Below are 257562 nucleotides of genomic sequence, written 5' to 3' on the forward strand. Positions count from 1 at the left end.
GCTTTGTCAAGCCTGACCTTAAAAACTTCTAGGGAAGGAGATTCCACCACCTCCCTAGGTAACGCATTCCAGTGTTTCATCACCCTCATAGTGAAAAAGTTTTTCCTAATATCCAACCTAAATCTCCCCCACTGCAACTTGAGACCATTATTCCTTGTTCTGTTGTTGGATCATATTAAAGAAGTTCTGTATTACAATCACAAATGAGTTTGATTCCCCATAGTTTAAATTCCAGGGTATTACTAATTAAGAGGTCTCTTGGTTTTTGGTGCTGTTTCTCTCCCTCTATGTGTGAAACTTGCAAGCTGCTAATTGTGTTAGTACATTCTAAGACAGAGTCTATTCTCAAAGCAATTCACAAGAGAGAGACTCAAAGCAATACTCTAACAACAGAAACAGCACCCAGAGACTCCCCACCCTTTTGTTGTATTAACCATTGTGATTAAAATAGAGATAGAGGATGTATGTGGATGGATGCTTGGTGTGGATAAATAACTGAATGATCAGGGAGGTGCCAGCCTAAGAATCCAGTGTCCATCGGCTGAAGAAGGCGTCAAGTGGAAATAACCAGAGGACCCCCCGGAGAGCAGACTGGAATCCACCCAACAGCCTCAAGAATGGGAGAACCAAAGAACAAGATAACATCTTGGAGCCGTCAGGAATGTGCTATCTGCTGATTGATTCAGCAACAGCATGATAAAGCAATTCCCATAGACTGGCATAGGAAGAAATTCCTATAAAAATAGACTCTAAAAAGTGAGAACTTTGGGGTCTGATTCTGCAAACCAACTTCCAGGAGCATCAGATGAGCATCTGACAAGGCCCTGCTCCCTCCTCATGTCCAGGCCACCTGGCCAGTGGCTTGGCATGAGCAACTCTAAGGCTGGTAACTATGATAACAACCTTGCAGAACCTGTGTGTGTGTGTGTGTCTGTATGAATGAATGTGTGAATAAATATGAGATTGAATGGAATGTTATAACTACAACTAACTGCTTACTATGATTCTTTCTGTATTCACAATAAATGTGGTATTTTGCCTTTTTCCCTTTAATAAGATCCTGCTGGTTTTTATTTTATTGGTACAACACTGTCATCTGCTACCACTGAGAACAGTCTAGAGCCATCCTCTTTGGAACCCCCTTTCAGGTAGTTGAAAGCAGCTATCAAATCCCCCCTCATTCTTCTCTTCTGAAGACTAAACATCCCCAGTTCCCTCAGCCTCTCCTCATAAGTCATGTGTTCCAGTCCCCTAATCATTTTTGTTGCCCTCTGCTGGACTCTTTCCAATTTTTCCACATCCTTCTTGTAGCGTGGGGCCCAAAACTGGACACAGTACTCCAGATGAGGCCTCACCAATGTCAAATAGAGGGGAACGATCACGTCCCTTGATCTGCTGGCAATGCCCCTACTTATACATCCCAAAATGCCATTGGCCTTCTTGGCAACAAGGGCACACTGTTGACTCATATCCAACTTCTTGTCCACTGTAACCCCTAGGTCCTTTTCTGCAGAACTGCTGCTTAGCCATTCGGTCCCTAGTCTGTAGCGGTGCATAGGATTCTTCCGTCCTAAGTGCAGGACTCTGCACTTGTCCTTGTTGAACCTCATCAGATTTCTTTTGGCCCAATCCTCCAATTTGTCTAGGGCCCTCTGTATCCTATCCCTACCCTCCAGCGTATCTACCACTCCTCCCAGTTTAGCATCATCTGCAAACTTGCTGTGGGTGCAATCCACACCATCCTCCAGATCATTTATGAAGATATTGAACAAAACTGGCCCCAAGACCGACCCTTGGGGCACTCCACTTGATACCGGCTGCCAACTAGACATGGAGCCGTTGATCACTACCCGTTGAGCCCAACAATCTAGCCAGCTTTCTATCCACCTATTAGCAGCTTCAAGGGCGCTACTCGATCTCCATGTTCAGTTCCTGTGACATCACAACACATCAGTAACTCCTGCTGCAAGAAAGACACACCAGTATGGAGAGTGCTGTGCCATTACACCAGCTGCCAAACCTCATGGTAGCTACTTACAGAGATCAGCCCTATATGTTGGCTTCAGCCTAATTTTTTCTGCATTGGCGTCCAGAAGTGTAACGGGGTGCTTTAGGCATGATCCAACAGAGCTTTTGCCTCTCTAATGTCTATTACCCAGCCCAGATTTCCCTTCTGACGAAAGTTAGTTTAATTCCCTTGGACAAAGACCAAGATTGTCCAGCTGCACTGACATTCTAGGCAGCCTGGGCATAGAGGGACAAGCAGAGGGCATGACAGTACCACTAAGATCCAGCAATGTGAGACCACTATATTGGACTGTTTTAACGGTGATGTTTAGTCTTCCGAAAAGAAGACTGAGGGTGGACCTAAGAGGGCTGATACAAAGGGGATGGTGAGCAACTGTTCTTGTTGTACCTTCTGTGAACATGGAGAAGTAATAGGCCTAATCTGCAGCAAGGGAGATTTAGGTTAGATATTAGGAAAAACTTTCTAATTGTAAGGGTAGTTAAGCTCTGGAATAACCTTTCAAGGCAGGTTGTGGCATCCCCGTCATCTGAGGTTTTTAAGAACAGGTTGGACAAATACCTGCCAGGGATGGTCTATGTTTACTTGGTCCTGTCTCAGCTCAAGGTACTGGACTAGATGGCCTCCCTTCCAGACCTCCATTTCTATAATTCTGTGGTTTTTGGTGGCAAAGTGCTGAGCAAATAGAGCCCACTGAGACTGTCCTCGGGAAGCTAGTCTGTCCGTTTCTTGGACTGAGCACTCACGATAAATGGTGATGATGGTAACAAAGTCTCTTTGGGTAGTTCACTCACCTCAGATATTTAAATGGAATAATTTAGATATGGTAAGTACCCTTGTATTGCATGACTCATGGGTCCCCAGAGGCAGCTCCTATGGCACTTCTGTCTCAGTATGTTAACTATATCACTCACCTCACCAGGGAGCAGTTTGGAATCAAACAGAAAAGATTTATAATATTGATAACATGTAAAAAGCCTCCCATGAAGTCATAATGCTGTAATGCTGAAGTCATAGACAGGCCACTGGCTGCCTGTAGTTAAGTGCTGAAAGTGGAATAGTAGAAACTAACAGGATCCAAGATAGAGACAGAGGAAGAGCCACCTAAGCTGCAGTGAATCAGGACAGTGATGAACTCATGAGCCCTTGATGAAGTTGCCATTGTTTCTATTGCAAGTAAAAGAAATGTTTTAATCAGCATCTTCTTAACACAGGATTTAGCCTTCACATGTTCCCCTTTCCTCTTCTGTATACATTCTGTGTATGAACAACCTTTCTAAAACAACTGTTCTGCCTTCTCTCCTATCTCCATATGTACTGGAATGCTTTCTGGTTATCTAAACCCGGAGTCTGTGTTCTAGAACAATGATGAGATGGCAAAATTACTTGCATTGTCTTAGCTGAATACAGAGTCTTGAACACTTCATTAACAGCCAACTTTACAGTTATCAACAGTTGTAACACCTTAAAAAGCCTTAAACACAAACTTATTAAAATTTGGACCTTTATTACATACACTAGAGAAGGAAAGCACTCTGTGTTTGCTGTCTGATCCTGCACTATTCACAGATCAGTGTATGGACAGTTGTAGTTCTCCTTATTTTCAGCTACAGCGGAGTGGTAGTTATAAGCCTGAAGGACATGTTTGTGCCTTGAGTGCCAGGGCCAGTGCTAATCAAGTTGTCCATCGAGTCCAAAAGTTACTGGTAGGAGGTTTCTGGATATTTTGCTCCATAAATTTTGTGCAAAAATTGTTTTTGTTGCTTACACAGAGTCATTACAGTCTAGTGTGCCTGCTAGTAATAATAATGACTATTTCTGGTATAGTGCTATTCACCTGTAGATCTCAAAATGTTTCACAATCTTTAAGGTAGGGCATTATTTTACAGATGGGGAACTGAGGCACTGAAGCTAAGTGACTTGCCCAAGTTCATACAGGAAGTTCATAGCAGAATCATAGAATATCAGGGTTGGAAGGGACCTCAGGAGGTCATCTAGTCCAACCCCCTGCTCAAAGCAGGACCAATCCCCAATTAAATCACCCCAGCCAGGACTTTGTCAAGCCTGACCTCAAAAACTTCTAAGGAAGGAGATTCTACCACCTCCCTAGGTAACGCATTCCAGTGTTTCACCACCCTCCTAGTGAAAAAGTTTTTCCTAATATCCAACCTAAATCTCCCCCACTGCAACTTGAGACCATTACTCCTTGTCCTGTCCTCTTCTACCACTGAGAATAGTCTAGAACAATCCTCTCTGGAACCACCTCTCAGGTAGTTGAAAGCAGCTATCAAATCCCCCCTCATTCTTCTCTTCTGCAGACTAAACAATCCCAGTTCCCTCAGCCTCTCCTCATAAGTCATGTGTTCCAGACCCCTAATCATTTTTGTTGCCCTTCGCTGGACTCTCTCCAATTTATCCACATCCTTCTTGTAGTGTGGGGCCCAAAACTGGACACAGTACTCCAGATGAGGCCTCACCAATGTCGAATAGAGGGGAACGATCACGTCCCTCGATCTGCTCGCTATGCCCCTACATCCCAAAATGCCACTGACCTTCTTGGCAACAAGGGCACACTGCTGACTCATATCCAGCTTCTCGTCCACTGTCACCCCTAGGTCCTTTTCTGCAGAACTGCTGCCTAGCCATTCAGTCCCTAGTCTGTAGCGGTGCATTGGGTTCTTCCGTCCTAAGTGCAGGACCCTGCACTTATCCTTATTGAATCTCATCAGATTTCTTTTGGCCCAATCCTCCAATTTGTCTAGGGCCCTCTGTATCCTATCCCTACCCTCCAGCGTATCAACCACTCCTCCTAATTTAGTATCATCCGCAAATTTGCTGAGGGTGCAATCCACACCATCCTCCAGATCATTTATGAAGATATTGAACAAAACCGGCCCCAGGACCGACCCCTGGGGCACTCCACTTGACACCGGCTGCCAACTAGACATGGAGCCATTGATCACTACCCGTTGAGCCCGACAATCTAGCCAACTTTCTACCCACCTTATAGTGCATTCATCCAGCCCATACTTCTTTAACTTGCTGACAAGAATACTGTGGGAGACCGTGTCAAAAGCTTTGCTAAAGTCAAGAAACAATACATCCACTGCTTTCCCTTCATCCACAGAACCAGTAATCTCATCATAGAAGGCGATTAGATTAGTCAGGCATGACCTTCCCTTGGTGAATCCATGCTGACTGTTCCTGATCACTTTCCTCTCATGTAAGTGCTTCAGGATTGATTCTTTGAGGACCTGCTCCATGATTTTTCCAGGGACTGAGGTGAGGCTGACTGGCCTGTAGTTCCCATGGTCCTCCTTCTTCCCTTTTTTAAAGATGGGCACTACATTAGCCTTTTTCCAGTCATCTGAGACTTCCCCCGTTCGCCATGAGTTTTCAAAGATAATGGCCAATGGCTCTGCAATAACAGCCGCCAATTCCTTTAGCACTCTCGGATGCAACTTGTCCGGCCCCATGAACTTGTGCACGTCCAGCTTTTCTAAATAGTCCCTAACCACCTCTTTCTCCACAGAGGGCTGGCCATCTATTCCCCATGTTTTGATGCCCAGCGCAGCAGTCTGGGAGCTGACCTTGTTAGTGAAGACAGAGGCAAAAAAAGCATTGAGTACATAAGCTTTTTCCACATCCTCTGTCACTAGGTTGCCTCCCTCATTCATTAAGGGGCCCACACTTTCCTTGGCTTTCTTCTTGTTGCCAACATACCTGAAGAAACCCTTCTTGTTACTCTTGACATCTCTCGCGAGCTGCAGCTGCGATTTGGCCCTCCTGATTTCATTCCTACATGCCCGAGCAATATTTTTATACTCTTCCCTGGTCATATGTCCAACCTTCCACTTTTTGTAAGCTTCTTTTTTATGTTTAAGATCCGCTAGGATTTCACCGTTAAGCCAAGCTGGTCGCCTGCCATATTTACTATTCTTTCGACACATCGGGATGGTTTGTCCCTGTAACGTCAACAGGGATTCCTTGAAATACAGCCAGCTCTCCTGGACTCCTTTCCCCCTCATGTTATTCCCCCAGGGGATCCTACCCATCAGTTCCCTGAGGGAGTCGAAGTCTGCTTTCCTGAAGTCCAGGGTCCGTATCCTGCTGCTTACCTTTCTTCCCTGTGTCAGGATCCTGAACTCAACCAACTCACGGTCACTGCCTCCCAGATTCCCATCCACTTTTGCTTCCCCCACTAATTCTTCCCGGTTTATGAGCAGCAGGTCAAGAAAAGCTCCCCCCCAGTTGGCTGCTGTAGCACTTGCACCAGGAAATTGTCCCCTACGCTTTCCAAAAACTTCCTGGATTGTCTATGCACCGCTGTATTGCTCTCCCAGCAGATATCAGGAAAATTAAAGTCACCCATGAGAACCAGGGCGTGCGATCTAGTAGCTTCTGCGAGCTGCCGGAAGAAAGCCTCATCCACCTCATCCCCCTGGTCCGGTGGTCTATAGCAGACTCCCACCACTACATCACTCTTGTTGCTCACACTTCTAAACTTAATCCAGAGACACTCAGGTATTTCTGCAGTTTCGTACCGGAGCTCTGACAGTCATACTGCTCCCTTACATACAGTGCTACTCCCCCACCTTTTCTGCCCTGCCTGTCCTTCCTGAACAGTTTATAACCATCCATGACAGTACTCCAGTCATGTGAGTTATCCCACCAAGTCTCTGTTATTCCAATCACGTCATAATTCCTTGACATCACCAGGACCTCCAGTTCTCCCTGCTTGTTTCCTAGGCTTTGTGCATTCGTATATAAGCACTTGAGATAACCTGCTGATCGCCCCTCATTCTCAGTATGAGGCAGGAGCCCTCCCCTCACAGACATTTCTGCCTGTGCTTCATCCCGGTATCCCGCTTTCCCACTTACCTCAGAGAATGGAATTGAATCTAGGCCTCCCCACAGCCTAGGACAGCACCCTAATAACTGGACTATCCTTCCTCCTCTGTTATTCATGCATCAGAGCTGGAAGGACCTGGGGATTACAGTGGATGAAAAGCTGGATATGAGTCGGCAGTGTACCCTTGTTGCCAAGAAGGCCAACGGCATATTGGGCTGTATTAGTAGGAGCATTGCCAGCAGATTGAGGGAAGTGATTATTACCCTCGATTCTGCACTGGTGAGGCCACACCTGGAGTATTGTGTCCAGTTTTGGTCTCCCCCACTACAGAAGGGATGCAGACAAATTGGAGAGAGTCCAGCAGAGGGCAATGAAAATTATTTGGGGGCGGAGGCACATGACTTACGAGGGAAGGCTGAGGGAACTGGGGTTGTTTAGTCTGCAGAAGAGAAGAGTAAGGGGGGATTTGATAGCAGCCTTCAACTACCTGAAGGGGGGTTCCAAAGAGGATGGAGCTAGGCTGTCCTCAGTGGTGGCAGATGACAGAACAAGAAGCAATGGTCTCAAGTTGCAGTGGGGAAGGTCTAGGTTGGATATTAGGAAACATTATTTCACTAGGAGGGTGGTGAAGCACTGGAATGGATTTCTAGGGAGGTGGTGGAATTTCCATCCTTAGAGGTTTTTAAGGCCCGGCTTGACAAAGCCCTGGCTGGGATGATTTAGTTGGTGTTGGCCCTGCTTTGAGTAGGGGATTGGACTAGATGACCTCCTGAGGCCTCTTCCAACCCTAATATTCTATGATCTTAGTCTCTCTGCCTTTCTTCTGTCTCTCTGCTTTTCTTCAAGCATGCAGTCCTTCCATTCCCTGCTCTCTCAATCAGCAGGGGACTGAGCCCAGGACCTGGCCAGACCAGGTGAGGGTACCAAGTTGGGCCTGCTGGTCTGGTTGAAGACTGAGCCAAAGGAGGCCTGCTGAAACACCACCAGCTGTAGGTACTGTGATGGGCCCCAGATGGGTGGTTGAAGGCAGTGCCTCTGGGAGAAGCCTTAGGCTCTGGTCCCATACCAGGGCGTAGATAAGAACTTGGACTGTGTACCCCAGAATGGGGGATAGTGTATGCGGCTTGGCCGGAGGGCTGAGTCACTGAAGACCTGCAGAGAAAACCATCAGCTGGTGGGGGTGCTTGCGAGAGAGGGGTGACAACCTGATATAAGAACTAAAACCAAAAGCGGGCTCATACCAACCAAAGGGGACTGCCCATGAGAGGTGGGTGCTGCCCCAAAAAGACTGACAGCAGATATATTGGCCAGAGAGAAATGGAGGCCTTATTCATTTTTCTCCACACCATCCACAATTTTATAGATCTATCATATCCCCCCCCTTAGTCATCTCTTTTCTAAGCAGAACAGTCCCAGTCTCTTTAATCTCTCCTCATATGGAAGCTGTTCCATACCCCTAATCCTTTTTGTTGCCCTTCTCTGTACCTTTTGCAATTCAAATACATATTTTTTTAAACAGGGTGACCAGACTGCACACAGTATTCAAAGTGTGAGTGAACCATGGATTTAGATAGTATCATTAGGATATTTTCTATCTTATCTATCCCTTCCTAATGGTTCCTAGCATTGTCAGCTTTTTAGGCTGCTGCTGCATATTGAGCAGACATTTTCAGAGAACTACCCACCAGGACGCCAAGATTTCTTTCTTGAGTGGTAACAGCTAAATTGCACCCCATAATTTTGTACATATAGTTGGGATTATTTTTCCAATGTGCATTACTTTTCACTTATCAATGCTGAATTTCATCTGCCAGTTTGTTGCCCAGTCACCAAGTTTTGTCAGAACACCCTTTGTAACTCTTCAAAGTCAGCTTTGGATTTAACAATCTCATAATTTTGTATCATCTGCAAACTTTGCCACCTCACTGTTAAACTCTTACTCATAAATTATCTGAAAATGTTAAACAGATCTGTACTAAGAACAGATACTTGGGGACCCGCTATTTACCTCTTTCTGTTGTGAAAACTATTGCTTCCTATCTTTTGTTTTCTATCTTTTAACCAGTTACTGATCCATGAGGGCCTTCCCTCTGATCCTATGACTGCTTATTTTGCTTAAGAGTTTATGTTGTGGGATCTTGCCAAAGGCCTTCTGAAAGTCTAAGTACACTATATCCACTGGATCACCCTTGTGCACATGCTTGTTGACACCCTCAAATAATTCTATAGGTTGGTGAGTCATGATTTGGCTTTTGTAAAGGGAAATCATGTTAACTCTTCCCCAACATAGGGTTCATCCATGCATCTGATAATTCTGTTCTTTGCTATACTTTCTACTAATTTGCCTGTGCTCACTGCCCTATAATTGCCTGGTTCGCCTCTGGATCTTAAAAAAACAAAACAAAGTGTTACATTAGCTATCCTCCAGGCATCTGGTACAAAGGCAATAGGTTACATCTCACAATTAGTAGTTCTGCAATTTCACATTTGAGTTTCTTCAGAACTCTTGGATGAATACCATTTAGTCCTGGTGACTTATTACTGTTTAATGTATCAATTTGTTCCAAAATCTTTTCTGACCCCTTAATCCATAAAGAAATGTATAAAAATATGCAGAGAGTCTGTACCTTTGGGACAGCTTGATTCAGAAGCACTCTACAGGTGCTGGCATTGTAAGTAACATGGCGATTCTATTATAAACCTGTGGTCATAAGGGGAGGAGTACCTACTGCATATCCCAGAGTATGAATGTAGGAACAGTGCAGTAAATATTGCTAAAATTGTTACAGGCAGTGCTAGTTATGGGTGATATATTGTTCCTGAGGGTGACAAAGGCCCAGAGAAGGCATCTGCTCTACAAAGCATGAGGCCATCCTGGCCTTTATGCTGCCAGGCCATTTGCAATGATCGCGCTAATGGAGACCATTACAGAGAGTCTCCTCTCAGGATGGGAGGGAGACACAAGGCTGCAGTCCTTAAACCTGACCCTTTCCTGAACTTGGTTATCTCCTGTAAAATGTTGAGATTGTTCCAGAGGACACAAGGGGCATTTGTCCACAAATCTACACATTCTTCCACCAGGGAAGAAGGATTATCCCCACTGCCTAAAACCACATGGCAAGGAAATTAAATCACCTGAGCCAGGAATAACTCCTACTTCCATCCAATCACCGTATAAGAGTGATTTATTTTGGATTGCGGAAATTGGACTTTAAAATGAAGCACTGTTTTGCAATGTTTACATTACATGTTTAATTTTAAAGTAAACTCTTAAAAATAAGAGCCTAGACAGCCACTAAAGTGATTAATTTTTATAGCCATGTTTCAGAGTAACAGCCGTGTTAGTCTGTATTCGCAAAAAGAAAAGGAGTACTTGTGGCACCTTAGAGACTAACCAATTTATTTGAGCATGAGCTTTCGTGAGCTACAGCTCACTTCATCCACGGCATGCATCCGATGAAGTGAGCTGTAGCTCACGAAAGCTCATGCTCAAATAAATTGGTTAGTCTCTAAGGTGCCACAAGTACTCCTTTTCTTTTTATAGCCATGTATCAGTGTACCTTTCTGTTCGCTTGTAATGAACTGATTTTCTAATTTGCTAGGATTGTATGCTAGCTGAAATTCTATCTGCATGCCAGAACATGTTGGCCACTAAATGACTGTAATATTCTTATTTTATTGCCAGTACATGATTTAAAAATCAGCTAGCTGGTTCAAAAGTAAATTCCTTAGTTCTTTGACTGTGCAAATAGGTGCCATTTTGAAGGAGGGGAGAAGAGAGATGGAGGCAGGGGCAGGCAACACGAGGGGGAAAAACACTTTCTAAAGATTCATGAATCAATATGCCTAAGCCCCCTTCCTCACTGGGCTCATTCTCTTGGCTCATCTGGGTCAGATCCAGCTGTTTCAAAGAGGTCCTGGCTCTTTGCTTCGTTTGCTCCCTGCTCCACATCCCATTCCCTCTGTCAGCTTGTCCTTGCTGACAGGGCCGTCCCTAGACATTATGGTGCCCTCCGCAGCGTGCCCCCCCCGGGGAGGGGGGAGCTGGGCCCAGGCCTCTGTTGGGCTGGGGGGGATGTGCGGCACCCAAGGTCTGTGGGAGGCAGGAGCAGGCTTGGACAGTAACGGGGAACCACTCCCCCAGCACAAGCTGGCAGAGTGGAGTGAGTTGGGGTCGGGTCACTCCACTTCCTGCTTCCTGGTGATTGCAGGGCAGGCCTGACCCTGCACTCAAGGCGCAGCGGGAAGTGAAGTGATCCAGCTCGCTCTGCTCCCCTGGCTCCCATCCTTGGGACTTGGGGGGTAGGAGTAACCACCCCGCAGCACTCACTGGTGGCGCGGCTGGGAGCTGATGGAGCGGAGCAGGCTGGGGCTGGGTTGCTCCACTTCCCGCTGCCCCATTAGTGCAGGGAGCACCTGACCCCTGCTGCAGTCCCAGGACGTAGCTTGGGGAAGGGGTGGGAAGAGGTGGGGCAGGGGCAGCTTTCCTGGCTGGCAGCTGCATAGGGCACCAGGAAATTTGGGGCAAGTTGGTGCCCCAAGCTTCCTGGTGCCCTACACAGCTGTGTAGTTTGCATATGGGTAAGGACCACTCTGCTCACTGACCACTGCTGAAATTCTCACCATCACATTGAGGGTGGCAGTCAAGTCCCCACCAAGTAAGACATGGAGCTCATTGTAGAAGCAGCAGCTCTGGGGGCAAAGGGTGGCCCCAGCTTGTTTGTTGTCCACGCTAACATTCATAGAATATTAGGGTTGGAAGGGACCTCAGGAGATCATCTAGTCCAACCCCCTGCTCAAAGCAAGACCAATCCCCAACTAAATCATCCCAGCCAGGGCTTTGTCAAGCTTGACCTTAAACTTCTAAGGAAGGAGATTCCACTACCTCCCTAGGTAACGCATTCCAGTGTTTCACCACCACCCTCCTCATGAAAGTTTTTCCTAATATCCAACGTAAACCTCCCCCACTGTAACTTGAGACCATTGCTCCTTGTTCTGTCATCTGCTACCACTGAGAACAGTCAAGATCCATCCTCTTTGGAACCCCCTTTCAGTAGTTGAAAGCAGCTATCAAATCCCCCCTCATTCTTCTCTTCTGCAGACTAAACAATCCCAGTTCCCTCAGCCTCTCCTCATAAGTCATGTGTTCCAGTTCCCTAATAATTTTTGTTGCCCTCTGCTGGACATTTTCCAATTTTTCCAAAACCTTCTTGTAGTATGGGGCCCAAAACTGGACACAATACTCCAGATGAGGCCTCACCAATGTCGAATAGAGGGGAACGATCACGTCCCTCGATCTGCTGGCAATGCCCCTACTTATACATCCCAAAATGCCATTGGCCTTCTTGGCAACAAGGGCACACTGTTGACTCATATCTAGCTTCTCATCCACTGTAACCCCTAGGTCCTTTTCTGCAGAACTGCTGCCTAGTCTAGTCTGTAGCAGTGCATGGGATTCTTCCATCCTAAGTGCAGGAGTCTGCACTTGTCCTTGTTGAACCTCATCAGATTTCTTTTGGCCCAATCCTCTAATTTGTCTAGGGCCCTCTGTATCCTATCCCTACCCTCCAACATATCTACCTCTCCTCCCAGGTTAGTGTCATCTGCAAACTTGCTGAGGGTGCAATCCACACCATCCTCCAGATCACTAATGAAAATATTGAACAAAACCGACCCGAGGACCGACCCTTGGGGCACTCCACTTGATACTGGCTGCCAACTAGATATGGAGCCATTGATCACTACCCGTTGAGCCCAACAATCTAGCAAGCTTTCTATCCGCCTTATCAGCCATTCATCCAGCCCATACTACTTTAACTTACTGGCAAGAATACTGTGGGAGACCGTGTCAAAAAGCTTTGCTAAAGGAACAACACGTCCACTGCTTTCCCCTCATCCACAGAGCCAGTTATCTCGTCATAGAAGGCAATTAGATTAGTCAGGCATGACTTGCCCTTGGTGAATCCATGCTGACTGTTCCTGATCACTTTCCTCTCCTCTAAGTGCTTCAGAATGGATTCCTTGAGGACCTGATCCATGATTTTTCCAGGGACTGAGGTGAGGCTTACTGGCCTGTAGTTCCCAGGATCCTCCTTCTTCCCTTTTTTTAAAGATGGGCACTACATTAGCCTTTTTCCATCGTCCGGGACCTCCCCCGATCGCTGTGAGTTTTCAAACATAATGGCGGATGTGATTGCAGAGCCATTGGCCAAATCCTTTAGCACTCTCAGATGCAGTGCATCCAGCCCCATGTATGCCTACTGCAGATCCTTTGCCTTGCATTGCTTTTTGTCCCTTTCATAGCCCTGGACTTGCATCCCCATTGCAATGTTCACACAGACCTCCTTAGTCCTGTGGTTGCCCTGCAGCTGGGCTTGCACAGCCTCTTCTCCTGTCAGGCTGAGAAGATCCAGGACTTCTTTCCTGGTCCAGGCAGTGGCATGAAGTTTAGCTGGAGCTCTTTCTTCATGCTGAGCCATACCTGTGTGCTCACACAAAGGTGGGCTAATAAGAAAAGAGGCATTTCTAAAACATGCTGGGTGTTGTAAGGAGGGCTGGGCTTCTGGTAACTGACCCCTGGGCAGGAAAGGTCAGAACTGTGGTGAGAGCAGGAAGAGGCACGCTGTGGGCTATTGCTGGACTATTTTCACTGATACCGGTAATGCAGTGGCCTCCACACTGGCATACCTCAGCCAACAATTCTCCACTGGTGGACTTGTAGTGTTCAGAGAGATAGTGGTTTTTGGTGACAGGCTGGAATTAAATTTGTATGGAAGTGTGCAAACCTGTGGCAACAAAAGGCAATTTCTGTCAACAAAACTTTGTAATGTATCCTAGGCCTGACTTTTCTGCGCTCACACTAAAACATGGCAGACACAGTGGGGGTGGGAAAGCTTGCTTTTCTGCTACCCGTGCTTCAGTTCAGCAGATGGAGGACTTGGTCTCCAGGGCTGCCAGCCTAGCACCTTTTACCTTGTATAAGAAAAAAAATGACTAGAATAAACTGTTGCAATTAATGGTTTGCTCCTGCCGTTTCTGTAATAAGGAACAGTCTGTTTTCAATCAGGGCTGTTCTATGCTTTCCCTTAAGTGTATTCTATCATTGATTGTCCCTTAAGGGCTAGAGACTAGATAGCATTGCATCCAATGATTGGAAAAATCAAACTCTGTGCTCTATTACTCATGTTAACAGGCTCTCTAGATACTAGATATTTTAGATGGAGAGCCACTGCTGACTGTGCCCTTCAGTCACATGGGACATCCAGGCAACAGCAATAGCAAGTGAAAGAACCTCTTGTTATGCAGAGCCCATGATTTACAAGGCAAGTGTATATGTGTGTGGTGGGGGTGCAGGCAAAGGGCAGATGGAGAAGGGAGAATGAATCAAAAATTGGAGATGGAAATGCCATACTAAATCAGCTGCTCCATTCAGCCTGAGGTGAATGTGGGATTGTTCCCTACAGTCTCTTCTCCAGTCTAGTTTAAAGTGTCCCATATGGCAGGGTTTCCACTAATCCCATAGAGGCTACACAAACCAATGCACCTCACCAGTAGGACTTGTTTTCTAAGTCTCCTTAATTGTAAACTTTTTTGTTCAATTTCATGCTACTACTCACCCTAAATTCCTATCCCTGTCTGGTTTACATTCTTCACCGTTATGTCCCCACCCCTTTCAATCACAAAAACTCTCTCAGAGCCTTAATTACATTTGAGCAGAAGGATTCTCATTGTTCACCTCACTTTGGCAGCTCCACATTGTTAGGACCAGACAGTCAGATTCTCAACTTTCACTGCTCAGTGAGGACTGGGCTATAAGCAGTAGGGACGGAAGACAAATTACAGGCGAGAAAAGTGTGCAGATATCATGATGTAAAGGACTTTCTGGAACACAAGAATTTCCATAGTGGTCAGTGATCCATCTAGTCCTGTATCTTGCCTCTGAGAACAGCCAGGACCAGCTGCTACAAGAAAGGTGAAAGATCCTGCAATAGGCAGTTATAGGATGACCTGCCCAGAGCAAACATTTCTTTTTAACCCTAAACTGTCAGAGCTTGGTTTGTGCTCTGAAACATTTACATCCCACCCAAAATTATTTTCTTAATCTTTCTATAACTCTGCATGTCCCTGTTATCCATATAAATGCCCAGTTCTTTTGGAATCCTGCTAAGCTCTTGGCCTCAAGTATGTCTTGAGGAAATGAGCACCACTGGCTAATTATGCCTTGTGGGAAAAGGTATTTCTGTTTGTTGGCTTTAAATTTTCTCTCCTTCAATTTACTTGCTTGTTCTTGTATCATAAGGGTGATTAGCAGTGCCTTATGCCACTCAATTTTGTATACACTTTAATCATTCACCTTCTTGTCTCCTAAGGCAAATAATCCTAATTTAATTTTAATATGTGAAATATCCCCCATTCACCTGTTAATGTCAAAGCCTTGTTGAGATTTATTCATAGACTTGAGCCCAGAAGGGACCATTAGATCTAGTCTAACCTCCTGTATATCAGTCCATTAAATTTCACCCAAGTACCCCATACTGAGACTAATTTGTGTTTGCTTGACTAAGCACTATGTATGTTTTGGCTAAAGCATATATTTCAGAAAGGTATCCAGTCTTTGTGAAGAAATCAGAGACGGAGAATCCATCACTTTCCTTGGTAGCTTGTTCCAGTGATTGATCATCCTCATTGTTAAATTTGTCCTATTTCTAATCTGAATTCGTCTAGTTTCAGCTTCCAGCTCCTAGTTATACATTAACTTTCACAGCTAGTATATTTGCCCTATGAAGGTACTTAGACACTAATCAAGTTGCATCTTAGTTTTTTTGATAAGCTAAACAGCTTGAGCTTTAAGTGACTCACTGAAAGGCATTTTCCAGCCCTCCAATAATAGTGTAAAACTGCAAAATATCCAATGTTTCCATATTTTTTTAAATATGGACACCAGAACCAGATGCAATATTCCAGTATCAGTCTCACCAAAGCCATATACAGAAGTAAAGTTACTTTGTTACTCGTAATCATTATTCCCCTGTTGATACATCCCAGGATCACTAACCTTTTTTCCCCCACAACATTGCACTGGGAGCTCATGTACAGTTGTTAGTAGATTATGACCCCTAAAACCTTTTCAGAAGCATTGCTTTCCAGGGTACAGTCCCCCATTGTGCACTTGTTCCTAGAGGTATAACTTTGCATTTGGATGTAATAAAACATTTTATTTGACTGGGTCTAGCTTACCAAGTGATCCAGATCCTTGTTACATCCCTATCCTCATTATTCACCACTGACTCAATGTGTCATCCAAAATTTTACCATTAGCAATTTTATATTTACTTCCAGATCATTGAAACAGTGGAATATTGTCAGGCTTAATCCCAATCCCTGCAGGACCCCCTTAGAAACACTCCCATTCAGTGATGATTCCTCAATGACAACAAGAGCCCTCATTCTCAATCCTGGGTGGCCGACAGCAGAAAATCACGGAAAAGTAATAATGGACTTTATTACCATCAATAATGTCCATTATTACTTTTCCACAATCTTCCATGTCTTATCTGTAATTCAGCTGCAATTTTTTGACAATCATCCTGCAATTCTTGTAGGGCCTTAGTAATTAAGAATCAACATAGATTTGTCAAGAACAAATCATGTCAAACCAAATATCCTCCTTTGACAGGGTAGCAAGCCTTCGGGGGTGGGGGGGCAGCAGTAGATGTGGTATCTTGACTTTATTTAGGCTTTTGATACTGTATCACATGACCTTAAACTAGAGAAATAGTCTAGAGGGACAAACCTACAAAAAGGTGGGTGCACAACTGGCTGGAAAACCATACTCAAGTTATCCATGGTTCACAATCAAGCTGGAAAGGCATATTGGTGGGGTCCTGCCAGGATCTGTCCTATATCTGGTTCTATTGAATATCTTCATATCTTATTAGGATAAGGGCACAGAGTACACTTATAAAGTTTGCAGATGATACCAAGCTGGGAGGGGTTGCAAGCACTTTGGAGGCTACCACTACAAATCAAAATGATCTTGACAAACTGAAGAAATGGTCTGAATTAAACAGGATGAAATTCAATAAGAGCAAATGCAAAGTGCTATATACTTCAGAAGGAATAATCAATTGCACAGATACAAAATGGGAAATGACTGCCTAAGAAGCAGTATTGAGGAAAAGGATCTGGGGGGTTATAGTGTATCACACACTAAATGAGTCAATGTAATAATGCAAAAAACATTAACATTATTCTGGGATGTATTAGCAGAAGTGCTGTAAGCAAGACACGAAGTAGAATGGAAGAATTACTCAGCACTGACAAGGCTTCAATTGGAGTATTGTCCAGTTCTAGGCACCACATTTCAGGAAAGATGTGGACAAACTGGAGAAAGTCCAGAAGAAAGCAACAAAAGTGATTAAAAGTCTAGAAAACATGACTTAAGAGGAAAGATTGAAAAAGCAAAATCTGGGTTTGTTTAGTCTGGAGAAGAGAAGTGTAAGGGGGGACATAAGTCTTCAAGTACATAAATGGTTCTTATAAAAAGGTGTGATAACTTGGCCTTAACCACTGAGGACAGAACAAGTAGTAATGTGCTTAAATTACAGAAAGGAAGATTTAGGTTAGACATTAGGAAAAAATTCTTAACTGTAAGGGTAGTTAAATATTGGAACAAATTACTTAGGACAGTTGTGGAATCTTTTTTATTGGAGGTTTTTAAGAACAGGTTAGACAAAGACAGGTCAGGGATAGTGTTGTGGGGTAGGTACACTCCATCATGTGATAAGAGAAACTGTATAGCAGCCAATTAGGTCCTATGTTCATGACCACGACTATAAAATGTGGCAGTGTGGCCAGAGTCCATAAAGGGGCCCTTCTACTCAGGGTAGTGTGGCCTAATGACTGGAGTCAGTAAAGATTGTGTGGCAGATTGGGGAAGTGGGGCATCACTCAGATGTGTGGCGCCCAGGGTAGGGGGACTCAGGCCCTTCCTGCTCCTCCAAATCCCAGCCCAGGGCCTTGGCGGTGGTGCTCACCACCAAGTCAGCAGGGATCATCTCAAAACACACTGATTGGCTCATTCACCAAAGAAAAGTCTAAGTCCTCAGGGTAGCAAGCAGCCCATTCTCCCTTGGCAAGGCTCCACAGTTTTTCCCCGGGTCTCTGGAGTCCTCAAATGGTATGACTTCTGCCGACGCAGTCCCTTCTCTGGGCTCGTTAGGCAGCCTGGAGTCCATCTGGAACTCTGTGTGCTGTGGCTCTATAGTTAGAGCCTGCAGCAGCTTCCTGGAGAGAGTCTGCATCCTCCCGTTTCAGCAGCCTGCCCAGACTGAGTTGGGCTGCTCCCTTTTATACTCTGCCTCCTGGTTGAGCATGCCCAGCAGAGTTGGAGGGGCGGGGCTTACTCAGCCTGCAAAAGCACAGTTAACCCTTTCAGGGCTGGTGCAGGGTAGGTGCATCCTGTCACAGATGGTCTAGATCAGGGGTTCTCAAATGTCCTTGCACTGCAACCCCCTTCTGACAACAAAAATGACTACAAGACCCCAGGATAAGGGACCAAAGCCTGAGCCTGTCTGAGCCCCACCACCCCATTTGGGGGGGTCAAAGTCCGAGCCCCACTGCTCCAGGCAGGAGCAGCGCCCCAAGCCTGAGGCCTGTAACCTGAGACCCACCACCCAGGGCTGAGGCCCTCATGCTTTGGCCTAGAGTGGTGGGGCTCAGACTTCAGCACTGGGCCCACCAAGTCTAATGCCAGCCTTGGTGACCCCATTAGAACAGGATGGCAACCCACAGTTTGAGAACCGCTTGTCTAGATGATAATTAGTCCTGCCTCTGTGCTGGAGATTGGACTAGATGACCTAACAAGGTCCCTTCCAGTTCTACATTTCTATGATTCTATGTCAATTTGCTAAAGGCACAGAAGGATTGAGAATGGCTCCTGGTAAAACGGTTTTTTCCCAGGAACTTAGGCCACAGGCCACCATATCCCCTACCTCCAACCAAGTGGCAGGGGGAGAGGACTTGCGGAAAGAACAAGAATGACTGATCTGAAAACTTGCACAGTCCCTTTCTGTGTCTTTTCAGCAGTGCCAGGACAGACGCACTTGATGTTTCACTATGTAGAGACTGAGCTGTGAAAAAAGGTGACAGAATTTTCAGCCACTGCTGAAAAATGTGGGAGACAGTGTGAAAACAGCTGCATGCCGTGTTGGACCACAGGGTAGAAGAGGAATATCACAGTGAATGGCAGAGCTCCACTGTGCTTAAGCCTGACAAGCTATGACATGCTCTGGCCTTGAACAATGGATAATGTAAAAAACACGATGCCATGAGGGAGACATGGGCGTGAACACAATATTTTATATTAGTTAAAACATTTTGTAGCTCTAAAGAGTAACTTTTAGATTGATGAAATTACAAACCAGGATATTTCACACATCCCAAAGGAAGATTCCAGGATGTCATATGGAGAAAAAAATCTGGACTACCCTGGTAAAACCAGCACATATGGATTCTCACTAATATCTCCTAACCTGGGGAAGGGCTAGTACAAATGTACTATGTATATACAGCTACATGCCCCACACCCTCCTCTTGGAGGTCGGGGGGGAAGCAGAACTACCACATAGGGGCAGATTAGAGTGGTGGCAGTGGGAAAGGAAAGACCTGTCCCCATGGATTCAAAAACCTGAAAAATCTCACCCCTTTAAAAACAAACAACCCTCCATAAAATAGCAATTTTCAAAGTGCTGACACGGATTCCCAAATGACCTGTGTCAGCTCTGTCTCACAAGAGACAGTAGATTGTAGCTACCATCCTTGATCTATGAGGGTTTGCTCCTCAGTCAGGGTGTAAATCAAATACAAACGGTTTCCCTTACATTTTAGGGTCATGTGGTTTCCAAGATCTAATCTGAATCATATCCTGGCAGACATTGTATTATAGGTACAGATAACAGTCACATGACTGTACCAAACAGGGAATGCAAACGCTATCAGACAAAAAATTATGTGTAATTTCACACTGAGAAATCTGGTACAATTGAGCAAAAAATTGCATTCACTATATTTTTTTCTGTACAGGTTAGAAAATCCTTTACAATGTAAACCACCTAACTAACAAAACAAGCCTAAAGTAGATAGATGTGAATTATTAGCTGCAGTAAAAGGACACATTTTCCAATTCTCTCAGAAGGCTGAGAGAAGGAATCATGTTTATAACTGTATGATGCTCTCCATGTCTGCAAAATGCTCTTTACCACTTATAAAGGTCACTCAGTTACATTTCTTTTAGCTAACGCTGTGGGTTTGAAAACTTTAACCTTAAAAGTTAACCCTTGTAACATGGCAATTACTGTGTTCTTAGCAATATATTTGTCTAATAGTCACGTTAGCCTTCATTTTTCCATTGACCTCTAGTAGATTTTTTTTGTTATCAGATTTTCTAATGGAGACTAGAGATTATTAGTCTAAATCATGCAATTGTGCAATGATGTGATGAACAAAACTTCTGCTTTTCCAACAGTCCCTCAGTTACTGTCAGCTAAATTAATCTGCAGCTCTCTGAGATGTTATCATTTTCATGCAGAGTATTTAATTAGCCTCCTGCTTTAAGAGTCAGCCCAGGGTGTCACTTAAAAGATGCATCTATTACACAATGGAGTGACAGAATGAATTACGATTTCTCATTATGAAGCCTGTCTTGAGAAATCGAATTACTGAACTTTTAGCAATCAGTACCCTTTCACCCTCTTACTACAGCTGCAACTAAAAGACCAGAGCACCACCTTCTGCTCAATCACTGGAACCAAACCTAATGATGTAGGCAGTGGACTCTGACGGAGGAGAATTGCTGACATAAATGATCTATCTGGTTGTCAACTGAAAAAAAGTTTTCTATTAAACTCATCTATACGTGCCATACCAGTCAAAATTCATGCTCCTTCAATCAGCCATTTGTAGACCATCTAGAACAGGGGAGGGCAAACGTTTTGCCCTGAGGGCCACATCGGGGCAAAGAGGAGGCTGAGTAGGGAAGGCTTTGCCTCCCCATACAGCCTGGTCCCCATCCACCCCCTCCCACTTCCCACCCCTTGACTGCCCCCCTCAGAACTGCTGACCCATTCAACCCCCTGCTCCTTGTCCCCTCCTGGGACCTGCCGCCCTAACCGCCCCCCCCCCACGGACTCCATCCCCTATCCAACCCCTCCCACTCCCTGTCCCCTGACTCCTATCCACATCCCCGTCCCCTGACAGGCCCCCTGGGACTCCCACGCCTATCCAACTGCTCCCTGTCCCCTGACTGCCCCCTAGGACCCCCTGCCCCTTATCCAACCCCCCTGCTCCCCGCCCCCTTACCATGCTGCTCAGAGCACCAGGACTTCGCCCAGCCGGAGCCAGCCACACTGCTGCGCAGTCTAGAGTACTGGGGCAGGCCAGTGGCTCTCGCAGTCACATTGCTCCGCAGGACCTCGCAGCCCATAGTGCTGGCGGCATGGCGAGCTGAAGCTGCGGGGGACAGGGGACAGCAGGGGAGGTGCCAGGGGCTAGCCTCCCGGGCCGGGAGCTCAAGGACCGGGCAGGAGGGTCCCGTGGGCTGTAGTTTGCCCACTTCTGATCTAGAACAATGAAATTACCAAACTTGAGAGTTAAACTTCTGAGCATAGGAGCTACCCTAGCACATGGTCCATGACTTTGGAATGCACTGTAAAGAGACAGCAGAAAGCAGAATGACAACATTAAATATCTACAGAGCAAAATATAACACCAACTTCTTAAACCTCACATTCCCAAATAAATATATTATTAAAAAACCTCTGTGGGGGGAGTGAGACAGATCCTTTGGTACTCTCAGTACCAGAGTTATATGTGTCAGTCCACAAGCATTTAAGATTCCATTTACATTTCCAATGTACAGGCTGAAAGAGTCTGGAATGCAATACAAATATTTAAGTTGCAAGTTCTGTTAAATCTTTAGCAATTAGACATGGGAACTAATCTGAAATAGAAACAAAAATGTCGTAGTATTAAACCAGACCCCCATCATCCGCCATACTGATGTGTTTGGTCTATTTGAAAGAGCAAGAGAGACTAAAAATACCTCACAATTTTCCATTTTAAAGACAAATTAACTATCCATTTCTGTCAATCTGCAAACGACAAGACAACCCTCATTTCAGCAGACAGCTCCAGAAGACATGGCCTGAATCACTGTACAATTACAACTGCGCTATCTCTGTACAGTTCTCATCAACAGACAATTGAATAACCGGTGGTGGCAGGCATAGAAGTTAATTTGGATTCACAGCAACAAGAAACAGATGACATTCAGCAATAGCAGCTTTACAAAGGATCACAGAAAAATTCCCCCATTATGATAATTATGAATAAAGTATGGTGACATCATGCTAATCAATTATTCTCCTTTTATCACCAATTCATGTTCTGTGACCTCTGACTGAAGTCACTTTTGTTATGTTAGAAAGGACACGTGAGCAGAGTCGAGGAACCGATGCTTCCCCTGATACAGATAACATGGAGCCTTCATGGTCATGAAAAGAGATGGCAGCAACCACATTAGGACACGACACTGCAGCCAAATAGGAAAAAGTATTTCCACAATACTCTTTTATCACCTCTCTTTAGAGAATAAGCAAAGCTGCTGTTCTATGCAGCTAGGCCAGCCTGTGCACATTAACATACTGACTACCTTTCTTAGAGAAAGTGCTAACAAGATGTTGGTGCAGTGGAAGACTTGTGTAGAATGGCATGGAAACCTCTGCTTTACACAGCTCATTTTTCGGTAATGGTATAACCAACGTAAAAAACATGCTAGGCCAAATTATTCTCTAGTGTAACACCAATGAGTCTATGGAGTGTGTCTAGGCTAAGACCAAACATGGAAACTTCAGCCCAAAATAAATTTGTCTGAGAATGCTATGAATGGCCAAGGGGAGTATAATGGAGGCTGCATTTCACCCTAAACAATAGCATTGCTGTTAATGCAGCACCCTGGTGCTCCGTTCTCTAGACTGGCTCCATAATGAATATAGAGTCAGGTTCAAGATGCCTGCCTCCTGGTATTCAAAGCCCCCTGTGGAATTGGCCCTAGCAACCTGAAATCTCTCTTCTCCTTCCATGAGCATGATCTCCCCTGCCAGCTATGTTCCACTGGAACAATTAAACTGTTGATTATAGAGGGAGGCTTGTGAGTTTTGGAGACAGAACTTTTTTGAAAACTGGATCTAAACTATGGAATTCATTCCTGTAAGGAATAAGAATGACCATAGAGCTCACTATGTTCAGAAATAAATACAAAACTAATTTTGAACCCTAAATTCATACACATAGACATGAGAGAGGTTGTCTCTTTTTTAAGGTACTTGGTAGGCACTTCAATACTATGGTGATTGGGAAAGGCTGGTGCATATAAATACAGAAAAGCAGATCAAACAGACTTTCCTGTTAAAATCAGTTTGTATAAAAGGAGGACCGAATTCTTTTTGTACGTTCTTGATTATGATGTAATACCCAGCACTTATGTAGTACCTGACAAACATTAATAAATTAATTCTTGCCCTCCTGTGAGATAGGTAAATATCTTCCTTTTAGATGAGGAAACCAAGGCAGAGAGGTTAAAACTTAACTGAGGGCACAGAACAAATCACTGGGAGAGTTAGGATTAGAACTCAGGAGCTCTTGTCGCCCTGTTGTGAATACAAACCATGAAAACATGCTGACTCTCAACTCTGTTGTAGGAGGACCAGTAGCAACTGCTACCATTTAGGGTGAAATGAAGCCTCCATTATACTCCCCTTGGCCATTGATAGCATTCTCAGACAAACTTATTTTGGGCTGAAGTTTCCACATTTGGTCTTAGCCTAGACACACTCTATAGGCTCTCAGAAACTACTGTAGTTTGTATCATTTGGAGCTTTTTCAGACTGTGGCTGTACTATTGTTATAACAAACTGCAATAATTAAACCTAAAGGTGGCAAAAGGTGGTTTGTTGTTGACAGGTTTGTGTCTAACAGATTTAGGTACAATAGGAAAGCCAGTCACAATGGAAGTGGATGCTTTTTTATCATGGTTATTTAGGCATCCAGAAGTACTGAGGAATCCAAATGTTTCCCTACGCTGTGAACCTACTTACTCTGAGAGTAAATGCCTTTGATAGTGGGAAATGTTATAGAGGCATGTTCTTCAAAGCAGTTGCTCTCTCCTTAGCAACATCACCTCTGTTGTGCCCAGATTCATCTTTAGCCAATTGCTAATATTAACTAGGCACTGAGAACACTGGGATATAATGCTATTTGTGTTTTGTGTATAGGAAATGTAGAGTTGGGCATTGTTTGCATACTCATAATGCTGGCACTGCAGCCCATGTCTCACCAGCTCTCCCAATGGCTTTATACATATGTTGAATAATATGGGGAGAGTAAGATTATACACAAGATGTCTAAACAAGAAAATTGCATCAGTTAAATTTAAGGAGCAATTTCAAATTATTATAGTTAAACTGGTGCAAATCACCATGTGGACACTTATCTCAGTTTAAATGTGCCTTATTTTGGTTTCACTTAATTTTATTTGGAATAGATTTAAGATAAATTGAAATAAGTCACCCTTAAAGCAAAAGAAAAGTGTTCATGCAGGTGGTTTCTACAGTTTAACTAAACTGCTTTAAAAACTGATATAAGTTGAATGGGTGCAATTTTCTTGAGTAGACAAAGCCAGGGTTGCAGGTGTTGGTCCTGACTGCTATTAGTGCTTCCATAACTACTACTAGTTTCCAAGGATACCCACAGGCTGAGCAAATGAGGAAAGCAGGAATTACCATACCAAAACAAAACAATGGTCCATTCAGTCTAGTATCCTGTCTCCTGGGGAAATCAGTGACTGAGGGGAGCAGAATGGCGAAGGGGTGCATAGAGTGACCAAGCAGACCTGGCAGAAGGAGAGAGAAGTGATTTGGCAGGTAGGGTGAGAGAAAGGGGGAGAAATAGAGGTGATGGGGGAAGGGGAGATAGAGAAGACAAAAGTCCAAGAAACTCTGCAGCAGATAATTTTGGAATACCCTACCCAGAGGGAAAGTGTCTTCCTGACTGTGGCCAGTTAATGATTGTTTATGCCCTGAAAAAATGAGGATTTACATCTCTTACATTCACTAGTCTAATGTAACTGTGGATGTTCTCATTATCTATAAAATGTCATTTTGAGGACTACTAAGATCCTTGTCCCAGTGATAGTCCCAGCACTTATGTGTTGTGTAAAATATATATATATATCAGTTTTAGGTATTTTTGTGTTCTTTTGCACATCTGTTCCCTACCATTACAACATAGAGACAAGTTAAATACGAAAAATGAGCACTAAAGCTTACCCTGAAAAGATCATCTCGGTGCTAAGCCTCGTGGTGAGATGATGATTGTAGCGTGAGATGACACAAGCAAACGTCAACAGGGGAACTCAGTGACTGAGGGGCACAGGATGGCAAAGGGGTGCATGGAATGACTGAATGGGCCAGGAAGATGGAGGGGTAAATGATTTGGCAGGTAGCATGAGAGGACAGGGGAGAAATGGAGGTAATCAGGGAAGGGAGGTTGGCAAAGAGAGACAGATATGAACACACAGGACAGATGGAGCGGTCAGAGACAGCAGGAGAAAAATGCTTGGAGAAGGGCCCTGTGTTGGGTTCCTCAAGCCCCCAAACAGCTCCTTGGGTGGGCTGTTCCATAGGAGTTATGTGGATGCAGAAATCACCTTGTGAGGGAGGCACCTGGGGGTTCACAATCACCCTGTCAGGGAAAGAACTGATGGGTGCAGGGTCACCCTGTGAAAGGGACACTGAGGGATGCAGAGGGTTCCAGGATCACCCTGTGGGGGAGCAATGAGAGGTGCAGGGTTACCCTGCAGGAAGGGCATGGGGTCACACTGTGAGCAGACACTCAGGGGTGCAAGGTCACCCTGTGGGGGGTGTACAAGGTCACGCTGTGGGGAGTCCCTGAGGGGTGGAGGGTCAACCTGTGGGGGAGCAATGAGAGGTACAGGGTCACCCAGTGGGAGGGGGCTCCAAGAGGTGCAGGGTCACGCTGTGGGAAGGAGGGGGGGCAATGACTCGCCAGACAAGCCCTAGCCCAGCCTAACCCCGACTCCCCACCGAGGGAGGGAGGCGCCCAAGAGGGGCGCAATTTACACCCTTCAGATCTCTCGCCCAAACCATTCCATTTCTCAGCCAATCAGCAGTCAGGAATCTGCGTCTCCCACTTTGACTGGATGAGAGGCGCGGGCTGCTGCCCAATAGAAATAATAGTTGTTAGTGCCGCTAAGCGCGTTGAGGATGTCGGGCTGTGATTGGTCGGAGAAAGTATGGGCAAGATGGCGGCTACTGCCGTTGTTCCCGGTTTGGGAAGCTGCGATTTCTCTGATTTGCGGGAGATCAAGAAGCAGCTTCTGAGCGTGGCGGAGCGGAGCCGCGAGCGTGGCCTGCAGCACAGCGGGAAATGGTGACGGGGGCGCGCGGCACAGCGGGAACCGGGGAGCCATGGGGAGGGTGTTGGTGTGCGTCTGCCCCGCTGCCAGTACCTCCTCCCCGGTGCTCGGGCATGCCAGGTGCCTGGGGTCCCTGCTGAGCCCTGCCCAGCTGCTGAGCCCAGCTGCTTCTGGGGTGGGGGGCCGTGGGGCCTGGCGCCGTGCCTGCGTGAGGGCTGGGGATGTGTGCGCGCTGCGCTCTGCGGGGGGCTAATGTGTTCGAGGTCTCTTGGTTTCAGGGCCTCTGAGCTGGCGTTTGCCCTGGATCCTCTGCCTCTGAGCGAGCTGCCTGCGGCTCCTGCGCTCACAGAGGTAGGGATGCAAAGACGATGATAACAGCCAGCAATGAGCAGAAGGGGCTGTTTCTCTTTGATTTGGAATAGATTTAAGATCAATTGAGTAGAAGGGGCAGAAGGGGCTGTCTCTCTGTTCCCTTACACCCAAAATGTTTTGCCTTTAATATGGGGGGAGGGATAGCTCAGTGGTTTGAGCATTGGCCTGCTAAACCCAGGGTTGTGAGTTCAATCCTTGAGGGGGCCATTTAGGGATCTGGGGCAAAAATTGGGGATCAGTCCTGCTTTGAGCAGGGGGTTGGACTTGATGACCTCCTGAGGTCCCTTCTAACTACGATTCTACGTGAATGGTCCTGTGCGAGGAGATCTCAAGGGCTAGTAGCGCTTCTTGCTATGCTCCATTTGACAGTGGCAACTCCATTTTTATTACCGGTGCATTAGGACTGCTGTGTTGTTGCCCTTGCTGTATTACGACCAAGGGGGGAGACCATCTTATCACACTCTTGTTCCTTGACTTAGTCACAATGCTATCCAAGTTTGTAACATAGATAGTACGTTAGCTATGTTTCTGAACTACCATAAAACTCCGGACACAAGTTTAAAATTGTTGGTCTCGGGAATACGATTGAGGTCTTACCTGTGCTGCGGAATAGAATCATGTTATAACTAATTGAGGGCCGCTCCCTGTAGTGTAGAGGGCTTTGCATTGAGAGCCCTTTCTCAGATGGGTGTTAAACTTTCCAAAACAATTACTCTTTGAGCTCATATTTGGGAAAGCTTGTTCTCTGCCCAAAGGTGAATTTCTATTGGAAAATTAGCTTTCTCTTCAGCTCTTCTTTACGTATCTGTAAATATATATGAGAGATGATGGTGTCTTTCACTTCAAGAACATTTCAGGTGTTTTTATTTGTATTCGGCTAGCCAAAAACTCTTCAACATCACGTTCAACCCGAGCCTTTTCCTAGTCTTTACTGAGGAATATATTTTGCCAAGGCTGTAAAATAAAATATGAATGGTTGGAACTAGGACAGTTAGTTGATATCCTTGATGATCTAAAGTCACACTAAGGACAGTATCCAGATACATGTGGGAGATTTATTCTAATATGCAATCATTTGTACTTTATTCTTAGTTATTTTTAAACAAGAAAACTGTAAAAATGTGTATTAAAACAACCTTATAGAAGTGCATTCCACAAAATCAGAAATTTCAAATTTGAGTCCCATAACAACCATAACTTGGTCTCCATTTATGTGTACTTAATTTCAATGTATACTGTTACCTTAAGAGAATGCTTTAGTACAGCGGTTCTCAAACTGTGGGTTGGGAACCCACAGTTTTAATGGGGTTGCCAGGGCTGGTGTTAGACTTGCTGGGGCCCGGGGCCGAAGCTGAAGCCCAAGATCAGTTCTGGATGGCTGGGTTCTGGTTACAGGCCCCCTTGGGCTTCAGCTTTGGCCGGCTTGCCCACCCGGGGCAGTGGGGCTCCGGCTTTGGCCCCCCACTTGGGAGGGCTCAGGCTTCGGTACCCCCTCCTGGGGTCATGTAGTAATGTTTGTTGTCAGAAGGGGGTCACAGTGCAATAAAGTTTGAGGACTGCTGCTTTTGTGTGTGTGTGTGTGTGTGTGTGTGTGTGTGTGTGTACACACACAGAGTGGCTGAAAGTTGTTCTGGGAACCATAGCGTAAATTCCCAGAATTTTATGTCTTTCTTTTGTAACAATATATTAAGCCATACATCTAACAGTAGATTCATAGACTTCAAGGCCAGAAGGGACCATCATGATCATCTAGTCTGACCTCCTGCATGTTGCAGGCCATAGAGCCTTGCCCACCCACTTTTATAATAGACCAATAACCTCTGGTTGAGTTAAACACTTCAAGTTACAGAGAATCCACCATTTACTAGAGCTCAGACCTCTGATTGACCCATGCCCCATGCTGCAGAGGAAGGTGAAAAAAACCCTAGGGTCTCTGCCAATCTGGCCTGAGCGAAAATTCCTTCCCATCCCCAAATATGACAGTCGATTGGACCCTGGGCATTCTGGCAAGACCCAACAGCTGGGAAAGAATTCTCTGTAGTAACAGCGAGTCCTCCCCATCTAGTGTCCCAGGCAAGACCCAACAGCTGGGAAAGAATTCTCTGTAGTAACAGAGAGTCCTCCCCATCTAGTGTCCCATTACTGTCCGTTGAAAATATTTGCAGCTATTAGTTGCAGAGCGGCTACGTGCCGTTGTAGGCAGTTCAGTATAGCATCCCCTCCACAAACTTATCAAGCTCAGTCTTGAAGCCAGTTAGGTTTTTTGCCCCACTGCTCTCATTGGAAGACTGTTTCAGAACTTCACTCCTCTGATGGTAAACTTCATCTAATTTCAAGCCTAAACTTCTTGATAGCCAGTTTATTTCCATTTGTTCTTGTGTCAACATTGATCCTTAATGTAACTTGTCTCCCTCCCTAGTATTTATCCCTCTGAGGTATTTATAGAGAGCAATCCTATCTCCCCATAGCCTTCTTTTGGTTAGGCTAATCAAGCCAAGCTCTACATAGATATTAAGATCAGAAAGGACCATTATGATCATCTAGTCTGATCTCCTGCACAATGCAGACCACAGAATCTCACCCATCCACTCCTGCGATAAATCTCTCACCTATGTCTGAGCTTATTGAAGTCCTCAAATCATGGTTTAAAGACTTCAAGGAGCAGAGAATCCTCCAGCAAGTGACCCATGCCCCATGCTACAGAGGAAGGTGAAAAACCTCCAGGGCCTCTTCCAATCTGCCCTGGAGGAAAATACCTTCCTGACCCCAAATACGGCGATCATCTGAACCCTGAGCGTATGGGCAAGATTCACCAGCCGGATACCCAGGAAAGAATTCTCTGTAGTAACTCAGATCCCACCCCATCTAACATCCCATCACAGGCCATTGGGCCTATTTACCGTGAATATTTAAAGATCAATTAATTGCCAAAATCATGTTATCCCATCATACCATCTCCTCTATAAACTTATTGAGTTTAATCTTAAAGCCAGATAGGTCATTTGCCCCCATTGCTTCCCTTGGAAGGCTATTCCAAAACTTCACTCCTCTGATGGTTAGAAACCTTTGTCTAATTTCAAGTGTAAACTTCCCAATGGCTAGTTTATATCCATTTGTGCTTGTGTCCACATTGGTACTAAGCTTAAATAATTCCTCTCCCTCTCTGGTATTTATCCCTCTGATATATTTATAGAGAGCAATCATATCTCTCCTCAACCTTCTTTAGCTTAGGCTAAACAAGCCAAGCTCCTTGAGTCTCCTTTCATAAGACAGGTTTTCCATTCCTCGGATCATCCTAGTAGCCCTTCTCTGTACCTGTTCCAGTTTGAATTCATCCTTCTTAAACATGGGAGACCAGAACTGTACACAGTATTCCAGGTGAGGTCTCACCAGTGCCTTGTATAATGGTATTAAAACCTCCTTATCTCTACTGGAAATACCTCGCCTGATGCATCCCAAGACAGCATTAGCTTTTTTCATAGCCATATCACATTGGCAGCTCATAGCTTTCCTGTGATCAACCAATACTCCAAGGTCCTTCTCCTCCTCCGTTGCTTCTAACTGATGTGCCCCCAGCTTATAACTAAAATTCTTGTTATTAATCCCTAAATGCATGACCTTACACTTCTCACTATTAAATTTCATCCTTTTACTATTACTCCAGTTTACAAAGTCATCCAGATCTTCCTGTATGATATCCCGGTCTCTATCTAAATTGGCAGTACCTCCCAGCTTTGTATCATCTGCAAACTTTATTAGCACACTCCCACTTTTTGTGCCGAGGTCAGTAATAAAAAGATTAAATAAGATTGGTCCCAAAACTGATCCCTGAGGAACTCCACTAGTAACCTCCTTTCAGTATGACCTGCTGTAGTCTCCCTGTTAACCAGTTTCTTATCCACCTTTCAATTTTCATATTGATCCCCATCTTTTCCAATTTAACTAATAATTCCCCATGTGGCAACGTATCAAACGCCTTACTGAAATGGAGGTAAATTAGATCCACTGCGTTTCCTTTGTCTAAAAAATCTGTTACTTTCTCGAAGAAGGAGATCAGGTTGGTTTGGCACGATCTACCTTTCGTAAAACCATGTTGTATTTTGTCCCATTTACCTCAATGTCCTTAACTACTTTCTCCTTCAAAATTTTTTCCAAGACTTTGCATACTACAGATGTCAAACTAACAGGCCTGTAGTTACCCGGATCACTTTTTTTTTTTTTTTTTTTTTCCTTTCTTAAAAATAGGAACTATATTAGCAATTCTCCAGTCATACGGTACAACCCCTGAGTTTACAGATGCATTAAAAATTCTTGTTAATGGGCTTGCAATTTCATTTGTCAAATCCTTTAATATTCTTGGATGAAGATTATCTGGGCCCCCCGATTTAGTCCCATTAAGCTGTTCGAGTTTCGCTTCTACCTCTCTGAGTCTCCTCGCATAAAGTAGATTTTCTATTCCTCTGCTCATCCTAGTAGCCCTTCGTTGTACCAGTTCCAGTTTGAATTCCTCTCTCTTAAATGTGGGAGACCAGAATTGCACGTGGTATTACAGATGAGATCTCACCAATGCCCTGTATAATGGCACGAACAGTTCCCTGTCTCTCCTGGAAATACCTCACTGGATGCATTCTAAGATTGCATTAGCCTTTTTCATGGCTGCATCATGTTGACTCATAGTAATCCTGTGATCCACCAATACACCCAAGTCTCTCTACTCCTCTGTTGCTTCCAACTGGTAAGTCCCCAGTTTACAGCAAAAATTCTTGTTTTTAGTCTCTAAGTGCATGACTTTGCACTATTAAATTTCATCTTATATCTATTACTCCATTTTTCAAGGTCGTCCAAATGCGAACAAAACCTGTTAACGCAGCATTAAGGCAGCAAAGTTAAAATCATAAAAACAAGAATGTAGTTATTGCTGTAACCTATCAGTGATGCATCTAGTACATTGTCCTGTTTTCTACAGGGATCAAAGGAAGCTATAATCTCTGTAAAGCTGTGGAATACCTGATTACAGGGGAAATTTCTTCCTAATCCTACCTATCCCTGTCATATCTTTTCTCTGAACGGTTCTAATCTTAATTTCTGACATGGAAGTCTTCTGGTCTCTGTTAACTTTCCTAGCCTGTCTCTAGACCGCTTCTGTTTCTTTTGTATCTTTTTTTTAGTATGGAGTGATCAGAACTGAACAGTTTTCCAAGTGAGGGCATACCACTGATTTATAAAATGACATAGTAAATCACATTATGCAGACTGAACGTGGAAATCATGGTTATTAATATTATTCACAACTTTTCCCACTCTTTTAAAAACCAAAATCAGTATAAGCCAAGAAGAAAAAATTCCTAATGTGAAACTTGTAGACTATTGTTAACCAGCATTTTCAGTGGCTCAAGACCATTCTGCAAGAAACAAATTGTGTACAGGCCTCCACCATTTTGTAGGGAGAGTGGGGCAATAATTGGGCAATGATTAAAGATGTGCTTCTGCAAAAGATAATCTGGTTTCTGACTACACCAATTTAGTTTATAATTGATGCGTTATAAGGCTCTATGGAGGCAGTATAATGAAGGAGATTTTTAGAGTTCTCTGGCTTTAAATTTAAATTTGCAGTCTGAAATCCTCAGTTAAATTACTTGCTTTCCCCTGTCTCTCCCTTCCCCCCCACCTAAAGTTATACTCTGTATTCATTCGTGCTCGGCATTCAGCTAACTCATCTATTCTTGTGGTTGATCACTTAATATTTTATTTTCTGGATTTCACTGTTTGATACATTGTTTCAAACTAAGATTTAAATGATTACATTAAAGAACTAGGTGGTTGGGATGAAATGAGGGGTTGGGGAGAATGTCTGAAAGTATTCAATTTTTATTTGGTGTGGCAGAGAGAATTAAATCTGAGCTTCCAGACCAGTGTATTCCTTTTTTCCTTCCTAACCATTCGTCACCATGAGATGACTTCCAATGAACTCTCTCCTCTTTAGGAGGATGCTCGTGATTTGGATGCTTACACATTAGCTAAGTCTTATTTCGATCTGAAGGAGTATGACAGGGCCGCATACTTTCTGCGGGGATGCAAGAGCCAGAAGGCCTACTTCTTGTACATGTACTCCAGATACCTGGTAAGATAATGAGGAAAGCTATCCTTTAATATTGAATTTGCCCCTTCTGTCTTCCCACAGAGCCTTGCGGGTTATAGTCTTCCACTTATTCTCTTTCCAGCAACAATCTAGAAAGCCAGGTTAATCCCTTGTTTCTTTGCTAAACCTAATGTAATTTTTTGTTGGTGCTGTTGGGAGCTAGACTCAGATGCTGTTCGCAGAATTATACTGCAATCTGTGGAATAATGTATTGTAAAACTAGGTTTTTTCTTCTCTTTTTACAGTCAGGAGAAAAGAAGAAAGATGATGAAACAGTGGATAGTCTGGGTAAGGATCTGCTTTTTCACCTGGAACAGAGAACCCAAGCTAATGAAAACAGAACTGCCAACATCTCTTATGTAAACCATATTTGCTTTCTGTCCTGAGAGACACTGGTTGGGCAGTGTAGCTCTGTCTGCTGGGCCTATACATGGTCTCGTATTCCTAAAGGCGTTTGCCACAGATTCTCAATGGCTGACCCATTCCTAAAGAAAGTAGGTCACCCTTAAAGAAGGGGGGGGGTTGGATGTCTTTCTAAGAGATATGGTCTAGGAATTATTTTGGGGAAGTTCTACAGCCTGTGTGGTAGAGGAGATCTGGCCTTAGAAGCGACCAGGCCTACACACCTGTGACTGAAAAGGGTTAGAGGTCACAATGGACAAGCAACTGCGATACTGTAGCAAAAAGAGCTAATGTGTTCCTTGGATGTATATACGGGAGGGGATGTATAAACAGGGGGAGGTGACTTTTACCTCCTGTGTACAGTACTGGTCAGATCAGTACTGCAATACTATGTTCAATCCTGGTGTCAACATTTTAAAATCAGTTTAGTTTACCAAAAACATTGAGGTGACTTGATTAGTATATAAGTACCATTATTTTTAACAGTGAAGGTGATTAACCATAGGAACAAACTACCAAAGGATGTGGTGGATTCTCTATTACTTGGATGTCTTTAAATCAAGACTGCATGTCTTTCTAAAAGATGCTTTGATTCCACCAGAAGTTATGGACTTGATACAGCAATTACTAGGTGAAATTCTGTGGCCTGTTGTGCATGAGATTAGATTAGGTGATTGCAATGGTACTTTTCTGGTCTTCAAAAGTCTGATTCTCTAAACTAGTGAAGCCACAAGCCAGTGAAGGATCCTGAAAGTCAGTTGTGTACTTCTTTTTGCAGGCCCCTTGGAGAAAGGACAGGTGAAGAATGAAGCACTAAGAGAGCTAAGGGTGGAGCTTAGCAAAAAACACAAAGCACAGGAGCTGGATGGTTTTGGCCTTTATCTGTAAGTGTCTGTCTGGGAGTTTTCATATGAACCCTTCCCTGAGGAGGTGGGATGGGGATGCAGTAACCTCTGGAGCACTCTGTTCTTCCTCTTCCCTTTTCCTCAGGGAGAAGTAGTATCTTTTTGGAGAATTAGCAAACATCTTGTTTAGTGGCTGGTAAGATTGCAGCAGGACATGCCTTATCCACATTAAAAGGAAAGACTAATGTATTCCTATCCATCATTGCCTAAGATTTTGTATTAGAGTGCAAGTTTGAAGTTGTGGTTCATAATGCTTTTTGATATCTGGAGATGGAAGTGAGTGTCTTACTCTGTGTGTGGATGTGTTCTTGACAGCATTGTATACTCCTTTCCATCTTCATACTGAGAAGTCTTTTCCCTTAACTTATTTCCACTCTCTTAAAGTTTGGGGCCAATAGTATGTCCTGATGCAAAAGTAAATGCCACTAAATTTAGGGGGCTTTTTGTCTGTTAATTTCTTAGCTGTGTGTATGTGGTGTTTTGTGTGTGTTTGTTTTTTTGTTTTTTTTTAATATATATATATATATATATATATATATATATATATATATATATATCTCACACATACACACAGCTTTGCTGTACCTCAGTTCATGGCTCTCTAGATTCAGAGAGAAGGGAAACTGCCCCTGCTGGGGAATATGGGGGAAACTGCACTACTTTGTACATTTTATCCCTGTTTAAAAATTGCTATAACAGGGTGGACTGATTTAAATTACAATTGAAATCACAATTGAAATCACCAAATGGAAAGCCTTGATTTAAATTGATGATATAAATTAATGCTTCCATTTGTACATCTTATTTTCTAAATAAGATGCGTTCTCATTGGTTGATATAACCATTAAAACATGTAGGTTTACAACTAAATAGAGACTTTACACTAACTTTGGTATATCTCTTTGCTACCAGGGAAGGTATACTAAAACTATATACACTTAAGCAATTATATAGCTTAATATTTTCAGGTTCTTATTAATTAACTTTGTTTTTAATATGATAAAAAATGGTGAATGACACATTGCTTATTTACTAGATAATTAACTTTTTGCTCATGATTTGTGCCAAGCTGCATGAGGATAGTAATTGGACTTTAATTAAACACACAAAATATAATGTAAAATATATTTTTATTAAACAAAGCAAGACCATAATACTGTGCATGACCTATTGTACCATATTTATAAAGCTTGACCTCAAAAGTTAGATGGTTTTCCCCAAATTCTTCCTTTATTTAGAAAAACAGCCTTTAACTCAAAGATTTTTGGGGTTCATGGATTCAGCATATTTATTTTATTTAAATCTTTTAAGAGATTATAATAAATTAAGGCCTTAACATATTTTGTATTAAATTCAGATTTCATTTTTAAAACCTTGATTTTAAAAAGAATTTACTATAAATAAAATGAAAAAATATGATTTGAATAAAATTCCATTTTAATTTTTTTAAACAAGTCGATTTTTAACCATACAGTACTGTAAGTACAGCAAGAGTAACCCTCTGTGTTAGTAATGAAGACATAACTTGTTGGCCGAAGGGAGTCTCTGAAGGAGTGTGTGGAAACACTCTGTACCCTCTCATGAACTCCTGGAAGCAGGTGGGCCAGGAGCAGTTGTTAGTCTTGTTAGAGACCCCGGTTGTGGGCCTGCAATGACCTTGCATAAGCTCTCTGCTAAGTTATTTTTAAAAATGTGGTGTGTTCAGAAACTCTTCCCTGGGTTTTAGGTTGGGGTTTATGGCCTTATTCAATGATAAGGTTAGCTAATTGCATGAGAATTCAACCAGTTAGGAGGCATGGGATTTGAACTCCTGGCCTCCTATTTCACAGCTCTCTGCTAAAATTTTATGAAAGTTTCTATAGACAAACATTACCTATGTATAACTGGTATTAAAGGAATCAACATGGGAGAAGTAACCATGTGGCCAAAAGACAGGTTCCGGCATAAAATAGGTATTTTGCAAAATGGGGGACAAAGAAAAGTGAGATTGATCAAAAATTGCCAGAAGGGTGACTTTTTAATGCTTGTCTCTGTACCATTTTGAAACCACTATGAAAAATTCAAATAGGGCTCAAAGTTTATATTCTGTGGCTTGGTTTTTTGCTATTTCAATTTGATTTTTACAGAATAAAGAAGTAAGAGGCTCCTGTTAAACTGAACTCTAGTGCTTTTGCTCACCATAAGGGGGAATTTGTCACTGGGGAATTTGATTTTTCCTTTCTTGTAGCCCTGTCACTTGTTTGAGGTTATGACTAGATGGGTACAGCTAGTAGAGGTGGGTGATGCAAAGAGTTATACTGGTATCTTTCTCTGCTCAGGTATGGCGTTGTGCTGCGGAAGCTGGACCTGGTGAAAGAGGCCATTGATGTGTTTGTTGAAGCTGCCCATGTTTTGCCTTTGCACTGGGGAGCCTGGTTGGAGCTCTGTAATCTGATCACAGACAAAGAGATGGTAAAATTTAGCTTTATTCCATCAACCATTGTCTTGTACCACAAAACTAATATCCTGGAATTGGCATTGCACTTGGTTTTGTTCTTAGTTCAGAAGCTCATCAGATAGGCAAGGGACCCTTTACATTGTTTATCTTCTTGAAACTGCTGCTATGCTGCACCTATTTACTGCCATGTAGTCTGGAATGCTTTACTGCAGGCAGGATCTGGTACAGATTTTTCTTATCTTTGACTTTTCCATCTGAGTCCAACCCCCTATGTAAGTGAAGGCAACACTTAGAAACAAAAGATAACAAGAAATGGAAAAGTAGACAGCAGTCAATATAAATTAGAAGTTATTCATAGAATCATAGAATCATAGAATATCAGGGTTGGAAGGGACCCCAGAAGGTCATCTAGTCCAACCCCCTGCTCAAAGCAGGACCAATTCCCAGTTAAATCATCCCAGCCAGGGCTTTGTCAAGCCTGACCTTAAAAACCTCTAAGGAAGGAGATTCTACCACCTCCCTAGGTAACTCATTCCAGTGTTTCACCACCCTCTTAGTGAAAAAGTTTTTCCTAATATCCAATCTAAACCTCCCCCACTGCAACTTGAGACCATTACTCCTCGTTCTGTCATCTGCTACCATTGAGAACAGTCTAGAGCCATCCTCTTTGGAACCCCCTTTCAGGTAGTTGAAAGCAGCTATCAAATCCCCCCTCATTCTTCTCTTCTGCAGGCTAAACAATCCCAGCTCCCTCAGCCTCTCCTCATAAGTCATGTGTTCCAGTCCCCTAATCATTTTCGTTGCCCTTCGCTGGACTCTCTCCAATTTATCCACATCCTTCTTGAAGTGTGGGGCCCAAAACTGGACACAGTACTCCAGATGAGGCCTCACCAATGTCGAATAGAGGGGAATGATCACGTCCCTCGATCTGCTCGCTATGCCCCTACTTATACATCCCAAAATGCCATTGGCCTTCTTGGCAACAAGGGCACACTGCTGACTCATATCCAGCTTCTCGTCCACTGTCACCCCTAGGTCCTTTTCCGCAGAACTGCTGCCTAGCCATTCGGTCCCTAGTCTGTAGCTGTGCATTGGGTTCTTCCGCATGCATTGGGTTCTACACTTATTGAAGTGTAGAAAGTTGATAAGGGAAGCTAATAACTTCAGGGCAAAATCTCTGGCTATCATGGCCAAGGACATCAAGAAGTTTTTTAAGTACATCAGGAATGAAAGAAATCCTAACTCTGTCTAGGCCCATTACTAGATGCCAATGGTAAAATTGTTAGTGAAAAGGCAGAAGTGCTCAATACGTTTTCTGTTCTGTTGCTGGAAAAAAGCAGAATTATTTCATATTGCATGAGGATGAACTACTTTCCAGTCCATTAATGACTAAGGATGATGCTAAACAGCATCTGCCAGGGGTGAATATTTTTAAATCAGCAGGCCTGGATAACTTGGACTCAGGAGTCCTACAAAAATGTCTGAGGTGTTCTCTGGCCTGTTAATGTTAATTTTTGATAAATCTTGGCATAGGGGGAAGTTTCTGAAGACTGGAAGAATGCTAATGTGCCAATATTCAAAAAGTACCTGTCTGTCTGACTTGGATAGTAATAGGCCAGTAGATCTGACAAAATAATGGAAAATCTGATTCAGTATGTTGATTGGGTTTTATTATTATGGAAAATCTCTTGTCAAACAAACCTGATTTCATTTTCTGAAGTGATGATAAATTTGGCTGATGAAGGTAACTGCATAGATGTAACTTATTGTTAGCTCTTTGTATTGCTGCAGTGCCTTGGAGCCAGTGCTTAATTTGTAATGAAACAGGTTCCTGGGCTCAAGCAGTGATTTACTTCATAACTGATGTGGCAAGCCCAGAGATACCAGGGCTATGAACTGTCAAGCTGAGGGGTGCTGGGGCTCAGCCCTGGCACAAATGAAGCACTGCTCAGAGCCCTAGTCATGGACCAGAGCCCCATTGTGCTACATGCTCTACAAACGGAACAAAGAGGTGGTATCATACTTACAGTTCTATAAGGTGTCTGACATTAGATCACATTCTGATATTAAAAAAAGAGCACCGTACAATTTCAGTAAAGCCCATCTCAACTGGATTAAGAACTGGTGAACTGGGGAGTCTTCATCAAAGGGGAGTCTTCATCAAATAGAGATGTTTCTGATGTGGTTTCACAGGGAATCGTATGAGGCCTGATACTATTCAACATTTTCATCAGTAATTTGGAAATCTGCGGATGACACACAGATTGATGGAATGGTAAATAAGGAAAGGGCAGTCTTGTTTGTAGAGCAATCTGGATCTCTTGGTAAAATGGACCCATTCAAACAAAATGCATTTTAATAAAGTCAAATATAAGGTCCTATATCTAGCAATAATGAATGCAGGTTATTCCTGTAGAATGGGGGACTGTATCCTGGACACCTCTGACTCTGAAAAGATTTTAAGCGTCATAGTGGACTGTGATGGGGGCCATGTTGTTGGGCCGGGGATGAGTGGAGTAACAACAGGATGTGATTGCTGGGTTCGAAGGCCCAGAGACAGGTTCCCTAGTTGTATCTTTGCTGCTGGGTCTGTTGCTCTTTCATTAAATTCCCATGAACAAATCCTCCGAGCCTCCTAAGGCGCTCCCGCAGTTGCAATAAATATGGAACTGACCCCATAAGCCAAGGCTCTTGTTCCTCCCAGGTCTCTTTGAGGAGGTCCAAGATCCCCCTGGGTTGCCTCCCATACAACAGTTCAAACAGGAAGAGCCCTGTGGATGCTTGGGGTACCTCCAGCACTGTGAACAGCAAGGCGGGTAACAGTTCATCCCAATGTCTTGGGTCATCCTCAGCGAATTTGCAGAGCATTGAACCTGTTGAACCTCTCAACAAGGCCATCCATTTGGGAGTGGTAGACAGAAGTATTCAGGGCCTGGATGTTTAGTAGCTTGCACAGTTCCTCCATTTGTCGGGACAAAAAGTTGGCTCCCAGGTCAGTCGATATCTCTTTTGGTATCCCGACCTGGCCGAACATTTCCAAGAGTTCTTTTGCTCAGAAGAGGTCCCCATCAACCATCAGCCATTCATGCTCTGCCTCCTCCAGCTTCTCTCCTCCCATGGGACGCTGTCAGGACCTTGTAAAGGATCAGGGAGTTCCTCCTCTCGTCCTTCCTCTTCCCTTTGGTTCTGGAGCTCCCTCGCTCGTGATCTTGGGTTCGTTTCCACTGGCAGCCACTGCCCCCACTTTTGTATAACCTCCCTGAACCACCACCATTCATGACCTAGGACCACGAGATAAGCTAGCTTTTTGGCCAGGCCAACCTGGCAGGTCTCCTCGTGACAGCCCACCTCGGCTTTACCTTAGTGGTGGGGGTACGGCTGTACATACCTGTGGATGCTCTGGAGGTATATAGGGGCCTCTGTCTGATCCATTGACTTCATTAGATCGGCCCACACGAGTGTCTGGCTGCACCCTGAGTTGACAAGACCTGTTACGTGGGTGCCATTGACCCGCACAGGGACTATCAATTTGGGTGAGTCTTTCTTCCAGGCCCGAGTGCCTGCTATCCAGACCTGGCTATAGTTGCAGCCATAAAAGGGCAGTCATATCTGAAGGATTCACCAAGGAAAGGTCATGCCTGACTAATCTAATCACCTTCTATGATGAGATTACTGGTTCTGTGGATGAAGGGAAAGCAGTGGATGTATTGTTTCTTGACTTTAGCAAAGCTTTTGACATGGTCTCCCACAGTATTCTTGTCAGCAAGTTAAAGTAGTATGGGCTGGATGAATGCACTATAAGGTGGGTAGAAAGTTGGCTAGATTGTCGGGCTCAACGGGTAGTGATCAATGGCTCCATGTCTAGTTGGCAGCCGGTGTCAAGTGGAGTGCCCCAGGGGTCGGTCCTGGGGCCGGTTTTGTTCAATATCTTCATAAATGATCTGGAGGATGGTGTGGTTTGCACTCTCAGCAAATTTGCGGATGATACTAAACTGGGAGGAGTGGTAGATACGCTGGAGGGCAGGGATAGGATACAGAGGGCCCTAGACAAATTGGAGGATTGGGCCAAAAGAAATCTGATGAGATTCAATAAGGATAAGTGCAGGGTCCTGCACTTAGGACGGAAGAACCCAATGCACCGGTACAGACTAGGGACCGAATGGCTAGGCAGCAGTTCTGCAGAAAAGGACCTAGGGGTGACAGTGGACGAGAAGCTGGATATGAGTCAGCAGTGTGCCCTTGTTGCCAAGAAGGCCAATGGCATTTTGGGATGTATAAGTAGGGGCATAGCAAGCAGATTGAGGGATGTGATCGTCCCCCTCTATTCGACATTGGTGAGGCCTCATCTGGAGTACTGTGTCCAGTTTTGGGCCCCACACTACAAGAAGGATGTGGATAAATTGGAGAGAGTCCAGCAAAGGGCAACAAAAATGATTAGGGGACTGGAACACATGACTTATGAGGAGAGGCTGAGGGAACTGGGATTGTTTAGTCTGCAGAAGAGAAGAATGAGGGGGGATTTGATAACTGCTTTCAACTACCTGAGAGGTGGTTCCAGAGAGGATGGTTCTAGACTATCCTCAGTGGTAGAAGAGGACAGGACAAGGAGTAATGGTTTCAAGTTGCAGTGGGGGAGGTTTAGATTGGATATTAGGAAAAACTTTTTCACTAGGAGGGTGGTGAAACACTGGAATGCGTTACCTAGGGAGGTGGTAGAATCTCCTTCCTTAGAAGTTTTTAAGGTCAGGCTTGACAAAGCCCTGGCTGGGGTGATTTAATTGGGGATTGGTCCTTCTTTGAGCAGGGAGTTGGACTAGATGACCTCCTGAGGTCCCTTCCAACCCTGATATTCCATGATTCTGTGATTCTAAGTGCCCCTCCTGGCCACATTCATAACATCGATCCTTCAGTATCTCCATCGTGGAGTTCTGTGGTGCTCATCTGGGCCCACCAGATGGGGCCTCTTCCCCTTGGGGTCTCATGCTGGGTTTTGCTTAATTCCCAGGTGGGAGGTTACCCTTCATGGCCCAGGCCTACTCCGGGGTCCCATTTCTTTGAATTTGAGCTGTCTCTCATCTGTGTCCTCCTGTGGCCTCCAGGGCTCCCTGGTTTAGGAGATGGAAGTAGGGGGCCTTCTGCTGCTAAGTAATCCTCCATCAAGGACACTGCCTCTGCGAGAGTCGTCAGCTGATGTCGGTGTACTCACTCCTTCTCCCCAGGGGGGAAGATCTGAGTAAACTGCTCAAGGACTATGGCCTCTGCTGCTTGAGGCCCAGTCAACTTCTCAGGTTCTGAAGACCTCCAGCAATAATCCCAGAGCCTCTGAGCCATTGCCTGGGGTCGTGCTCCAAAGGGATATCTCTCCTGTTGAAACCCCTGACGGAACATTTCGGGGTTCACCCCTGTGTGGTCTAAGATGGCGGCCTTTACTTTGGCATAATTGAGAGCTTCTGTAGGGGTCTAGACTCCAATAGGCAGTCTGTGCAGGTCCAGTTAACGGTGGGGCACTGGGGTAGCCCAGTGCTCTGAGGCCAATGGGCCACAGTGGCAACCTGCTCAGATGTGACCAAGAAGGCCTCCGGGTCGTATCCGAGCCCCATCTTGGCCAGCCTCACTGGTAACCCAGTCAGAGTGCTCCCCGAACCCTGGCTCACCCCGGCAGGTCTGGGTGGTCCCCCTCGGTTACAGGAGTGCCTCCATTTGCTGAACTACACGCTCTTGCTGAGATTGGTGCTGTGCTGCTGGCTCCTTAGTCAACTGTTGCTGTTGCTCTTAGTGCTGGGCCATTTGTTCTTGTTGTTGGGCGGCCATTTGCTGTCGCAGCTGGGCTGCTTGTTGTTGTTGGGTAGCCTGCTGCTGCTGGCTTTCCAGTATCCATTTTAATATCTTGTCAGTATCCATAGTGGCTGTGGGGTTTTCTCACTCAGCTCTCCTCATATTAGTCTTCTTAGCAGGACCCAACCGCTGCCCGCATTCTCCAGCATGTGTGATGGGGGGGCCCTGTTGTTGAGCTGGGCCACCCCTGTTGGCCCAGAGCGGGGTTTGTACATCCTGCCACCTAGTTGTCAGGATTCCCTGTTAGATCAGGTAACTGCAGTACAGTGGGCTCCGAACGCCTGGTGGGGCTGAGCAAACAGTCAGTAGCCCCCGAGTCTTTGGGCTGGAGTCGACAAGAACAGTTGGAGTTCTGGCCATCTGGGTAGGATGGAACAATGGTCAGCCTGCAGCCCCCAGGCAGGGCTGGGCAAACAATTAATCTGTAGCCCTTAAGCTTCCTGTCTGGGGCAGACAGTAGCAATTAGGGAATCAGCCTCTGGGGCAGGGCAGAACAGCAATCCGTCTATAGCCCCTGGTGGGTCAGAACAGACATTCTATGGTCCCTGAGTCCCGGGCTGGGACTGAGAGCAAACAGCAGCCACACCTAGTGATCTGTGTGGTGTGGTAGGGGAACCCGGCCTCTCCCTCTCCACCAGGTTCCGACCCAGGGCCCTATAAAGCCAGGGACTTCCCCTGCTGAGGGTTTAGGTATCTGCTTCCTTTGCATCCCCTGGATCACTTCCTACCACAATTTGCATCCCAGGCATCTCCTCAGCTGGTGGCAGCTTGGCATCCTTGTCAGTCTCTGCAGTCGGCGAGTTGCCCATAGCGTAGTCCGGGTCCACAGGCTCTGCTGCTTGGAGAGTCACGGGCCCTTTGGAGAAGCCTGCAGTACACATCTTTCCTCCTCTGCAGCCAGCCCCGACTGAGCAGGGCTGCCTCCTTTTATCTGGCTCTTCCACCTGGAGCATGTGCAGCAGGGCGCGGCCTCCTGGGCCCACAGTGATTGGTCCATCCCTGTTGGCCCAGTGCGGGGTTGGTACACCCCCTCACATGGACCAGCAACTGAACATCAGCTCCCAGGACAATGGTATGGCAAAAAGGACTTTAATGTGATACTTGGCTGTGTAAACAAGGGAGTAGTGAGATGATTTTACCTCTGGATATGGCATTGCTGAGACTGATATGGGAATACTGTGTATGATTGTTTATTTATTTTATTTTTTAGTGGCCATATTTTAAAGAGTATTGAAAAAATTGAGCGGTCCAGAGAGGAGCCACAAAAATCTGGTAGATCAAGAGATGACTTGATTATCGTGTACAAATATCTTACTGGGGAGAGAATGCCAGGTGCTAAAAGGCCTTTTAATCTAGTGGAGATGGTCATAACAAGAAACAATCCTTGGAAGTTAGTCAGACAAATTCAAATTAGAAATAAGGCATACATTTTTAGCAGTGAGGATGATTTAAAAATAGGAACAAATTGCCAAGGAAGCTGTGGATTCTCCATCTCTTGAAATCTTCAGATCAATGGTGGATGTCTTTCTGGAAGATATGTTTTAGCCAAGTAAGTTATTGGGCTCAGCGCAGGAATAACTGGATGACATTTTATGGCTTGTGTTTTATATAGGACGTTGGGCTAGGGTCCCTTCTGGCTTTAAAAAAAAAAAAAGTCTATTAATCTGTGGTCAGGATTGAATTCCTTTTATAAAATGTCTGATATTAAGTTGATAGAATCCTTTAGTTCACGCTTTTGTTTCTTGGTCTTTGCACCGCTGGGTGGAGTTACTGTCTAAGGAGAAGGCTTTGTTGCAGGAGGAGGGAAGTGTTGCCCTTTGTTCTCTAAAGATCCACCCACTGGGTGAAGAGAGAGCTGATGGTTTTCCCTTTTCTGCAGGAGGCATTGAGGTGATGTGGATTGTCCTCTGAATGTGTATTTTTGTTTGCCAGCTGAAGTGCCTGTCCTTGCCAGACACCTGGATGAAGGAGTTCTTCCTGGCGCACATTTACACAGAGCTGCAGCTGATAGAAGAGGCTCTGCAGAAGTACCAGAGTCTCATTGATGCAGGATTCTCCAAGAGCACCTACATCATTTCCCAGATCGCAGTTGCCTACCACAATATCAGAGGTCAGTGAACTCAGCTAAGGGGAGTGCTTCCTGCTACAAACTTCATTAATCAGCAGCACTCACTGATGTTTGCCTTCCTCTGTCTGCAGATATAGACAAAGCTCTCTCTATCTTCAATGAACTAAGAAAACAAGACCCATACAGGATAGAAAACATGGACACCTTCTCCAACCTGCTGTATGTCCGGGTGAGCACCCCTTCCTTTCACCCACAATCCTCTGCAGTAAATTACACCAGCTCACACAGCAAGCATTTTATGGCTTTTTAGCAGAATACCTGAGTTAAGTCTGTCCAATCATATGAATGCTAACAAGTCTCTCTGGACATAAACTTGCATCTGTCTTCTTTCCCCTTCTTCCCCATGGACTGGTATGCTAGGTATGCATTTCTAATCTCCCTACCACCTCTTCCCTCTGAAGTAGTGTCACACTTGTCCCCACAGCAATCTCCTTCTTTTCTACCAGAGCATGAAGCCTGAGCTGAGCTACCTGGCTCACAATCTGTGTGAGATTGACAAGTATCGTGTGGAGACCTGCTGTGTGATAGGTGAGAGGCAGCTCTTCTACTAGTTTGCCACCCAGGCTTCAGGGAGTGGGAAGGCGGCTTATTAATCCCTCTCCACAGGAATTGTTAGCAGGTCTGTTGAGGCTAGGCTGGCTGAAGCAGATCTCAGTCATGGTAAAACAGCAGATGAAATGATATAGCAGCAAAAGAAGTCAATGCAGCGTTGGCAGTGCACAGAGTTGATGATGCCGGCCTTTGGTAAGGGCGTGGTGGGTTCTCTATGCAGCTCTGAGATACTGGAATACTGTTGTTTGGTTCTGGGGACTTAGTACCCAAATAGATAAGTGGAATTTATTAGTTTGTAGGATAGTTTTCCAGGGTCAGGGGTGGGAGCTTCATTGGTTTGCACAAATGAAATGGATTGGACAAGAGCATTGGAGACCAAACTGAGGTCAGACTGGGGCTTGGAGTTATGCAATGAACTGGATCTGACGTAATAGGTTTGTCCCTTCTCTAATTTATATGAAAAAATAATAGATGCCGCAGCTTGTATGTTTCCTAATCCCCTGCTGCTTTTTCCTGTTTACCTTATTCCTCTGACCTTCCTCTAGGAAATTACTATAGTCTACGCTCTCAGCATGAAAAAGCAGCACTCTATTTCCAGAGAGCCTTGAAACTGAATCCTCGGTATCTTGGAGCCTGGACCCTCATGGGACATGAGTACATGGAAATGAAGAACACATCTGCAGCTATCCAGGCTTATAGGTGTGTGTGTGTGCGCAGGAACTATGCAAGGCAGAGAATGGCCTTTGGGTGTGCACGAAGTAGTGACAGATTTGGGTGGAAGGGGAGGAGTATCTTTTGTGGCCTTTTAGGAGCTCTCTTTTGTTGGTCCATATTCCTAACCCTGTGAACTCTGACTTGCTTTGGATCCCGCCTGTTTCGGAACACTTACACCACTTTCTCTTTTCTTTGGCAGACATGCAATAGAGGTGAACAAGAGGGACTACAGAGCCTGGTATGGACTGGGGCAAACCTATGAGATCCTCAAGATGCCATTTTACTGTCTGTATTACTACCGACGGGCCCACCAGCTGAGGTAAAGCTGGGAACGCAGCCATAACTGTTGGCAGTTCAGAATGAACGCTATAAGCTGAGGTGCAGGAGATATCAATTACTTAGTGTATACAGTCTCATTGAAGTGATTACATTCTGTAGAGATTCTATTCAGTCTCTTTAGAGGCATCAATAAAGGTTTAGTACTCCATGTATCATCAGGGTATAGAAGAGTGTGGTTAGATAGTGTGTTTAGGGCTGGATTTCAGTGGTAGGGTCCATCATTCAGTTAGCTTGAGACAATACCATGTTCTGAGGTAGCTTGACTGTCTGTTATTTCTCACAGGCCCAATGATTCCCGTATGCTGGTTGCTCTGGGAGAGTGTTATGAGAAACTCAATCAGCTGGTGGAAGCCAAAAAGGTAACTGAGGGCTCAGATGTGCTGTGGGGCAGGCTGGGCATCCAGGTGGCTGCCAGGGAAGCAGACAGAGTCACAAGTCTTGTTAGTTCTTCAGATCTTCCTGAGCTGTCTTCCTCTGAACACCTAAGAAGTAATGGATGTGGGATAGTGCTCAGAATGGCTATTCAGTCCTCTTCAGTCCTGACCTTGATCCCAGGGTGGGAGTGGGGAGCTGTGTGCAGTCTGGGCCTAATCTTAGCAGGTTCCTGTTATAATTGTGACTTCAGGGGAAGTTCTTCACTAACCAGCTGCCGTGAGCAGTTGGTGAATTTGTCTGCTGCGGCCTTCCAGAAAACCAGCCCTCTTCATGCATCTCTGCTTGAGGGCATTGCAGTGACTGGGTCTGTATGTGATCAGCTTGAACCCACTGCAGGCTAGAGAAGACATTTTGCTGAGGTGCTTATGTGACCTTTTCCCTCCTTGGCAGTGTTATTGGAGAGCTTATGCTGTGGGAGATGTGGAGAAAATGGCATTGGTGAAACTAGCCAAGTGAGTATGGCTCAGCATTTATTCTCGGTGTTCTTTGAAAAGCGCTTTGAGATCTGTAAGGTTAGGTATTATTTAGATGTGCTATTAGTGGTATCCCTAGGTCTATGGAAAGTGCAATTCCTATCCTAATGTCCTGCCCTAGCTCTGAAAAAGAGCCTCTGTTTGCATGTGTTGTCAGCTGAAGAACCTAGAAATCCATAGTAACATTGGCAGGCAATATTAGCAACTAGTTGCTATCCTGGTGGGTGGTCTGTTACCCTGTCCCTCAGGCATAGGGTGTTGTCTGTCTGCTTCTAGGGGACTGGGCCTGGCTGCAGCTAGTAAAGCACGGTCCAGAACTTGCTCTTATTTGGGAGAGGCCCTTTCTAAAGGCCTGTCCAGGACAGACAGAAATTCTTGCTGTTGGGTCTCTTCCATGCTATGTTTTTGACCCCTTTTCTCTCCTTTCCCAGGCTGCATGAACAGCTGAATGAATCAGAACAGGCTGCTCAGTGCTACATCAAATACATCCAGGATATCTATTCCTGTGGGGTGAGTCAATGGTAGGGGGACAGGAAGGAGAAGTGAGGGAGAATGATGTAGAACTACCTTCCAAACCAGCTCTTGCTGTTTCTTTACTGTGCTGTAGGAGATAGTGGAGCACCTGGAGGTGAGCACTGCCTTCCGCTACCTAGCCCAATATTACTTCAAGTGTAAACTCTGGGATGAAGCCTCTGCCTGTGCTCAGAAATGCTGTGCATTCAATGATGTGAGTAGCCACTGTCCCTTTCTTACGGGGATTCTTACCTTGATCTCTTCTGGGAGTCAGAGCAGTCCTTCTGTTGAAGGAGCATGGGCTGCATCCACTTGGAGTGGACGATCTTCAGCTATGTGAGAAGACCCCCCCCAGTGCTGCTGCTTACCTATTTCCTGCTGTTGCTTCTTAGTAACTAGTTGAAGATCTGGGGCTAAGGGTTGCACTGGCTTGGCATTCAGTAGTACAAAAATAACTTAAAACTTGTAGTGGTCTGCAGATCTCTAGCAGGAAACCCTGCTATCTTTCTGCAGGAACTAATGGACTTACTGTACAGTGTGCTCCTGGAATCCCCTGTGTTTCTTCCACATTGACAGTGCAAAGAATACAGAAGTACTTGGTATCCTGGCATGTGTGGAATCTGAGATTCTCTCAGGCCCTAGTTGGGTGCTCTGCATTTCCATGTCAACACAGGAGGGGATGTTGTGGCCATCACCAGCATAAAACTTGCCCCTTCTCCCAAGCAAAGCTGTCTAGAACTTGAGAAGACCAGAGCCCGAGTCCCTTAAAGTCTTTGCTATTGCCAGTCTATTTTGTGGAAGGTGCCTAGATGTTATGGTGAGGTGGCAGTATAGACACGCAAGATAATCAGGTGTGCAAAGCAAGTAACCTACATATCAAAGGATTGGGAAGAGGATATTCGGGGGGGGAGGGGTTGTTTTATCTTAAACCTTGCTGTTAATAGCTGTAAAACCAACATCTTTACTATGTGATATTGTATCTTGCAATCCCAGTGAGAGCCAAACTAGTAGTGTTGCATGATTGTTCACTTTTTTGCTGAATTTGACTTAGAAGCTTCTTTGCCCCAACCTACATTTAAGTGTGGAATTGACCTACTAATGCAGTATTCTGACTCCCTTCAGACAAGAGAAGAAGGGAAGGCCCTGCTGAGACAGATTTTACAACTACGCAACCAAGGGGAAACCTCCTCTACAGAGCTCTCTGCTCCCTTCTTCCTCCCTGCATCGCTGTCATCCAACAACACTCCCACACGGAGAGTATCCCCACTCAACCTGTCTTCAGTTACACCATGAATTGTGCTGATACCCCTCTGGGCCACCGTAGGGCAAGTGGGGACTTGAACCCATCCTCCAGAAACAACCACCTCACTCCTGTGAAGCTTCGGTCTGGTACTGCCTTCTGTTGGAGGCAGAAATCCTGAGAACCCATAGCTGAAGCTAGCTGTTGTGTCAGTGCAGGCAAAGATCATTGTGGAACCAATGTGAAGTGCCTATGCTGAGATGTCAGAAACCACTATGCTTCTCACTGTCACGCTCCAAGTGTGTGAGAAGCAGCTGCTCCCTAGATGAGGGGGTTTTGTCTGCCTGAGGTGAAACATGTTTAAACTTGTTGTCTCTGCTCTGTTACCCCTGAACTTCACTGAACTTCTTTCAAGGGCCTCACAGTGGGACTGCTACTGCCTACTGCAAGAATTGTCCCCTGCTGGCTTCTCTGTGGACTTTTTTCTGCAGCTGCACCCAAGCAAGCACAGTAAGAGGGACATTTCAGCTTCACTGCTGCCGTGAAAGGGAAACAGCATTTGGGGATTGAGAGGTGTCCATCTTAAGTGGCCTCCCCAGAAACTGGTTGCTGTTAGGTCTGTGGCTCAGATAAATGTCTTGGCTTTGCTGGTGAGTGACAAAGCAGCTAGTGGGAATAACCTCATTAAATGTCAGTGGGCATGTTACTGTCCCTGGGCATTGTCATGGCACGAATTTCCTTCCCATTATAACAAACGCAATTGAACTAAATGCAGAAAAGATCCAATGTTCCATAAGTTCATTAAGGGGAAGGGAGGGGGAAAGGTGGCTAGTAGCTACCTCGCTCCGATTTGAGTAGCCCTGTTCAGTGTCCTGTGTGGCAGTCAGAGTCCTTCAAACTAATGCAGCATCTTGGTTGGACTTGAACTGCCTGGGACAGAAGTGGTGGTTAGACGGGCCTGGAACAGAGTCAGTTTGACCACTGACCTGCAGTCTGACTTCAGCCAAGTCACTCAGTTGCTGTTCAGTTTCATTCTCTAAACTGAGTATATGGAGCTATTTCTACAGGTGCTTGGTTTGCTGAATGGTTGGAGTTTCTATGCACATCCCAGAAGATAGAGGTTCGAGAAAGGCAGAGTATCTTCACTTGCATCCTATCTTGGCATTCTGTTGGACAGAGCCTGGGGAAGATTGTTAGAAGAGAAACAAACCTGTTTTTATGTGAGCCTCTTGCTCATGGTCTGGAGCTGTAAAGAACAGTTGCCCTACAGTAACTTTGGTTCTTCTGCACATTGTCCATGCAGATCCCACTCTTGGTGCACATGTGCCCCATGCTCATGAGAACAGTTCTTTTGGCTAGCGGTATCCATTGGGGTTGTTCTCTGCATGAGCTTGTGCCCCCCCAATCTAAGGGCATTAAGGGCGGAACTGCTCCAACTGCCTCAGTTCCTTGATCATTATGGAATCTCAGAGGAGTAGGACTTTGAAATTGTGGGGAAGGAGGGCAGGCTCTAGAAGCCAAGTGGACAACACATCATGAACCACAGTTACTGTAGGGTAAGGAATTGTTCTTCTTTGGGTGATTGTCCACACAGATTCTACACTTGGTGACCACTTAGGGGTGAGTCTGAGGACTCAGAGTCCTACTTGAATAGAGATTGCAGGATAGCCCTTCCAAAATGAGCATCCAATCTGTAGGAAGGAACAGTCAATGGTAAATATATAGCTCATCTCCACATTGCTGCTCTGTATATGTCAGTTATGGAAGTATTCACCAAGCAGGCAGCAAGGCTGCCTGAGCCCTAAAGCAGGGGTGGGCAAACTATGGCCCGTAGGCCAGATGCAGCCCGCGAGCTGTTTTAAGCTGGCCTGTGAGTTGCACCACGTGGCTTGGCCCTGCTCCAGCCGGGGCGCTGGGTCGGGGGCTGCAGCAGCTCAGCCCCACTCTGGCCAGGGCGCAGGGTTGGGGGCTGCAAAATGCAGCTCCCGGAAGCCATGGCATGGCCCCCTCCGGCTCCTACAGGCTCCAATGGGAGCTGCAAGGGCGCTGCCTGTGGATGGGGCAGCGTGCAGAGGTGCCTGGCTGCGCCTCCACGTAGGAGCCGGAGAAGGGATATGCCACTGCTTCCGGGAGCCACTTGAGGTAAGTGCTGCTCAGAGCCTCTCCCCATGCCCCAACTCCCTGCCCTAGCCCTGATCCCTCTCCTGCCCTGCAAACCCCTCAGTCCTAGCACAGAGCACCCTCCTACACCCCAAACTCATCTCCAGCCCCACCCCAGACCCTGCACTCCCTCTCGCACCCCAACCCCAATTCTATGAACATTCATGGCCTGCCATGCAATTTCTATTCCCCGATGTGGCCCTCCGGCCAAAAGGTTTGCCCACTCCTGCCCTAGAGGAATGTGTTCTAAAATGGCCTAGGGCACCTTTCATAGCTAAATCATAACGTGTTCTTATGCAACCAGACACTCTTTTGGATACCTGTGACAACATAGAATGATATAGGTTGCCCTGGGCATGTTATGAATGATCTTCTGTCTAGACAGAATGCTTTCACTGTATTGAATGTGTGAAACTACTTTTCACCTGGGATAGAGTGAGGTTTAGGAAAGCAAACAGGAGGTGAATGGGCTGGTTTATCTGGAACTCTGAAATAACCTTCAACAGGAACTTTGGGTGAGGTCTAAGAGTAACTCTGTCCTTTTGAAACGCCATATCAGGGGGATCTGGCATAAGGGCCTGAATCTCCCCTACCCTCCTAACTGATGTACTTGTAGTACACCACTGTGGAACCTAAAACTGGGGCTTAGGCACCTAACTTCTTTTGTGCATCCAGGCCTAAGAGCTTGCACTGACACATAGTAAAGGGAGTAAGCTCAGAAGCGGGGACCCATCAACTCTCTTGGTACTGAGTTCCCAGAAAGGATCATGGGGCCTCAAACTGGGGGGAAAACATGCGAGAGTCAGTCAGGAATTTTCCCACTGTAGGGAGGGGAAAATGTAGTGTGGCCCTGGGTAGGAGGGTGACTTGCCTAATACTGCTGCTAGGTGGATTCTTATTAAAGCTAATGGAAATTCCCCATTGCTTCAGGATTACCAACTAGTGGAGTAGTGATGCATGTGTTGCTGTCAGGGGAGAAAGCTGGTGCTGAAATGCCAGATAGCAAACATTTCATGTAGTTCTGCCAGTCCTTCTGGCTGAAGGTTTCCTGCTCTGGAGCAGAATGTTCTGAACGTTAGCCCAATAGCATCATTTGGTGAACACCATCTCACTGCCACATATAAAGATTCTTCAAATGCTTCCTCATGTCGATTCCATTCTAGGTATATACACACCCACGTGCACAGTTGTAGGAGACTTTGGCCTTAGCGGTATCTGCAGGGTTGGCTATGGTGCCACGCTCATGCGTTGATATATTAGGCACTGTCAATCCTACACCCTTTCTTACTCCCCGTGACAGTTAGTTGGTTGGAATGCCTTGTCTTGCAGATCACAAGAACATAAGCAGTTCTTTACAGCCTTTATCTTCTTTGTATATAGTTTGTAGGTACTCAACCATTAAGTGTTAGGTTAGTTAGTACAGTAAAAGCTTTGTTATCTGGCATGTTGGGGAGATGCGGGTTAGTCAAAAATTCCAGCTAACTAAGAGTTATAATTACCAATGGATTTCCAATTTTCAAAGAATTAGAATAAAATAAAGTGAATAAACATTCCTGTTCTCACAGTTTTCAAGATGTGTATAAACATCTATTTTCTGTTTTAATGACATAACTCTTATGCTTTTTGCTGGTATTTTTGATGCCATAAGGGTAGGATGGCATTGATATTTTATGATAAACATAGGACAATACACCGCATAATAAACCAACTGATCACAAGGGCAGATACAAACAGAAAGAACAGCATTCAGCTCTTCTCTACTAACTCGAGTGTTGTCTGACTGCTCTCAGAAATACTTGGGTCCTGAATAGTTTCAGCGTCGATTCCGGTTAGCTTTGGCATCAGTCCCTGTAATTAGTTTGAAGTTTTATATTGGGAGATATCAGAAATGCCGGTTTCTACAGCTTTCTGGTTGGTAAAGTGCCAGATAACACAGCTTTTACTGGTTTCAGAGTAGCAGCCATGTTAGTCTGTATTTGCAAAAAGAAAAGGAGTACTTGTGGCGCCTTAGAAACTAACATTTATTTGAGCATAAGCTTTCGTGAGCTACAGCTCACTTCATCAGATGAAGTGAGCTGTAGCTCACGAAAGCTTATGCTCAAATAAATTTGTTAGTCTCTAAGGTGCCCCAAGTACTCCTTTTCTTCTTACAGCTTTTACTGTAGTTACTCCTGACTGGGCCTTTGTCCCAAAATAGGGCATGCCCCGCTCTCCTAGCTTCAAACCATGGTAGACAAGCAGCAAGCCTATCAGTGACACCTTGCTTGAAGTGTTTGGGGGAATCCCATAGAAAAGACAGTTGTCACATCTGTAAAACCTTTTGACCTAGAACCCAAAAGGAGCAGGATATTAACTTGAGGGCCCTCCTCATGGAGGCTGCGCTTTGTCCTGTGTCGGAGCCCTCCCATTCAGACCCCACACCGAGCAATTTGGATTCCATGTGGAGCGCACCGCCAGCACCGAGCTCTGCCTACCATCATTCCCCCTCACCGGTGCCTAAAAAGTGGCAGAAGAGAAGGAGCCCCCCCAGCATGGAAGGAAATGGGGCTTTGGGCAAAGGTCAAACGTCACGACATGTGCCTACCTGGGGGCTTCACGGGTACCACGGCGGTCGGACACCCCAGCCCAACCAGGGATCTGACTGTGGGGAGCGGCAGTGGATCCCAGTATCTCCCAGGGCACTCATTGCTTGAGGCAGCCCTGGCAGCTAAAGAACAAGTAGGCCGACTGGCACCGCCAGGCGCCACACCAGGCTGCAGGCTCAGCTAAGACCCCAACATCTAAGGGCAAGCTAATCATGGGACCACTTCATAGGGCAGTGGACCACCCTCAGTCACTGGACTGCAGGCACAGATCTCCACGACCTTCAACCCGGGCACTGTATCCTAGGTCTCTGACTAGAAAGCCCAGGTCTTTGATGTGCTCTCCACCTACAAGACGTGGAACAGCAGAGTTGAGGTGCCAGTCCCCATACTACCAGTACTGGTGAGCTTCCTGTCAGAGACCGCCATGGCCAGGTCACGTTCACCCAGACAGTCTCCCAGATGTTGGTCCCTGCCCAGGCGGGGCCGCTCTTGTCATGGCACCAATCCCTTTACACTGGTGCCGTTTGTCAGGCAGGCACCATTCCTCGCCCTCACCTTGCCAGTCACTGACCAGAGTCAGCAGACTCAGGCCTTGACAGCTTCACCCTGGTTGCTGGAAGGGCAGTGGTCTGAGTCAGACCAGGAGTTCAGACTGTCGCCAAGACGAGGTGATTCGCAGCCGACTCATGAGACCAGCGCAGCACCTACAGTGGCATCGTGGCAGCAGGGACAGTGGCTTGCTCAGAGGTCACATTAGAACCTGTGGTCAGTAAGGGCGGTCCCATGTTCCCCTAAGCCCTCCCTAGCTGCCTTGGACAAACTGGTCCCAGCACTGGAGTCGGAATGCGAGGGCAGCACTCCGAACCCCAGCACCTAAGGAGCCATCCCCGGAGGGAGAGGGGGAATCTGCTTCTCCACAGGTGGTACAGTCATCATCCTCTGACAAAGCAGTAGCAGGTCCCTTGGAAACAGGCTCTCCCCCCGATGACTTCAAGGAGCACCAGGCCCTCCTTAAAAGGGTGGCTGCTAACTTGAACCTACAGACTGAGGATATCGCAGAGGAGTCAGCCTCTTTAATGTTATATCCTTTGCCACCCTGGCCCGGGTTGTGCTGCCTGTCCACCCAGAGGTCCTCCAAATTGCCAAATCGCTGTGACAAACCCCCTCTTCCATTCCGCCAACTTCTAAGAGGGCAGAAAAGAATTATTACGTCCCTACAAAAGGGTTCACATACCTCTACATGCACCCTCCGGTGCCATCACTGGTCATCTTCACTGTGAATGAAAGGGATAGGCAGGGCCACATTAGTGGCACACTAAAGAACAAAGATGCCAAGAGACTTGATTTATTTGGCAGAAAGATTTATTTGGCGGCCAGCCTACAATTCAGGGTGTCTAACCACCAGGCACTGATAGGCATGTACAGGTTTAACCTGTGGGATTCCTTTAATGAGTTCAGAGAGGCCCTCCACAGGATCGAGCCCAGGAGTTCACTGCTTTGGAGGACGAGGGCACAGCGGTGGCAAAGGGATGCTATAGCCTGGGATGCTACGGACTCAGTGGCTGTGGTGGTCACCTCTGCGGTGTCCATAAAGTGCAGCTCCTGGTTACAGCCCTCCGGCTTGTCCCAAGAGAGGAAGGCCACTATACAGGACCTTCCGTTTGAGGGGGCGGGGCTCTTCTCCAAGCTCATGGACTCAAGGCTCCGCAGCCTTAGACTCCCAGGCCACTCTCTGCTCCTTGGGCCTTCAAACTCCTTAGGAGGCCAGGAAGCTGTTCCATGCTCCGCCGCCTCCACCCCTGTAGTCTAGATCCCGGGGAACTCCCCGATTTGGTTCCTACAGGAGAAAGGACCAAGATAAGGGGTCTAAGCAGCAACACTCGTCATCTTCCCACCCATCTGCTCAGCCTGACCCTCCCAGAAACCAGGGAGGCCGGAAGCAGGCATTTTGAGGGTGCACTCGAGGATGACACCCCAGTCACTTCACTGGATCCACTCTCCCTCTTTTTTTCTCAGCCGCCTCCACCCTTTCCGATCAGCCTGGTCTCTGCTAACCTCAGACCGTTGGATGTGTGACACAATTTCTTCAGGCTACACCCTGCAGTTTGTCACAATCGCTTCCTACATATCAACGTCAGGGAGCTCAGAGTGGTTTGCCTGGCCTGCCGAGCCTTCCTACCTCACATAGAAAGCAAGCTGGTTCAGGTCTTAACGGACAACACAGCAACTATGTTCTATATCGACAAGCAAGGTGGAGCCAGATTGTCTGTCCTTTGCCAGGAAGCCCTCAGGCTGTGGGACTTCTGTCTGCAGCACGACATCCATCTTGTAGCTGCTCAACTCCCCGGGGCCAAGAACGCTTTGGTAGATCACTTCAGTAGGACCTTCTCGTCTCACGAAGAGTGGTCCCTCCATCCAGAAGTGGTCAGCTTCATCTTCCACAAGTGGGGAACTCCCCAGGTGGACTTATTTGCCTCCAGACAGAACAGGAAATGCCACGTTTTCTGTTGATTTAGGGGATTGACGGAGGCTTCTTGTCAGATGCTTCTCTGCTCCCATGATCGGGAGCTCTGTTTTAAGCCTTTCCCCTAGTACTGTTAATTCACAGAGTCCTCAAGAACAAGCAGGACAGGGCAAAGGTGATCCTCATAGCGTTGGCTTGGCCGTGCTAACATTGGTTCATTCATTGGGACATTAAGCCCAAGCGAGCGTTGCTGCAGTTAATCCTGGACTACATTCTGCATCTCAAGCTGCAAGGCCCATCCCTTTCATCTATCCAAGTCAACTTGGCAGCTATCACAGCCTTCCATCTGCCACTTGAGGTTAGGTCATTTTTTTTGCCCAAGACATGATGGCCAGGTTCTTCAAGGGCCTTGAGCACCTTTACCTGCACATCAAGGACCACGTTCCTCCATGGGACATGAATCTGGCCCTGTCGTGGCTTATGGAACCCACCTTTGCGCCTCTGGCTTCCTGCTTCCTCCTCCTGTCCTAGAAGGTTGTGGTCCTAGTTGCGATAACATCTGCCCGCTGAGTCTCTGAGATTAGGGTGCTCACCTTGGAACCAACCGTCCTATACAGTATTTTACAAAGACAAGGTCCAGCTGTGGCCGCACTCTGCTTTCCTGCCCAACATGATCGCTCTGTTTCATACGAGCTAGGACATTTTCTTACCTGTCTTTTTTTCCAAAGCCGCATAAGGTGGAGGAGTATTGGCTGCATTCCCTGGACGTCAGGAGTGCTCTGGCCTTCTGCATTGAAAGGACCAAGCCATTCCGCAAGTCAACGCAATTGTTCGCTGCAGTGCTGAACTCTAGGGTACAGATGTGGGGACCCGCATGAGAGACCCCCTAAGCTTATTTCTACTAGCTTAGGTTAAAACTTCCCCAAGGCACAAATTCTTCCTTGTCCTTGGAACAGTATTGCCGCCGCCACCAAGTGAGTTAAACAAAGATTTAGGAAAAGGACCACTTGGAGTTCCTGTTTCCCCAAAATATCCCCCCAAGTCCCTTCACCCCCTTTCCTGGGGAGGCTTGAGAGTAAACAAGGTAAGCACAGACCAGACCCTGGGGTTTTTAGGACACTAAAAACCCCAATCAGATTCTTAAAAACAGATCTTTTATTATAAAGGGGAAAAAAGTAAAAGGACCACCACTGTAAAATCAGGATGGAAGATCTTATTACCCCATAAAATTATTTAAAACAGAGGATTCCCCTCTAGGCAAAATGTTAAAGTTACGCAAAAAACAGGAATAAACCTTCCTCTTAGCATAGGGAAAATTCACAAGCTAAAACAAAAGATACTAACGCATTTCCTTGCTATTACTTACTATTTCTGTAATTTTAGATGTATCAGTAGGAGCTGGATTACTTGCTTGGTATCTCTTTGTCTCCAGAGTGAACAACAAAAGCACAAAACAAAAACCTTCCACCACAGATTTGAAAGTATCTTCTCTCTTATTGGTCCTTTTGGTCAGGTGCCAACCAGGTTATCTGAGCTTCTTAACCCTTTACAGGTAAAGGAGGGATTTTATGCTATTCTTAGCTATATGTTTGACAGGCTGATAGGACAAAAGTTCGCCCAGTGTCCGCTCAAAGAATTTTTCTTAGATCGCTGCCTGAATTTGCTGCTGCTATGATCAGGCAAAGATGCCACCCCCAGCAATTTGTAACCACCCACTCAACCAGGGCACAGGCCTCTTCTGCAGCTTTTCTGGCCCAAGTGCCTATCCAGGACATTTGAAGGGAGGCTACCTGGTTGTCCGTCCATATATTCACGTACCACTATGCACCTATCCAGTAGGCCTGAGACGATGCTGGCTTCAGTAGGGCAATGCTACAAGCCGCTAAACTATTAACTCCGAGCCCACCTCCGAGGATTCGGCTTGTGAGTCACTTAGAATTGAATTGACATGAGTGAGCACTCGAAGAAAAAACGGTTACCTACCCTTTAACTGTTGTTCTTGCAGCTGTGTTGCTCACGCCCATTCCATTACCCGCCCTCCTACCTGTGTTGCCAGCTGGAAGGAACGGAGAAGGCGTAGGGTCGACAGCACCCAGTACACCGACATGTAAGCGCAGCACTCAAGGTGGCACAGATACGGCTAAGGCAAAAGTCTCCGACAACTGCGCACCTGTGCGTGCACACGCCTAGAGTGGAATGGGCATGAGCAACACATCTCAGAGAATAGTTACAAAAGGTAGGTAACTCTTTTCTGAGCCCAAATGCAGTTTCTGAGAACTGACTTGGGAGACTGTTGCATAGAACGGATAACCCGATCTGTGGCTGTTTAGATCTGGTAAATCTATCAAATCAAACTTCCTGGCCCATGCTGGAGCTGTCAAGACAACGTAACCTGCTTTTTGCCTCAGGTTTCTCAGGACCCTCACTTTCACAGGGATTGGTGGATATGGGTATATAAACCCTAACGCCCAAGGAATGAGGAAGCCCTCTTTCAGGGAGCCTGGGTTTTTGCCTGAAGCTGTGTACAACTGGGTCTGAGACTACTTGTGGCTTCACAAAAGTCCCTGCTGAACTAGTCTGCCAGGATGTTCTGAAATCCAGGAAGGTGCCAAGCTACTGGTGTGATCTGTGCAGAATGCTGCACCGCTCCCACAGCTGGGGCTTCTTGACAGCCTGGAGAAGTCAGAAAAATCTTGCATGCCAGGCAGCTGGCCCTAAAGTGTTTATGTGCAAACAATCTTCCTGAGGGGACCATAGTCCCTGAATTTGAAGCCAGATGAGGCCTCTCTGATAACATAGCTCCACTCAGAGATAGTCTTTGTAATTAATGGTATGGAAAAAGAAACACCAGTGAACACCTGCAACGGTTCTGTCCTCCACTGTGGGACTGACTATATCCATGTGGGGCCTGGTGGGTAGACATACCACTCTCAACACCACCTTTGATCCATGCATGGAAGTCTGGCATGCTGTGTGACAAAAGTGCATGAGATCATGTGTCCTAGAAGTCAGAGCGTGATCTCACTGGTATTCTTGGATGGGTTTGAAGTCTGTTGATGATGATCTCTGTCTGAAATCCCTGCTGTGGAAGGTAGAGTCTGACAGTGCAGCTATGAACTCTATGGTGTAAGCTGACGGCTGTGAATTTATTGACTTTGAAACATAACAAGGGAAAATTTTAGGATGCTGTGCTTTGTTGGTCAGCTGTTGCATTAATCTTTGAATTAGCAGGTCGTCAAGGTATCTCATTTCTATCTTTTTCTCCTTAGAAGAGCTGCTTCTTGCTGATAGACACTGGGTGAAAACTGTTGGAGATAAAGAGAAGGCAAAACTCTACTGGGAGTGGGAAACTAGTATTTCCTGTGACTGCTTTCTGTTAAGAGTTGAGACAGAATTGCCCTAGAATCCTGGGAGGAGTTGGGAGCACAGAACTGTCCTGGAAGCAGTCAGCACCACATCCCTGCAGCTTATGGGCAGGGGGGAAGAAAAGGGCTCTATGCACAGCCCTTGCCTACAGGCACTGCCCCCCAGCAGCTCCCATGGGCTGGGAACAGCAAACCCTGGCCAATGGGAGCTTCAGGGGTGGTACCCACAGGCAAGGGCAGCACATGGCAGAGTGGCTTGCCCTGCCCCACCCCACCCCCAGGAGCCACTGCTGGGCATGCTGGCCACTTTCAGGAGTGGCATGGGGCTATGGCAGGCAGGAAGCCTGCCTTAGCCCTGCTGCACACTACTGCCACCCCACACCTGCTCAAGGTAAGCAGGGCCAGAGCCCAAACGCCTCCTGCCCCCCAACCCCCTGCCCTGAGCCCCTTCCTGCACACTGCACTCCCTCCCACACCAGCCCTATATTCATGGCCCTGCATACAATTTCCCCACCCAGATGTGGCCCTTGAGCAAAAACAAAAAATCATCAAATCTACTTTAGGCACATTATGCTGACATGGCTGTAGAAAGGCTAAAACAGGTGATGTTTCTGGAGGATCGCAGGGTTGGTACTATCATCTAGGACACTTGTTGCAGGCACATTTTTGCACAGGTAAAACACTAAGTAAGTTTGTATATTTATTGTCATGCATAGACCATGTAACAGAATATACAAGTTGAGAGGCAAGGTAATGTTACACTTTGGAACTAAGGCCCTGTTCCATAGAGACTGGAGTAGCAGCTGGCCTGAAACAGAGTAGGTTACCTGAAGCCATCTTTGGGAGTCACATGCAGTGTTTGCACAAGCCCGTGAAGAATTACTAACTATGGTAGTTTATACACACAGACAGGGAAAGTAACTCCTTGCTGGTGGGTCAACTCACCCACAGGCCCCACTTAATATTTTTTACTAGAGGGCAGGGCCTTGAGTACTGGTGATCGCCGGGCACGCAGGATACGGCTATAGGGGCTGCTCTCTGCCATACGAGGATGTGCGGGTGAGCGGGACAGAAAGCCGTGCAGGAAGGGTTTCTTGCCAGGAGGCTGACTTGGCTGCAGGTTTTCCCTATTAGCACAGAAGCGTTTCTTTAAAGTAGATGTTGAAGGGGCCTGGAGCTTCTGCACAGTATGGTACTGTTCAGCAATACAGGTTGCCTTCTTCCGCAGATCTAGCTTCACCAACATCATGTTGTTTTGCAACTCCGCCAGTGTTTGGTCCTGAGAGGGGGAAGCCAGCACTATGGTTACTCTTACACATATGGTCCCATGGAATAATAAGGGACAGTACTAACTGGTGGCTTTCTTTATCCTGATCTGCCCTCCAGCAACTGAGAAAGGAAGGGGAAACGGACATGGGATTCCTTTCTATTCTCCATCTTGCCCCCAATAAACGTATATTTCCATACATTTAAGCAGCCAAGTTTTTGGTGGCATTCAAGTGCCTAGGCTGAATCCCATGCAACCCCACAAAGAGCAATTGTCACATAACCTGTCTAGCCAGGATGTCATCACAGGTGCAGAGGGCTTCTCGAAGTTTTCCTGCACTTGTAGTGTGACAACATGCTCTCTCAGCAGCCTGGAGGGACGCCCCAAGTCTTTGCAGCTCTGACCGCAGCAGCTTCACATTCTGAAGGAGGGTGGGAAATTCAGTGCAAGCAAGAGACTCAGCAAGGCAGGACACAAACACCCAGTCCTCAAGGCAAAGCCATACCACAGCAGCCCTGACCTACATCTCACTCCTCAAAGATCCCACTGGAGCAGGGATCAGTACAGCAGCTCCCTGAACAACTGGGGAGGCAATACATCCCACACTCCAGAGGAGAATGTTACCAGCAGAACACCGGCTTCCATAAGGGTGTGGCTGAGGCTAAGCAGGTGATCATGAAATACACAGTGCTGATTGTGAATTGGTAAGAGCCCTCCAAAGGGGTTCCCATATCCTCATAGGGGTGCAGTTACCTTTTGTCCATCCTCCAGCTTCCTGTCCACATCCAGAGTGAGGGGTTTGGCAGAAGGAGGTGGCTCCAGCTGCTTCTGGTACCTGTGCAACTCTGAAAACAACCAGGAGCAGAGTGGGGAAAAAGAACATCTTATGCACATACCTCAGCACAGAGATCTAGGTTCTGTATAATCCAGGGCCCTGTGAAACACCTGGAAGCAGCAACAGGTGCACTGAACCAAAACTTTAGAATTGCACAGGTCAGGCAGTTCAGATCTAGAACTGCTCCATTTGAAACTCCTCATACTCAGGGCTTCTCTTTTTATTTGGGTGAGGGAAATTTCTTCTCTTAACTCTGCCCCCCAACTCTTATTTACAGTGCCTAGAGGCCCCAGTAGGCTAGGCACTATTCGTACATATAGGGAGAGCCTCTGCCCCAAAAACCAGCTTTATCTAAATCAACAAAGGGTGGGTGGAGAAGTAGCAGCACAGAGAAGTGAAGTGGCTGGTCACATGGTAGAGCTGGGACTAGAACTCTGGTCTCAAGATTCCCAGTCCCACTGCCTTGAGCACCTTTCTAATCAGAGCTCTTTGAGGAGAGCCCAGGCCCCATTCAGGCCACCAAGGCACGAATGCCACACCTGCAGTAGTGGTGTTCAGCTCTGATTGACACTGCTCCAGCTTGGCTTTAACTTCCAGCAACTCCTGCTGCAGAGTGGATGCAGCTGCTACTGCTCGTTTTGATCTGCGCAGGGGCTGCTCCTGCTCTTTCCTCTCCAGGGCCTCTGACTGTAGCTTTGCCTCCTGCAGAGCAGCCTCCAGCTCTTCAATCTTTTCATCACGCTCCTGGGGAGGAAGGGCAGATTTGCTCAGAGCCAAGCCCTGTTACTGGGAAGAGGTGCCAAACTTTCCCATGAGGAAACACCTAAGTGGCATGTGGGCTGCAGTTCACTAAATTGTAATAAACACACACAGCTTCCAGCTACTCCTAGCTGGGCATTTTAAAGGTCTGAACCTTCAAGAGGGGTCTGCAGCATATCCCCAGGCACCCGCCTGCTCAATTGAATGAAACCAAACAGTTCTGTAGCTACCCACCATCACCAATAAGAATAGGTGGGAAGAGAAATCTACCAATCCTTAACATTAATCTGTCAATTTTACTATTTTCTCCAGAATGTACACTAAGACTGGAGGGTGTGTTTGCAACATGTTCAGAACACAGGAAGCAAAGATGCTGTTTTTCAGCAGACTGGCTGCCTGTTAGCCCTTGCCAAACAGTGGCCGTGTTAGAGCCCTGCAACCAAATGGGACCTGATGACAAGTGTTGAGGCTGGTTCAGGTGGGTAAAACCTGGACCCTCTCAAGTGTGGGTCAGTAACAGCTGTGTGCTCTGCTCCTGCCCACTGCCACCACCTGGCTGCGCTGCACGTGCTATGGAGTGAGTGTGCCAAGGAGACCCAGCATGCTGGCCCCAGGGCAGGAGATGGTGACTGCAGCTCTGGCTCAGGGTCAGGTGGAGTGGTAACTCAACCTGCTTACGTTTTGGTCCAGTTTGGGCCCAAAAATTAGGCCCAAGCAGACCGTGATGCTGTGCTACATAAAACAGCAGCCAAGAAGTTGGAACTGGGACTAGCCAGAGCCCAAGGCCTGTAGGGAGAAGCAGAAGATACAATTGGAGCGGTCACATAAAAGGGGAGGTTGGAAAGCCTTGCTATTGTGAGAGTCACAGAAGATTCCTGGGCTCAGACAAGCTCTTCTCACATCTCTGGCTCTGCTCCCAAGCCTGGTTTCCTCATGCCCCCTCCCTACAGTGGGTCCATTTCCCCCACAGATACCTGAATACTCTCCTGGTAATAATCAGTCAGTGACTCCTTCAGATTGCTCAGTTTATCCTCATACAGTTCCACCAGTAACTCCTTCTGCGTGTCCAAGTGCTGGCTACAGGGGGAGGGAGGGTACAGTGTGACATTGATGCTGTGTGTGCCGGACAAGAGATGTATAGGGGAGGCTCAGAGTTGAGGGGTGATTAGCAGAGATGAGTTCCCATTTCCCTTGCAGTATGACAGTACCTGCACCACTGCTCCTTCTGTTGCAGCTGCTCTAGCATCTCATTGCAGAGCTCCTCACGGAGGCGCATTTCCAGCTGCATCCTGTCCTGCCGCTCCTGCACCAGAAGATCCCACAGGACCTCCACCGCTCGCGGAAGGTCCTGCCAGGAGGGCACAAAATGATGTGAGCCTTCTACCTATGTTTATGCATCAAAGAATCCAAGCATAGAAAAGGTTTCCCTGGCCCAGTAGAGATTTCACTGGGCTGGCCCTTGATCTTGGTTCTGCCACTGAATTACTGTTCACTCCCCGCTCTTTGTGAAGGGTTGAGTATCATTCTTACTGTGCATTATTTGTCCTCACTAGGATTTGCAATTCCTCCCAACTTCACGTCACTGAGTCAGTGGATCTGCTGCTTAGTACCCTTTTCCCAATGGGCAGATTGTTAAATGAGGCTAACTCCACACTTTCCAGTAGCCCTTTGCTGTCAGCTGTTGCCCTTTCCTGGTCAGCAGATGCTCCACTCATGGGACAGTGTCATGTCCAAGCTGATTTGAGACATGGATGCAAGTGTCCGTTGTGCATTGAGGGAACCTGTGAGGCTTAGTACTAATGGTTCTCTGACCCTCCCAGCGTTCACTGATTCAATAGTTGTGCTGGCAGCCATCTGGAGCTGTTCCCATTCCCAATAATTTACAGTGCCTGAGCTCCAGTCCCACCTTCCTGCTCCCAAAGGCTGGGGCTGAGACCAACTCACCCCTCCATCCCTGCAGGTCAGGGTGGCTTCACAGGGTACAAGATAAACGATCACCCACCTCCTTATCATACATGGACACTTCCACATCATCGTCACTCTCTTCATCGGTCTCCACTTCTTGCTTTGAGCCTGCCCCTGAACTCCTACTGTCTCGCCTGGTGTGTTCCTTGATTAATGATTGGATAGACGGTAGTGCCAGCTTTGTGGGAGGTGCTTGAACAAGCTGAAGAGACAAAAGAAGTCCACGGTTATGACCCCACAAGGTCTGTGGACCAGACTACAGGCTCTTGGAAGATCCAGAGCAACTTCTGCATTACTGGGCACCCTGGCCCCTAGGCACTGGCCCACTGACCTGGCTGGCTATGGCTGAGAACTTGGCCACATGCAGGGTCTCATCATACGTAGATGCGCACTGGTTAATGTTGACAATCATGCAGGAACGCCCACGTCCCGTGAAGAAGCCTTGAAACACACGGGTCAGCTTGCTGTCCCGGAAGGGAACAACACTCTGCTTCAGCCTGAAGGGAGAAAGGAGAACCTGCTCAGCCCAACAGCTAAGCACCTGGGGAATCCTCTTCCTCCCCCTCATCTCCTGTACACACTCACTTGGACTGCTGATTCTGGCGCAGGGCAGCGATGCAGCGGCCGAGCGTGTGCAGGGAGGTGTTGATGTTATTTGCCTCCTTCATGCGGTCCCCGCTTTTCTGGTTCTTGCAGCGCTCCGAGCCAGCGAGGTCACAGAGGGACAACCTGAGGAAATCCCAGGGAGATATCTGTGATCTGGTCCCACTGGCTCTGCCCCACCCCCACACTCCAAATATCCCATGATCCCAGCTCTAAGCTCACCCTCCCTTTAAAAGCCCATCTTCCAGTTTCTTTGAGAAGGTGCACAAGCTGCTTGGGCCCCAGGACAGCTGATGGGGTAGCGGTCATTACAAACCTAGAGGCCAGTCAACACTGCCACCAAAATCAGGGTTGGGGACCAAGACAGCCAGAAATCCCTGATTCCCTGGTGGCAGCTGCTTTCCAAGCACAGAGCCAACTCGCATTTGTAGTTTATTACGTTGCTGGTAGGCAAATCCATTAACAGCAGCTCAGCCACAGGGAACCCCACAACCCCGAGATGGGAGCAAGACACCCTATTCACAACAATTCAGTGGGGACCTGGTGACTCAGATGGTGCTTTCCAACACCTTTCATAGCAGTTCCCCTTTCTCCCCCCACCCAATTGCCAACCCCAACAGCAAACCCCCCCATCCTTAATGGCAGCAAAAATGGGAGAACTGAGCACACAGGAGCTGCCAACTTCCCTGCCCCATACAAAGAAGTGCAGGACTCACTCGCTGATTTTGGGGAGCATCTCACTGCTGCTTCCCTTCAAGTGCAGAATCCGAATTGAGAAGACGCTGTGACTGCAGGGAGCAAAGACAAAAGAAGCTTGAAAGGAACATGCATCAAATGCTCCTGGAAAACACCCCAGTTCCACAGCTCCCAGCCTCAGAATAAGACCACCACCACACCACACCAATCCTCTTCCCTGTCTCAGACCTGCGGCTGGAGTTCTCATTCAAGTGGGTGCAGGCAAAGCTCTGGTTTTTCCGCCCCAGTTTCAGGAGCTTCCAGGCCTCATCAGCATCTTGGACATTGATCCAGTTCAGATCTGAAAGAGCAGACACAGATCAGGCCAGGCAAGTGGGAGAGTGACAGAGACCAGGGTTGCCTTCCCAGGCACCAGCTACCTACCTTAGCCCAGGCTCCATTACCAGGGGCCAGGCAAGTGGGAGAGTGACAGAGACCAGGGTTGCCTTCCCAGGCACCGGCTACCTACCTTAGCCCAGGCTCCATTACCAGGAGCCAGTCTGAGCTCCCCCAACATTATCCATTGCCGGGACCAAACATTAACACAACAGCACAACTGAGAGCAGCTGCTGACTGGGTAGAAGATACCACAGAGCACGCTCCCTTCCCCATTAGTGCCCCTCTTCACACACATCACATCCTCCACCCACAAATTACTGCTCTGTCACCCGCTCCGTCTATAGCTCCCTTCAGTCTAAACCTGAGCTGGCAAGGCCCTTCCCCAGATGTCCCCAGAGCGTAAGACTGGGTAGCTTTACCTTTCACATAGGGGCTGCCAGTCTGGTCTTCGCACAGCCGCAGCATCTGCCTTTTGCGGTATTGGCCAGGCAACGGCGTGTCCAGCAAGTCATAGATCTGCTCATTGTAAATCTCAAAGAAGGAGACCCAGATGGAGACCTGCACATCCCCCGTGAGGAGCGAGATGCGGTCTGGATCAGCCCAGCGAGGACCCAGCTCTGGGAGGGAGAGGTAAAAAGGATGGTAGTGATTGCAGCAGTGCCCAGCATGTCCCAGCTGAATAGAGGGCGACACCCCCTCGCCCAACAGAAACTCTCTACCCCAGCCCAAAATGCACTCCATATGCCCTGCCTGGGAGTCCCCACCCCCAACACAGACTTCCAGCCAGGATATGCTAGGTATCCCCTTAGCTCTCACATCTTTCCCTTGTCAAGAACTTCCTACATGCCCTGTCTGATCTGGAGAACTGGGGGAGCACACAACCTTCTATACTGGATCCCTCTATGGCTTTGGTCCTGGCTACCCAAGACTCCCTACTCTCCTTGGGTTCAAGTCTATCGGATGAGATCAGCTGACTGTCCCTAGGTTTCCCAGTCTAGGGGACAAATGCTTTCAGGGGGCCCCTCAGCTCCAGAGCCTGCTTCCTTAGTAGTCTGACAGAGCCCAAGCCATCGGCCAGCTGGGTGAGGTGGAACACTCAGCTACTCAGGTAGGTCCCCCTTGTGGGAGGGGCATGTCTATTTCTCTCATGTTGATTGTTGCCCCAGGATGACACAGTGGGTAACGTACAGAAGAGAGGTATTCACAGCCCAAAATTTCCCAAAAACAGAGCTTCCCCCAAAAGAAACAGGGAGCCCCAGAGAATGCAGAATCCTTACTGCCCCTCCCACATCACAACTATCCAATAACAAGGGTGAAAAATCCACTCCTCCCCAATCGAGGAATGGGTGGCAAAGGACAGCAGGGCGCTGGATGTACCTTCTAGCTGGCTGATGCTTGACTGGTTGGCAAACTGACTGGTAGAAGAGAGGCCACCAACCCCACTGTCAAAACTGGCACTAGTGGCAGCCTGGAGCTGGGACTCTGCACTGTGGCTCTTCTTCAGTGGAGTCAGCACTTCCTCCTGGAAAACCATGGACAGTGAGAGTCCGACACAACCAACATGCTCTCCTACCTGCCCTGAAACCCAGAAGGGACACTCACCTCCCGCAGCCCCCCGCACAGCAGGACCAGCTTCTTGGTCTCCTCCTGATGCACCTGTTTGCTGTCCAGCCAGGCAACCTCACTGGAAAGCGAGGGCTTCAGATCCATAGCCTTGTAGAGCCGATCCTCCACACTATTAAAGATGACAGCTAGGGAGCGAGGCAAGATCCCACCATCTTTGCTGCTCCCTGGAGGAGAGAGCAGCAGCAAGCTGAGCACTCATACAGGGAGAAATCATCAACCTATCACTGGATAGCAAGGGCTCCTCTTACCCTGGATGGTGTGTGTCTTCCCAGAGTTGGTGATGCCATAGGTGTAAACCAGCCAGTTCTGCCCATGGAGTACATCCTTTAGCACTTCGCCCATCGTTTCATCAAAGAATGCCTTCTGCCCCACCTCTGCCCCAAAGATCTGCAACCACAAACACCACTGGGGAGCAAGGATGACACCACATGGTGGCTTCCCTCCCTTGGCTGAAGCACCCACTGCTATTCCAGTGCTGCCCTTCCCCCCGCTCCCCCTTTGCCAATACCCCTCAAGCCTGAGACACAGCCCTATCAGCTATTCCAGTCCCAGCCTTTCCTGAGCACACGCTGCCAGTTATGCTTGATCCAGTACATTTATGGTTACATGTTTCTTTAGAGAGAGAAACAAATCCCGCTAAGGTGGGTTGCATGATCTGGGCCTGAGCACCTACCTGGGTGAAGGTGAATTTATGCACAGCCTGGCCTACCCCCCGTGCAGTGCTCCGCATGGTGAAAGAGTCCTGGGGCGCTCTCAGAAGGAGGGTCTCTGAATTCTCAATGCAGACACAGCCCTGAGGGGTACAAACAAAACTCCATCATCGCAGTGGCTCAGAAGAGAAATCTCCCCCCCACCCGCGACTCCACCACCCAGACACAGCATGAGGTTATGGAATCTCCACTTGCAGCACAACCACCCTGTTCCCGGTGGGTTGGGGAAATGGATTCTTGTATTTTCCACATGCAGCTCCTGCTTGGCCCCAGGCTCTCACCTGATCCTCCTGTTTCTCCAGCTCAGATGGCTTCAGGGGCCGGACTCTCAGATACACCTTCACTTTCCCATTATTGTCCTCAGATGCAGCCTGCAAAACCCCACACAGGTTAGATACATCAGCCACAGGGGAAGTACCAGAAAGTTCTGTAAAATTCAGTGCACCAATGGGAACCATAGCATGCGGCACAGGTAGCTCATAGGACTCATGCCTCAGAAGCTTCTGGGCACTTTACTGGTACCTGCTCCAGCTTCAGCCTCAAGTGCTCCAGAAGTTCAAAAAATAAGCTTGCTCAGGCACATCCACTGCGTTCCCAGGCAGCCACTAGGCAGCTCATCCAGCAGTACTGGAAGTGAGGATCTAGCACAATTCTCACCCCATCAGAGGCACCACCCACACAGATCCCGACTGGGGACAATGATGGCGCCCCGAGCCAGACCATACCATTTAAGCCAGAAGGAGGCACAGGAAGTTGACTGAGCAACTGAATGACTTCCTGACTCATGGGCGTACCAGACCTGACTCTTGTCTGATCCCTGGACTTATTCTGGCTCTGGCCTGTAGAATGGTTTAGATGAAGAAATAAGCAAAAGTTAGGTTTTGGGCCTAAGCATAGAGGAGTATGAGAAAATGAAGTTACTACACTGAGAAAGCTAGAGGTAAGTTGGAGACAAAATGTTATGGGAAAATAAAAGTTAGCAAGTGCATGACCCAGGGTTATGTTTTGGTTATAAGGTTTCTGAGAATTATGAATTTATTAAAATGCTATCTATATTGATAGTATGGGAAGGACATTGGTGCAGATGTTAATTTAAATAATGTCTAATAAAAAAAGCCAATAAGAAGGTGATAGAAATAGAATTATGGTAAAGAGCAGTTTATTGTTAATTAGTATTAGAGTATAAAATGAGTAGCCTTGCCAAATTGCAGGGAGCCCCAGTTGTCAAAATGGTACTGTTTGGTTCCAGGATTATAAGGCTGTACTTTCCTGTTAGTGGACTGATACTCATTGATTCACCATTCTATCTTTAAGTGAGAGTATAACAGTATCATTAGTGAAAGTGGTAATTGCATGCGTGTTTGTTAAAAAGAAAATAATTAAGCAAACTTTGGCTGCATAATTCAAAGTGTCACTTAGTGGTCCTCTATTAAATAAGTTTTTGGTAACCAGCTGAGAGGCTTGAACCTGAAAACGGAGTTTGGTTTGATTACACCCTTATCTTAGTCACTTAATATTAATGGGGAACATTTTCATCATAAAGGTTACAAACCCCTGGCTTGGTTCCTGGACTACAACTCCAGCTCTGACCCCTGGTTTGGTTCCCGCTCTGTTGGGCTGATATCTTAACCCGTTGGTGCAGCAAACAAGCCAAAGTTCAATGTGCAGCCCCCTCCGCAAATGAGTCACCCCTAGGTCAGATCTCTGACCCATGAACTAGAGAAAGAGAGCCTAGAGCACTAGACCTGGTGCTGAGGCATGAACCAAAGGCTGTAAACCAAAGTCAGACCATTCAAGCAGTATTAAAGCAAATGATTACAGGTTTACTGCCCAATACATAAACTTGGCAAAGCTGCTGCTAGTGTTGCTAAAACATACATTTGTAAGTACTAGGCACTAAATATTTATGTAAATACATTTCAAAAAGCTAGTACATGTTCATCCCAATCTAGTACTAAAAAGATAGTTTTAAAAAAACCTTTATTTTGTCAAACTATCAGCAACAAAGGGAGATGATAATCATCATGAAGCATGCAAGGTGATACATAAGTTGCTTGTCTCAGTCTATAAATGTCGGGGTACCTCGCCTTAATTCTTTGTGTGGCCAAGGCAGAAGCAAAAATTCCCACTGCTGATTAAGCCACGCTGTGCCATGGGGCACTCATGTTAAAGTACTTGTGCAAGTCATTAGAACTGTACCATAAGGGCAATAAACCTGGCAAAGTGCCTTTATCATGGAACTGCGCCTGTGGTCTTTCTCTACAAGAACCAGGGAGATCTGCTAAATTAGCAGGCTATGCTAGCTGCTAGCAGTGAGAACATCAGAGCTCCAAAAACAAAAGCATTAAGCAGCCTTAACACACTCACCTGCTGGGATTCCCCCAGGCTTGGGGAAATAGCAGAGAAATCTGAGAGCAAATCTTTGCGCAGGCCGGACCCAAACTCCGCAGCTGTGGATTCGAGCAGGGGCGAGGCTGTGACCTCCTCGTCAGAGAGCAGCCCCTGCGGGGAGAGGAGTCCCTGGGCCATGGTCCTCACAGGTAGCTCCGACCAGGAAGGGGAACAGACAAGGTGAGCTCGACTGCATTCCCTGCCCCCCCACGCTCCCGCCAGCCCCTACCCACCCCCCCTCCGCCCCAGCCCCCGCCACGCTCCCGCCAGCCCCTGCCCACCCCCCCTCCTCTCCAGCCCCCCCACGCTCCCGCCAGGCCCCGCCCCCCCTCCTCCCCAGCCCCCCCATGCTCCCGCCAGCCCCCACCCCCCCTCCTCCCCAGCCCCCCCACGCTCCCGCCAGCCCCCCCCACCTCCCCTCCGCCCCAGCCCCCCCCACGCTCCCGCCAGCCCCAGCCCCCCCCACGCTCCCGCCAGCCCCTGCCCACCCCTCCGCCCCCGCCACGCTCCCGCCAGCCCCAGCCCAACACGTCCCCTCGAGGCCCCCCCAAGACCCCCCGGCCCCCCCGCCGCTCACTTTAGATTTGGGGGCGACTCCGTCCTGCTGCTTGTTCAAACCTCGCGGTCTGCCCGCTTAACCAATCAGAACGCGAGCAGCCCTACCGCCAATCACAGGCTGGGACGGGGCTGAGGGAGTCAGAGCGAGGCTGGGGGCGGGGCAAGGTGACGGCGTTTATTTCCCAGCCGCCCATGGGCGCCCGCAGGCCGGTGAGTGAGTGTTTCCCGGCGAGCTTTGCGCTTGGCTCCACCCCCTTCCCGTGGCGGGGCTGTCGGGGAAGATGGCGGCCGGGACGGGGAGTGAGTGAGGGGCGCGCGGCGGGGAGGTGCCGCCTGCGGGGCTGGGGCGGGGGCTCGGGACGGGGGGAGACTCGGGGGGCGGGGGCTCTGGAGGGAGGGAGGGGGGCACCCCGCCGCAGCACCCTGAGCTTTCCCTTCTGCCTGGCAGAGCACAAGCTGCTGGGCGCCGGCCCCACGGAGCCATGGTCCGTCCGGGAGAAGCTCTGCCTCGCCTCCTCGGTCATGCGGAGTGGGGACCAGAACTGGTAAGCGGCGAGAGCCTCTCCACGGCTAAAATCCGCCTCCCGGGCGCCGGCCCCACGCGCCGCCGCCTCGCTCGCTCGCTCGCTCCAGAACCCGACCCGCGGTGGGGCTGGGAGCGCTCACGCTGACCAGAGCCCCGCTTCACAACCCTCCCGCTCCAGCCGCAGCGCCTGCAGGGAGAGCGTCTCCTGGAGCCCTTCGCTCCAGGGAGAAGGCGCCGTCGTGACTGAGCCGCGGGCCCATGTCCGGGAAGGACTGAAAGCAGCGTAGAGAGGGGTTGAGAATCGAACGACTGTCTGTCACGGCAATTGCCTGGATCCATTAACTGTGTCTTTAAAGACTTGTAACTAGGGCTGTCGAGCGGTTAAGAAAATTAATTGCATGATTAATCGCACTGTTAAGCAATAATAGAATACCGTTTATTTAAATACTTCTGGATGTTTTTTCATTTTCAAATATATTTATTTCAATTACAACAAAATAGGAAGTGTACAGTGCTCACTTTATATTTATTTTTGATGTCAAGAATTTGCACTGTAAAAAAACAAAAGCAATCGTATTTTTCAGTTCACCTAATATAAGTCCTGTAGGGCAACCTCTTTATCATGGAAGTTGAACGTACAAATGTAGAATTATGTACAAAAAAAGCTGCATTCAAAAATAAAACAAGGCAAAATTGTAAAGCCTGCAAGTCCACTCAGTCCTACTTGTTCAGCCAATAGCTCAGACAAACACGTTTGTTTACATTTTTTAGACATAATGCGTCTGCTTCTTGTTTACAATGCCACCTTAAAGTGAGAACAGGCGTTCTCATGGCACTGTTGCAACTGGCATTGCAAGATATTTACATGCTAAATGCACTAAATATTCATGTGTCCCTTCATGCTTGAACCACCATTCCAGGGGACATGTGTAGATAAGAAGAGGACAGCATTATCTCCTGTAAATGTAAACAAACTTGTTTGTGTTCGTGATTGGCTGAACAAGAAGTAGGACTGAGTGGACTTGCAGGATTTAAAATTTTGCATTGTTTTATTTTTAAAAGCAGCTTTTTTTATACATAATTCTACATTTGTAAGTTCAACTTCCAGAACAGAGATTGCACTACAGTACTTGTATGAGGTGAATTGAAAAACACTACGAATATTTGCACTGTCAAAATGATAAAAGAAATAATCAAAAATAATATATACTTTGATTTCAGTTACAACACAACACAATATATATGAAAATGTAGCGAAACATCCAAAATATTTAACACATTTCAATTGGTATTCTATTATTTAATAGTGTGGTTAAAAATGAGATTAATCATTAATTTTTTTGAGTTAACTGCAATTAATTGATAGCCCTACTTATTACCATAGTTTTTTCCTCGATTGTGCATGTTTTTGCAGAGTGAGTGTAATGTTGTCCTTAGGGTATTATCAGGAGTCTGAAACTCACTTTCTTCCAAAGGAAGCTTTAGTTTGTTTGGAAATGGACAGATCCCTTCAACAGTCCTAGGGCTAAAACTGGACAATTCCCAAGAATGCACTAGCTAACTTATTATTTGTATTACAAAAGTCTCTAGGACCCAAGTCAGGGACCAGCACCCTATTGTGCTAGGTCTTGTACAAAGACAGTACCTTTCCCAAAGAGCTTATACTCTTAAGTACCTAGGAAAGTTCTGTACATTACACATGCTATGGCTAAGGGAGCAGTGAGACAGGCTAGCACCCTTCTGCCATGTGTTTGGTGAGGACAGGAAGGCAAGTTTCCAGTCCTTTACCTGCTCTTTCTTGCAGGGTATCAGTCAGCAGAGCTATCAAACCCTTTGCAGAGCCAGGCCGCCCACCTGACTGGTTCTCTCAGAAGGTAAGATGCTGGCTTTTGAATTTTGGAAAGGGGCTACAACTTGCCAAGACTGGCTTCTGGGGGTATGGCTGCTTGAAGGTCAGTAACTTGAGATAGCAGGGAAGGAGGTGTTTATCTGGAGGAGATGGGGAATCACTTTTTTAATATTGTCATTTTTCTAGTCCCAATTATGTCTTATGAAGAACTGGTCTTGGTCCAGTTCTAGCCAACCAAATGTCTTTGAGATATTCTTGGCCTGTACCAACTCTGAGAACATCCTGCAGCTGCTCCTCATAACTGTAGTATTTCCCTTCTTAGACGCATACATTATTAGGCTGGGGAATCTGCTTTTCTTTCCTCTGGCAGATCGGTATGGACAGGAGCAGGGAGTGGGAGGAAATCCTGGTACATTGAACCCACTTGCAGTCATAAATGTGACTCCAATGTGTGCAGCTGTGTCCCTATCCATACCTCTGAGAACACACTCAGTGGGTGATAGATCTTTGAAGAGGGGAGCCCAGTGCCCACATGAGCTTTGCTGATGGAATTGTCTGTGATGACTGTTCTCTGTGTGCTCTAACTCCCTTTGTTTTTTCCCTAGCACTGTGCATCTCAGTATTCAGAGCTTTTGGAGACCACAGAGACCCCCAAGTGAGTGCAAAGGATGAGGCATGTGGTTTCTGCAACAGCTCTTGTAGGGCTCAACAGTTTATCTGGCAGTGCATTTGCCCGAACTGTTAAAGGAAGAGCAGGCAGGGACAGGGAAATCTAGATGTGATATCTGGGCAGGGAGGGTGACTGCTGCCAAGGGAGGAACAGCTGGGAAGGAAGCATAGAAATATTCACCTAGAATGCTCTTTCTGTTCATCCAGTTTCCTACTTTAGAGGACTAGACCCTTTCAGATCTAAAAGTTTCTGTAACTGGTTACTGTAACATTTATTCCTGAAATGGTACTGTTCATTCATATATATCACTTTCTGCAACCTTTATAATATAGCGCATTGTGGAGCTCCTGAATTATCTTGGCCAGAATTCTCAGCAAAGCTCCCCAAAGTAGCATTTTATGGTAGTTGCAGTCCACAGTTAGAAAGATAATGTAACATAATGCATCCCAGTAAGGCAGTAATATTAAACAAGGGTGTATTTCATAAAATATATGGCACTGGTGTTGCACCCAAATAGTTTTGTTTTTTATACAAAAAAGTCTTGATCACATGCATTGCCATATAAACCAAAAGCTGTATGCATAAAACTACAGTTCAGAATAAGAGAGGAATCTGGGATTATAAAAGACCAAGCTTTTTCCACTTCTCACTATATGCTGCTCTTTATATACCCATAGCATTTTGGGATTGTGCAGGGAGGAGCAACTGAACCTCCTGTTCTTTCCATCTATACTAACACTACAACAGTTTAGACTGAAATGTTTCAGTCTGTGCTTGGCATAGGCTAAGTTCTGAGCTAGGGTGCTTATGCTGGCCCTTAACACCCAATGAAATTAGAGGGAAAACATTTCCTAGTAGTAGCTTTTTTTTTATGCTACACATAATTAGCATATGGAACTCACTGCACAGGTTACTGAAACAAAGAGTAGAATTCAAGAGCGAGATTGAGCATTTATGGATAGTAAGAATCTTATCTGAAGTTATACTAGCTAGGGTAAAAATTTGACAGGAAGGCAAACCCTTCTGCTTCATGGTATGAATCATCCACTTTTCCTTTGAAGATAGGAAGAAACTAGCCCCGTGATGGGGTTTTCTGCACCTTCTGAAGCATTTGGTGCTGGCCACTGTCAGACAGGCGACCTGGCTTGGTCAGCAGGAGGGTGTTTGAGCAGTGAGTTCCAGTATTTTCTCTGGGAAAAGAAGGGGAAGAGGTAAACTGGGGACCAGGTTAGTTGGTAAGGAAGAAGCTAATAGGGCATGGCTGGAGTGGTGGGGTTGTGTGGGCAGCAGATGGTGTTTATAGGAGGACTGGGGGTTCCTGTGGTTGGTGCTTGTATCATTTTCCTGTCCTTGTTCTGTAGGAGAAAACGTGGTGAGAAAGGGGAGGTTGTGGAAACCGTGGAAGATGTCATCGTGCGGAAACTGACAGCAGAACGAGTTGAGGAGTTGAAAAAAGTTATCAAGGAGACACAGGAGAAGTATAGGTACATATTAGAGGGGTCAGGCTCTGGTCTGACTGAAGGGAGTGAGTATAGCAGAGGGAACTGAAGAGTGTACATTGCAGGCTTGGTGTGGAGCTGAGGTGACGCTGTGTCTGTTTGCAGGCAGCTGAAGAAGGATGCAGAGCTGATCCAGGCTGGACACATGGATAGCAGACTGGAGGAGCTGTGCAATGACATTGTGGTGTGGGTTATCTTATTATTTCCCTGTTCCAATTCCCCCTGAGATTGTATTTCTCAGAGCCCTTGGGCTTGGGGATATTCCCCCTTCTCTCTGTCTCTCTTTCAGTCATTGCACTCCCAGGCTTGGGAGGAATAGCTAAGCTGGACAGATGCTCTGGCTTTTAAGGGTTATATTTGGAATGGGAGCGCAAGCCAATATGGAGTGTCTCTTGGAGCTCTCCAGCACTGGCATAAGGAGCCTGGTGCAGGCTTGCAGTGTCCTGTTGGCATCATCTTGGGTGTAGAGCTGAGTGAGACTCCCTGGAATGTCTCTCATTCCCTGACTGAAGCCTGACTACTCCTTTGCTCAGGGCAATCGGGCCTTAGCTAGGAGGGACGTCTCATTGACATATGAAGACTATGGAACAGGTGTCTGACCTGCTGGCCCTGGGGGAGGCACCAGGTGGCTTTTGGGTCCCGGGGGCATTGTGCCACCAAGTACTTTGTTTGCTTTGTTCAGGAAGAAAAAAATGGAAGAAGAGGAGGCAGAGGTGAAAAGGAAGGCTACAGATGCTGCTTATCAGGGTGAGATGGGACTATGTTTGCTTCCCCCCACCCCTACACTCACACACAGGAGCGCTTTATTTAAAAAAAAAAAAAAATCTGGGGTGAATTTAAGGCTGGTTAGGATCCAGCCCTGAGAAAGGGAGGAACCTGCAGAGGCCCAGGTAAGAAGAACCTGGATACTCTGCTCTCCTTGGCTCAGGGTTAGGAGGAAGAGGGATGCACGCAATTTTCAACACCATATTGTAAAAGTGCAAAATGAGGAGAGTTGAAAGAGGAACCCATAAAGTAAAAATGCCCCATTAGGCAAGGGGGAGAGCTGGATGCAGTCCTTTGCAGAAAAGGCACCTGAAGGGAAGCAGGAGAATGGCCTGATAAGGAATATTAGAAATGGACCGGGAGTAAGACTCTCACTAGTCATGGAAGATAAAACTTACATTCATGCCTGAAGGTGCAGCAGCAGAAAGATGGGTTAAATATTCAGAACAACTTAGTAGCTTTCGGGACAGTTCAGCCATGGAACCAGTGGTAGGGGAGCTTGTGCAGACCCTGCCACTGGGCAGGTTCAAAGCAGGGATCCATCAGCCATTCATTAGGGATGGCATATGATGGTCAGCCTTGCTGTGGTGCAGGAGTTGAATTAGGTGACTTTGTGGCAATCACTGTAACTGAAGTGGTTGATTTGGTGGTGTCTGCTAGGCCAGAAGCAGAACTGATTCCAAGGAAGTTTCCCAGCTGGAGCCTTGGGGTCTCACTTCCTTTCCATTCTCTTCCAGCTCGTCAGGCAGTTAAGAACCCCCCACGAAGGTTGACCGGTGTGATGGTCCGCTCTCCTGCAGGTTCATCCTCCCCTGGAAGAGACTATGCTCTGGGGGACTTGTCTCAGCAAGCTGTGGAGGAGACCAGCCCAGGGGTAAGGATGCTTCCCCTGGTAAGAGAGAAAGCAGCAGGGACTGGGGAGCTCTGTGCAGCTTGGGAGTGCCCCTTGCCTTGCCCTATCTTAGTGCTGTAGTATGGCCAGTGTGCAGTATCATCCAGGATACAAATTCCCTTCAGTGTCTGTGATGAGGTAGTGGAGCAGGTATCTGGGGCAAAGGCAGGGAGTGAAAAGGTGAAAGCACATGCCTGGAGCGGTGCAGTGAATGAATGGAGCAGGCCCCTGGGGTGTGCTGGGTCAGTGGCCTTGGGGGAAGGGATAAGTGGGTCTAGTCAGTATGGTGAAGGTGTGGCTTTGAACAGTGTGGTTTTTCTCTTTCTCAGGTAACTCCAGGGACATTGCCCAGCACCCCAGTTGCCTCCTTCATTGGGATCCCTGACACCCCTCCAGGCTCAGCTCCCCTGGATGCCCCCATAACCCCAGTCACTGATGATTCACCCCAGAAAAAGATACTAGGACAGAAAGCAACTCCGCCTCCTTCCCCTCTGCTCTCGGAGCTACTGAAGAAGGGCAGCCTCCTCCCCACAAGCCCCAGGCTGGTATGGAGCACTCTGCTCACATATACAAACATACTGATGAATTTATGCTTCAGACTCTCGCACTGAATAGGAGAGCTGTAAAGGGCTTGCAAGATCTGGATAGTTTTTGAAGATTCCAGCACAGGGAAAATCCTAAAGCTGTCATTAAACCCTGTGAGCCACAAAGGTGGAACTTTTTCCTTGTGGTACCATGAATTCAGGACTGAAGAGGTTGGGTAACTCAGGGCTTGTCTTTGCTATCAGCTGCTGCAATTGATGCAATGGTTGTCGATTTAGCAGGTCTAGTGAAGACCCACTAAATCGATGGCAGAGCGCTCTCTGGTCAACCCTGATATTCCACCTTTTGGTAAGCTGACTGGAGAGCTTCTCCTGTTGATGCAGCGTAGTGTGGACACCGCAATAAGTCAACCTAAGCTACGTCAACTTCAGCTACATTATTCACATAGCTGGAGTAGCATAACTTAGACCAACTTACCCTGGTAGTGAAGACAAGCCCTCTGAAAGCAAACTGTCCCCTTTGGGACCTGAAGAGTTGGAATAGCAGACTGCCATTGAGTGACACTGCACTCTGAAGGGAGATCAGAGCAGAACCCCTAGTTAGTCTACTTGGAGGCCTTGTATCTGTATCTGCTTGTCCGCATCTCAGCCCAAAGTTGAATTTTAATTTTCAACAAAAATCAGGTTAACTTATAAGTAGGGAGGTCAAACAAATGCCCTTTATGCAAATAAAAACTGAGACCAGGATTGACAGGTTTGTCCTGTCCTGGACTAGTCCCTCAATGGCTCATGTCCATAGCCTAGACAGTTGTTAAAATAACCACTGTTGCTAACACCAGTTCAACCCTACTGGTGTTAATGATGTTGGGATCCCTAGTATTAGAGGGACAACCAGTTGCTGACACTCTTCAGTAACTTGTTTCTTAGATCTGTTCTGAAAATGGAGTCAGCAGCCATCAGCCTGTCTCCGCTTTGGTTCCTAATGTTAACCTTGGTGGAGCGAAATAGGTGTTAATATGGAAAACTTCTAAAAAACTGTCCCTCATGTAGATGGGTGGCTAGTGAGGCTGAGGACTTCTCACAGGTGCGGAGAAGTTTGGCTCACAAAGAAGTGAGAGGCTTAGAGAAAGGGATAGGACCACCTCAATCAGAGAGGCAGGTGTTGCTGCTGCCTCACTTCCAGTCCCCTCCACTTGCAGAAATGCAGTTGGCTGGGGTAACTCTTCCGTGCTGTTCTCTGGAGTTCTCATCCAGCAGAATGCCAACTTAAGGTATGGGGAAAACCGGGTAAGGCGTGTGGCAGTTTAAGTATTACAGGGGGTTTCTTGCATTAACAATGCCATTTGGCATCCATTTTCAACTCTGTCATTTGCTCGAGGTTACACAGTGAGCCAGTTACTGCCCCTCTCACTTCCTCAGTTTTCCCATCTGCAGAGTGAGGCTATTTCCCTGCCACTTAAGGGGTTGTGAGATTAAATACTGATATTTGTAAAGCAGTTTGGGATCCTTGGGTAGAGGGTCTAGAGCACAGCAAATAATGCACTCACTCTGACTTCCAAGGCAACAGCCACATGGCATCTGTTTCAAATGATTGTAATCAAATATTTCAACCAGCCATGTTTGTGTGTCAAAGCAAAATGCACCTCAGTCAGAGGCTGGACTGGGTTGAAATGTGCAGAAGAGGCTCTGATTCACAGATTGGTGGATATATTAACGGGGTGCATATCTAGGGGAGAATCAGTGATGTGAACATGTCTCCAGCCCAGGAGCTTCATCTGTGTCCTCCTTTGGCAGGTTGGTGAAAACGAGATGGCAGTGACTTCTGGTCACATGAATAGCTCAGGAGTCCTCCTGGAGGTAGGAGGGGTCCTTCCAGTGCTGCATGGTGGGGAAATGCAGTTGGCATCTGGTGCTGTCCCTGCATCCCCTGCTGCTTCAGGTAACCCACACAGACTCTCTTCATAGTTCTCTCTTCTGGGGCACCTGAGGCTTTGGTCTGCGAAATATAGTTTCATAGACGGTTCTATAATAAACCCTTTTCAGGGTGGGTCCAAAGACAGCCAGGTTGTCTGCTCGTCACAGTCCATTAAGAAATCCATTGACACTTCTTTGGTTTCTTTAAAATGACTCTAATCCTGGCAGAGAACGAAGCTGCAAAAACACTGGATGATAGGAATTGCCAGGCTGGATCAGATCATGGTCTTATAGTCTGGTCTCTTGTCTCTAACAATGGCCAACACCAGAAGCTTCAGGATAGGGAGGATGGTCTAGTAGATAGGAAACCTGGTTCAACTACGGATTTCTTGTAAACTTTGGCAAGTCATTTAATCTGCCCTTTGCCTCAGTTCCGAGGTATTGTGATGGGAAAAAACCCACTAATTATTGTGAGGCATTTGGATATCATGGTGCTGAGGGCCAGGTGAACAGGTAGACACACAGGTGCAAGAATATCTGCAGTGAACAGTTACAGAACAGCCTGTCCATGGGAAGCTTTCTTCCTGCCCTTGGCCAGTTACTGGTTTTCTCCTGCTTTCTGAAGCAGGAGAGGTTATGCCTTTTATACATGTTTTATCCTATCCAATGTGAATGTTCTTTCTGCTTTCTGAATGTCTGATCTTTTGAATCCTGCTATCGGAGCTGAAGTGGTTCAGTAAATTCGTGCTGGAAGTAGGATTTAAGATGCATAGCAGCCCTTGAACCAGGAGGCAGCTGTCAGGACTAATTTGCAAAGAGAATCTCTCTTTTATTCTTCCCTCACTCTGATCACTAGGAACTGCATTCTTCCTAGTTCACACCATGTGGCTCTATTTGCAGCAAGTTTTTTAAAGAGGGCCCTTAACATCTTTTGCATGTGTGGTGTAGCCTCTGCAGTCTCTTTACACTAAACTCATGGTGTTCCCATAGTCTCTGCATGGTTCTGGCTCAGACTGCATACCTTAGAGTCATGCATTTCTGACACAGTCTACCAGCATGGCTCTCTCTGCCCATAGGTCATTTACAGTACCTTGGGCTCAGGAGGGAGCAGTCAGTCCATGAAGTCTGGTGATTGCATCGGAGAGCTCAATGGCTGTTGCTTCTTGCTCATGTGCTTTTTCCCTGTTGTACTCTGTCAGGTGCTCCTACTCTTTCTCGGCTTCTAGAAGCTGGTCCTGCACAGTTCACCACACCTCTTGCTTCCTTCTCTGCTGTTGCCAGCGAACCTCCAGCTAAACTCCTGCCACCCCCTGTAGAGTCTGTGTCCCAGGCAACCATTGCCATGATGCCCACGCTGTCAGCACCATCCATTGTGCCACCAGCTGCAACTCCAGAAAGCGTAGCGACAGGTGCGTTCCTGAACTACGCACTCATGGGTGGCTTAGTACTTGAAAGCAGCGCTTCCCAAAGGCTCAAACAGAGATGTGAGCTGGGGCTTCTACCTCACCTCAGATGCTGGTCCCCAGAAGGGGACGAGGGAGCATGGGCATGTAAAGCTGATTCCTAGATGGGTGGCCGAGCTGGGGTTCCTGAGGAGAGGTGCTGGATGGGGTTTACAAGGGAATATGCTGGGTGGGCTGGCTGCTGGCATGGTGTGCTGGATCATGATACAAGAACTAGGTTCCTGATTTGCATCCATTATTGGGTAGCAAGCAAATTGCCCTGTGTGTGTCTTTATCCTTTTTGGCCATACTGCTGTGGGTGGGCTTGGGCTATGTGAGAGAGGCTGCTGCTCTTTTCCACCTTAATGGTCACTGATGCTGACAGGCTTTCACCTGACTGGTCTCTGAGTTGTCACTCTCTTATCCTTATCCAGTGAGCCAGTCAGACACTTGTGTTTCCATGGAGGCAGTGTCTGATCCCCACACAGTGACGGTGTCTATGGACAGCAGTGAAATCTCCATGATCATTGATTCCATCAAGAAGGAGTGTCTGGGTACTGATGCTGGCAGTGCTGCTGGGCCTTCCAAAGATCACGGCATGGATGGGAAAGAAGACCTGGATCTCGCTGAGAAGATGGACATTGCAGTCTCCTATACTGGGGAAGAGCTGGACTTTGAAACTGTTGGAGATATTATAGCCATCATTGAGGACAAGGTAAATGTCAAAGCAGGCTGGGAAGCCAACTGCATTTCTTTCCAGGGTCTGGATGTATTTATCTCAGTTGTTACACAGAAGCAGGATTAGGAAGTATTTCTTGCTCATTCAACGATCTTCACCTGCCTATTTCCTCCCTGTCTGTCCAAGTTATTAAGTTCCAGTCCCCTGGCAACCCCCTAGTATGCTGGCAACAGCTGTGTAGTGTGGTGTTGCACTCAGAGGAAACCCTTGGGTTTCAGCTGGCACCAACATTGAATGGGGAACAGATCCCAGACAGACAAACAGATAAGTGCTACTAGCACTATGTAGTCCCAGAAGCCCCATGTTTCTGAGCGTGAAGGCCCCAAGCTCTGCCAAGGAGTCTCCTGGGCCACAAGTACAGGCAGGTGAATCTTATTTCTCCATATCATTCAGTACTTGACAAGACCAAGGAACCTGGTACTGAGTGGCTAGTAGGGAACCTTAAATCATTGCTAGCAATCTGTGATGTACTTGGCCCAAAGTGGGAGTTACCCATCTGAAGACACAATATATGTGGCCTGTCCATGGGTGTCAGGACCTGTTAATGTCTTCTCAGTAATGGCTCTTCCCAGCTCCTTAATACCCCTGTTTTAACAGCCAGCTCATAAGGTTTTGAGAAGCCATGTTAGCATGGGCTGCTGGTGACCCAGCCATTGGGGGGGGGGGGGGCTAGACCCTCCCCTTCTGCCTTCCCCTTCAGGAGCCAGAGCACTCCCACATAGCCCCCAGCGCTGGGCAGCCAGGGGCAAGGCCCCAGAGCACCAGACCAGGCACAGCCCCAGCCACCCTGAATCCCTGCAGAAGGCAGGCCAGCCAGAGCAGAGTGTTGGGAACCGCAGGAAGAAGGTGCCTGGACCATGGGTGGGGCCATGTTAGGCTGTTTGGGGAGGCACAGTCTACCCCTACCTATGATACCCGCTGCCCATGCATGCTGGTTTATTGTTTAGGAATTAAACTGATGCAGCCATTGCAGCTTCCTCAGCGCTGGGTCACTGTGGCCCTGGCCTGTTAGATAGAGATGTATTTGGGGTGGGAAGGGCTCTCTGGCTGAACCAGTGCAGGGGTTCTGCTCTCCTTGCTGACCTTTGCTTGTGCTGCTGTCTTTGTTTTGGTAAAGGTAGATGACCATCCTGAAGTCCTGGATGTAGCAGCAGTTGAAGCTGCTTTGTCTTTTTGTGAAGAGACTGATGACCCTCAGGCCTTGACTGGCCCATGGGAGCATCCGATTCAGCAGGACCACGAGAAACGGGCACAGATCCCCCATGTGGCAGTGACTGTGAAGCAGGAGAGGCGAGACTGTGACGAACCAGAGGCAAAGGAAATCCAAGACCTAATAAGCATTGGGGAGCTGGGGTCAGAAATAAAGATGGAATCTGCAGAGCTGGAGCAGAACGAATTGAACTCTGCAGGAGCCATGCAAATAGCAGAAACACCTGAGCTCAGGAGTCGAGAGACAGAGGAGCAGCAGAAAGCAGCTGCTGTTGTGGGAGAGAACTCTGAAACGGAGACAGAATCAGCCAAGGGAGAAGCAGCAACACACAGTACGGTGAAGATAGAGGTACATAGGTGGGGAGGATGTGTTGGACTGGTGTGGTTGAAAGCAGGTAACCGTTGGCAGTCAAGGAAAAGCAGCTCAAACATAGGGGTCCATTCCTTCTCTGGAGATGTCTCTTCAGTGAGTACGCTTGGAGCAGAGTAGTGACTTTCTTTGTGGGTTATGACTATTGCTGTGCGAGAGAGACTGAGGACAAGTATTAATATTTGGTGGCATGGGCCCCTTGGTGAGGGCCTTACATGCTAATTTTTTGGGGGGGAGGGATAGCTCAGTGGTTTGAGCATTGGCCTGCTAAACCCAGGGTTGTGAGTTCAATCCTTGAGGGGGCTGTTTAGGGATCTGGGGCAAAAATTGGGGATTGGTCCTGCTTTGAGCAGGGGGTTGGACTAGATGACCTCCTGAGGTCCCTTCCAACCCTGATATTCTATTCTATGATCTTTGAAGCCCTGAATGTATAATAAGTAGATCTTTGCGCTGTCTGCTGCCAGTCCATGTGCAGAATTGCTGTTGTCCTGGCATTCTGTGAAAACCCACTGTCTGTCTGGGACTGGGTTTGGGGTAGTGAAATACTTAAATTTGTGCATTTCTGTTCCCTCCAGATACCACCTGATGATGATTCATCCCCTCCACATGTCCTAAATGCAAGTGACGACTCCTCACAGGCTGATGTTCAGCACAAATTTGAGCTGTCAGGTAATTTAACTGGGCTAGGATATCTTTTACCTGCAACTTTAAAGTCCATTCAGCTAGTGTGGTCTGGTTCAGCATGGGGTGAAGATAATCTATGCAGAAATAGGGAATAATTAATTTGGAAGGGGAGGGTACTGGTGCAGGAGGGGACGTTCTAAAAACTGCTCCTGGAAATCAAAATTTTGCTCTCTTTTCCTCCCAGAGTCGATGAAGGAAGAGACCCGAGCTGTTTTTGGGAAGGTAAATGGCCTTGAACTACTTGAGTCCAGTGGTTTAAAATGAGTTTGATACCGTTATGTTGCTGCTGCCTCTCAGCTCCCACACAGTGGATAGGAAAACCAGCCGAGTTCTCCGCCCGCGCGCGTGCCCCCCCCCCCCCCCCGAGTAGGAGAGGGCGCCAGTATGTATCTGCATCTGATATCTGTAGCTTAGAGGGACTCACTCCAGGCCCTTGTAATACTTTGTGGCAAGGATTTCAGTGTTTGTGCAAATGCCCCTAGAACTGGCTAGCAGCTGTGATACAGGGCTCCACTCTGCTTACTGAACCAGTCATCTTTTGGAGGCGGTGACCCAGGCATTGTTACTGATAGCTGCATTTTGATTAGGTTAAATTGATGGAATTTGATCTTATATCTCAGGATGCTCAGGGTGAAGATGAGGATGAGGATGGTGCCAGTGAGGCTGCCAGTCTGGAGGAACCCAAGGAGGAAGACCAGGGTGAGGGGTACCTATCGGAAATGGATAATGAGCCCCCTGTGAGTGAGAGTGATGATGGCTTCAGTATCCATAATGCACCTTTGCAGTCACACACGCTAGCTGATTCCATCCCCAGCAGCCCTGCCTCCTCGCAGTTGTGAGTATCAGTGAAACCTTCAGCCACCCACAATGCAAATCTCAGTCCATGCTGGGGAAAGCGTATGGGATTATCTTATTTCTGTGTGTTGCTGGCTGATTGGGCCTGTGGTGGAGATTGGCTGCTGATCTGTCTGGCTCCTGTGGTCTCCTTACTCCCAGGAGCACTGTGCAGACAACTCCATCGAGCCAGCTCACAGGAGACAGGTGTGGCTTCCTTTCCTTTGGCTTGCATGGAGCAATGTGGGTAGATCCAGGGTGACTGAAATTAGGCTGCTGCCGCAGTGCAACATTGGAGCTTGTTGAAGGAAGTCTTGCACCTGGCAATGACCCTGTGCATTTGGCTAGGGGCTCCAGTGCATCCCACTCTGACAGTCCTTTTCTCCTTAGCTCTGTTTGCAGTGAGGACCAGGAAGCGATTCAAGCCCAGAAGATCTGGAAAAAAGCTATTATGCTAGTTTGGAGAGCAGCAGCCAATCACAGGTAAGTGAACTTGATCCTGTGTGGACTGGTAGGAAGTCGGGACCTGTGCCTAGCAAGCTGAAGAGGAGAATTATTTGCTCTCCTGTTCCCCAGATTGGTCTCCACTAGTGCTTGGGTGGGGGACTCTCCACTCACCACATCTGTCTGGTGGTGGTTGACCAGAAGGGCATCCGTGTATGAAACAAGTGCTTAGTGGTTCTGTCTGGCAGAGCATGCTCCACCCTCAGACCAGGTGTTCTCTCTGTTACCAGCGAGGGGACTGACTGCTCACAGTTGCCTTCTTCTCCCTGCAGATATGCCAATGTCTTCCTACAGCCTGTGACCGATGATATAGCACCAGGCTACCACAGTATTGTGCAGAGGTAAGTGGCCCAGCTGTCGTTGCCGTCCGATTCTGTCTGACATGTCTGTATTGGAGTCTCTGGCAGGGGATTACTAAGCCTCAGCACACAGTCAGATTGCAAGGTGGGAAAAGAAGCTCATTACCATTGTCAGTCAGTGGGGAAAAAAGGCTTCCCCAGGACAGGTACATGTTCATTTACAGAAGAGTCTGTGTTCTCCGATTGGATGGGGTGCACAGAAGTTGTGTTCAGAACAGTGTGTCGGTGGTACAGTAAATGGCTGTTGCCCTCCTGTCCCAACTTAGTCCCTGCTGGCCTTAGTCTGTATGTTTATTTTCATCGTCTAGTCTCGCCTGCACATCGGAGGTCACAGAACCTCATTTACCCACTTCTGTAATGGGCCCATAAATTCTGGCTAAGCTATTTGAGTCCTCAAGTCTTGATTTAAAGACTCCAAGTTACAGAGAATTCACCATTTACTCTAATTCAAACCTGCAAGTGACCCATGCCTCACCCTGCAGAGGGGGGTGAAACCACTCAGGGTCTCTGCCAATCTGGGGAAAAATTCCTTCCTACCCCAAATAGGGCAATCACTTAGACCCTGAGCATGTGGCAAGACCTACCAGCCAGACATCTGTTAAAGAATGCTTTGTAGTAATTCAGAGCCCTTCCTCCCCCCTCCCACCCCGCCAGTATGCTGTCTCCAGCCACTGGAGATACTTGCAGTTAGCAATTGCGGATGAGCCATATGCCATTATAGGCAGCCTCCTCATACCATCCCCATGATGGGTTAGCGACACTCCCCCCTACCCCCCCCCCCCACACGCACCCCTCAGCTCCTTTAAAGAGCTGATCTACTGTCATCTACATCCTGCCAGGCAACTCTCTTCAAATATATTACTAGAACCACCTGCCAGCTCAAGCAGTGCCTCATGCACCATCTGTGGGCTCTGCACTAGCTCCCCTCCCATTAATGCCAGGAGCAAACACCTCTGTTGGGCACCCCACAGTACAGCCCCAGAGTTGCTAAGGATTAACGCTCTCTTTGAACCCATTCAGAAGATGGCATCTCATCTCACTTCCTGTCCTGAGTCTAGAACCATTGATGTCAGGGAAGGCCTGTTTGACCATGATGGTGCTAGACAGACTAGCTGGAGTTATTGGACTCCTGACATAGAATCATAGAACCGGGAGGAAGCTCGAGAGGTCACAGAGTCCAGTCCCCTGCACTTGTGGCAGGACTAATTATCTAGACCAAGCTTTTTGGGAAGAGAAGAGTTGTGGAGGATAGAAAAACTAACATGGTCTTACTGCTGCTTCTAACTGCATTTCATTCACAGGCCAATGGATTTATCTACCATTAAGAAAAATATTGAGAATGGGCTGATCCGAACCACAGCTGAGTTCCAGCGTGACATTATGCTGATGTTCCAGAATGCAGTCATGTACAACAGCTCTGACCATGATGTATACCACATGGCTGTGGAGATGCAGCGAGATGTCTTGGAGCAGATCCAGGTAAAGGCTTGAGCTGAGGGCAGTGTTGGACAGAACTTATGCACTGGTTGATATGGGAGGTACTGAGCAGGTCTGTAGGAAGAGGCTACTCGGCTCTGAGTGCCTGCTGCTTTTTTGTGCCCTCTAGAATTTCCCACTGGGTTGGCAAGTCCCAGCTGATAGTTAAAGTTAACTTGATGAGTTTGTGTGGCTTTTTTACTCTTCCCTCAGAATGACTTGTAGCTCTTTAGGGCTGGGGGGAGCTTACGATGAGAAGCAAACTAGAAATTGAAGTTCCCTCCAAAGTGGTCATGCTCGACCTTATGGTTTGTGGGAGTAATGCCACTAACTGAGCTTGTTTCACTTGATACCATAACTGAATATGTGGTTTCATGCAGCAATTTCTGGCCACGCAGCTGATCATGCAGACATCAGAGTCCGGGATCAGTGCAAAGAGCCTGCGTGGGCGAGATTCCACTCGGAAACAAGATGCTTCAGAGAAGGTGAGGGGGAAAAGGAGGCTGGTGATTTATGCTTTTGTGTGAGAGAGGGATTCCTTCAGGAGGATCCTACTGAGCTGCAGAAGAGGGTCACCTAATCAGACCCTGGGGTGCATGAATGCAGTTGGGGTTAAACTAGCTCAGAGATCCTTATGTGAACAAACCTCTCTGGAAATGTGACCTTCAGTTAGAGTTTAGAGGTGGCAGCTGTAGGTTACCACACAGACAACTTTTGTGAATCACCCCAGCAATTGTGATAGTTCTGTCCTTTTGTCTGTATTAAAGTAGTAATCGGAACCTTAAAGAAGCAGGGGGTGGTTTGGAGGAGTCCCTGCCTGGCAGGGAGATTGGGGTGGAGAATCAAGAACTGGAGAAATGCTCCAGTGTCCCTCCCTTGGATGGTCTGGTTTGCCGATTTTTAGATCCAGAAGAGACTGTTGTGATCATCTAGTCTGATCTCGTGTAACGCAGGCCAGAGAACCTCACCCAATAATTCTTGCATCAAGCTTAACTTGTTGCTGAAGTAATGTGTATCTTAGCTAGGCATCCAGTCTTGATTAAATCATTTTATATGGTAGCAACTGATGTATCCTGTCATCTGGGAGCTACATAGCTGCTGTGGGAAATAGAGGCTGAGTGCACAGAGCTCCAAAATGGTGTTGGGACACAGCAGACCTTGATTGGAAACGACGTGGTGGAGTGAAGGGAAATTCCTGTCCTAGTGTTCTTGCTGTCACAGAATCCTCACTTGGTGGTCCTTCCTTTTCCCCTAATTATTTATTTGTTTCTGTGTGATATCTTGCGGGAGGGAAACTTTCGGGTGCCTGCTTCTCTGCCTTTATGAGCATGCAGGTTGTGTGGCTTCTGTAGGGTGTTTGCATGTTCATATCTGTGCAATCTGATCAGTAAATCTCTTTGGCCTTTTGACAGGACAGCGTCCCCATGGGCTCTCCTGCCTTCCTTCTCTCTCTCTTTGTAAGTATTGAGTGACTGCGGCAGGTAACTGTGAGCTGGAAGGTACTGCTGGCTCCTTGTCTGGGGGATTGTGGCACACTCACAGAATCTGTGGCGTTGTAGCGATGCATTAAACTAGTGGATGTACATCTAGGGTCATCAAATAAGAAACTTCTCAATTCCATTGCCCTCAGGGTAGGGAACGGCTTTTGCCTTTCCTTCTGGTTTGCGGGGTTGCGGCACAGTCATCTACTTCCCTTTTCTCCCGTGATTTTTGTCTTAGTTTCTCCCCACGTAAATGGGAAGACAGATCTGTTGTGCTGTTTTTTGTGGCATATGTGGGCCCAGAGAGTCAAAGGTGTTAAAGCAGGGATCAGCAACCTTTCAGAGGTGGTGTGCCAAGTCTTCATTTATTCACTCTAATTTAAGGTTTTGTGTGCCAGTAATACATTTTAACATTTTTAGAAGGTCTCTTTCTAGAAGTCTATAATATATAACTAAACTATTGTATGTAAAGTAAACAAGGTTTTTAAAATATTTAAGAAGCTTCATTTAAAATTAAATTTAAAATGCAGAGCCCCCTGGATCGGTGGCCAGGACTCAGGTAGTGAGTGCCACTGACAATCAGCTTGCGTGCCGCAGGTTGCCTACCCCTGTGTTAAAGGGACCCTGTCATAGTACAACATTAAACAGTTACACAAGGCTTGGGGTGTAACAGAGACCTTGGCCACCTTAGTTCATTAAAAATCTTTTTAACATTTTACTAAAGATGCAATAAAGAAGGAAAAACATGTGAAATATTAGGTAGGGCTGTCAGTTTAACAGTATCCCCTATTCCCTTTCCCTTTAGCACTAGAGCGTTTAAGGAAAACTGCCAGTCTTTTATATGGTATTAAAGAATGGTGGTAATTGTCTTTTAAAGTCCGATCCTGTTTGCTTTGGAACAAGACACATGCGGGGAGAGAGAGAAAAGAACAGCAAAGTCAAAAGAGGGTCAAATACTCAGATGCTGCGGTGCATGGAGACACTGGTTAGAATAGCTCTGCGATAATTATGTGAACCAGCCTCTCTGGAAATGCAGCTTCTGGTGCTGACTCTGACTTGCTGCTTCTCTGCTAGAGAAACACAGGGCCTGCACGTGGCCTTATCACCCATTCCAAAACCTGGCAAACTTGTACCTCTGTTGGACTGTTTAGGACATTGCTCTTGGCTCCCTTTGATTGCAGTGTTACAAAACATGCAGTCTTCGCTGGTGAAGCCAGTCTGTTAAACAAAAGGAGATGGATAGGAAAGAGAAAAAATAAGGTGGGGAAGGATAAGGATACCTGAGGAGAGGAGTGACAAAAGGAACCAAGACCTCCCGTAGCAGGTGGGATTTAGGATTTAGCTGGAGCTGGTGGAGGTCTGTGTAATCTGGATCCCTCTCTCTAGCCAGGTCTGATCAGGACACCCCTCAGGATCAAGATGACACAGGCGTAACAGTGGGTTCTAGGAAACGGTGGTGGTGGCAGCAGCCATGATGGTGAAGCGCCAACCAGTCCACTGGTACTTCAGCCAGCTTGATTCTCCCCATTGTCTGTCCTTTTTGAAGGACCCAAGAGGGAGTGATGAGCAGAATAGCTGGTACCCTGGTGGTCTTGTACACCACTTAGGCCTAATTTCCCACACATCGATTTTGATCTATTGATTTCCAGTCCCAAACTCTTGTTTACCAAACATGATGATAATACAGTAGGCCTTTTTGTTTAGACTAATTCAGTCTTTGTCTCAGTTTCATACCTTTTCCTATACTTTTTTTTTTATGGGAGACTGGAACATTTAATAAACTTTATGCACTCTTCCCCAGTTGAGCTCCCCATTGGGATTGGCCTGCTAGACCCCAAATTATTACAATGGGTCAAATGCAGCACTGCAGATTCTTATACACTTCACACCTGTTCATGCATATATAGGAGCCGCCCTCCTCTCATCCAGGACAGTGTGCACTGAGAGCAGGCTACAGGACTGGGGGGATCTGCTCTGATCTTTGTTTCATGGATCCGGAAGCAACCACAGTCCTCTGTGGGCACCTCTGCTGTGCCTCTCGGCTCATTTGGGAGAGCCTGGAAAAGCACTTCCTTTCCTGGGAGCTCAGGCCCTTGAGCTGGGAACAGAAGTTTTGAGGGTTTGTTTTCTCACACATCTGTTAGATAGAGATGCTGCCTCTGCTAAAATGTTTGTCAGCCAGAGGGAGAGGGATCCGATGAGAAGAAGCCCTCCAGTTGCCCTGCACTCATGGAGAGTAGCTGTGCGGAGAAGCTAGGGAGCTAGAGCCAGGGTCACCAAGCTGGAGGAACACTTCCTATAGGGATGAGCAGCTGGTCAGGTATGTTAGCCCACAGTCCCCTCTTCCCACTTGAACAGCTCATCTGGAATGTTTCACATAATAAAAAGCAGCACTGTATTAGCCCCAAAAAGCCTGTCTCTCCAGGTGAGAAGCAGCTGAACTTCTGTCTCTTCTTGCTTTCAGTAGACCATAGAGGCATTGGGATTCTGAGTCCCCAGTGGGACTTCATATATTTAGACCCACATTGACTCTTGTAGGAAGGTCTTCAAGGAAGTCTCCCCTGCCTATCTTACAGCAGACTGCAGTGTACTTCCCTCCCCTAGCTTCCAGTAAGCAGAGAGCTTTGTCTTCCATCTGTGCAGTTTCCCAGTCCCTTGAGTAGGGAAGGAAGCTTTTTCCATCCTTGCTAATACTAGACCTTTTTCCTTTTGTTTGCATCTTGATTAGGATGGGGGAACCCGAGGCCGTCGCTGTGCCATTGAGGCTGACATGAAGATGAAGAAATAAGGCTGTAGGCAGGAGGCAAGGCACTACTTGGCATCTTGAGCCAAGGCGTGAGCACCATGCCTGCCCATCTCACAGAATAGGGGAAGAGCTGAATGCAGGCAGGATTCTTGCTGAGGCCTGTTCCACTGTCCTGGCTCATCTACATGGAAAACAGTGTCCTCTCTGATAAGTGTAAGCTGAAGAAACTTCTCTGGAAAGGAAGAGCAGCCCCCACTGCCTGTTCTAGGGCAGCAGTCTCAGGCCACGTCTGTGTCCCAGTGTTAGCTAGCTAGCTGGTGGCTAGGACATACTGTAATGTGAAGTGTACAGATTTTTATTAGTGAAGTGTAAATGTGTATAATAAAGTATGGGTGAGAATCCAGGGTTTGTGTGTGTGTATAATGTGTTTGTATTGACTCATGTCTGTGTGCATCACTGACCTCTGTTGAAGGAAATTAAACTGATTTAGAATCATGTACATAGCACTTCTCATATTCATGGATCCTGAAGTACTTTCCAGTTGTTTGCATATACCACCAGCGGCTGAAATGTGGCCACCTCTGGATTGGAGAACAGCATCTAATGCCCAGAATGTTGCACCATAGTGGGGTAGGAAGGAGAGGGAATTCGGACAAGTGCATCAGGATATGACCTTGCTCTTATGAAGAGGACCAGAGGCTCTTTAATCTGCAAGAAGTGTCAGAACCTCAGCATTTTAAAGTCTAATTTGAGACTTACGCACTGTAAATGTACATTCCTCATGTGATCCCATAGGCCGTAAATTCTGCAGGTTTTGTTTTGGACTGTATTTGCTGCTTCCTGAGTTTGCAGTAGGCAGGGGATGGGCTGCTTTACGCACTTACCCACCCTGTACCTTGCACTGTATTTAGTCCTCTCACCCAGGGATGCAGGAGCCAGAGGGCCTGTCTACGCTACCGGCTGGATCGATGGGCAGCGATCGATCCAGTGGGGGTCAATTTATCATGTCTAGTACAAAACGATAAATCAACCGCCAATCGTTCTAGCATCAACTCCAGTACTCCACCTCAACGAGAAGCGCAAGGGGACTTGACAGGAGAGCGTCTCCCATCAACACATCTCAGTGAAGACACTGTGGTAAGTAGCTGAAGTCGACGTACATAGATCAATTCCTCCCTTCACCACCACCACCCCTCCCCGCCCGAGAGTCAAGAATTTAAAGCCAGAAGACACCACTAGATCATCTAGTCTGGCCACCTGTATTTCACTGGTTACCCCTATATTGAATCAAATTTGTTTCACTAAAGTATAACTTCCAGAAAGGCATCCAATCTTAATTTGAAGACCTGAAGAGAGGGCAAATCTACAACTGTTGTTGGTAGTTCTAATCGTTAATCAACCTCACTGTTAAAATTTGTCTAATCTGAATTTGGCTGCAGTTTCCAGCTACTGGTCCTTTTTATGCCCATCTCTGTCAAATTAGAGAGTCTTTTAGAATCATGTATTTTCTCCCTTCGAAGGTACTTTTTAGACTAGAATTGTCACCTCTCAGTCTTTTTGGTAAACTAAACAAATTTACAGTGAGAGGCAAAGAGCTCAGGCATTTTTCCAGCCCTGAAATGATGTTCGTAGTTCTCTTGTGCATCCTCTACATTTTTTTTCAACATCCTTTTTGCAGAGATGGGCACCAGAATTGGCACAGTATTCCAGTATGGGTACCAAAGCCATACATGGAGGCAAGATCTCACAACTACTACTCCCCTGTTGATACATCAGGTATCACATTAGCCCTTCTTGCCACAGCAGTGCAGTGGAAGCTCATGTTTAGTTGCTTGTTACTATGACTGAGTCCTTTGCAGAGTGACTACCCTCCAGCATGGTCCCCCATTTTATAGGTATGGCCTGTATTCTTTGTTCACAGATGTATGACCTTGTACTTGACTGTATTAAAAATGCATTTTCTTTGAATAGGTCCAGCTTACTGAGGTATCTGGATGGGTCTGTTTCACTACCCTGTCATCATTGTTTACTGCTCTGCCAATCTTTGTGTCATCTATAAAATTGTGATTTTTATATTTGCTTCCAGATCACTGATGAAATGTTGAATAGCATCAGACTTAATACCAATCCCTGTGGAACCCCAATAGAAACTCCACCAGTCAACGATTTCCTATTGACAACTACTTGTTGAGATCTATTAGAACATAAGAACGGCCATACTGGGTCAGACCAAAGGTCCCTCTAGCCCAGTATCCTGTCTTCTGACAGAGGCAATGCGAGGTGCCCCAGAGGGAATGAACAGAACAGGTAATCAAGTGATCCATCCCCTGTTGCCCATTCCCAGCTTCTGGCAAACCGAGCTGAGCAACACCATCCCTGCCTGTCCTGGCTAATAGCCATTGATGGACCTATCCTTCATGAACTTATCTAGTTCTTTTTCGAACCCTGTTATAGTCTTGGCTTTCACAATCCCCTGGCAAGGAGTTCCACAGGTTGACTGTGCATTGTGTGAAGAATAGTTCTTTTGTTTGAAACCTGCTGCCTGTTTGTTTCATTTGGTGACCTCTCCTCCTTGTGTTATGAGAAGGAGTAAATAACACTTCCTTATTTACTTTCTCCACACCAGTCATGGTTTTATAGACCTGTATCATATCCCCCATTAGTCATCTTTTTCAAGATGAAAAGTCTGTCTTCTTAATCGCTCCTCATATGGCAGCCATTCCATACCCCTAATCATTTTTGTTGTCCTTGTCTAAAGCTTTCCAATTCCAATAACGTTTTTGAGATGGGGCGACCACATCTGCACAGAGTATTCAAGATGTGGGTGTACCATGCATTTATATAGAGGCAATATGGTATTTTCTGTCTTATCTATCCCTTTTTTAATGATTCCCAACATTCGGTTTGCTTTTTTGACTGCCGCTGCACATTGAGTGGATGTTTTCGGAGAACTATCCACAATGACTCCAAGCTCTGTCTTGCGTAGTAGCAGCCAATTTAGACTCCATTTTACAGGTATAGTTGAGATTGTTTTCCAATGTGCATTACTTTGCTTTTATCAACATTGAATTTCATCTGCCATTTTGTTGCCCAATCCCCCAGTTTTGAGATCCTTTTGTAGCTCTTCGCAGTCTGCCTGGGATGTAACTATCTTGAGTAGTTTTGTATCATCTGCAAATTTTGCCACCTCATGGTTTACCCCCTTTTCCAATTCATTTATGAATACGTTGAATAGGACTGGTCCCAGTACGGACCCATGGGGGACACCACTATTTACCCCTTTCCAGTCTGAAAACTGGACATTTATTCCTATCCTCTGTTAACTAGTTAAAAGATAGGAAACAATCCATGAGAGGACCTTCCCTCTTATCCCATGACCGCTTTCTTTGCTTAAGAGCCTTTGCTGAGAGACCTTGTCAAAGGCTTTCTGAAAATCTAAGTACACTATATCCACTGGATCACCCTTGTCCACATGCTTGTTGACCCCCTCAAAGAATTCTAGTAGATTGCCGAGGCATGATTTCCCTTTACAAAAACCATGTTGACTCTTCCTTCATCTGTCTGACAATTTTGATCACTATAGTTTCAACCAGTTTGCCCGATACTGAAGTCAGGCTTACTGTCCTGTAATTGCTGGGATCGACTCTGGAGCCCTTTTTAAAAATTGGCGTCACATTAGCTATCCTCCAGTCATTTGGTACAGAAGCTGATTTAAATGGTAGGTTACAAACTACAATTAGTTTGCAATTTCACATTTGAGTTCCTTCAGAACTCTGGGGTGAATACCAGCTGGTCCTGGTGACTTATTACTGTTTAGTTTATCAATTTAGTCCAAACCCCCCTCTAATGACACCTCAATCTGGGACAGTTCCTCAGATTTGTCACCTAAAAAGAATGGCTCAGTTTTGGGAATCTCCCTCACATCCTCAGCTGGGAAGACCGATGCAAATAATTCATTTCATTTCTCCACAATGGCCTTATTGTCCTTGAGTGCTCCTTTAGCATCTCGATCGTCCAGTAGCCCCACTGTTTGTTTAGCCGGCTTCCTGCTTTTGAGGTATTTCAAAAAGTAATAGCAATTTTTTTTTTTAGTCTTTGGTTAGCTGTTCTTCAAATTCTTTTTTGGCCTTCCTAATTATATTTTTACACTGCATTTGCCAGAGTTTATGCTCCTTTCTATTTTCCTCACTAGACTTTAACTTCCACTTTTTAAAGGATGCCTTTTTTTCCTCTGACTGCTTCTTTAACTTTTGTTTAGCCACGGTGGCTCTTCTTTGGTCCTCTTACTATGTTTTTTAATTTGGGGTATACATTTAAGTTGAGCTTCTATTATGGTGTCTTTAAAAAGTTTCCATGCAGCTTGCAGGGATTTCACTTTTAGCACTGTACCTTTTAATTTGTTTAACTAACTTCCTCATTTTTGTGTAGTTCCCCTTTCTGAAATTAAATTCTACTGTGTTGGGCTGCTGTGGTGTTTTCCCCACCACAGGGATATTAAATTTAATTATATTATGGTCACTGTTACCAAGCAGTCCAGCTTTAGTCACCTCTTGGACCAGATCCTGTTTGCCACTTAGGACTAAATCAAGAATTGCCTCTCCTCTTGTGGCTTCCAGGGCTAGCTGCTCCAAGAAGCAATCATTTAAGGTGTCAAACTTTATCTCTGCATCCTGTCCTGAGGTGACATGTACCTACTCAATATGGGGACAATTGAAATCCCCCGTTATTGAGGGTTTTTTAATTTTTATTAGCCAGTTCTTACTCCATTTACCATGGGTTTTATTGATATTCAATAGAGCTAATTTTTAATCATTTTTGTACAGTACTAAGGTTGTGCCTACATGGGAAAATTGACTGGCATGAGTGTAGTGAAATAATTATACTGTTATAACTCCTTCTGTGGATGCTGTATTGCAGAATAAGAGTGATTCCAGAAAAGAGTAATTACTCTGCCTAAGTCAAAGACCTAATTTAAAAGCTTTACAAAAGTTTAAGGTTATTACATTAACACAGTTACAAGTTTCACTGATAAAGGAAGTAATCTCATCAAAGAATGGAATTTGGTATTACAGGACCTTTTTTCTAGAGAACTAATGGTATTCAGATCTTTCTTCCTCTCCCCCCCCCCCTCCAAAAAAAAAAATTTTAGCTGGGATTGATGGGCAAACTGTCCTATAGGTACCCGCATCACCCTACTTGCTCTTTTTGAATAGTGGCACAACAGTAGCTGTCTTCTGGAATTTTCCCTCTATGCCAATATTTATTGGAAAATTAAGAATAGTGGGCCAAAAATCTCAGCCAACTCCTTGAGGGTGCAAGTTACCCAGATGTGTTTTAACAATGTTTTTCTTGTAGATAATTGTTTAACATCCTCCTTAATTACTCGTGGACTGGAACTTATTTCAATATCCTTGTCTAATATTAGTATAATCCTCCTGCTTCTTTCCAAATAAAGAACAGACATATTTATTGACACTTCTGCTTTTTCTACATGTAGCCTGCTCTGTGTATGAAATTGGAAAGGTATGCTATTTTACTACCCCACAATTTTCCCAAGCAGTTCTACGTAAGATGTAGGTAAATGCTTTACGTAACATCCAAATAAGTCCACTTGTTAATATAACCAAACAACATCAAGCTACAACTAAAAAGAGAGCTTGTAGGGTTATGAACATACTCCTAAGATTCACAGAAAACAACAATAGACAAAATCATTCAGTAGAGCACATCAGTGAGCAAGTCCTGATCCAGTTGATGCTGGTTGGCAGATAGAATGCACCCAAGGCTTTAAGCAAATATCTCAATCTCCTGTACCTCTAAATTATTAAGCCCATACAGATCTATGGCCAGATTTGACCATAATAAATGTGGGCCCTGCCTTTGTTCACATGTGGTGTTCCATGTGACTACACTTAACTTATGTCCGTAGTCAGAAAGCTGTTTGAGTCAGCTAAGTCCTTAATAAATCATTTGCATCAATACAATTATTTCCATAGTTATTAGTTGCAAAAACACCTAAACATCTATTTTAAATTTATTTAAGCAATTCTGTTGTGTGCTGTATTTCTGCAGTTAACTTGTTTGTGACCATAGTATGAGACTATACACTTATTTGACCTCTCGGTCAAACTCTCAGGCTTACTTCAGCTAACTGAAAATTAAGCCTGCTGCACTAGCCCTCACACTACATAAATGTTACCTTTATACTACAGCAAAGCCTTACACTTTTACTGTCTTCGGTCTCCCACTCCCTTTGTGGCATATGTCCACTCTAACAAGCATTATAAACCAATCCACATCTACCCCTTAGTTGCATTATAATATTTGTCAGCCAATATACTGTAACATAACTTAGATATGACTAGATCATAGGTCAACATGCATCATTATTAACAATGTCACCGTCTAATAAAGGGTCTGTACCATTGCTGAGGTTCCTTTACTTCCTTATAGACTTTTTTAAAAACCTCCTGTGATTGGCAGAACTAAGCACAACAATTTTTTTTTCCTGATGTCTTGAGCTTTCCTTAACAATTTTCTGCAGCTCCTAACTTCTAGTTGATGTTGCTTGCTCTGTATGTCCCCTTTTACCATTTATATATTGTTTTTGTATTGTAATTTCTGCCTTCATTTTACCACTGAACCAGCGTGGGCTTTTAGCCAACAATTCTTCTCTCTGGATCGTGCAAATGTGGCTTTTTTTGCCATTTAATAAAAACTTCCAATTTTCATTCACATTTTTCTGTCTGAGTTTTTTCTGCCCATCAATTTTGATTGTTTTTCTCAGCTTTGGGAAATGAGCTTTTGTAGCACCAAATATAGATAGATAGTTGGGACTGTCCTCTATTTGCTGACACTGGATGTAATCAGTTTATGATCACTGGTCTCGAGACAAGCACCAACTTCCTGTCCGGTAGTTAATTATCTTTATCAATTATAATGTCCAAAAGTTACTTTGCTGGGTGCAATACCTTTTGTGCTAGAAAATTGTCATGTACCATTTTTAGAAACTCTAATGATGTTTTATTACTGGCAGCATGAGACTTCTGGCATACATTTTCCAAATTGAAGGCCCCCATAATACCATATTTCTTTCCATACCCCACAAGATTCTGTGCCTGAGTAATCAATAATGCTAAACGTGTAATGTTGTCTTTAATGTAGCATATCTCACACACACACACACACACACACACACACCACCACCCCCCCCATCTTTTACCCTCTTTGTCCTTCCTAAGCAAGTTATAACCAGGGCTTTTAACATTCCTGACATGAATTGTCCCATCAGGTTCCAGTAATGCCAATTATATCAAATTTCTTCTTATCTATGAGAGTTTTCAGTTCCTCTTGCTTGTTACTCAGACATAAGCAACTGAAAGATTTCTCCATTCTTTGTCACATTTCAATTTGTTTGTGACACACTGAGTTTATATCACCTGTGATGACTTAGCACCTTCCCCTTATGTTGTTTTAATGGTACCTAGCTGCTCTAGCTAGTCTTCTGCCAGCCAAGTTTATGGAAAAATAGATCCTGTCATACTAACTGGATTTTTTTTGGATGAAATTACCAGTTCGGTTGATTAAAAGTAATAATGTTGACGTAATATGCTTAGACTTCCGAATAGCATTTGACTTGGTACCACACAATATTTTGATTAAAAAAACTAGAACAATGTAAAATTAATATTTCACACACTGCATGGATTAAAAACTTGGCTAACTGCTAGCTCTCAAAATGTAATTGTAAATGGAGAATTGTCATCAAGCAGCTGTGTTTCCAGTGGGGTCCTGTAGGGATTGGTTCTAGGCCGTATGCTATTTAACATTTTTTATCAATGACCTGGTGTCATGGATCCACAGGATCGGTGCTTTGAAACTGTCTTTAGGAGGACCCCCTTCAGTGTGCCAGACCCCCTAGCCATCTCACTCTTCTTCCAGGGTAAGCCACATGGCTTCACTGCCTCCTTAGACTGGACCTTTGAGCCTTCAGCCCCCCTGCTTTACAATGTGAGCTCCATTCAGCAAGTCCAGCTGAGACAGACCGTACTGGAGACTTGTACGCTCCTCAGGGATTAATGTGCCTCACCAAGCATTTGCAGCGACACTCACACAGCATTGTCAAAACAGTAGGGTTTATTCATTAACTGGAACACAGCACAGGAAGTCCTTAGGGTAGCACAGAGGAATTAAGGTTAAAGAATAGTCCATTCTGGTCAGCCCAGCCAAACTGTATTGAACCCCTTGGTTTAAGCTCTGTCTTTGAATCTAACCTCCTTCGTCAGCCTCCAGGGAGAGCCCTATCTCCTTCCAGCCCCCAACTCTGATCCCCCACCTCACACCTTCCCAGTCTTTTGTTCTTCAGATGGGGAGTGTTGCTCAGCCTCCCTGCTGAGAAGTGGGGAGATCCAAATCCCTTTGGGTCCTTGCTTGCTGGGTGTCAGTGTTTGGTCAATTAGCTTTGCCATTGTCTTTTCAATGCTCCATTGATATGGGGATCTATCCCCAGACAGGTGACACCTGCACCCAGGTCTCTTATCCTGCTCTGAGCACAAACAGTCCTTTTCCACCTACTGTATAACAGCATATGGGGAAACTGAGGCACAAGCTGGCCTCATAAAAATATTATGAAATATTCCCACATTATTAGTCATGATTTTATGTTTTTTCCAGGTGTGACAAAGTTTGCAGATGATACAAAAATTGAGGGAATGATAAATGAAGAGGACAGGTCATTGATTCAGAGCAATCTGGATCACTTGGTAAAGTGGGTGCAAGCAAACAATGTGTGTTTTGGTATAACTAAATGTATACAACGAGGAACAAAGAACGCAGGCCACACTTACAGGATGAGAGAGTCTATCCCGGGAACAGCAACTCTGACAAAGATTTGGGGGTCCTGATGGATAGTCAGCTGAACATGAGCTCCCGGTGTGACACCGTGGCCAAAACAGCTAATGCAATCCTGGGGTGCATAGAAAGGGGAATCTTGAGTATAAGCAGAGAGGTTATTTTACCTCTGGATTTGGCACTGGTATGACCACTGCTGGAATCCTGTGTCCCGTTCTGGTGCCCATAATTCAAGAAGGATGTTGACAAACTGGAGAGGGGTTCAGAGAATAGTGATGAATAATTTAAAGATTAGAAAACCTGCCTTATAGTGACAGATTCAAAGAGAGCTCAATCTCTTTAGCTTAACAAAGAGAAGGTTAAGGGGTGACTTGATTACAGTCTAAGATTATATGGGGAACAAATCTTTAATAATGGGCTCTTCAGTCTAGCAGAGAGAACTCTAACACAATCCAGTGGCTAGAAGTTGAAGCTAGACAAATTCAGATTGGAAATAATTGACAGTGAGGGTATATAACCCTAGGAACAATTTTCCAAGTGGCATGATGGACTCTCCATCACTGACAATTTTTAAAGCGAGACTGGATGTTTTTCGAAAAGATCTGCTATAGGACTTATTTTGGGGTAGTTCTCTGGCCTGTGCTATGCAGAAGGTCAGACTAGGTGATCACAATGGTACCTTCTGGCCTGGGAATCTATTAATCTAAATTAGCCATCCTAACTGTTCATACAGCCTCTTCTCCCACTGTAATGTGGCCCAGTGTTCCACAAAACCAAAACCTTCAGCTTCATGCCAGCCAGGCAGCTAATGGTTCATCTCCAGTATTTTCCACCTTCATTTGTTGGACCAAAAGGATTCTGGAGAATATAACTTGACTTTCCACTTAAGATCCCTGAAGTCTTAGAAAATCTGTAGTTCCCCATAATGGTTCTACTGTGTCATCAGTGAAGACTTGCCAGACAACCTAATAGCCCTGTCCATCTGGCAGTTGCATCTCATATTTTCGCTCCAGGGGGACAGCGCATCAGCTTATTATCTGTGTGCCTCTTCCTGAGATCTCTCTGCACTCTTTTTAATAAGGAGTGGCTGATTACTATTGCTTGCTTTCTAAGGAGGTTTGAAGAACCTCTCTAAGTAGCTGCTTGCTTCATATCACAAGGATGCCCATGAGGTTTGTCCCCTATAGTTTTCTCTTCTTTTCCTCAAGACAGGTTCCTCAGTTGTTGACTCGCTGGGTTATCTGAGAACTCTTTGATACCTATAGCCAGGTTGAATGCTTCCTGGTTCTCTTTCCCATCCTGGTCACAAATTGACAGTCCACTTCTTCAGTTTCTACTCTCTCCATTATTACCAATCACCTTTCATCCTGTCCATACTCCGTTCCTCTTCCTTCCCTCTAAGTTTGCCAAAGGAAGCTGAAAGTGGAAGTGGGAGATTTTGGCTCTGACCTGTCTTGGAGCTATTACCCCAACATTGGAGAATGGGATGAAGAAACTGTCGTGAAATGAAATGCTGCTCCCTGCATCTAATGATGAAAGAGTCAACTAGCAGAATGATTTAAATATGTCTCAAATGATAGAATATCAGGGTTGGAAGGGACCTCAGGAGGTCATCTAGTCCAACCCCCTGCTCAAAGCAGGACCAATCCCCAACTAAATCATCCCAGCCAGGGCTTTGTCAAGCCTGACCTTAAAAATATCTAAGGAAGGAGATTTCACCACCTCCCTAGGTAACGCATTCCAGTGTTTCACCACCCTCCTAGTGAAAAAGTTTTTCCTAATATCCAACCTAAACCTCCCCCACTGTGACTTGAGACCATTACTCCTTGTTCTGTCATCAGTTACCACTGAGAACAGTCTAGATCCATCCTCTTTGGAACCCCCTTTCAGGTAGTTGAAAGCAGCTATCAAATCCCCCCTCACTCTTCTCTTCCTCAGACTAAACAATCCCAGTTCCCTCAGCCTCTCCTCATAAGTCATGTGTTCCAGTCCCCTATCATTTTTGTTGTCCTCCGCTGGATTCTTTCCAATTTTTCCACATCCCTCTTTTAGTGTGGAGCCCAAAACTGGGCACAGTACTCCAGATGAGGCCTCACCAATGTTGAATAGAGGGTAACGATCACGTCCCTCGATCTGCTGGCAATGCGCCTACCTATACATCCCAAAATGCCATTGGCCTTCTTGGCAACAAGGGCACACTGTTGACTCATATCCAGCTTCTCGTCCACTGTAACCCCCAGGTTGATGCAGATACATTAAGTGTTGCTGCAGATACATTAAGGCACAGGAAACAATGCACTGCAGTTTGTCTAGTTTAACCAAACCGAGGAAAAATAGAACTTATCTGCCACCAGCTGTGCCTCCTTCTGATGGGAGTTGTACATTGTGTGACCTGGATGTTAAGCAGATTGCGAGACAAGAACAGTATGAGAATGTTAGGTCCCCCAAAGAAGCAACAGCACCAGTCACTAAATGAAGATACTAAAAGTGACCAAAAATCTTTCAAAACTGGCTGAAAATATATCCAAGCAGTAAGTCTCTCACCCTCCAGGGGGCGTTTGCCTGCAAGTCTGAGGTGGCATCTCTGCTCCGAACACACATCACACTATCTTCTTGGAAAACTTACTTTTGGGGCTTACATTTCTCAGCTTTTTCTAGAGAGCTTAAATAAAACCCTTTCGGCTGTTGGAATGGGCAAGGAGACTCCACTGTAAATAAAGAATTCAGGGCTATTTGTGCTCAACCCCAAAACAGCTGATTTTTTTTAAATGATATAATTTGGCAAATATTTGTTTCCCTGTATTTGGAGGGGAAGGGAGAGACAAAAGTGAAATTGTAAATGGAAGTAAATGGGACATGTACTATGCACTGTATGTAACTGATAGATTCAGCCCTCGAATCCTACCATCCAAACTGCTGAATTTCTCCACAATACACAGTTCTTAATGAAGGAAGCAGAAGGGACATATTATGTCTAACAGGTCTTTTTCCTGGGCATGTATATGTACATAAACTTTAATATTAAATTAGTTCAGAAGCAGATTTGTGCAGTCCTATATTATTTTTAAATCCACAAGTCACACAATGCTAAAGTGAAGGTTCTTGCAGTAGCAGTAACCTAGCCACATTTCAGAAATGTAGACCTAGCTCAGCCTTCCGGTACATTTCAGAGTCCAGACTGCTCACAGGAGATAAATAAGGTTTTTGTGTTGTGCCTTTCCACTCACTTAGCACCAGTTTGAGTCATCATGTTGTCTCATTGTCATTTCAAGAATCAAATTCCATCTGTTTCCTCCAACAGTAAAATTGAAGGAGGGTCTCAATAGCAAACTCCTCCTGCTGCCATCTCCAGAAAGTAAACAAACAGCTTTCCTGGTGCCAAGGCCACATGGAAAGTTGGGTGCCATGGATCTGATCTGCAGAATGCTGAGCACCGCCAGTGCCAAGTGCAGTCAGTGGGATCTGTGGCTGCTCAGCACCTCTGCAACTCAGGCCCCACCTGACTAATATGAAACTCCAACACCACTGCTCAGAGCTGCCTCGCAAGAGCTTTGCACTGGTCTATGGTCCATCCAGAAGAGCTTAGAAGCGAGTTTTTCTGATGGACTGTCAGGTCAGAATTGCATTGTAAGGATTCAGGATTTTGAGGATAGGCCAGTCCTGTTTGTTACTCTAATGTGAATCTGGAGCAACTCCATGGACTTCTTTGGCATGATACAGGATTTACACCATTTCAGTGAGCAGGGTTTGTGCTGTTGAGGAGAATCTGAAGAAATGGTTTTTCACTTTTTCAAAATATTTTCATCTTCTTAAAGTGCCCATAGGATTCTCCCCCAGTGGAGTACAAATGGGTGGTTATGTTTCTTCTGTTCTAACTCCCTTAGGGCTGGCACACACAACCGACCCCACCTTCTCCATCTAATCACAGCTTTCACTTAAAACAAGTGTTTCTAGAGCTCTTGTTCTGAGGAGACTCCAAAGTGCTCCCTTGGGAGCTGAGGTTGTCATGGTGAGCATTCCTTGAAATCAGGGATTATTCACAGTACCTAAATAGCATTCCAGTTCCCTAGGCACCACTCCTCCGGGGAACTCTTGCTTCTGTCAGCTGCATTCTCACATTCCTGCACCCCTTCTGTACAAGACAGACAAAGGTGCAAGCTTCATTCCTGCCCAGTCCCCTCTGAGTGCAGTAGGATGAGTGCCCTCAGGGGTTGGGTGCTGAGATGCCAGAGAGGAGTGTAGTATAAAAACTTAGGTCCAATCACTCAGAAATTACAGTTTCTGTGGTGCAGCGGGAGCCTTTGATTGCAGCAGAAAATGGGCTGTGACCTCTGGGGTCAGGAGTAGGTTCTGCTCCGAATGTGGGTTTTCCAATGTTTGGCTTTCTGAGCATGCAAGGGAATGAGCTGGAGTCTGTGCAGTTTGGGATTAATTTGTAAACAAATGGCTTTACCTGTCCCCTTGTGTCTTTTTGCAGATGGGTCGTGCGTGGCTGTGGTTGGAGTCCAACAGAGAATCTCCCAGTGACTCTGTGAAGAGTAGTGGCTGCCTGTCTCTCAGCAGCTCCTGGGACTCCAGCCTGGAGCTGGAGGTGGGGAGCTGGAGGATGACTGAAGAGGCCGCTGTGGAGGAACAAGAGGAAAGCAGTCAAGAAGAAGAGGATCGCAGGCTGGAGTCCAGGGAACCTCTGGTATGGGAGGATGGCAGAGAAGAGTTCCAGGAAGAGGCAGGGCAGTGTGAACAAGACAGTCTTCTGCAGTTCCTCTTGGAGGTAGGGCTGCTGCAGTGGGTAGCTGGATAAGAGTCTGCATGACCCATCTTCTAGAATAGTGCTACTCAAAGTGGTGGTCCGCAGACTGGTGCCAGTCCGCAAGCCATCAGCTGCCGGTCTGCATGCACATTGGAAAAAAAATTGCCGGTCCCCCACATCAGATCGCTTGAGAAGCACTGCTCTAGAACAATGCCTTGGAAACACTGATGCTCTGAGCATCTCTGCCATGTATCACTGTTAGTGTGGAAAGAAAAGGAGTACTTGTGGCACCTTAGAGACTAACCAGTTTATTTGAGCATGAGCTTTCGTGATGCATCCGATGAAGTGAGCTGTAGCTCACGAAAGCTCATGCTCAAATGAATTGGTTAGTCTCTAAGGTGCCACAAGTACTCCTTTTCTTTTTGCGAATACAGACTAACACGGCTGCTACTCTGAAACCTGTTAGTGTGGAGCAACAGAGACCCCTAGAGCCCATTTAGATGAATGACTGTATTCTCAAAGGAAAGTCCAAGTCTGCCATATTTAAAGAGGGCACAGTGGCTGGCTGGTTGTCTTGCCTGTGGGTCTCCTGATCCTGATGCAGAGCCAACCATTTAAAAGGTGATGGGCTGATGCTCTTTTAATAATGCTCTTGATTTGGACACTGTGCTTTATTAAAGTCCCTGGAGGTGAAAAGGCAGCTGTAATGGAGGAGCCCTATGTGGTTCATGCTGCTGATCCCTCCCTCCTCCTAATCACTCATGCTCTCGTAGTTTGAAGTTGGTAATAAATTGCTCTGTGTTACAGGTGACCCACCTCATGGAACCCCTCTGCATTAGTGGCACAGACTCAGAACAGAATCACTGGACTTTCTGTGGCTCTGGGCAGCAAGAGGAAAGGGAAGTCCTGAGCTTCAAGGAAGAAATGGCAGGACCACTAGTCCCAAGAGAGGAGGAAAGGCAGCTGCAGCTCCTGATAGAAGAGGCTGGGGAACCGCACATCCCAGGAAGAGAGGTGCGGGAGGAGTGGGTACCACAGGTATCAGGAGAGCTGCAGGTCCTGGGCTGGGAGGCTGGAGAAGCTGAGGAAGAACAGATTCTAGGAGAGGAGACAGGAGAGCCCCAAGTTCCAGGAGGGGAGGAAGGGGATTCAGGAGAGCAGAGAGAGCTGCAGTTTCCAGTGGAGAATGGAAGAGAAATGGAGGAGGAAGAGAAGAACAGGAAGCTGCTTCTGGATGAGACTTCCTCGGACATGAGTGCGTTGGAGGAGGTGCTCCCAGGCAGCGTGGAGGTAAATGCATGAAAACACCTAGTCTTGTTATCAAGGCAGTGGACTCGGAGTCTAGAGACCTGGGTTCCTTTCAGACTGCCTGTGTGATCTCGAGAAGTCCTTGTGGCACCTTAGAGACGAACAAATTTATTTGGGCATAAGCGTTGGTGGGCTAGAACCCACTTCATCAGATGCATGGAGTGAAAATACAGGAGCAGGTATAAATACATGAAAGGATGAGGGTTGCTTTACCAAGTGTGAGGTCAGTCTAACAGAATAAATCAATTAATAAATCTCAGGCAAGTCACAATCTCTCTGGGTCTCAGTTCACCATCTGTAAAATGGGGATAATGATCCTTACTTTGTCTTCTGTATTAGACTCTTTGTCTCCTGTGTGTCCATGCAGGGCTCAGACTAGGCCATCTCAGTTTCACACCTCTAGGTGTTACTGTAATAAAAGCAATGATAATGCTGGGTAGGACAGTACCCTTGCTATCTGTGGCCAAGCCCTTTGCGTTGCCATGTCACAGAGTCCGATACAAGAGATGAAAAGTGCCTTTGAGGGTCCACCTGCTTCTCCTGTACAGCCAGGCCAAGGGTGTCCTGGAGATGTATCTATAGGGCTCGCTCCAATTTCCAAAGTCCCATATGATGGAGTAGTCCTCCATCTCGCTGGGGAGCCTGTTCCACAGCCTCAAATCTCACCCTCTGGCACTTTCCAAGGTGCCCTGTTCTGAGTCAATCCACTACTCCTAGTTACGCCCCCTCTAGCACCCTAAGTAACTCTTCTCTCTGATCTAGATGGTCAGTGGACTAGATGGATCTTGGGTTTGATCCAATATGGCAATTCCTGTGTTCCTAGGTGAGCTTGTAGTTGGCCTTTGGTTAGCTTCTCTGTGAGCTTGCTCAGGAACCGAAGGTTTCGTATGGATACGGATCCTGGTAGTTGGCTCGAACTGATGTAGCCAGGATGAGATTCTTCTGTGTTGGTTGGACTATTGCATGTTTGAAAGAGGAAGGGAAGATTCCTTCCCTGAATTTGGGATTGGCTCTTTTGGTCAGGAGTGGCCCATGACTCTCTTACAACAGCCAGGAAAGTTTTGGCTCATATTCACACATTTCGAGTCGAGATTCTTTTATGGTGTCCAGAACTTCCTAAGGTGTGACCGTGCTGACTCTGGGAGTGCAAGCAGTTCTGTAGAGGAGAGGGCCCATCCGTTTTGAGAAGCCTTCCTGACTGTGCACGATCAGTTCAGCAAAGTTCAGGGTTCCATTGTGGGCTGCAGGCCAGTGACCTCACTGTTCTCTGACCAGTCAGGATCACATCTCAGTTTCCTGGTGGGCTCTTTTAGTAGCTTCTTGATCACTAGTTATGCTACAACCTCCTTGGCCTGCTGTCCCTCCTTGCCAAGGTACCAGTACCTGTTTCCTGATTGATCACGTGCCTTAGTTATCACATCCTCCCGTCTACCTTTTCCTCAGCTAGTCCATCATCATCTCCCCCTGCCATGTGTCTGCTTCCTCCCTTTCAGTACCCGTGTGGCCTCTCTTGGTGTCTGAACCTGCTATCTAAGCCCCCAATCTTTCCCTCCAGAGCTGGAACCAGCTCAAACCTGTGTCAATAGACCACACAAACTCCCTATGGCACAGTTTTCCCTTCACAGCCATTTCCTTTTTGCTACTGGTCAGGCCCCTTCCCTTGCTAAACTCTGTTAGCCACTGGTCATTCTGCTTCTTTTCTGTCCCTGGACCTCCCCGTATGCCACGCCTAGTTTCTGGACTGACCGGCGGAAGGTAACATCCATCTGGGCTGTTCTTTGGGGACTGCCTTATTGATGGACAGAGTGTGGCCACTCTGGTAGCACGAGAAAGGTGTGGTGAGGGGATATTGGCCACCAGTCTCCACTGGACTGAAAGGCTGAAAATGAATGTCAGATGCTCAGAGGGACACTCACAGCTCCTACAGGCTGAAGGTGAGTGTCAGATGCACAGAGGGGACTCACAGCTCCTTTCTGCCCACCTAAGAGAACAGCTTCCAGGAGACCATAAAGACCTTGTCTTGAAGCTTGGCTGTAATACGGGCACATGCAGCAAGTCTGTCCCCTGGCTGGGGGATTCCAGTTGATCTGCTGCTTTGCCAGGCATCCCTGTCACTGAGGTACCCAGCCCTGCAGGCATTATTCCTCCTTTCTGTTTGTTTCCAGGGTGATGTTCTGGAGCAGCCTGCAGAACGTGCTCAGGGCGAGAGCCACTTGTTGGAGGAGGACAACGATCTCTCCGCACATGATAACAGTGATAGCTACAGTCCTTCTAGAGCATCCCTGGTGGACTCCAGTCTCATGAGCGCAGCCTCCTCACAGCTGTGAGTAGCACAGCCCTGGGTCTGGTAGGTGCTGCTGATGCTGTGGCCCCTTCGCTCCACCTGCATGCCGTAGCGTGGACCTGTCTCCATGGGCCCAAGACAGAGAGCATGTACATGGAGGGGGTCATCTCACGGAAGGTGAGCGAACACCAGGGAACAGGGGGAAGGAGAGGGCCCTGGATGCCTGGGTGATAATAGAGCATCCAACCTTTGGATGCTAGTCCTAATGCAGGTAAAGTGAAATGTGGGGTGGGAACCAAATGTACAGGAAACCCCAGTGTTTCTTTCGGGGTTACCTGGCATGCTCTGCCAGGCACAAGAGTCCAGGCTCGCTCCCAGGTGGAGATGTGCTGAGGTAGCCGAGCCAACCCTGCCCTGGGGAGGGTGTGTGACAGACAGGCTCTGTTACACACTGGAGAAGCTGGTTTGGCTTTCCAAAGAAAAGGATGCAGCAGAACATAAAATAAAATCTATTCTTCCAGGACAGGAACGAGAACAAAAGTCACCAGAATAAAGGCCTTTGCCCCAGTGTGGTTTGCGGCTTCTTGCCCAGTTCTGGACCCAGCTTCCTGGCCTCTCCTCAGAGCTGCCCTGATTCAGCTCATCTCACCTTCTATGATTGCTACCTATAACCCTGCGTCTTCTTGTGCCTCAAGTCCTGGCTGATTACCAGTTTGCTACACTGTGATTTAGTAGTGGTCTAACTGTAGTAACACTGCACACCAGACACCCACCAGTCAGAGCTATCACTGCCTCCTCCTATGGAGATATTCACACCAATTATAGCGTCTTGTTCTGTGGAGAGAAAGACAAAAGACTGGACTCCTTGTCCGGCTTCATTCATTTCACAGCCATTCCCACACTTGTAGCACAAGGAGCCAGACATCCTTAAAGTGACAGGCCACCATCGCATAGACTCCCACGTGAGTTCTGTGCACTTGTGTGGCAGGAGGCTAGGTATGATGTAGGGCCATGGGATGGAACATGGGAACTGGAGGGCTGCAGCAGGGACAAGACCCTGATCCACAAAGGGACTTAGACATTGCAACAACTAATGTCAGGTGTCTAGAATATCCTTGGCATCCACAAAGCCTGGGTTAGGTGCCAAGGGTCCCTGTACAATGAGGATCCACAGAACATGAGCACACTATGCAGGCACCACCTAAACTGGCCAATGGGATAGGCTGAGGAGAGGGAAGTATCCTAAGCCCCACCCCCTCACAGCATTCAGTTCCTAAATCCAGGGTGCCTGGAGGTACTTGTCTCTGCTTGCGATCCACAGCCAGGAGCCCTCTCCTGGAGTCAGGTGGCTGAGGCCTTCCTTACAGGGTCATAGATTCCAAGGCCAGAAGGCCCCACTGTGATCATCTAGTCTGACCTGCTACTTAGCGCCGTGACACATTAACGAGATAACTTCCCAAAATATTTCCTAGAGCAGAGCTAATCTCAGAGTACTCCCTGGGATGTGAGAAACCCCTGTTCAGTCCCCTCTCTGAAGCATGAAGAGGGATTCCCTAATCAGATAGGAGCCCTAACCCCTGGACTATAGAGTTATACTCACTTGTGCTCTGACCTCATTCATATTTAATTCATTAATACAAAGTGGAATGGCCTCAACAAGAGAGACTGAAAGACCCCTACCTTGGACTCTCCAACAGGCCAATGATGAGGGGCCTTACCTGAAAGCAAAGCCCTTTGCTTCACCAAGTAGAAAGGGGCACTGAACCTGGGTCTTCCACCTCCGAGGTGCATACCTTAGCCACTAAGCTAAAGGCCATAAGAGAGGTTATTGCCCTCTCCCCCCTGGCCATGCTGTGCAGGGCAGCCATGCTCAGCAAGTCTGGGCCAGTGTGGGCCCTACAGGCAAGCTAAACAGAGGAGTGCCTGTTTCCATCCATTTGGGGATCTCATTAAGGCTTATACCTGAGGTGGGCCTCCAGACACCTGCCTGAGGCAGCAGAGCTCATCCCCAGAGGCAGAAACTTCGGTGCTGAGGGAACTTTTACAGCCTGGTGAGTTTAGGCACCTACAGGGTTAGGTGGCAGCTGAGCAGGAGTTGTGTGGATCACAGCAGCACTGAAAGTCCGTTTGTGGATCTGAGCAAAAGAGACTCTCCACCACCAGACTGAGAGAGCTCAGTGATCCCGCGGGAGCTCAGTGACTTCTCCCCAGGTTTTGCTGCCTTTAGTAAACTCTGCACATGGTATCACATGGTGCCTTGGTGGCTCAACCATTGCTAAAGACCTGTTCTAGCCTGTGAGTTGTGGGTCCAATGGCAACTGTTGCGACGGAGCTGAACCCTAAAGAGAGTCTCTGGAGGGACCCAAACAAAGGAAGTGCCTTGGGAAATACTTCCCCATAGATCCCTGATGGGGGAGCCACTCCATACATCCCTGATGGGGAGACTTGCCCTGTAGCTACCTGGAAGGTGTTTTGTTTAGACTACAAGCTAAAGAGCAGTGACCTTCCCTCCTCCCGAGTGTCCTGGAGGCCAGCAGTGGCAGTACATCCCCCTGCTCCTTATCTAACATGATGAGTTGATAACCTCTCCTCTGTGCAGGGTGCCGCTCAGCTGCGCTAACTCACTGCGACATTTGCTTTTCAAAAAGACGCTGCTGTCCATCTGGAAGATGATAGCCAGCCACAGGTGTGTATCTCTGGGGGACAGCTCGTACCGGAAATTATCTGGGGGAAGTTCTCTGGCCTGTGTTATACAGGGGGTCAGACTAGAAGGTCACAATGGTCCCTTCTGGCCTTGGACTTTTTGAATCAGTGAACTGAGGGGAATCATCAGAGCTGAGGTGTGGGCAGCAGGACTGAAGTGTCAGGGGACTGTGGGCTGAGGGCAGTGGCAGAGCTGGGGGGAGTGGGAGACAAGTCCAGGGCTAGAATAGCAGAGGGGCTGCAGATTGGGACTGAGGGGCAGCAGCAGAGCTGGGAATGAAACTTCCTGGCCCCTGTCCACACTGTCCCTAACTCTAACCCATGAGGGCAAGAGTAAAATGGATAATTTCTCGCTGGGTTCACCCACATCCGTCTCTGTAGCAGGAATGCCTCCTGCTGCAGGGATGGGACTAACGCGAGGCACTGGCCCTGTATATTCCATCTGATTAACTTGGCAGCCACTGGTTCGAGCAGGAAACGGAGTTCAGATTCCTGCCTTAGCGACCACCAACAGTGAACTCCGAGGTTTCTTGCCATCCTTCCTGTGTTTCCCCTAGGGATTGCTAGTCACTGGCCCCACATCAACCTTCATGGGCACCAGGGAAGAGGAACAGTGGACCTGCTGCCCCCTCTTCGAGAGTCACGTGAACAGTGGGGGACAAACCTGATTCTCTCCTGCCTCTTTGGGCTTGTCCCTCTAGGTACTGTGGCCCATTCCTGAAGCCGGTGTCAGACAAGCAGGCTCCTGGGTACAAGGATGTGGTGAGAAGGTAGGAAGACTGCTCTAGAGCATTTTCATCTGCTTCCTCTACCTTCCCAGAGCCCCAGCATGTAGAGAGGAAAAAGCTATGGGGCAACTTTGTGTCATCTGCCCATGTTTGTCACCATGGTATCTGCTCCCATCAGGGAACAGGGTGGGAAGGTTCCCTACAGTGTCTTCTCCAAGGCTTAGTCCAAAGCAGTGGGGCTCCCATCCTGCCCCAGCTCTCCTGAGGAGACTCTCCTGTCCCTGAATAGACCTCACTCTTTAGAAACTTTTTCTTATATACAGCCTCCATTTTGCTTTTCAGCATCCATGTTCCTTTTTGAAATGTCACACCTTTGGCGCACCTAAAATACTCCCACTTCCTCCCGTGGGTTTAGACCCTTCAAATACTTTGAAGTTGTTCTTAGCCCCATCCCCTGCTGCGACGCCTCCAGAAACCAGCCAGGCACGGTGGTAGGTGGGGAGAGCTGATTTAATTTATTTTCATAGAAACCCCTTCCAGGTGATTTGGGACCATTGATTTGTGAAGTGACCCTGCAACAGCACCATGTATTATGCCCACCCTCCCCCTTGTTTGTCATTAATGCCAGTTTGTTTGTGAGCTGCTATGGGCAGGACGATGTGTTTGTACAGCACACAGTGCACCAGGACCCTGTCCTGACGGGGCCTTTACATGCTACAACCAGAATGAGCCAAGCTATGCAAAATTAACGTAGTCCTGCCTCACAAAGCGGGCTCTTCCAGCCCCTGAGCATGGCTGTATTATCACCCAGAGGGGGCTTTCCAAACAAACGGGGCAGGGGCATTCTCAGCTTAGAGTCTGAGCAGTGAACAGCTAGGGTGGGGCAAGACACAGAAAAGGAGCTGTGTGAGAACAGCTTCAGCTACAGCTTTATGGGCTTTTGGATGGCGCAAAGCCTGACTCCCAGGCCCCTAGTGGCATTCGCAGCCCTGAGTTAGATGCCCATGTTAGCCATGCATTGGCTGGGGAGAGCTAGGCACCTCAGAAAGGGAGTCATGGAGCCAGCAAGCTGAGAAGGGTACTGCTGGGGTGAAATTCAGAGGACGGGGATGAGGCTTAGGGCATCGTCTTTACTCAGGCTGCTGAGTTGTGAGCCCTCTCCTGGAGCTAGGTGTTTGAGCCAGATCAGATCTTTCTCATGGTGGGGGAAGATAAAGGGAAACGCACACACCCCTTGTAGCCAAGGGGATAGGAATGATAGCTCTCACCTGCGCTATAGGGTCCAGGATTCAAGTCACAGCTCCAAATCAGGCAAGCATGGGGATTCAAGCCTGGATCTCCCACATCCCAGGGGAGCACCCTAACTGCTAGGCTACTCACTGTTTGGGGCTGTGTCTCCCACTCTCTCCCGCTGGCAATGTTCTAATTTGTAAGGCTAATTTCTTGGCACATGGACTTGAACCTACCTTTCCCACATTCCAGGTGAGGGCCCTAACCTCTGAGCTATTGGGATACCTGTATCAGCCAATCTGCCCAAAAAACTCTTACCCCACCAGTCTTTTATGTAGGGTAGGCATATTCAAAGTACACCTACCACATTGAGGTAGGCAGGGGAGTGCCTTGCTGGAGCATGCTTTTGGGGCTTAGGTGTGAGCTAGAGGGCCAACGAGCTTGGTAGTGTCAGGACATACATCCCCATCAGCAGAAACTCAGGTGCCTACCGGGTTAGCAGCAGCAGAGCAGTGGTTCTTTGAGTAGTGTCCTAATGGGTGTTCCACTTCAGGTGCGCATGCGCCTCTCGAGCCCTTGACTGGAGATTTCCATTTGGCCTGCACATGTGCCTCATGCTGCACACCAAGGGTGTATAGGGCTGTGCAGGTGAGCTGCTGTCTCTGTCACCTCGGCCTGGCACAGAGCTCTGGCATGTCCACCTTCTGCCTGCCTCAGCGTGTTCTGCAGTTGTTCTGTGAGCGGTAGTTGTTAATGCATCATTCATTAGCTAGTTGTGAGAGGACTGATGTTTTTCTTCTCCCTTTTTTCCCTGCTTTTTTTTTTTCCCGGGGAGCCTATTTGGCTTGACTGTGCATGCCAGGCTCACCAGGTTTCAGATGCCGCCTCGCCTGTCAGGAGGCTGTTCTGGTCAGCAACGACCACCCTAGATGTATTTATTGCTTGGGAGAGGCAGGACTCTCTCAAAAGTGTAACTTTTGCCTGGCTCTCATAGCTAGAGCACATAAGAATGGGGAGACCAAATTGAGGCTTCTGATGATGATGCATGCCCTGCAGCCCACTTCTGAGTCAGGAGACAACCACACACACACTACACACCCCTCTGACCTTGGCCCAGATGTCCCCTAAGAGGGAGAAGACTTCAGAAGACTCAGCGAAAGCACCAAAGAAGCAGAGCTTGGTCTTCCACTACAAGGAGCTGGCTCCCAAAAGACCCCAATCTCCCATTAAGTCTACAGTGTCGGAGGCCTTGACCTCTTGGTTCAGTATTGTGGAGGCAAAAGACTCTTTCTCCTGTACCGGTGGGTCCAGGAGACGCGGCGCACTTTGGAGAAGCATGGGTCCAGCAGGCCCCTGGTACTGTCTCTGAAGGATGGGAGGCCCACGACATATACTTCTCTAGAATGGCACCATCTACATCAGACATAACATCAGTGCCCTCTCACTCGGCACCTTTGGTATCAGGAAAATTGAAATGCCAGACACCTTCAGTCCCGGTGCCGATGCATTCCAGATCAATGGTACCATCCACCTAAATGCCGTGGCACTGACCCACTCAATATTGCAGGAATTCCACTACTCTAGGGACTGGTCCATTTTCAACAAGCCAGTGCCCCCACTGCTTAGCGGTACCAGACGGCTCTTGGTACCGAGACCCAGTCTCTGAATTACCATTGTTTCCTGATACTACAAGTGTCTCTGCCTTTTTCTGCTGCCTTCCCCGACCCACACCATTGGAAGACATGGAGGAGGATGAAGGAGACAGTCAGTCAGTTTTGTCTTTAGCAGTGCAGGGTTCCCCTCCTCATCCATACAGGAATCCATACTTCAGTAAGGATCCGCATCCACAACAGGGATGGTGGGATCAGCCCTGGGTGCCACCCCCTCTCCCTTATGCCCCCTCAGTGGCCTGGGATCCTTGGGTGGCATATCGTCAGCAATTTTCTAGACCTCAGGCTCGAATGCACCGAGAGACTAGGGTTACACAGTCTCTTCTACCAAACTCCCAACACGAGGAGACCTTTGAAGAGCAGGAGACTAGAGTGGATAAGGAGGCTGCCCTCAAACCCCTATGTCATCCTCATCTGTGGATGAGATACTCATGCCTCCACCACCATCAATGGCTGACCATTTTTGCTTTTCCAGGACCTTGTGAAGAGGGTCGCTGACGCCCTTCAGATACCTCTTGAGTCGATTAAACAAGCTCCTGGACATTCTGCAGTCAGCAACATCCACCTGGGTTGCACTACCCATTAATGAACTGCTCCTAGATCCAGTGAAGACTGGGCGGCAAACTACTGCTGTCATCCTGCCAATTTGCAAATAGGCAGTTAAGAAACATTGTGTTTCTCCCAGGAACTCAGAATTTTTGTTCTCACACTCTCTGCCTAATTCCCTGATAACAGATGCTGTAAATGAGAGTGGTAAACAGCATTGCTCTAGGTCAGGGGTCGGCAACCTTTGAGAAGTGGTGTGCCAAGTCTTCATTTGTTCACTGTAATTTAAGGTTTCACATGCCAGGGCCGATGGCTGGAACCCCAGACTAGCAGCGGGCTGAGCGGGGCCGGCAGCCGGGACCCTGGCTGGCAGGGGCCAGCGGATGGAACCCCAGACCGGCAGTGGACTCAGCCGCTCAGCCTGCTGCCAGTCTGGGGTTCCAGCCGTCGGCCCCACTCAGCCCGCTGCCGGCCTGGGATTCCGTTCAGCCAGTCAAGCAGGGGGCTGAATGGGGCCGGCAGCCAGGACCCCGGCTGGCAGCAGAGTGCCACTAAAAATCAGCTCGTGTGCCGCCTTTGGCACGCATGCCGCAGGTTGCCGACCCCTGCTCTAGGTCTACCCTTTATGATAAAGACCAGAAGAGGTTAGATCTTTCTGGCCTAAAGACTTACTCATCCATGACCCTCCAGATTCGTATCGCAAACTATCAGATGATCATGGCCAAGTACGACATCATGAATTACAACTAATTTGCAGCCTTTATTGAACATCTTCCACAGGAACATAGAGAACTCGTTCAGGCCATCATCAGGAAATGTCAGTGATTAGCCAGAACCTCTCCAAGTGTCCTTAGATGCTTCGGACACGACCGCCAGATCCATCTCCACAGCAGTTATGCACAGGGTTTCATGGCTGCATCTATCAGGGTTTTCGAGAGCGGTTCAGAATACTGGTGAGGACTTTCCATTTGATGGTCAGAAGCTCTTCTCGAAAACTACAGGGCCACACTGGGGTCTCTGGACATATATACCCCTATGAACAAGAGATTTAGCAGGTCTCAGAATGCCCAGAGATTGTGCCCTGCCCAGTTCTCTGGATTTCACAGAACTGCTGAACCCACTAGAAAGATTCCAGAGGAGGAGAGTTCCTCACTCTCCTTCATCGAGTACCCAGTCATCATCAAAACAATCATTTTGACAGGTCAATAGAGGGTTCAATTCTGCCCTCACCTCTAGTTTGCAAGCTACAACCTTTTGGCCTCCGCCCCACTTTTGGAGACCATCTTTCCCATTTGTAACAGACTTGGCAGCATATTACAAGAGACAAGGGGTCATGGAAGTTATAACATCAGATTACACCATCCACTTTACATCCCTTCTTCCCTCCCATCCCCCTTCCTTATCCCTCTTCAGGGACCCCTCTTACGAGACCACATTGAGTCAAGAAGTGCACTGTCTCCTTTGTTTAGGAGTGATAGAGCAGCTCCCATCTCCTCGCAGGGGGCAAGTTTTTCACTCAAAGTATTTTCTCATACAGAGGGTGGAGACTGATCTTAGATCTAAGTTGACTGAACAAATGTGTGACATCTCAGAAGTTCAGGATGGTGACTTTGGCAACTATAAGTCCTTCTCTGGAGATAGGTGTTTTGCAGGTCAAGGGCCAAAAAGCAATCTCCTATTTCCATACAGTGATTCACGCTGCTCACAGGAAATACCTACATTTTACCATGGGTGAGGAGTATTTTCAATACCATGTACTTCCCTTCGGCCCCAAGGGTGTTCTCAAAGTTTCTAGTAATAGTAACTGCTTACCTTCAGTGACAGGCAATTTTAGACTTCCTGTGTCTCGATAACGGGCTACTCAAGGGCCGATCTTACACAGCAGTGTGGACCTCCACCCAGACAGCTCTTGCTCTTTTCCAGGACTTGGGTCTCCAGCTAAATGTAAAAAAAAATTTATGTTAGTTCCAGTACAGAAAATACAATTCATAAGGGCATACTTGGATTCATTAGCAGCCAGAACCTTCCTTCCTGTGAATGGATTCATAACCTAGGCAAATCTGTGATAATTCAAGGAAGACTCCAAACTACTATAAGGAACTATTTACAACTTCGAAATCATATGGCAGCTTGCATCTTTTAACTAAACATGGAAGATTACACCACCACTGCTTTCAGGGCTGGTTCAGAAGGTTCTATTCCTCAACCAGAGATAGCTTTGGACAAACAGGTCACAGTTCCCCTCCAGGTAAAGGACTCCCTACACTGGTGGAAAAAATCAACTCAGTGCCTGAGTGGCCATCCCTTTCATCCTCTCCGCTCCATTGATAACTGTGACGATGGACACGTCACTGTGAGGGTGGGAAGCAGACATCAGTACCCTTACAACTCAGGGCAGATGGTGATCTAAGTAAACAGGTCTTCATATCAACCTGTTGGAACTCAGGGCAGTCAGGAATGCCTGCTTTCAGTTCTGATGCTTCATTGGGGCAAATCAATCAGGATCATGACAGAAAGTGTGGGTTGCATATTCTGTATCAACAAATGGGGAGGTGCAAGATCCCTTTCCCTGTGTGTCAAAGCTATAAAGTTGTGGAACTGGTGTATAGCCCATCAGATTCTTCTTCAAGAAGTGTCCCTGTGGGTGCTGCACTGTAGATGTGTCTGCATCCCTGCTCTGCTGTCTGGGAGAGAACCACATAAGTGTGGCTTATGTCAACAACTGAAGCTGAGGTGCAGAAAGGCTAGAGAACTGAGACTTAAGCTTCTCCTAATGGAGGTGCCCCTTCAACCACAAAGCCTGGTTCCTTCATGATTCCAGCACATAGAATCACACTGCTCTGAAGAGGTACAGGAAGTGTTATTACACAGCAGGAAAATGACTACCCAGCAACCTTACCTACAAAAGTGGACCAGATTTTGAATTTGGTGCCAGCCCATAGGAGTCACTCTGGATACGGCCACTCTACCTGTAATCTTAGATTACTTGCTGAATCTCAAGATATTGGGACTCATTAGCTCGCTATAAGTACACTTAACAGCAGTAGCAACCTTCCACCAGCAAATAGAAGGGACTCAATTTTCTCCCGCCTGACAACAAAGAGGTTTCTCAAAGGCCTAGCGAACCTCTTTCCCCAACCCAGGCTTCCTACCCCACAATGGGATCTCAGTCTACTTTTAAAAGGACTATACCGCCCTTTGAACCCAAGGACACTTGTTCTCTGACTCACCTTTTCATGAAGACGGTGTTCCTGATCGCCATCACCTCAGCAAGAAGGATTGGGGAGATAGTGGCTCTGATGGCGCATCCACCCTTCACAGTGTTCTTCCATGGCAAAGTCACCCTCGGACCACATCTGAAGTTCACCCCCAAAACGACTTGAGCATTTCACATAGACCAGCTCATTCACCTTCTGACCTTTTATCCCAAATCTCATCAGGATAATAGGGAAGCCATCCTCCATACACTTAACATAAAGAGACCCTTGGACTTCTATTTGGACAGGACAAAAACTTTATAAAATCTCCGAGACTCTTCCTCTCTATCATGGACAGGTCTAAAGGCACAGCAATTTCAGCTCAAAGACTCTCCAAATGGGTCTCAAACTGGATCAAACTCTTATCAGATTCGTAATTTAGCACCTCCATCCACAGTCCACACACACGCTACGACATCGGTTTCCTCGTCTGTCGCCTTCTCCAAGGGTATCCCTATATCCAAAATATGCAGAGCAGCTACCTGGGCATCTGCACATTCCTTTGCAGAACACTATGCCATCCTGAGGGACTCTGCTGCAGTCAGATGCCAGATTTGGTGCCATGATGCTATTAGCTATAGTAGACTCAACTCTGAAGCCCCAGCCTCCAGTGCGGGATACTGCTCAGGAATCACCTCAGTGGAGCATCCACAGGGACACTACTTGACGAAGAAGAGGAAGTTACTCACATAGGGACACACATCTCAAAGAACCATCGCTGCTGCACAAGGTGAGTAACTTCTTCATATCTCAGTCATTTACCTTCCTGGAATCCAGAATGTCACAGACAATATGATCAGCAGGCATTTCTCCCAGGACTACAAATGGGAGCTGGACTCTCAAATTCTTCACAGGATATTCAAATCTGGGTCCCTTTATGGTTGCACCCTAAATTCTTACCTAAAGTATTGGTGGATTTTCATCTTAACCAAGGTATTCGTCTACCAGTGTTTTCCCCAAACGATATAAATCTCAGCATGAAACATCTATTCATACTTTAGATGTTAGATGGGCACTGGCCTTTTATCTAGATAGGACCAAGCTATTTTGGAAATCACCTAGACTGACTCCAGCACAGAAAGACCAAGTGGTTCACAATCTTTACGCAGAGATTTTGAGATGGCGCTTTGGGTGTGTGGTCGCTTGCTACAATGCAGATGGTGGTCTGCCTCCTACCCCAAAGGATAAAAGCACCCTCTGGCCAATCACAGGCAACTTCCACCACTTGGCTCAAAAACACTCTGAGATATGCCCAGCTGCTACTGGGCTTCAGTGTATACTTGGTCTAAACACTTGGTCCACAGCATCAGAGCTGATGTGGCACTTGGTCCTCCTGTACTGCTTCAGCCTTGGACTCCGTTCTGAAGCGCCATCTTCCCTGTGGGGTGCTGCTCAGGAAGCACCTGAAGTGGGGCACCCGTGGGGACACTACTCAGAGAAGGGGAGTATGCCTGTGCAGTAATGGTAGTTCTGTGAGATGTGTCCCCCTGTGGGTGCCCCACTACCCACCCTCCTTCCCCTCTTTCTTGGGCAGTCAGATAGAGAAGGAACTGGGGCAGTTTGCCCGTGCAGCCGTATAGTCCCTCAGTGTACAGCACAAGGTTGTACAGAGTGCATGTGTGGGCCGACCATACACTGCTAATGGAAAAGCTCTGGTCAAGGGTTTGCAAGACTCCTGCATAGCTGAAGAGGCACACACATAGGGGGACATATCTCAAAGAACAACAATCACTGCACAGAGTGAGTGACCTTTTTTGCTGTGACATTCAGTGGTGCCTAGGTGTTGGACTTAGGCACCCAAAGTCCCTTTGTGAATCTAGCCTTTTGTCCAAGACTTGTTTTACTCTCTCTCACCCCCTCACTGCGTCAGCATATGGTTGCGCTTCTCTGTGCTCCCTCCAGTTTGTCTGGAGTTCTAGTAATGTGTGCCGAGCTCTTGACAGCACTACTCCAAGGGCAGGCTCCAGGGCTGCATGGGGAGGGCCAGGTACAGGCTGCCCTGGAATTGCACTGATGTTGTTGTATCATCATATTGTGTTGTAAACTTGTCTCATTTGCAGTTCTCCTCTCCTTAGTCTCCCAATCACTCCCGTTTTGCAAGGTTCCCCTTGCAAAGTGAAAAAGGAAAAGGAGGACTTGTGGCATCTTAGAGACTAACCAATTTATCTGAGCATAAGCTTTCATGAGCTGTAGCTCACGAAAGCTTATGCTCAAATAAATTGGTTAGTCTCTGAGGTGCCACAAGTACTCCTTTTCTTTTTGCGAATACAGACTAACACAGCTGTTACTCTGAAACCTTGCAAAGTGAGGAGCTGAGTTTCAGATCCTTTTCCCCCCAGATGGATTAAGTACATTTTTTAAAGACGATGCTCATTCTATTTCTGGCCCGTGTTTCTAATCACGGTCATCCTCTTCCACCTCCTGCTTCACCCATCAATTCTGTAATGATTTCAAAAGAAAGTAAATAAGATTTAGTCCTTATAACACACCCCCTCACCACCACTGCTTTTTCCCTTGGGACCATTAGATTCTCGTTCTTTATAGATATTTTTCTTAACATGTGCCATTTTCAATCACAAGAGAATTGGGGTTGATTTGACAGGTGCTAATTACCAGGATCACGCCTCTTTCCTTTTCTGCTCAGTGTCACATTTGGCTTTTCAGAAATAATTGCTAGTGGCTTGGCAAGTTAATTAGCTGTGTGATATAGATCACCCAAATCCGCAGTTTCTTTCCAGCTTTCTTAAGCTCTTGCCATTTTCCTCTTGAGAACTGGGCCTAAGCATTCCAGTGTTTGGGGCTGCAGGGAAACAAAAATGAGACCTCTGTCTCAGGGAGAGGGTGCCCACCCCCATCCAGGCAAGGTTAGGGGAGTCCTTAGGTATGTACAGTTGAGTTTCATGCCTCCTTCCAGACCCATGGATTTAACCAACATAAAAAGGCGCCTGTCCAAGGGCCAGATCTGGACCACAGCCCAATTCCAGCGGGACCTCATGCTGATGTTCCAGAATGCAGTGATGTATAACAGCTCTGACCATCACGTGCACCGCATGGCTGTGGAGATGCAGCGAGATGTCCTGGAGCAGCTTCAGCTGCTGGGTGAGGCCCTCCTGTGCTCAGAGGAGAGGCTGGGCTTTGGGAGGATGTAGGAAGACGGTCAGATGAGGGGCCAGTTTTGGGGGGTAGTACCCTCCCCCAGCACTCTTCCAGACCCTGTTCCCCTGCCCTGCACTAGCAACCATTTCTCACAGCCCAGGAAGATGGATTAAAAAAACTAAATGCAATTTCTAGATTCCTGGGGCCTCCTCTGCCCTGGAAAGGACATCCCCTTCCTTGGCTTGGGGTGGGGCCGAGCACACACTCCCTGAGCTGGATGCCTCCTTCCCTGGCTGGGGTGGTGGTGATGTTCCCAAGGGTTGGGGACCTTTCCCAGGCCAGTAAAGAAAGATGGTGTCCCCAAAGAAATGAGCTGTATAGCCCTTGGTCCCTTTAAGAGTTCCTGTGATGGGCGTCTGTACCTCTGTCCCTGATTCATTGTTTAGCACAGTGGAGAATGAGGAAGGAAGGGTGTATTGGAAGACTCTGTCAGTCTGCATAGTTGAAAGGACAATACCAAAATTGGCAGAGGCAGAGCTATGCAGACTGTTCGTGAAATGCAGGCTCTGAGTAAGGTCATTTAAGCCTTTGAAAGGTGGCTGTTATGGCTCTTTGTTTCTACAATGTAATCCCTGTAATGAGGACATGAGGGGAAAAAACTACAAGGCCTTTAAAAATCTCTTTAACCTGAGGTCACACACACTGAAGTGCCTTAATCATAATCATATGGCTACTGCATGATGTCACCACAGGGCAGAGTTAAGGTTGTTTAATGGTGCTTTTCCATCCCTTAACACATTTGGATTTAAGTGTAATCTAAACTTGAATTTCCTGGGTTTGTAATGTTTGGTTTGGGGATCATTACAACAGCTCTGTAAATGTTTTTACCCTTCCAGCACCGATATGTGTGCTTGCTTTTAACTGCATTTTTGGCTTGGAATCTAAGTCCGCTTGTAAACAGGGTAAAGCCTCTGCTTTTATTTCCATTTTCTCTGCTTTTAATAAATCTTGTGTGTGTGAAGTTGTGGTAGTCTCACACAGTTGTCCCCAGAAAGAACTCCTTAACTGCTGCAGGGGGAAGTGTCTGGAACTCGCACGTGCCCCAGACTCAGCCCAGAGGTCCCATCCCAGCCAGCTACTGCCACGAGACCTCCCAGGGAGAGAGGCTTTGCAGTGCTTCAGGGCTTGTTCCCTGCCTTAGTCCGCCCTCCCTGCAGGTGCTGAGGAGCCAGAGACTGGGCTGGGGTGAGGAGCTGGAGTCCAGGCTTGACGCCTGAATTCCGTTCCGGTGAAAAGCCTGGCTGGTGTCCAGAGGTTAGGGAATCTGGTCCCGATCTGGATTCGCCCTGGGCCTGGGGCCGCTCCCTGCCACCCCCCACCCGGGCCTGGCGCCTCCCCCGCCGGGTGCGTGGCCCGGTTGCGGCGGGGCGCTGGTAGCCCGGGCTGCAGCTGCGGGCTTGCAGCCAGAACCCGGGCCGGGCCGGGCCGGGCCGGGCCGGGAGACCCGGGGCACGCGCACAGACGTGGCTCCAGCAGGCGCGTGTCTCTGAGGCGCGGGACGGTCACGCGCCTCCCTTCTTCCCGCAGGCGCGGCACGTGGGACCGCGCGGCCAGGCCGCCGCCGCGAGGGGCGGGGCACGCAAGGGCGGGCTGTTATTGGCTGGGGTGGAGGCGGGCGGAGTCTGTCACCAGGCGCTTCCCAGGGCGCCCCGCGCGCGTGCGGAAGTGGAGGCTGGGACGGGCCACGTGTCTGTCGATCATGGCCCGGGAGAAGTCGCCGGAGCCGGAGGCGGCGCCGGAGCGATCGTACCAGGAGCTGCTGGGGAACCTGAACCCGATCGCGCGGCCGCTGGCCTCCCGCAGGCTCACCCGCAGGCTCTACAAGTGCATCAAGAAAGGTGGGGCCGGGGCCGGGCCCTGGGGGGGCGGGGGGCGGGGGCCGGGCCCTGGGGGGGCGGGGGGCGGGGGCCGGGGCCTGCGGGGGGGGGCCGGGGGCCGGGGCCTGCGCCTGCGGGGGGGCCTGCGCCTGCGGGGGGGGCCGGGCCCGGGCCGGGGGAGAACCGCCGCGGGAACGAGACAGAGCCCCGTGCACGGGCCTGGGGAGCGGGGCCGGAGCGGGAGCCCCGCGGAGCCCGTGCTGAATCTGATGGCCGCTTATTTCTCTTCCAGCGGCGAAACACAAGCAGATCCGGCGGGGAGTAAAGGAAGTTCAGAAATTCATCAACAAGGGCGAGAAGGGGTAAGAGCCCAGCTGCAGCCACCCCCAAAGCTGGGCCCTGCGGTATCTGACGGCAAGACAGGCGCTGGCCGGGGCCGAAGGACCAGACCCGTGGGCTCTCCGCTCCGAGAGCACAGGCCTGTGGCATCGTCCCGGGTAGGCTGCGTCCCACGGCCGGATACGCTTTGCTGGGGCACCGGCAGTGCTGGCCCCGGCCCCGGCCCCCTTCGTGACCAGTCACCGCCTCCTCAGCGCTTCTCGACGGGCACGTTCCGGTTCCCATCTCCCTGTCCACCGCTACTGATAAGTCGTCTCTCTCTGCTGTTTCAGGATCATAGTCCTTGCTGGAGACACGCTGCCCATTGAAGTTTATTGCCACCTCCCCGTCATGTGTGAAGACAGGTCCCTCCCCTACGCTTACATCCCCTCCAAGTCGGTAAGGTCAGCGGGCTCTCAGGAGTTGGGGGAATCTCCCCTTCGTGGGCACCAAGAGGGCATGAAACATTCCAGCAGGATAACAAGCTGTGGCTTAGGTGGTGCCTGCTTCCTCCCTCCCCGCTTTCTCTTTTTGGTGCTAAGAAGCTCTTGCCCAGGGCATAAAACCCAGGTCTTTGCTGCTCCTCCCCCATTCCCAAAGTCAGACTGAACACACGGGTGTCACTTGGCCTCCTGCACAACTCCCTAAAATCGACCATTTGAGCTAAGGGATCCCTAGCGGTGACACACTATGGGCTGTTTGTCATCCTGCTTCAAGGGTGGGGCTGAAGGCGGGACACTGCCTCACACTGAAGCTGTTATTTTGCCAGAGGTAACACAGCCAGGCAAATGCTTTGAGCTGCCTGGGGTAATACTGTGAAGTGTGTTCTAGTCAAAGAGCTTTCATCTTTGTTCCTAAAGCATCCAGTTTTCCCCGCTGCGGCCAGGAGATATCTATGTTCTGTTCTCGTCTGGCAGGTCCTTTAAATTGTCCAAATAGCAAAATAAAAAAAACCCCAACGGGAGCCCTGCACAATCTTCTCTAAGGGGGTGTCTCCAACTGGCATCCTTAAGGCTTTAATATTCCTCCAACCTGGCAAGACATTGGCCCTGCTGACTTCATGCCATCCTTGCAGAGTACTGCTGGGCCCCATCAGGCCAGGTGCTGGATGTTTCTGGATCAGTAAGGACAGGCTGTGGGAGGAGTTGGGGAAGATAAGAAGTCCCTCTAACGCAGCCGTTCCCAAATGGGGTCGTGCCCTGAGCGGATGGGGCCTGGCAGTCCCTACTGTGCAACGGATGCTGTCTTGCTCTACACAGCGTGACCTCTCCTCTGGTGTGTGCAAGGTCACGGCAGATGGATAATGCCATTTTGTTCTGTGAAATGGCTTGCTAAGCACAGCATGACCTCACACGCCACACAGCTACGAGGTCACGCTGCGTGGAGGATGCCATTTTGTGCTTCAGAATTAGGTACTCTGTACCCTCTGAGGTCCCAGAAGGAAATAATTCAAATGGGGTTGTCCCACAAAAAGTTTGGGACCCCTTGCTCTAATCTGGGGGGGCGGGAGGGTAAGAGACTGCTCAGTTGTGGGAAGGTTGCTTTACAATTTGGTTCAGTCACTTGGGGGTGGGGGTGACTGTAGAGTCAGGGGAGCCATACTTTCCCCTGTGGGGTGGAGTGCAGGGGTCTGCTCTCCTCCACAGAGGAGTGGTAGGATTCCCATTCCCCCCAGTGGGTGGAGGTCACCAGCAGCTTTCCTGGGCATCTCTGATATCCTCTTCCTCTTGTTCAGGATCTGGGAGCAGCTGGCGGCTCAAAGCGCCCAACCTGTGTGATAATGATCAAGCCACATGAGGAGTACCAGGAGGCATATAAGGAGTGTTGGGAGGAGGTTGTGTCTCTTCCTGTCCCCCTGTGAAGGACATGGGGAGTGCCTGCTCTGGAGCTTCTGGAAGGCTGGGCCTGCACTGCCCCAGCAATATTCGGTGGCCTCCGAGGACTTTACAAAATGAAACGTGAGCTGGTCCTGCAGCTACTTGCTGGGTGCTCAATGTGCGGGAGAGGGGGCTGCATGGACCCTGGGCTTTTTACCTTTAACCAAAAAAAACCTGTTCTGAAATAATTGAGTAGCAGCTGCTGAGGTTGGGGGCAGATGGTGACTGACTTCCCCCTTGAAGGGAGGGGGACAGCAGGCTTACTGGACAGGCTAGCATTCCTGGGGGGGAAGAGTCCATGCCATGAGCAGCAAGTCAGACCTGTTCTGTGATGGATGAAATAAATGTATTTGTACAGCTGTTTGCTGTGGGTTTTAGTAAAGCAGCTAGGCCAGTGTCGGTGGCACCCTGGCTTTAAGGCTACATCAGAGCATGAGGCCACTGCTCCAGCATCAGCAGGGCTGGGCCTGAAGGCTAGATAATGGGGGAGGAACAGGGATGACTGTGTAGAAGTGACATTGACAGCACAGAAACCACTTTCTTTCTGGCCCACCAGCGTTTGCCCTGGAATAAATAGAGGCCATTCTGGGTGCAGACGGGGCTGGAGAGGGTTGGTGTCCCGTTCAGTTCAGTCCAGCCCAGCCCCAGCTAGGTGGGAACCATTGTGTTTGGGGCCTGTGTTAGGAGGCAAAGTGGAGCCTGGGCTCAGTGAACAAAAGGCTACGGTGAAATTGGCTAAATGAATGTAAGGCAGGACCTGTGCCTAGCTACTGCACCATGCACTCCCCAACCATGGCACATGGCTGCCTGGTGGCCTCTCTCTATATCAAAAATATCAGCCTCTTGCGAGATCACGGGGGGGAGAGGAATTTGGACTCATGTCCTTGGGGGTCACTGCTTATGACCGGTCCCCACAACCCTTGGCTATGCCCAGCCTGCTGAGGGGGGGTGGAGATGTATTGAAGTCTCGGACACATTTCTTCTCCCCCCTCACCACTGGTGGGGAGATGGCTCCAGCATGTGGGGTGTCTGCCAGGCAGTGGGGCTGGGGTCTCAGCACTGCAGTCAGCCACGCATGATGTGACTGTGCAGCATTGTGACACGTATTGATTCTATCCTAGTTGATGCAAAAAAAACCCTCCATCCTTTCCTGCCGTTGCCCCAGTGTGCGCCACTACAGTGCTGGCTGGTCTAGGGGCAAACTGGAATGATGACAATTTATGAACCACCCCAGCCTCTGATTCAGCTGGGTCCAAAGAGCAGCAGAACCCAGGGGTGAGGTACTGACCAACTACGGGGCACCTTGTACCAGGGAGCAGCACTCTCTGCACTCTGAGAAACTGATTGCTCTGCTGTTAGCAGCAGGTACTGGCGGCTATCCTGGATGTATAGGCTCGACCCCCACCACTACTGGACTCCATCCTTCACTGCCAGGTTTGGGTGATGGGAGACAGGGCTGCAGAGCTACTGCTGTCCTCATGCTCACACTGCAGAGTCAAGGCCAGGCTCCCAGCCTAGTCTCTTTGCTGGCCAGGCCAGCCTTGCCCCAAGAACAGCCCCAGCACCCTGAGCTCTAGACTAAATCGGCCAGGTGTAGCCATGCCCCACTTCTGTACACTCTGCAGCCTTTGAGACTGCCTCTGGGGCAGAACCAAAGGTGCCCAAGCCAGGGCACACTCAGGCTGCAGCTACACAAGGTAGTGAAACATTTCTCATTGCTGTACATAGTTCAGTGCAGCTGCAGTGCTCAGATGAACGAAACCCTCGGTCGAGATGCAGCTAGGACAACAGAAGAATTGTTCCATTAACCTAATTCCTGCTGCTCGGGGAGGTAAATTAGGCACAGAAAAACCCGCCATTGCTGTAGCAAGTGCTTATGTTATGGCACCCCAGCGGCACAGCCCTTGATACCATCTGCTCATCAACAGGGCAGTAGTAAGTACCAGCAGGGAAGTCACCGTGAGCTGGAAGGCCCAGTATTACAATGGCAGCTGCAGTGCCCGGGTGCCTGCAAGTAACGCCCCTGCAGCCCTAAGCATGCGCGGAAATGCTGTGTGCCTAGAAGCCGGAAAGCCACTGGAGGCTAAGGAAACGATTGCTCTGCACTCAGCAGTGGCAGGCCCAGAAGCCCCAGCTGTACACACTGCATCCCATGCAGATGGTGGGGCAGGCAGGAAAGGGGTGCATAAATAATGAAAATGTTTGAGGATCAGTGTGTCCCTAGAAAACATGTTACTTGGGAAAGAGCTATTCAGGCTAAGAACACAGCAAAGGGAAAACAGAGGGATTTGTCACAAGACTAATTTTAAGTTAGTCCTGTGAATAAACGCTCAAAGACTAGATCATCCCGCTTGTAACAAAAAGTGAGTCTGAACGATTACTAAGTATGGTGGCTCTGACATGCCAAGCAGCAGAATGTACACAAAAGATGCCGAAAGAAAGGCACAGAGCATGTGACTGAATACCATAGTGAAATCAGCAAGGCAAAAGGTCACAGAAATTAAAATTGGGCGAGGACAGAAAAATGGAAGCAGAAAATGACGTCAGTGATTTGGAAACCAGCATGAGTAAAAGAAATGGCCAGGATTCAGGCACTTGGTCAATGATTTAAAGCCCATTCAGACTTCATCTTCAGTGCTGTGATATTTTGCCCCATCTACAGAGATGCTTCAAAAGGAAGGCTGGGTGTGTCAGGGGACTGACTGGTTGCCAGTCTTTTATGCATCCAGGGGTATGACAGCCGCAGAGAGGCTGTATACACACAGAGAGCCACTAGGTCTGGCATATTTCACTACTTTCTCTAGTGTTGTAGCTTCAAAGTAAAAACTGACCACAAATCACTGATTGCAATACACATAAAGAGACTTGAAAAGCATCACCAAGGATACTGAACCCTGAGGGGGGATCCAATCACACTTCAAAGCTGTGAAAGGCTATTATAAACAGGACAGGGATCAGTTCTCCATGTCCACTGAAGGTAGGACCACAAGAAATGGCATAATCTGCAGCAAGGGAGATTTAGGTTAGATATTAGGAAAAACTTCCTAACTAGGCTTTGTGAGAAGGTTGTGGAATCCCCAGCACTGGGGGGTTTTAAAACCAGGTTGCACAAACACCTGCCAGGAATGGTCCAGATTTACTTGGGCCTCTCTCAATGCAGGGGGCTAGACTTGATGGCCTCAAAGTCCCTTCCAGCCCCACATTTCTCTGATCACATTTCTCAATTAGCAGCTATAGGACAGACAAAAGACGACTAAGGAGTCTGGGAAAGTGAGGCAAAGCCTACCCCACTTAAACACAAAGATTGGAGAGAGAGTGGCAAGATGGGCACTGGCCAGTCAAAGCAGCAGCGACCAAAGAAGAGTCACCTTAGATTCAGTGAGTACAGTCAAAGCAAAATCTTACCCCGGAATTGTAAGCATCTGCCATGATACCCAACAATGTGGCCACGACAAGTGAAGTGAGAGCAGACACAAGATGGAAACAAGCCACAAACTGACCATGAGGTGGACCAGCCTTACAGACCAGGGCTTGCCCAAAGAGAGGTTGCAGATGGGGAAGACTGCTGAAATGCCCTCAGGGACAGAGTGAGACGTATTAAGTGTTAAAGCAACCTGAAGGTGGTTAAATCAGTACTGTATTGGTTATAGTTTAAAGATAACAGTGTTTTAGTTCAGTAAAGAGATCTAAAAGAGGGACCACATGCTATAGAATAAGTTCTCCAGGACGGCTAGCCATGCCACACTCCTGTACACTTTATCCAGTCTTTGGTTTCCCCGTGATCCCTCCGGCTGGGGAAGAACCAAAGGAGCCTAGGACAGGGCAGTCACAGTAGAACGTTTGTTACCTGGTTCTGTTTAGAATAAAAGGTTTATCTCAACACTGGTCTGCTTGTCATAAAGCTGCTACCCCACCCCCAGACTTAGTGTCCTGGAGCCCCCATGTGCCCCCTCCCATTCTGTCTCCTTACACCCCCTCTACATGCCCCCCACCTCACCCCTCCATTTTTCAGATCTAACAGCAGCTCTTCCCCCTCACTTCTGTGCCCTATTTCATAGGCTGATGCAGGGGAGGCGGGAGAACAGTCCCAGAGGGACAGCTAGCCCCAGCCCCCACATCAGAAAGCGGGTCCCCTCTTACAGTGGGGTTCATGTCATCTTTGGGCCCAAGCTGTTAAGGACCCAGCCCTCCTTTCTCCCAAGGCGCTCAGAGAGCAAGGGGGAAAGACTAACAGGCTTTATTTTCTGGAATTTATAAAATGGCTCCAGGCAGCTCCCGCTTTAATATTTACAATGCAAAAAATATCAGTAAATGCACAAGGGACTGTACAGCATGGCCATTGCACTGGCAGAGGGCTAGGAATGCTCCCGTAGCCATGTTTGAGGCCAGGAGGGGCTCTGCCTATTACTGAGCAGAAAGACAGCTGCCCAGCAGGCCAGACCGACAGGACGGGAGCACAGAGTGAGCAGGGCAGCGTAAGCCAGATCACTAGGAGAGCACACACTGAGGCCTCCCGGAGCTCACCGCAGCAAGCAAGTCACACTGCTGCTCTGTCCATTTCAGCTCCCTTTCTCAGGCGGCGGTCAGGTTCAGGCCCACTGCTCTGGACTTTGCCCTAGCTCTGCAGGAGGAAGGGACCCCAATGGGGCTGCAGTGGACAGAGCTGCTCTCAGACCCACAGCCTAAGAGGCAGCCCACGCCCTGCTGTGGGCAGCACCACCGCCTCTCGCACTGCGAGGGTGGGACAGGCCACCTAAGGGGAAGAGCAGTGACCTGTTGCCACAGCCCTTCCAACCACACCAGCGTCAGAAGATGATGCGCTTCCCATCAGCTGGGTTCTGCTCCATGGGGCAGTAGGGACACTTCAGCCTGAGGAGAGGTCCAGAGACAAAGGCATCAGGTGGGAAGGCCGGGGAACACAGAGAAAATGGTAGCGCTTTGGGGCACTGCAGGGCCGACGACAGCAGAAGTCTGCCCCTCCCGTCAGAGCCCAGTCCGCAAGGCTCAGTCTAAGGAAGGCCTGGCATCCCCCAGGGGCACAGGGTTGGCCATGGGCAGGCAGCAGCACTGCGTGTGCACCCTACTTCCCAGCACCAGAGATAACAAGCCCTGCTCATCAGCATCCACGGCACCCAGCCCGTTCAGGCTCACTGCAACCTGCAGCACCGAGCTGCAGGAGAGCAGGGGGGCTGGGGAAGGTGACCTGGCCCAGACTAGCACAAGGCCAGCCAGGAACCCTGGCGGTACAGGGCACAGGCCAAGGGATCTTCAGAGCACTCACACTCCCATGGCACCAGGCTGCATCACACAAAGTGATGCCAGGCGAAGGCCCAGCCTGCGGGACAGGGGCTGCAGGGCAGAGGTGGGTCAGGGTCCACGGGTGAGCGTCAAGAAACCAAACTTACTTCCCCCCATTGATGAGCTTGTTGAGCGCGTCCCGGGAGATGACATGCCCGCAGATGAGTTTGATAGGCGGATTGGAGTCAGTTGTCTGCTGGCGAAGGATGGGGCAGGCAAACACTGAGTGGTACCAGCACTTCATGCCCAGCTCAATTTCAATCTGCCAAGAGAGCACAGGGAGGTCAGCCCCACTGCCCCACCCCACCCCGCCGCCCCACGAGATGACACTTACAGGCAGCTCATCCTTGTGGCTCCAGACACCTGTGCACTGTCTCTGCTCAATCACTGCCTTGATGTTCATCAGCACGGGCAGTGCCACACATCCGGACGCAAAGCTGCATGAGAGGGAGACGCCTTAGAACTTGGTGGTACTGCTAAGGGGCGCCCCACAGGCCCTGGCCTGGGGCTTACCTGACACTGAGAGGGGATTCCACCGAGAGTCCCAGCAAGGCACAGGCGTCGCGGGTGAAGGTCTCGCAGATCTCTGTCCAATGCCGGGCATCCAGCAGGTGGCAGTACGGGGAGTTCTCAATGCCCAGAGGCAGGTACACAAGGCTGCCCATCATGACCTGGATCTCTGAACAAAACAACACCCTGGTTGGCCTCAAGAAGCAACGTAGCCACAACCCCCCACCCTGTCCTATCAGTGCCCCCAGTACGGGGCTAGTGATGGGGCCCCCTGTAGCCTGGGAACAGGGCTACCCAGTGGACAGTTCCGTGCCCCACTCGGGAGGCCAGTGGCAGGGCCCCATCTGGCACAGTCTCACCTCGCTGGTGCAGGCGGGCAAAGGGCTGGAAGTGGCGAGCGTAGCTCAGGGCCTCCAGCTGCTTGTCAGGGCCGCCAGCCAGGAGCCGGATGAAGTGGAGACGATGCAGCTTGAATTCCAGGGAGCTGTTCAGCTCCAGCAGATGCTGCCTCTTTGAGATTGCCCAGCTGGATAGGAAAGAACAGGGGGCAGCTAAGTCCTGACTGTCTGGGGAAGGTGGGCCAGGACAGCCAGGAAGTTCTCGCTGATGCCCAACCTGACAAGACGAGGGTGGGGTTGTTCCCATTCCTGGAGACTGTTCTGTGTGAAATGCCCCTGGCCGGGCTGGCCTAGAGGGCTCCTTTCCCTCCAGTGTCTGTAATTCCAGGGACTACCCAGGTAGCACCAGAGTCAGCTGGGGTGAAAAAAGGAACATAAGTGGCTCATGGGCAAGAGGGTGTGTGTCAGGCCCTGCACATGGCGCTGCCCCAGGAGGGCTGGTTGGGGTGTTAAGGAGCATTGTGCTTGTAGGCCTCATTCTGACTGGGATGCAAGGTGCAAGGAGCATGCTCCAGCAGGCAGGGTGAGTGCGATCATCACATGTTAGCTGGGGTGCACCGTGCTCCCTCTTGACCAGCCAAAGCACCTCATACCCCAACCCAGACTCGGTGCATGAGTCAAGCAGAAGGGGAGGGGCCACTTTCAGTAAGGATGCGGAGGCTATGGGCAAGGAGGAGCACTGGGATGCTCAGCGCTCCCAGATGATTGGTTCTTACTCCAGAGCTGGACGCAGGTCCTGCTTGTGCAGCGCTTCCAGGATCCGGTTCAGCTCCAAGAACGGCTGCTTGAAGTCCAAGTCCACATTCAGGGTGGACTCCTGTGGAGAATGAGAGCCAGTGGTCACATCCCACCAGCCTCTTGGGGAGGGCGGCATACAGCAGGCAGCACCGGGGCAGAGGGGTGGTGCCAGGAGAGGCTCCCCAGCCAGAGATGGGCGAGGTTTCCTACCCTGCATGATGGAGAGAGGCCCTCCTCCTTGGAGCACAGAACACATGCAGGGGAGCAGCAGACTTGGCAGCCGCAATTCGGTCCCTGCAGAGCTGGGGAGGGCCTCATACCAACGGGCCTGGGTTGGCTAGAGGTGCTGGCCTGGAGTGAACCTTGCCAGGGGCAAATGCTGAGTAAGGCCCACTCATCAGAGAGCAGGCCCACAACACTGCTGGTGCCCCTGCCCCAGGGAGGCCACGCCCTCCCTCACACAATGCTGCTGTGTGGCAAGCTAGGACCAGTGTTGTTACCAGCAGCCCTGGTACCTGGGACAGCTCCTCTGCCACGCTCAGCATGCCCTGCTGGTACAGGTGCTCCACAATCGCCATCTGCAGAATCTGCTGCTGCTGCTGCTTCTCCCGCGACTCCCACACCGAATCTGAGACCACGCTGCAGAGCTCGGCATCGAAGTTCTGGGAAATGAATGAGAGGAGTCAGTGGTGCCCCTGAGAATGAGGGGATGCCCCCCCCATCTATCACCTTCCGGCCTGATCACATGCTCACAAACAAACTCCCTGCAACTTCCTGCAAAGCCACCCCACAACAGCACACTCCCACCCAAACCACTACAGCCCCTGCACTGAGCTGCTTTCAGTTGGCTGACTGGATCACAGCCTCAGAGCCACATCATCTCATTTCTGGGTGGCATAGTAGTAGAAGGTCGTGACACTCTGTACCTCAAAGCAGCACCCTGGACCCCCCATATACACCCCATCATATAAGTATGATCTATTTCATAAAAAGTATGTCATGTAAGGAGTCATATGAAAGGTCATGATCTGCAGAAACCCACTGTTCTGTCCAAATATGTATGCTGTTATTGTGTGTGAAGTTGTGAGATTTTGCTATATGGTTTTTACTGAAATATGTTGCTAGTTCTCTAGTGACAAAAAAGGAGGTGATCCCCACCCAGGAGGGTGTTAAGTGTCCTTTAAACAGCAGAGGAGTTGTAAACAAGGGATTTACAATGCAGTAAGAGGGCTGCACAAGCATCACACAAAGGGGGATTGCTCAACTCTGTGACTCAGCAAAGCCCACCTGGGCTAATGTTTTCCAGGCACATGGACTGAGGATATAAAATAGAGGACAGTGGACTCATGCTTTGGCCTTTCTCCTCCCCCACCTATGCTGGAAGCAACAAGAACACAGGGAAGACAAAGACTTGAACTGAGGAGACTGGTCCCAGGCTTAAAGAGGAAGCCTATGTATTAAGAAATATCACCTACTTGCAACATCCAGTGGGGTGAGACAAACTGCTTGATCCAAATACTGCCTAATGTAATAAGGTTTAAGATTTAGACTGCACACTTAACTTTTATTTCCTTTGGTAACTATCTCTGACCTTTTGTGGCTACCACTTCTAATCACTTAAAATCTCTCTGTAGTTAATAAATCTGTTTTATATTTTACCTAAAGCAGTGTGTTTCAATTGAAGTGCTTTGTAAATCTCAGCTCAGTTTACAAAGGCTAGTGACTGTCCTCTCCACATCGAGGGAGGGGCAGACTGGGTAGTAAACATACGCTGGTCAGGCTTCTAATCAGGGCAAGACGGAACAGCTTTGGGGTGCAAGGCTGGGGGCTTGGAAGATTTGCTGGTACCTTTCTCCATGTGATTCATGAGTAGTTCAGGGAGCATTCATGCAATTTAGCTAGGCGTGGTGTCCACATGCTGTTAGGGTACTGAGTGATAACAGCGCCCGAAGGGGTTTGCTGCTTTTCACTAGCAAAGCATTGTGAGAGACAGCCCAGTCTGGAGAGCTAAGGGGGCACAGCAGTACCCCAGTTCCAAGTTGTACCCTGGGGAGTCCTTCACAGAGGTGAAATGTGAGCTCCTTAGGGCCAAGAACACGTCAGAACAGGAGGGCCCCAATCCTGACTGCAGCACATAAAACAGGCATGAACCCACAGGAGCAGGAGGCATTCAGGACCACAGAAAGCCCAACACCATGAGAACTGGCTCCCACCATGATGCCACTGGGCACCAGCAGATGAGGGAGACCTTGGGGGATATCTTCTCCCCATACTCCAGCCTGCAGAGGGCCAAAGAACCAATGGGAGTGAAAGCCATCACTAAGGCAGGGATTCCCATCTGGGCCCCCAGGTCCAACCCCTGGATCCTAGACAAAAGGGGGTACTCACCCTATCAATGGCTTTGCCCACCCTGGAGACACTGCTGTGAATGTCTTTATGGTCCGAGGCCAGTTTCTGCACCGTGTCCTTGATCTTTCGACAGCACTGGGCCATCATCAGGGAGAGTGTGGCAGACAGCGGTGCCCCCTGCAGGGCTGCAGCAGAAAGGGTCTTCAGACCTAGCTGCGGGGACTAGCCAGGAGCCTATTCCAGGAAGTGCAAGTCCCTTACTGCGAAGGCTTTGCACCAGAAAAGCAGCAGCTTTGAGCTACATCTGCCAAACACTGCACCATGCACCAGAACTCCCCCTCCCCTGCCAGAACAATAAGCCACTAGGCTAGGCTTCAGTGTGACTTCTGTTTAACTAAGCACCACTCTAATCCACCATGAAGTTTGGGCAACTGCTCCCCGCTGCAGGACTGGGGTCAGGAGCAGCCTGAGCGTCCGAGGGCCAGATAACGCAGGACTGATTGGGAGCAGCTGGAAATGGCTGGTGCAGCCGAGGACTTTGACCAGTGCTGGTCCAGAGCAACAGCCTCAGATACTCAGTATCACCCTCTGCAGGCAGATGCCTCGCAAGCTCACACCCTGACAGAAAGCTCTGCCAGGATTTCACCCCCCAAGAGCTGGTGTGTCCCCGCACTGGCCTACAGCCACCCCAGCCAGAAGCGGGGCTGAGCCACAGCGCTGTCTGCTCAGCAGATGGAAGTGGAGGTCAGTCTCCATCCATAGATCTGTGGTCAGCGACCACCCCACCTGGACCCGGCGCTCTGCCCCTGAGCACCATGCTACGGTTTGGGAACAGGCCCGGCTGCAGGAGGAGCACAGTGCTGCGTCACTGCCTCACTCCAGCGGGCTGGCTGGTACCTGTGCTGCTGAGCTCCTGGCGCAGTTGGCTCACGTAACAGAGCAGCTCCTCCAGGCTCCGCTCACAGTGCTGCCCATAGCTCAGGAACTTGTGCAGCACTTTGTCCAGCTCTCGCTCCACACAGGCGCACAGCTCCATCATCCGACGGACCCTACAGGGAGAAGCACAACACACAGGCGCGAGGCTCCATCATCCGACGGACCCCACGGGGGGAAGCACACGGCGCAGGCGCGAGGCTCCATCATCCGACGGAGCCCACGGGAGGAAGCGCACGGCGCAGGCGCGAGGCTCCATCATCCGACGGAGCCCACGGGAGGAAGCGCACGGCGCAGGCGCGAGGCTCCATCATCCGACAGACCCCACGGGGGGGAGCACACGGCGCAGGCGCGAGGCTCCATCATCCGACGGAGCCCACGGGGGGAGCGCACGGCGCAGGCGCGAGGCTCCATCATCCGACGGAGCCCACGGGGGGAAGCGCACGGCGCAGGCGCGAGGCTCCATCATCCGACGGAGCCCACGGGGGGAAGCGCACGGCGCAGGCGCGAGGCTCCATCATCCGACGGAGCCCACGGGGGGAAGCGCACGGCGCAGGCGCGAGGCTCCATCATCCGACGGAGCCCACGGGGGGGAGCGCACGGCGCAGGCGCGAGGCTCCATCATCCGACGGAGCCCACGGGGGGAAGCGCACGGCGCAGGCGCGAGGCTCCATCATCCGACGGAGCCCACGGGGGGAAGCGCACGGCGCAGGCGCGAGGCTCCATCATCCGACGGAGCCCACGGGGGGAAGCGCACGGCGCAGGCGCGAGGCTCCATCATCCGACGGAGCCCACGGGGGGAAGCAAACCACCACCAAGCGCGCGCCCCCCGCCGCCGCCGGCCCCCACTGCCAGGCCCCCGTCAGCACGCGCTGCCCCGCCCAGACCCCGCCGAGCGGGGGGCTCCAGCGCCGAGGCCCGCCGGGCCCGGCCCGCTCCGCTCACCCGGCGCCTGGGCAGCTTCAGCGCTTCCGGCAGCTGCCGAGTGCGGGGGCCGGACTGTCCCACTGCGCGGCGGGATCCCCCTCCCCGGGAGGCGAGCAGTGGTAGGTTCCTACGGCAGCCGGCGTGGGAGGGGGCGAGACTGGCCCATTCCTACGGGAGGGGCTCACCTAGCGACCGGCCCTCTGTCTCCCGAGCTTGGTACCGCCCGTCCACAGTGCGGGCAAACCATCCTCGCCGGGCGGGGGGAAGGGGAGGGCGCTGGAACGTACCATTTCCCGGGTGTCTAACCCGAGAGTCCGGGCGCCCAAGCTGCAGCGAAGCGCACGGCTCCTGGCGGGGGCGGGCAAGGGGTGGAGGGAACCGTGCCGGGGGGGGTCAGTGCTGGGGGCAGGGAACGGTGCCGGGGGGGGTTTCAGTCCTGGGGGCAGGGAACCGTGCCGGGGGGGGTCAGTGCTGGGGGCAGGGAATGGTGCCGGGGGGGTCAGTGCTGGGGGCAGGGAATGGTGCCGGGGGGGTCAGTGTTGGGGGGAGGGAACCGTGCCGGGGGGGGGGTCAGTGCCGGGGGGGGTCAGTGCTGGGGGCAGGGAACCGTGCCGGGGGGGGTCAGTGCTGGGGGCAGGGAATGGTGCCGGGGGGGTCAGTGCTGGGGGGAGGGAACCGTGCCGGGGGGGGGTCAGTGCTGGGGGCAGGGAACCGTGCCGGGGGGGTCAGTGCTGGGGGCAGGGAACCGTGCCAGGGGGGTCAGTGCTGGGGGGAGGGAATGGTGCCGGGGGGGGGGTCAGTGCTGGGGGGGTTTCAGTCCTGGGGGCAGGGAATGGTGCCGGGGGGGGGTTTCAGTCCTGGGGGCAGGGAATGGTGCCGGGGGGGGTTTCAGTCCTGGGGGCAGGGAATGGTGCCGGTGGGGGGTGTTCAGTGTTGGGGGAGAGAACGGGGAAGGGGAGGGGTCAGTGCTGGGGGCAGGGAACCGTGCCGGGTGGGGTCAATGTTGGGGGGAGGGAATGGAGGGGTTCAGTGTTGGGGGAAGTGAACAGGGGAGGGGAGGGGAGGGGTCAGTGCTGGGGGGAGGGAACAGCGGAGGGGAGGGGAGGGATCAGTGCTGGGGGGAGGGTATCAGGGCCCAGACCAGCTCTGCTCCTGGGGAGGGAACAAAACCTGGTGGGTCAGCAACCTCGCAGGGAACCCATAATACCATTTGCGATCTCATGCCCTTCGTCCTGGCCCCACCAGCCCCAAAGGTGCCCACTCCCCCCGGTGCTCCCTGCCTCATGCCCACAGCACAGGTGCTGCAGCTGCACTCTGGGGCTCCTGCCTCGTGCCAGGCCCTGGGGAAGGGCGAGACAGTGACCAGCGTTCCCTGGGCCCAGGTGAACACAGGAGCTGGTAAGGGGCCCAGGATTCTGCAGTGGGCCTAGCCCTCAGCTCAGAGCTTTGGGCTGCCAGGCCAACCCAAGGAAACACTTCTGGCTTCTCTGGAGGCCTGCACAACTTGAGCAGTGCTGCGCATACCATGGTCTGAGCACCAGCCCAATGAGGGGCCCCGGGGCCAGCCCTGACCCTCCCGGCCAGGAGCAGACAGGGAGTGGCATATGCAGATCTGGATCTGTTTTCAGAGAGGAGACATGCAGCATCCAGGAGAGAGCAGGTTAGGACCTCACATTTCCACTGGCTATAACCCTACCTGAGGGGGAAAGGGAGTTGTACAGGAGCTAGATGGGGGTGTAACTAGGAGTGAGGGGCTGGAATCAGGCAATGGAGCTGGCAGGCTGAATACCAGGAAAAACTGCCCCTGCACTTGATCAAACTCCTGCAGCACCAGCCTGTTTCAGTTAACTTTGGACCGAGCCCTGGAGAAGGTACTGCTGCCCTGGCCACACCAGCTGGATGCTTGGGTCAAAGAGAGATGGTGGTAGCATGAGGGTGTCTGCACCGGCTAGAAGCATGTGGAGGAAGGGCTGGCGTAGCCTGAGGGTCCCAAGCAAGGGCAAGCTGCTCTGCAGTGCTGTTGGAGAAGGGCCTCTGCAGGAGGGCCACCATCTCTCACAGAGGGTGAATCAATGTTGTGGAATTCAGTAAACCGGTTTCACCACCAACCCAATAATCTAAACACTCGATTCTTCCTGAGACGCCACAACTCTGCCCTGTGGCATCTGCAGCAGGAGCTTGGTTTCTGGCTTCCCTGCCAAGTTTTGGTGCCGCCCTCTCCTACGTCCCACCTCACCTCCCCACGGCTCTAATTGCTGGGTGTAAACCTGCTGCAAGGATCAGAGCCCGGCACCCCAGAGCCCTGGCCTGATGTGGGCACCAGCAAACAAATGAGATTTCGACAGCCAGCTGGCCCAGAACAGCAAACCTTCAACAGATCCCGAGGTCCAGCTCCTGCTCCCTAAAGCCAAGCCCCACTGGGCTAGCCGCTGGGAGCCCTGCTCTGTGTGCACACAGCCTCAGTCACTGCAGGGCCAAGCCAGGTCTATGGCATAGACAGGGGCCAAGCACCACCATGACAAGAGGTGATTTAAAAGGAGACCCTGGCCAGTGGTTGAGGGTACTAGAGCTGTTGGCATCTTGTGTATTTCAGTTCCAAACAGAGTTGAGAGGGTGCTGCCAGGACGAGGCCAGAGAGATTGACCCTGCCAGCCCAGCAGCACCTGTGCCCAGCAGAACTGAGTAGATCAACTCACGGAAGCCAGTTTGGTTCCTCTCCACCCGTCAAATAACCTGCAGGTGGGAGAGGCAAGTGGTGCTGCACCAGGACTGCTCGTGGGGGCTTGTGTCTGACCTTAAAGAGCAGCATGTCACTGCCAGGCCATTAGAGACAAACCAGAGCCCCACACTGCAGCAGCAACATGGACAATGGAGCAGGCAGCTGCTGTAGGTGGGGCCCAGCATGGGCAGCTAGGGGCCAGGCCATGTGGAGCCCTGTCTGCATCATCCTCAGAAACTGGGCCTATGGTCCGTCCCCACGCTGGGAGCACTGCTCCCCTTCCCAGACTCTCCTGCCTTTTGCTCAACCTCCCTGGTCAGCAGCAATTGGAGCTTTGGCTGCAGCAACCTCCTGGAGTGCAGAGCAAATACCAGCTTCACTGCTGCCATATACTGTCAGCCAGGAGGCCTGTAACTCACCCATGTGAGCATCCAAGGACAGCTGCTGGGGTCACCCCCATGGAGGGAGAGAAAGAAGCAGCCACAGGAGCCAGAAGTACCAAATTCAGATTTATTCCAGGAGAGGCTGAGGAGAGCCTTGCCAGGCCTGGACCTTCATATCCAGAGCACCCAGCTTCCCGCCCCACCCCATGGTGCTAGCCAGCCCTTGCCCACCCCTCAGCACCAACCCACAGCCTACCTCCTGGTGAAAGAAGGCTCTGCGAGGCAAGCTTCATACCCAGACGTCGGCTGGGCAGGGGGTGAGGATAGGCCTGAGTGATGGTGCATGCTCTCTGGCAGGAGCTGCTTTCCTTCTCCACGGCAGGATACCTACCCAGCTCTTCTCCATCTCTGAAGCAGCACGAGAAGCCCCAGCACAGAGGCCACAGCCCTGGGTGGCATGCAAAGCCCCTGCACCTGTCCCCCATGGCATGAGCCCTATAATCACTCCTTTTCTCCTGCTGCAGATACTCCAGCAGAGCCAGGTGCCAGGGCAGCTCTAGCCCTGGCAGGAAGTGCTCCCAGCATCCGTGTTTCACATTTTCCAGGCCTCAAGCCCAAGGCCAGGCTACCTGCAAGGGCACCCAGCACAGGCACAGCAGGGCAGGTTCACTCTGCCTGCAGCTCTCAGGCTGGACTGCCCACTGGCCCCAGCACTGTGTGAAGGACATGGAGCAAGACTGGCAGGCATGCAGCTTGGACAGCGTAAGGAGACAAAGTTGGGCATTTCCCTAGCAGGGCCAGAGCCCTCACTGGGGTAGGAAGCAGCAGGGGATGGGGGAGGAGGAACAGGAAATCCCACTTGATGCTGGGCTTCTGTTTGCTGGACAGTAAGAATCATGGTGCAAACTCGCCCTGCTGTTGGAGCACATGCCCCTGCTGCAGAGGCAGAAGTAACACTTGCTCTTGAGACTCCCACAGGGATGGCCCTGCAGTGGTCACAGATTCATCAGTCTGAGATGGAGAAGCCCCCTTGGCTAACCCAGTCAGTCCATGGTGCAGCCTGGGTACCATCCCAAGAGTTCTTGCCCCTTCCCAGTCCAGGCTGCTGGCTTCCTATTCAGATTTTTGAAGACTCGACTCTCTCGATCCAGGGTGAGTCGGTGTCGGGGTCAGCATCTCTGGGCTCAGCCCGCAGGTACCGCAGCTCCCTTTCCAAAGCCTGGCTGCGCTGGTACATCTCCATGTAGCTTGCCTGGATCTCCCTCTGGTAGCGCAGCACTTTCTCCTTCTCCTCCTGCCAGGTTTTCCGCTCCAGCTCAAAGTTCACAGCCTGCAGCTGGGCCTGGCGCCGCTCACGCAGCAGCTCTGCCCACAGCCACTCCACCTGCCTCTCTGGGGGCTCCCCACTCTCACTGTGAAGACCCCAACACTTGGAGTCGTCAGTTTCACAGCCAGAGAAGTCCTGGCAGACTGGCATGGGAGCATCCCCCAAAGGGAGGGAGGAGCTGGGCTCTGGTGGGGCCTGGAAGGAGTCCCCTAGCTGGGCCAGCTGCGAGTCCTTGGCTTGCACCTCTGCCCGGGCCTCCCGCAGCTGGGTCTTCAAGCTGAAGATCTCACTGAGTTTCTGAGCCATCTCCTCCTGGGAGTCTCGAAGCTGCTGCTTGAGCAGTGAGATCTCAGCTGCCTTCTGACAAACCTGCAGGAGATGCAGAGAAAGGGTGGGGAGGGACAGAGCAAGAAATGAGATGCACAGGAAAAGTTGGGGTGGGGTTTAGAGTTGTTGGGTGCATCTGGATAGGAAACCCCCATTCAATCCCAACTCTGCCAGGCAGGGGCATAGAGCATTAAACCTGCCATGTGGCAGCCATTACCAGACAGCACTCCCAGGATTTCCACAGGCAGGAAATGGAGGCTTTGCAGGGGTGTGAAGAATGAGAAGGGATGGGGCGGGGCGTCGCTAGGCTTTTGGCTCTAGAGCCGGGTCCATAGCTGCATTAAGCCACGGATGACAGTGGCTCAACCTCTCTCTGCTTCATCCTGAGAGAAAGTTCCCCCACAAAAACCCCGGAGAACGGTACAGTTGGAGCCTGTGCCCAGGGCTGAGGCTGCGGGTTGGGACTGAGGGGCGCTGGGACAGCTGCTGGGGCAGAAGGGTGGAGGAGAGCTGCAGAGCTCTCCTTTACTCACCTCCCACCTGGTCTCTTCTAGTTTGGGGCTGACACGTTCACACTGCTGCTGCCACTGCCTCAGCTCCTCACACTGGCCCTGGTGCAGGCTCAGCTCCTCCTGCAGCCGCTTCTTCTCCTGCTGCGCTTTGTAGAGCTGCAGCTGCAATGCCCGCTGGCTGCGCTGGGCCTGCTGGGTCACCTGCTGCAGCTTGGCGACATACGTCTGCTTCAGCTCATCCAGCGCATCCACCCACAGATGCCGTTTGTCCTCAAAAACCTGCTGGCACAAAGAGAAGTCTGTGCCCAGCTCCTGGGACAAAGTGCCAGGCAGCCCAGCCCCCTCCAGCAGCTCAAGGTCTAGGGTGAAGGATCCCATCACTCCTTACAGCCCCAGGGCCGCAAAGGGAGCAGCCTGGCCCCATGACACTGGAATGGGAAGCAGCAGCTCTAAGAGTCACCCCGCAGCAACACACAATCCATCTCCAAGCAGGATTCAGCCAGGACGGCACTGGACCATTCTCACACTAGTACGTGCTTCTGAAATGTAGTCCGGGGACCAAATGTCTCCGTTTTCTCAGAGAGCAGATACAGGCTAGGCAGCTGCTCCTATTGGCCACCCCAGCCTCCTCCCACCACCACCTTGGTGCAAGGCGGAAAAGGTTCCTCGTGCATGGAGATTTCCCAGTCCAATCGCTCTGGAGCAAGCCGGATGCTCTGGCACTGGGAGCAGCAGAGCCCAGGCTCCCCATTGCCCAACAGGTCACTGGATTCTGGAGGTGAACGTGCCCTTCCCCAGCCCTGCTCGCACCGGACACAACACGCTGGCACACTACTGCCAGCACAGTGCTCCAGGGAATCAAGGACCACGCACAGACCCCAGCACAGTGAGCTCCACACAACGGCACAGGGGCAATGCATGAGACACTAGCCTCCCTGTTTGGGGGGGCAGAGGGGGCACAGGGATGGGGTGAGAAGCGGGCCCAGGGCCCTGCACCCTCAGGCCAGCCCCACTGCACTCACCTGTGTGAAGGGGTCTTCAGTCTCACTAAGGCTCCTCTTCAACTGCCACAGCTCCCCACTCTTCTCGTGCAGCCGGTCCTCTAGCTGCTTCACCACGTCCTCCAGGGAGTAGGTGAACTCGTAGGGGGGTGGGGGCTCCCCAGAGCTTTGCAGCCGGCTTAGCGTGGCCATGCTCTTGCAGGACAGAGGCGCTTTCTCCACTGCCAGGGGGTCTCTGGGGCCCCAGGAGGCCCTGTCAAGGGAGCCCCCAATGTGGTTGATGTGGCCCATGGAGGCGCTGAACTGGCCCTGGGCAGGTTTGAAGTGGGGAGGGTAGATGGGGAAGCTCTGGATGGAGTTGTGGTTGGAATTGGAGGCCTCGTCTAAGCTGATGGTGTGCAGCAGGTGGGTGTGCAGGGGGCCATGCTGGGAGGAGGGACCGGTGCTGGTGCTGCTCTGGGACAGGAGGGTGTGCAGGCTCCCGTTGCTCTTTGACAGCTTCTGCCCTTTGGATGAGGCCAGGCCCTGCATGGACACCAGGCCTTTCCCAGCCACTGCCTTGAAGGCCGATGGCCTGATCCGACACTGAAAGACAAGGGAGCCAAGGATCAACCTGGTCTCAGCAGAGCCGCTCAGCAGGGAGAAGAGCTGGGGAACCCCAGTCTGTGTCCCCAGCTGCAGGATGGCTCAGCGCTGCCCCACCCCTTTGCCCTGGACACAGATATGAGGCTTATGTACAAGGACCTCCCAGCTTCTATCTGTCACAGCAGATACATGGGCCCAGCACCACCTGGCCTGCCAAGAGCTAGGGGGCTGTCCGCAAGGGCCCCCTCCTCCCATGCTCTGCGCCAGCCAGCTCCCATTTGGTGGCTGCTCTCCACTCTGGAGGCAGCTGCATTTCAGGGGCGGTTGGTGCGATGCACTTGTGGAAAACATCCCTACAACTAGTCATGTGGATCCCTAGCCACATTGCCTGCCCCAGCCCAGCACCCAGGGGCCTCACCTTGTCAAAGCGGCCCCGCTCCGGCAGCGAGCTCTTGGAGAAGTCTGCCCCTCGGTGGTGCTCACGGGAGTAGCGGTCAGGGGACTGGTTCTCACGGTCGCTCTCGTAGTCCCGAGACGCTCCCGGCGCCTGGTGCTTCCTCTCGGCCCGGGGCTCCTTCCTGGCACCGTGCAGGTAGCTGAAGAGCTCCCGCTGGCTCGGGCCCTTCCGGAGCAGGCCGTCCGGCTGCCGGAACCCCCGCGAGCCCCCCAGCACCGCCCTCAGCTCCACAGGCGTCAAGTCCTGTTTCTCCACCAGGCTGCCCACGCTGCCCATGCCGCAGCCGCAGCTCCCAGGCGCAGAGGCTAGGGAAGAGTCAAGGAAGCAGTTGCCAGGGTCACAGGTCACATGAGGGACCTGTGCTGTTGCCATGGAGAATTAGACCAGCACGTGGGACCAGCACTGCCAAAGGAGGGAACAGACAATCAGCAAAGGGGTGTGAGTGGCTGGGGCCACCCTATGTCCACCAGCCCCACCCTGAGGGGGAGAGCCGTGCTCCCTCCCCCCCATCCCCATGGATGCCCAGCCAGCCAGAGGGGAGGCAGAGCGGCCACATCTCCCTGTGTCATGCAGCGCCCACTACTGCTCCCCCCGACAAGTCCCTGATCACCCCAGCATTTACAGCAGGGCCCCAAAGAATCATCCAGGGTCCCCATGCAGGGAGGGGAGTCAGTCTCCATGTGACCATAATCCTAGCCCCACCCCGCCCCCTGCTTACAAGAGGGCGGAAGTGGGTCTGTACCGAGCCAGCTGCTCCCTTCAGGCCTATAAACCGAGGACGCAGGTGCCTTCTTTCAACTTCTGGAGCTGGGAACCCCAACAGGAGCCAGCCGGACACCAGCATGTTCCCCAGAGATAAAGCCACTCTACCACTCACCTGCTCCCCGCAGGCAGCCAGAGCCGAGCCCCGGGGAGCAGCACACCGGGAGGATCCAGCTGGAAGTCGATCTGCCCTGCCACCCAGCCAAGGCTGAACTGCTCGCTCCTATCTGACGTGGTGGTTCCCACACCCAGCTCCTCCTCCCGCCTGGGGGGCTGGGGAGGGAAACCAAAACAAGCACATGCCACCCAGCCAGGCAGGCAAGCTCCAGAGCTCCTGTCACCTGCCTGGGCTCTGTCCCCAGGCTGATTCCTGGACAATTGGTCCACACGGGGCTGTGGCTGCCCTCTCCGAGCTCAGACGGGACCCTGGGCCAGCAGCATGACCTTTCATGCGCGCACGCACCCAGCAGCCAATGGTGCTTCCAGGAGCCTTTGCAGACCCAGGCCACAGCACTGAGTTGGGGTGGGGCTCCTCAGACCAGCTCAGGGGAGAGCAGTCAAGAGGGGTGCGGGGGATCCAGCCCAGCTGAGCAGACAACACCCCTCCATGGCTGTTCTGAGGCCTGGGACCAGCAAACTGGGGTCTCAGTAGCACAAAATCCAGCATCCAGCTTAGCTCCCTGTTGGCAGCTACAGCAGAGGGGCCAAGGGCTGGCTGGGCTACAGAGGCTGCTACCCCCTGGCTCCCAAGGAGCAGGGCAGTGTTCCTCTCTGAGCTGTGCCTGCTGTGGGCATGACTGGCTCCCCCAGGGTTGTCAGGCCAGCACCTCACCTCCCCATTAGTGCAGCAGCTTTCCCTTCAGCGGAAGGACCAGAACCCAGCTCAGGAGCTGGGGCTGGGGGAAAGAAGCCCAGCACCTTTCACCCTTGAAGTGTGAGTGCAAGGTACCAGGGGAATCCCCCGAAACATGGCCCTTTGCTGGAGGCTGGGCCACTGATCATGCTGAGTGCTTTCCTAACGACAGCACAATGCCAAAGCCCACAGGTGGCAGATGCAAGTGCCCCCAGGGCAGCAGGGCACTGCTGCGGCTAGGATGGAAAGTCTGGCAGGGGAGAAGCTCCGCACATGAGCCAGAAACTCTTTTTCCATTCAGTCCTGATCCTGCCCCCACTGCACTTAATGGACAAACTCTTGCCAAGTCCCATGGGCTCAGAACAGGGTTCCTATCCCACCTCGACCTTCTGGGCCTGACCAGCTGCACCAAGAGGAGCAAGGCAAATGGCAGCCCAGGCCTCCATGTACTCAAGGCCCCATGGCCTGCACTCCCTGCGATCGTCCCCATGCCCCCGCACTCCATCCTCTCGAGGATGGACACAGGGGCTAGGCATCCAGCTCCTCCGGACAGTCCTGCCCCAGCGCCAAGGAGGGGAAGGGCTAAGATACTCCATTTCAGGCAGCGAACAAAAGCAGATACTGTGGCATGGGGGCTGTGGGGCATAGGCCAGATGGCACGAGCAGGGGAGGCAGGAACAGGAAGGACGTGAGGCAGGAAGTGGCAGTTTCCTGAGCAGGTTCTGGGCTGCACACTCTGGGCCCTGCTGGGCCTGGGAGGAAGCCCAGGAGGAAACAGACAATGCTGCTAGCAACTAACAAGCCCCTCACCCTTCCCCTGAGGCGCAGCAGGCAGGAACAGCCCTTACCTCCCCAGTGCTACCCAGCCCAGGGCAGTGGTCAGGCCTCCCCCTCAGTGCATAGGGCTACCGACCCCAGCATCACCCCCAACTTGGTCCACTCCCCCAGGCTGGCTCCACCCCCGAGGGAGCAGCTGCCTGTTCCCCTCTCAGTGCCCTGCCCTTCAACCCTGGGCAGCAGCGGGTGCAGCGAGACCAGCCAGTTCTAGGGCTTGCTGCCGCACCAGAAGGGACCACAGGTAACCCAGCCCAACCTAAGAACCGGCATGATGCCCACAGGTGCCCAGCTGGGAGAGCTCCTCGCTCTGGGCAGCATTTCCACCTGCCCAGACTGCAGAACTCAGCCCACTGCCCCCGAAGGCCATTGCCCACTCACTGCAGGCTCATGCTTTGCCTTGGGCACCCAAATCAGCAGTGGCATCTCCACTGGCAAAGGCAGTCTCCAGGGGCTTGCCTCCAACACCCTCCCCTTGCCAAAGACTGCAGAGCCAGCGGGGGCACAGTTCACTAGAGGCCCCATTTTACAGACGGGGAAAGTGGGGCAAAGCAGTTAAATGACTTGCCCAGCAAAGACCAACCAGCCTTGGAATAACGTCATGACAGCCAAAAATGAACAGGCTAAGCTGGGAGCGAAGGCTCCCACGGGAACAGCACAGCTGCAGGCTGCCCATGTGGCAGAACTGCCTGGGCCGGGAAAGCACAGACTGTGCCATGAGTCTCACCCCCGGGTTCTCCAACACTCAGCCCTGGATACCCGAGCATCCGGGGGCGGGGATCTTCCCTTCAGAGCCCCAGTGAGAGCAGGACACCCAAGTGTGGGGGCGAGGAGATGAAGCTGTCCAAGGCCCACAGCTGGGAACCTGTTACAAGTCTCTGCACCACTGAAGCTTGGGAGACAAGAGGAGGGATCTCAGCCTGCTCCAAGCCCAGCACTGCCAGGGCCCGACAGATCCCTGCTGGGGGCCCTGGGTCAGGAGCTGCAGCTCAGGTGTAACGCCCCAGCTCTCTGCACCAGGCACTGTGTAAACAAACAACTCCCCTTTAATCACTGCCACGCACAAACCTGTCTGACAGCTCCTGCCCTGCAAGGTCATCTCCCTCCTAGGGAACCCAGGATCTGCTCCCACAAGCCGCCCCTTTCAACCTGGGGAGGAGAGACCCACGCTCCTCAGGGGAGCTGGGCCACCCTGGATGCCGCTGGGAGCTCAGAGGGGTCTGCAAGGGTTCTCGCTCCTCAGAGACTGGGCAGGGCTCCCTGCACCTCAAGCACCAGATTCTCCAGCAGCAGACCCCACATCCTGAGAAAGCTGCTGAGACCAGACCCCACAGCCAATTCCCCCTATGAACCACACAAGCACCCCAAGAAGAGGTAGACTGCCTCTGTGGGCGAGGAATGGTCTGCGGAGCAGCTCAGCTTGCAGGAGCTCCTGGGCCCGATCTCCTCCCTGTACCCGAGATGCCACTGAGACCTGTGCCCAGTGGGCATCTCCCTATGAGGGCACTGCTCTGGGAGACCAAGGCAAGTGGTACCCAGGTGCCAGCCCACTGCCTCCTCCCCTTCCCCTTCTTAGAAGGGGCTTTTTGGCTGCCTGAGGGGCACATGGCAGGGGCAGACACCATGCAGTTCCAGGCCTCTCAGCCCACTGGCCCCTTGCTCCCTCCTGCAGCAGCCTCTCTGGGTGAGCCATGTCAGTGGGGTGGCCCACCCCAGAACAACCCTGTACACACCTTTATGGAGGGGATGGGCCCTGAGCTGACCAGCCGGGACACAGCTGCCCTCCTTGGGCCCTAGGGTAACCCCACACACTTTCACACAGGAATAACACACTTCAGACTGAACACAGGGCACAAAGTTTTTACAGGGAGGGGAATTAGCCATTGATGCAACTTGCAGGGTTAATTCTCCAGTCATTGGAGGCTCTAAATCAAAACTGAGTGTCTTTTTGTAAAAGCCCAACTCTAGCTCAGCCAGCTCTGGGCTGGCCGGTACGGAGCTACCCTCCGGGGGACTCAGCTGAGCCCCGAACCCCAGAGGGGAGGCAGAGGTCAGGCTCTGTCCCTCACACACCCCACCTTGTGATGCCTTAGGACAGAAAGCTGTAACCACAGCACCTGGGGCTGTGAGGAGCCCCCGGCTCCATGGGGCAGCCGGCCCAGAGGCAGCCCCCTTTTGCCAGGGGACGGACCAGCACTGCATCCCGTTCCTTCATGGCTTCGCTCAATCCTGCAGCACAGAGAACCTCTGAGCCGGCTTTGTCCAGCCAGCTTCTTGTGATTTTGGCTACGGATTCAATGATCCCAAGTGGTCAGGTGCCATTTGACATCACCCCCAACGTCACTCTGGGGCAGTAGGGTCAGCACCTACTGCGAAGGGAGAACATCCCGTACGGTCCTGAAGCACCTGGCTGTTCCTGGCAGGTGAGCTGCACTGGTCCTGCTTAGCACTTCAGAGATCACAGGCTCAGGAGGCCTGGCTAACTCCCAGCCCCCGCTGCAGACACAGACGGGGAGCTGCCTGAAGGTATCCATGACACACGGACCTGAGGAACAGTCTCACCTGCTCCTGGGAACAGGGAATGCTCAGTGAGTGACTCCCCAGCCCCTTCCTTGGGTGGCAGCGGGTTAGCGAGGTTTATCCATTGCACAAAGCACTGCACAGCCATCAGAGCCCTGCCCTGGCAGCCACAAAGCAAGGATATCCACTCCCTCCAGGTGCCAACGGGATACACCCCAGCCCCTCTGGAGTCCACAGAGTCTTGCCAGGACCTGGGCCTGTATCCCGATTGGTCTGGAAGTTCCTTTCAAATCAGCGTCTGGGACCTGCCGGGCTCCAATCCCACTGGGCTGGAAGGGCCCTTCCGGACTGGGCAGGTCCGTGCAGCGGGTGCACACGCATTCCGCAAAGCAAGCCTGGGGAAGGGCTCGTGCACGTGCAATGCAGCAGAGCTTGCAGGCTTGATTCAATGGGAGCTTGGCCACAACTTCATCAGGAGCAGGCAGGGCCCTGGTACCCTGCCCTAGCTTTGGAGAGGCAGGCATCAGCAGAGCCTGTCTCTTCAGTAACAAAAGGGACAGGCACCGGGACTGCAGGAGAGACCCTGGGTGGAACTAAACCAGACACCTCCCCAGGGTCATGGCCACAGCACAACTCATGGAGGGGCATTGAAGCTGGGGCTGCATTCCAAGGGAAGGGGCACATCCACCCACCAGTGCTGTGCTTGAGGGGCAGGGACAAACAGGGACCAGCCATGTGATGACACAAGCTGCCCTGGAGCAGCATGGGAGTGGGGTGGGAACCATTGAGGCAGGGTGAGAGAGCAGCCCCATCCCACGGCCACACAGCTGGAACACTTCAGCCCAGTGGCATCTGCAGAGGGAACATTCGAGCTGGGAAGATGCTGCCGAGGCCAGTACAACATAGCCTGGGACTTCGAGCTGGCCAGCACAGAGCCCAGGCCAGGGCCCAATCAGTGGCTGTACCCACAGGGGTAGGCTCTGCAACCCACGCTTAAGATGAAGTTTTTAAAAGTAGATTCAGCTTTCAGGCCTTAGGGGACTAGACTGACACCCCGTCCCGCAGCTCTTCACGCAGGCCACCAAGCCTGCGGTCTGGGCTGCACTCATGCCAGCAACCTGGAAGGAAATGGCCCAATCCCCCGAGTCCTGCAGACCCCAGTGAGCTGGGCTTTGTTGGCTCCTGAAGACTGGCTTTGCCAGGCTTCCTCCCCATGCCCTGGAACCACAATGAACAGCAAGAATCCAGCAGCCCCAGGGAGTCTGTCCCAGGCATGGTGGCTGGGGGTTATTCTCCAAAACCTGACAGGAATCTTAGCACTGGCTGGAAACACTAGACCAGTGGTTCTCAAACTGCGAGTTGCAACCCAGTTTTAATGGGGTTGCCAGGGCTGGCTTAGACTTACTTGGGCCTGGGACAGAAGCCAAATCCCGAGCCCCACCACCCAGGGCCATAGCCCAAGAGCTTCAGCACTGGGTGGCAAGACTCAGATTACAGGCCCCCTGCCTTTGGCTTCCCAGCAGCAGCAGCGGGATTCAGGCAGGCTCAGGCTTCAGTCCCCCCTCCTGGGTCATGTAGTAATTTTTGTTGTCAAAAGGGGGTCTCAGTGCAATGAAGTTTGAGAACTCCCTGCTCTAGACAGTCGCTGCTCCATCCCCCTGCCCTGGGCAAGCTCCCTGGGAGCCACGAGCTATTTACCAGCCCCAGGTGCCGGGTGGCGACAGGATGCTCAGCACGGGGCCGCCCATTCCTTCTGACTCCAACTGGAAGGACTAGGAACCGGCAACATCATCAACCCCAAAGGAAGATGGGCACTTCCATGGGCAGCCACAAGATGCCTGTGGCAAGCAGAGGCAGTAGCTCCAGACCAGGAAAATGGCAGGCGTCTCCTGGTTTCTTCAGCCAGACCTTGTGGGTTGTGAAATCCCCAGGGCAGGTGAACAGCACCACTTGGGACCCCCACCTAAGCACCCCAGCTACTATCCCACACGGAGTCCCAGAGCACAGCACAGCCTAGGAACTGTTCAAGCACCGGACAAGGCATTCAGCCACCCATACCCATCCCACACGGCCCAGGGATGACTCCTGCCACTACCCTGCTTGCCAAAGCCTTGCTGTCAGACTCCATATGCAACAGAGACGCACTAGCAGGTTCTGTAACCTGAGTCCCACAGACACACCACTTCTCAACGGTGACGGGGAGACAACACCTGCGTTCCCCATCAGCCTGATCACCCTAGCTCTAAAATGACCAGCAGCGCTCAGAACGAGGGACATATCTGCGGGGACAGGTGGGGGATCTTCAAGCGTAAAATCCCAGTAAAACCCAACACATGCTGTATAAGCCAAGAGTCCAAGTCAGCAAACCCTCACTGCCCAACACCATAAACCCTGAGCATCCCGCGTAAGGCGCCTGGTGTGAAGACCCCATGCAAAGGGGCAGGAAGGGCTGGTGTTCTTCCCTGGTTCCCCCGCACCACAGAACAGCCGCAGGAGGCCTGGGGATTTCTGTGAAGCAATCCAGGCTGAAATATGGACACATCCTTGCTGAAGGGGGTCACCTTTAGCTCCAGACCCACACTCCTGTCTGAACACTGTTCATGTCCTATTGCCGCAAGTAACAGCTCAGAACACAAGGACTGGAGCAGGAGGAGACATTCCTGTTGTGTTGTCTCTGTGTGTTTGACAGCACCTGGTACAGTCTGTTCCCCTGTCTCCCCCGGGCAGTTGTTGTGTTTCCCCCATTTGCAGGGTCTTTCACATGGCCGCAGAGGAAAGAACCTGTTTTGAAAATCTAAGTCTTAAACTCGGCAATCACAGAGCTGCGGCCCCAGAGACCCTGAGCTGAAGAGGGCAGCACCGGGCCCGCGTGGGGGCCGCCGCAGCCCGGGGCTCTGGGCATGCGGAGGAACCCGGAGCCAGGCGGGGCCCGGGGGCCGCAGGTCCGGAATTCTGACTCACAGCTCAAGCCCGGAGCAGCCTTTTAACGGGGGTGGGTCCCTCCAGCCGGAGCAGACAGGCTGGGTAGGAGCAGGGCGGCTGCCGAGCAGGAGCGCCCTCCTGTCCGGTGTCCCGGCACCAGCCATAGTGACGGAGAAACGCCGTTTCTCGGCTCCCCGTCCTGGGGCAGCCCAGCTCCCCGGCTGCAGGCCGGAGCACAGCGCTTCCCCCGGGATTCCCGCAGGCTGCGGGGACCAGATTTCCCGCTCGGGAGCCCAGCAACGCGTGGCCGAACCAGATCGGCCCGGAGACCCCCAGCGCCGGGGTAAGCGAGGCAGAGACCCCTGCCTTCGAGCCGCCCCGCCCTGCCTGCCCCGGCCGGCCGGCCGGCCGGCCGGGCTCCCCCCGCCGCCCGGCAGCTGTTCCAGCCCCGCGCCGGCTCCTCTCCCGGGCCGACCCAACTGCTCAGCCTCCCACCCTGCTCGGCCTCGGCCCCGGCCCCGGCCTGGCCGGCCCGGAGCTGGCGGGGCAGGGGGGTTCAGCGCACCCCGAACAAAGCCAGTTTCCTGCCGGGCCGGGCGCCGCGGACCGGGCCCGAGGCTCGGCGGGACACGTGCCCGGCGGCCGCCCCGGGACTCACCATGCTCGCGGCGCGGGCTCGGCGCTGCGGCTGCAGCTCAGCCGGGGCAGAGGCAAAACCCGGCCTGGACGCGGCTCCCGCCCGCAGCCGCATCGCGGCCGCTCTGGGAACCCAACCCGGGGCGGCAAAGCCCGGCCTGGATCGCAGCCCGGGGGCGGGGCCCTGCGCTGCCCGCCCCACCCCGCCCCGCCCCGCGGGGCCGCTGCCCGTCGCGGTTTGCAAAGGGGCCGGCACGTGCGAGGGGGGCTGGGCCGGCAGCTGGACCCCTCCGCAGGGAAGTAGCCGCTGGCTCCTACAGCCGCGTAGCCCCGCGGGCAGGAGCAGATTAAGCAATTGCTTAGAGCCCCAGCAGCTCAGGGGGCCCCTATTCGCTTTTTATTGGGGGGGGGGAATCCTGTTGAGTGCCCCTCCCCGTTAGCACCGCCTCTGCCCGCAGGTACCTCCGGGCAGGCACATGGAGGCTCCGATCCGCAGAGCCCTGCGCAGCCCCTACTGCCCAACCTTGCAATGTATGCCAGTTAACTTTTAACTACCTCAGCCACTGGAAAGCCTCGCCTAACCCGTCCTTGCCAGGGTCTGCAGCGAGCTGCCTGCCCCAGAGCACCCACTCCCTCTTTCCAGCCGCTCCCGCACACCCAAGGCAGCTAGGAATACGCTAACGCTGGGCAGCACCGCTCTGCTACCTAGCCGATTGCTGCTGGGGGTCTCGACTGGGAGCAGAGGCAGCCCACCGGATACTGTCCGCATCCACATGTGCTCCACGCTATGAGCCCCTGCCCTGTCTGTCAGGGACTCAGGAGCAAAACAAGTATTCAGTCTTAGTGCCCCTTTGGCCTCTCTGCCAGCCCCGTGCTCACACCCTGCACCAGAACGCTGGGCTCTGCCATGGGGGGGCCTCTGGAAGGGTGGTGTGATTCCAGCTGGCTGACGGGGCCTGTTTTGATTATTGCCCTTTACAGCTGTCTAGGTCCCCATTTCACAAACAGCACCAGGACTCAAGACAACCTAAAGACTAGGGCTCCAGCTGGACCAGGCTAGGGAGTCCCGGAACAGGTCACCCAGAACCCCCCATTACAAACGTCTGATCCATCCCTCCATGCCACTACTATTCCCAGAAAGATGGTATGTACAGGGGGTTCTGTTCCCAACTCTGCTTCACCGTGGTGGTGCAAATGTCATCCCCTCCCTGTGCCTCAGTTTCCCCCTTTGCACAAAGGAGATAACAACCCTTCCCTCCAGGGGAGGGGGCGGTGATTACGAAGCTTTACAAATAGACATCCCCGATGTGCTTGGAGCCCTTGGCTGGCAGGAGGGAGAGATGGGTAGAGGGCAAGTACTATTACTAGAGGAATTAGACAGATCTGCTCCCTTGCCCTCCGGGCACTGGAATTTCGGCCATGATCAAGCCCTGTCCCCACAGAAGGTTGCAAGGGTACAGGCAGAGCTAGGCAGGGACACACGTACTGTAGGCTGCTTCAAGCCATGCCTCCAACTGTTTACAGGGGCAGCATCACCACATCCACTCGTGGGCAGTGTGTGTCCTTGCACATCTGTGTCCTTTATTACAGCCATAGCAGCAGGGCGCCTGTGTCCCTAAGGGTCAGTTTGTTCCAAGGTGAAATGATGCTTGGCCTCACAGCCCACTCCCTACAGGAGAAAATCTGCAGCTTAAAAGGGGAAGGGAGCTCACAAGCAGGAAACTATGATCTGTTTCAGTAATCAGCAGGTGCCCTGTCCCACAGTTAGGACACCCAAGGAGCATACAGCACTGTGGGGAGAGCCTGGCTCGCCTTGCTGCAACAGGAGCCACCTGCATGTGTGCTTGGCCCTGGTGGAGCATGGTGACGGGCCCTGGCTCTCCGCAGAAGGTGTACGTGAGGAGTTCAGTGCTGCCAAACTTGTTCGCTGCACAGCCCTGGGGCTTGGCACTGGACATGTATCATTGGGATTTGTATTGTGAAACCCATTGAAGTTGATGACAGGAAACAGAACTGGCCAGGGATGAAACATCTGATTGTATGAAGCATCCAGAATTTCCAGCCATGCACAGTTCAGAGCCTGGAAGCACACCTAGCATTCCTGTTCACGCATTACCGAGCTGCAGTGATATGGTCTCAGTGGTAATGGAACTGCAGGGGCTCCCTCCTTTGCCCCGTTTATAAAGACCATGTTGTCAGCACCAGACTAAGTGGCACCTCTCTCACTTCTCCATGGAAGTCTTGATTGCTGAGAACACGTGGGCGAGATCAATGACAGCCCTTTAATCAGCAGCAGTAATTTTAGAATGTGGCCTTGCCTGAGAGGAGGCTGCATGCAGAGCCCTGATCGTGCTGGACGGGGGTGGGGTAGGAGCAGAGCAGCATAAGGGTTTTTGCTAAACATTCCTCAGCATGCAGCCAGCATGGCTCTGGGCTCACTGGGTTTCACCCGCTCAAAGCGGAGGGCAGCTGAGGTGTTTCAAAGGGAATCCCAGGGAGCCTCTACTGCTTCCACTGTCAGTTACACAGAGCACAGCACAGAGATGAGCTCTCTCCTTGCGGCACCTGCCTGCTTTAGTCATGAGACATGATACAATCAATACCTCTGAATCAGACCTACTCCCTCCCAGCCCATGCTTGGTTTTGCTACTTTGTGTCCCCTCCCCAGCTGTCACCATTCAGGGAGTCAGGATTCTGGGGCATGATGATGGTTGCAGCAGAGACAAGGATGCAAGCACCAGCCGAGCTCATTCCGAAACAGGGACCCAAGCAAAGCACCAGCACCTTCACCTTCTAACTCAGTAATTACATGCACTACGCAACACATGCATGCCTCCAGGCAGAGACCATGGCTACTGGTTCTGAGAAGCTCACCATTTTGAAGCCAAGAGCCTGATTTACTGGGGCCTGACTTGGTTTTTAAATGGTTGGGGTTGCTAATGCTGAATTAGGCACCAGGGAGGGGCACATCAACATTGCCCTGCAGCAAGGGGCAAAATGAAGGCCTGAGCTTCCCTGAGGAATACTGCAGTCCCATAGGCTCTGAACTGCCCTGCCACCAAGGTCCACAGCATCCCCTCTTCCACAGTGCAGGAAGCATCTGGGGCTGCAAGAGCCAGAGGAGGGAGGGATGGATCTGGGGTGGAAGGAGGTCTGGCCAAAGTGTGCTTGCATCCTGCTGATTCTGCAGCCCTGAAATAGCCTGTAAGCCTCTTAACACACACTCACTTGCAACCGTGTGCATATACAATTTGCCTCAGCAACTCCCCATCTCTTTTAAAATCTCAGTAAAATGCGTCTTCACTCCTCCCCCCCCCCATCTTGGCTCTCTCTGTGACTACAGTTTTCTGGGGTGAATGCCATAACATGTTGAGAGACCCAGTTTGCACAAGACCCTTTACACAATTTAAACCTGCACTAGGTAGTGCTCACAGACACACGCACTCCCACACCCCCGTGCTGATTACACCTTGCGCAGACATCTGAGTAGCACAGCAGTTTGTCTGGAAAGCAGGGCAGTCTGTCCAATGCATCTTCTGGCACAAAGGCCACCTCTTCCCCTCCCTGCCTTCATCAGTGGGTTATCTATTTCAATTGTGATCCCTTGGGACATGGATCTGCCTCCTTATGTGACATGCAGCCCCAGTTTGGGGTGTTGTAGGATCAATAATAGTAAAGTCTCAGAGTAGGTTAAATTCCCCTGGCAGCACAGTCTAGAGCTCCGTGTGCGCACACAGAACGGGCATTAGTCATTCGCTCACTTGGTATCCCTCAGCTTCCCAGGCCAGGATGGATGGGTATGTACTGGAGAAAGTGGGAATGCCGTCAGCCCCACTGCCTCAGCCTGGGCAGGTTTTGGGGGCCCAGGCAGAAAGAGCTAGTCGTACTTGGGACCCTGCTGCTACAGGTCCTTTAGGTCTCCCCTCTTGGAGGTTACTGAAGACGGTCTGGCTGGGACAGCGTAAGAGTGGCTGAGGTGGAGCAGTGAGATGGCTTTCACTACGACCTTGTAGTCCATGCTGAGGAGCGAAACTGGGTGCCACTTCCTTAGCTCAGAGTTTCCCCTTCTTCGGCAGCAGGGTGAGCACAGCTTGCCTGCGCGACAGGGAGACACCCTGCTCCCTAAGGACTCAGCCCAGGTGGTGGCAGGGCCAGGCTGAGGGCGGACCAGAATATGCGGTAGAACTCTGCGGTCAGCCCATCTCCCAGCTGCCAGGACTTGACCTGGCTGGTCCCTGAAGCTCTTACAGCAGATTTCATTGGCACCTCAGCTCCCCCTGGGGGAAACCTGAGCTAGTGCAATAGCCAGTGATTTGCTAAGGAATGCTGCAAACTTGCCCCGGCCCTACTGCAGCCAAGTGGGAGTTTTCCCCAGGCAATGGGAAGCTGCATGGGCCTGTCTCCCTGCCCCTGGCTCAGTCCATCCCTTCCTTCTTCTGTCCAGGGCTGGGCTGAGGCATAAGAGCCCTTAATGCTAGGGTTCAATCAGCAGAGGATTCTGCCTGCACCCCATGGAACGAGCCTCCCAAATACCCTGGGAGAACCTGAGACTTGGAGTGGCTAAGTCATTATGCAAGGTAGCCTGTTTCCTCTTGTTTTTTCCTACCCCCCCCCCCAGATGTTCTGGTTTAACTTGGATTTTAACTTGAAGAGTGGTCAGTTTGGATGAGCTATTACCAGCAGGAGAGTGAGTTTGTGTGTGTATGGGGGTGGGGGGATGTGAGAAAACCTGGATTTGTGCAGGAAATGGCCCAACTTGATTGTCATGCACATTGTGTAAAGAGTTGTCACTTTGGATGGGCTATCACCAGCAGGAGAGTGAATTTGTGTGGGGGGGTGGAGGGTGAGAAAACCTGGATTTGTGCAGGAAATGGCCCACCTTGATTGTCATGCACATTGTAGGGAGAGTGGTCACTTTGGATGGGCTGTCACCAGCAGGAGAGTGAACTTGTGTGGGGGGGTGGAGGGTGAGAAAACCTGGATTTGTGCAGGAAATGGCCCACCTGATGATCACTTTAGATAAGCTATTACCAGCAGGAGAGTGGGGTGGGAGGAGGTATTGGTTCATATTCTCTGTGTATATATAAAGTCTGCTGCAGTTTCCACGATATGCATCTGATGAAGTGAGCTGTAGCTCACGAAAGCTCATGCTCAAATAAATTGGTTAGTCTCTAAGGTGCCACAAGTCCTCCTTTTCTTTTTGCGAATACAGACTAACACGGCTGCTACTCTGAAACCTGTTTCAATACAGAACACCTCTAACTGCACCCCCTAAGTTGTCACCTACCACCCCACATGGGGTATCAAATAACTACAACCCATCCTCAATGGGGACCCCATCCCAAAAGAAACCTTTCCCAAACCCCCTTTTCTGTCCTTCAAACAACTTCCCAAGCTCATCACCAGAAGCAAGCTGCCTACAGACCAGCACACCCCACAACAGCACCAAACCCCTCCAGGCAACAGATGCGAAACCTGCAGACAAGTCTCTAATGCTGCAATGAGCAGCCCCCCCACAACACAGCACTCAAGATCCATGGGTCCTACACATGCCTATCACATGCCTGCACCTCAGCCAGTGCCCTGCATGTCCCAGTAGCAAGTATGAGGGTGCGACTAGAGGGCCGCTGCGCTGCTGTGTCCCTCACACAGGGAAATGATAAATGACAAACGCCCTCCTGAGGCCGCAGCCGGGTGGGAGCAGGAGTCTGTGCCCGGGGGGGCGGGCGGCTGTTCCCACCACGCCCCGGTGCCAGGCCGGTCCCTGCGGCCCAGGTCTCGGACATCGCCCCCGGTCCCGGTCCCGCCCCCGCCGGCTCTGCCCCCCCGCCCCGGGCCCCGCCCCGCCGGCTCTGCCCCCCCCGCCCCGGGCCCCGCCCCGCCCCGCCCCGCCCCGCCGGCTCTGCCCCCCCCCCCGGCCCGGGCCCCGCCCCGCCCCGCCGGCTCTGCCCCCCCCCGTCCCGGGCCCCGCCCCGTCCCGCCGGCTCTGCCCCCCCGCCCCGGGCCCCGCCAGCTCTGCCCCCCCCGCCCCGGGCCCCGCCCCGTCCCGTCCCGTCCCGCCGGCTCTGCCCCCCCGCCCCGGGCCCCGCCCTGCCGGCTCTGCCCCCCCCGCCCCGGGCCCCGCCCCGCCCCGCCGGCTCTGCCCCCCCGCCCCGGGCCCCGCCCCGCCCTCGTCAGCGAGGGGGTGGGCCAAGCTGCCCCGGACGGGTGGCGGGGGGGGCTAGTCAGCGAGGCCCTCGGGCCCCCCCTCCCGGGCCCCGCCCCTCACCAGCTCTCTCCGCCATTCGCCGGCTCTGCCCCGCCCCCCTTGGCAGGCCTCGCGCAGGCTCAAGAGGTCCGTGGGCGGAGCCAATGGCCCGATTTGGCCCCGCCTCCTGGAAGACTCCGGCCCCAGGATCTTCCGGCCTGTGTAGGCCCCGCCTCCCGCGGCTCTGTGACGTTGGCAGGGGGCGTGTCGGTGCCACGTGGGCGGGCTGGGGAGCCCCCATGGAGGCGGAGCACGGAGCCCAGAGCCCCCGCCCGGGGTAAAGAGCCCCCGCCCCGCCCCTCCAGGGCAGCTTGGCCCGCCCCCTCGCTGACTAGCCCCCCCCTCCAGGGCAGCTTGGCCCGCCCCCTCGCTGACTAGCCCCCCCCCCCAGGGCAGCTTGGCCCCCCCCCTCGCTGACTAGCCCCCCCTCCAGGGCAGCTTGCCCCCCCCCTCGCTGACTAGCCCCCCCCTCCAGGGCAGCTTGGCCCGCCCCCTCGCTGACTAGCCCCCCCCCGCCCCTCCAGGGCAGCTTGCCCCCCCCTCGCTGACTAGCCCCCCCCCTCCAGGGCAGCTTGGCCCGCCCCCTCGCTGACTAGCCCCCCCCCCAGGACAGCTTGGCCCGACCCCTCGCTGACTAGCCCCCCCCCCCCCGCCACTCCTCCAGGGCAGCTTGGCCCGACCCCTCGCTGACTAGCCCCCCCCCCGCCACTCCTCCAGGGCAGCTTGGCCCCCCCCTCGCTGACTAGCCCCACTCTCCCTCCCATCCCTCACCAGGGTCTTGCCCTCCGCCATCTCCTGACACCAGTCTCCGGTTTGTCTGCATTCGGGGTATGGGCAGGGGCTGGGGGGCACTCCCCCCGTGACCCTGCTGGCTCATGCAGATTCTCCGCCCGTGGTGGGCGAGGGGTCACTGGGGACTGACATGGGCTCGTGTCCTGCAGCATGGCCGAGGCGGAGGAGTGGCATCCAACTCACCTCCGCCTGGCCGTCCTGAGCGCCCGGTCGCTGCGGGCCAAGAGGGGTGCTGGCTCCAGCAGCCCCTACGTGGTCATCCAGCTGCAAAAGCAGAAATACATGACGTCAGTGGTACCCCACAGCCTGACCCCTGAGTGGAGGGAGGAGTGCACACTCCAGCTGCCCAGCTGGCTGGATGACACGAAAGAGCACAGTCTCGTCCTCACTGCCATGCACCACTCTCTCCATCACCCCGACCAATTCCTGGGCTGGCTCTGCCTTCCCCTGGCACAGCTGTTCTGCGACAAGGCAAGGAGGAAGAATGAGTGAGTGTCGCAGGGCCCCCCGTCCATGGGGCTGAGACCTGGGGCCAGGGAATGGAGGTGTCCCGGGGAACCATGCACCTCCTGCCCTTCTGTGGTTGACCTATGAGCCAGACACATTACCAGGACTCAGTCACCTCTTCCTCCTGCACTTTCTCCTGGGGTCTGTGTGGGGTGCAGCAGGGCTTCTCATGACTCCTGGTGCCCCAGAGCACAGAGCTACTCTACGGGGAGCTTTACCGTGTGGGGTTGGGCTCTCTGGTGCCAACATACAGAGGAATGGGGGCTCTGGAATCTCCTCTCTGGCAGGGTCCAAGGACTGATCAAGAGGAAGCCGAAGCCTGCCATAAATGCGCCTGGCCAGGTGTGCGGTGGGTGTGGGCCTTTCCGACTAGCTGGTAAAAGCCCCCTAGAAAGCACTGTCTTAGCTCGGGTGCAGAAAGCCTGTGACTGGGGAAAGGAGAAGGGCTGGAGGGAAAGAAGAGGGCAGAAGAAAGTGGCTCAGGGAGCTAGAGACCAGAACCAGGGGTGGGTGAGAGCAGAGCTGCTGCACCACACACGATGGGCTTTCCCAGCCCTAGTTCTGAAACGGGAGGATCCCATGCTGGCCCAGAAGTAAATAGGCCTCCAGGCAGGGGACTTGGAAGGCACAAATTCCTCTGCACACGACTGGGGAGCCTGTGTGGCCAGGGCCAGGGGGCTTTTCCCCAGGGCAGTGAGGTGTAGCCACAAGATATAACTTTTAAGAGCAGGACTCAGCACAATATTTAGCTTCCTTTGCCCGCAGCCCCAGTCCTTAGTGGGCTGAGCTCTGTGAGTTCAGGACAAATAGAGCGGTGAAGGCTCAAGCAGTTTCCTCCATGGTTCATGGCGTTGTCTGGCGCAGATGGTTCAGGCTGCAATCCAGACGTGGCAGACCTGACAAGGTGCGAGGGCAGCTGCAGCTCGACCTGCAGTTCATGCAGATCCTGTCTCCTGGCAGCGAGCCAGTATTCAGCACCCAAGGACCACAGTCCCTCTTCACTAAGTTCTGCAGCAGCATGAAAGCATGAAGGGCAGAAGAAACAAGGTTTATCATGAGGCCCAATCACGTTCCTTGTCTTCGGTACGTGGCATCTCTCTGGCCAGCCAGGAGTTTCACTCCCCTCATCTTGGGCCTCTGAGCATGGCTGTTGTTAGCACCACGTTGCTTACCCGGAGGTAGCAGGTGGGCTCCTTGGGGAGTTAAACAGCTCACCTCAGTGTCGGGGGCAGAATCTCAGCCTGGGGGACAGGAGCAATAGGCATTTTATCCTGGAATGTGTCTCTGGAGACTTTGACCTATGGAGTCTGGCAAGTGGCTGTGGAGAAGAACAGAACTCTCTGCCTCCCTCTCAACTGCGGGCACATCTCCTTGCAATCCTGGAGGCTACCGAGCTTCCAAGGGTGACCCTGGCTGCCCCATGAGCTTCTCAGAGAAAGCAATTTAGCAGCACGATTTGAAGTGGGCACTGAAATTATGGAGCCAGGAGGTGAGAGGGGTCTGGGGGATAGTGCCCAGCCTGCCAGGATTGCACACAGCCATTGGACAAGGGCATGGTGGCCATAGAAGCTTAGGATCATGTGGCCCCAGGGACACAGCAGTGCTAAGAGTATTCCTCAAGGAACAGGCATAGGGAGACAAAGCTCACGGCATCTGACTCTGCTGTGCTGACCCGGTTTGTTCCCTCTGGGCAGACCAATGATGAGGACTCCTCTTCCTCCTCCAGCATACCCATTGAACCGGATCTATCAGCACTGATGGCCGGGGCAGCACTGTGGGCCTCACACATGCAACTGGAGGTGAGTAGCTCCGTGGCCGCAGGGAGCAGACAAGGGCTCAGTCTGTTCCCAGTGGATGTGGTCTCTCACCCTCACTGTCGGCTCAATAGGCCCTGAGAAAGGGATTTGGCTATGTCCAGAGCCAGACAACTATGTGAATGGAGAGACCCAATGGCTGTCTGATCTGACAATGGGGAGACCCCCAAAGAACCTCCCTTTCCCAGATGTGGCAGCTGTAGGAGCAGCCCTCAGGATGGGCCTTTAGCACCGCCAGGCAGGGCCTTCTCACTAGAACCAGCCTTGATCCCTCAGCTCCTTGGGGGATCCCAGGATGCGCCGCTGAAAGCCCTGCAGACCTCTGTCCTCCCAACACATGTAGCACAGCCAGCACCGGGAGCTTCCCCTCTGCCAAACAACTTGCCCCCCCACCAAGTCAGAGGGGTTCAGCCCCAGGAACAAGGGGGCCAGTGGACCCCTGCCCTCTGGGAACAGCCCCAAGACAATTAATTCTGCACAGACCCCAAAACCAACAGCAGAGGGTCAGAATTTGGGTCACTGCCCGATTTTTTCACAGGCAAGTGCCTCTCTGGCATGTCACCAGCCCCCTCGGAGCTCAGAGATTAAATTTGGCCTTGGGAACCGCATAGCTGATGGGACCCTCTAGGGCAGACTCCTGCCCCCATGCTGCCTGTGCTCCCCGCCTTCTGCCCTGAGTGCTTTGGGAGAGCCTGACACGGCTGGCCGAGTGAGCTGGCCGAGGGGATCAGGCAGCTCTGGACTTGGCTCCACAGATGACTTGCTCCTGGGATCCTCAGACCTCAGGGGAAAGTCATAGTAAGTCCCCTCTGTATTATGGTACTGCCTAGAGGCTCATGCTGAGCACCGTACACCCTGAGCACAGCTAGGGCAGGTTCGCACCTGTACAGGGATCTGTCCATGCGATGGGTTCCTACCCTTTCTGTCACACCTCCATGGCTGCATTCATGGACTACTGGGCTGCTTTTCCTTCACTCATTTCCAACCCTTTGTTCCTTGTCTCAGCTCCAGGCACCCACGTAACTAATCCCTCTTCTCCCAAGGGGTTCACCCCCTTGTGAGGTGTGTAGATTTATCCTGCATCCCTCCCCCATTGCTATGCCAAGATGGGCATCCAGCTCTGGGAATTGGTCTCTCCAGCACCCCCTTCTTGGCGCTGCCTCTAGTCATAGGTGTCTTTGGTAACGTGGTACCCAGATACCTCAATGATGGGCACAGTATAATGACACAGAGGGAAAGGAGCACAGCATTCCAGGTACAGTCCCAGCCCTATTACAGGCTTTCCCTCCCCCCCATCCAGTGCTTCTGCACGTGCAGCTCCAAAACACAGTGACCAGCTCGAGTCTCTTTCCCCTCTCTCCTCCCAGACACACGCCCAATGTAACTCCTGTGTTCTCTCCTCTCCAGCAGCTCCTGCTCTGATGGCTCCCTCCCCGTGCACTAAGCTGCAGTTAAGGACCTACCTCTCCAAAGAGAGGGCCTACCAGGCCCCCTCTGCTGCAGCTAAGCACCCAGCTTCCTCCCACAGCCAGCCTGACCAGTGGGTCGCCCTGCAGCAGCACCCTAAGAAATCCCAGCTGCTGGAGGAGGGGAACACAGAGCCATTGGGCAACTCCCCCGAGACACCTCAGGCCACTTGCCCACCCCTACATGGGACACAGGAGGATGGCAGCTCCCCACAGAGGTCACAAACCCTACACGCCTTCACGATGAGCCTTTCCCACCCTACACAGCTGCGCCCAGAGGTGCCAGCTACAGTTGCTCAGAGGCTGCCACGTCTGCTTGAGATGCTTTGGCTTGAGACTCAAGCCCTGACCCGAGTGCTGTGGCTTCCCTCCGTTCCCACTCCTGGGAGCTTTACAAATTCATACTATTTGGAGCAGGAAGTGCTGGCAAGACTGGTGATTCCATAGTGCATGAGATACCCCCACCCAAAGCTCTACCAATCAGTCACCCCAGCCCTCAGCACTGATGGCATGGACCCAGGCAGGAGACTTTCTGCCCAGCCAGAGCTAGAGGTGACCCTCTGAGCCCTTAACTCCCTCCTGAACCCAGAGCTTTCCCCTCTATCCAACCCAGACCGGCGTATCCCACCACCCCACCCCACCATCACCTGTCCCATGATGGTTATGCATTCCTCAGGGTGGAGCTAAGCACTTCGCCCCTTGAGCTCTCCTCCCCCACGTGCCCCAACCCAGGGAGGGAACCCCGCCCTCTCACAGCAACTACCCCCAGTGCCAGTTCAGATGCGCAGAAAAAACCTTTTGAGTTTGCCATGAAGCGACAGGTCCATCCTGTTCCCTGGGGCTGCTCCCTCATGCTCCTGCAGGGGATTGCAGGAGGGCAGCAGATCCCTGCTTTAGGGGGTATTACCAGGGGCCAGTCCAGCTTGTGGGGGCCTAGCCCATGGGCTGAGCCTTGTAGTCCCACCCCCACCCCCACCATGTGCAGCCCCCCACTCTGAGCAGAACATGGCCCTTCTCTAAGAGCTGATATCAGGCCCTGAGCTAAGTGGGCTTTTCCACCAAAGCAGAGCCTGGCAGGAGGGTGGGCAGGCCCCATAGCTGGTCCAAGACCTCCAGCTGCAAGGTTGCTGTTGCATTCAGCATTGTGTGATGCACCCAGCAGGACACTGTCATGCCTGGCCTGATTGCTGCATGGAAGGACGGAGTGAAACCCTCCTGCGGGCTGGAAGAGCTAGCTTTGCTTCCTCCCCCCATCTCATAACAATGAAAACAGGTTGGGGGTGAGAGGTTTAGACCCAGCAGAAGAAGCCACCTTCTGCGGCACTGAGCCTCCAGAGGCTGCAGGAGTGGAGCCCAGCAGTCCCGGCTCTACAAGCCATGGGCCTGGCAGTTATAGGGCTGCAGGTCCTTGGGCTAGCAGAACCCAGCCTATGGAGCAGCTGCTGTTGGCTGCAGCTGGAGGGGCTGGCCAACCTCTTGGTCCAAGAAGGAGGCTCAGTTCAGAGATTCCAAGGTCAGGAGGGACCTTAGTGATCGTCTAGTCCACCCTACTGTATAGCACGGGCCAGAGACCTATCCCCAAACCATTCCTGGAGCAGAGCTGTTAGAAAAACATCCAACTGGGATTTAAAAATGGTCAGTGGTGGAGAGTCCCCCAGGGCCCCGGAGAAGTTGTTCCTGTGGTTAATTACACACAAACACCCCCCTCTGGTCCTTCTCTAACCAGAAACATCCACTAACCTGTGCTGTTCCCTGGGGTAGGCATCTCAGAACCTTGCCCCCTGCAGTACAGGAAGCCCCGTCTCTAGATGCTGGGGAGGAGCCCTGGGCTGGATTCTTGCACAGACACCATCCATAGTTTCACTGGCTTTAATGCCACCACTGCTGTGCATTAGCAGCCGTTACATTCCAGGGGAACACACAGTACAGGATTTCCTAACCAGAGCTGGGAGAGGGCAGGGCCCAGGCTCGGTCCCTTCAGGGCCCGGGGGCACTAGAGGCCCAGGCACCAGATACTCACTCAAGTCCCATGGAGAAGGCTGGGGTATGGTCTGTACTGTGGGAAGTGGCAGTGGCATGGCTGTGCTCTGGGGGATGCAGCAGGTGAGCAGTGACATGCTCACTAGCTGGGGTTCAGCAGAAACATGACCTTACGCCACAGAAAGCAGGGGTGGGCAGCAGGCCCTAGAAGCCGCATGAAGGGGAATGGGAAGTTCTGGGCAGTATTGTAGCCAATACGTCCCGTTCTCTGCTGAAATCCCAGCCCGTGTTAATGGGGTTCTGGGCCCCAGGGCCCCACTGCATCAACCAAACCTTTCTTGTGAGCCTCCTGCGTGACTGCCTGACGGCTGCAGTTCCAGTGTGCCTGCCAGGGAGCTGGGGCACTGTCAGACACTCACAGCCCAGTTTCCATCTCTGCTTCCTCTTGGAATCACAGAGCAGTAGGGGAGCGAGGAGCAGGGATGGTGCCCGCCTGAGGCTGGCATATGGGCACTGGTATGGAAAGCAAGGCGTGGCTAGGTGCATCGACCTCACATGGTCCTGATGCGTCTTTATTGTCCCCTTGGAGTACGGAGACGGCTCTGCCATGGCCAGCGCAAGGAGGGAGCGGCCTTCCTGCCGTGATGCCAGCACCTGTGCTGGGGGCCGCAGTGTCTTGGTCTCAGTTCTCCCCTCCCAGCTGTACTGACCGAGGAGCTGGGCTGGCTCCTCAGCCCTCTTCCAGCCTGTCGCCTCCATGCCCCAGCCCTCGCGCTCAGCTGCTGCAGTGAACCTGCCCTGCACCGAATGGCCCCGCTGCGGTCCCTGAGTATCTCAGCACAGCAGGCATGACTGGAGCCTCAGGCAGGCTGCTCAGCTGAATGTGCACCAGGGGGTCTTGCTGGCATCACAGTCCAGCAGGATATTGAGGACAGTGCAGGGAGCTCCAGCCACACTCAGCGCCGTCCGGGACTCGATCTGATACCTCACATTGTTCAGCCCCCCATCCCGATCCACCTTGAACTGCTCCTGAGGAAGACAACACGGCATTCAGTTCACACACAGCAGAAAGGACAGTGCATAGAGCCAGCAGGGACAGGGCTAGAGCAACAAGCTGGGCTGGCTCAGACCCATGCAGCCGCATGCAGGTCACAAAGAGACACCATTTCCCTGGGTGCCCCTTCTCCCCTCCCCTCCAGTGCAGAGGTCAGAAGGGCCCCTGCCCCGCCCCAAGGGAGCAGCTCACACCTGCTTCTGGGTAGCAATGCGCTTCTGATCTCGCTTCCTCCAGGTTGGGTCATGCAGGTGCTGGAAGGTCTTGTATCCAGTCTTTATTCCCGAGGGGCGGAAAAGCTGGGGGGGAGAGCAGAGCATGCATTAGTCACTGGAGCCCCTGCCCTAAGCCAGGTGCCCAGGCCCAAAGCTTCCTGCACCCCATCACCTCCTCCCCTGGGCTCAGCAGGACCTGCGGGAGGCTAGGCAGAGGGGCCAGCAGGGAGCTAGGCTGTCCTCTCCCTGGCACTGGCAAAGATCCTGGTGGCCATGCCTGGGGAACAGGGTGTTTTCTCTGGCCAGGAGCCTGGAGAGGATCCCTACCTGGAGGCCAGCTCCTTTGATCCGGCGATAGAACTCATCATCCTCTCGCCCCCAGCCCCAGAAGCGGTTGGACATCCCATTGCACTGAAATGAGAGTGTGTCACAGGGGTAGAAGCTTGTGATGTCCCCCTCCCTCAGCATCTGCCTGATGCACAAACCCAACCTAACCTCTGCAGCCAGGCAGGAGAGCAGCCCCATGGGGGAGAGCCACGGCCAGAGCACAGGGAACCACAGACAGAGCCCAACCAGCTCAGCCCATGAGCCCCCATTCCTAACACACCCTGTAGCTCCCTCCCTTTCATGTCGCCCCTTTCATATTTCCAGGGTGGAGAAAAGTGATCCATGAACAAGCAATCCTCCCCCAAACAGACGAGGACGTCACCCCACTGTGCGCCGGGACTTACCATCTCATAGTGCTGCTTGGTGAGCAGGAGGATGCCGCCCACGTAGGTTTTGTAGTGGTACAGTGGGTGCAGCTCTGGAGATGCCACATGGAAGGGCCCTGCCTCCGGGAAGCCGTAGTCCAGCGCCTCATTGCGGGGCAGGAGGTCGACGTCATGCATGGCAATGTAATCAGTGTCATTGCCGCTCTCCAGGAAGCCGACGTTGATCAGAGATGCTCTGTTAAACCTGCTCAAGACACCAGGAAAATCTTGTCCCAGCACCAGGAGCATCAGGCCTTCCGTAGACGCAGCAGCAGCAGGACGCTCAGTCATCCTCCAGACAGGCTTAGTCACCGTTACATCATTACCCAGCCCACCCTATGCACCAGCAGTCTCTCCTGGCTTCACAGCTGGGATCTCAGGCCCCAGGTGCTGCAACTCAACACTGAAACTACACCCATGCAGGGGGGTCAGTAGCACCTGGCCACTATGGCTAGTAAGGGGCTAAAGCAACTAACAGTCAGTGCCTGTTCTAAGGGAAGCCCTTTGGGAAAGTGGGCTGGAGACTGGAGAGATGTTCAGCAAGGAGATGACATGTAAGAGACAAAGCATTGGTGTGGCTGGCATGTTGTAAGGGCCACCTGGAGGACAGGCAAAGCCAACATGGTGTGGCCAGCAGGGAGGGGCTAAACACTGGTACCACCATCCAGGTAAAGTGGGCTCTTGGAAGGGATGACCCAGATGGGTGGGCATACGGGGGAGTATTAAGGCTGTTCTGAGGACACTAGCGAATATTGCATCTTGTAGCTTTCCCCTGGCCCTCAGAGCTCCAGCCTCACAGCGCTCATAGTCAGGAAGAAAGTCTAGAAGCCTACAGTTAAATCTTCCTCTCCTGCTCAGGTCTGGCCCTGGGAAAGGAGGATGGAGAAGGAAATTAACCCTTTACCTTTCTACAGGCTCTTCCACACAGACTATCATAACCCTTCACCGTCTACAAAACTGGGCCCACCTCCAGGCTCAGAGTAGCTGAAATTCCAGCTGCTCACACCCCAGCTCTCCCCAGTCCCCACATGCTCAGACCAGCAAAGAGAAAAGAAATGGTCCTCACTAAGCCCTGAAGATCAAAATTCCCCCATCCGAGGAGAGTGTGATCCCCATTTTATAGCTGAGAAATCTGGGATATGGGTGCAAAGTGAGTTGCTCGGGGTCACAGAGCGAGTCTAGAACTCTCCGTAGTACAAACAATGCCCTGGGGAAGGGGCTGCTCCAAGCCTGGTACCTTGGGCCTCCAAAGTGCTCTGGCAGCACAGGGATAGAACCTGGGGCAGAGCTTAGCTCCGTGGGTGGCAAAGGACCATACCTGTAATGATCCACCTGGTTGAGCACGAAGATGTGGTGGCGGATCCTCTTCCTGCTGAGGAAGTGATGCATGTGGGGCACAAAAGCCAACAGCTCCTCGAAGCGTTCCCGGAATGGGATCAGCAGTGCCAGGCGGTGGGGGCCCCACGACAGGTCCTCAGCCCATGGGGCCCGGGACTCCGGGGGGCAGGGCTTCAGGGGGTCGGGGGCAGCTGCCCCGCGGCCCCGACGGGCCACGTCGCCCGAGCAGCTGAGCTGCAGCCACAGCAGTGAGGCAAAGCCCAGAAGTAGCGTGACAAAGAAGAGCTGGAAGACGGAGCACTTCTGTGGCAGGAGGGCCAGCAGCCGGTGGGACCTGGGGCAAGGGGGAGTCAGGGCCCCGGCCCAGAGTGCGCTGCCCCCCGCCGCTCTCAGACCTCCTCCCAGCCCCCCAGAGTCCGACCCGTCCTACTCCTCCACCCACAGACCCCCCCCGCCGCCCTGTCCCGCTCTCCTCAACCCCCTCCCTGCCCCGATCCCCCCCCACAGACCCCATCCCGCTCTCCCTGCCCCAATCCCCCCAACCCCCCACAGACCCCATCCTGCTCTCCCCAACCCCCTCCCTACCCCCCCCAGACCCCGTCCCGCTCTCCTGAACCCCCTCCCTGCCCCGATCCCCCCCACAGACCCCGTCCCGCTCTCCTCAACCCCCTCCCTGCCCCGATCCCCCCCACAGGCCCCGTCCCGCTCTCCCTGCCCCGATCCCCTCCCTACCCCCCCACAGGCCCCGTCCCGCTCTCCCCAACCCCCTCCCTGCCCCCCCCCAGACCCCGTCCCGCTCTCCCCCACCCCTTCCCTGCCCCCCCCGACCCCGTCCCGCTCTCCTCAACCCCCTCCCTGCCCCGATCCCCTCCCACAGGCCCCGTCCCGCTCTCCCTGCCCCGCTCCCCTCCCTACCCCCCCACAGACCCCGTCCCGCTCCCCTCCCTACCCCCCCACCGACCCCGCCCCGCTCTCCCCCACCCCCTCCCTGCCCCCCAGAGACCCCGCCCCGCTCTCACCCGGCTCCCTCCCGGCCATACACCGCCGGCTTCCTGCGGGACGGGAACATGCTCCCGGGCGGCGCCGGGGGCGACTCCCGGCTCCCTCCCCCGGGCCCGGGGCTGCCCGGACACGCTGGCTCAGGCACCAGGTCCGGCGCCGAGCGGGGTCCCCCGGCAACACGGCCCGGCCCCGCCGTTCCGCCTCCAGGGGGCTCCAGGCGGCGCGACCTGCCGCCACGTCAGCGGCCCGGGCCGGGCGTGCCCCGGGAGGGCCACGTGCCGTTACAGGAACCCGAGAGAAGGGCTGCCCGCCGCCACCCCCCACACGGGGCGGCTTGCCAGGCCCGAGCAGAAAGACTTCCCTCTCCCTTTTCCACCGAGCAGGCTCAGAAAGCAAGAAGCTGGGGACACACACAAGCCCGTCCTCAGAGCGCTCTTTATTAAGAATCCATGATACAAGACAAAGTACTCAAAAGTCAGTAAGCAAGTGACCCAACACCCCCTTTGCCTCCCCGCTGTACAGAGAAAGGATGCACCAACCCGTCTACTTCACTGCTGCACACGCACCAGGCTGGGACCAGGGATGCCCCGCAGCCCCTGGAAGGGGAGAGCTGGCTGCAGCGCTGCGGAACAGGAAGCTGAGTATGACCCCTCACCATTCCCCTAGGAGCAGCAGAGAATGGTGCTAAGGAGCACACTTACACCACCTAGAAAAGGAATGACTGCTGAAGGGGGAAGATAGGACAGCTTTGCCTTGTGTGCCCAGATCCCTGCTAGCAAAATAGGAAAACAAATACTACACTAAAATACGCAGCCATCCCTGCACAGAAACTTGTGGGGTTCTAATCCCACAGTCCTCCTATTCCACAGTGATCAGCACCTTGGAAATACACAACGCTGTTGCCTCAGCCCCAAGGCAGCTAGTTCCAACCCCTGTACAGTCCCTTCACATTACGCATTTTACACAGATTAATACACACTCAGTGCTGGGACAGACCAGGAGCCTCAGGGTGGCGTGGTAGTGCAGAGCCCCCCGTGCCATCACAATCAGTTCTGTCCTCTCTGGGGTGATCCAATGGCACCATAGAGCAGCCAGTTCAGGACACAGTCATGCAGATTTCAGCACCTGGCTGAAGGTTCTGTGTACAAGGGAGCTTTTGCTGAAACTTCTGCCTCCCTTTATACCAGCTTCTTGGCTGGAAGAAAATACTTGTGGTTCTAGTCGAAGGGATGAGGATTCCAGCCTTCTTGGAAAGGGGAGCACAGCTCATTGTAGGGGGTGAGCCTTGGGACAGGAGGAAATCCACAGGCAGACAGACAGACAGACTCCACCTACATTCCCAGAGAGTTCAAATGCCACTCAGAGGAAGGAAGGCCCAGACTTCCTGGAGAAGGTTAGTGTACCTCAGAGGAATCCATGCAGGATAAACACTCTACCCCTTATTCCCAGGAAAGACGGTCCACTAGTTAGGGTGCTAGCCTGAGACTTGGATTCAAGTTCCTGCTCTGCCAGAAACTTTATGCAGAACCTGAGGCAAGTAACTTAGTCTGTGGGGCTCAGTTCCCATCTGTAACATGACAATAGCAGCCATGCCTGCCTCCCAGGGGTGCTGAGGATAAATGTATTAAAGACTCTGAGGCTCTCAGATAGTACACCAATGAGGCCACGTAAGCACCACAGATTGAATGCAAGTGACTGAATCGCCATAACAAACCAATACAAGGAAATCCCACCCAAACTAGAAGTGAGGGAAGTGGTGGAGGCAGGTGACACTTAGCCCAGTCAGCTGGACAGTTGGGGGAAGGTGGGCGTGACCAGTCCAAGCTGCTGAAACTCAGATATTTGGCTCTGTTAAGAGAGGGCTGTTTGCTTATGCTGTGTGCCCTCTTTATACCAGTTTCTTGGCTTCAAAGAAACTCTTGAGGTGCCTCATCTGCCATACACCAATGGCAACGAGAATGAGGGTCTGGACAATGGACCACCAGAGAACCCGCTGGTTGGTGCTCTCACTGGTCTGGCGGAACCGCTCCTCTCGCCACTGCAGCAAGGAAACAACAACAGGTCAGAGAATCAGAGATCCTCCCAGGCCCCAGAGGTCAGTGGCTTCTCATGGCCCTCAGAACTCTCTAATAGTCACTGTCCAGCTGGGTAGGCCCCCCTCCCAGGAACCTCCTTCCCCAACCATTAACACAGCCCCCGCTGCATCTCCCATGTAGAGCGCTGGGCTGGCCCAGCTGTTTCAGGTTCCTCACCCGCTGGTAGTTCTGCTCCTTCTGGATTTGCTCCACCTGTTCAATGAGCTGCCGCACCCGGAGCTGCAGCTCACTCAGCTTGTCCTTGGCAGCAATCTCAGCATAGTCATTTGCATGTTCCCCCACCTGGATATCCAGATGTACTCTCTGCAGCAAGACAAGAGAACACAATCAGGCGTTCTGCCCCAGCACAATGCTACATGGACTGGGCCACCCCTCCCCTCTCTGTCCCGCATGGGCCCCCCTTACCAGCATACCCCCTGCAAAGAGGGAGAATTTGGTGGAGTTAGAATGCAGGCAGATCTGATGCTCTCCAGGAGTGTGCGAGGTGAAGGTGAATCTGCCCTCAGAGCCGTACTGCCTCGACAAGATGACCTGGAAGAGAAGGACAGGGCAGTAATGGCAGGCTCCAAAGTACAACCAATCCAGGAGAATTTGAATGCAGTACGTCTGTGGGTCTGACAGCAGGGTGCATCAAGCTTTCTGGCAGAACACTTGGTACTACAGCTAAAGGGTCTGTCTGCCCAAAGCAAATTGTTTAGTGGCGAGATCTAGGTAGCAAGGCAGATTTACAGGGGCTAGAGACCGTCTTTAAATCCCCTGTGCTATCTGCCCAGGTGACAGTTAAAGCATCATATCGGGCCAAGAGCACAGGGCCAGATCAGCATTTCAGTTAGTTGCTCTCCTGAGATTCCATTCTACTGAACCTTAGAATCTGTTCATTAGCAATTTCAAAACAAGCGGGGCTCCAACCAAATGCACTGGGGAGGAGGAAATGGGAACTGCCAGATAAGGAAGGTTGGTCCTAGATGGAGCTCTATGTTCAGGACCAGACCATCAACAAGTCTACGATCTTAGATCATGGAGTTTAACTAGACTGGGCAGGGATGGTGGCCCTAGCCTCTGTTTACCAGAAGCTGGGAAATGGGCGACAGGGGATGGATCACTTGATGATTACCTGTTCTGTTCATTCCCTCTGAAGGACCTGGTATTGGCCACTGTCGGAAGACAGGATACTGGGCTAGATGGACCTTTGGTCTGACCCAGTATGGCTGTTCTTATGACTGGAAGTGAGTGGGCACTATGTACCACAGGGGTCAGCAGTCACTGCACTGATTAGAGCAGCTGACTCTGCAGAGAAGCAGCTAAAAACGAGATTTTTCTAATTTCATAGTTCAAACTGAAAAGGCGTACTTGTGGCACCTTAGAGACTAATCAATTTATTTGAGCATAAGCTTTCGTGAGCTACAGCTCACTTCATCAGATGCATAAAGTGGAAAATACAGTGAGGAGATTTATATACACACAGACCATGAAAAAATGGGTGTTTATCATACACATTGTAAGGAGAGTGATCACTTAAGATGAGCTATTACCAGCAGGAGAGTGGGGTGGGGGGAGAGAAAACCTTTTGAAGTGATAATCAAGGTGGGCCATTTGCAGCACATTTCCAGGAGTTAACAAGAACATCGGAGGAACAGTGGGGGGAGGGAGGGAGAGGGGTGAACAAGGGGAAATAGTTTTACTTTGTATAATGACTCAACCACTCCCAGTCTCTATTCAAGCCTAAAGTTAATTTTATGAAGGTTGTAATTCTTGACATCTGATGTGTGTCCATTTATTCTTTTACATAGAGACTGTCCAGTTTGATGAATGTACGTGGCAGAGGGGCATTGCTGGCACATGATGGCATATATCACATTGGTAGATGTGCAGGTGAACGATCCTCTGATAGTGTGGCTGATGTGATTAGGCCCTATGATGGTGTCCCCTGAATAGATATGTGGGCACAGTTAGGAACGGGCTTTGTTGCAAGGATAGGTTCCTGGGTTAGTGGTTCTGTTGTGTGGTATGTGGTTACTGGTGAGTAATCGCTTCAGGTTGGGGGGCTGTCTGTAGGCAAGGACTGGCCTGTCTCCCAAGATCTGTGAGAGTGATGGGTCATCTTTCAGGATAGGTTGTAGATCCTCGATAATACGTTGGAGATGTTTTAGTTGGGGGCTGAAGGTGATGGCTAGTGGCGTTCTGTTATTTTCTTTGTTGGGCCTGTCCTGTAGTAGGTGACTTCTGGGTACTTTTCTGGCTCTGTCAATCTGTTTCTTCACTTCAGCAGGTGGGTATTGTAGTTGTAAGAATGCTTGATAGAGATCTTGTAGGTGTTTGTCTCTGCCTGAGAGGTTGGAGCAAATGCGGTTGTATCGTAGAGCTTGGCTGTAGACAATGGATCGTGTGGTGTGGTCTGGGTGAAAGCTGGAGGCATGTAGGTAGGAATAGCGGTCAGGAGGTTTCCGGTATAGGGTGGTGTTTATGTGACCATTGCTTATTAGCACTGTATGTCCAGGAAGTGGATCTCTTGTGTGGACTGGTCCAGGCTGAGGCTGATGATGGGATGGAAATTGTTGAAATCATGGTGGAATTCCTCAAGGGCTTCTTTTCTAGATTCAACATCATGTTGCTAAAAACCTCTCAGAACCAGACAGCAATAGAAAATCACGCAGATAGACCTAAAACCACAGCTTGCCCACGTGCCGCAAAGACAGCCAAGGCAGAATCACTAGTATCTATGGTGATTTCAAACCAGGGAAATGTCGTGTCTCGAGTCAACAGGATACATGGACAAAGCCTTAATGGTCTGGGTGTGGCACCTGTCCAGGGAGGTTCTGGAATCTCCATCACTGAAGATTTTTAAGAGCAGGTTACACAAACACCTGTCGGGGTGGTCTAGAATAATACGAAGTCCTGCCAGGAATGCAGGGGACTGGTCTAGATGACCTCTCAAAGTCCTTTCCACTCCTATGGTTGCTCTGTTTCATAGAATCAAAAGTTAGAGCCTAGGTAAGACAATTCAGTGGAACTGCAAGCAGATGCAGAAGGGGTGCCCTTCACCATGGGCACTGGCTCTGGGCTGCTCAGTCCCATTACCGTGATGCTGTAGCTTTTGGGCCCCATGGGATGGGTAGGAGAGCATATTCAGGTTGGGGAACCAGAGCACCTATTCTGATCCTGGGCTGAAAGTACCACCAGTATGTTCTCTCCCCAACCCAGGTACCTTATCATCAGGGTCCTTCACCTCCACGAACATGCCAAGCCCAGGTGTGGCAGGCATGTAATCCTCCCGTTGCTTATCATATAGCTGGGTACGGTAATTCCCTGCAGGGGAAGGCAACACTAGGAGAACCACCCTGGTCAAACACATAGCCCCCAGCACCATGCCCATGTACCCGCCCCTCCCCCTGAACTTTCCTCCTATTCCCCACTACAGAGTCCCCAGTAGTCTCCCCGCAGCACTTATCTCCATACCCCCTGCCCCCGCGGCACCTAACCCCATGCTGTCCCCTCCCCCCTCCGCCCCCCTCCCCGGCACCTAACCCCATGCTGTCCCTCCCCCGCCATGGCACCTCCCCCCTCCCCCCCATGCTGTCCCTCCCCCGCCATGGCACCTACCCCCTCCCCCCCAGCACCTAACCCCATGCTGTCCCCCCCCCGCCATGGCACCTCCCCCCTCCGCACCTAACCCCATGCTGTCCCTCCCCCGCCATGGCACCTACCCCCCCGGCACCTCCCCCCATGCTGTCCCTCCCCCGCCATGGCACCTACCCCCTCCCCCCCCCCGCCAAGGCACCTAACCCCATGCTGTCCCTCCCCCGCCATGGCACCTACCCCCTCCCCCCCCGCCAAGGCACCTAACCCCATGCTGTCCCTCCCCCGCCATGGCACCTAACCCCCCCCCGCACCTAACCACATGCTGTCCCTCCCCCCCCCCCCGCCAAGGCACCTTCCCCCTCCCCCCCCCGCACCTAACCCCATGCTGTCCCCCCCCCGCCATGGCACCTCCCCCCTCCCCCCCCGCACCTAACCCCATGCTGTCCCTCCCCCGCCATGGCACCTACCCCCCGGCACCTCCCCCCATGGTGTCCCTCCCCCGCCATGGCACCTACCCCCTCCCCCCCCCCGCCAAGGCACCTAACCCCATGCTGTCCCTCCCCCGCCATGGCACCTACCCCCTCCCCCCCCCGCCAAGGCACCTAACCCCATGCTGTCCCTCCCCCGCCATGGCACCTACCCCCTCCCCACCCCCGCACCTAACCCCATGCTGTCCCCCCCCCGCTCGCCCCGGCGGTGCGCCCCCCGCACCTATCACCATGGTCTCGTCCGGGATCTCCTCAATGAAGCAGCGGCGCTCCGTCTCGCCCAGGTGGAAGTAGAGGCCGAAACCGCGGGACACGGCGCCAGCGAGCAGCAGCAGGCCCAGGCCCACCAGTCCGCCGGGAGCCGCCATCTTGCCCGCCGAACGCCACGTCAGGCCGCGCGCAGCTCACGGGACGGGACTACAACTCCCGGCGGCCCCTGCGCAGTCAGCGCCGCGTCCCGCCGAACGCCACGTCATGCCGCGCGCAGCTCACGGGACGGGACTACAACTCCCGGCGGCCCCTGCGCAGTCAGCGCCGCGTCCCGCCGAACGCCACGTCAGGCCGCGCGCAGCTCACGGGACGGGACTACAACTCCCGGCGGCCCCGCGCGGCGCGAGCCCGGCAACAGGCCTCGCGGGGCCCCCGGCCAGGCTCGGCTGGCAGCGGACTTTCACCCCCCTCCCGGGCCGCTCTGGGGGCGGCACCGGCCAGCACGGCACGAGCCAAGGGCAGGCCGGAGCCGCGGGGGGCGGGGGAGAACCCGCCCCGCAGACACGCGCTGTGCCCCACCCTCGGAGCCGGGGCAGGGCTGGGCTCGCTCACCCCTGCCTGCTTGTTCGACACACGCTGCCTTGGAGGAGCTAAGGCAGAAACAAGATACCAGAACGCCGTTATTTCTCCAAAAACAGCTTTTTAGAAACCAGAGTTTTGTACAATCCCCCATAGAAAAGATCCCGGCCGGGGCCGGGCCAGCTCCTTCACTAGTAAAAACGCTTGTTCCGCTCCTGCCGCCTCTGGAAGACCACGGCCCCCACCACCGCACACACAATGATGCCCAGCAGGGCGCAGAGCAGCAGCAGGAACACCTTCCAGCCAGTCAGGGGCCCACTTCGGAAATTCCCTGTCGGGTCATCCACGTTGTCTGTGGACAGGAAAGAACAAGGCTTAGAGCAGAGAGATTCACCTCCACCAAGTCTCCTATTCCACCTTGAGCTTGGGATCTCCCATAGTTAACGAACGGGCTAATGCTGATCTGCCAAATCCCCCTCCCAAGAGGGTGGCTTTTGGACAAGTCAATGTCACATGTCTACCGTTACTGTGTTAAGAGCAGGCAGGGAGATCCCATTGCGCAGGCTGGGGTAGAAAAATCCCCGTACACCCCCAAGCTGTATGTGAGAAATGCCCTCCCACCAGGGATGCTATGCAGTGTTGGATCTCACACTGCTTGTGGCCGAGGGCCCAGCATTGGTCTATTTAGGTCAGCGCTCAGCAGGCCTGAAGGAATGACACAGGAAGCATCTATCATGGGTCTCCAGAGCCCAGAAGATTCACCTTTTGGTGACTTAAGGAGGCTGACACTGGGCTCAATCTTTGTCCAGTCGATGTTCTCTTCCTCTGGTGGATGCTGTACCATCAGCTGAAATAGCTTCATTGAGATGATGTCATGATTGTCTAGGAAACAAGCATCAATTAGATGATGGCACAGCCCTTTCTGAGCTGCATGCCCTCAAAGACACATGAAAAGATTCCTCTCGTGCTCTGCCATGTCCTGGTCTCCCTCAGGCCCGCCCACCCTCCCTGACTCAGAGACCTGGCTTCCACTGGGGAGGCTTTCCCCCGCTGCCTAACCAAAGAGCCTGCTCTCTTTCCAAGGCTGCTTGTCTCCTCTCCTGCACAGTTAAGAACTCCAAGTGCTCAGCCTGCTGCAAGAAAGCACTGGAAAGCCATTCCACCCACAGCACCATGCCCCAGAGCTGGCTTGGGCTGAGAACATATTCCAGTTCAAAAGGTGCTCTCACCAGACAGGTCCCCTGTGCCAGCAGAAGCCCCAAAGAAGTAGCCAGTGGGCAGTCGGACTCCTGCAATGTCAATGCAGTTCTTCCACTCATTCTTGTCCTCCACATCAGTCATCACCTGCCAGGAAAAGGCAATGTCAGTTCAGGGCGTAGAACCAAGGGCGTCAGAGCCTTCTGAAGCCAGAAGCAGGAGTGGGGCCAGGGAGCCCACCTCACCTCCCACCCAGGGCCAAAAGCAGCCCCCTGCCCTGGCTCCATGTCCGGCCCATCGTAAGCGTCGGTGGGGGGTTTGTATTGGCTCCTCACAGCCACCTGTGTGGCTCTCCCTGACCCAGCTCCAGCAGGGGCCTTAGAGCTGCAGCCCAGCCATAAAGGCAGTGCAGGCAGTTGTGGGGAGTCATGGCACGGATCCTCCACCTGCCGGTGGTGTCAGGTGTCCACCGACAGCAGCCCCTGGCCTGTGTCCCGGCCCCCCAGGGCAGACAGAAGGTCCAGGCTGCAGCTCCCCTCAGCGGCCTGTGCGGCTCTTAGCATGGCCGGGCTGTGGCTCTGAGGCCTGCCCCACCCAGCCAGGTCAGGGGGAGACATGAGCAGCTGTGGTGAGCCGGCACAGAGTCATGGACCATCTACTTCCAGTGGGCTGGGAGCCCGGGGGACAGGCCAAGAGCTGCTGTCAGCCCCCCACCCCATGCAGGCAGGTGGAGGGTCCACATGCATGGCTCCCACAACTGCCCGGGCTCCCCTCCCCGGCTGGACTCCACAGTAGCCTGGTGGTGGGTCCTGGGGGAGGGGGTTGGGAAGAGGAGGGGAAGGGGGTGGGTCTGCCCCAGCAAAAGTCTACTTTGAAAAAGTGGGAGAGCCTTGGCCCCTTCTGTTCTAGCACCACGGTGCAGAGCCCTGCCCAGCCCAGCCTCACCCTCTCTAGAGCCACAGTGGCAAGAGGGCAGGTTGGCTGATCCAGGTGTTGGGAGGACAGCCCTTTCTCAGCATATCACCCCTTGGCCTTGGCAGTGCTGCCATTCCCACCACTATCCTTCCCAGCACAAACTCAACTGCACGGCTCAGAGAGCCTACAACAGGCATGAAGCTCAGCGCCATCTCCGAACACATCTCACCGTCAGCCGGCCCCTGGAGTAACGAACTGCCAGGAAAGTGTCATGGTTCTGATTTCGAAGATCAGCCGTGCAGCCAGCTAGCTCTGTCCAGCGCCCATCCTTACTGTGATCATAGGCCAGGGAGCCGTTATTCACCATGGCAGAGATGTATGGGAACACACGCTGTAGGTGCGGAGAAGGAGAACATTACTCTAAGCCTTCTACAGGCCGGGAGAGATCTGCATTTGGGACAGATGTGTCCCACAAGCCTGAGCCTCCACCTAACAGGGCCCGTGTGCATACCCCATAGGACTAGGCACCTAACTGGGGCACAGACCTACCATCCCCTATGGCACTGAAGCTATGGCTTTGCCTAAAGGGGCCTAATGAAGAAGAGCAGTAAATAAGTCAAAGGTTCTTTTCTAGGTTGACGTCAGGATGTATTTTGTTGAGGGAAACAGATACAGAGAGATCCTTCTAACCAGTCCTTAGGCCATTCATTTCCCAAGTGTCTCAGTTGGAGCACACAAAATGATCAGACGAGCACAGAATTAGGAAGGCTCCAAGCAAGGGAGCAGTTCTTTCTGCCTGCCCATCCTGAGCACAGACAAGGACCTGCTCCATCAGGTTTGTAGTGAGAAATAAACATCCCTCCTAGCATTTTCCTCCTCCCTAACATGCTTCTGACCCCTTCGATACAGGATGGGCCACCTCAGATCTTGATTATTTTTATTACTTGGATTCCAGTAGCACCTAGGAGACCAGGATCACACTGTACTAGACACTGTACAAGCACAGTTCCAAAGAGTTTACAACTGAAGTATAAAACAAGAGACATCAGATGGTCATAGACAAATGTGGAAGTACAAGCAAACAAGACAATACTGGTTGGCATAAAAGGCAGCGGTCTCTGCACACTAGTGGCTTAACCATTGTCAAGCTTTTTTTTTTGCAGTCATCACAGAAAAGGAGAGCCTTTGGGAGAATACTGAAGGAGCTTTGCGGATGCTCAGGAAAAGCTCCTCCCAAATATGAGGGGCAGCATGGGAGAAAGCACAAAGGTGTTCATTTGAAAATGTAGACAAACGAGCAGTGGAAGTGGGCATCATGAATCACTCAGATGCGAGCATCCAAAGATCATTAGTGGAGGACAGGTAGTGGGGAGAGGGCCTTGAAAGTGAAGAGCCTTGAAAGTGAAGACAAGGGCCTTGAAAGTGAAGACAAGCAGCTTGTGTTTGATGAGACAGAGAAGATGGAGCCAGTGGATCTTGTTAGATGACAGTTACCATGGCAGCCAGAAGATGTAACAAGACTTGCACACACATGGGAGAAAGGAGGAGAATCAACAACAAAGATACACCCCCTGTTGAGCACGTTTTGGATGGCTTTCTGCCAAGCTGAGCTGTGGTCTTAAGAGTTAGTACACGAACGATCAGACAAAAGTTTTCCTTTTACTATTCTTTTCCATCGTGTGTGTTTGCAACCAAGGGCAGGACTAATCTGGCAGGATTAACCTATGATCTAACAATGGACATTTACTAAATCATCATAAGGGCTGAAAGCTCCCTAAGAAACCTGGACGAAGTGGGGGAACTCAGGGCAGATTTTCTTTGATCTGCAATTTTAAGTTTTTCCTTTATGTATTTAGTAAGTGGCGCGAGGGTCGTGTTTCTTCCTTGCATCTCTCCCCTAGGTCAGCAGGAATCAGAGACCCTGAAAATAGGTTCTTTCTAGCTAGGAAATCTGGCGTGTGCTAGTGACTCAACATGTCCTTACCCTCCCCTTTTTCCTACTACATACATCTCTTCCTTTCCCTTCCACTGCAGGAAGTACAGTCAGGCTAGCCACAGCCCCTTGCCCCCACAACAGGTGATGTGCTAAGACCACATAGCAAGAAAAGACACCTCCTTGGTGCTAGTCACAATGAGCCCTGTCCATGCTGCCAGGAGCCTGAGACCTCCCCAGGCTTCCTGTCACCACTTACCTCTGTTGCTTCATCATTGGGGTATGTGTCCAGGAAAATGGCCAAGCCATGGAAATTATCCTTGCTACCAAAGACAGGGCCTAGAGAAGCAAAGCAGCACAAGGTTAATAGTGCTCTGACAAAGGGGCTACGCAGATCTTCAAATCACACCTACCCCTCATGATACACAAGGCAGATTTACTTTTCCAACTCAACAAGAGATGGAGGAGAAAGGGCACTAAGGACCCTCCAACTCTGCATTGCAGTGACCAGTCTCTGGTGAACGTCTCACCCCATTGTTAGCCAACGTGTGTTATACACATTACTTTTACCACTATCTATGAAGTGCATGTTATGAATACTCTGTGTATAAGTGTTGGCTATTTATGCCAACTGACTTGTACTATTTTTCCCAACAATGCTGTTCACTCTTATTCACTGGTATATTGCACAATACCTTTGAACAGGACAACTCAGCATTTGACTTAAGTGGATAGGAATATTGTCAAAGGCAAAATCCATTAATATTCTGCCTTGGTATGAGCTGGGCAGCTAACTTCATGGATCAATACCTGGAATGTTAATGTCCAAAACAAAGATAAAATAAAGGTACAGAACAATAAGTTCAGGAACTGGTACAAATTGGTGGGTTGAATCTTAGGTATCTCATAAAATGCTTTGTTACTTGTCAGCAACTGTTCTCTACGTAGAAGTGGTTTTGGGGGCGTATCCCTGAAGCGCACATTCTGTGTAAGGTGAACATGCTACAAGACAAGAATTGCTTCCCAAAAGGAGGGAAATGTTTACTTTTCGTACTGTAATGCTTGGTCTTTAGAAAATAAATTTGGTTAAGTTTATTATTTGGGCTCTTGAACATTTTTAAGAGCAATCAGCAAGTGTAGTCAAACATTTGGCTACGCTTTTAATGAACAGACTAAGGCAGCTATCAAATCCGCCAGCTGGGTTTTATGAAATGCTCCCACACAGAAAAATCACATCTTTCAAGCTGCTTCTACCCAAGCAACGTGAATAAGTAGTCTTTAATTCATTGTTACAAATAACTTCTATAGAGAAAAGCACTATTGGAGATCTTAGGTGCTAGAGACTAGTAAGACTGATACCAACAAGAAGCAGCGAAAGCCACGTGTTATACAACAGGGACAAACCAGCCCAGCTTTTGTCAGGGTAAGTCATGAAGTGAGGCATGGCTCAGAGCTCAGAACCCTAGCTTGCCATAGACAGCAAATAGAGGCGAATCTTGACACACACTTTGGAGTTAGGTTTCAGAGTGGTAGCCGTGTTTGTCTGTACCAGCAAAAACAATGGAGGAGTCCTTGTGGCACCTCAGAGACTAACAAAATTATTTGGGCATAAGCTTTCGTGGGCTAGAACCCACTTAATCGGATGCATGGAGTGGAAGATACAGGAGCAGGTATAAATACATGAAAGGACAGGAGTTCCCTTACCAAGTGTGAGGTCAGTCTAACGACAAGTTACTTAACAGCAGGATACCAAGAGAAGAAAAATAACTTTTGAAGTGGTAATGAGAGTGGCCCATTTCAGACAGTTGACAAGAAGGTATGAGTAACAGTAGGGGGAAATTAGTATTGGGGAAAATTAGGTTTAGGTTTGGTAATGACTCAACCACTCCCAGTCTTTATTCAGGCCTAATCTGATGGTGTCCAGTTTGCAGATGAATTCCAGTTTTGCAGTTTCACATTGGAGTCTGTTTTGGAAGTTTTTCTGTTGAAGAATTGCCTCTTTTAGGTTTGTTATTGAGTGACCAGAGAGTGCTCCTAATGCTTTTTGAATGTTGCGATTCCTGATGTCAGATGTGTGTCCATTTATTCTTTTGTGTAGAGACTGTCCAGTTTGGCCAATGTACATGGCAGAGGGGCATTGCTGGCACATGATGGCATATATTACATTGGTAGGTGTGCAGGTGAATGAGCCTCTTATGGTGTGGCTGATGTGATTAGGTCCTATGATGGTGTCCCCTGAATAGATGTGTACAGAGTTGGCAATGGCTTTGTTGCAAGGATAGGTTCCTGGGTTAGTGTTTTTGTTGTGTGGTTGCTGGTGAGTATTTGCTTCAGGTTGGGGGCTTGTCTCCCAAGATCTGTGAGAGTGAGGGATTGTCCTTCGGGATAGGTTGTAGATCTTTGATGATGCTCTGGAGAGGTTTTAGTTCGGGGCTGAAGGTGACTGCTAGTTACTTTCTTTGTTGGCCCTGTCCTGGAGTAGATGACTTCTGGATATTCTTCTGGCTCTGTCAATCTGTTTCTTCACTTCAGCAGGTGGGGTATTATAGTTTTAAGAACACTTGATAGAGATATTGTAGGTGTTTGTCTCTGTCTGAGGGGTTGGAGCAAATGTGGTTGTATCTTAGAGCTTGGATGTAGACAATGGATCGTGTGATGTGGTCTGGATGAAAGCTGGAGGCATGTAGGTAAGTATACCAGTCAGTAGGTTTCCGGTATAGGGTGGTGTTTACGTGGCCATCACTTATTAGCACTGTAGTGTCCAGGAAGTGGATCTCTTGTGTGGACTGGTCCAGGCTGAGGTTGATGGTGGGATGGAAATTGTTGAAATCATGGTGGAATTCCTCAAGGGCTTCTTTTTCATGGGTCCAGATGATGAAGATGTCATCAATATAGTGTAAGCAGAGTAGGGACATTAGGGGACGAGAGCTGAGGAAGCGTTGTTTTAAGTCAGCCATAAAAATGTTGGCATACTATGGGGCCATGCGGGTACCCATAGCAGTGCTGCTGACTTTAAGTTATACATTGTCCCCAAATGTGAAATAGTTGTAGGTGAGGACAAAGTCAAAGTTCAGCCACCAGGTTTGCCGTGACATTATCAGGGATACTGTTCCTGACGGCTTGTAGTCCATCTTTGTGTGGAATGCTGGTGTAGAGGGCTTCTACATCCATAGTGGCCAGGATGGCATTTTCTGGAAGATCACCAATGGACTGTAGTTTCCTCAGGAAGTCAGTGGTGTCTTGAAGATAGCTAGGAGTGCTGGTAGCGCAGGGTCTGAGGAGAGAGTCTACATAGCCAGACAATCCTGCTGTCAGGGTGCCAATGCCCAAGATGATGGGGCGTCCAGGATTTCCAGGTTTATGGATCTTGGGTAGCAGATAGAATACCCCTGATTGTGGTTCTAGGGATGTGTCTGTGCAGATTTGTTCCTGTGCTTTTTCAGGGAGTTTCTTGAGCAAATGGTGGAGTTTCTTTTGGTAATCCTCAGTGGGATCAGAGGGCAATGGCCAGTAGACTGTGGTGTTAGAGAGCTGCCTAGTAGCCTCTTGTTCATATTCCGACCTATTCATGATGACAACAGCACCTCCTTTGTCAGCCTTTTTGATTATGAAGTCAGAGTTGTTCCTGAGGCTGTGGATGGCGTTGTGCTCTGCACAGCTGAGGTTATGGGGCAAGTGATGCTGCTTTTCCACAATTTCAGCCCGTGCACGTCGGTGAAAGCACTCTATGTGGAAGTCCAGTCTGTTTTCTCGACCTTCAGGAGGAGTCCACGCAGAATCCTTCTTTTTGTAGTGTTGGTGGGAAGGTTTCTGTGGATTAGTGTGCTGTTCAGAGGTGTGCTGGAAATATTCCTTGAGTCAGAGATGCCGAAAGTAGGATTCCAGGTCACCGCAGAACTGGATCATGTATCTGTATCTGAAATGGGCCACTCCCATTACCACTTCAAAAGTTATTTTTCCTCCCTTGGTATCCTGCTGCTAAGTGAATTGTCTCATTAGACTGACCCCTCATTTGGTAAGGAAACTCCTGTCCTTTCACGTATTTATACCTGCTCCTGTATCTTCCACTCCATTCATCTGAAGAATTGGGTTCTAGCCCACGAATGCTTATGCCCAGATAATTTTGTTAGTCTCTAAGGTGCCACAAGGACTCCTCGTTGTTTTTACTTTGGAGTTAGCTTCCCAGACCTGAGGAAGGGCTGTGTGTAGCTTGAAAGCTTATCTCTCTCACCAACAGCAGTTGGTCCAATACAAGATATTGCCTCACCCACCTTGTCTCTCAGACTTTGGACAGAGATACTCAGCAGAGTGGACTGGCAACCCCCACTCTTTGCACCCTAGAAGGAGACTCAAAAGGGAGCACCTCAGTGCTCTGTGGCACACTAGTTACATTTCCCCTTCCTGAGCCGCTGCTGGCAATTACTGAAAGGATGAAGTGTAGAATCCATTATGACAGGAAACTTGACCACCCCGCCCCCACAGTGGGAGAGACACCTCTCCCTCTAGGAGTGCATGCACCATCCCCTACTATGTACCTGGCATGAGGCGCTCCTGGGTGTACCACAGGGCAAAGCCATCCCCGTGTAGGTTCTTCTTGCCTGCTCCATGGATCTTAAAGTGGACATGGAGCTCCCAGTCCTTGAGGAAGCAGGGCTGTGAGAAGGAATCACACTCAGTACCATGGATAGCATTTCATGGACACCTCCCCCACCCATGGGGACTCCCAGACAGAACTTCTTAGCCATTGCACCCTCTCTTTCCTTTCAAGGACATCAGCTATAGCCCCCACAGAAGCTGCAGCATTCACCCTCATTCAGGGCTTGGAACTCCAGCTCCCGAGTTACCCAGATGGAATCCCCTCCATCTCAAGGCTGCACTCACCACACGGTTCCAGATGGAACCCTCTTTGCTGCGTTCATCAGGAGTCAGGCGGACATACTGGCTGGTGAGCATTGTGCTCCCCTGGAAGTCCCAGAGGGGCATTGAACTGGAACCAACCCCTAGAGCAGAGAGAACGGGTACAACAGAGATCACAAGCTAAGCCGAGAGGGAAGGGCTGCAACGGCTCTGGGAGCCGCAGAGAATGACCGTGCTGGGGGCAGGCCAAGCTGGACAAACGCCAGAGAAAGGCCTGTGGGGACTCAATGGGAAGGTGGGGCCAGCGAGCCTCCCAACGTCTCTGCCCTGCTCCCGGAGAAGGAGAAGCAGCCGAAGTGGGGCGGGGCCTGTCGGAGCAGGGCGTCCCCAGCCCCGCTCCCCCCAGGCCCCTGCCCCTCACCCTGGTAGGGAAGAAGCGGCCGGGGCGGGACGGGGCCTGTCGGAGCGGGGCGTCCCCAGCCCCGCTCCCCCCAGGCCCCTGCCCCTCACCCTGGTAGGGAAGAAGCAGCCGAAGTGGGGCGGGGCCTGTCGGAGCGGGGCGTCCCCAGCCCCGCTCCCCCCAGGCCCCTGCCCCTCACCCTGGTAGGGAAGAAGCGGCCGGGGCGGGACGGGGCCTGTCGGAGCAGGGCGTCCCCAGCCCCGCTCCCCCCAGGCCCCTGCCCCTCACCCTGGTAGGGAAGAAGCGGCCGGGGCGGGACGGGGCCTGTCGGAGCAGGGCGTCCCCAGCCCCGCTCCCCCCAGGCCCCTGCCCCTCACCCTGGTAGGGAAGAAGCAGCCGAAGTGGGGCGGGGCCTGTCGGAGCAGGGCGTCCCCAGCCCCGCTCCCCCCAGGCCCCTGCCCCTCACCCTGGTAGGGAAGAAGCGGCCGGAGCGGGGCGGGGCCTGTCGGAGCGGGGCGTCCCCAGCCCCGCTCCCCCCAGGCCCCTGCCCCTCACCCTGGTAGGGAAGAAGCGGCCGGAGCGGGGCGGGGCCTGTCGGAGCGGGGCGTCCCCAGCCCCGCTCCCCCCAGGCCCCTGCCCCTCACCCTGGTAGGGCTTGGTCAGCGAGTGCTCCCGCTTCAGGTGCTCGTTGTTCCCGTCGGTGAGCTCGGCGGCCCCGCGCCGCAGCCCGGGCGCCAGCAGCAGCAGCGCCCCGCACAAGAGGCCGCGCACGGGGCAGCCTCGGCCCCACCGCCCGCGGCGCGCGCAGCCGCCTCCGCCCGGACCCGCCGCCATCCCGCTGTCCCTGCTTCCGGCCGGAACCGGAACGCACCAGCCGCCCCGGAAACTCCCAGCAAAGGCTGCCCCAGCCCTCCAATTAGAGCCCGGCCGGCCGGGGCTTCCGGGGGAGACCCCGCCCCCACGCAGCGCAGCTAGCGCGAGAGCTCCAAGTCACGCGCGGTATCCATGGCAGCCGAGAGGCGGGGCTAACGAGGCTCATGCCGCTCCCAGCATGCACTTGGGACGGTGGGGCGTGAATAGCTTCTCCAGCAGGCTCTCGCCCGGGGGACTACAACTCCCGGCATGCACTTGGGCTGGGCCTGTCGGGCCGCGGCGCCCCTGGCCTGTGGTTTGTCTGCGTCTCTGCGGCGTCGGCTCGGCTCCCGCGCCATTGACCCCGCCCCTCCCCACGGACCGCGCGTGACCCCGCCCCTCCCCCGGCAGCGCCCCGCCCCGCCCCGCCCCGCCCGGGTCCCCGCGCGCCAATGACTCAGCCGGAGCCGCCGCGGAGCCCAGCCAGCTTTATTGGCGGTGCCGAGAGAGCCCGGGCCGGCGGGATCCCGGGGCAGCCCCGGCCCGGCCCGGCCCGGCCCGCGCGGAGCTGGGGGTGTCGGCCGCGGCCCTGGCCCGGGGGCGACCCGCGTGGGCTCTGGGCGCCGCCTGGCCGGCCCCGCGGAGCTGCAAGCGCCCCCCGGGAGGGGGAGGGGCTGGGGCTGAGCCAGGGGTTGGGTGGGGGCAGCGGGAGGGGCAGGGGTTGGGTGGGGGCTGGGGCAGCTGGGCCAGGGGCTGGGTGGGGGCCGGGCCAGGGGCTGGGTGGGGGCAGCGGGAGGGCCAGGGGTTGGGTGGGGGCTGGGGCAGGGCCAGGGGTTGGGTGGGGGCAGTGGGAGGGGCCGGGCCAGGGGCTGGGTGGGGCCTGGGGCAGCTGGGCCAGGGGCTGGGTGGGGGCAGCGGGAGGGGCAGGGGTTGGGTGGTGGCTGGGGCAGGGCCAGGGGCTGGGTGGGGGCAGCGGGAGGGGCAGGGGTTGGGTGGGGGCTGGGGCAGGGCCAGGGGTTGGGTGGGGGCAGTGGGAGGGGCAGGGGTTGGGTGGGGGCTGGGGCAGGGCCAGGGGTTGGGTGGGGGCAGTGGGAGGGGCAGGGGTTGGGTGGGGGCTGGGGCAGCTGGGCCAGGGGCTGGGTGGGGGCAGCGGGAGGGGCAGGGGTTGGGTGGTGGCTGGGGCAGGGCCAGGGGTTGGGTGGGGGCAGCGGGAGGGGCAGGGGTTGGGTGGGGGCTGGGGCAGGGGCAGGGCCAGGGGTTGGGTGGGGGCTGGGGCAGGGCCAGGGGCTGGGTGGGGGCTGGGGCAGGGCCAGGGGCTGGGTGGGGGCAGCGGGAGGGGCAGGGGCTGGGCGGGGGCAGTGTCTCCCCGGCCCCCTCTCGCTGCGGTGCAGGCTGCAGCCCCCGCACCCCATGCCGGCGGGTGTCATGTCACTGTACAGAGCCAGTGGGCTCGGCGTGGGACTGTCTGGCTTCAGGCAGCCCCTCGGGTCCGGGCTTTCAGAAGCTCCTTGGGCTGCTCTGAACCGGCCGGTTCCCAGTAACTACTCTGAGGCAGCGTTGCCTTGTGGGATCGGCTTGCCGGGATGCTGCAGGGGTACAGATAAGTAACGTAGCCTGTGGGTTAAGCCACTGCAGTAGCGTGCCGTCTGTGTGGCTATGTGCTGACTCTGACTTCCTGACTGTCTGTACCCAGGGGATGGTTCCGGCCACCCCCCAGAAATGCATGGAGGATGCCATCTCGCTCTACACAATGACATCCTCCGCCCTGTGTGACTTTGCATGCACTATATGTGTAAGGTTGCGCTGTGCACACATGCATAAAATTGCAGCCTTCCTAACAACTGCGCACCACACTACGGAGAGCCCAGCTGGACTTTAGGTCTAGATCAGGGGTTCTCAAACTTCACTGCACCGTGACTCCCTTTTGACAACAAATATTACTATATGATCCCAAAGTGGGGACTGAAGCTTGAGACCACCCAAGCCCTACTGCCCTATGTGGGTTTGGGGAGGGGGCTACAGCCAAAGGACATCAACCCTGACCAGGGGGACCTGTAATGTGAGCCCTGCTGCCCAGGGATGAAGCTGAAGCCTGAGAACCATGGGCTTCAGCTTTGGCCCCAGGCGGTGGGGCTCAGGCTTTGACTTCAGCCCCAGGCCCTAGCAAGCCTAATGCCAGCCCTGGCAACCCCATGGAAACAGGGTTGTGACCCACTTTGGGGTCCCGACCTACAATTTGAAAACTGCAGGTCTAGACCAGTCGTTTTCAAACTTTTTTTCCAGCGACCCAGTTGAAGAAAATTGTTGATGCCTGTGATCCAACGGAGCTGGAGATGAGGGGTTTAGGCTGTGAGAGGGGCTCAGGGCTGGGGCAGAGGATTGGGGTGCAGGAGGGGGTCAGGGTTTTGGGCTGGGAGTGCAGGCTCTGGGGTGGGGCTGGGGATGAGGGGTTTGGGGTGCAGGGGGTGGATCAGGGCTGGGGCAGGGGATTGGGGCACGGGGTGTGTGCAGAGGCAGGCTTCCCACCTGTCCTAGCTCCGTGGACCATGATGTGCCTGAAGTGGCCAGCAGCAGGTCTGGCTCTGCTCCTGGCCAATGGGAGTACAGAGTCAGGATGGGGGCAGTGCGCAGAGCCTCGTGGCCCCCCGCCTAGAAGCCAGACCTGCTGGCTGCTTCCGGGGTGCTTCCGGGGTGTTGGAACAGGTACACACACGGCTGCCTTGCTGGGCAGCATCGCCGACGGGACTTTTAATGTCACAGTTGGCAGTGCTGGCCAGAGCGACCCAGTGCTGGGTCGCAACCTGAACTTTGAAAAACGCTGGTCTAGAGGCTTGCCAGTGCTCTCCACAATTCAGGAACTGCAGATACACCAGTGACCAAATGAAACCCAGGAGGATGAGGCATTGCAGAGAAGCTGATGAGCAATGAGAGCTTGGCCAGGAAAGGCCCTTTGAGCTCAGCAGCCTGGGGTTAGGGGCACAGGGAGGGCCTACTACTGGGAATCTCTGGGAGCTGGTGAGCATGGCTGTGCGAACTGCAATTTGATTCAGTCACTTCTTCCGGCTTGTGATCTGGCTGCAAATCCAGTTCATCCCATCCTATTAAAAACAAGAGACTCGTGTGAGCACTGGCCCCTCTCAGCGTCCCCTGGCTTGATTCCTTGTGGGGGTCTCTTTGCCACATCACTGGGCCCTAGGCTTCTTCGCTGACCTCCCCAACCCTGGGACTTCCTCTGGCCCTCACCCCAATACCTGGACTCCTTCCCCAGACAGGGCTGAGCAGGCCTGGATTTGCCATTGGCGGTCCCGGTACGTAGGTAGGTTCAGTCCCTCTGCGATCTCTGCAGCTGGTTCTGCACTTGCCAGATCCTGCTTGTTGGCAAACACCAGCAAAGGGACCCCCATGAGACTCTCGTCCTCAATCAGCTCCGCCAGCTCCTGCCGAGAGACAGAGCGAGCCATCGGCCCTGAGCGCAGACAGCTGCCGGGCTCTGCTGCCCAAGCCTCATTCTAGGGGCTTGCACCCACCTTGTCACACATGTGGGATCTGGATAATGAGTTGTGGGGACATCCCTCACCAAGTGTCACTGAGCTGGCACTTTCTCTGCAAGGATCCCAGGGACACTGTCAACCCAGCAGGATTCTGGGGGCCAGAGGCCAAACCCCTAAGGGCAGGGAGTTTCACCCTCCCTGAGGCTGACTGGAATTGGCACAGCCCTTCCTGACATCAGTCCCCTTCCAAAGGGAAAGCCCAGCATGTGTAACCGGTGGGTGTGATGAAGTGGGACTGTTCTTAATGTTTCCTCTGAATAGTGTGGGGGTGCCTCAGTTTCCCCTAGGCAGTTCTTAAGTATCTAGGGGGTGGGATAAGGGTGTATGATCATTGCAGAGCCCTAGAGGGCAGGTGTGTGCAGGGGTCTGGACACAGAGAATGGCCGACACCCTGTTTCCTGGCCACTGATGGCCTGGGCCCTTCCCCCCTGCAAGGTGAGAGCTAAAGGGCTGGAGAACAAAGGAATCCGGTGACCTCCTGGCCCGGGAAAGGAACAAAGCCCAGAGGAGGAGGGACTGGAGGGAGTTTTCAGTTTGGGGCTGGCTGGGATATGGAGTGAAGTGCAGACAGGGTTGTCTGGCTCACTGACCCCAAAATGGACCCAACTGAGGGGTCCCGTTCTCTGCACCTGCAAGCTCTGTTTTAGACCATGTTCCTGTCATCTAATAAACCTCTGTTTTACTGGCTGGCTGAGAGTCACGTCTGACTGTGGAGTTGGGGGGCAGGACCCTCTGGCTGCCCCAGGACCCCGCCTGAGTGGACTTGCTGTGGGAAGTGCACGGAGGGGCAGAGGAGGCTGAATGCTCCGAGGTCAGACCCAGGAAGGTGGAAGCTGTGTGAGTTGTGTGTCCTGCAGACAGTCTGCTCACAGAAAGGCGACTGCCCCAGAGTCCTGACTGGCTTCGCAGGGAGCATTTCCACAGCATCGCTTGGGGATTCCATGACAGTGGGTAGCCTTGACCCTGGTTTCTGACTATGGCCTGGGATGTGGGTTAAGGTCCTGGCTCTGGCCTGGCCTCTGTGACCTCAGGTCCCATCAGTATCATGGGGCTCACGAGCTGGGGAGGAAACATTCCTCACCACGAGCCCCTTTGCTGCCTGCCATGCCTTCCTTCAACTCAGGATACAACTGGCTGCCAGGGAACTACATTTCCCAGCAAAAAGAACAAGGAATACTTGTGGCACCTTAGAGACTTAACAAATATAAATTTGTGAATCTCTAAGGTGCCACAAGTATTTCTCGTTCTTTTTGCTGATACAGACTAACACGGCTACCACTCAGATACATTTCCCAGCAATCCCTCTGTGGGGGATTGGGGGAGGTTCAGCAGGCGTGGGGGTCCAGCCCAGCTTATTCTCAGAAATGAGTAGTTAACAACCCTGGTTCTCTCTGCACCCCATAGATATACCTCCCTCTCCCAGTGATAAGCTGCCAAAATCTGAAGAACCGGTTCCTTCAGTCGCTCTGGGTCTTTTCGGCGGTGGGTCTTTCACTCACTCCAGGTCTTCGGCAACACTGGAGTACCTGCCGCCGAAGACCTGGAGCAAGTAAGGGCCTGCTGCCGAAGTGCTGCTGAAGACCTGGAGCGCCGCCAGGTGAGTGAAAATTAAATAGTGATTCTCAGCCAGGGGAGCCTCCCCAGCCAGGGGAGCCTCCCCAGCCAGGAGCTCAGGCAGGCTGGACAGGACAGTCCTGCAGGCTGGATGTGGCCCATGGGCCGGAGTTTGGCCACCCCTTTAACAACCGGTTCTAAACTGGCTTCAAAATTTAACAACCGGTTGTGCAAACTGGCTCCAGCTCGCCACTGCCCTCTCCCCAGAAAAGTCTTAAATGGCCAGTACACACTGTTATACTGGGCAAAGCAGCTGCTCCAGCACATGGCTAAGGCTTGGTCCCAAAGACCCCCAGAAGCACGCACATCTGTGACCTGCCCCAGCACATGCACTGTCAAGAGAGCAATCTGCCCACAAGTCAGTGTATTTTCAGGGAGGCCCCTGAAATTTGATCGGGGGCACAGCCACATCGTACCTGCCCGGTCTCCTCAAAGCGTTTCTTGTCAGCGCTGTCAATGACGTAAATCTGCCACAGGAACAAAAGGGAAAGTCATCTGTTCACTTCTTGCTCCCCTGGAACAACGGCTCTTGCTGTGGAACCCCAGTATTAGACCCCAGCCGGTCCAGCATCCAACACTGCCTTGTGAATGGGGCCGAGGGGCTCGCTCACCCCTTGGGCCAGCCCTGCCTACCTGGGGGCTGGGCCCCATGCTCACCAGTATGTCTGTGTGGCCCAGGTACTTCTTCCAGTAGGGGCGGATGGCACGCTGCCCACCGATGTCCCAGACGGTCAGCCTGAAGCCATGCGAGTGCACACTTTTTATGTTGAACCCCTGCACAGGGAACAAACCAGGCTGTAAGTCCAGTCAGGGAAGGAGAGCCCACCTCATCCACTGTGCGCTGGGTCCGGGGTTCTGCACCTACCTGCGTGGGGGTGATGGTGCTGACCTCCTCCGATGCCAAGCACTTCAGGAGTGTGGTTTTTCCGGCATTGTCCAGCCCCAGCAGGACGATCCGCAGTTCCTGCTCCACAGAGCCCTTGAGCTTTTGGATGACAGCGAGCAGCCCCTGCAAGGACAAGGGGACCCTTTGTGGATGGGGCTGCATCCCAGTGCCCCCCAGGTATGCCTCGGGTGCTGCAGAATCCTTGACTGGGTGGGTCTGAGCTGGTTCAGAAGACATGCTGGGGGTGCAGTCAGGGAGATGACTGATATTAGACAACCAAGAGCCATTGTTTCTGGGATCTATCACATGTGATGACATAGAACCTGTCTGGAGAGTGAAACTGAATATTTATGGCAAGACAATTGGACTTGAAAATTGACTGAAGAGCTGACATCCGCCATCTCAGAAGTGATTTATGATCACCTTCAACCCCTCTCAGAGCTGAAGTCACCCAACCCACTCTGACTAGCCCTGGAGGTACTGTGAGCTGCGTGGGCCAGTTCACCACAGAAATAGCTTTCAAAGACACAAGCTTGAGCACTCAGTGTGTATGTGATGAAAGGACCACAGACCAACAGCCTCCTCAGCCGCAGCATGGCAGCCAGGATGGCCTAGTGAGAAAGGTGGAAGAACTTGATGGGATATTTCACGATATTGGACTTTTGAAAGGAGATCCAGTACAGATAATCCTAAAACACAATGCTGCACCATAAAGCATACATACCCCTCTCAGGATTCCTATCCACTTACTTCATAGAGTGGAAACTGAGTTAAACAGAATTAAATGGATTGGCATAACCAAGAAAAATCTTCGAGCCAACAGCACGGTGTGCCCCAATGGTACTGGCTATAAAGAAAAATAGGAAAATACGAATCGGTGTGGATCTTAAGACTCGGTGAAGCAGTTGTAAGGGAAAAAAATATGTCCTCCCAGCACTGGCTGATTTCCTCCCCAAAGTGAAAGGAAGGACAGGATTCTCCAAGCTGGGTGCCTCAAGGAGACTCTGGCAAATTCCAGTAGCCAAAGAAAGTGTTAAACTGACTACATTTATCACACCCTTTGGTAGATTTTGCTTTCCAATATTACCTTTGGGATTACCAGTGTGCCTGAAATTTTCCAAAGAAAGATGGCAGAACTGTTAATGAACACAAATGGATTTGTCATTTGCATAGACAATATTCTGATATATGGGTCTTTGAGGGAAGAACACACCAAAACTGTCGAGGTCCCAAGGCTAATCATTTAGTCTGGACTAAAGCTAAACAAGGAGAAGTTTGTTTTCTGACTACCCCAAACTGAGACAATAAACAAAGATGGAATCAGTCCTAGACCTGAGAAAGAAAAGTAATTTGAGAATTGAATGTACCAGAACTGAGATGCCTGCTGGTGCTGGTGAATTACCTTGTTTGGTACCCATACGACCTTTCTGCAGTGACAAAACCACTGAATAAACTATTGAAGTCCAACACATCTTGGCCATGGGGCCAAATCAAGAAATTGTCTTCAAAGGGTAAAATAAATGACCTCAATAGCTCTAGCTCTCAAGTTCTATGGGAATAAACCCACAATGGGGACCAGTGGAAACACAAGGAGCTCTGGCCTCGGTGGTGAATTGTTGCAAACAACGTGGCTCTGAGTAGAAGTCAGCTGCATTTTGCCCTTGCACATTCACAGAAGTGGAAAAATTATCGGCACAGATGGAAAAGGAGTGGCTGGCAAGCACGTGAGAACTTTACAGAGATCTATGTGGATTGTATTCACTTACACTGATAACAGACCATAAACCACTTGTAGCCCTCTGTGATGGGGTGACTGCCCCACACTGGCCCAAAAAGGGTTAATAGAGCCCTAGGGAGTCTACGCAGGAGGCAGCCAATTAGAGAGGGGCTGTGAGGAGCAGCCAATCAGGGCCTGGCAGGCCCATAGAAGAAGAGCTGCAGGGCAGAGCAGCTTCCATAGCTGCCTGGAGCTTGAGGAGGGAAGGTCAGGCCAGGCTCCTAGCAGAGGAAGGAGAGCCAGGACCCTGGACAGAGCAGTGCTACTAGCAGTGACCAGGGGGAGCTAAAGACAGCTCTGGGTTGGCTGTGGGAATTTGCAGGCTGATGCCCTGAGGGAAGGGCAAAGAGGGTGCTGGGGGCCATGGGGAAATGGCCCAGGGAAAGGTACTGAGAGGTTGAGGGGATGCAGCACGTGGCTGCCATTTACAGGGTCCCTGGGCTGGGACTCAGAATAGTAGGTGGGCCCAGGTCCCCCCCTGCCGATTGCCACTGAAGAAGTGGCCAGAAAATTGGCTGTGGTAGCCACTGAGGGAAGTGGCTGGACGTCAGCAGACTGCAGGCCCCCGGAAGCGGGGAGATCAGAGCACGACATGTCCAGAGAGCTGGGTCACGAAGAAGGTGCCACGCTCCTGGGAGTGACATGAGTCCTGGGGCGGGAGTGACAGCAGTGAGACACCACCAGAAAAGGATCCACCGGCTAGCAGAGCTAATCCCCAGGACAGCCAGCAGGAGGCGCCGCAGTCGTGAGTGAACTCTGTCTTACCCTCCTCAACGGAAAAGACCTGGATCAAGCACTGCGGAGATGCCAGCATCTCTTGCTAAGGTTAATACAATGTAACCCGATTGCGGAGTATGTTCCTGGGAAAAATCGGTTGGTTGCAGACACTCTGTGAGAGAGCCAGCATTGCATGAACCACCCGAGCTCACAGATGCTGCAAAGGCCTATGTGGATGCTGTGCGCACATATAGACCAGCGTCACAAAAGAGGCTAGACCTGCTACGGAAAACCAACCTCAGCAGACATGCAACTTCAGGCAGCTCTACGCTCCCTTAGGGCCGGCTGGCCCAAGTATCTAAAGGACACAAAGGACATTACAAGACACTACTTTGTGGTACATGGTGTGACACAGCAGGGAGGGGGGAGTGTTGACCTGGGAACGTGGCTGGGGAGTTTTATAGGGGATGGGAGACCTGAGAGCCTGTAACATGAGCCAGGAGGGGGGTTGGGGCCAGGTGACACCTTTGCCTGGAAAACTGGACAAAGGCTGGAGGAGGAGCTGCGGGGAGGCTGGTTGGGACGCTGGAGGGTTTTCTTTCAGTTTGGAGTGGGCTAGGGAAGAGGGGAGAGCCTAGAGCATGGGGTCTAAGCTCTCTATCCCCCAGAAGGACCGGACTAAGGGGTCCCATTCGTGCCTACAAGCTCTGGGTTGGATTGTGTTCCTGTCATCTCTAATAAACCTTCTGTTCTACTGGCTGGCTGAGAGATCACGGTGAATGTGAATCGCAGAGGAAGCGGGGATACAGGACCCTGACTCCCACACGCTTCGTAACAACTGGTGGCAGAGGTGGGATCTACTGCAGCCCGTGGATGGTGCTTCCTGCAGTAAGTGACTGGGGAGCAGTAAAACGAAGGGGGGTTAACGAGGACCAGGCGTGCTGAAGATTCAGAGAGGAGCAGTTTCAGGGGGCAGAGGAGCTACGCTTAACCCCTGGGGGTGTGTGACCAGTGAGAAGGACTGTTGCAATAATAGGGTCCCCCTGGGGACTGCGGCAAGCAGTCTCGGGGGCGGAGGAGTCTGTGGCTTGACCCGGGGAGAGAGGTGGTGACCTGGAGAAGGGCTGGGACACTAGGGGTGAGAGCACACAGGCCTGCGAGTGGCCAGCAGGAAGATGTATGCTAAATGCCTTAAGAGCGATTTGGTGGAGCTGAGCAGGGAGAGGGGGCTGCACACTGGGAGGCTCACCAAAGAGCAGCTGATTGCCCAGCTGGAAGAAAAGGATCACTTGGATGCACCGATCCCTGTCTTTGAGGGAAGCAGCCCAGCAGAGGCAGTGTAGGTCCCGGTGCCTGACCTGGCTGGGAGGGGTCAGACGGCTGCCGAGAGCATCCCGAGACTCCATGTGCCTATGCCTAGGGTAGGGGCTGAGAGGAGCCCAGTGAATACCGAGGGCACCCTGACCTGAGCAGCCAGCTGGGGATCCTCCCGGTGGAGCTTCCCATCCCTGGAGCTGAGGCGGCTGGAATGGGAGAGGGAGATGAGACTGAGAGAGTTGGAAGATCAAGAGAAGGAGCGACAGGACCATGAAAGGCAGCATCAGCATGAGCTGAAGGAGCAAGCAGAACAGGAAAAGCAGTGGCAGCATAAGCTGGAGCTGGCCAGACTGAGGATCAGCAAGCCTCCGGCTGCAGTGAGTGAGGGTGGACCCAAGACGGCACTGAGCTTTGATAAGGGCCTCCTGGCCCAGCATAAGGAAGGGGAGGACATAGATGACTTCCTGAATGCCTTTGAGAACGCCTGCGAGCTGCACAGGGTTGACCCTGCAGTCAGGCTCCAGTTTCTCACCCCCTTACTGGACCCCAAAGGCATGGAGGTGTACAGCCGAATGACAGGGGTGGAGGTAGGGGACTACAAACTATTCAAAAAAGCCCTGCTATGTGAGTTTGACTCCCAAGATGAACTGGAGAAGGTTCTGGAGTCAGTGTAAAACCCCTGAGGGCACATATCTACAATTGACCCGCCAGATGCAGGGATATGCCCGCAAGTGGGCGGATGGGGCCCAAACTAAGGAGGACCTGCTCGACCTAATTGTACTGGAGCAACTGTATGAACAGTGCCCATCCGACCTGAGGCTATGGTTGGTGGACAAAAAGCCAGAGAACCCGCAATATGCAGGGCAGCTGGCCAATGAGTTTGTGAACAGTCAGTCAGGGAGTGGCAGGGAGGAACCCCAAATGAACAAGCCCACCATGATGCAGAGAGAGAGTCACCATAGGACCTCCCAAAGGGGAAATATGGAGAACCCCCTCCCAAGGGGAACATCTGGCATCAGGTCCAACCGATCCGCTTGAGGGGACCAACGGGACATAAGCTGCTATCACTGTGGCCGGAGAGGCCACGTACGGACCCAGTGCCCCAAGCTCAGGGACAGACTGAGCAGACTGAACCCACTCAGGGTTAACTGGGTAGGGACCCAGCCGGACGAGGGCCAGACTGCTCATGCAAGGAGGGCTGGCAGCTGTCCAACTGCTCAGGAAGGAGGAAGACCAGCTCCTCTGGGGGGCTGGATGCTCCAGACTCTAAATTCTCACTTTACAGGGTGGGCGCGGGGCTGTCCCTGTGAAGTGAGTGCCTTGTTCCCCTGGAGGTGGATGGGAGGAAGGTCAAGGGATACGGGCGCGGAGGTGATGGTGGCCCGGCCCGAGGTGGTGGCCCCACATCGGGTGGTGCCCAACACCTACCTGACCCTGATGGGGGTGGGCAGGACCCCATTCAAGGTGCCTGTGGTGAGGGTACATCTTAAATGGGGGGCCAAGAAGGGCCCCAAGGATGTGGGGGTGCACCACCATTTGCCTACTGAGGTGTTGATGGAGGGGGGGGGAACCGAGAGGACTGGCCCAGCAACCCCCAGGGTGCCCTGGTCATGACCTGTAGCCAGAACTGGCGAGGGGCACTGCGCCCTGACCTTGGGGAGGGTACCTTGCCAGAGGCGCAAGACCCTGCCCTGGAGGGGAGGGAGCGCTGAGGGACATGGCCCGCTCCCCAAACCAAAGAGCAGGTACAAGCCTTTATTGGGATGGCGGGGGACTCTCGAAGATTTGATGGGGGTGGCTATGGTGCTAAAGTGGGGCACAAATCTTTGATAGTACCCCACCATCCCAAATAAAGGCTTGTACCTGCTCTTTGGTTTGGGGAGCGGGCCAGTCCTGGATCACCTCCATCTTAGCTGGTTCTGGTTTTAGGCAGCTGCTCCCCACCTGATGACCCAGCTAAGACACTTCAGCCATCCCCACCTTGCACTTCTCTGCTTTTACAGTCAGCCAGGCCCCCTGGAGTCAGTCCAGCACTTGTCTAACCTGGGACACATGATCCTCCCAGGTCTGGCTAAAGACACAGATGTCATCAATGTACACCATGGCAAAACTCTCCATCCCCCTCAGTAGCTGATCCACCAAGCGCTGGAAGGTGGCCGGCGCTCCCTTGAGGCCGAAAGGCAGGGTCAGGAACTCATAGAGCCCCAGAGGCTCTGGTCAGGTGCTGAAGGAGGCTCTGGTCAGGGGCCCGGTTCTGGCAAACCCAGACTTTGACAAGCCCTTTATGATGTTCACCGATGCCTCAGACATGGAGCTGGGGGCAGTGTTAATGTAGGAGGATGAAAAGTGGGAGAGACACCCTTCGTGTACCTTAGCAAGAAGTTGCTACCCGGAGAGCAGAACTACGCAGCCATTGAGACGGAGTGCCTGGCCATGGTATGGGCCCTTAAAAAACTAGAGCCATATCTCTTCGGGCGACACTTCACCGTGTACACCGACCACTCTCCCCTGATCTGGCTGCACCAGATGAAAGGAGCCAACGCCAAACTCCTGAGATGGAGCCTGCTCCTGCAGGATTATGACATGGACGTGGTCCACGTGAAGAGAAGGGCCAACCTGATAGCGGATGCATTGTCCCAGAGAGGGGGCCCTGAACTTCTCCAGGTCACTGGTCAGAGTGACCCCGCTCAGTTCAGTCTCGAAGGGGGGAGAGATGTGATGCAGCAGGGAACGGGGAGTGTTGACCTGGGAATGTGGCAGGGGAGTTTCACTGGGGATGGGAGACCTGAGAGCCTGTAACCTGAGCCAGGAGGGGGTTGGGGCCAGGTGACACCTTTGCCTGGGAAACTGAACAAAGGCTGGAGAAGGAGCTGGGGGGATTCTGGGTGAGACGCTGAAGGGTTTTTCTTTCAGTTTGGAATGGGTTAGGGAAGAGGACCCAGAGCGGGGGTCTAATCTCCCTACCCCGCAGAAGGGCCTGACTAAGGGGTCCTGTTTGTGCCTACAAGCTCTGGGTTGGATTGTGTTCCTGTCGTCTCTAATAAACTTGCTGTTCTACTGGCTGGCTGAGAGTCACGGTGAATGTGAATCGCAGGAAACAAGGGTACAGGGCCCTGACTCCCCCACGCTTCGTAACACAGACAGTTCAAGTGAGTCAAATGGACTCATGGTTAAAAGCAACTGCACTGTAATTCCAACAAAAGGAGAGGAGAAATCCTAAGCCTCACCCAGGAAGGACAGAAAGGACTAACTAAATGCCATGAACGGGCCATCCAGTCGGTGTCGGTGCCAGGTATCAGCAAGGGCATAAAGAATAGAGTAGAGCATGTGAACACTGCCGAACACAACACAAAGAATCTTCAACAACGCCCCTGCCAGACAGATCTTGGAAGAGACTAGCTGCAGATTTATGCCAGTTCAGAGGACAGCATTATCTTATTGTCATTGACAGTTTTTCCAGGTGTACAGAAATAACATACTTGAAAGACATAACATGTTGCAGTGTTATCGAGAAACTGAAGTGCACTTTTGCTCATTTCCATATTCCAGAGCAACTAGTGATGGACAACAGACCCTATCTGACTGCTGCAGAATTTCAGTCATTCTGTAGAAAACACAACTTTGCTCTCATTCCTAGCAGCCCACATTACTCACAAGCAAATGGAGAGGCTGAGAGAGCTGTACAGGCAGCCAAGAAAATCCCGCAGGAGGAAGATCCATTCCTTGCTCTTCTGAGGTACAGATCAACACCAATAGCAGCTCCTGGAGATAGCCCCACACAACTCCTGTTGGGAAGACAACTCAGAACGACAGGTTCCTTTCCAAAGTTGGAACAATCTCCAGCATGGCCATACATGAAGAGAGCAGCCCAACTGGATCAAAAGGCTGAACAGCTTTGCAACAGACATCACTCAGAGAACTGCCGGGTCTAGCACCTGGGGACCATGTTCGTGGCAAACTTGATGAAGGAAAAAAACCTGACAACTCCAGCTCCTGTAAAGAAAAAGAATTCATCGCCCAGACCACATGTGATCCAGACTGACTGGGGAGAGTTCAACAGAAACCATCAACATCTACAGTTTGTTCCTTGGAAAGAGCCATCAATGGAGCAAACTCTACAGATGGTGGGTGCAGAACAAGAAGACTCAGAGATTCCAAACCTGCTACAGCCAGTCGGTGAAACTAGCGGATAGGCAGAGGACCAAGTTGTTACACATTCAGGTCACGTAATTAGAAAGCCAGTATGCCACCTGGATACTTAATAGAGTGATCCATACAGCAATTCAGAGACAGCGTGCCACTATAAATCCTGGACGTGGTAGAAATGTAGCACTGAAAGGGGGAGGAGTACTGTCCCTTACTGTTCAGCTGTAATGCACCTTTCTCAAGCCGCCCTCGGGCAGACGGGGCGGCACGTTAGAGGGTCTCATGAGTAGCACAGCGGCCGTGTTGTGCTAAGAGTGACGCTCTGGAGCCAGTCCATAGCTGGCACAGAAGCGTGGCAGTAATGGAGGCGGGGAGGCTTGTAGGGAATCGTGGAGAGAATTGGGGCTGGCCCCAGAACCTCATGGGACCAAGCCAAGGGCTGCTGCCCCCATCCCTTGGGACTGCTGCTCGGCAGGTTTTTCATCTGCTATTCAAGCCAGGCCCCATGAGAGCCCTGGGCTAATCCCAGCCTGATTCAGGCCCCCAGCCACCTGGCCCCATCCCAGCTCTCAGCCTCTGGCCCCATGGTGTATTTTGACTCCATCCTGGTGCCCCAGGGCCATCCCAGTTCCTGGCCTCCCACCACTTTGCTGATCCCAGCCCTGCCCCGCTTGCTGACTGTGAGTCAGGCTCTGCCCCCTTTTGCCTAGGCCCTGCCCTCCAGCTGCTGCTTCGCTCTGGAGAGATTAAATTGGTGCAGCTTTCCAGTGCCCCCCATCCCACACACACTGACAGGTCCCGCTCTTGGGAGTACCAGGCACCGGCTCTGTCATCTCAGCAGGGAGGGTTTGGGGTTCCCAGGTCCCAATGCTGGAACAGTCACACTGAGCACCCACCCTCCTGTGAGGCAGCCCCACAGTGACCTAGCTGGGAGCCGGCCCCACTTACCTTCTGTACTTCACCCATGGTCTAGGAGACTCTACATCCTCTGTAGGGTGCAGGGCGCTGGGTGCTTCTCTGGGCTCGGGGCCAGGTCCCGTCCCGCAGCTGCGTGCCTGACACACGTCCCTTCGCCAGCACGGTCAAGAGGATTAAAGCTCCAGAATTAGCTGCTGTTCCTCCATTTACCCACAGCATTAAATACCTCCCTAGGAAAATCCCCCAGCCAGCTGTCGCCCAGCCTGCCAGCCGCTCCCATCGGCCCAGCCCTGAGCCACAGGGGAAGGAGAACAGCCTGGGGCAAAGCCCCTTTCCCACCCTTGCAGGGTCTGTGAGGCTCAGAGCCCCCCGGTGATACCACTGTGTTCCAGTTGAGGGGAGGAGCCAGCCCAGACCCACGGCAGGTGAACTCCCCCCAGCATCAAGGGGCCTTGGCTGCCCGGACCAGCCTTCCAGGCAGGTCACCCAAGCCCATCTGCCACGCCCTGTGGGACAGAGGTGAGAGCAGCAGCCCCCAGGCAGGGCCCATGCCAGCAGGGAGCAGGTGCACTGGGTACTGGGGTGCACAGAGCCCTGGAAGGCAGTGGGGCTGGAGGACATGCTGGAGGTGTGCACAGGCGCTACACAGCAGAACGCAGTGACAGTCCCGGTGAAGTGGTGCAGCCTCTGGACGAGCTGTCCATCCTGGGCCCAGACTGAGCTGGTCAGCAGACTGCGAGAGAAGCCAGGAGGTTATGGTCCTGAGCACCCACGCCCTGCTGGTCGCTGGCCGGGGTGTCGGTGGAGCGACGGGGGCGAGGGCCCAGCCCTGCTGCCCGGGGGAGCGACAGGGGCGAGGGGGATGCGGTACTGGCTGTGAGGGGCTCGGACGCTGCGGTGAGGGGCTCTGACATTGCCGTACCTTAAAGGGATCTGGTCTTTCCAGGTTCTCATCACTTGAGTTGACCCTATGCCCGTCAGCAGGATGTTCCCGTGAGCCCCGTGGCTTTGTCCTGCGTTTGTGGCTCTCCTTTCCTCGATTGCAGGGGCCTCGGCCAGGGCCAGCTGCCACCTCTGAGCGCCCAGGCCCCGTCTGCTGCGGGAGTGGTGGTGCTGGGGTTCAGAGCTGGGCCCCGGGGCATGCAGCCCCGGGGCGGGGGGCTGGCCTTGCTGGGGGGGGGGGGGCTGTGCTACAGGGAGGGAGGCTCCTCTGCAAACCCCAGTTCTAGCTGCGGTTTGGTTTCCATAGTGACACTTCCTGCGGTAGCAAAAAGAGGTAGTGAGCAGCCCTGTGATCCTGGCAGTGAGCGTGCCGTGCCGCTCCTCCCGCCGGGGACGCCCGCAGCCTGCTGGCCTGCGCGGGGCCTGCCCGCCGAGCCCCATGCTCCCTGCCTGCACAGCCCCCCACTGAGGCATGCCTGGGAAGGCAAAGCACCTAGGTGTTCAAAGCAGCCACATGGTGAGTGCCCGGCCTGCTGGGGGCGCATGGGTGGGAACGAAGTTCAGCTGCTCTGGAGGTGCGACCGAGCCACACCCAGCCTCTGTGGTCCTTGGCTCGCCCTGGCCGGCAAGACTCCCCCAGGGACAAGGGGGGCTGCACCCCCCCACCAGCGGATCTGTTCCTGGCTGGAGGCTGCTGGTCCCTAGGAGGCCCCAGCCCCAGGGTTCTGTCCCCACCCTGGGCCACTCTGCTCCAGAGAGCGGGAACGGTGAGCAGGGACCCTGCCCCTTGGGGAGATGCTGTCTTGGGCTCCCCTGCCCCAAGGATGGCTCGGTGCAGCCCATCCTCCCTCCCCTACATTGCTCTGCCTGCCTTCAGAAGGCACTGAGCTATGGGCCCAGAGACAGTGAGGTCCTCAGCCTGCCCATGGGCGGCTGGGGTGGCTGCTGGGACCTGTGGGGTCTGTGCCAGGTGTTGGCAGCCTTCCAGAGACACCAGCAGCTCAGAGCCACCCGCTCCGGGCAGAAGCAGCATTGTCAGTCTGAGCCGGGTCCCGACCAGCCTGTTGCACAATTTGGCATGCTGGGTAGGGACTAGGCCAGGAAGGCTGGGGCCATGGGGCTGCAGCCCCGGTGGGATTCCCTGGCAACACCGGGTGTGTGCAGAACCCAGGGCTGAAATAGTGGAGGGGTGGGAGGAGTCTGTGGGTTGGGATTGAGGGGCATTAGCACAGCTGGGGGGGCATGGAATAATAGGGGTGGGGGTGGCTGCAGGTTGCAATCATGGTGCACCAGCAGAGTCTGCGGTTGGGAGTCCGGGGCAGAGGTAGCAGGTGGGCAGGGCAGAGCTGGGGTGGGGAGTCTGGGGTGGGGATAGCAGGTGGGCAGGAGAGAGCTTGGCGGGGGTAGCAGGCGGGTGGGGCAGAGTCTGGGGTTGGGAGTCTGGAGCGGGGGTAGCAGGCATTTAGGGCAGAGCTGGGGTGGGGAGTCTGGGGCGGGGGTAGCAGGCGGGCGGGGTAGAGCTGGGTAGGGAGTTGGGCGGGGGTAGCAGGTGGGTGGGGCAGAGCTGGGTAGGGAGTTGGGCGGGGGTAGCAGGTGGGTGGGGCAGAGCTGTGGTGGGGAGTCTGGGGTGGGGATAGCAGGTGGGCAGGAGAGAGCTGGGTGGGGGGCGGGGGTAGCAGGCGGGCGGGGCAGATCTGGGGTGGGGAGTCTGGGGTGGGGGTAGCACGCGGGTGGGGCAGAGTCTGGGGTTGGGAGTCTGGGGCGGGGGTAGCAGGCAAGTGGGGCAGAGCTGGGGTGGGGAGTCTGGGGCGGGGGTAGCAGGCGGGCGGGGTAGAGCTGGGTAGGGAGTTGGGCGGGGGTAGCAGGTGGGTGGGGCAGAGCTGGGTAGGGAGTTGGGCGGGGGTAGCAGGTGGGTGGGGCAGAGCTGTGGTGGGGAGTCTGGGGTGGGGATAGCAGGTGGGCAGGAGAGAGCTGGGTGGCGGGCGGGGCAGATCTGGGGTGGGGAGTCTGGGGTGGGGGTAGCACGCGGGTGGGGCAGAGTCTGGGGTTGGGAGTCTGGGGCGGGGGTAGCAGGCAAGTGGGGCAGAGCTGGGTGGGGAGTCTGGGGCGGGGGTAGCAGGCGTTTAGGGCAGAGCTGGGGTGGGGAGTCTGGGGCGGGGGTAGCAGGCAAGTGGGGCAGAGCTGGGTGGGGAGTCTGGGCGGGGGTAGCAGGTGGGTGGGGCAGAGCTGGGTAGGGAGTTGGGCGGGGGTAGCAGGTGGGTGGGGCAGAGCTGTGGTGGGGAGTCTGGGGCAGGGGTAGCAGGCGGGCAGGGCAGAGCTGGGGGTCCAATGTCTAACCGGTTTTAGAGTGGCAGCCGTCTTAGTCTGTATCAGCAAAAAGAACGAGGAGTCCTTGTGGCACCTTAGAGAGAAACAAATTTATTTGAGCATAAGCTTTCGTGGCCTAAAACTCACTTCATCGGATGCAGTGGAAAATACAGTGGGGAGATTTATATACATAGAGAACATGAAACAATGGGTGTTGCCATGCCAACTATAACGAGACTAATCAATTAAGGTGAGCTATCATCAGCAGGAGGAAAAAAAAACAACCTTTTGTAGTGATAATCATAATGGCCCATTTCCAACAGTTGACCAGAAGGTGAGAGTAACAGTAGGGGAAAAAGAAAAGGAGTACTTATGGCACCTTAGAGACTAACCAATTTATTAGAGCATAAGCTTTCGTGAGCTACAGCTCACTTCATCAGATGGCATCTGAGGAAGTGAGCTGTAGCTCACGAAAGCTTATGCTCTAATAAATTGGTTAGTCTCTAAGGTGCCACAAGTACTCCTTTTCTTTTTGCGAATACAGACTAACACGGCTGTTACTCTGAAACCTGTCAGTAGGGGAAAAATTATCAAGGGGAAATAGTTGTACTTTGTGTAATGACCCATCCACTCCCAGTCTTTATTCAAGCCTAAAGTTATTTGTATCCAGTTTGCAAATTAATTCCAATTCAGCAGTCTCTCGTTGGAGTCTGTTTCTGAAGTTTTTTTTGTTGTAATATTGCGACTTTTAGGTCTGTAATCGAGTCACCAAAGAGACTGAAGTGTTCTCCGACTGGTTTTTGAATGTTATAATTCTTGACGTCTGATTTGTGTCCATTCTTTTACGTAGTGACTGTCTGGTGTGGCCAATGTACATGGCAGAAGGGCATTGCTGGCACATATCACATTGGTAGATGTGCAGGTGAACAAGCCCCTGATGATGTGGCTGATGTGATTAGGTCCTATGATGGTGTCCCTAGAATAGATATGTGGACAGAGTTGGCAATGGCTTTGTTGCAAGGATAGGTTCCTGGGTTAGTGTTTTTGTTGTGTGGTGTGTGATTGCTGGTGAGTATTTGCTTCAGGTTGGGGGGCTGTCTGTAAACAAGGACTGGCCTGTCTCCCAAGATCTGTGACCTAATCATAGGACCTAATCACCCCATCACAGGCAGCCCCCCATGCTGTGCAAAGCCCTTCTTCTCAGCACCCAGGAGGGGAGCAGTTCTCTGTTGCTGCTGGGACGTGAGCCCGGCTTTAAAAGGGGTGCCTGGCAGCCGTTTCCCCAGAGCTAGGAGCCCGGGGTGCCCTGGGGCTGGCAGGGCTGTGGCTGGGCCTGGCCTGCTGGGGGCGGCATCTCCAGACATTAGCCAGGAGAGAGCGTACAGCACTCCCCCTGGTCTGTGCCATGAGCCCCGTCTGGGAGCTCTTGGGGAGGGCGGGGTGTCTACCCTAGCTGGCTGGGTGCTGCCTCATAGAAATGCCCACATTAAGGGGTTTGGGGTCTCCCCCAGCCCCAGAGCTGGGAGGTGGCCTGCAGTTGTTGGCCTGCTGGAGGCTGTGGCTTCCTCTCCCTTTTCCTGCCGTCCCTCCCCTTCCTGTGCCCTGGAGGCTGCTACGCTCCCCCCCCTCCCCCCAGCTGCAGCGTCACAGCTGATAGCATCAGCCCTTTCTCAATCACCTCACTGAGCTGAGCAAGGAGGGCAGGCCAGAGAGCGCCCAGCCTGCCAGCTGACTCCTGCCCCAGCCCTGCAGGATCCCAGCTCCATGCGAGCACTGAATGGCTCCTGCACAGACCAAGCACCCTGGCGGGGAGACACCTGGCAGCCGGTGTCCTTGCACTCCCCTTGGCTGACTCATCCCTCGCCCCAAGGGCTGCCTGGGCTGGCCTCCCTGCTCTCCATAGCTGCAGGGTGCAGGGCCTGGGATCCTGGCTGACCTCTCCTCTTCCTGTCCTTGCAGGGCCTGGCTGTGTCAGACGGAGGTGAGTCACACCCTGCCTGGGAGATGTGGGGGTGGCGTTAGGAGGAGCCCGAGAGTGGTAACCAGCTTGACTCAGTGCCCAGCCCCAGTGGGGCAGGACCAGGAGCCCTTATGGCTGCTCAGCTGGATGGTACAGAGCCCCTGCCTGGCTCACCCACAGCACCGGGGACCATGGGGGGTGAGGTGGGACTCCCTGTGGGGGGCAGAGCTCCCTCCTATCCTTCCCCTCCTGCGTCACTCAGGAGATGGCTGGATGCACAGGCACTAGCCTGGCTGCCCCTTTGACAGTGCCCGGACCCCTGCCCAGTGCCTGCCTACCTCCCTCTGGACCCTGGGCTGCTGGCAAAGGCTGATGCCCCTCTCCTGACCAGGAGACTTGCCCGTACCTGAGCCCAAGGGCCCAGGCCCGCTGAACGTCATGCGCCCCTCTCCAAGCTGTCCCAGGCTCTCTGCAGCTGCCGTGCTCCTGCTCAGGTCATGTTTGGCAGAGTCTCTTGCCCTGTCTGCCAGCGTCCTGGTGGTTCTGACGTGTCAGACAGGTCCAGTGTGGCCCGTGGGCCCTAGATCTGGCGCCCCTGCTCTGGAGTGTCTGGCTTTAGGGCTCCCGGCCCTGCCCTGCCCGGACAGCGCCTCCCCATGCTGTCCCCTCCGGCTGGGCGGGGAGCAGACCTGGCTCCAGGGAGTGGGGCAGGGCCTAACCTCTCTTTCTGCATCTCAGAGTTAAACAGCTCCGGGGCCCGTGGCAGTAGCCACAGTGTACACAGCCTGCCTGGAGCCCAGAACGCAGGCTGCGCTGCAGAGCTGCCCGTGGCTAGCTGGGCCGAATCCTTTGAGACGCTGCTGCAGGACCGGGTGGCCGTCACCTACTTCACTGTGAGTGCCAGGGTTTGTCAGACCCCGCCGGGCCCATCCCACCCCCCTCAGTTCCCCCCATTCTGCATCTGCTGGCTTGTGCAGGGACTCCAGACAGCGTGAGGCCGGGGGGCAGAGCCTGGGCTGGCACCCTGGGGGAGGGTTGGGCTGGCCCCCCCGGGCATGGGCTGGGCTGGCCCCCCCGTAGGGTAGTGGCATGGGTGAGGCTGATACCACCGTGCTCCTCTCCTGCTCCCCAGGAGTTCCTGAAGAAGGAGTTCAGCGCTGAGAACGTTTACTTCTGGCAGGCGTGTGAGCGATTCCAGCAGATCCCAGCCAGGAACACACAGCAGGTACCAGGCCCAGGGGAGGGCTAGGGGCTTGGCCATGCCCCACTGCTGACACAAAGCATAGGCTGAGGCTCGGACCTGGGCTGCCCCCCGCAGGGAAGCACATGCCAGGGCATCCGAAGGGACTTGGGCATCAGTAGGAAGCTCAGTGGAGACCCTGAGGGGAGCTGCAGCCAATAGCTAATGGGTTGAGGGGATGGAGAACAGCACGGAGCTCCCTTGGCCATTGTGTGCTGCACCGATCACCCCTGCGGGCCGTGCAGAACTGATGGGCTCTAAGAGAAGGACAATGCCAATGATCAAGGGCTGGAGAGAGACAGAACAGATGGGGGTTGTTCCCTTAGCAAGATGAGGAAATGGGGTCATGGTCTAGAGATGGAACCTCGGGACCGTTTGTCAGGTATACAAGAACAAGGGGAAATTCAAAACTGATCAAAGGTAATCCTCCCCCCACCCCCAAGTGTAAATAGCCAGTGGAACTCATTGCCACAGGTTGTCAGTGAGGCCAAGAACTAGCGAGAGCCTGAGAGGAGCTGGCCATGTGAATGGATAACAGGTATGCAGAGCTATAACAGTACAGATGGCATTTGGAAGGGCTAAAACCTCCTGCCTTGGGGCTTAGGCCAGTCTCTGACTGTTAGGGGTCAGGAGCAGGGGTCCTACACCTTCCTCTGAGAATCTGGTGCTGGGTGCAGCAGGGAAGGGCTGCTGGGCCCGCAGGACTGGCCCAGTCTGGCCGTTCCTGGGTGTGATGGGTTGGGTCACAGAAACCCCTTTGGGAACTGCCACCTAATGTGCTGGGACTACCTCTGAGCCCGTTTTCCCTGGCAGCTTGGGACTTCAGTGCCCTGCCTGGTTTGAGCCAGACACACTCACCTGCTACAAACACAGACCCAGGTCTGAACCACGTCCCCCACAAGCTTCAGGCTTAACTGAAGACAGCTTGAGAAGTGCTCCTGTCTCCAGCACCCAGTTCCCAATGGGGTCCAACCCCCAAATAAATCCATTTTGCTCTGTATAAAGCTTATACAGGGTAAACTCATAAATTGTTTGCCCTCTATAACACTGATAGAGAGACATGCATAGCTGTTTGCTCTCCCAGGAATTTATTACTTACATTACTTGCTCTGGGTTAATTAATAACTAAAAAGTGATTTCATTAAATATAAAGAGTAGGATTTAAGTGGTTCCAAGTAATAACAGACAGAACAAAGTGAATTACCAAGCAAAATAAAATAAAACACACAAGTCTAAGCCTACTACAGTAAGAAACTAAATGCAGGTAAATCTCACCCTCAAAGATGTTCCAATAAACTTCTTTGACAGACTAGACTTCCTCCAAGTCTGGGTTCAGCAATCACTCACACCCCTGCAGTTACTGTCCTTTGTTCCAGTTTATTTCAGGCATTTCTTTGGGGTAGAGAGGCTATCTCTTGTGCCAGCTGAAGACAAAATGCAGGGATTTCCAAGGGCTTATATAGCTCCTCTCGTGGGTGGAAACCCCTCTCCCGGTGTACAATCACAGCTACAAGATGGAGTTTTGAAGTCACATGGGCAAGTCACATGTCCATGCATGACACAGTTCTCTACAGGCCAAGCCATTGCCCATATGTTAGCCTGAATGTTCCCAGGAAAGCTCAGGTGTGGATTGGCGTCTATCAAGGTCCATTGTTAGCCAAGTACTTCCATTTACTTGAGTAACCCCTTCACACTATGTTGACCAAATCTGCCTTAGGTGCTTTCTACAGCAAACACTTTAAGTACAAGCGTAGAGCCAATGCTCGTAACTTCAGATATAAAAATGATACATGCATACGAATAGGATGAATACATTCAGTAGAATATAACCTTTCAAAGATATGTTACATGGCATATCTAGCATAAAACATATTCCAGTTATGTCATATTCTCACTCATAAGCCTATTTCTAAAAAGCATTATGGCGTGTGATGTCACACTGGGTTTCCAAGGTTTTCAGTGCAAGGTGTTGCCAGCGCTTGGAGACTGGCTGGTGACCCTGCTCTGCGTGTGCTTCCATGCATGCTGGCAAGGGGGCTCGGCCTCCCCCGTGATAACTCTGTCTCCCCAGCTGGCCCAGGAGGCCCGGCGGATCTATGACGAGTTCCTGTCCAGCCACTCAGTCAGCCCTGTTAACATCGACCGGCAGGCCTGGATCGGGGAGGAAATGCTGGCCATGCCCACCCCTGACATGTTCCGAGTCCAACAGCTCCAGGTGAGCATTGCCCCTGCCCAGCTCCCCAGCCAGGTGAGAGGGGCCATGGAGCCACCCCCCAAGACTCAGGATGGACGAGTTGGGGACATATCCCCTCCCCCAACTCTCAGCTGGGAGTAGTGGGCAGTATTCCAGAGCTCCTGATTCTGGGACTTGTCCCTCTGCCTCTGAGAGTATGAGGGGGCCTAGGCCGTCCTGGGGCACTGGGCGGGGGGAGGGCACTAACCAGATCTGTCTCCAGGGGTTGTGCTGGACGGGGGGAGGGGCTAACCAGGTCTGTGCCCAGGGGCCGTGCCAGGCTCTGGATGGGAGAGGGGCTAGCCAGGTCTGTGCCCGGGGGCCATGCCAGGTGCTGGGCATGGGGAGGGGCTAGCCAGGTCTGTGCTCGGGGGCTGTGCCAGGTGCTGGGCAGGGGGAGGGGCTAACCAGGTCTGTCTCCGGGGGCCGTGCCAGGTGCTGGGCAGGGGGAGGGGCTAACCAGGTCTGTGCCCGGGGGCCGTGCCAGGTGCTGGGCAGGGGGAGGGGCTAACCAGGTCTGTCTCCGGGGACCGTGCCAGGTGCTGGGCAGGGGGAGGGGCTAACCAGGTCTGTTCCCCGGGGCCGTGCCAGGTGCTGGGCAGGGGGAGGGGCTAACCAGGTCTGTGCCCGGGGGCCGTGCCGGGCGCTGGATGGGAGGAGGGGCTAACCAGGTCTGTGCCCGGGGGCCATGCCAGGTGCTGGGCAGGGGGAGGGGCTAACCAGGTCTGTGCCTGGGGGCCGTGCCAGGTGCTGGATGGGAGGAGGGGCTAACCAGGTCTGTGCCCAGGGACCGTGCCGGGCGCTGGACGGGAGGAGGGGCTAACCAGGTCTGTGCCCGGGGGCCGTGCCGGGCGCTGGACGGGAGGAGGGGCTAACCAGGTCTGTGCCCAGGGACCGTGCCGGGCGGGGGGAGGGGCTAACCAGGTCTGTGCCCAGGGACCGTGCCGGGCGGGCGGAGGGGCTAACCAGTTTTGTGCCCGGGGGCCATGCCAGGCGCTGGGCACGGGACAGGCATGGCACTAAGTGCATCCCTCTCCTGGTTCAGATCTTTAACCTGATGAAGTTTGACAGCTACGCACGCTTCGTGAAGTCCCTGCTGTACCAGGCGTGTGTGAGGGCCGAGAATGAGGGACAGCCGCTCCCGGACCTGCGGTCTCACTCCCGGAACAGCAGCCCCCCACCCGACCTTGGCAAGGTACCAGGTCCAGCTCCCCAGCCCAGCAGTGGGGCCCAGGGGTGGGGCTGCTGGAAGGACTGCAATTGTGGGCACCATGCAACCAAAATGGGCCACATTTGAGTGGCAGTGTGACCCAGTGTCACGGAGTGTGGGTGAGTCCAGGGCCTGCACCCCTCTTCCTGGGATTCACTGTGACTCTCGGCCAGCCAGTAAAATGGAAGTAAAATGTAACACCTCTGCCCCGGAAACGCTGCTGCGTCCGCCGGGCGGCTTCCCTCAGGGACAGGGATCGGGTCATCCAAGCGATCCCTCTCCTCCAAGTGGGCAATCAGCTGTTTCTTGGTGGACCTCCCAATGCGCAGCCCCCTCTGCCTGCACAGCTCCACCAGGTCACTCTTAAGGCGTTTAGCGTACAGCTCCCTGCTGGCCACTCGCAGGCCTGTGCAACTTTCCACGGTTTCTAGGAAGAATCCCTAGTGTGCCAGTCCTTCTTGAGGTCACCACCTCTTTGCCAGGGTCGAGCTGCAGACTCCTCCGCCCCTGGGACCGCTCGCTGCAATCCCCCGGGGGACCCTGTTACTGCAAAAGTTCTTCTCTCTGGTCACATACTCCCAGGGGTTAACCACCCCCTGAAACCGTCTCTCTCTAAATCTTCAGCACACCTGGTCCCCGTCAATCCCCCTTCGTTTTACTGTTCCCCAGTCACTTACTGCCGTTCACAGGGTGCAGTACATCCCACCGCTGCCACCAGTTGTCATGGAGTGTGGAGGAGTCCAGGGCCTGCACCCCTCTTCCTGGGATTCACTGTGACTCTCAGCCAGCCAGTAAAACAGAAGGTTTATTGGACAATAGGAACACAGTCTAAAACAGAGCTTGTGGGTACAACCAGGACCCCTCAGTCAAGTCCTTCTGGGGGGAAGGGAGCTTAGACCCCAGCCCTGGGGTTCCCTGCGTTCCTCCACCCAGCACCAAACTGAAACCAAAATCCCCCCAGCAGGCTCTCTCCTGCAGCCTTTGTCCAGTTTCCCGGGCAGAGGTGTTACCTCCCCTGCCCCGTCCTGGCTCAGGTTACAGGCTCTCAGGTCTCCCATCCCCTGTGAAACTCCCCTGCCACATTCCCAGGTCAACTCTCCCCCCTCCCTGCTGCGTCACACCTGGCACCTGGGGTCGTGACACCTGGCTGCTCCTCCAGCATGCCAGCAGGGAAGGGCTCCCCCATTCATCACCCAGCTCTGCTCAGGAGCCAAGGGGGGCTCAAAAGTGGGGAGGCAATGGGGGTTCCCTTTCTTGGGGGGGCAGCCCCAGAAGCTCCCTGAGCTGAGATCTGCCTCTCTTGTCCCCTAGAAGGTGAAGCTGAAGCCGGGGAAGTCCCTGCCGCTAGGGGTGGAGGTGGCCGGCAGCTGTGCTGGCAGGAGCCCCCAGAGGTCCTTCAGGAGAGGGGAGCGGAGAGAGCCCTCGTGGACAGGTAAACCCCACGCTGGGCCCCACCTGGCTGCCATCTCAGTAGCCCCTCAGGCCTGTGGCCGTCCCTTCCCAAAGGGCCCTGGAGCTGGCCTCTTGTCCTGATGTCCGTCCGTCTGTCTGTCTGTCCTAGAGGTGGGAGACGGCAATGGGGGCTTGTCCCTGTGGCGCGAGTCCCAGGGCTCCTTGAATTCCTCTGCGAGCCTGGACCTGGGCTTCCTCTCATCATCCTGCAGCAGCAGCAGCATGGCCAGCAGCTCCCAGGCGGAGGTAAGTGCCCTGCCGCGGGACCTGCTGCGTAGCCACGCCACCCACCGGGCTGACGCCGCCTCTTCCCCTGCAGAGCCACAGGAAGAGCCTGGGAGGCGCAGAGCCCGACCCGCAGGCCAGGCCCAGCAAGTACTGCTGTGTGTACCTGCCGGATGGCACGGCCTCGCTGGCCTCGGTACGGGCTGGCGTCTCCATCCGCGACATGCTGGCAGGCCTCTGTGAGAAGCGCGGCTTTAGCCTCCCTGACATCAAGGTCTACCTGGTTGGCAACGAACAGGTAGGGACAGTCCTGGGGTGGGGAGGAGAGAGCTGCGCAGGCCAGGGACGGCCTGGGGGCTGCATCAGGAGCAGGCCCTGGAGCTGCCTCGCCCGAGGGACCCCAGGGCCCCGCACTGACAGGCGCTGCCCACCTGAGGCACCTCTCTGCAGACCGGAATTCCATGAGGCAGGGCTTTGGGGGGCGGTGCCAGGGCCGTGGGAGGGTCTGTGTCTCAGGTGGAGCCGTGTTCCTGATTCTGACGTGTCTCCTCTTGGCGTGGTTCTTCCCAGAAGGCGCTGGTGCTGGACCAGGACAGCGTGGTTCTGATGGACCAAGAGGTGAAGCTGGAGAACAGAATCAGCTTCGAGTGAGTAGCAGCTGCTGGAGAGACAGATGCTGCTGCACCCTGTGAACATGGGGCCAGCACCTGCAGCACTGGCTCTGCATATCCCTGCCTCTCCAAACCTTCCCCGTGCTCCACGCCCCGGCTCCCCATGGCACCAGCACCATGGCCATGGGACTGAGGCAGCGGCTCTGGTGCTAAGTGCGAGGGGCTCACTGGGGTGGCAACCCTCCCCGACTCTGGGGTGGGCCCTCAGAGGAGCAGATGGGAGCATGGCTCTGACCCGCCCCTGCACACGCTGGCCTGGGCGCTGCAGGTGCTGGCAGGGCTCATCCTGACTGGCCAGCGAAGGCGGCTTCACCCCAGGATGAACATGCCTGGAGCGGGCATCTGGCAGCCTGGGCTCACCAGTGCCCAGTGCAGCTCCACCAGGCTCACTCTGCCCTACCCCACCCTGCTCGGCTCTGCCCTGCCCAGCCCCACCTCCTCAGCTGCTGCCTGCCCCACCCCGCCTTGCCAGGCTCAGCCCTGCCCCATCATTCCAGATGCTGTCTCGCCCCACCAGGTCTTGCCACATGCTGCCATGCATGGCCCGTGTGTTTCCTTCATCTCTGTCTTCCTAGGCTGGAAATTTCCCCCCTCAGTAAAACTGTGCGAATCACCGCAAAGTCGAACAAGTGCCTGCGGGAGGCGCTGCAGCCCGTGCTGAGGAAGTATGGTGTGGACGTGGAGTGGGCACTGCTGCGGCGGGTGAGAGCTGGCCCGCAGCCTGGGCAGGGGGCTGCCTTCCCTCGCACTGGTGGAGTCCTAGGAACCTGCAGAAGGGGGCTGCTGTCTTTCAGTGCTGGGCATAAGCACCCACCTGGGGCTGCAGGGGTAGATCTTAGGGAGTCCTTTGCCCCCATGCAGAACTCAGCCCTGCTCAGGTAGGAGAGGCCAGACTGTGCCTTGTCCTGCAGGCAGTGCCCCACCCATGGAGCCTGGGGCTGGCTACATGGCTTTCCCCAGAGGCTGCCTGCCTGCCCTCCTGTGGGCAGAGCTCCTACCCCAGGGGACCACACCTCCAGCCATTGTGTGGCCTGTGCCCTCACTGCCCCTCACACCATGGCCAGAGCCTGCTCTTGCTCCCCACTATGCGCCATCCCATGCAACCCTCCCCGACTCTGTTCTGCTGCAGCAGGGGGAGCCGGGAGCCCTGGACCTCAAGAAGCTGGTCAGCACCGTGGCTGCGCAGAAGCTCATCCTGGAAGCTGCAACAGGTATGGCCTGCAGGGCGGAGCAGCCAGGCTGGAGCACCCCCGTGGTCCCACCACCTATCCAGGCCAGCACTAAGTCTGTGTCCAGCCCAGGGCCCTGTGGGCCCCGCACAGCACTGTGTGGGCCCGGGCAGTCGGGTATCTTCCTCCTCCCCAGTCAGCCCCAGCTTCTGCACCAGTGGGGTGCCATGTGCCTTGGCTATTGGCCGCCGTGAAATCCCACAGCAGTGAGTTCCACAGTTATCGTGGTGCTGCGTTCTTCCCTGGGGGGCCTGGGCTCCTGCAATGGCAGGTGGTCTGCTCCTGCCTGTCCCGCGGGCAGAAGGCTCTGGGCCTGACTCGCTGCGGTGCTTGTGTTGCAGAAGTGAAAGGGACGGGTGCCAGTGACGCTGCCGTGGCCACTTCCCCCCTTCGGTGCAAGGTGAGTCCTGAGCACCAAGAGGGGCCCGGGCAGGGGGGCTGAGGGGGTGCCCCAGCAAAGGAGGGCAGCACTAGATTAGGCCCAGGCTGTCGCTGAGGCTGGGCTGGGCTGGGAGTCCCTGGGAGTGCAGCTCTCTGGCTCACTTGGGCGGTGAGCCCCGTGGCCGGAGCAGGGTACAGTTCTGGGCCAGGCTGGCTTTGGGGCATCTCTGTGCCATGAAGGGGAGGCAGGTCTCCCTGCCGGGCTGGGCTGGGGTTGCCAGCTCACTCTTCCTGCTCCTCACATGCTCTGTCCCCCACTCCCAGGAGGATGCCCCCACAGACACAGAGGTGGAAGCAGACATGCTGTCAGAGGTGCCGCCATCCTTCACCAGGTCCAGGCCAGCAGCCCCGAGGGGCGTGAACCGGTGCACGTATGACCTGGAAGGTGGGCAGCCCTGGCATCTGGCACGCTCTTAAACCAGCACCATGTGCAGGGGGCAGGGACACAGGGGGCATATCTGGGGTGCTGGGGGCAGAGGGCGTCTGTGGTATGTTCAGTGTCAGAAGGAAACGTGGGAGGTGGGGAAGTGCAGGGGCAAATGGGGTCTGGGAGGGGGGGTCTGAGTGCAGGATGGGGGCTCTGGGGTGGGGGAGGGGAGTCTGAGCGTGGTATGGGGACTCTGGGCAGGGGAGGGGAGTTTGAGGCAGGATGGGGGCTCTCGGGCACGGGAGGGGTCTGGGAGTGTTCTGGGGAAGTCTGGCTCTGCCCAATGACTTCACTCTTCCCTCCTTCCCCCAGGACTGGTGGAGCTGCTGAACCGTGCCCAGAGCTGCAGGGCCAACGACCAGCGTGGGCTGCTTTCTAAAGAGGTCCTGGTCCTGCCCGACTTCCTGCAGCTGCCGGGGCAGGATGCTGGCCCCAGCAAGAGCTCTGAGCGGCAGCATGGCCCCTGCGATGCCAGCCCCACCCGAAAGGGGGCGGGTGCCCCCTGCCCCCTGGATCCTGCACTGGTGCAGCCATCTGTCCATTCTGAACTGCACTGAGCCCCATGCTGCACTTTCTTCAGAGCTAGCGCTGAATTGGGGTCAGTCCCAGTGCCCTGGCCAAATCCTGCCTCCCTAAACTGCTCTGGCGGTTTCAGGAAACTACAGTATTCTCCACTTCCTGTCCTAAACTGTTGTGTAGTGTTGCTGTGAGTTGTTAAACAGCTGCCACGTTCCACGCTAGAGGTGGCTGCATCTCAGTGGCAAGTGAAGTGAGCCTGTATATAGTTTGAATGTCAGTTGTTTGTAAAGCACTTTGGGATGTAAGATATGCCTGATTAACAACCTGCGTGGCCCAGCGCCTCTGTGCTTCTGTCACCAGTCCTTGCCACGGGGACAACAGGGGATGGGAGCCTGCAGCCCCCAGATCAGTGCTGCCTATGTCTGCACAGAGGGGGCCATGGAGAGTTGGCAGCTGCCTGGGGGAGGAGGCTCCCTGGGGTAACCTGCCAGTGGGGAGGGGGATGGTGGCGCGTCAGGACGAGGAGGATGGGGAGGCACTTTGGCGTGGTGTCGAGGGCAGGAGTGGCTCCCTAGGGTGGCCCTTCGATGCGTCTCACTGGGGTCTCGGCCAGACACCTGCCCCTGTTTAGCTCCAGAAGTGCGGGCAAGCAAACCCCAAACCCTCAGCTGCTACAGGGCTGCAGCAAGGCCTGGCTGTTCCCAGCAAGTGAGAGCCCCTGCACCAGCTCCAGGGTACAGGAGTCCCCAGTGCCCAGGCCGGCTGGACAGGCTGCATCTCCTGGGAGCCAGACCCCATGCCCATTGGGGGGTAGCTATGGGGCTGCGAGGGGAGCCCAGAGCCCCCCAGGCCACATCAGCTTGCCGGCTGTGGTGCTGCTTTGCATGCCAAGGGCAGCTGCGGAGGTGGCTGCTCCGCATTGGCTGCCCTCGTCTGCATGTGACAGCACCTCATCGGGCTGCGTGTGAATGGGGAGTAGGAGAGGCAACCAGCTGCCTGCAGCCTGCTGCACAGCCCAGGGATTACGGACCAGGCCGGTAGGCAGGGGTGGGGACATGACTGGCCATGCAGAGGGGCAAGAGGCAGCAGATACCATGGCAGGTGATACTGCAAAGAGCTGGGCTGTAGGGGGTTTCACGAGAGGGCACACTCCCCTCATCAGTGCATCTCTAGTGACCCATTGCAGTGCCAGACGGGTGCTGCGGGGCAGGGTCTGTCCCAGGGCCCCAGGGCAGCACTAGGGGGCGCTGTGCCGCAGGGAGCAGGGTGAGGTCTGTGCCAATGCCCCAGGGCGTTGCTAGGGGGCGCTGTGCCGCAGGGAGCGGGGCGAGGTCTGTCCCAGGGCAGCACTAGGGGGCGCTGTGCCACAGGGAGCAGGGTGAGGTCTGTCCCAATGCCCTAGGGCGTTGCTAGGGGGCGCTGTGCCGCAGGGAGCAGGGCGAGGTCTGTCCCAGGGCCCCAGGGCGGCACTAGGGGGCGCTGTGCTGCAGGGAGCGGGGCAGGGTCTGTCCCAGGGCCCCAGGGCAGCACTAGGGGGCGCTGTGCCTCAGGGAGCGGGGCAGGGTCTGTCCCAGGGCCCCAGGGCAGCACTAGGGGGCGCTGTGCCGCAGGGAGCGGGGCAGGGTCTGTCCCAGGGCCCCAGGGCAGCACTAGGGGGCGCTGTGCTGCAGGGAGCGGGGCGAGGTCTGTCCCAGGGCCCCAGGGCGGCACTAGGGGGCGCTGTGCCTCAGGGAGCGGGGCGAGGTCTGTCCCAGGGCCCCAGGGCAGCACTAGGGGGCGCTATGCCACAGGGAGCGGGGCGAGGTCTGTCCCAGGGCCCCAGGGCAGCACTAGGGGGCGCTATGCCACAGGGAGCGGGGCGAGGTCTGTCCCAGGGCCCCAGGGCGGCACTAGGGGGCGCTGTGCCGCAGGGAGCAGGGTGAGGTCTGTCCCAATGCCTCAGGGCGTTGCTAGGGGGCGCTGTGCCGCAGGGAGCGGGGCGAGGTCTGTCCCAATGCCCCAGGGCAGCACTAGGGGGCGCTGTGCCGCAGGGAGCAGGGCGAGGTCTGTCCCAGGGCCCCAGGGCGGCGCTAGGGGGCGCTGTGCCGCAGGGAGCGGGGCGAGGTCTGTCCCAATGCCCCAGGGCAGCACTAGGGGGCGCTGTGCCGCAGGGAGCAGGGCGAGGTCTGTCCCAGGGCCCCAGGGCAGCACTAGGGGGCGCTATGCCACAGGGAGCGGGGCGAGGTCAGTCCCAGGGCCCCAGGGCAGCACTAGGGGGCGCTATGCCACAGGGAGCGGGGCGAGGTCTGTCCCAGGGCCCCAGGGCAGCACTAGGGGGCGCTATGCCACAGGGAGCGGGGCGAGGTCTGTCCCAGGGCCCCAGGGCGGCACTAGGGGGCGCTGTGCCGCAGGGAGCAGGGTGAGGTCTGTCCCAATGCCTCAGGGCGTTGCTAGGGGGCGCTGTGCCGCAGGGAGCGGGGCGAGGTCTGTCCCAATGCCCCAGGGCAGCACTAGGGGGCGCTGTGCCGCAGGGAGCAGGGCGAGGTCTGTCCCAGGGCCCCAGGGCGGCGCTAGGGGGCGCTGTGCCGCAGGGAGCGGGGCGAGGTCTGTCCCAATGCCCCAGGGCAGCACTAGGGGGCGCTGTGCCGCAGGGAGCAGGGCGAGGTCTGTCCCAGGGCCCCAGGGCGGCGCTAGGGGGCGCTGTGCCGCAGGGAGCGGGGCAGGGTCTGTCCCAGGGCCCCTGGGCAGCACTAGGGGGCGCTGTGCCGCAGGGAGTGGGGCGAAGTCTGTCCCAGGGCGGCGCTAGGGGGCGCTGTGCTGCAGGGAGCAGGGCGAGGTCTGTCCCAGGGCCCCAGGGCGGCGCTAGGGGGCGCTGTGCTGCAGGGAGCAGGGCGAGGTCTGTCCCAGGGCCCCAGGGCAGCACTAGGGGGCGCTGTGCCGCAGGGAGCGGGACGAGGTCTGTCCCAGGGCCCCAGGTCAGCACTAGGGGGCGCTGTGCCGCAGGGAGCGGGGCGAGGTCTGTCCCAGGGCCCCAGGGCAGCACTAGGGGGCGCTGTGCTGCAGGGAGCAGGGCGAGGTCTGTCCCAGGGCCCCAGGGCGGCACTAGGGGGCGCTGTGCCGCAGGGAGCAGGGCGAGGTCTGTCCCAGGGCCCCAGGGCGGCGCTAGGGGGCGCTGTGCCGCGGGGAGCGGGGCGAGGTCTGTCCCAGGGCCCCAGGGCAGCACTAGGGGGCGCTATGCCACAGGGAGCGGGGCGAGGTCTGTCCCAGGGCGGCACTAGGGGGCGCTGTGCCGCAGGGAGCGGGGCAGGGTCTGTCCCAGGGCCCCAGGGCAGCACTAGGGGGCGCTGTGCCGCAGGGAGCGGGGCGAAGTCTGTCCCAGGGCGGCGCTAGGGGGCGCTGTGCTGCAGGGAGCAGGGCGAGGTCTGTCCCAGGGCCCCAGGGCGGCGCTAGGGGGCGCTGTGCTGCAGGGAGCAGGGCGAGGTCTGTCCCAGGGCCCCAGGGCAGCACTAGGGGGCGCTGTGCCGCAGGGAGCGGGGCGAGGTCTGTCCCAGGGCCCCAGGTCAGCACTAGGGGGCGCTGTGCCGCAGGGAGCGGGGCGAGGTCTGTCCCAGGGCCCCAGGGCAGCACTAGGGGGTGCTGTGCTGCAGGGAGCAGGGCGAGGTCTGTCCCAGGGCCCCAGGGCGGCACTAGGGGGCGCTGTGCCGCAGGAAGCGGGGCGAGGTCTGTCCCAAGGCCCCAGGGCGGCACTAGGGGGCGCTGTGCCGCAGGGAGCAGGGCGAGGTCTGTCCCAGGGCGGCACTAGGGGGCGCTGTGCCGCAGGGAGCGGGGCGAGGTCTGTCCCAGGGCCCCAGGGCAGCACTAGGGGGCGCTGTGCCGCAGGGAGCGGGGCGAGGTCTGTCCCAGGGCCCCAGGTCAGCACTAGGGGGCGCTGTGCCGCAGGGAGCGGGGCGAGGTCTGTCCCAGGGCCCCAGGGCAGCACTAGGGGGTGCTGTGCTGCAGGGAGCAGGGCGAGGTCTGTCCCAGGGCCCCAGGGCGGCACTAGGGGGCGCTGTGCCGCAGGAAGCGGGGCGAGGTCTGTCCCAAGGCCCCAGGGCGGCACTAGGGGGCGCTGTGCCGCAGGGAGCAGGGCGAGGTCTGTCCCAGGGCGGCACTAGGGGGCGCTGTGCCGCAGGGAGCGGGGCGAAGTCTGTCCCAGGGCGGCGCTAGGGGGCGCTGTGGTGCCTGGCCAGGGGTGGTGAAGGAGTTTGCAGGAGGTGGGTGCTTATTCTACTGTCCCTTCTCCCTGTAGCTTTCTACTTCACTTCCAGCGTAAGTGGCTGAGCACATTCCCATGTGCTGACCAGTAGCCGCTGTGTTTCAGCCCAGAGGCAGCTGCAGCCTCATCCCTGGGGCAGGGGCTTCATACTGACCCTTTGCTCTGCCCCAGAGAAGCAGGAGAGAGAGTCTGGGGTGGATGCTATAGTCACTGACCGACGGTGCTGCTCTTTGCTGAGCCCCCCAGCCAATGTGCCCCACCCCGCACAGCGGGCACCGGGCGGCAGGGAGCTTTTGAGAGGCTGGCTATGCGGGCCGGTGGGGTGTGCAGGCAGGTGGGGATCGAGCTGCCCTGCCAGCCTGGAGCAGCTGTGGAACAGGCTCCCAGCAGGGGGTGAGTGCGTGGGGAGGACATCATGGCTCGGACATGGGCGAGGAACCTGTTTTCTCACTGAGCTGTGCCCTGGTCCCGAGGCTGCCTCCCCCTCGCTCTGTGCAAGGGCAGGACCCGCCTACTCTGGGCAGGTCCTGGGGCAGCTCAGTTCTCCCCATGGAGCTGGCAGCGGGGGCATTAGTTCGGGGGGATGCTGCTGCCAATCTGGATAGTGATATTCCTGGGATCCTGGGGGGCATCCGATCCACCCACCTCCCCAGGGCACTTGTGGGGCAGGTCTGCGAGCCAGTGAGGGTAGCATAGCAGTGCCCCAGGGAGCCTGTACCCTAGTGCCAAAGGCTGGGTAAATGGGGGAGGGAGGGATTAACATCCTGGGAATCCCACTAGCTGTGCAGGCTGCAGGGGGCCTGGTGGGGTCTGGTTCCCCCACGGTGGGGTCTGGGTTCGCCCTGTCCTGTTGTGCCCCCAAGGAGTAGATGCCATCAGACCTGCTGGCCCTGCCCAGGTACCAGGCAGTTACCCTGGCGAGTTTTCCTTATCCCCATGGAGATGGCCTCCAAGGTACCACGCGGCTGCTGTCCCTGGGCCAGGCTCACCCGCAGCGAACAGCCCTGGCTGGAAGCCAGTGGACATGGGGGCCGGGTAGGACCAAGGAAGCGGGCAAGGGACACTGCATGGTTACTTCCGGCTACACTGCCAGGTGGGTGGAGCGGGGGGCAGGGCTGGCTGGGCGTTCCTGGCCCCCCCAAGGCTGATCAGAAACAGCCCCTCCCCGCCCTGTGGTCCGAGCAGCTCTGCCCAGCCCCACGGCTGGGCTCCCTTGGAGCTGCTGGCCTCCAGGCCAGGTGCGTTCACTGGAACCCTTCAGCGGCTGGGCTGTCCTGCTGCTTGGATTGTGGTGGTGCCTGGATACAGGGAAGCAGGCCCTGCCCTGGCAGCATTGCTCTGCAGTCAGACACGTGAGCCGGTTATCATCTCGCTGTCACAAGGCCGGAGCTCAGCCCAGACACTGCAAGGTCGCGCAGTCTATGGTGGAGCTGAAAACTGAACTGGGTCCCTGAGCCCCACCCGGTCCCTGGCCCACAAGGCCAAACGGGCAGACAGCTGTGAGCAGGGAGAGCCGGCAGTTGCTGGCAGTCCCATGACAAGCTTTCTCCTGCAGGACCGCAGGCCAGTGCCTTCTGCTGCGCCAGAGTGAGCCCTCAGTGCAGCTGGGGAGCAGAGAGCCATGGAGCCCGGCATAAAGGTACCACAGGCTGGGGGGCCTGCAGCCGGGCAGAGGTGCTGAGCCTGTCACTGCAGCACCCGTCAGGCCCTGGACCCAGGCTGGGCTTTCGTGGTGGAAGGAGCAGGGGGTTCTGGCATCAGTGCAGCCAAGCTGCAGCACGGGGGGTGTGCCTGGTAGGACCCCTGTCCAGGGTGCTACCTGATGTGTTGGGGTCCCACTGCGTCCGCCCGTTCCACCAGCCTGGCTTCCCTCCCCCTGTCCTTGCTGTGCCAGGCCCTCCAGCCTTCCCTAGCGCACACACAGGTAAGGCCACAGCCAGACGCAGACTGAAATCAACTCTGTGGGAAGAGTCAGCCCAGGGATATATCCAGCACTCATGTGCACATCTCCTCTGGGGTGTAAACCCAAAATAATATTGTCTTGCGCTGTTCAGAGAGATTTGCACAATGCAAGCTCATAAAAATCTCCCCCTCCCTCAAGGTGGAGAGATGCACAGCTTTTTGCCTCCCCAGGTGTGAATTGCACAAACTGGGTTTTGAAAAGAACAAGAAATAAGTTTATTAACTACAGAAGGTAAATTTTAAGTGGATATAAGGGATAGCAAACAGAACAAAGCACACAAACTAAGCTTCATACACTGCAGAAACAGGTCACACATCGTAATTTCTCACCCTAAACGTTGTTTAGAAAGGTTGTAGACTTTTTGCAGCTCAGAGTTCCAGTTATGTCTCTTTACAGGCTAGACCCCTGGTCTCAGCCTAGACTCAGCCCTTGCCTTCCCGTAGCTTAGTTCCTTGGTTTCTGCAAGTGCTTTCAACCATCTCCCTTCTTGGATGGGGAGGTAAATGGAGAGTGCTGAATGCCTTGCTTCCCAGCTTTAAAGATAATTTACATAAGGCGGGAAGCCTTTCTTTCCAGTGGAAAAGTACCAGCAGTGTCCAAGGTGTCAGAGCAACCATGAGACGATGTTTATTTGCAAGGTCCACAGGAAGGAACTCCTGGGAAGATGGGGGATCCACATCTTTGAAGACTCATTGTCTTTTCCTAATGGCCCATTAAGGCTGATTGCTTACTGTCTGCTTTCCCAAGCACACAGTTGTAACTGGTACCTAGAAAATATTCCTAACTTTAGATACAGAAATGATACATGCATACAAATTGGATAAACATATTCAGTAAATCATAATTTTTCAATGACACCTCACATGACCCATATAGTATAAAACAGATCTTAGTTGTACCCTATTCATATCATAACAAGACGTCTCTGAAGAATATGGGGTGTCACATCACAGGGGACTCCTGCGGAAAGGAGCAGTGCCCCACGGAGTCAGCGCTGACCGCAATGCCCTACAATGCACTCTGCTTGTCCCTGGTGCTGCCAGCTGCTGCGGGCACGTTATGGGATGGCTGCAGAGTGCTCCACAACGCTCTGTACATGGCGCCCAGCCCAAAGTGGCTGCAGGAGCAACAGGGCTGGCTGAAAGGGGTCCTGGCAGCTGGTGCCCACCCGAACCACCTGCACCTGGAGCCAGCTGCTGATTCCGCCATGTGGCCAGCGATGCTTGGGCTGGGCTAGCCAGAGCCGGCCAAGGGTCCTGTGGCGTGAGTGTTCCCCTCTGTAAGACACGGGCCCTTCCTGTGTCCCCAGCAGCCACCCAGCTCCCCACAGAGGCAGGGCGGTGTGAAAGTAGAATGAATTATTTTGAAATTATAAAAGAAATGCTTCTTGAAGAGTTTGTTGAAATATAATTGTCAGGAAGAGAAACATTAAGGAGTGTGAGACAATGGGTCCTCAAACTAATTAACTTAGAGCTCCTACTGAGCTAGGAGATTGGTAAACGTTAGTATGCAAATAAGATACGTATGTATATTTGTCAGCTTCTGCTTCCTTTTGTCTCCTATGTTAAATTGGCTTTGGCTTCTTTGTATAAATAAGTTAGTTTGAGCTTTTGCAGGGGGCTCACATCTATCTGGGTGCATTGGCAAAGCACTTTGGTAATAAACAGAGTGGTCTGACAAATTCAGTGAGTCTTGAATCTGACTTTGACAGCGGGAAAGGCCATTCCAAGTCCATGGAGGAGATCCAGGCTGCCAAGAAGGTAATCAGCCCCCATGGGATGCTCCGTGCCGGGAGAGGTGGGAGGGGTTCTGAGCAGGGACTCCATGCCCATCCAGGGCTTGTTCTCCCTGGGTGGGGAGGCCTCTGAGTGAGGACCCACACTGAGCCAGGCTGGTTCTCCATGGGGTTGGGGGGGCTCTGAGGACTCACACCGGACTGGGCTGGTTCTCCATGGTGGGGGGGAGGGGGCTCTGAGGACCCACACTGGGCCGGGCTGGTTCTCCATGGCGCTGGGGGGCTCTGAGGACCCACACCGGGCTGGGCTGGTTCTCCATGGTGGGGGAGGGGGGGCTCTGAGGACCCACACCGGGTCGGGGTGGTTCTCCATGGTGGCGGGGCGGGGGGCTCTGAGGACCCACACCGGGCCGGGCTGGTTCTCCATGGCAGGGGTTTCTGAGGACCCACACCGGGCCAGGCTGGTTCTCCATGGTGGGGCGGGAGGCTCTGAGGACCCACACTGGGTCGGGCTGGTTCTCCATGGCGGGGCGGGGGGCTCTGAGGACCCACACCGGGCCGGGCTGGTTCTCCACGGTGGGGGGCTTTGAGGACCCACACCGGGCCAGGCTGGCTCTCCATGGCGGGGCGGGAGGCTCTGAGGACCCACACCAGGTCGGGGTGGTTCTCCATGGCGGGGCGGGGGGCTCTGAGGACCCACACCGGGCCAGGCTGGTTCTCCATGGCGGGAGGCTCTGAGGACCCACACCAGGCTGGGCTGGTTCTCCATGGCGGGAGGCTCTGAGGACCCACACCGGGCCGGGCTGGTTCTCCATGGCGGGAGGCTCTGAGGACCCACACCGGGCTGGGCTGGTTCTCCATGGCGGGAGGCTCTGAGGACCCACACCGGGCCGGGCTGGTTCTCCATGCCGGGGCGGGGGGCTCTGAGGACCCACACCGGTCCGGGCTGGTTCTCCATGGCGGGAGGCTCTGAGGACCCACACCGGGCCGGGCTGGTTCTCCATGGCGGGGGGCTTTGAGGACCCACACCGGGCCAGGCTGGCTCTCCATGGCGGGGCGGGAGGCTCTGAGGACCCACACCAGGTCGGGGTGGTTCTCCATGGCGGGGCGGGGGGCTCTGAGGACCCACACCGGGCCAGGCTGGTTCTCCATGGCGGGAGGCTCTGAGGACCCACACCGGGCCGGGCTGGTTCTCCATGCCGGGGCGGGGGGCTCTGAGGACCCACACCGGTCCGGGCTGGTTCTCCATGGCGGGAGGCTCTGAGGACCCACACCGGGCCGGGCTGGTTCTCCATGGCGGGGGGCTCTGAGGACCCACACCGGGCCAGGCTGGTTCTCCATGGTGGGAGGCTCTGAGGACCCACACCGGGCTGGGCTGGTTCTCCATGGCGGGGGGCTCTGAGGACCCACACCGGGCTGGGCTGGTTCTCCATGGCGGGAGGCTCTGAGGACCCACACCGGGCTGGGCTGGTTCTCCATGGCGGGAGGCTCTGAGGACCCACACCGGGCTGGGCTGGTTCTCCATGGCGGGAGGCTCTGAGGACCCACACCGGGCTGGGCTGGTTCTCCATGGCGGGAGGCTCTGAGGACCCACACCGGGCTGGGCTGGTTCTCCCCTCCCGCGGGTTGGGGCTGGCGGGGCTCTGGCTCTGCGGCCCGTGCTGTGCGCTCCGTGCTCTCTTCCCAGGCGTTCCACACGCCCCAGACGTCTCTCCCCAGCCAGGAGGACGCCAGCGGCTCCCAGGTACCTGCCGTCTCCTTCGCTGCCTCAGCCCCGAGGAGCCTGCCCTGGCCAGGAACCAGGCGGACCCTGCTCCCGGGCCATGTGCCTGGCAAGCCTCAGGTGGGTCTGGATGCACCCACGAGGACCCCGAGCCCAGAAAGGGGCCAGGAGCTTCTAGAGGGGCATGGGCTGAGGATGGCCAGGCAGTGCCATGGGTGGGGGCTGAGGGTGGCTGGACAGTGCCATGGGTGGGGGCTGTGACAGGGCTGTGACCGGGTGGGGGCTGAGGGTGGCAGGACAGAGTCATGGGTGGGGGCTGAGAGTGGCAGGGCAGTGCCCAGGCGGGGGCTGAGGGTGGCAGGACAGAGACATGGGTGGGGGCTGAGGGTGGCCGGGCAGTGCCCAGTCGGGGGCTGAGGATGGCCAGGCAGTGCCATGGGTGGGGACTGAGGGTGGCAGGACAGAGCCATGGGTGGGGGCTGTGACAGGGTTGTGACCGGGTGGGGGCTGAGGGTGGCAGGACAGAGCCATGGGTGGGGGCTGAAAGTGGCAGGGCAGTGCCCAGGCGGGGGCTGAGGGTGGCTGGGCAGTGCCATGGGTGGGGGCTGTGACAGGGCTGTGACCGGGTGGGGGCTGAGGGTGGCAGGACAGAGTCATGGGTGGGGGCTGAGAGTGGCAGGGCAGTGCCCAGGCGGGGGCTGAGGGTGGCAGGACAGAGACATGGGTGGGGGCTGAGGGTGGCCGGGCAGTGCCCAGTCGGGGGCTGAGGATGGCCAGGCAGTGCCATGGGTGGGGACTGAGGGTGGCAGGACAGAGCCATGGGTGGGGGCTGAGGGTGGCCGGGCAGTGCCCAGGCAGGGGCTGAGAGTGGCTGGGCAGTGCCATGGGTGGGGGCTGTGACAGGGCTGTGACCGGGCGGGGGCTGAGGGTGGCAGGACAGAGCCATGGGTGGGGGCTGAGAGTGGCAGGGCAGTGCCATGGGTGGGGGCTGAGAGTGGCAGGGCAGTGCCCAGGTGGGGGCTGAGGGTGGCTGGGCAGTGCCATGGGTGAGGGCTGTGACCGGGCGGGGGCTGAGGGTGGCAGGACAGAGCCATGGGTGGGGGCTGAGGGTGGCCGGGCAGTGCCCAGGCGGGGGCTGAGGATGGCCAGGCAGTGCCATGGGTGGGGGCTGAGGGTGGCAGGACAGAGCCCAGGCGGGGGCTGAGGGTGGCCGGGCAGTGGGCAGTGGCCGGGGTGGGGTGCCTGCCCCATGGAGGTGGCTGTGTCAGCCCTTAGCCTGTTTCCTTTGCGCCCCTAGGACACGTCTGTGCCTCGTGCTGCCCAGCCAGAGCAGACCTGAGAGGCAGGAGCTGCCCACGTGCTGGTGGCAGGACGTGTCCCTAGCTGGCGCCCGCGGTGCATGTGTTGCCAGGGCAATGTCTGTCTGTCTGTCCATCCTGTCTGGCAGTGTTCCCCCCTCGCTATTCACTCCCTGCCAGGGCAATCAGTGCAGAGGGGGTGCCGGGGCGCTGCCCCCTCGCCCACTGGGGGGCTGGGCTTTCCCCTCTGCTTTTCAACCCTTTCCGCCCTCCCGCCACTCCCTGCCATGCCTGGCATGGTGGGTATGGCTGCCACACAGAGCCCTGTCCACCCTGCTCTGCGCACACCGGGACCTCAGCAGCCCCCCGGCCGGCCAGAGAGGTGCCCTGGAAACAGTTTGAGCCCTCCCCACTCCACAGTGTCACAGAAAGGGCCCCTCCCCAGCTCCCTGCGCTCCCCTCCCCAGCTCCCTGCGCTCCCCTCCCCAGCTCCCCACGCCCCCACCCAGCTCCCTGCATCCCGTCCCCAGCTCCCCGTGCCCCCGACCCAGCTCCCCACACCCACTCCCCAGCTCCTGGTGTCCCCTCCCACGCCCCCCGCCCAGCTCCCCACGCCCCCCGCCCAGCGCCCTGCGCTCCCCTCCCCAGCATCCGGTGCCCCCTCCCCAGCTCCCTGTGCCCCCCACCCAGCTCCCCACGCCCCCCGCCCAGCTCCCTGCACCCCGTTCCCCAGCTCCCCATGCCCCCCACCCAGCTGTCCGTGCCCCCTCCCCAGCATCCGGTGCCCCCTCCCCAGCTCCCTGTGCCCCCCGTCCAGCTCCCTGCACCCCCCTCCCCAGCATCCGGTGCCCCCCCCCAGCTCCCTGCACCCCGCCTCCCCAACTCCCAGTGCCCCCCATCCAGCTCCCTGTGCCCCCTCCCCAGCTCCCTGACCCCCCTCCCCAGCTCCTGGTGCCCCCGCCCAGCTCCCCACACCCCCGTCCAGCTCCCAGGGCCCCCCACCCAGTTCTCTGAGCCCTGTGTCCCATCTCAGGCTGGGATGGATGCAGAGGAGCCCCAGGGCTGTTCCCCATGTGGCCCCCACCCCCAGCAGGGCCCCAGGGCTGGGCAGAGCTCAGACCCCAGACCCACTGCCCCAGGCCAACCCCCAAATGCCCCCCAGAGTGCAGGGACCCAGAGCTGCGGCTGCTGCATTCCCATTCATGCCAATGGCTGAGGGGGTTGTCCAGCAGGGAGCTGCAGACAGCCCTGGCAGTGCCCAGGGTCCCCTGAGGACTGGCAGTGTGCGCTCCTCCTAGCCCAAACCAGCTGCCCCCAGCCCCCAATTTGGGCAACCCTCCGCCAATGTGCGGGGATGGGGGGGTCAGCCAGGCAGAATCCCACCTTGGGGCCCTTTCCTGCTGTGCTGCACCCCCAGTATCATCCCCCCACTGGGCCCCTCCCGCTCAGGTATTGTCCCCCCCACTGCGCAGCCCCAGTATTGCCCCCCACTGGGGCCCTCCCCCTTGCATATTGTCCCCCTATTGTGCTCCCCCAGTATCATCCCCCCACTGGGCCCCTCCCCCACACCTCAGGTATTAGCCCCCCACTGCAATCCCCTTGGTATCACCCCCCCTCTGTAGCTCCCCAGTCCCTCCCCTCAAGTATTGTTCCCCCCCACCAGCTTTGCCCAGGTCCCAGTATCATCCTCCTGCTCTGCCCCTCCCCCCATTATTGCCCCCCTTGGGGCTGGAGGTGCCCAGTGCCCTGGGGGCAGGGGGCATGGCAGGAACTCCCGGCCCCTTTAAATGTTGGCAGCAAACTTCCTCCCCATTGCCGGCAGCTGCTTGGTCTCCAGCCAGTTATGTCAGCCCCTCCCTCCGGTCCTGGGGCTGGGCCCAGGCTGCTCAGAGCTGAGGGCTCTGCTGGAGCAGTGCTGCCGGGATCCACATGCCCCTGGCCCGCTGCACGCTGGCTCCCCCAGCAGGAGGGGACGGGAAGGAAGAGGGCAGCAGCCCTCGGGAGGACAGACCTTTCCAGCACCTGGGTGAGACCCCCACTGGCTCTGCTGCGTGCTGGGACCACCCCCTCCCCCTGGGGCACTGGAGACATCTGACCACGGCACCGTGCCATCTGGGCACCCAGGCCAGGCAAGGCAGCGCTGGGCTGGCCCCGCTCCTCTGGCATACACGGGGCTGTCGGCAGGTGAGGACACTGCGGCCTGCCAGGCGGGCATGGGCTGTGCTGCCCCCTCCCACGGGCAGCTCCCTGCATGGAGGGTCCGGCCTGGCCTGGGAATGTAGCTGGGATGGAGAAGGCCAGCACCGCCCCTGCTCCCCTCAACACATCAGGAAACGGCAGCAGAGGGCAGCTGGGGGTGGCTCCACACTCCCCCCTGGCCTCGGCGCTCATCCTGCTGGCCGTGCTCTCTGTCATCCTGGCCACGCTGCTGGGCAACGCGCTGGTGGTGGTGGCCGTCTGCACCAGCCGAGCCCTCAAGGCCCCGCAGAACCTCTTCCTGGTGTCCCTGGCTTCGGCTGACATCTTCGTGGCCACCCTCATCATCCCCTTCTCCTTGGCCAACGAGCTGCTGGGCTCCTGGGGCTTCGGCAGCCTCTGGTGCAGCCTCTACCTGGCGCTGGACGTGCTCTTCTGCACCTCCTCCATCCTGCACCTGTGCGCCATCAGCCTGGACCGCTACTGGGCCGTCACCAGGGCCGCCAGGTTCAACCTCCAGAGGAGCCGCAGCAGAGTCAAGGGCATGATCGGTGCCGTGTGGGCCATCGCTGGCCTGGTCTCCCTGCCGGCCCTGTTCACGGCCCAGCCACAGGCCAAGGAGTGCCTGCTGAACGACGACACCTGGTACGTGCTGGCCTCCTGCACCGCCTCCTTCTTCGCCCCCTGCCTCATCATGCTCGCTGTGTACTGCAGGATTTACTACATCACCAAGCACAGGTGCTCCGGCATCATCTCCGCCAGGCCTGGCATGGGCCAGCGCCCCTCCCCCGCCAGCTCCTGCTTGCCCACTGCCACCCGGAGCCCTGCAGAGCGGGACGCAAGCACAGAGCAGGGCAGCCACTGTGCCCACAAGCTGGGGCCAGCTCGTCCCTCCAGGCAGTGGGCGGAGGAGGAGGCCAATGGTGCCAATGCCAGCCTGAGAAGGCCCAGGAGGCCTTCCTGGGCACTGGCTCGAGGCCCCCGGCGGTGGAGTGAGCAGCAGAGCATGTCCATCTCCAGGAGCCGGCTGGTGCAGGTGCGGGAGCGCAGGTTCACCTTTGTCCTGGCCCTGGTGATCGGTGCCTTTGTCCTGTGCTGGTTCCCCTTCTTCTTCACCTACAGCCTGGGGTCGCTGTGCGGGGATGGCTGCCGCATCTCCAAGCCCCTCTTCAGCTTCTTCTTCTGGATTGGCTACTGCAACAGCTGCCTCAACCCAGTCATCTACACAGTCTTCAACAGGGACTTCCGCAGAGCCTTCCGCACAGCCTTCCGCAGGCTCCTCTCCAAGGCCCCGCACTGCCCCCGCCCTGGGCTGGACCCTGGCACTGCTCCCCCGCCGGGCCAGACCCCAGCAAGGCCCCTGCACCACTGCCCCGTGCTGGGCTGAGATAATTTCCAGCTGGGTACCAAACTGCTCTTGGCCTCCAGACCCCGTGCTGGAATTATGGGTTCGGTGGCCCAGGCTGTGAGCGGAGGGGGGCTGGAAACTCTAGCTGCCAATTTTAGTTTTCAGGTATTTTCAAAAATGCAGATTTTGGGTATTTTAATAAAAGAGACTGAATCACAGGCCAGGCCTGGCTCTTGGGCAGGGCCGGTCCCCAGCATCCGGCTCCTGGGCTGGGCCCGGACTGCACCAGCTGGCTCTTGGGCTGGGCTGGGGCTCCATTTCTGGTTCCTGGTCCAGGCTGGGCCCATGGGGTCCCAGGAAGCAGCTGAGCACTGGCATGAGCACCCCTGGGGGAAGGGTGCCCCAGAGGCAGCACTGGGAGCAGGAGCTCTCTCTACCCTGGTATCCAGGGGCACACAGGGAGAAGCCTGAATCTGAGCCCTGGCGGGGAGGGTGTGGGGGTCTCACAGTCCCAGGGTGGAGGTGTTTGGGCCTAGCCTGGCCCTGGAGATCAGGCAGCAGACTGGTCCTGTGCTTGGCCTAGGGGACCAATGGCCCCCATGGGCGTCCCCTCCATCTGCCCCAAAGGCCCTATTCTCTCTGCAGCAGGCTCTGCTCGGCAGAGAATGGCCGTGCGCTTGGACTCGGCCCGAGTGCCCTGCAGTGTGGGGAGGGCTTGGCGCAGGGAGGGACACGTCCAGCGGCTCGGGGAGCCCTGGCGTGTCCTGCCCCTCCGGTGTGGGGCAATTATCTTGGCAGGTTGGAGCCAGGCCTGAGCCTGCCCTGGTCAGCCCCTCCTACAGGAGGGGGAGGGGGTTCTAAGCCCTAGGGATTCCTGCAGGCTGTTCCAGAGGGACACAGGAATGCCCAGTCCTGGGTCCTGTCACTGACAGAGACCAGCACCAGCTGCTGCAGAGGGAGGTGCCAGATCCCTGCAGCTGACAGGGAGGGGGAACCTGCCCACAGAGTTAGCAGCTGGCTCGTGCCCTGGAGCTGGTCATTACAGAGTAAAAACATGGCCCTTCTGTTTTTACTCTCTAATGTCCATGGCTGTTCTCATTGGCCAGGGCAACAGCTGAGTCTGCCCTGAAGCCTAGTTTTCTCTTGGGCCCCAATGCTCTCTTGTGGCAGGGAGTTCCACAGGCTAACGGTGTGTGGTATAAACTGTGCTGCCCCCCAGGTGGGAACAAGGCCCCAGGAGCTGTTCCCTGCCCACCTCATGGGCTTGGGCAGAGCGTAGCCCAAATTACCCAGCTGCCCAGAGGCCGGGTTACCCCACGTCCGGGCTTCCAGACACGGCCCCTTTTCTCTGGCTGGAAGGTTTGTCAAATAACGGGCAATGTCCAGGCTTTCCACAGAGCAGAGTGCTGATTGGTCCCTCCCCTGCCTCTGCGACTGATTGGTCCATTCCCCTGCCGCCACAGCTGCCAGCTCTGCCCACCCAGGGCCCGGCTCCCAGCCCTGGGGAGGGAGGTCCCGGCAAGGAGGCGCTGACTGACAGCTGGTGCTGCACCCCGGGCTTGCACCAGCCGCCCTGCCACCGTGACAGGGAGTGACGCTGGCCTCCGCCTCCAGCGAGTCACCCCACCACAGATACCCCCCAGCTATGCCCCCAGCTCCCCTCCCCGAGGCAGTGTCCTCTCTGCGGGAATCCGAATACGGGAACCCCAGGCCCCAGCTCGCTGTGCCGCAGCCCCTCTGCAGGAGTTCAGAGCTGCCAGGAGTGGCTGGGCGGGGGGCACAGGAGCGGCTGAGGCACGGTGGGGCAGAAGGGGGCTTCAGGAGAAGTCCCTCAGGCCTGGGGGAACAGGGGCAGCAGCTCACAGATGCATGGCCCCGTTTTCTGGCCTTGGGTCCAGCTCAACAGCCATTTTTGGGCTCTGGACGGAGAGCAGGGCCTGGAACGGGGCGCACACCACAAGTGGCTCCAGAGAGGGAGCTGGGCTGGCATGACGGCACCACGGCTGGGCCCTGTCAGCAGCCTAGCACCTGGGGCTCTCCTGAGACCCTAAATAGCGGCGTGGGGCTGGGACACCCCCCCATCTCTGAGCAGCAGGAGGCCAGGTGACCCTCTCCCCAGCCTCCGGGCGGCAAGGAGTCAGCCACTCTGGCTCCATGGCTCACCCACCTGGGCTGTTTCCCATCGCCCAGCAGGGTAGCTTCCTGGGGAGATCTGCTTCCCCAAAGTGTGCGTGTGTGGGGGCAGATAACCATGCCCCCAGGTCCCCTCTCTGGAAGGCCCTGTCTCCACGGGGACGGGGTTCTGGCAACAGCTGAAACGTGCATCCTGTAAACATCTCAAAGGGAAAGTCTCTGAGCAGCTGCCAGCGCCCGAGGGTGCAGGGAGGGGTCAGCCCAGGCAGGCCAGGGGAGCGGGGCCTGAGGAAGCTGGGGTAGTGATGCTTGGGACTGTGCCCGCCAGGGGCAGCATGTGACATCAGTGCAAGGTTTGCTCAGGAGATTGCTCTGTAGGACTTCCCTGCCCCCACCTCCCACATGCCCAGCCCTAAACCCTACCCCTACCACTCACCCCCCAGGTCTGAACTGGGCCAGGACAGGGTCTGCACTAAGCCTACACTGTGCAGGCCAGGGCTGAACCCAAAGCTAGGACTGAAGCTGGGCTGGGTCAATTAGGGGCTGGGCTGCAATCATGGCCAGGCTGGTTGGGGGCTGGTCTGAGATCGGGGCCAGGCTGGGCTAGCTGGGGGCTGGGCTGCAATCAGAGCCCGGCCTGGCTGCTCAGCTCAGACATGCAGGGGTCAGTCACCGTCCAGCTTCTCCAGCTTCGTCCAGCTTCTCCAGCTTCGTAGCTCAAAATAGAAAATCCCCAAGCATCAAATCTTCCTCTGGCTAAAACCAGCTGCCAGCGCGGAAGTTGGGATCCCGTGGAAACAGGCCCAGCTCCAAGATCCTGGCTGCTCCAGTTCCCAGGCCCTGTGGTGCGGCAGGGTGGGCTCGGCGCCAGGGAACAATCCCTTGTCCCATGGGGAGCAGGATCAGCTTCCTCCACAGCCTCCAGTGTCCCCGCATGCTGCCCGCCCGGCCAGGCACACCCAGAGACTTCCCAGGCTGGGTGTGCGTGGAGGGGCCAAGTCTCGATCCTGGCTGGAGCTTGGGGAACTTTGCACCTGCGCATCCAGCTCTTCCCCATTCGGCTCCCTGAGAGCATCCTGCCCCGATGGGACCGGCAGCCGACCAAGCATCCGTTGGTCCCGCAGCCCCTGCTGCTCTGAAAGGGCAGAGGTGGCTCCCTCCAGCTGCTCAGTCCCTCCCTGAGCTCCAGCTCCCAGCACCAGCTGCTCCAGGGCTCGGGCGCTAACCAGGGAGCGAGTCATCACCAGGTTCTGGCACCTGGGCAGCTGATGGGGTGCGCCCCCAGAGACGCAGAGGCCAAGTGAGGGTGTGACAGCCCCCAGGCAGGGGGTTTTTTGGGTGGGCATAGGGGGCAGATCCTGCTCTGGGCCCCCCTAGCCCACGTGGCCCTGTATGCAGGCGAGGTAGCGGGCCACGTTGGTGTAGATGCTGGGCTTGTCCTGCTCTCCACAGCCCACGCCCCAGCTGACAATCCCGTGCATCGTGGCCCGGCCCTGCTCCTCACACACCAACGGCACGGCAGAGCCTCCCTGTAGCACAAGGGGACCAGTCAGAGGAGGCAGGCCCCGCTCCATCACTCAGAGCAGCTGGCAGGCCTGGGGCTGGCCCCTCCCCATGGGCACCATGGCATTGGGGAACCCTGCAGTGCAGTCAAAGGGGGCTAATGGCACTGGGGGTGGGCGTGGCAGACAGGAGCCCCGCTGGCACTGGGGGTGGGTGCGGCAGATGGGGGCCCCTGATGGCTTTAGGGTGGGCACAGCAGGGAGAGAGAGGGCATACCAGTGCCCTTGGGAAATCAGCCCCTGGCTCTCCCCTTTGAGGCGGATTCCCCAAGGATGAGCCAGCGCCACCCTGCCGCACACTGCCAGTCACTGGCAGCGAGTTGGAGAGCAAGGCCCGCTTGTGTGAATCAGGTGCAGAGGGTGGTCTGTCTCATGGGGGTGCCGAGGGCTCCTCCCCCTGGCATGGGGGTGCCCAGCACTGGGTGGGGGTGCTCAGGGTAGCGTGACAAAGCAGTGTCTCAGCTCACAAAGGGGCTGCTGGAGAGGCTGCCCCTTCCTCCAGATCGGAGCCAGATCGGAGCTGACCCGCCCCCGGCACCTCTTGCTCAGCTGTCTCACCTGGCAGGCGTCGGTGCCCCCCTCCAGGTAGCCGGCACATAACATGTCCGCGGTGACCCTGGCCCCATGCAGCCCGGGGGAGCGGCACTGCTCGTGGGGGATAATGAGGAGCACAGCTTCCTGCAGGTACTCGGAGAGCACCCCAGCCCCTGCCCGGGAGCTGTGTCGGGACGCCGGGCAGTGGGGGGGTCTCCGCGGGGGGGGGCGGGGGGAGGTCTGCGTGTCGGGACGCCGGGCAGTGGGGGGATCTCCACGGGGGGGGGCGGTCTGTGTGTCGGGACGCCGGGCACTGGGGGGTCTCTCGGGGGGCGGGGGGAAGGTCTGCGTGTCGGGACGCCGGGCACTGGGGGGTCTCTCGGGGGGGCGGGGGGAAGGTCTGCGTGTCGGGACGCCGGGCACTGGGGGGTCTCTCGGGGGGCGGGGGGAAGGTCTGCGTGTGGGGACGCCGGGCACTGGGGGGTCTCTCGGGGGGCGGGGGGAAGGTCTGTGTGTCGGGACGCCGGGCAGTGGGGGGGGTCTCTCGGGGGGGCGGGGGGAAGGTCTGCGTGTCGGGACGCCGGGCAGTGGGGGGGTGTCTCCGCGGGGGGGCGGGGGGAAGGTCTGCGTGTCGGGACGCCGGGCACTGGGGGGGTGTCTCCGCGGGGGGGAGGTCTGCGTGTCGGGACGCCGGGCACTGGGGGGTCTCTCGGGGGGCGGGGGGAAGGTCTGCGTGTGGGGACGCCGGGCACTGGGGGGTCTCTCGGGGGGCGGGGGGAAGGTCTGTGTGTCGGGACGCGGGGCACTGGGGGGGTCTCCGCGGGAGGGGGGGGAAGGTCTGTGTGTCAGGACGCCGGGCAGTGGGGGGTCTCTCGGGGGGGCGGGGGGAAGGTCTGCGTGTCGGGACGCCGGGCACTGGGGGGTCTCTCGGGGGGGCGGGGGGAAGGTCTGCGTGTCGGGACGCCGGGCACTGGGGGGTCTCTCGGGGGGCGGGGGGAAGGTCTGCGTGTGGGGACGCCGGGCACTGGGGGGTCTCTCGGGGGGCGGGGGGAAGGTCTGTGTGTCGGGACGCCGGGCACTGGGGGGGTCTCTCGGGGGGGGCGGGGGGAAGGTCTGTGTGTCGGGACGCGGGGCACTGGGGGGGTCTCCGCGGGAGGGGGGGGGAAGGTCTGTGTGTCAGGACGCCGGGCAGTGGGGGGGGTCTCCGCGGGGGGGGGCGGGGGGGAGGTCTGCGTGTCGGGACGCCGGGCACTGGGGGGTCTCTCGGGGGGGCGGGGGGAAGGTCTGTGTGTCGGGACGCCGGGCACTGGGGGGTCTCTCGGGGGGCGGGGGGAAGGTCTGCGTGTGGGGACGCCGGGCACTGGGGGGTCTCTCGGGGGGCGGGGGGAAGGTCTGTGTGTCGGGACGCCGGGCACTGGGGGGGTCTCTCGGGGGGGGCGGGGGGAAGGTCTGTGTGTCGGGACGCGGGGCACTGGGGGGGTCTCCGCGGGAGGGGGGGGGAAGGTCTGTGTGTCAGGACGCCGGGCAGTGGGGGGGGTCTCCGCGGGGGGGGGCGGGGGGGAGGTCTGCGTGTCGGGACGCCGGGCACTGGGGGGTCTCTCGGGGGGGCGGGGGGAAGGTCTGTGTGTCGGGACGCCGGGCACTGGGGGGTCTCTCGGGGGGCGGGGGGAAGGTCTGCGTGCCGGGACGCCTTTGCTTTGGGCTGGATGGACTGGGGACTGTTTGCTCCGCGTAGCAGTGGGCGCAGCCCCTGCCCTGCACAGCGCCATGATGTCCCTGCTGCTGGTTCTGCTGCTCAGTCCGGGGGCAACCGTCCCGGCAAGGTGCCCCCCCCCGAGGATCACAACAATTCACTCTGTCTTCAACCCTCCCTCATGCCCAGCGCCCCCAAGCTGCTGACCCCCAGGCCCCTCCGACCATGACCCCCAGTCCCTCCCTGCCCCATGCAACCTTAATCCCCAAAGCGTCCCACTGGACCCTGGCTAGTCCTGGCTCACAGTGCCCAGGTCAGGCCTGTGGCCTGGATCGCTGAGTGTAGGGCTAGGAGCCACCCCCGGCTCGCTGGGGCAATTCACATCAACTCTGTGTAGCACAGTGAGTGTGTGCCCATGGGACCCTCCCCTCCCCCGCTAAGTGTGTGCCCATGGGACCCTCCCTTCCCCCGCTAAGTGTGTGCCCAAGGGACCCTCCCTTCCCCCGCTAAGTGTGTGTCCATGGGACCCTCCCCTCCCCCGCTAAGTGTGTGCCCAAGGGACCCTCCCCTCCCCCGCTAAGTGTGTGCCCAAGGGACCCTCCCTTCCCCCGCTAAGTGTGTGCCCAAGGGACCCTCCCCTCCCCCGCTAAGTGTGTGCCCAAGGGACCCTCCCCTCCCCTGCTAAGTGTGTGCCCAAGGGACCCTCCCCTCCCCCGCTAAGTGTGTGCCCAAAGGACCCTCCCTTCCCCCGCTAAGTGTGTGCCCAAGGGACCCTCCCCTCCCCCGCTAAGTGTGTGCCCAAGGGACCCTCCCCTCCCCCGCTAAGTGTGTGCCCAAGGGACCCTCCCCTCCCCTGCTAAGTGTGTGCCCAAGGGACCCTCCCCTCCCCCGCTAAGTGTGTGCCCAAAGGACCCTCCCTTCCCCCGCTAAGTGTGTGCCCAAGGGACCCTCCCCTCCCCCGCTAAGTGTGAGCCTTCGGAATCTCCCCTCCCCTCGTCCGCTGAGCATGAACATCTTCCCCAACCCCTCTGAGCCAAGACACTGCCCTACATAAGGCACGTCCCCCACTTGGGCCCCCAGCCATGGCAGGAGGCTGCTCTCCTGGGTCTGCCCTTCCCAGCACAGATGCACCCCAGAGCCTGCCGCCCACTAAAGCTCTCCCTGCTGTGCCCCCCCCCCCCAGGGCTGGCCCTGCATGCCGACCCCAGCTTCCTTCCTTGCCAGCACCCGCACCTGTGAGACTGGGGGCCCTGGGGCGACCTGGTGCTACGTGGGGGGCCAGCCTAGAGGGATGCTCTGACCTGGCTCCAGCTGGAGAGGGACAGTCCAGGCAGCCGCTGGCCCTGGCTCCTGCTCTCAACTCCTCTCTGCCCAGGGACGGCCCCTGCTTTGCCCCCCGAGAAGGGGGCATGAGGCCCCCCGGGGGGAAGAGCTGGACGGCCACAGAGAGCAGCAGCACCTCAGAGCCAGGCGCGTGCTAGGCCCTGTCCCCAGGGGCACACAGGACGGGCACCCGCGGCCAAGGCTCGCTGCACGTGCTCACTGGGTTCTGTCCCGCAGGACCGGGGTGCCAAGCCCCCGCCGAGGATGAAGGGCGAGGGTGAGTGTCTGTCATGGGTGAGAGCAGCTCCAGCCTGGCGCCTGGGGGTCCTGGATGCCAGAGCACGTGCCCGCTGCTGCCTGGGCCTGCCCACACCAGGGGCTAGAGGGGCTGCCCTGGGGGAGGTCACTGGCACGAGCACAGGGCAGCAGAGGCAGCCCCTGGGAGCAGTTCCCCCCGGGGCTGGGGCAGGGCTGGGAACTGGTTTCCACTAGGTGAGATGGGGGCAGAGGGAGACTGTCCATCCCTCCCTCCTGCCAGGGGTGGGGGAGAGAAGGGGCCTGAAGCCCCCCGGGGGGGACTGTTTCAGGGCAGCTCTGCTTCTGCCCTTGCCTTGCATTGACAGCAGCCAGTGGGGAGCCCTGCCACTTCCCCTTCCGCTACCAGCGCAAGATGCACCATTCCTGCCTCCGGGACGGCCTGCATGGCTGCCAGTCCTGGTAAGAGCCTTCTGCCCCGTCCTTGCACCCCAAACGCCAAAGAAGGGCCCTGCTTCGGCCCTCATCTGCGGGAGGGTGACATCCCGACAGAGTGCTCTTGGGCAGAGTGTGGGGGCAGGCAGGACAGCTGCCCTCTCCATGCCCACGAGCAGCCCCAGGCGGGAGAGGCAGGGAGACCAGAGCCCTCTGCGAAGCTGGGATTCACATCCTTGGGGTAGGGCTTCGGCCCCAGGGCGAGGGCACAGTGCCTGGCACCACCACAGGCCCCTTGGGCAGCATGTTCCACGCAATGCCCAGAGAGCTCCCGTCTAGCCAGGGACCAGGCCAAGCACCCTGGCCGCACGCTGTCGCTCCTCCTCACTGTCGCCTCCCACGGCAGGTGTGCCACCACCAAGAACTACGACCGGGACCACAAGTGGACTCGCTGTGGGGAGGACAAGAGACTGACTGGTGCGGCGGCCAATGCAAGCCCAAGTGACCCCTCCGGGAGGGTGGGAGGGGAATAAGATTTCCCTGCTCCAGCCACATGTCCCACTGCCCTTCGCTAACCCACCCAGGATCGGGCTTAGGGAAAATGGCATCCTGGGTGAACTTGTATTTTAGCACCTCTGCACCCCTAGCCCCCACGGGCATGGTGCCCCCCATTGTCCCCCTGTGGGCATGATGCCCCCCATTGCCCCTGGGGGTGCCCCACCCCCCTGAACCCCTAACCCCTGCACCCATGTGGGGAAAGTGACTTGGATGCACAGATGGATCTGCTGGCATTGCTGCTCACTCCCCCGCCCCCGAACGCTGCTCCTCCAGCCCACGCGCCCCTAGGGGGCTGTGAGGGGGGAGTGAGGCTCGCTGCCAGGGCTCCCTGCAGCCAGGTCACTTTCCCTGCCTAAGGGCAGGGCAGAGAGCAGCAGCTCCTGATGCCTCAGCCCAGCCCAGGTGGGAAAAGTGAGCTGGATGGCCAGAGCGCTTGGTGTTGCTCCTCCCCACCCCCAGCCCCCTGGGGGGCACAGAGGAATGTTGGCGGTGGGACGAGCAGCATCTGTGCATCACCACTCACCCCCCCCACCCCATGTTCCTCCGCCGGGAGGAAGCAGGGAGAAATCTGGGCACTCTCCCCCCGCGGCGCTCCCCTGCCAGCCGGGAGCAGTTTCTGTCTTTACGCTGACAGCACCCCCTTGGCTATGGTGTCCCTGGGCGGTCACCCGGGGTCGCCCAACCCTAAGTCAGTCCTGGACCCACAACAGGCTCCACCGGCCCCTCCCACTGCTCTACCCAGACCAGCTCCCTCCCAGGCACTCGTCCAGGCCTCAGGGCTAGGTCCCGGCAGGGCCTGGTGATCCTGGCCCTGGCGCCCACCCAGCCTAGAGCCGTTGTACCAGCACCCTCTGGGGCCTCCAGTGTCACGGAGTCCCCGGGCGATGCTCTGGGACTGCTCCCCATAAAGCCAGGCAGGACTCTGGGGCAGTCTCCTCTCTGGGAGCAGCCTGTCTGCAGGACACACAGCTCACCCGGCTTCCACCTTCCTGGGTCTGACCTCGGAGCATTCAGCCTCCTCTGCCCCTCCGTGCGCTTCCCCCAGCGAGTCCGCCCAGGCGGGGTCCTGGGGGGGCCAGAGGGTCCTGCCCCCCAACTCCACAGTCAGACGGGACTCTCAGCCAGTCAGTAACACAGGAGGTTTATTAGACGACAGGAACATGGTCTAACACAGAGCTTGCATGTGCAGGAAACAGGACCCCTCAGTCAGGTCCATCTTGGGGGGCAGGGAGGCTAGAGCCCCATCTGGCCCTCCCTCCATTTCCCCAGCCAGCTCCAAACTGAAACTCTCCCACCCTTCCTCTGGCCTTTGTCTCTTTCCCAGGCCAGGAGGCCGCCTGATCTTTTTGTTCTCCAACCCCTTCAGTTGGCACCTTTGCAGAGGAGGGGCCCAGGCCACCAGTTGCCAGGAGACAGTTCATTCTCTGTGCAGACACCATCACACTGGCCCTCTGCTCTGCAACAATCACACCCCCTTATCCCACCACCTAGATACTTAAGAAAGGCATAGGGGAAACTGAGGCACTCACACAGTATTCAGAGGAAACATTAAGAACATTCCCACTTCGTCACATCCAGCACAGCTGACTCCGCTCTCTGTCTGCAGATCCCTGCAAGCTGAACCCCTGAGAGAATAGGGGTGTGACGAAGTGGGACTGTTCTTAATGGTTCCTCTGAATAGTGTGGGGGTGCCTCAGTTTCCCCTATGCAGTTCTTAAGTATCTAGGTGGTGGGATAAGGGTGTATGATCCTTGCAGAGCCCTAGAGGGCAGGTGTGTGTAGGGATCGGGACACAGAGAATGGCCGAGACCCTGTTTCCTGGCCACTGATGGCCTGGGCCCTTCCCCCCTGCAAGGTGAGAGCTAAAGGGTTGGAGAACAAAGGAATCCGGTGCCCTCCTGGCCTGGGAAAGGGACAGAGGAGGAGGGGCCGGAGAGAGTTTCAGTTTGGGGCTGGCTGGGACATGGAGTGAAGGGCAGACGTGGTTGTCTGGCTCACGCCCCCCCAAAATGGACCCAGCTGAGGGGTCCGGTTCTCTGCACCTACAAGCTCTGTGTTAGACCATGTTCCTGTCATCTAATAAACCTATTTTACTGGCTGGCTGAGAGTCACGTCTGACTGTGGAGTTGGGGGACAGGACCCTCTGGCTCCCCCAGGACCCCACCTGGGCAGACTCGCTGTGGGAAGCGCACAGAGGGGCAGAGGAGGCTGAATGCTCTGAGGTCAGGCCCAGGAAGGTGGAGCCGGGTGAGCTGTGTGTCCTGCACACAGGCTGCTCACAGAAAGGAGACTTCCCCAGAGTCCTGACTGGCTTCATGGGGAGCAGTTCCAGAGCATCGCCCAGGGACTCTGTGACAGGGTGGGATTTAACCAGGGCTGCTGGGGGGCAGGGATGGCAGGGGCTGTGTCTGGGTGTGCTCCAGGGTGACAGCAGGGGCCTGAGAGACAGGAAGTCCTGTGCCCCAATCTCATTGCCCCCGTGCGCTGCACCAGCTCCTTCCCCTTTCGCTGTCTCAGTTTCCCCACCTGTAAAATGAGAGTGCTGGGCCTGGGGGATGAGCTGGTGAATGTTCACGAAGGGCTGAGGAATGGTCCCAGCTCCCCCCAGCCCTGGGTTGGGAGAGCAGTCTGCGCTGCACGGCCACAGAGGGCCAGCCCTGGGGCGCTGTGACCCTGTCTTTGCCCACTGCCCAGCAACCAAACAAGGACTCACCCCACCAGAATAGCGAGGGGCTACAAGGCAACTGGCAGGGCCGGGCTGGCCTTCCCCTTGCCCTGGAGCTGGCAGCTCCTGGGAGATGCCCCTTGCCAGCCGAGACCGGCTTGCTGCTGTCGGGGTGCTAGGCTGTGGCATGGGGAAAGAGCACTGCCCTGACCTGGCCAGGGCCAGCATCTGCCTGGCTCCTGCTCTTGCCTGGCTGGAATATGCAGCCATAGAAGCAGACTGCAGTGCCAAGGCCCACTTGCCCCACAAGCGACGCCAGCAGATCACCTCAGCGCCACACCTGGGGCAGGGCAAGGCTCAGGGCTTGTCTGACGTGCACCTGGCTGAGCTAGAGCCTGTCTTGGGGAGGCAGCTCTGCAAGCCACGGGAACTGCAGCCTTGCACAGACAGTGGGGTCAGCAGCAAGGAGGGCTGGTGCTCCATTGCCCCAGGGAAGGAAGCCCCTGCCCCTGGGCACCCAAGGCAGGGCTAGGCTGTCCCATGCTGGGCACCAAGCATACCCCGGAGGGCATGCCCTGCCCTGCATGTCTGGCTGCCCATTGTGCTGCAGCCCCTGTGCCCCCTGCCTTCTGTGTCCGCGTCCGTCACTGCTGCTCCTGGAAAGAGCAGAGGACTTGCCCAGGCCGGCCTGGTGTGAGGGAGGTGCCAAGTGACTCCCCTCCCCCCCCCGGCCCTGAGCAGGAGGCAGCCGGGAGCCAGTGAGCAGGAAGAAGAGTCTTACTCAGCAGTGCTCTGTGGGTGCTGGGTGGGGAGGTGGGGCTGCAGGCCCAGCCCAGCCCCCCAGCGCTGCACACACGGAGCCCTGTTGGCACAGCTGCTAAAACCCCCCTCATGTGAGCTGGTCCTCCTGTGCTCGGCCTCCCTGCGGCCCTAACTGCCGTCACTGGCCTCTTGCCTGTCTGCTTGCCCCTGTGCTCGGTGGAGCGGGGCCCTGGCGAGCCTCAGTCTTCTCCCACTCATGCCAGACGGTTCTCTGGGAAGCTATTAAGCCCCTCTGCCACCCCAGAACCCTCAGCGGGCCAAGCCGTGCCAGCAGAGGGGACCTCCCGGTCTGGGCTGCTGCATCGCATTCCCTGCCTGGCTGCAGCCCAGCCCCGAGGCCCATGGAGGCTCTGCTCTGGCAGGGCAGCCGCCACTGGACACTTCCCATGCTGAAGTCCTAGAGCAGCGGGTTGAGGAAGCAGTTGAAGCTGGCGAGGGCCATGCCCGCACGCTGAGCGGTGCCGGTGAAGCGCGGGAGCCCGGGAGCCTGGGCGCTGGGATGACGTCGATCTGCCCAAGGTGTGCAGGGCATGGACGAGGTGGAAGGGCAGGAAGCAGAGGGCCAAGAGGCCAGGCACCAGCAGGATGGAGCAGAGGGAACGTTGTTTCAGGGCCCGGGCCCTGGCCGAGGAGTTGCTCAGGTTGAGGATGCGCCAGACGATGGCCATGTAGCAGGCCAGGATGATGAGGAAGAGGAAGAAGCCCAGTGCGGCGGAAGCCAGGGCCGTGGCTGCCAGCTGCCTGCTCCATACGCGGGCAGGGAAGTTTTCCATGCCGTCTGTGCATGCATCTGGGAAGCGGTTGGTCACGGAGCCAGACGAGAAGACAGTCAACAGCCTGACCCCAATCAGTGGCCAGACGGCGAGGGACAGAGCCACCTGGCCCAGCAGCCTCTGGGCTGCAAGTAAGTGGGCAGGGTGCAGCACGGCCAGGTAGCGTTCCAGGCATATGCAGACCAGCAAGAGGGTGCAGCTGCACGTGTTGGCCAGGAAGAGGGCATTGGTGGCTTTGCACAGGCCATCCTCGAAAGGCAGGTGTGACGAAGTGGGGCTGTTCTTAATGTTTCCTCTGAATAGTGTGGGGGTGCTTCAGTTTCCCCTAGGCAGTTCTTATGTCTCTAGGTGGTGGGATAAGGCAGGGGGTGTAATTGTTGCAGAGCAAAGGGCCAGGTACATAAAAAGCTGACACTCTGTCTCCTGGCAACTGATGGCCTGGGCCCTTCCCCCCTGCAAGGTGAGAGCTAAAGGGTTGGAGAACAAAGGAATCAGGTGACCTCCTGGCCCCGGGAAAGGAACAAAGCCCAGAGGAGGAGGGGCTGGAGGGAGTTTCAGTTTGGGGCTGGCTGGAGACATGGAGTGAAGGGCAGACGTGATGGTCTGGCTCACTGCCCCCAGAATGGACCCAGCTGAGGGGTCCTGTTCTCTGCACCTATAAGCTCTGTGTTAGACCATGTCCCTGTCGTCTAATAAACCTTCCGTGTTACTGGCTGGCTGAGCGTCACGTCTGACTGCGGAGTTGGGGGGCAGGACCCTCTGGCTTCCCCAGGACCCCGCCTGGGTGGACTCGCTGTGGGAAGCGCACGGAGGGGCAGAGGAGGCTGAATGCTCCGAGGTCAGACCCAGGAAGGTGGAAGCCGGGTGAGCTGTGTGTCCTGCAGACAGGCTGCGCCCAGAGAGACTTCCCCAGAGTCCTGCCTGGCTTCGTGGGAGCAGATCCAGAGCATCGCCTGGGGACCCCGTGACAGCAAGTCATTGCGGTGGGCGTGGTACATGGTCTGCAGTGGCAGTGACAATGCAAAGAGCAGGTCGATGAGGATTAGGGTGTAGATGAAGACACAGCCGGGCAGTGCCTGGGCCCTGCTGTCCAGGCAGCTGCAGAGGGCCTGCCCGGGCTCAGGACACACACCGTGCAGTAGATGATGGGCAGCACCAGATACTGGACCTCCGCCCCCGCCACGCACAGCACGGCCACTGAGCTGTTAGCTGGGGGGCTCCATGGCAAGGTCCTCCTGGGGTCTGCGATGTTCTTGGCCGGCTTCCCCTGCCAAGCACAGAGAGGCCATGGCTCAGAGCCGTTCTGCAGGGCCAGACTGGCTGAGGCCTGCCTTCTAGCAATGCACCGCTGCCCTGGAGCGGGATAGGGCCCATCCTGCCAGGCCTGGGCCACCCATTGACCAGCCAGCTGGAAGCAAACTTCCCATGGGCTGCTTGTTACAGAGCTCCTGGCACCACCCTTGCCCCAGCCTCTGTTGGAGGCAGGAGCCTGGGTGGGGCTGCCTCCAGGCCACTGCAGCATCAGCACTGAAAACCCACCACAGCGTCTTCTCTAGCGTCGTTCCAAAAGAGCTCACCCTGGGCACAGCAGAGCCCCCACCCAGTACCGAGCCTGGATCCTGCCTGGGCCACTAGCTGGGGGAGTGCACCATAGACATTACCCAGATGCTGTGCCCAGGGACTGGGCCCCCTGCAGCCCTCCGGCCCGGGGACCTGGCACCATCCATCACCTGGTCCAGTCCCCTGGCCCAGGGACCTGGCACCCTCCTGCAGCCTTCCTGACTGGTCATGTTTCTGGAGTGTTTTGATCCCACATTTGTATTCATTCCTTGTTCACGGTCTTTCCCCAGTGCCCCCCAGTCTTACATTCCCATCTGCAGGGTCTCCACTCCCCCTCCCCACTCTCCTGTAGAAGCATCTTCCCTGGGCCAATCCCCAGGCATGGAAAGGGTAAGCTAGGGCATGGATGGGCAGGGGGCAGAGAGGGGATGTTCCCTCTGCTGTGGCCTGGCCCTTGGGGAGCCCTGGGGGTGAGTGCAGGGCCCCAGCTGCCTCCCCAGTGCAATCCAAGTGCTGTCCGGTCCCTGCACAGCTGGTGAGCCCCACTGGGTCCCAGCCAAAGCCCGAGCCATGGCTGCCCCAGGCCTAAGTGGCAGAGAAAGGTCAGTGGGAGAGGGAGCCAGGCCATTTGGGATGGCGTAGAGGGGGCAGGGGGGCTTGTGCTGACACTTCTGGCCCTGCTTGCAGCCCACAGCCTCTTCCCCTGCATGGCACTGGCATGGCACGCCCTCCACCCTTCCTTCTGTGCAGCTGGAAGAGCCTTGCTCCTTGGCCCCATGGTCAGAGCTGGCTCCGTGGTGCCTTGCTCATCCACAGGGAGGGAGAGAGTGCTTCCAGGAATTAACTCCCCTATCGGCCCTTGCCCCATTTCCCTTCATGGCTGGTCTTTTGCAGTTCACAGTTAAACAGCACTTTGCTTCTAAAAATACCCACGGCAGCTGAGGGTGTTTGACGGGGGCACGGTGCAGGGCAGGTGCAGCCGAGCAAGGAGCACTCCCTCCATGGGTGGCCCGGCCTCCCCAGGCTGTGCTTGGCCCCTCCGCCCCACTGATGCCAGGAGCTGCCCCCTGGGACCAGGCACAGCGCATGTGACCATGGGTCCTGGGATGGGGCAAGTCGGCTAGGACAAGTGCTGGTGCTACAGGGTCCCTGTGGGCACTAATGTTGTTCCCGCCCAGTCCCTGGGGGAGGCCGGGCAGACCGCGTGCTCTGGCCCCTGTTGGCCCCACACAGACAGCAATTCTGTGGGGCTGTCCCAGGTATGGCTTGCAGAGCCGGCCTCGCACTGACACTGTTTGTATGGGCGCAGACTGCCCTTCCCCCAGCCCTCTGGCTCTGGCCCCCCCAGCTCCCGGGTCCGGAAGTGGCTGCCGGAGGATAATAGGAAGCACCCACACATAATCATGCAGAGCAGGCTGGAGGGCTGGGCAGCTGGTTCCTGAGGCTTAGATTAACTTGGGCCCATCTGTCCCGCAGCCGGGAACCCTGACTGGTCAGATTAAAGCTGCTGCAGCATCTAATTTGTGCAGCTGAGACTCAGAGCAAATCATGATGCGAAGAACTAGTGGGGCAGGTGCTGGTGAAAGAGAAGAGGCGGCGCCTCTCAGCTGAGGTACCAGCTGGGGCTGCTCCAGTGCACTAGCCCCCTCGCCCCCTCAGCAGGATCTGTCCAGTACCTTGGGGGGCAAAGGAGGGAGGGGCTGGCCCCACCTCGGAACAGGAGCTCTACCCTCCAGGGTGCACAGGCGAGTCTATGCTACACTGCAGGGAGACTGGTCAAGAGGCTAACGCAGGCAGGGAACGAGCTCCTTGAGGCTAGTCACTGCTGTCTCTGCAGGATGCCCAGGCAAGCTTTCCCCTCTCTATGCCTCAGTTTCCCCAGCTGTCACGTGAAGACAGTGACATTAGCCTCCTGCTGCCTGCGTTCTGTGGAAGTGTGCAGCTTTGCTCTGACTCCTCCCCACTCCCTCCCTCTGCCCACAGCAGCCCCTGCAGCTGGCGCCATTCTGGTGCCCAGAAAGCATTCTGCCAGCTCTCAGCAGCCTCCCTTGTCTCCTAGCAAGTGTCTAGCCTGCAGCATCCCTGAAGCACAGCCAGGGATGTTTAATAAATTGTATTTGCTTTGAACTGTAGGTAATGATCAGTGGGTCAGGGAAGTGTCCAGTGCAGAGAGAGCACTCTGGAGTGGGGACACTCTAGCCCCTGCCCTAAGTGACCACGGCAAGGTTGGGGGTTGAGCCCCCCAGGAATCCTGGGTCCAGCCTTGTCGGGGTTACGAGGACTCTGCCACACAGAAGAGTGGAAGGGGAGCCCTTGAGATCAGGCAGGGCTCTGGGTAAAGGAAGGGGGAGCGAGGACTCAGATCCTTTCGCTAGTCCATTTCCCTGGGATCATGTATAAGCCAGGAAAGTTCCCTACAATAGTGGGACCGTCCCTCGCTTACACTAACTTGACACCCAGTACTGTGGGCAGGTCACTGTGACTGTCTCCTTCTGGGCAGGATCCAGCTTGTTCTTCCCAGGGCCCCGTCGACTGGGGGCACCTGCTGGCCTGTCAGTGGGAGCATCCCTGGAGCTAGTTTGCTCCCGAGCAGCAAGGATGGAAAGGGGTGAATTGGGTTTCCGTTTGGGTTCATTGCTGACTCGCCGGTGCTGGGCAGTGTCGTGCTGTTTGCTGCTGTAGGTGTCGAGGTGGCTGGAGTTGACCGTTCTGTTCTGCACTGGACCAGTGGGCGGAGCAGGCCCCTTCCTCAATGAGAGGGGGAACCGGCTCGGTCCTGCTCAGTGGCCGCTCATGCTGGGATCCCTGGGCCCACAGCAGGTTGTTCAAAGAACCTGTCCTGGGGGGTTCCATTGGGGTTTTATCCCACGTAGCTGGTGCCACGGGATCTGTCACTAGCTGGGCCCTAGATTTCCCTCCTGTGGAGCTGGGTTGGCTTATGCTGCTGAATGGTCACAGGCCCTGGGGAGGGTGTGTGTGTGTGGGGGGGGGGGGAGAGGGGGTTGAATTTGTCTCATGCAGCAGAAGCCCTAGCCCATGCTTGGTATGCCTAGTGTCCTGGCATCAGTGTCTGCTCCCAGCCGGGAAACCCGGCGCCCTCACTGAGCCGCCAAAAGCGCCTCTCTCATCCAGGCTCCTGTCCATGGCCAGTTCTGTCCACACCTCCTTGTGCAGGGGAGACACAGGAGCCAACCTGCATTCCTGGTTGCGCTGGAAGGAGGCCGGCTGGTCCATGTGGCAATGGGGCTTCAGACCCGAGGCCAGAGTCCCCTTGGGAGTGGTGCAGGGGCTGGGCTGGCACCCAGGGAGGGACAAAGCACAGTGCTTAGAGTTGGGGGTGCAGCAATCTGATTCCTGAATGGATGCACCTGACACCACAGAACTGCCCAGCAAAGGGAGGGGGCTGAGCTGCCCTGCGAGCTGCGTTGGCTTGCACAGGGGTGAGCTGGGAAGGGGGACGAGCGGTGAGAAATGGGCGGGGAGGATCATATTGCTTACTGAGATAAGAGGGCCATACTGGATGTGACCAAGTGGGAATCGTTTGTAATATCTCTATGGAGCCAGTGCATGCCTCAGTTTCCCCTATATGCTACATTGTTACTCAGTGTGGGGGAGGTGTCTGTTTGCTTTTAGGACAGGCTAAGACACAAGTGTGAATGGTGCTCAATGGGCTGGGCCTTCGTCCCCGTATCAGGGGAGCATCTGAGGAGACAATGGCAGATCCAATGGCCTGGACACTGACACCTAGCAACTAAGGCCCCAGAGGGATGTGGCTTGCTTCGTTCTGGGCTGAGAAGCGGAGGACTGGGGGCACCAGGGTGTGAAATGTGGGCTGCAGGAAGCAGTCGGGGCACAGGTCAGACAGAGATGGAGCTTGAACTGAGGGGTTCAGTGCAGCTTGGCTGGGCTCTGGGCTGGCCAGATGGGACTGTGCTTTACCCTTCCTTCCTCTGGGCTACCCAAGGCTGCCTGCTGTTTTGATAATGCTGTGTGAATGTCACTGCAAATGCTTGCGGAAGTGCATGGACCAGTCTCTAGCAGGGTCTGTCTCGGTGGGACTCGCTGCCGGGAGCTCACGGGATGGAGCAGGGGGGCTGTAGGCCCAGAGGTCCAGTCTAAGGAAGTGATGAAGCTGGGAGACTTACCCTAGCGGGTCTGGCACACAGAAGGGGTTTCTCCTCGATACTGTTAAGCTGGGGCCATTGCACCAATCCTCTGACACTGGGTCAGACCAGTGGGCTATCTAGCCCAGTATCCTGTCTGCTGACAAAAAGAAAAGGAGGACTTGTGGCACCTTAGAGACTAACCAATTTATTTGAGCATAAGCTTTCGTGAGCTACAGCTCACTTCATTGGATGCATTCAGTGGAAAATACAGTGGGGAGATTTATAGACACAGAGAACACGAAACAATGGGTGTTACCATACACACTGTAACGAGAGTGATCAGGGAAGGTGAGCTGTGACCAGCAGGAGAAGGGGGGGGGGGGGGAAGAGACAGGATGGACTGTTCCTCCGGGAACTTACTCAGTACTTTTTTTGGCCCCGTTATTTGTTTGGCCTGAGCAACATCCCCTGGCCAATTCCACAAGTTGACTGTGTGTTGCGTAAAGAAAAAACGGTTACTCACTTTCTCATAACTGTTGTTCTTCAAGAGGTGCAGTTCTCGTCCATTCCACATTAGGTGCGCGCGCGGCGTGCATGAGCGTTGGAAACTTTTTCCCTTAGCGGCCTCTGTTGGGACCCCCCGAGTGGCACCACTGTGCCCCGCATAGATACCCCCACCGGCCCTACCCCCTCCAGTTCCTTCTTGCCGGTGACGCCAACAGAGGGGTGTGTATGTGGGGGTGGAATGGATGTGAACAACACATCTCGAAGAACAACAGTTACGAGAAGGTAAATAACTGTTTTTTCTTCTTCGAGTGCTTGGTCACGTCCATTCCACATTAGGTGAATCACAAGCTTACCTCTGGAGGAGGGGAAGAGTCACGGAACAACTGCTCGGAGGACTGCTCTGCCAACCGCTGCGTCCTCTCTGGCCTGCTAATTGACCGCGTAGTGGGTCGTGAAGGTGTGCACCGAAGACCAGGTGGCTGCTCTGCAGATCTCCTGGATCGGGACCTGTGCCAGGAACGCCGTGGAAGTTGCCTGCGCCCTGGTCGAGTGGACCGTGACGGCCAGGGCCGGAACACCTGCGAGCCCATAGCACGCCCGGATGCAGCTTGTAATCCAAGACGAAATCCGCTGTGCCGACACTGGAAGGCCTTTTAACCTCTCGGCCACAGACAGCTGCGCAGATTTGCAAAAGGGCTTGGTGCGCTCTAAGTAGAACGCCAGCGCTCGACGCACATCCAACGTGTGCAAGCTGCAGTGACTCGGGTCTGTATGGGGTTTCGGGAAGAACACCGCCAGACAAATGTCCTGGCCCAGATGCAATTGGGACACCACCTTAGGGAGGAACTTGGGGTGTGGCCGGAGCTGCCCCTTGTCCTTGTGAAATACCGTGTACGGTGGCTCAGAGGTGAGGGCCCTCAGTTCGGACACCCTTCTGGCCGAGGTAACAGCAACCAGAAACGCCACCTTCCAGGAAAGGTGGAGGAGGGAACAGGTAGCGAGGGGCTCGAAAGGGGGTCCCATGAGTTTAGAAAGGACCAGATTAAGGTTCCATGGAGGGACTGGGGGGCGGGAGTATGGGAACACCCTCTCCAACCCTTTAAGGAACCGCCCCACCATTGGGTGGGGAAACACCGAGCTCCCGAGAACCACCTCCACATGGCCCCGCACCTCCGCCTCGGATTGGCCTGCCAGGAGCCAGTCGTCGAGGTACAGGTACACCCAGATTCTCTGCCTCTGTAAGAAGGCCGCCACCACCGCCATGCACTTCGTGAATACCCTTGTGGCCGCAGCTAGACTGAACGGGAGAACCGCAAACTGATAATGTTCTCGGCCCACGGTGAAGCGTAGGAACCGCCGACGTGCTGGGAAAATGGTGATATGAAAGTATGCGTCCTTCATGTCGAGGGCAGCGTACCAGTCCCCCAGATCCAAGGAAGGGATGATGGTGCTCAGAGAGACCATGAGGAACCGAGCCTTGATAGGAATTTGTTTAGCCCGCGCAGGTCTAGCGTGGGGCGAAGGCCCCCTTTGGCCTTGGGGATGAGGAAGTACCGGGACCCCTTCCCCCTTAGGCTGAGAGGCACTGCCTCTACTGCCCCAGCCCGTAGCAGCGAGCGGACCTCCTCCTCTAGGAGATGATCGTGAGAGGGGTCCCTGAAGAGGGACGGCGAAGGGGGCTGGGAGAGGAGGAGGGAGGCGAACTGCAGCGAGTACCCATTCCGCACCATGCGTAAGACCCAATGGTCTGACGTAATGGTGGACCATGCACGGGAGAAACGGGACAGGCGGTTCAGGAAACAAAGGGACAGATCCGGTGACTGGTCTGGTGTGCTGTCCTCGAGTGCACCTTCAAAAGCCTGGCTTAGTGCCCGGCAGGGGTTTGTGCTGGCCTTGGTTCTGCCCGGCGCATTATTGTTACACCGGCGCCTGTTATCCCTGCCTCGCCTACGGTAAGGCTCATGCCTACGGCGAGGCTGGTACTAGCGTTGAGGGGGAGGCTACGGCTTAAAGGGCTTTCTCTCGGTCGCTGGGGTGTGCATACCCAGCGACTTAAGCGTAGCCCGTGAGTCCTTGAGACTATGCAGCCTCGCGTCTGTCTGGTCAGAGAAGAGGCCGGACCCTTCCAAGGGGAGGTCCTGGAGTGTATTCTGGACTTCAGGGGGCAGGCCTGACTCCTGGAGCCATGCCGAGCACCTCATGACCACCCTGACGCGATTGTTCTAGCCGCCGCGTCTGCCGAATCCAGGGAGGCCTGGAGAGAGGTCTTGGCTACTGCCTTGCCCTTGTCCACCAGGGCCGTGAACTCCTGTTGGGAACCTTGCGGGAGGCTGTCCTTAAGCTTCCCCACCGCCACCCAGGAGTTGAAATTGTGCCGGTTGAGGATGGCCTGCTGTTTCACAATCCTCAACTGAAGGCCCCCCAATGAGTACACCTTTCTGCCAAAAAGGTCCAGGCGTTTCGCCTCCCTGGCCTAAGGAGCTGGGGCCTGCTGTCTATGGCACTCCCTTTCGTTCACCACCGAGACCACCAGGGAGCATGAACTCGGGCGGCAGAAGAGGAACTCAGAGCCCTTAGATGGGGCAAAGTATTTACGCTCCACTCCTTTAGCCGTTGGAGCGCTGGAGTCTACCATATAGTCTTATAGTTGGACTGAATGGTTTTAATGAGCGGGAGCGCTATTCTGGATTGACCTTCGGGGCTCAAAATGTCCACCATGGGGTCCTCCTGCTCAACCGTCTCCTCAGCCTGCAATCCCAAATTTTGGGCAACTCTGTGCAGCAGTTCCTGGTGGGCTCTATGGTCTATTGGCGGGGGGCCAGATACCTCTGTACGAGGTTAGCTGCTGCTTGACCCCCTCTGGTTGGTCCTCCTGCTCCCCATTTCCTGTGGCAGGGGCCCCCGGCTCAGGCTGGGGCGGGAGTCCATGGGACAGCACTGGGCTCGGTGCCGGACTCTCTGGTCTAAGCTGGGGGGATGCTGGAGGCCTGGATACTGTTGCTTCCGGCACCGTCTGATGTTGGTGCAGGGACCGGGACTGCTGCACTGAGTGACTTGCCCATTGTCCGCACTGAGCTCACTTAGGTCTGGGCTCAGTGGAGCTTGTGTCACCAGGACCGCCTATGTCAGCGCCAGTACCGTGTCCTTCCTGCTCTTGTCGGTGCTCAGTGCCTTGGGAGGCACCAGCCCCCTGTGCGGGGAATGACCCCGTCTTCCTTTAGGCTGCGCCAGGGGCCGCACAAGGGAAGACGATCGGTGCCGGGGCCTCACCTGGTGCTCTGGGGCCAACAGTTTATGGTGCTTTGCCGGTGCTGGGTCTCCTGATAGCTCCGGGGCACTACGCACCAAGGAAGCCTGAGCCGGCGTCGGGCGCTCCGGGCCCAGCGGCTGCAATGTGGCCTCCATCAACAGACCTCCAAGCATCTAATCACTTAAGTGTTCACAATCTATGAGAAAACGTAATATTAAATCTTGTTGTTACAGATAAAGGGACTGATCAAAGAACTAAAAATTAATGCTAACTTAGCTACACATGATCATGATTTGATCACATTTATAAAGTGCAAACAGAGTAAAGTCCAGATCAGTAAGAGATGTGTGTATATACACACATATATATACACATATATACACACACACACACTTTGTGCTTTAAAAAGGCCAGGTTCACAAAGCTTCTGAGCCAAATCAGCTGGGAGGAAGAATTTAATCAGAAAAATATGAATGGTAATTGGCAGTTGTTTAAGAACACTTTACTAGGTGCTCCAAAAGCCACAATCCCACAATTGAGGAAGAAGGCCATATTGGTTAAAAACCAATCTGGTTTAGTGGGGAAGTGAAGGCAGCTATAAAAAGCAAAAACATGTATATAAAACAAATGTAAGAAAGGGAAGGAGACAGCCCTGAGGTAAGTGGGATACTGGGAGGAAGCACAAGCAGGAGTGCGTGAGAGGGGAGGGCTCCTGCCTCATACTGAGAAAGAGGGGCGATCAGCAAGTTATCTCAAGTGCCTATACACAAAGGCAAGAAGCCTGGGAAACAAGCAGGGAGAACTGGAAGTCCTGGCAAAGTCAAGGAATTATGATGTGATTGGAACAACAGACTTGGTGGGATAACTCACATGACTGGAGTACTGTCATGGATGGATATAAGCTGTTCAGGAAGGACAGGCAGGGCAGAAGAGGTGGGGAAGTTGCACTGTTTGCAAGAGAGCAGTATGACTGCTCAGAGCTCAAGTATGAAACTGCAGAAAAACCTGAGAGTCTCTGGATTAAGTTTAGAAGTGTGAGCAACAAGGGTGATGTCGTGGTGGGAGTGTACTATAGACCACCGGACCAGGGGGATGAGGTGGAAGAGGCTTTCTTCTGGCAACTCGCAGAAGTTACTGGTTCTCATGGGAGACTTCAATCACCCTGATATGTGCTGGGAGAGCAATACAGCGGTGCACAGACAATCCAGGAAGTTTTTGGAAAATGTAGGGGACAATTTCCTGGTGCAAGTGCTGGAGGAACCAACTAGGGGCAGAGCTCTTCTTGACCTGCTGCTCACAAACCGGGAAGACTTAGTAGGAGAAGCAAAAGTAGATGGGAACCTGGGAGGCAGTGACCATGAGATGGTCGAGTTCAGGATCCTGACACAAGGAAGAAAGGAAAACAGCAGAATACGGACCCTGGACTTCAGAAAAGCAGACTTTGACTCCCTCAGGGAACTGATGGGCAAGATCCCCTGGGAGAATAACATGAGGGGGAAAGGAGTCCAGGAGAGCTGGCTGTATTTTAAAGAATCCTTATTGAGGTTACAGGGACAAACCATCCTGATGTGTAGAGAGAATAGTAAATATGGCAGGCGACCAGCTTGGCTTAACAGTGAAATTCTTGCTGATCTTAAATACAAAAAAGAAGCTTACAAGAAGTGGAAGATTGGACAAATGACCAGGGATGAGTATAAAAATATTGCTCGAGCATGCCGGAGTGAAATCAGGAAGGCCAAATCACACCTGGAGTTGCAGCTAGCAAGAGATGTTAAGAGTAACAAGAAGGGTTTCTTCAGGTATGTTAGCAACAAGAAGAAAGTCAAGGAAAGTGTGGGCCCCTTACTGAATTAGGGAGGCAACCTAGTGACAGAGGATGTGGAAAAAGCTAATGTACTCAATGCTTTTTTTGCCTCTGTCTTCACGAACAAGGTCAGCTCCCAGACTGCTGCACTGGGCAGCACAGCATGGGGAGGAGGTGACCAGACCTCTGTGGAGAAAGAAGTGGTTCAGGACTATTTAGAAAAGCTGGATGAGCACAAGTCCATGGGGCCGGATGGGCTGCATCTGAGAGTGCTAAAGGAGTTGGCGGATGTGATTGCAGAGCCATTGGCCATTATCTTTGAAAACTCATGGCAATCGGGGGAGTCCCGGACGACTGGAAAAAGGCTAATGTAGTGCCCATCTTTAAAAAAGGGAAGAAGGAGGATCCTGGGAACTACAGGCCAGTCAGCCTCACCTCAGTCCCTGGAAAAATCATGGAGCAGGTCCTCAAGGAATCAATTCTGAAGCCCTTAGAGGAGAGGAAAGTGATCAGGAACAGTCAGCATGGATTCACCAAGGGCAAGTCATGCCTGACTAATCTAATTGCCTTCTGTGACGAGATAACTGGCTCTGTGGATGAAGGGAAAGCAGTGGACATGTTGTTCCTTGACTTTAGCAAAGCTTTTGACACGGTCTCCCACAGTATTCTTGCCAGCAAGTTAAAGAAGTATGGGCTGGATGAATAGACTATAAGGTGGATAGAAAGCTGGCTAGATTGTCGGGCTCAACGGGTAGTGATCAATGGCTCCATGTCTAGTTGGCAGCCGGTATCAAGTGGAGTGCCCCAAGGGTCGGTCCTGGGGCCGGTTTTGTTCAATATCTTCATAAATGATCTGGAGGATGGTGTGGATTGCACCCTCAGCAAGTTTGCAGATGACACTAAACTGGGAGGAGAGGTAGATAGGCTGGAGGGTAGGGATAGGATACAGAGGGACCTAGACAAATTGGAGGATTGGGCCAAAAGAAACCTGATGAGGTGCAACAAGGACAAGTGCAGAGTCCTGCACTTAGGACGGAAGAATCCCATGCACCGCTACAGACTAGGGACCGAATGGCTAGGCAGCAGTTCTGCAGAAAAGGACCTGGGAGTTACAGTGGACGAGAAGCTGGATATGAGTCAACAGTGTGCCCTTGTTGCCAAGAAGGCCAATGGCATTTTGGGATGTATAAGTAGGGGCATTGCCAGCAGATCGAGGGACATGATCGTTCCCCTCTATTCGACATTGGTGAGGCCTCATCTGGAGTACTGTGTCCAGTTTTGGGCCCCACACTACAAGAAGGATGTGGAAAAACTGGAAAGAGTCCAGCGGAGGTCAACAAAAATGATTAGGGGACTGGAACACATGACTTATGAGGAAAGGCTGAGGGAACTGGGGATGTTTAGTCTGCGGAAGAGAAGAATGAGGGAGGATTTGATAGCTGCTTTCAACTATCTGAAAGGGGGTTCCAAAGAGGATGGATCTAGACTGTTCTCAGTGGTAGCAGATGACAGAACAAGGAGTAATGGTCTCAAGTTGCAGTGGGGGAGATTTAGGTTGGATATTAGAAAAAACTTTTTCACTAGGAGGGTGGTGAAACACTGGAATGGGTTACCTAGGGAGGTGGTGGAATCTCCTTCCTTAGAAGTTTTTAAGGTCAGGCTTGACAAAGCCCTGGCTGGGATGATTTAGTTGGTGTTGGTCCTGCTTTGAGCAGGGGGTTGGACTAGATGACCTCCTGAGGTCCCTTCCAACCCTGACATTCTAGGA

At 53.6% G+C, this 257562-nt stretch overlaps 12 protein-coding genes and 1 pseudogene across 23 annotated transcripts; 6 read left to right on the forward strand and 7 right to left on the reverse strand.

Moving 5' to 3' along the window:
- Positions 1-26228: 26228 nt before the first annotated feature.
- Positions 26229-49640, forward strand: CDC23 (cell division cycle 23). The gene is made up of 16 exons (XM_084637690.1): positions 26229-26384; positions 26649-26721; positions 32726-32863; positions 33127-33169; positions 34062-34167; positions 36507-36639; positions 44393-44570; positions 44660-44757; positions 45035-45116; positions 45686-45839; positions 46054-46173; positions 46477-46552; positions 47019-47080; positions 47533-47611; positions 47709-47828; positions 48737-49640. The coding sequence occupies exons 1-16, from the start codon at positions 26248-26250 to the stop codon at positions 48905-48907; spliced, it is 1770 nt and encodes a 589-aa protein (XP_084493816.1). The 5' UTR covers positions 26229-26247; the 3' UTR covers positions 48908-49640.
- Positions 49641-60115: 10475 nt separating this feature from the next.
- On the reverse strand, positions 60116-71325 carry KIF20A (kinesin family member 20A). Its single transcript, XM_084635838.1, has 19 exons — positions 71236-71325; positions 70635-70811; positions 68549-68638; positions 68231-68350; positions 67806-67944; positions 67534-67721; positions 67309-67453; positions 66351-66548; positions 65782-65893; positions 65574-65645; positions 64840-64983; positions 64586-64751; positions 64292-64456; positions 63498-63637; positions 63264-63366; positions 62070-62274; positions 61449-61540; positions 60979-61116; positions 60116-60707 (listed from the first exon to the last, which is right to left on the reverse strand). The coding sequence occupies exons 2-19, from the start codon at positions 70794-70796 to the stop codon at positions 60387-60389; spliced, it is 2700 nt and encodes an 899-aa protein (XP_084491964.1). The 5' UTR covers positions 70797-70811; positions 71236-71325; the 3' UTR covers positions 60116-60386.
- Positions 71326-71436: 111 nt separating this feature from the next.
- Positions 71437-92121, forward strand: BRD8 (bromodomain containing 8). 4 transcript variants are annotated; one of them, XM_084636498.1, is made up of 22 exons: positions 71437-71516; positions 71665-71761; positions 73547-73616; positions 74197-74246; positions 75623-75745; positions 75866-75946; positions 76443-76507; positions 77263-77399; positions 77747-77962; positions 79754-79898; positions 81073-81282; positions 81750-82030; positions 83172-83612; positions 84209-84302; positions 84502-84539; positions 84938-85152; positions 85542-85634; positions 85928-85996; positions 87316-87493; positions 87871-87975; positions 88903-88947; positions 91700-92121. In XM_084636498.1, the coding sequence occupies exons 1-22, from the start codon at positions 71498-71500 to the stop codon at positions 91757-91759; spliced, it is 2832 nt and encodes a 943-aa protein (XP_084492624.1). In that variant the 5' UTR covers positions 71437-71497; the 3' UTR covers positions 91760-92121. The 4 variants fall into 4 exon arrangements, with proteins under 4 accessions (XP_084492624.1, XP_084492625.1, XP_084492626.1 ...); XM_084636499.1 differs by lacking the exon at positions 81073-81282; XM_084636500.1 differs by lacking the exon at positions 77747-77962.
- Positions 92122-104640: 12519 nt separating this feature from the next.
- LOC311524529 (bromodomain-containing protein 8-like) lies at positions 104641-123324 on the forward strand. Its single transcript, XM_084635694.1, has 7 exons — positions 104641-104718; positions 105045-105338; positions 106125-106607; positions 108791-108948; positions 111509-111595; positions 112314-112382; positions 121958-123324. The coding sequence occupies exons 2-7, from the start codon at positions 105045-105047 to the stop codon at positions 122190-122192; spliced, it is 1326 nt and encodes a 441-aa protein (XP_084491820.1). The 5' UTR covers positions 104641-104718; the 3' UTR covers positions 122193-123324.
- A 512-nt stretch (positions 123325-123836) lies between these two features.
- Positions 123837-126631, forward strand: NHP2 (NHP2 ribonucleoprotein). Its single transcript, XM_084635691.1, has 4 exons — positions 123837-124037; positions 124309-124378; positions 124688-124793; positions 126130-126631. Exons 1-4 carry the CDS (start codon positions 123899-123901, stop codon positions 126253-126255), a joined length of 441 nt encoding a protein of 146 aa, XP_084491817.1. The 5' UTR covers positions 123837-123898; the 3' UTR covers positions 126256-126631.
- Positions 126632-130493: 3862 nt separating this feature from the next.
- RMND5B (required for meiotic nuclear division 5 homolog B) lies at positions 130494-137706 on the reverse strand. Of its 4 annotated transcripts, none has more exons than XM_084635840.1 (10): positions 137610-137704; positions 136462-136613; positions 135604-135749; positions 133731-133877; positions 133194-133294; positions 132439-132605; positions 132083-132248; positions 131904-132006; positions 131677-131831; positions 130494-131140 (listed from the first exon to the last, which is right to left on the reverse strand). In XM_084635840.1, the coding sequence occupies exons 1-10, from the start codon at positions 137669-137671 to the stop codon at positions 131077-131079; spliced, it is 1263 nt and encodes a 420-aa protein (XP_084491966.1). In that variant the 5' UTR covers positions 137672-137704; the 3' UTR covers positions 130494-131076. The 4 variants fall into 4 exon arrangements, with proteins under 4 accessions (XP_084491966.1, XP_084491967.1, XP_084491965.1 ...); XM_084635841.1 differs by lacking the exon at positions 137610-137704 and adding an exon at positions 137443-137589; XM_084635839.1 differs by having other exon boundaries at positions 131677-132006; positions 137610-137706.
- A 2933-nt stretch (positions 137707-140639) lies between these two features.
- Positions 140640-159613, reverse strand: N4BP3 (NEDD4 binding protein 3). Of its 3 annotated transcripts, XM_084637231.1 has the most exons (6): positions 153285-153423; positions 145613-152485; positions 144697-145137; positions 143715-144278; positions 142714-142971; positions 140640-142222 (listed from the first exon to the last, which is right to left on the reverse strand). In XM_084637231.1, the coding sequence occupies exons 3-6, from the start codon at positions 145105-145107 to the stop codon at positions 141644-141646; spliced, it is 1812 nt and encodes a 603-aa protein (XP_084493357.1). In that variant the 5' UTR covers positions 145108-145137; positions 145613-152485; positions 153285-153423; the 3' UTR covers positions 140640-141643. The 3 variants fall into 3 exon arrangements, with proteins under 3 accessions (XP_084493357.1, XP_084493358.1, XP_084493356.1); XM_084637232.1 differs by lacking the exons at positions 145613-152485; positions 153285-153423 and adding an exon at positions 159531-159613; XM_084637230.1 differs by lacking the exon at positions 145613-152485 and having other exon boundaries at positions 153285-153428.
- A 6330-nt stretch (positions 159614-165943) lies between these two features.
- On the reverse strand, positions 165944-170611 carry B4GALT7 (beta-1,4-galactosyltransferase 7). The gene is made up of 6 exons (XM_084637645.1): positions 170447-170611; positions 169408-169761; positions 168069-168294; positions 167665-167748; positions 167317-167421; positions 165944-167097 (listed from the first exon to the last, which is right to left on the reverse strand). The coding sequence occupies exons 1-6, from the start codon at positions 170494-170496 to the stop codon at positions 166942-166944; spliced, it is 975 nt and encodes a 324-aa protein (XP_084493771.1). The 5' UTR covers positions 170497-170611; the 3' UTR covers positions 165944-166941.
- A 235-nt stretch (positions 170612-170846) lies between these two features.
- TMED9 (transmembrane p24 trafficking protein 9) lies at positions 170847-177331 on the reverse strand. Its single transcript, XM_084636976.1, has 5 exons — positions 176816-177331; positions 175731-175831; positions 172931-173056; positions 172682-172828; positions 170847-172467 (listed from the first exon to the last, which is right to left on the reverse strand). The coding sequence occupies exons 1-5, from the start codon at positions 176958-176960 to the stop codon at positions 172318-172320; spliced, it is 669 nt and encodes a 222-aa protein (XP_084493102.1). The 5' UTR covers positions 176961-177331; the 3' UTR covers positions 170847-172317.
- Positions 177332-177472: 141 nt separating this feature from the next.
- Positions 177473-187541, reverse strand: LMAN2 (lectin, mannose binding 2). The gene is made up of 8 exons (XM_084636975.1): positions 187328-187541; positions 186308-186426; positions 185962-186079; positions 181686-181765; positions 179723-179884; positions 178611-178725; positions 178144-178263; positions 177473-177733 (listed from the first exon to the last, which is right to left on the reverse strand). Exons 1-8 carry the CDS (start codon positions 187515-187517, stop codon positions 177573-177575), a joined length of 1065 nt encoding a protein of 354 aa, XP_084493101.1. The 5' UTR covers positions 187518-187541; the 3' UTR covers positions 177473-177572.
- Positions 187542-187719: 178 nt separating this feature from the next.
- RGS14 (regulator of G protein signaling 14) lies at positions 187720-217656 on the forward strand. Of its 3 annotated transcripts, none has more exons than XM_084636972.1 (15): positions 187720-187851; positions 207670-207691; positions 208409-208563; positions 208803-208895; positions 210982-211125; positions 212189-212338; positions 213665-213785; positions 213915-214051; positions 214125-214328; positions 214601-214677; positions 215277-215403; positions 215831-215912; positions 216272-216330; positions 216636-216756; positions 217111-217656. In XM_084636972.1, the coding sequence occupies exons 1-15, from the start codon at positions 187735-187737 to the stop codon at positions 217353-217355; spliced, it is 1854 nt and encodes a 617-aa protein (XP_084493098.1). In that variant the 5' UTR covers positions 187720-187734; the 3' UTR covers positions 217356-217656. The 3 variants fall into 3 exon arrangements, with proteins under 3 accessions (XP_084493098.1, XP_084493099.1, XP_084493100.1); XM_084636973.1 differs by having other exon boundaries at positions 215834-215912; XM_084636974.1 differs by lacking the exon at positions 187720-187851 and adding an exon at positions 203765-203920.
- On the reverse strand, positions 190238-203597 carry LOC311525729 (ADP-ribosylation factor-like protein 3). The gene is made up of 7 exons (XM_084638077.1): positions 203384-203597; positions 202492-202611; positions 193566-193709; positions 193358-193474; positions 193117-193167; positions 190787-190972; positions 190238-190633 (listed from the first exon to the last, which is right to left on the reverse strand). Exons 2-7 carry the CDS (start codon positions 202507-202509, stop codon positions 190586-190588), a joined length of 564 nt encoding a protein of 187 aa, XP_084494203.1. The 5' UTR covers positions 202510-202611; positions 203384-203597; the 3' UTR covers positions 190238-190585.
- Positions 217657-229938: 12282 nt separating the features above from the next.
- On the forward strand, positions 229939-232015 carry LOC311525387 (alpha-2Da adrenergic receptor pseudogene; annotated as a pseudogene). The gene has a single exon. The product of its transcript is annotated as an alpha-2Da adrenergic receptor pseudogene (transcript).
- Positions 232016-257562: the final 25547 nt, after the last annotated feature.

Source organism: Lepidochelys olivacea (genome assembly GCF_965140295.1).
Source record: "Lepidochelys olivacea isolate rLepOli2 genome assembly, chromosome: 8".
NCBI classification, from domain to species: domain Eukaryota; kingdom Metazoa; phylum Chordata; order Testudines; family Cheloniidae; genus Lepidochelys; species Lepidochelys olivacea.

Bases quoted from the DNA above. Each gene is read 5' to 3' on its own strand.
- CDC23 (XM_084637690.1), top strand. From the start codon at position 26,248: ATGGGCAAGATGGCGGCTACTGCCGTTGTTCCCGGTTTGGGAAGCTGC. The intron at 26,385-26,648 runs GTGACGGGGGCG...TCTTGGTTTCAG, and splicing joins CTGCAGCACAGCGGGAAATG to GGCCTCTGAGCTGGCGTTTG. The intron at 44,571-44,659 runs GTCAGTGAACTC...CTCTGTCTGCAG, and splicing joins TGCCTACCACAATATCAGAG to ATATAGACAAAGCTCTCTCT.
- KIF20A (XM_084635838.1), bottom strand. From the start codon at position 70,796: ATGGCCCAGGGACTCCTCTCCCCGCAGGGGCTGCTCTCTGACGAGGAG. The intron at 68,351-68,548 runs GTGAGAGCCTGG...TGTACCCCTCAG, and splicing joins TGGAGAAACAGGAGGATCAG to GGCTGTGTCTGCATTGAGAA. The intron at 61,117-61,448 runs GTAACTGCACCC...ACCCTCCTTCAG, and splicing joins AGCTGGAGGATGGACAAAAG to AATGTGAAGCTGCTGCGGTC.
- BRD8 (XM_084636498.1), top strand. The intron at 82,031-83,171 runs GTAAATGTCAAA...GTTTTGGTAAAG, and splicing joins TAGCCATCATTGAGGACAAG to GTAGATGACCATCCTGAAGT. The intron at 84,540-84,937 runs GTAAATGGCCTT...CTTATATCTCAG, and splicing joins CCCGAGCTGTTTTTGGGAAG to GATGCTCAGGGTGAAGATGA.
- LOC311524529 (XM_084635694.1), top strand. From the start codon at position 105,045: ATGGGTCGTGCGTGGCTGTGGTTGGAGTCCAACAGAGAATCTCCCAGT. The intron at 108,949-111,508 runs GTGAGTAGCACA...TCCTCTGTGCAG, and splicing joins AGCGCAGCCTCCTCACAGCT to GGTGCCGCTCAGCTGCGCTA. The intron at 112,383-121,957 runs GTAGGAAGACTG...GCCTCCTTCCAG, and splicing joins TACAAGGATGTGGTGAGAAG to ACCCATGGATTTAACCAACA.
- NHP2 (XM_084635691.1), top strand. From the start codon at position 123,899: ATGGCCCGGGAGAAGTCGCCGGAGCCGGAGGCGGCGCCGGAGCGATCG. The intron at 124,379-124,687 runs GTAAGAGCCCAG...CTGCTGTTTCAG, and splicing joins ATCAACAAGGGCGAGAAGGG to GATCATAGTCCTTGCTGGAG. The intron at 124,794-126,129 runs GTAAGGTCAGCG...CCTCTTGTTCAG, and splicing joins CTTACATCCCCTCCAAGTCG to GATCTGGGAGCAGCTGGCGG.
- RMND5B (XM_084635839.1), bottom strand. From the start codon at position 137,671: ATGGTTTGCCCGCACTGTGGACGGGCGGTACCAAGCTCGGGAGACAGA. The intron at 136,614-137,609 runs GTGAGCCCCTCC...TTCTCCCTGTAG, and splicing joins GACAGAGGGCCGGTCGCTAG to GGTCCGTCGGATGATGGAGC. The intron at 132,007-132,082 runs GTAAGCCCCAGG...CCTCTCATGCAG, and splicing joins GAATCCCCTCTCAGTGTCAG to CTTTGCGTCCGGATGTGTGG.
- N4BP3 (XM_084637232.1), bottom strand. From the start codon at position 145,107: ATGGCAACAGCACAGGTCCCTCATGTGACCTGTGACCCTGGCAACTGC. The intron at 144,279-144,696 runs GTGAGGCCCCTG...CTTGTCTTTCAG, and splicing joins AGCGGGGCCGCTTTGACAAG to TGTCGGATCAGGCCATCGGC. The intron at 142,223-142,713 runs GTGAGTAAAGGA...CATCTCCTGCAG, and splicing joins TAGAAGAGACCAGGTGGGAG to GTTTGTCAGAAGGCAGCTGA.
- B4GALT7 (XM_084637645.1), bottom strand. From the start codon at position 170,496: ATGTTCCCGTCCCGCAGGAAGCCGGCGGTGTATGGCCGGGAGGGAGCC. The intron at 168,295-169,407 runs GTATGGTCCTTT...TGTCTTGAGCAG, and splicing joins AACCAGGTGGATCATTACAG to GTTTAACAGAGCATCTCTGA. The intron at 167,422-167,664 runs GTAGGGATCCTC...TCTCCCCCCCAG, and splicing joins TCAAAGGAGCTGGCCTCCAG to CTTTTCCGCCCCTCGGGAAT.
- TMED9 (XM_084636976.1), bottom strand. From the start codon at position 176,960: ATGGCGGCTCCCGGCGGACTGGTGGGCCTGGGCCTGCTGCTGCTCGCT. The intron at 173,057-175,730 runs GTACCTGGGTTG...CTTCTCTTCCAG, and splicing joins TGAAGGACCCTGATGATAAG to GTCATCTTGTCGAGGCAGTA. The intron at 172,468-172,681 runs GTGAGGAACCTG...TCCTTGCTGCAG, and splicing joins AGGAGCAGAACTACCAGCGG to TGGCGAGAGGAGCGGTTCCG.
- LMAN2 (XM_084636975.1), bottom strand. From the start codon at position 187,517: ATGGCGGCGGGTCCGGGCGGAGGCGGCTGCGCGCGCCGCGGGCGGTGG. The intron at 179,885-181,685 runs GTAAGTGGTGAC...CCGCACCTACAG, and splicing joins CCAATGATGAAGCAACAGAG to CGTGTGTTCCCATACATCTC. The intron at 178,264-178,610 runs GTGAGAGCACCT...CTTGTTTCCTAG, and splicing joins TGGCACAGGGGACCTGTCTG to ACAATCATGACATCATCTCA.
- RGS14 (XM_084636972.1), top strand. From the start codon at position 187,735: ATGCACTTGGGACGGTGGGGCGTGAATAGCTTCTCCAGCAGGCTCTCG. The intron at 208,896-210,981 runs GTACCAGGCCCA...CTGTCTCCCCAG, and splicing joins CAGCCAGGAACACACAGCAG to CTGGCCCAGGAGGCCCGGCG. The intron at 214,678-215,276 runs GTGAGTAGCAGC...CTGTCTTCCTAG, and splicing joins GAGAACAGAATCAGCTTCGA to GCTGGAAATTTCCCCCCTCA.
- LOC311525729 (XM_084638077.1), bottom strand. The intron at 193,168-193,357 runs GTGAGCATGGGG...TTCCTGTGGCAG, and splicing joins TGGGCCACACAGACATACTG to ATTTACGTCATTGACAGCGC. The intron at 190,634-190,786 runs GTATTGGGGTGA...TGTTTTTAATAG, and splicing joins TGTCTGGGGAAGGAGTCCAG to GATGGGATGAACTGGATTTG.